The following is a 288,358-nucleotide window of genomic DNA, read 5'->3' on the forward strand; positions in this document are numbered from 1 at the left end:
TTAAGTAAAGGTTTTACTTCTTGAAAGAATCTCCAGTCTGGACTCATTAAAACCTCAGGAGAGGTCTTGCAAGAGAAGGGAGGGTCCAGTCAGGTAGGACATTGGCACAGATTACCTTCACTCCTCAGAAGCTTGCCAGGGAAAGGCAACCCCCCTGTTCTGAGGCTCTTCCTGGATTGAGGTCCATCAAAGGAAAGTCTGGAGGGCGCTACAGCGCTGGACTCTGTCCCCAGTGCTGACATAGCCTGACACTCATGCTGGGTAAAACATTCATACAGGCAGCTGGTCAGTCATCCCTTCTCTCTCTATGTTATTGATTGTAGTGTATGCATAATCCTGAAATGTCAAACTGCCCGTTAGGACTGCAATGAGTCAAGTTGGGGTTCCCCGATCCATTTTACAGACACGTGCGATGTCAGGGAATTAATGTTCCCTAACACTCCGGGGCCCTGACCTGGATGGCCCAGGCTAGCCTGAACTCGTCAGATCTCAGAAGCTAAGCAGGGTCAGCCCTGGTTAGTATTTGGACGGGCGACCACCAAGGAATACCAGGGTTGCTGTGCAGAGGAAGGCACTGGAAAACCACCTCTGTTAGTCTCTTGCCATGAAGACCCCAAAAGGGGTTGCCATAAGTTGGCTGCGACTTGATGGCACTTCACACACACACACACACAACACTCTGGGCCCTGGTATGGCCTGGCAGTGTCGCACAGCAGGAGGAGGAGCTTCAGCCCCCCCCCAACAGTGTTTTCCCAAGCCAAAATGGCCTAGGGGGGCCTATTTGCCCCGCTGTAGGAAATGCAGATAGAGCAGGACAAACAGGTGTGTGGGAGGCTAAAACTTCTCCTCCTCCTGTGACATACTCCCAAGCCCAATCAGGCCTTGGAGTGCTTGGGGATATTAGTTCCCAAACATCACATCTGTCTGTAAAACATGTCAGGAAATCCTGACCTAACTTGTGGAAGATGTAATGTCTAGTTTGACCCCTAATTCCCCTCTCCAGTCTACAACACTGACTGGAACACACGGAAAAAAGTTTGACTCTGGCCCAGAAGCAGCAGTATCTGTTGCTCTGTGTGCATGGGGAGGGAGGGGGAGAATAAATATAGCATTTCCTTCTTTCATCCACCCCTAGTCTGCACTACTATCCATATGCTAGGATGTACAAGCAAAACATTTGTTCCTCAGCCTAGCAGACATAGCACTAATGAACAGAATAACTTAGGTAATCAAGAGCCACTGCTTATATAGACTTACAACTGTCTCCAAGCCAATAAGTGCCTTGGATAAACTCTTCAGAAAAACAGATCTATCTGCACAGTCCGCTTATGGCAGCTTCTGTATGACTTTGCTGGTTGGTAATAATCCCTGTTAGCTATGTATTTGCTGAGTTGCTTTCTCTACCTCTGACTTTGCTGTGCTACAAACTTACAGCAAATCATTAGAATAATGAACTGATTCCAAGAGTTCCATGTATTACTGTTTGTTATTACTTTTGCAAGTTGAATTAGTTATGTAATAACAATATTAATGAATGTTTGGGTTCTGATTAAGTTAATACTCAAATGCATGACTCTACCATGTGACTGTCCACTGTTGGAAATGAAATGCTTGCCCAAATGGACTATTGATTTGATCCAGCTTGGTCTTTATAACCCACTCTGAAGGTCAGAGAGGCAAGATTAAAAAGGCAGGTGGATTGGCTGAGGCAGTATTCTCCCTCCACTCTCTACTATCACCTGATTTACCCAGGACGTGCTGGCACTTCATTTTTCTGTCTCTGACCATAGCCCTAAGACTTGATTTAAACACAATTCTGGCTGAATCTATCTGTGCAACTTTGCATTCACCCAACATCTTGTTAAAAAATTTCAGGGGTAGCAGCCCAATTTAAATGAGCTATTGTGTGAGTGCAAAGTTCGCAGGTGAATTATTTGCCTCAGTTACTGTCATATTGAAATCACACCTAATTATAATGGGCAAAAGATCGAGAAGAGCTCCATGGTCGCAGAAGGGGGGATAGCACTGCCCTAACTAAGCAGCTCTGTGGATGGAGTTTGAACATCCAGATATGGATGCCAGGGCTTTATTTCCTCTACTGTCCTGCTGAGCAGTGTACAAGTGCCAGTCCTAACATCTGTAAAAGTGTAAGTGATCCAGTCGAGGCTTGATTAATTGAGGCAGGGGGGAAATTGTAGGCAGTCTTAGCCTTCTGATAGCCTCAGAACAGTTTGAGTGAGTGTTCCAGCACTTTGATTGGCAAAATCATGTGGGAGTGGAAGAGTTAAATCTGCTCCCAATCACACGACCACAGCTTGAATTCGGATCCCCATGCAGCTGCTATCGCTGTTTAAAAAAACACTGGGAAAATCCGGTCACAGATCTCCAAGAGTGTCTCATCTTGTTAGATCCTTGGTAAATGTTATTGCTATTATTTCTCCATTGTATCTCTTTATTGTGCATTTAAAAGATAATTGCACAGTCCTTTAACTTATTTCTGACAGATTCCCCCCCCCCTTTTGGGGACTGCTCTCTCATGTTCTACTAATTTCCCCTTCTATGAGTAGGGATTAAAGGTTGGAAAATTTATACTGTTGCAAGAAGTTAAGTCTACTCTCAGGATTTCTTTTGGGTGATTCATTGGTTATACAGATGGAAGACTTTCTGGATCTAAATGAAAGGTATTTTGAAATGGGAACTGTAGCAGCCCTGCAGCATAAGAGGGCTAGGAAGTTTAATGTGTTCAAGATTGGCCTTTTAACACCGTACATTTGTCAAGCCACAGTCAGCTCATTTTTAAAGCTGTCACATCTTTGTTATTGAGGTTGGCTCAATTTACACTTCAGCTGAGTGGCCTTAGAGCGAAAAAGCTGTCTTCTTTACAGATTGGACAGTTGGTGACTTCCAGGTGGAGCCTGGAGTTCTGACTGATCTCCAGACCACAGAGATCAATTGCCCTGACAATGATCTCCAGACCACAGAGATCAATTGCCCTGGCAATGGCAGCTTCAGAGGCTGGACTCTATGGACTCACATCTCTGCTGAGCTCTCTCCCCTCCCCAAACTCCACCATCCTCGGGATCCACCCCCAAATCTCCAGGAATTTCCCCACCTGTAGTTGACATTGCAAACAGGTTGTCTAATAACAGCATGTATTGAGAGGTATGTATGGAAGCACAGAGCAGAAAATATCAGTTTCAAGTATAAAAGGAGGATCCGGGTAACTTGACTTCTATACCAGGAAAAGTGTTCGAACAAATCATCAGTCAGTCCTTGAGCATTTAGAAAGGATGGATCTGATCACTAAGAGCCAGCACGGGTTGCTCAAGAATAAGTCATGTCAGACTAATCTTATCTCCTTTTTTGAGAAAGTTACTACCTTGCTGGATCAGGGGAATGATGTAGACATAGTTTATCTAGATTTCAGTAAGGTTTTTGATAAGGTTCCACATAGTATTCTAGTTGACAAATTGGGAAAATGTGGGTTAGATCCTATTATTGTTAGGTGGATCTACAACTGGTTGACAGATCATACCCAAAGAGTGCTAGTTAATGGTTCCTCATCCACTTGGAGAGAAGTGACTAGTGGAGTTCCTCAGGGATCTGTACTGGGCCCTGTGTTGTTCAACATCTTTATAAATGATTTGGATGAAGGAATAGAGGGGATGCTTATTAAATTTGCAGATGATACTAAATTGGGAGGGGTAGCAAATACGGTAGAAGACAGAGCCAAGATGCAGGATGATCTTGACAGGCTGGAGAAGTGGGCTAGAACTAATAAAATGCACTTCAACAAAGACAAATGTAAAGTTCTGCATTTAGGTAGGAAAAATCAAATGCATAATTATAGGATGGGGGAGACTTGTCTGAGCAGTAGTGTGTGTGAAAAGGATCTTGGGGTCTTAGTAGACCAAACATGGAACATGAGTTAGCAGTGTGATGCTGTAACTAAAAAGGCAAATGTAGTCTTGGGCTGCATCAACAGAAGTATAGTGTCCAGATCCCGCGAAGTGATGGTATCACTTTACTCTGCTCTGGTTAGACCTCAACTAGAGTACTGTGTTCAGTTTTGGGCACCACAATTTAAGAAAGATGTAGACAAGCTGGAACGGGTCCAGAGAAGGGCAACAAAGATGGTGAGGGATCTGGAGGCCAAGTCCTATGAGGAAAGGTTGAAGGAGCTGGGTATGTTTAGCCTGAAGAGGAGAAGACTGAGAGGGGATATGATAACCATGTTCAAGTACTTGAAGGGCTGTCATATAGAGGAGGGTGCTGAGTTGTTTTCTATTGCTCAAGAAGGTTGGACCAGAACAAACTGGTTGAAATTAAATCAAAAGAATTTCCGTCTAGACATTAGGAAGAATTTTCTAACCATTAGAGTGGTTCCTCAGTGGAACAGGCTTCCTCGGGAGGTGGCAAGCTCTCCTTCCCTGGAGGTTTTTAAAAAGAGGTTAGATGGCCATCTGTCAGCAATGCTGATTCTGTAACCTTAGGCAGATGATGAGAGGAAGGGCATCTTGGCCATCTTCTGGTCACCAGGGGTGTGGAGGGGGGAGGTAGTTGTGAATTTCCTGCATTGTGCAGGGGGTTGGGCTTGATGGCCCTGGTGATCCCTTCAAACTCTATGATTCTATGATTCTATCCCCAATGGTGCAAAGGGTTATCCCCCCAGGGTTTAGATAATTGTGCAGTGGGGGGAATGCTTAAATCCTCTCTCCTTATGCACTAGGGTTCCAATCCGAATCAGCCCCCTTGCACCTGAGAACAGACACATCACTTTGGATATTCCAAGGCTTAAAAAAAAAAACTTTAAAGCAGCTGCTTGGAGACTTCAGTTTTGATTGAAGCAGTGGCAGAAGGGGAAGGAGAGTTAACCTTTTCACTGTGCTGTCACTGCCCCCAGATATTTTCCCTACAGGGGAATAAACAACACAGGGGTCCTGGTTCTAGACTGCACAGAAGGAACATATGCATTTATGGTCACACGTAGGCTCTGTGCACACAGTTCATCCACCTGTGGAGGTAGAGGGTTGGACCTGCCCATCATAATTCTTGATCTCTCTCCCATGTAGTGATTCTACCCACATTCAGAATATCTAAAAGGAGCTACAGACTACAGCACTGGTCAGAAGAGCTTTGTGCAGGGGGTTGGATTTGATGACCCTGGTGGTCCCTTCCAACTCTATGATTCTATATCTGCACAAGGATTAGGGTTGCCAACCTCCAGGTACTAACTGGAGATCTCCTGCTATTACAACTGATCTCCAGGCAATAGAGATCAGTTCACCTGGAGAAAATGGCTGCTTTGGCAACTGGACTCTATGGCATTGAAGTCCATCCCCTCCCCAAACCCCACCCTCCTCAGGCTCTGCCCCCCAAACCTCCCACTATTGGCGAAGAGGGACCTGGCAACACTAACAAGGATACATCAGCAGTACCTGGTGCTGTTTCGGCTTTTGACTCATACTGTGGTTCTGGTCCTACCTGGCAAATAGTTTTCAGAAGGTGGTGCTCGGGGACTGCTGCTCAGCCCCTTGGCCGTTGCTTTGAGCTATGGGGTCCTGCAAGGTTCCATCTTATCCCCCATGCTCTTTAACTTCTACATGAAACTGCTAGGTGAGATCATATGGAGACTTAGGCTGTCAATGATACTTAGGTTTGTCTTGCACTTCCAGCTGATCCAAGGTAGGCTGTACAAAACCTGAACTGATGTCTGGAGGCAGTTTTGGAGTGGATGCAGGATAATAAACTGAAGCTTAATCCTGACAAGATGGAAGTGCTACTGGTGGGCAGAAGGTCTGATGCGGGATTTAAGGTGTCACCTGTTCTGGATAGGGCTGCATGTCCCTTGAAGAAACAGGTCTGTAGTCTGGGGGTGCATTTGGACCCAGGTCTACTGTTGGATAAGTAGGTGGCAGCTGTGGCCAGGAGTGCTTTTTACCAGCTCTTATTGGTTAGCCAGCAGTGGCCTTTTCTGGTTAGAACAGATCTAGCCACTGTGGTGCATGTCCTGGTTACATCTGAATTAGATTCTTGCAATGTGCTTTATGCAGGGCTGCCCTTGAGAAGTGTTTGGAAACTTCAATTGGTACATAATGTTGCAGCCAGTATATTGCCTGGAGTGTGTTGTAGGGACCATAATCTTCCAGTCTTGGCCCATCTACACTGGCTCCTAATTGGTTTCTGGGCACAATTCAAGCTGCTGGTCTTGACCTGCAAAGCCCTATATGGTTTGGGACCAACATACCTGAAGGACTGCTTACTCGCTTATGAACCTGCCTGACCACTGCCTTGCTTTAGGTGTCCCTGCTTCCTGAGATTAGGTGAGTGGCAACCCAGGAGAGGGCCTTCTCAGTCATGGCACCAAATCTCTGGAACTCTCTCCCCAGGGATTTTGTTTGGCATTCCCTCAGTGATCCCTCCTCCCTAATGAATGTTTTATTGCTGTTTTTATGTCTTGTATTTTAACTATGTTTTAATTGTTTTATTGATGTTTGTTTGGGGGGTTGATTTTAATGGTTTTAAAATGTGATTTTATCATGTATATTTTAAATTGTTAGCCACCTTGGTGGGCCTTGTGAGGGCAGAAAGGCGGGATACAAATTTTGTAATAAAAAATAAAAATAAATTAACGCTTTCATAGAAGTTTGGCTAGTTGCTTCAACTTCCCTTCCTAACAGTACAGTATGGTACAATCAACTTTTCATGATGTGCATTCTCACACAGCACAACCGAGTTGTACTTTTTCTTCCCACCTTTGTGGTACCAGTGCTCCACTCAGCAGGGTCAGTAAAATCAGTCATAAATAAATTAAATAAAATGTTTAAAACGCCTACAGTTTTAGTTTTTGTCTTAGTAGTCCTTAGCAATGTTAACTGTTTAGGCAGCATTTTTGTGCAAGTACAGTTTTACAAAAACCCAATGTAAACCTGTTTAGTGGGTTTTGGTGCTGAACCAAACAGTCAGGGATTGACTCATATCTTATTAACACAGTTGAACATGGTAAGTTTGAGTGTCAAACATGTTCGCTGCAACATTTGCAGTGTTTCTACTCTTCAAGTTACTCCAAAACTCAGTGGTGGAATGCTCTGGCATGGCATTTTCATGTGACTAAATTTGGGTTTGGGAGATTTCTTGCCATTGGGTAATCTGAGTGTGTCTCAGTGGTACAGCACAGGCTTTGCATGTTCAGTTGCTGATATCACCAGTTAAAAGGTGTTGGAAAACATTATCCTTTGTATCTGACCCTGGAGAGCCACCACAAATCGGAGAAGGCGCAATGCAGAAGTAAATGGACCAATAGTCTGACTTGATACAAGGCAGCTTCATATATTAAAATGCAAGCTTAGATCATTTTGGGCTAGCATATTTCAGAGAGCTCACTTCCAATGAAAATATTACAGTTCACGTCGTAACTTCCCGAGGCAGCAGTTCACACTGTGCCGTCACTTTATCAGGAAATTTTCAGAAGGATGTGTGTTTTGCTTAAGAATTAGGAAACTGATATGTCTGGGGGAAAAAATAAGGCCTAATACTCATTATGCTGGCCCATTACAGGAAGGAAAGGGACACGTTAATTTTGGATTCCACATGTGACTTCTAAAACAGAAAGGAGGAATTTGGCATTGGCTTCCATTTGGACCTGAAAAAAAGATGTTTATAGCTGACTATTGAATTCATTCCTGTGAGGCACAGATTAAAAACGGAAGCTTTTTGCAGAGTCCCATGTGTGTTTTTACGAAATCTCAGATTACAAGAGAAATGGCTAAAAAGGCAGAGAAAAGGAACCGTCCCAACAACCCTGAAGTGAGATTAAGGAAGGGGAGAGATTTGTGAGTGTAATTAATCATTCTAGTTGACAGAATCTAAACATATCACTAAGATTAGACACAAATCTTCTATAGGGGCTGGCAGCTTGATAGGTTTAGTAATCACCCAAGTCTTGGCTTTTTACAAAATTACCAGAGACAAGATCATCCTACCAAGTACTGCCCCCAAGTCCCCAAGGCTGAGGAACTATACAAGCCAGAGGTCCCTGCAAAATGATGAAACAACCATGACCACTGGGACTTCTTTGCTGTTTATGTCCCAAAAAATCTCTCCTCAGAACTGATGTGAATAGCTAATTCCATATTGCCAAAACCAAGGGCAAGAGGTTGGTGAAAGTTTCCAAACAAAAGCATGGCTGCAACAGGTGTAGCCACCTTAAATATCTGCTCCCCAGGCCCTCACCCATTGGTGCGTGCATTACTAAATTGCCATGCTGTCCCCAACTTACCTCATCCTCCATTCCTTCCAATGGGAGGCATGCCTAAGCTTTCTCCCTCTCACATGCAGGGTGGGGAACAAAATTCTTAAAGAAACATTTTTTTGGGTGGCGGGGGGGGGGGAAGAATCACATTTTCCATTCAAACCTGCAGTCTTAGTATTGTCATCTTTCTTTTTCCTGGGAGGATGCCTGTGGTAAAATTTACTTGCTTTAGAAAATAGCTAGCAGATGACACCTTGCTTCCAGTTCCATGACAGCTGCTGCATATCTGTATGCCAGGAAGGAGCTCTGCTCTGCAGAAAATGAAGTTGGCAATCCTATTCACTTTGCGCATGAGGAATCCAGGGGTGCTTCTACACCCTGTTCAAAACTGCATTTGAGGCACAAATAACTGATTTTTTAATGTCATTCAGGGTTGGCTGTTAAAGAGGATTGCATTAAAATGCCAGGGTAATGACTCAAACTTTTTGGAAAAAAATTACCAGCTTTTTACCATTGTTCAAAAATTTTAGCATAGAAAAACGGACATGTCTAAAGAGCTGGATGTGGGTAGTTTTCAGAAATTCTAGGCAACTTGAGTTACCTGGGTTCATGAAAGCTTCCTCTCTTTATCACACCTTAAGTGTTCTGTGTTCAAGAGTCTGCCACAGAAACCCTGTTCCTACAGCCTCTATACAGATCTGACTAGTGTGTGTGTGTAAAGTGCCATCAAGTCACAGCCGACTTGTGGCGTCCTCAGCAAGGGGCTTTCAAGACAAGTGAGACTCAGAGGTGGTTTGCCATTGCCTTCCTCTGCAGAGTCTTCCTTTGAGGTCTCCCTTCCAAGTACCGACCCTGCTTAGCTTCCGAGATCTGATGAGATCAGTCTATGCCATGCTGCCTTACCTCGTGATCTAACTAGAATTATGTTAATAAACTTCTCTTCCAAAGAGCTGGCAATTGTTTAGTGTAGCAACTTTGATTTCATATGCAATTCATCCTTCTTTCCATTTCTCCTCTCTTCAGTTAACATCATGCTTTTAAATAAATAAATAAATATCCCTATCACATTATACAAGGGACAAAAATACACTACTTCACCAGACAAGAGGTTCCAAAAAAAATCATTTTATTGGACCGATGCTCCTGTAGCGTGTGGCACATACAAAGAAAATTAAGACACAAGGTTTGGTGAGGAGCTAAAACAGGATGGTCTTTCACTGAACAATAGTCCCCTGCAAAGATATATACATAGGTCTGGAAAGTGTAGATCAGCGAGTGTTGGTAATGAGTGACATTGAATTTAAGGTGTTTTTTTTTAATGGTTTGGCTCAGTTCCCAACTAACCTGGTTGAAAGGACATGTACAGTGGCAATGTGTGGATACTTCAGCCATTCCCATGTCACATTGTCTCAAAATCTTTTAAATAATACCGTAAAGAAACAATGAAATGCTTTTTGATTTTTTTAAAAAGTATGAGATGAAAAACATAAGAAATCCGATAGGCAAGAGGATCAGTAAGCATATTGGCTTATTATGGCCTATGGAAATCAGTGGCAATGTAACCATGATTGTAGTCTACAGAGACCCTCAACCTGACTGCACCTGGATTTTGGCTCCTACCCCTGAACAAGTGACTAGCAGTATCAGAGTTGATAGCACTGATAATCTATTTGCTAGTGCCCAGTAAGTACACCACTGGGTGAAAGATATTGCAGGCATGGATCACCTTTTGAGGATTATACTGATTGAAAACCAAAGGAAGCTAGACATTGGCACATCACTTAATTCCCTTTAAAATTAATCAGAAAGACAGCTTACCTGTACAGTTTAGTTCTACTGATTTCATGGAAGCCTTAGATGTGCCAAACTTTTAAAAGATTGTGTTCACTGGGTTTAAATTCAACATTAATCGCTGCGTAAAGAATAGAGATTTTTTTTTTTTGCTACAAAAAGTTAATGGAAAAGGTTTTTTAATTTGGATTGATTTGGATTAGTGTTACAATTTTTATATCTAGTTTTATTTTTGGTTCCATATATGGAGTAACAAGGCCAGAACTTCACGATTCTCTAGTTCTACCATTGTACACATTAGCAGTTTGTCATGGGTCAGTGCTACACCATGGGACATATATTACTTGGGGGCTTATGATGCTGGTGTGAATAGTAATTGCATCATAGACCCCACCCACATTGCCCAGAAGGGCATGGGGAAAGTTATGTCACAGCACTCTCACACCACTGAATGTAATATATGTGGCAGGCTTGACCTGAAGTAGCGTTTTCTAAGGTCTACAGCATGAGCTTATTGCAATCATGCTGTCTGGGTACTGTCAAACCATGCAGTTGCACCTGTCTCCTGAGCATTAAACAAAAAAAGTTTTAAAAGGGCAAGAGTCAGAGATATAAATCATATGCAATAAAAATCATAGAGACAATTATAGTTTCTTCCATACTACCCATCTGACCTGAAATTGCTATCATTCGTTCAGTCAGTTTTAATGGAATATCTAGTCAGAACTGTTGACAATCCATTGCATTTCAGTATTTCCCCACTGTTCTTAATTCAGATCTGATTTGGGTTTAATGGCTTTGCCGTATTAATAATAAATCTGAATCTGACCTGATTTGTGGTGATTAAAAAAACAAAACTTAAAACATCATTGCACCTCTAAGCTGTCCAATGTAGACAATCAAAGCACTACTGAAGATTCTTATGTCTACTATTCCTTTAAATTTTCCTCCTTTATTTGTCTGACTTTATTTCCTCTTCTCTTAGCTGACTTAGGATGTAAAGCATTCATAAATCAGTTATTAATTAATCTTTGTCTTGTTTTTGTAAAGAGAGGGTTAAGTATTGCTTTTTACTTTGTAGCCAAAGTAATACTCAATATTTTTTTATTTTACTATAGCAATATTACAAAAATTATGTTATTAGAAAAATAAGAGAGAAAAAATTCTGAGCAATAGATTTGACTGCAAGTTGAAGAGCAGTACTTAAGCCCTGTCTTTCCTCTGGGGAACAAGAGTGAATAATTAATCCATGAATCAGGTTATGGGAAGTAAAAAAAAAGGTTGGATCCAGCCAGCCTATCAACCAAAGAACAAAAGGAAAATTGCAGGGAGAAGGGAAGTTCCTGGATGGGATTTACTCTGGAGTAAACAGGATCCTGCTTATTGGGAGAGCCATTACAGGATTCTTAAGAGAAGACAGCACTTTGGGTTGGATCCAACCAGCTTTTTCTACTGGTAAAAAGGGAAAGAGGGTATACCCTTTGACCACCAAAAAGGATATGCAGGGACAAAACCATGTGTGACAAGGGCTATAGTAAAAAGAGGGATTAGGTGAGGTTGAGTGAAAAACCTTGCTGGATCCAGCCCTATATTAAGTGCAGCACGGAATCCCAGTTGCAATTCCACTTGCAGTTGATTGTGGGAAAGGAACAACTGAGCAGTGCAAAAGTGTCTTCATGTGAAAGCAGCCTATGTTACCTAACCTAAGGCATGTAGACAGTGCAGCATAAGGAAAGGAGAGTCGGATACAAGAGCAAGACAGGAGCAAACTGCCCAAGGCAAATACGCTGGAAGCTATGCAAGCCAAACGGCATCAAAATGAGTCAACCTGCATTGTAGACATGCCAGTATAATACCCTTCAGATCAGATCAATATTAATGCCATGTGACCACCTTGAGATTCCACAAATGCAATGTGAACCAACAGAAATTAAATCTTTTCTGAACATTTCCAGAAATTCTGTAGCACATTTTTTTCCAATAGGAGGATTTTTTCCCATTCCCCAAATGAAGGAGGAAAAAGTTATAAACAGGCACAACATTCTGGCTTTCACCTAACCATGGCAAGTGCTAATTTTTTTTCTTTGCCAAAAAGCCAGACTAAAACAAAAATGGTTTAGAAAATCAAGACAAAGCAGTTTAGGAGGTAACAACATCTTAATAAATACAGAATTTTTCACCACTCTCAAGAAGAAAAAATGGGTGGGAAATCACTCTGTTCGTATTTTAATTTTTAAAAAGACAATGATATTTTATCTGAAAGCTGTGACCAGCTTTAGAACTGCAGCAGGAGTGGGCAGGGCCTTAAGCAACCGAGCTCATGCAAAAGATTCTCTGGAGAACGTAAATACAGAAAATGGTTAATTATTTTTTTCCCTGAGGAATCAGCAACTCTTTAAAAGACAGCAAAGGGCAGGCTGGGATACACACTGCACAGACTCCATGAACAACACAGTATGAGTAAGAAACTCTGTAACGTGTCACTGATCACAATAACAAAAGGGTGTTCTTCACATGTCACAAGGAGTCTAATCAAGGCCAACTTGTTTTTAATTCTCATCTTTTCCATGTTTTGCTTCTTAAATCTGTGTGGTTAGGGGCAGAAGGTCAGGGCTTCCCTGCTACTTGTCCATACTTACGCAAATAGCTATTTTACATGTTATTTTACAGACCACAGTTCCAGCCTATGCCTCATTTGTCCTTCATTGGTCCAGGCAACCTTGTCCATAAAGTGAAAACCACAGAGAATATCACCTTGAGAGACATAAATAACAAAGATATATCGGACCACAAAACAGTTTTGCTGCCTTTGCCACTGCAGAAACAAGTCGTCTCAGTGTTGGCTGTCCAGTTCTGCGGTTATTCAGCAACAGGTTGCTTAGAATTCAGGTCACGTGCGAAAAAACCCAAAACAAAATGAAAGAACATGGTTGAGTCTAGATGGAGTCACCACTTGATGTATCACGGTGTTGAAGGGGGCTTGGGAGAGGGACAGGAGCCTTGGCTGTCAAAGCTGGCTGCTCGGCCATGCCACTGTGGAAAGAAAAAAAAAGATGAAATACAAAGATATAAACTGAGCAAAAAATTTAATTTGCACCTCTAATTCAGAGGTCTGTGTGAGCTTGGACATAGACTTCTACGCAAGTAGGTTGTCCCATTTATGTAAGTGGTGGAGGGGGGAAGAGCCCTATGACTGCATCTCGCTCCAGTGGTCATTTCTATTGATATGAAGATACAGCCTCCATGTGGATACACTCAAAAGTATCACTGGACTGGAGTGGCTGTGTTTTGAATACTTCTTGTGACATATGGCTGAAAATAAAAATGTCATCATTTAAAATTATTACTTTAGCTAATTGCTTCCATCTCTCCACATATGAAATCTAACAGACCATAAGATTCTCATAACAAGGTTTGTTCTTTCTTCCCTTTTCCCCTCCCAAAGAAAGGGAGACCTTTGACTGCCAGGACAAGAACATTTTCTATGGCCACCCCATTGTTATACCAGTTGAATTGAGAACTGTCTCTTCTCTCATCCAATACAGACTGTATTGTTTAGGCTGGCTTTTTCCTGGTTTGGTTTTAATGTTGTTTAATTGTGTTAATGTTTCAGTTTAACACTGTTACAGCCCATTCCTGAAAAATGAGCTGAAAGTCCATAGGAGGCGGCATGACCTCCCCACTTATGCTGGCGGCGAGGCCAGGCCTCCCAGCTGCAGAGCACCGCAGGACCACGCCTCCCCCCTCCACCGGTGTGGCCTCTCCAGGGCACCGGCAACGGAGTAGAGAGGCCGAGCCAGCGCAGGGGGCATTCTGGGGGCGGACTGGGGGAAGGAGCCGCAGGCTAGGCGGCTTCCTATCCTGGTTCAGCTGGATACGCCAGCGCCGGGAACAGCAGTGGTGTGCCTGCTTTTGAGCAGGCGCAGCCTCGCTGTTTTCAATGGGGCTTTTAGCCCCGATAAAACAAAAAAAAAGGTGCGAAACGGCTTTTTTTTTTTTTAATGGCGTGCAGAGTCGGCGGGGATCCGCACACCGTTGTTTCAGGAATGGGCTGTAAGTGTAGATAGCTATGAGCGACAAGGAAACATGATATAGAAGTATACATGGGAATCTCAGGATGGCTTTGGATGGTAAGAAGCAGTTGCCTTTTGAGCTGGCCAAGGCTTCTTGATTTTATCAAGTTAAATCTTCAGTGTGGTTTTGATTCAGAGCAATGCAATAATGCTTGACCAAATATTAATGCTTCCAGTGAAAGTGAACGCAGATCCCTTTATAAACATACTGCTTTTTCTACTTAATGCTGTAAGAATAAATCAATATCATTCCCATTTTACTGAATCTGTAAAAATAAAAAAAAACATTTAAAATTACAGATGAATGTTGGGGTAGATCAAGAAGCAGAATAGATACCAAACCCAACCCTGATGCTGTAGTTCAAAAGTGTAACTGAAGTCACATAGAAATGGCCACAAACAGCTCATACAATATCAAAAAATATATTCCACATACAGACGATATCTATGAACAATCCACTATTATCCTAAGTGTGCACAACTGCTAATCAGTTAGATTAGCAGTTGTGCACACTTAGGATAATAGTGGATTGTTCATAGATATCGTCTGTATGTGGAATATATTTTTGATATTGTATGAGCTGTTTGTGGCCATTTCTATGTGACTTCAGTTACACTGGTCTCATTGCGTAGTTTGGTGTCTAGTTTAGTTTTTGTGTAGTTCGATAGGTGCCCCTGGACTTCTTTGTGGATCAGTAGGCCAGTTATAGATTTTAGCAGCAAACTGCTTAGAACCATTGACACCACATTTGGAGTGTTGAAAAATTAAGAGTGATGATTATGATGAATTCATTTCCTCTAACATTTAGCACATACAATAGATATTAAAATCAAAACAATCCCTGTCTGCAGGCTCACGGTCTAATAAGGAGAATAAAGAAGGGAGAGAAGGAAGAAATAAAATGTATGGCATTGCTGGATGAACAAGAAAACTTCCTTTCAGGGCAGCTTGGGACCAAGAGAACAGTTGTAACAGAGCTCATTGCACATGTGTGTGCTTGTATAAGAGATGGTAAAAGAGAAGCAGCAGTAGAAAAGAAAGGGTGGGAAGAAACTAGGTCAATTGGGCAAGTGATAAGTGTAAGAGATGTAATGAGAGACCAGATGAGGTGGAGGAGGAAAGTTGGTAGGAGCAACAGTGGTAATTATACAGTTACATTCTGTAGTCCCCTCATCACCCGAATATTCAGCAAATGTATTACGAGAAAGAGATAAAAGAAGAGGAGGAGATGGAGAATAAGCAGAAGATGAATACATTAGATGAGCAAAATATGTTTACTTAGCAGAAAAATATGCTGACAACAAGATGAAAACAAGTTTATAGGGAGCAAAGTTGGAGCAAGAATACATTTTCTGTCAATGAGCTGTGCTTGCTTTCTTTCTGAACATTATTCAAAAAGGGTGTTGACAAGTTGGAAGCGTTTCAGAGAAGAATATCTGGTCAAGGGCAACGTTGAAACAGATTTTTAATAATTTCAAAATATATCAAATTTCAGATTTTGTCTCTGAACACTGACCTCAAAATTTCAATTGTGACAGAATTATTTCGCCTCAGTGAGCATTTTAGTGCTTTTGTCAGGTGTCAAATACTGCCAGAATTCCAATAAATGATTAATAATTCATAAGGGTAATGGTTCATCCAAGAGTTTTGGTCACTTATGAACATACTATACTGTCTGATAACAAATCAGGCCTTGGTCAATCTAGCTCACTACTGTCGACCTTGATCAGCAGCAGCTCTCCAGGGTCTTTGTCAAGATCTGCTACCCGAGGACTGAACCTAAGGCCTTCTGTATGTAAAGCAGGTGCTGTACTAATGAGCCACAAATACTGTTGACTGTGGCACGACAGCTAATAGAAAGCTAATACCCAATAGTTAAATCAGATATTGCTAGATGTAAGGTATTCAAAATGGAGGCCTAAGTTGGAGGTTTAAGTTCTAGTAAAAATCTGAACAAGAATCCTACAAGGATATAAGCATGCACAAAAAATAAAAAGGATGGAGGTGCTGTGACACCACCGATGATGATACTAATGATGACAACACCCTCCCTTAAAAATCCTGATTTTTTAAGGCACGTGTGGGGGAAAAATAAACTGACACAACTGTGAAAATGTAGAGAGAAGGCAGACGTGTGGTAGAATCATGCCCAAACAAATTCCAATGCTTGTGGATTGACTGCCAAGAAAATCAGGAATAAGTTGAGCATGGAGAGAAGCCCTTACTTTAAAAAAATAAAGCTGGGAACTAGAACATTGTTGCAATAGATTGTTACAATGCTATAAGTGATATATCTGCTACTAGGGTTGCCAGGTCCCTCTTCGCAACCGGCGGGAGGTTTTTGCGGAGGAGCCTAAGGAGGGCGGGGTTTGGTAAGGGGATGGACTTAAATGCCATAGTGTCCAATTGTCAAAGTGGCCATTTTCTTCAGGTGAACTTTTCTCCAGGTGAACTGATGTAATAGCAGGAGACCTCCAGCTAATACCTTGAGGTTGGCAACCCTATCTGCTACTATGATTTTTTTTAAAAGCAAGATGAAAGCCCTGTAATGGTGGTGGGTGTGTATGGGTGTGAAAGCTGGACAGTGAAGAAAGCTGATAGGAAGAAAATAGATTCCTTTGAAATGTGGTGTTGGAGAAGAGTGTTACGGATACCGTGGACTGCCCAAAAAAATAATAATCAGGGAGTTCTAGATCAAATCAAGCCTGAACTGACCCTAGAAGCTAAAATGACTAAACTGATGCTATCGTATTTTAGTCACATCATGAGAAGACAAGAGTCACTGGAAAAGAAAGTCATGCTAGGAAAAGTTGAGGGCAGCAGGAAAAGAGGAAGACCCAACAAGAGATGGACTGACTCAATAAAGGAAGCCACAGCCCTCAATTTGCAGATCTGAGCAAGGCTGTCAAAGATAGGACATTTTGGAGGACTTTCATTCATAGAGTTGCCATGAGTCGGAAGTGACTTGATGGCACTTAACACACACACACAATGGTGGTGGAGTATGGCAGACATAGAGCTAAGGCAAGGAAAGCGTAGGGAGAACTTCCACATGGATGTTCCATTGCCCCTGCAAATGTCTCTCCGTTTGTCACAGCAAAGAGAGCTATCAGAAAGATCCATGTGGAGGCAGCTGATATGATATGACCTTGAGAATATACTTAGCAATGGCAGTGCTTCCCATTTTAAAATGCATTTCTTTTTTAAAATACAGAACAATGTCAAAGTTAATTCAGTCATTCTCCTAAATAATAGACCATGCAGAACACTGCATGCTGCGTTAATGCTATGCTTTCTACAAGTTTATTATAATTTGCTTTTAAACACATACATGCACTCTCAGGTATTACAATTACAGAAAATTAAAAGTAACACACTTGGGTCTAACCATTAAAGGGAGCGCAGTTATTGTCTCTTTAATTAATTGGAATACTATAAAAAGAATGCATAGCAATGATAATGCTGCCTTTCCATACAAAGATGCTATCACTACAGGGACGCCCAGCTGCCTCTTTAATGTCAACCATTGCCAGTGTAATTTTTTCTTGTTTTGCAAACTAGCACCCAACTGTTGAGCCTGTGATCATTAGATATTTCAGGAAAAAAGAAATATAGCATTTAGGCCCAGCCAGGCCCTTATCTTATTCAGAAAAAAAGTTGCCCTTAATTTGGCCTCAGCAGTGCTTCTCATTTTAGCATGCAGCTCTTTTTTTTAAAAAAAAATACTGAACAACATCAAAGTTAATTCAATAATTCTACTAAAAATTAGCTAATGCGGTTCAGCAGGACCTACTTCCCCAAGGATGATGTAATTGTTCAAATTGAAAATCAGATCAAGCTGGAAGTAAATGGTATAGCATACAGGAGATACACATTTTTAGAGCCTCGAGAACATAAATCATGCGCAATCTGTCTTGAGGCCATGAGTATAATTTCAAGCAAATGTTACTGAAGTTTCTGAGTCTTTGCCCAAGGATTTAGTCACATATATGCAACTGACAAGCTCTGCCACCTACAAACGAGTCCACAGCTGGGTTTATTATGGGGCCTGTTCTGCTTTTGTCTGATGGGTACTTCAAAGATGTCCTCCACTTCTGTATGCTTTTCAAACAGTTGAATCTGAATGCTTGGTTATATTGGAATGTAAACTGCCCTGAGCCTGACCTTGGTCAGGGAAGGGCGGGATATAAATTTAATAATAATAATAAAAAAATTCTGCTGCACTTCAGGCAAATGAGAGAAAACCTACTCATTAATTTTCTATAGATATGGGGGAATCAACAAACAGAGCAGCTCCCAGCTTGGACTGCATTTTTGAAACACTGAGCAGTTGTAGTGGCTTATTCAGTGTGACAGATGGCTACTGGACCTGGCTATTGGCTCCTTTTGTTTACTTAACGTGCACTATTCTGTGATCAGGGTTCTGCCTTCCGAGGCATTCAGATCTTCATCATATCCTTCTCTCCCCCGCTCCCTGCCACAGCCTGATTTTAAGGTTGCCAGTGGGCAAAATGCCCTGACTGTTGAACAGAGGCTTAATGTGAGTGGTAAGCTGCAGTACTGCAGTCCAAGCTCTGCTTACGACCTGAGTTCGATCCCAATGGAAGTTGGTTTCAGGTAGCCGGCTCAAGGTTGACTCAGCCTTCCATCCTTCCGAGATCGGTAAAATGAGTCCCCAGCTTGCTGGGGGTAAAGAGAAGATGACTGGGGAAGGCACTGGCAAACCACCCCGCAAACAAAGTCTACCTAGTAAACGTCAGGATGTGAAGTCACCCCATGGGTCAGGAATGACCCGGTGCTTGCACAGGGGACCTTTACCTTATATAAGGTGTAATGGGCAGTTGGAGCTTTTCACAGCATGCTGGTAAATAACCTCACCTGGTAAATAATATCCCATTAAACACACAGGACATTTTTTTGTCTCCAGGCAGTTGGCGACTGTATCTGGTATTCTGAAAATCCTTTTCTGGATGACCTTACTGGGCACTAAAGCGTCTTGAGAAGGGAAGGCAAGTCGACTAAAGTGAAGGGGAATGGGGGACTGAGTGCTGGTGGAAAATGAAGAATGAAGATGATTACCATATCCAATAGCAGCCAAAGCAGGGTAAATGGCATAATCAGCATGAGTCCTATTGTTGGCTACTCTTCAGGTGCCAGGTTGTGGTGTTTGTACCATGCTAGCCCCAGCTCTTCCCTTCCTCTGCCACCTCCCAGTGGTACCTACCAATAAGAACACTGGCCTCTAATTCCACCCCACTCACAGTTTAGCAATGTCAAATGGCCCATTCCACTCCTCCGCACTAGTGTAATTGTGGTTCTCAAGGATTAATTCTGTTATCCTCTAGCATTGACAGACAATGGAGGAAAAGGAGATTGAATGCTGCATTAATTCAAATATATGGTTTTATTGTATGTAGGATACTGTTCTTAGTGTGCTGCACTCTATTTCTGTGATCCTGTTTATCGCATTGTTGATTGTATATACCTGAGTGGTTACCATCGTACTTTACATGATACTTATGTGTGTGCCTAAAAACATAGTGTGTGAAGTGATCATCAAGCAACTTCCACCACAGCCTTCTGTTTAAAAGGGATGCATCAGCAGAGATGTTCTTAACTCCTTTTGTATGACCATAAACTAACAGTAAAAAAAAGAAAAGAATGGTACACATGTGTAACTATAAAACATTGATGAAGTTCAATGGCACTAGAATTAACTGGCTATGTGTATGTAGGGTATGAAGAACTGGGAACTACTTCTTCCCTTTATTCAAAGATATAATCCAGCATTATTTTCCAGGGATTTTCCTATTTGCAGAGAGACAGAGACAGGAGCTGTTTGGCTTTGTATGCTTTCAAAGATAAATTATTATTTTACAAAATAGTAAAACTCCCTTCACCATTGACATTGCCTAACTGGGCAGTGTGCTTGAACAGACTACAAAATGAAACTGAATTTTGTAGGACATTTCCCTAGGAAAAAAGTTCACCTAACAGCACCAAGCACTTCAGGGGAGCAGACTTCTAAATATTAATATGGTATGTGAAACAGTTAGGGGTCCCTGAGCCAAAGTAATGAAAAATAGAAACTCAATTTTCACACAATCAGATTGTTCAAAACAGAAAAACAAGGCCAAGTTAGTTGCAAAAATACATAATCAGTCACTCTCTCCAGCCTATATTTGCATGGCTTATTCTGTTGTGGGGCAATTTTAAGCAGTAATTCACAATTTTGCCTGCTGTGGTTAAATTGAAGAAAATTCAGTTTCTTGATGATTTGCTATTAGAAAATGAATTTTTTAACACAGCCCAAAGTTGCAAATATGATTACTTGGGCGTTTGATACTCAAATATGATCATCTTAAAGAAACAATAAAATCCTTTAAAAACACCTGAGAACCAATTTTATCATTTTTGTTTCGCTTAGCCATAAACTGAGACACTAACAAAAGATTTGATTCTGATTGAGATGAACTTTCTCTAGAGATGTGTCATTGCTTTAAATACACAGATGGTAATGGTCTTGAAGAAGCCCTCTAGGATTCATAAGCGACAGATGTATTATTTTAAATAAATGTCAAGGGCCCAAATGACTGAAATTACCTTCTTAAATTTAAGACCTGTTTTCTAGTAACAAACTGATGACGATATGATTTTGTGATGCCAGATACTGCCAAGCACATCCTACAGAAAGCTCTGCTATACCCCTTTCCCTTTGGTGGTTGTAGAAAACAGACTATTGGGAAAAAAATAACGTTTTTGTAAATATGTCTCTTATGTGATTAATACCTTGGAATGTTTCGAATGAGACATCAGAGGAGAAAAGGAGTGGAATGACTCTGCTACTGGGATCACTGCCTTGGGGACACTCCCAACAGGTGCTGGATTTTGCTGTTGGCAAAAATAGATAAAGGGTCATTTGCATGCAGACATGGAATAAGGAGAACCTTACCACCCAACCTTCAGCTGGGTAGTAAAAGGACTACATTTATCTATTTATTTATTTCGATCAAAGGGGATCTGCAGCACCCTCTGGCCAAACCCCATTTCAAACCTAGATGCAGTGCAGGCCATTGGTGGGATGCAGGAGAGACAGGCCTCCTCTTGTTTGTGGCTTACTGGATTTATGGGTGAGGCCACCCTGGCTCTAAGCCTTGAGCCGTCACGTATGTGTGGTTCAGGCTCCTCCTTGCCAATCCTTCATGATGCTTGAGGGAGGTGAGCTACTTGCTGTTCCCCTAGCCACAGAATCTATGGCTCAAGGATAATCACACCCCTCAAGGGCTTCCAGCCCCAGGCCCATAAAAGCATTGAGGCCCCCGGCCTCATCTGAGGCCTTGGTGCCTTCATAACCCTTCTCCATAGGGTTGCCAGGTCCCTCTTCACCACTGGGAGGAGGTTTTTGGGGCAGAGCCTGAGGAGGGCAGGGTTTGGGGAGGGGAGGGACTTCAATGCCATAGAGGCCAATTGCCGAAGTGGCCATTTTCTCCAGGTGAACTGATCTCTATCAGCTGGAGATCAGTTGTAATAGCAGGAGATCTTCAGCTAGTACATAGAGGTTGGCAACCCTACTTCTCCATCCAAAGGGTCCCCCAGGGAGCTCACCTAAATTTACTATATACCTTTTAAGAAACTTGACCCACACTGCTACCACCATCATGGAGTATCATACACCTAGTCAGTACTAAAACCAGTGGATTTCCTGTAACCACTTTCAAAGTAGAGTATGCAAAAAACTCCACCCAGGCTACTGTCAGTTTGCCAAAGGGGAAAAAAATCCTACTTGGCCCCCAAATGGGTGACCAGTTTGCATTCACTCTGAAATAAAGGGAAGGAGGGATGGTGTCTCCCCCGTTGGTGGTCAAAAAGAGAAGGGGATAGGGCAGATGCCTACCCTTATATAGCCTTCATCCTCCCACCCCCAACTTCATCACAAAGAAGGCAGCGTCTTGCTATCCAGCTCTCCCCTCTGCCTGCTGAGGCAAATCACACCCCTATGCCAATGCTTCTTTGAGTCAAGGGTTCAGGAGCTGTCTTGCATACTGACATGGAATAAAGAGAGCAGCTGACACCTTCAGTTGGGCAATGAAAAGGGCCAAGTTTATTTCTTTCATGTATTTACATCGATCAAAGGGGATCTGCGGTGCCCACAGGCCAAACCCCATCCTAAACCTGGATGCAGTGCAGGCCATTGGTGGGATGCAGAAGAGTCAGGCCTCCTCTTGTTTGTGCATTCTAATGATTTGTACAGCATGTTGTGGTAAAGTATAGCCAGTAGAAAGCTATCACTTTAAAAGTGTCCCGGCATGATTCTAGTCTCTGCAGTCTTGCACTGGTCCCATTCTTGCCAGGTCTCATTATTAGCAGAGCACTTGTGAGACCAGCATGGCACTTGCAATGTATGGAACAGGTGACATGCAATGAACATGCACAAGTACTTACCACCATTGCATACTTCCCATACTGAACAGTTAATTCATAGACAGCAAAGAGGGCAGAACTACACGGAAATCCAAAACTGATTTTACTCCAAACAGTGCAGTCTAAAAATAACCTTGGAGGAAAGGATCACAGAACTATACGACTAAGAAGCTGCAGCTTGGGCATACCCTAAGAAACTACTTTCTGGCTCCTCTGACTTTGCTAGGGCTACCATGCATCAAGGCCAGAAGAAGCTTGTGAAAGACTCTAGTGCAGGGAAGAAGGAAAGACTGCCTCTCCTGGAAGACAAGCTGTCTGCTTCTTCTGCCAATCAAGTATTCTTCCCTCAATCTTACATGTATTGAAATGCACAGTTTTGACCTGCCTCTCAGCTAGTGAAGAAAACTGGGACTTTCATATAGCAATCCAGGGTTCTCTTCCTGTATAAGATACTGAAAATGATGATACATTTTAACAACAGCTGCCTTGCACATACCCATATCAATGGCCAGATGTTCACCTGTGTTGCATATCTGAGGATAATATAGAGTTATTTATTTTGGGCAAAACTGAAGATGTTTTCTGAACATAATGGCATTAATGGCATATACTAAACTCACGGGACTGTAGTACTTTGTTCATCTTGTCTGTTTTGTACAGATTTTTAATTGGCCCTCGTCAGTGTTATAGTTGAGCAACCACCGATAGTGCACTGGGGTACAATGTCTAACATCTGTAACATCTGGTTTAAATTCTTTTTCCTATCCTTGGAGGATCTGTAGGTTCTGCAGTGTTTGGTTTAGTGGTGTGGGATACTCATTCATTCATGGATTTATTTCCCACCCCTCCATGTTGCTAAGAGTTTGCCCAAAAAGCAGATCAAAGAAGTACATCATATTTGGAGATAAAAATGAAGGTTGGCGAACTGAATTAGCACCTGTAAATGATCACATTTAAATGAAGTTTAGTAATGCATTAATCTGTACCAGGCTATATGCTGGCTGTGCTACTCCTTCATGGATAGCCTTTCCATTTAGTGCAGCCTGTTGCATAGAGACCCTGTAATAAAATTGGGTTCTGGACCCCTCCCCATCCTTTTCAGTCTGTATACCTGCTTTTCATGTGCTCAGCCACCTATTCTCAATTTCTGAGCAAACATCTTGTAGATATGCAGGTCTCATATTCAGTCTCTTTTCAACCTTATCTTATAGGATGCTTATGAAAGCCAATGAGGTGGCAGTGAAGGCTGCTAAGAAACAGTACTATGCAACCTCCATTGCGTCCGCTTGCTCTAGCCTGGCACAACTGTTTAGGATAATTAGATCACTTACATCCCTCGAGGAGAGACAATCAAATTCTAAGTTGGCCATTAGCTGTGAGGTTTTTGCGAGCTATTCTGCGGATAAAGTCTTGTCACTCCGTCACGACCTCCCTGCCAATCTTGATACAGTTAATGAGCTGGAGGCCCCTTGCCCATCTTCTGGTCCAATATTGGACCACTTCAGCCAGCTCTCCCAGGCAGATGTTGACAGGATCTTGTGAGCTGTGAGGCCCACCACATGCCCCCAGGACCTGTGCCCATCCTGGCCGGTGAAGGCCAGTGGGGATGCGGTGCGGGCTCCCCTGATCTTTTCTCCTGCTCAATGCGGCCTGGTGTGTTAGAAATATGCAAATTTGTGAATTTTAGTGGGTTTTAAGCTGTTGTGTTTTATTGAATTTTTATGTATAATACTGACTTGCTTGGTGACTGTTAGCTGGTCTGAGCCCATTTACGACCAGGAAGAGAACGGGCTATAAATCCAATACATACATACATACATACATATATACATAGGAGCACTACTTACAGTACCATACTAAGAGAAGTTCTACCTTTTTAAGCCCATTGAAGTGAATGGGCTTAGAAGGGCATAACTCTGTTTAGGATTGCACTGCTAGGGAGTGCAGGAAGTGGTCAGCGGCCACCTACTTCATGTGATTACTAGGAGCTGAATAAGCATATGTAAAGTTTAACTGCCCTGTGATAAAAGTTTTACTTATTGATACAGTTTAAGGTGACTGCCCTGTGATAAAAGTTTTACTTATTGATACAGTTACAACAGATACTCTTAACATCATTGTAGATTTGACTTTAAGTTTCAGTGTGCTCATAGCCAGCCTTGTTCCCATGCCTTAAAATCTCTTAGCCATTACCTTTTTTATCCTGTACTTCTTTATATGAGCTCAGAGTGGCATACGTGACTGTTTCCTCCGCCATATTATCCTCACAGCAATCCTGTGATTAGGCTGATGTACAGTAATTGGCTCACGGTTACTCAGTGAGAATAATGGGCGCTCAAGAATTTAAACCCAGATCTCCTTAGTCCTGGTCAATCTCTCTAACCAATCTGCCTCTCCAAAATCCATGAAGCCTGCTGGGTGACTTTGGGCTAGTCACAGCTCTCTTAGAGCTCTCTGAGCCTCACCTACCTCATAGGGTGTCAGTTGTGTGGAGGGGAAGGGAAGGTGATTGTAAGCTGGTTTGATTCTTCCTTAAGTGGTAGAGAAAGTCGGCATATAAAAACAAACTCTTCTTCTTTTTCTAGGTAATCTTTTCCTCACCTAGAGTTTGGGCTGTGCCGATCCATTTGTCTTGTACGTTAGTCTCTTTATTGCACTGTGGCTGCCATAGCAGTAACAGGGGACTGCATGTGATTTGAAAATTTGTTCTATTTCTGTCCTGCCTTCCCACTGGTAGACTATATTGTGCTTAGTGTTGTACAGAGTAGGAGTGGCAGCTTTGAAAAATTTGCTTACAGCATATTTGGCAACTCCTTAAAAGAAACCCCCATGACATCTTAGATTTCCCCTTCCCAAAAGAAACAAACTTTTCTTCACTGGAGAGAATCTTTGGTTCCCTGGGCAATAAGGTAGCATGATGTTTGTGTATCTTGTTTATTGGGAGTTTTGGGATATTGCTCTAAATGAGTTTCTGCTTCAGTGAGCTTTCCCCCCCAGAAGACGTTTACATCAATTTCTTTTGCTATATTTGATCTTCTTCCGAATCCAAAGAACAAAACAACAAGGGACAAAAATTATGGCTGGATGCACACCGTATATGTACTCAAGAAGTTTGTTCTGGAATCACAGCAGCTTCTACTCCCTAATTGGCTTCTCTGGTAGAGGGAGGAAGATTCACCAGTTTTCTGCCAAACCTTTAAACAGATTAAGGTTCTACACTTGAACAAGTTAAACTGAACTAGCTGATTAACAGTGAATGGGGATGAGGGATGAATCCGGATGCCTTTTCTGTACTTAAGAGCCTAAGTAGGCATGATGAGGAGATCTTTTCATGTGTCTGCCTGTTCATGTGTATGTGGTATAGAAAATGGGGTGCATGGGTGAGCAGGGCTAAGCTGTGCCCTTATGCCCTGCTTGCCATGCTGTGTCCCAAAGTTTTATGTGTTTTTCTTTCAGCCCAGCTCACTTCAAGTATCAAAGCTGGGAGACAATTGCTTCCAGAGATGAAGTATAGTAAGCTAACATTGGGGAGGAGGTGGAGCTTAGCTCTTCTCATCCATTAGTTCTAAATTTGCCTGTAAAAAACACAATCCCTTTGGGCCTTAGAAATGATTCCTAGGCTGGTATAACAGATCCCTGCACCACGTATTAGAAAGTAAACCTGTCATTCCACCAAAGCCCTCTCAGTGGCAAACCTGGTTCCTCACTGCAATGCATATTCAGACTTCTTCATTTAAATATTTGTTCAAGAAAAGTTCCCAGTTCCATAGGTTTTTTCCCCAATAATTTGATACCCTAAGGTATGGGTTGTGCCCTTCTTCAGCTGTCTTTGTTAGATTTTTTTTGGTTCTGTGATCACATATTTTGTTTTGTCCATTTGATTATATGGGTTGGTGATTGTGGAACAGCAACCCTAGTAGCAGTAGTAAAAATTGATTGCAGTGTTTCGCCAATAGAAAGTTAAAACAAACGATACAAAGATATTTCAGAAAGTAACTTAAAAACTATGTAGGTTATATCATAGTAGTTTACTGCGCAAACCTTTGGAATGGTGTATTACTGGTGTACTGAAGCCTGTTATCTAATATTAACACATCACAATGTCATGGCTGGGAATTTGTTTTTGTGATTTGTTGCAGTGCTTCCAAGTGTGTTCTGCTGCTGTAGTTGTGTCATTTCAAAGTAGGGACTGTAATAATCACTTTGATGCATATGTTTCAGAAGCCCCTTCGTACAGAAGGAATGCTTCAGCTGCTACTTGTGAGGCACTTTGTAATATATCAAATCTTTATTTTGATCATAGCATTTTAACGTTCTTCCATGTTGGAGGATTCAGTGGTAATGGTGACCGCAAATGGGACTCACCTGGACAAGGAGAACAGGAGAGAGCCTGTTGTCAGAAGGAGATAGCCCCAGTAGGGAATGGCCACATGGACTGAGGCAGGCAAGAGGCAGACAAGCGACTGGATGGAAAGGTGGGAAACACTAGCTGCCCTGGAGGTGCTGTCCCCGAAGCAACAAGAGCCAGTGCCTGACTGATGGAAGCACAAGTTCACCTCTGTGTCCTGGCAATAGATGGGGCAAGAGAGATGCAGGCTGGCCCTATGCAACCCCAGCCAAGGCAGGGCATACAGGAGGAGGAAGCAAGGGAAGAGAAGTGGATGGAAAATGTGGAGGCAGAGCAGGAGTAAGAGGGTTGGTTCAGGAAGTGGAGGTGGGGCTAGGAGCATAAAAGTGGGAGGACCTTAGCACAAGAGATGGTGGATTTTTTTGAAGAGGCAGAAAGGAGGACTACAGACTAAGAGGGAAAGGAAAGTCACCTAGAGAATAAGGAGGAAGCTGAAGAAGACCAGTTGAGGCTTGCTCCCTGTCCCTTGCCTCATAGCAGGCAAGCCAGAAGGGTCAACCCACCTGCATAACAAGTAACAGGGCTCTGTTCCCTGAAGTTGACTGAAGTGACTGGGAGAATGAAGGGAACCATCCTGTCTTGATGCTTTTATATGTTCCAGCAGTATGCTCACACAAATTGGATTGCTTTGAGGCAATCCATGCCTATTTCCCCTAGCACTCGGTATAGATCTCCCTTTGCATATTGTAGTGCACAACATTGCAAAGGGACAGAGTTTTAGCAGTGGGTTTCATTTCTAATAATCTGCAAGAGGCAATTAGCAAATGAGACCTTGTCTGTTTGTTGTATCACACCCACATTTTTGATTGTTGTAAGCAGGTTAGACAAACTGAGACCGTTGTCTTGACAGTGTTTTAGGGGGTGGCAAACTGCTTCCCATCCCACCTATCACTTCTGCCTCTGTTACCACCACTACCTGGAAGTTGGAACAGCTAATCCTCCCTGGCTCTCTCTTCTCCAGCACTCTTTAAAAACAGTGCAGCAAACCACACATGCCTTATAAGAATTCTCAAACCATTGTGATTGGTGCGGTTGCCAGGGTGACATAAACTATGATTGAGCTCTCGCAAGAGGAAGAAAACTTACAAGAGTTCAGAATGTCCTATAGGACATCTGTCACTTGTGCTGTTTTCAAAGCATGTTGGGCCAGGAGGCAAGGGGGATTATTTGCTCTATTTTCCATATGGAGGAGGACTCAATATTAGGGTTGTGCATATCGATAAACCCGAACCGAAAATAAACCCAAAATTAGCCATTTCTGTAATTTTCGGGTTTACCAAACACCGAAACCTGGGGATCTCCCCAAAGCCAAATAGGCAATTCCCGGAAAAGTTGAATAATTATCCGGCTTTTTCGGGTTCAGCTATTCACCTTTGCTTAGAGGCATGGCTCTGTGCTTTCTCCCCCTTTTCTTGCTTTTTTTTTTGACTGGTTTTATTAGGGCCCCATAGTTGGGGACCTTTTGAGGTAGGGGTCATATAATCTGGCCAACATCCAACTACACAGCCAGCCATCCATCACCATGCAGTGGGTTAATTTGGATAAAGCATAAGGTTTTTTTTAAAAAATGGGGCTCACCCAGTCCCGTCTGGAGGGATATACCCTCCAATTAAAAAGTGCCAGCTTCGACTGCTGCTACCACCAGGCTTCCGAAGGAGACTTCTCAGCTGTGCAGATGAACACTCTCCTTCAGACAGCCCCCATGGTCAAGACTTTGGCTGGCTCCGATATCACCACCCGCCCCTGAAAACCTGCTCTGAAACTGAAGGTCATCCCAACTAGAGGCTTCGTTTCCCTGCACCGTGATCATCTCTTTAAATCAGATTTTTGATTACCATAATAAAGGAGTGTTCACAGGATGTCATTTGCCACCAAAAGAAATGTTTTCCATGCCTTATTTTTCTTGCATTTAAGCCATTTCCCTCAATTTGGAAGTTAATCTGCATGGACATTATTCTTTGCACCCTAGATACGAACTGAGCCCCCAGACTTTGAGGCATCAGCCTGTCTATTGGGTTTTTCTGCTGGTCCTTGGCAACGCAGAACTTCTGAACCTGAAAACCGATGGACAGCTCAGCTCACAAATGCCTGGAGGATAGGGGTGACCCCTTTACCAGCCCATAAAATTGGATCAAATGCTGGTGAATGTACAAGGCAAGTCCCTTGCAGCCATGCCCTCCAAAAATGCCCTCAGAGGAGCTTCAAAAAAATCCCCATCGACTAAAATGGGCCTGAATTTTTTGGTAAACCCAGAAATAAGCCAAATACTGAAATTTACAGGTTTGGATATTTGGCTTATTCCAGGTTTACTGAAAAAATTGGGCCCAATACACCTGAACCCAAAATTTACCAATTTTTTTTTGTTTTTTGCACAACCCTACTCAATATTGCATATGTAGAGGATACCCAAAGACTTGAGAAAAGGCAATACACAGCATGCATGATTGGTAGGCGTGGCCTTTTCTTTCTACCTCTGTTGACTTGCCATAAGTGGCCAACACTCCATAGATATCCTAGGGTTGTCAACCTCCAGGTAAGGCCTGGAGATTTCCCAGAATTTCAGCTGATCTCCAGACTACAGAGATTGGTTTAGAGATATGTTAAATAAACTAACAAGTCTCCTTCCATGTTATCCAGTTCTCAGCTAAGCTTCAAAGTCCATGAATGGGACATTTTTAGAGTGCTGTGTGTGGAGGCCATGGCCTATCCCATTCTTACCTCACATCTTATCTGCTGGATCTTTAAAAGAATTAAGGCTCTACACATGAGCTTCCCTATTTAAGCTACGCTGCTCTATTAACAGGGCTTTGCCCAGCTCCCCAGCTAGGACATACATTTTACAGACTACTGCAGGTTGCCTGAGTTAAATTGAGTGGGGAGAGATGAAGTCTGCGACTTGCTTGCACTTAAGGGGATAGCACACAGTTCATTCACTATGCAGGAATCCAGCCAGGGCCGTCTTAACAGCATTATGGGCCCCTGGGCAAACCAGTGTGCTGGGGCCCCTACGACAACCACTCACAGGAATAAAAAGTAAATGGTCGATAATATTAAACATATATTTATTTTATTGGCACTTCAACAAAACTGGTGTTAAAACATTAAAAACATGCTGTACAGCAGCAACTAATCAACATGATTAACAATAACATTGCAGCAAATATTATTTTATAGTTTAGTATAGTCTAGACTACTGTGTAGTAGTATTTATTTATGGCAAGTCACTTAACATACACAGATTAGCATAGGGCCCCTATGCTCGTGGGGCCCCCGGGCAAGTGCCCATAGGGCCCATGCGTTAAGATGGCCCTGAATCCAGCAATACTGCATTGGTAAAATATTTTTCATGATTTCAAAGTTGAGCTGCAATTCTTGTTTGGCTGGAGATAGGGTTGCCAGACCCCTATCAAGGGCAGGGGATGCCCTGCTTTGGGCCCCCTCCCCCTGGTACCATTCAGCTGGCAGCCAGGGGTCTTGCCAGGTGAAAATTGAGACCTCGACCTCGACACTGTCAGCACACTGATGTCCCTTCTGGTATTTGGGCAAAACTCTAAGGTAAAAACAGCTTCTACCATAGAGTTTTTGCCTAAATACCAGAGAGTCTCCCATGTCATCAGTGACATGATGACGTCACTTATGGACGTGACATCAAAGCACCAATGGCATCGAGGCCTAGTCCTCAATTTGAGCTTGGTAAGACACCCCGCACCGGTTGCCAGGGATACCTGGCAACCATGTCTGGAGATAAGCTTTCGTTACAATCTGCAAATAGAAGTTCTTCAGCCAACTGCACAATAATCTGAAGGAGATTTTATAAATTACTTTACCTACCTCCTTGAAGGACTTCTTCACTTCCACCAAAGGGTGCCAGTGTGCAATGGGTTTGCGTGGATAAGCCAGCATTTCATTCCAGTGGTCCCGGCCTAGGCCCTCAGCACTATTTGCCACACGACAAACCCCAATAATCTCATTATGGCCAACTCTGAAAGGCAACAACCACATACAACACATGTTTAAACTCTCTTTTTCTGTTGTTGTTGTCCCATGTATGCCTGGGCCCCCTACACCTTCTTATCCATGTTGCTGAAGCCTTTGCAACTTTGTTTTGAGCTGTTATCCTGTTACTTTCAGCTCTGCAACACTTTTTCTGCTTTCCCTATCCAAGCTCATGACATATCTCTAGTCCTCACATTTCTACAACAAAGTTCTCATACATACCCAGGGTTGCCACTATCTTTTCCTGACTGAGATTCTATGCTATTAACATCTGTATGATAGGCAGACATTCAGCCAGTGAAATGTCCCCTTCCATCCTTGGGAAAACTATGTGAGTATTGATGTTTTGTGTCTCCTCCTCACACCTTCCTGTTAACATTTAGTTTTTCAAGACACTTGGATGTGATGTCGTCACACTCACAGTTTCCTCATATCCCTGCAAGTGGGTGCCAGTGAAGGACAGTGAGAGCACAGACACTCTAAGCATGATGATGTGTAGTATTGCGGATCCAGCTAACTCTTCATGCTATAGCCCCCATTTCATATAGCTTTGTGTATGCCAGTCCCATGATCCCTAGCATAGTCTTTTTTGGAAGCCTTCCTGCTTTTTTCACCAGCAGGAAAGCCAGATAGATCCAACCCATTTTCTTTATCTGACATTGCTGAGAAGATCTGGGGAGAAGAGATGGATCAGTGGCAGCCATTTGTCACATCTAGCTTTGACTTGAGCTGTTATAACACAAGTGCCACTTCATAGTAGGACTTAAAAGAGTAGTTTGGAAATTGAGTGGACGTTTGAAAGTGATGCCCAGAAAGCGCAGAGTTTGGGGATGACGAGAGAGCTCAGCAGAGATGTGATGCCATAGAATCTATGTTCCAAGGCTGCCATTTTCTCTGGTGGAACTGGAGATCAGTTGTGATTCCAGGAGAACTCCAGACCCCACTGAGGTTGGTAATGCTGGTGTGGAGGCATTCAAGCTGGCCTGCAATGTGAATCTTTCAAGCACAATCTTTTGCTCCATTCATCAAAGGATTTCACGTCTTCAGAGGAAGACAACCATGCCCTTCTCAGAGACAATGGAAGCTCAGGATTATGCCCTACTCACACAAAGAGTACAGTTTAATTTGTTAATGTTTTAGCAGCATGGTTTATCACTAAATTAAAATGCATGGTACTTCACAATGTGGTATTGGACAAAATAGAGGGACGCCGTCTCAAGCACAAGACAGTGAGTCAAACCAAGCAATTGTGAGGGGTGGGGGAGAACATGATCTCCAGATGAATTAAAACATTGCAGGGACTCCCACCTACCGGTCATAATCCATAACAGAGATAAGCAGGCTGACTTGATCCATGCTCTCTGGAGGGATGTCAAAGATTATTGCCTCATTGTATGTAGGGTTAAGTGTGTTTCTCTTTATGGTGGTTTTCTTCTTCTTCAGTCTCCTCCCATCACAGAGCAAAGACACTTTGACATAAGGATCTGGAGAGCAGGCAAAAGGGGCGGGGAGAAGATTTGATAAAAGACCCTTTTCCAATATTTATACCAGGGGTCCCCAAGCATTTTGAGTCTGTGGGCACATTTGGAATTCTGACACGGCATGGTAGGCGCAGCAACAAAATGGCTGCTACAAAATGGCTGCCACAGGAGGCGGAGCCAGCCACAAAATGATTGCCACAGCTTAACTTCAGTAACACAGTGTGGATCCTGGTCCTGTGCTGGCAACTGCTGCCAAAGCAATGTCTAAAAAAATCTGCACAGCCAACCAAATCTCCAATAGCCAATCAGAGGCTTTGCTGGGCAAAAGCCCTACTTGGCCCAACAACAAAAGGAAGTGTTGGTGGGCACCATGATGTCCACTGGCACCACATTGAGGATCCCTGGTTTATACAGTTGTTAAACATGAAATGTACATTTGAGGGGGGAAAGGAAATGGGTCAGAATATAACATTTCCTCAAACATTCCATAATTCTAAACATATTGTTATCAAGCAGACACAACTGTTGTTCCCAGTATTTGGGGATAGCATTGTATGCTCCCCCAAAAAACTCTTCTCTTCTCGTTTTATTGCCAAACCTTTCCCTTTCCCCAATAAATTCAGTGGAACAAGTTCACTCCATTGTGAGCTCTGAATTAGTTTTCTGTGAGAAGCCGAATTTGCTGTCTGTCAGCCCAGGAACCATCTGTACATATGCTGATCATCTGTACTCTTTTCCTTTGGAGGCAGGGCTTTTAATCCTATGTATACATCCCAAGCAGATTGCTGTCTTTTAAAACAATGTATTCTGGACGTGTTTCCTGTGCCTGAAAAGACGTCTTTGTTGGCCCACGTGGTCCATTTCCTGTCCCTTAATATGATGCAGATGCCCTTCGTCTTCGAGCATCTCCCTAGCCCTCAGATTGTGTGTATAACTTTCAGTGGCAGTTTTGTTGTGTAAGCTAAACATATGTGAAGTATTTTTCAAGCAACCAAGTCATTTAAGAGGTTTTAAGAGCATGGGGTTGTTATTTTTTTTGTTAATGAAAAGAGAAGGGGGAAAAATAGAACAGCAGTATCTCACTAGCTGCCCCAGAGACTGACTTTGGCAAATTGCCTCTACGTTTCCAACATAGCATGAATATGCTCTGTAGGCTGCTGGAGAAAACCACTGAGTATTTTGAAGTTCCAGTAACTATATAGGACATCACTGCAGAACTGCTGAGCTGTTTTCCCTCTGAACCTTCAGTTCTCAATGATTCCAGCTGTATCAAATGCCAACTGAGTTGAAATACGTGTCTACCCGAACAGCCTACAGTTATCGCTCCTGTAGATTAAAATATTTGTCAGCAAAACACAGACACTGACATGTGGAAGTCTGTAGGCCATCAAAAAAATAGGTGTAATGACAAAGTATTTGCTGAATTATATATGCATACCGGTCACCTCTTGCTTTCCTAGCAAACCATGGGGCACATCTACAAGGAAATGAAGATACAATCAGTAAATCTAACTGACACACTCTCAGTTCCAGGTTTCTTGAATTTAACTTTGAACTGAGAACTCTTCAATCAGATTTACAAACTGCCTCTTTCTGCAAGGGAAAGGGTTGGTGGATAGATGGGCATAGGTGGCACAGTTTCTTCCAAATCTAATTCTCTGTGGGACTCTGGCTACTTCCACTAGGCAAGGGTTCTCCACATTGTTTTCCTTGCCACTGCAAATGCAGAGATGTGGATGTGTTGGCACTGGAGCATCCACATGCAGACCGCTGGAGCTTCCATGCACTTTCCTGTCTTTTTCTTAACCCTTTTCTTCCAAATGTGCTCCACAGCAACTTCATATTGGCTCTTGGAGTGTGCTAACCCATTGCTTCTGTGGCCACTTATTGTCCCCCTTCTTTTATTTATACTTGCAATATCGCATTCTAACAATTCCATTAAAATTTTAAATGGATAAGTAGCAATAGATTCTTACAGGCTACATTACTGTAGTGGTATAGAGCAATAGTGCTATAGCAATTATTGGTTTTTAAAAAACGCCCATAAAGTATTCTGGTGGTACAGTAAAAAAATGGTGGGAAATGGTTTTTTATTTACTGGGGCTGAACACTGGAAAATGGTGCCAACGTGAGTGGGATCTTTGAAGGGCAGGAAAATGTACAGTAGTCCTCTAGGAGAACTACCACAATGAGCTTGGACTGTGTTATTTCAAAACAATATTAGAGTAAAAAAAGATTCGTGAAAGAGATTACTGAAGACAAGAAAACATGGAAGCAGGACAATTACAGCACAGCATTGTGTAGAAGCCCCCCCCCCCAATTAAAAATCACTCCATTTTGGAAGCCAAGACAGAGAAAAACCTCTGTGTGGAAGAAGCCTATGAAAAATAAACTATAAAATCCTAGAACATCCAATCCAGCAAAAAATTGGCACATCTTACAGAAATCACAGATCAGTGTGATTTAATATATTCACTTAGGGCCACTGTTTTGTTTGGGAGTTGAAAAAATTAAGCTAATTTTTACTAATTAGATTAATTTTCACAGTGTAGCACCTAAAATGTGTTTGCCTTGATGGTGCAGTTTGGTCGAGTAGAATAAGCTACCAAAATGAAGCAGGAAATATCCAATAACCAATTTTTGGTCTTCTTCTGATATAATATTCTTCTCTAGAGGAACAATTTCCACAGAACAATGCATATGGAAATGTTACGTTAGAATTGAATCCCCACACACACACACACACCACCACCACCAAAATGGTCTGTATGCATGGATGGCAAGAGTTTGGTTTCCTATTCATGGTTTTTCCTTTTAAAAAATCCATGTTGTTTTTCAGTTTCTATACAGATGTTTTCCAAAAAGGAGGGGGGGACATTATTTTGTATCCAGGCTTACAGTGACCTCTGACGTAGCAGGAAGGCAAAGGCATAAAACAGAATCTTGGTAGTGGGAGGGATGGAAAGAATACATCTTGATGCCCATATGTAACTTCCAATAATATAACTCATTTTTTAAACATTAATCTACATCACTTAAAATAAAGTAGGTTCTTGGCTTATATCATAACTCTAATGGGCGTTTCAGATGACTATGCCAACAACACTTCACTTCTTCTGACCACAAACAAAAATGTATTAAGTGACTAGTTGGTTTACACATGACACTGTATTCTCTATGGGTGTGAGAGAAATATTTCAGCTATTCCGTTATAAAGACAGTTTTGCTCCTATGGCATCCACATACAGAAGAATGAGTAGGAAAGCTTCTCAACTGCTTATGAAGCAAGCAAGCCCAAAGAAATATAAATGCAACAGCCTTATTCTAAGATGGCCAAAACCTACCTGAGTAGCCAGTGATATCCATTGCTTTAAGATTCCTGCATTTAATGACTGTTAAAGTGAGACGACCTGCAGTTGGCAGATAACAAAGGGAAAACATGATCTCTCCCAGGTCCACACTTTCCTTTAATAAAAGAGAGAACATGGAGAATTAGAAACGGATAGCACAATGTCACCTCCCAACTCCTCTGCTTTGCATCAACTGTATCTTTTCTACCAGATTTCCTGCTTTACTGCCCATCTCCGCTCTCTGTACCAAGGCAGGACAAATTGCATATAATAGAAGACCACTCTGAAAGTGTTTCACAAATGGAGACAGTGGGTCTTCTCAGAGGTTTTCCTATAGTTTGTGTGCTGATATGCAGTGGTTTTTATTCTAGCTTCCTCATGTCCTCATTTTCCATTTGCTGTCCTTCCATGGTTTCTTGGTTGTTTCTTCATGTTTTCTCAAATCTGATCAAAGGTGGTTTGAGAAAGCCTGGAGAAATTGTGAGGAAAACATGGAAATGCAAAATGCCAAACAAGGATGTAAGGATGCTGGCCCCAGTCCTCCATCAGGTGAGGAGGTGGGACAGGGCCCCTTTCCAGGGCTCTTTTGGCAACTCAGTAGACTATGGGCTTTGTGGTTCAGGTAGACTATGGGCTAAAGACTGCATCCCCCAGGTATGAAGGCAAATGATGCAGCAACATTGATGAAAAGGTCTAATCCATGATGGAAGAAAAGCAGGATATCAGTGTACAGAAAAAAACCCCACTAAACAACCATACTAAATGCAGATGTGGACCAGCAAATCACAGCATCTTGCCAGTTGTTTGTGCTCCTTGTAGAAGGAGCACAATCTATTGTATAATTAAAAAGTGCAACACATGTATATTTTCCAGCCAGCAGGGCCCAATTCCAGTTCTAAAACAATCTCCTTTATCCTCAGTATGTTCACATATCTATTAACCTGTCAAACCTTTAGCAGGTAGGAATCCTCGCAACAATGTCTTTTGCAGGTGCTCTGCCCTCCTCAACTCTTTAATTTTACAAGTACATCATTGAACAATGGAATATTGGGAAATGCCTGGCCCATGTGAAATGTGACCTCAATTAACTGGGATGAACTAAATGTAGGTTCTTCATAATGGCAATATACACCAGTCTTGGATCAGGCCAGTACTCTGCCTTTTCTTTCTGCAGATTACTAACAAAAACAGAATTAATGAGCAGTGTAGCAACTCAGCTTCTCAGAAGTTAACAGGCAATGCATCCAAACTGGGCTTTGCAATGTTTTCCTACAAACTTTACTTTTCATGTTAAAGGGCTGTTTCCCTGCAAAATTGGACAATTATTTGAGGTGACTTCTTCACCACAAAGTTATTTCAAGAACAAGAGCAAGAACAGGTCATCCCTTTTGAATACTGAGAAAAATATCTGACCAAGGTTATTGACCAAGAGATCTAGTATGGTGTAGTGGTTAGAGTGTTGGACTAAGATCTGGGAGACACAGGTTAAAATCTGCACTCTGCCATGGAAGCTTGCTGGGTGACATTTGGCCTCTCACACACTCTCAGCCAAATCTACTCCTCAGGATTATTCGGAGGGTAAAATGGAAGAGAAGACACTGGTTCCCCACTGGGGAGAAAGACGAAGTAGTAAATAAATAATAAAATAAACATTTCTTCAACTCCTTTGTAAACCTAACAGGGTTTTTTTAAAAACAGCCACCATTTCGTTTTCATTACTTGCTGTGTAACAGGATGAACCATCAGTTGCCTCAAACCTTATACTCATCCTCAAAGCTTAAATTGTATCAAAATAACTAACTGGTGATTAATAATACTGTGATTATTGCAAAGAAACACTGAAATGAGATCTTCTACACACCTCTAGGTGGCACCATAACTTTGTCAGATATGCTGTACCTTTCCCACAAACTTGTTGAGTCAGTCCTGGGGGAAAGTGAAGACTGAAACTCCCTCGATTTACAACCTGGTGAGATGCTGAGGCAACAAGCAGATCACCTTTTCTGCTGCTGTTCCTTATGAATCCTTCACTGACTGGTTTGCTCAGAAACCTCAAACATCTGCTTCAGTTCTTTTTATTCTACCCTTCTAAACAGGCCTTGGAGATAGCTGAGCAAGATAACACAGCCGAGATTATGTGCATATTTTACTCCCCGTAACGGGTGGCGAGGAGCTGGATATTGATAGGAATATATACATTTGTGTGGCAGCTTTACTTTTAAACACTTCACCATAATTTAATTCAACTCACAACCATTTAAGTGGTAAGCATTATCAGTCTGAAGGTGCTTCACATTTGATACTTCTGATTTTAAAGGATCCACAGCAAAAATGTACAGCTTATATGCTTCATATTAACTACATTCACATTGTGCGCATAAGCTCAAAGGAGTATTTAAGCTTCATGCACAAGAACACCCTGAGAACTATTGACTTGACTGCAGTGCTGGTTTTCAAAAAGATGTGCTGGATCTCAAATTTGCCTGAACCTTCCTCTTCCGCCCTTGAAATCTCAACCCAAGTATACTGGGGATAGCTGTGAAAATTCATTCATGCTTTGCACATACACAGTAATCTTCAGTATTATTACTTCACAGTCTTCAAAGTGTTGAATCTTGGCACTGAAAACAGGCTCCTAGGCTTAACTTTGGTTGAAACAAAGCCTGCTTGACAAAGTTACTTGCTTGAGCTGAAAATATTTTACCTTAGTAGGTGTCCCAATGTCAGAGCTCAGTAACCATGAGCCCACATTAACTCTCAGTTCTAACAAGCTGGGCAGATAGGTAGATAAGAACATAAGAAAGGCCATGCTGGATCAGATCAAGGTCCATCAAGTCCAGCAGTAGGGCTGTCAAAAAAAAAAAAATTCGGTACAGTTCGGATTCGGCTGAATTTGGCCCTTGTGGGTTCGGTACGTGCTGAAGTCCGAACTCCCTCACTTCGGATCCGTTCAATTCGGTGGGAATTCAAAGTTCGGAAAAAAAATTCGGCCGAATAAAGCCATTAAAAACACAATCGCGCCTTTCCGCGGCTCTGGGGGGGGGGCATTTTTTGGCTTAGAGGTCCCAAACTTTCAGCAGAGCTTCAAAGGACGTATATTGAAAGACTCCCCAAGTTTTGTAAAGATTGGGTCAGGGGGGGCTGAGATATGGGCCCTGAAAGGGGTCCCCCCACCCTTAATGTGTATCTCTCAGCTGAGCTTGCCGCCCACGCACAAAGCTCCCAGCCCCGACAAACAGCTGATGAGAGCAAGGGCGGGGCAGGTGCTAAGAACTTTGCAAAGCAACACAACTGAAAAGCAACACCTTTGCAAACATGCAAAGGGCGGGGCAGGTGTGAAGAATTTTGCAAAACAATACAACTGCAAAGCAACACAAATACGCAATGCAACACCTTTGCAACAGTGCAAAGCAACACCTGACACCTGGGAGTTTGCATACCATGGAAAGGGACAGAGGCAGCTAGCTATGCATAATGAGCAGGAGGGGGTGGAATTTCTCCTTTTGCATTGGACTTGGGACCAGGCAGATGCATTCTTTAAGTCACCATTTGAAAACCAGTTTTGAGCAAGCATCAAAATAACCTAACTGATCTTATGAATGAGGAAAAACCTGAAGAATAAAAATGAAGCCCCCCCTCAAACCAGGGAGAGAGAGGAGGAAAAACCTGAAGAATAAAAATGAAGCCCCCCCTCAAACCAGGGAGAGAGAGACTGGAGGGGGAACACACACCCCAGGCAGAACCGGCAAAAGCCCCCTTTGGCTTCCCCCCCCCACCCACAGAAACTGCTCCCTCCCCACACACACACACAGACTCTGCTTTCCCCCCCACACACACACAGAAAAGAAAAATTATAGATTAAAGCCCCCAAAGGGGTCTTACTGTGGCTGTCTTCTGTTCCAGCAGGAGGGGCTGGGAGGCTGGGTAATCCAATATGATTCCATTTGTATCCAATATAAGATCCATATGTATGCATCTCTCGAGGGTGATCCATTCATCCCAATAGGGAAAAGGGGAAAGCCCATATCTCGGGGGGCCCTGACCCAATGTTTACAAAACTTGGGTGGTCTCTTAAAAAGCCTTGACTGAAGCTCCGCTCAAAGTTTGGGATCTGCACCCCCAAAAATGCGCCCCCTGCAGCCATGGAAAGAGAAAAGGGGGGAGGCGATATTTCTGCCCCCACTGAACCCATCTTTACAAAACTTGGGTAGTATCTTAAGAATAATTGTCAGAAGCTATGCTAAAAGTTTGGGGGCTATATCCCCAAAAAAGTGCCCCCTGCAGCCACATAAATGGAAAAAGGGGGGAGGGAAAAGGGGGAGAGCCCATATCTCGAGACCCCCTGACCCAATGTTTACAAAACTTGGGGGGTATCTTAAGAACACTGGTCTGAAACTCCGCTCAAAGTTTGGGGTCTGTACCCCCAAAAATGCACCCCCTGCAGCCATGAAAAGAAAAAGGGGGGAGCCCATATCTCGGGACCCCCTGACCCAATGTTTACAAAACTTGGAGGGTATCTTAAGAAGCTTCATCTGAAGCTCCAGTGAAAGTTTTGTGTCTGTACCCCAAAAAATATGCCCCCTGCAGCCACAGAAAGGAGCGAATGTGCACAAGCACCCCCACACACACACACACACGAGGATTTCCCTCTCTCTCTCTCTTTCCCCGGCCGGGCCGCACATCAGCTGATTCCTCCAGTACTCAATCCTGACTGATTGGCCAGAAGAAGACCCAGCTTGGCCACCGATTGGCCGGGGGAGGAGAATGCTGCTTACTGAAGGTTATGCTGCTTACTGACGCCCCGAATTGGCCGAATTTATTCGCCAACTCCCGAACTCGCTGAATTCGGCCCCCCCGGTTGCCCGCCAGTTTTGAGTTCGGTTCCTCCCGAACTAAAAACCGCCGAATCAAGGGAAATTCGGCTGATTTTCAGTTCGGGCCGAACCGAATTGACAGCCCTATCCAGCAGTCTGTTCTCACAGTGGCCAACCAGGTGCCTCTAGGAAGCCCACAAGCAAGAAAGTGAGGCAGCATTATCCTGCCTGTGTTCCAAAGCCCCTAATATAATAGGCATGCTCCTCTGATCCTGGAGATAATAGGTAAGCATCATCACTAATATCCATTTTTACTTCTAGCCATGAATACCCCTCTCCTCCATGAACACGTCCACTCCCCTCTTAAAGCCTCTTAAATCCACTCTTAGATATGCAGATTGACAGACACATTAATATTGATTTACATTGCAGTTGCATCCAAAGGAACAGAAGATGACCACGCTATGCAAATGAGGAAAGAGTCAAAGCCTTTCCAAACTCTAAGGTACCCATTAAAGGCATGTGGAATTGGGAGGGGGGAAACAGGGATGGAAACACTATGCTGCATATCAGTGGCAAAACAACCCACTGACATGAGCCCTTCCCTCCCAGTGTGCAATCCTGGATGTTATTCACTGCATCATAGACTCCCTAAATATTGCCAGATCTATTTGTCACTATCACTGCAACTGTGGAAGGCTACTAAACGCAACTGGGCATCAATTGCAATATAGGGATGGTTTGGGGGTTTGCTACACCTGGTGCAAAGGAAAGAGAGACTCCCAATGGAACAGTCCCAGTTGTTGGAAGCCTGGTTGCCCATACACAGAAGGGAGGGCAGAAGCAGAGGAAGCGGCCTGGCCCAGCTTCCCACACTCACTAGTTGGAGGCAAAGAGGCTTGTTGGTCTAATGTACAAGTGCTTGGGAGACCTGTGAATGACACTGCTTTTAGAGTATTAATCTGAGTTACAAATGCCTCTGAGTTACAAATCTTCTCCTCTGCCTTAACAATGCTCCAACGTTTATATAAAGCAGGAGAGAGGCTCCAAGCAGATTTAACGCTTGCATATGGGGAAAAAACTTCAGAAAATGCTGAGTTTTTGTTAGTTTTAAATGATTTTTATACTGGCTTATGCTTATATCCCGTTTTTCTTTGTAAACTGACTCAAATAGGTTCTCTGGAGAGGTGGTATAGAAATTTTGCAAATAAATAAACAAACATGCTACAGAGCAGCAAAAAAGTTCTCATTCTCCAAACCTGAGCGTTCTTTTCAGAAAGCTGGATTGCCCTGGTAATACTGTGTGTGTTACAGCATGCCTAGATAGCCCTAATTTAGGGGACCAGATGCTTTGAATCTGCTGCTGGGCAGAACCACCAACTACAGAGTTCTATCAAAACCTGATGAGAAATACTTGAGCTTAATTGGAAAGAGCATTCCTGCAATGCATTCCATAAGCCCAGTGGTGATAGCTGCCGGAGCAATTCGTTCTAATCAGCGCAGCAATCAGGCTGTGTTATTAATGCCTAGTCATTTCCAGATAACCCTTCAGAAGCTCTGCTAAAATGGCACAATCATAATTTGACCACAGTGTGCCCCTGCCTTCTGAATGGATGTTTTTCTTTTCCCAAACTAGGCCAGGAGAGACTTCACTCATTTACCGGTATCTGTACATTTAGGAAAACAGACACCCAAGAGGACTTACGATTAGAAGGCATTTCTAACCAAGAGCGACTCACGATGGAGAGTTTAGCTGTAGATGTGGTATCAATAGGGAAGATTAATTTTGACATAGGTACCTGCTCCCCCCTCCCAGGGTTGCCATCCTCCAGGTACTAGCTGGAGATCTCCCGCTATTACAACTCATCTCCAGAAATAGAAATCAGTTCACCTGGAGAAAATGGCTACTTGGGCAATTGGACTCTATGGCATTGAAGTCCCTCCCTTCCCCAAACCCTGCGCTCCTCAGACTCTGCCCAAAAACCTCCAAGTATTTCCCAACCCAGAGCTGGCAACCCTAACGCCCCCCCTGCCCCCAGGCTAATAGCAGCTTGGGCAGGAAGGGAGAGTTCTTCTATCAAGGGAATACTATATGTATGTGTGTGTACTGTAAGAGTTAACCCCTCCCAGTTAAGCCTCACCCATGGCTGTCTGTTAATGTTAAAGTATCAAGGGATCCAGTCTCCGTTTTCTCATGCAATGTGCAACTGGAGCCTGGTAACCTGTCGTAAAAGCCCCATTTGGCACCTTTCTGCTAGAGGCAGAAAAAAAACACTGCTACAGTTGCTGTGAAGAACAGTACCACAGCATGCTTGCACTAAGCCAGTCTTTGCTGCCATCATGCTTGCTTGCTCTGTTCAGGGTACCATAAGGATATAAACAGGTCCTGCTGGATCAGAACAGCAGTCCATCTAGTCCAGCATACTTTTTCACGCAGTGGCCAACCAGTTGCCCTGAGGGGACAAACAGACAGGGCATAGAGGCTGAGGCCTTCCCCTAAGGTTGCCTCCCAGCACTGGTGTTTCTGCTTCTGGATATGGAGGCTCCCTTCATTCGCCACAGCTAGTAGGGTTATTTGCCTTGCAATTCTGTAAAGCATCTGCTTTCTCCAGATATGCAGTTGTCCCCACTGCTCAAGTGGCAGAGCTTTGTGCTCAAGATTTTTGTGCTCAACCACTGCTTGTATGAATGCATAATGTAACTGCCCAAGACAACACAGGAGGTGAACTGTGGCAGAAACAGACATGATACAGCCAGAGACTTGGAAGTCCCGCTCAGAATTCTGACTGATTTCAAAAGGGAATTGTCTTCTAGGGCCGCTGCTGTGGAAATTCTCAACTGTGTATGTGTCTGCAGGGAAATATGTAATCAATTTGCACTTATATGTTGTCGGTTAAGGGGCAGATAGCACAGTAATTTAGATCAGGAAAAAATTATGGGGGGGGGAGATACCCCCTTTCCCAGCACTGTAGTTCCAATGTGACAGAAACTTCATTTAGTCCCCACCCCTGCTCCCTGCAGCTGCTTTTAATTAAAAAAGAATCCCTGGCAGATCCAATTATGGATCTCCTGCCATCTCACTTACTTTGGCCCTCAAGTTATGTCTTTGCTAGTTGAAGATACTCTTATGAGGTTGCGCCAGGCTGACACCTGCCTGTTAAAATAGAGGATCAATGTATTGATGCTCTTCTATAGAGACTTCAATAAAATATTTGATATAAACACATCAGTGTTCAGACAAAACAATTTTTTTTCTTTCAAATTTGGTCACACTGCTGTATCACACCAGCTAAAGCAGAAAGGTACTAGATATTCTGGAAGCAGGCTGAGCACACGCAAGAACTTCCTTGTTAGGCCTCCAAGAAAACTTCCCTGTGTTTAAAAAAAAAGGACCCATGTTCATAGGCAGTTAGCTGTAAACAGAACTGTTGCCAGACAATCAAGCCTATGTTATTTGCAGCTCCATCAAATAAATTTCTTTGCTTCCCCCCCCCCCCAGAATAAAAATTGAGCCAGAAGCCTAGGAAGAGGACTACTGTGAGTCATATTACTCTCTGCAGGCCACCTGGCTCCCTGGGATTTTGAAACTGGTATTAAGGAAGGGTTCTCTGTCTTGTCTTTTCTGCTGATGTGGCTGGAAGAATCTTAGAAGGGTAGCTACTGGGCAATAGCAGTATTGGAAGATGACACCAGCAGATAGGGTTGCCAGGTCCCTCTTTGCCACTGGCAGGAGGTTTTTGGGACGGAGCCTGAGGAGGGCAGGGTTTGGGGAGGGGAGGGACTTCAGTGCCATAGAGTCCAATTGCCAAAGTAGCGATTTTCTCCAGGTGAACCGATCTCTATCGGCTGGAGACCAGTTGTAATAGCAGGAGATCTCCTGCTAGTACCTGGAGGTTGGCAACCCTACCAGCAGAGGATCTTTCCTAGACAATGGCAGTGCCACTTCAGCTAACCCTGGTTAGTACTGCACAGAAGAAGGCAATGGCAAACTACTTCTGAAACAACTTCTGAAAACCCTATGATGAGACAGTCCAAAATGAAAAAGATATAGTGCTAGAAGATGGAACTCCCAGATTGGATGGCACTCAATCAGCTACTGGGGAAAAGCTGATGATGAGTGGTACTATTCTTAATAACACAACTGGATTAAAGCCAAAAGGATGTTCAGTTGTTGACAAGAATGGATGCAAAAGTCCAAAGCTGTTCACTATATATAATAGGAACATGGAACATGAGAAGTATGAATCAAAGTAAGCTGGAAATCATGAAATGAGAAATGGAACATTTAAACATTGCAATCCTGGCAGTGAATGAACTAAAGTGGACTGGATTAGGACAATTTCAATCAGAAATTTACGAAGTGTTTTACCTGGGGAATGACAAACACAGAAGAAACAGAGTTGTACTAATAATGAAGCAAGATGTAGCATAGGCAGTCAGGGACTATAATATAAAGTCTGACCGAATAATATCAATCAGACTTCATGGAAAGATCAGTATAAGCATCATTCAGGTTTATGCCCCAACTACAGATGCTGATGAGGAAGAAATTGAAAGCTTTTATGCAGTTGTCCAGGAAGAAATTGATCACATACCGAAACAAGATGTGCTGATAAGCATAGCTGACTGGAATGCAAAAGTAGGAAACAAAGCAGAATTAAATACTATTAGAAGATTTGGGCTAGGAGCACAAAATGAAACAGGAGAGTGACAAACAGAATTCTGTGAAGACAAGTTGCACTTCTACAATTTACCCATTGTGCAGCTTTAGATTAAGAACCATAATCAACTCCTCTCTATAAATCCCGAATAAAGGTGACCTACCTCACAAGACTGTTGTTGAGCCAAATACAATCACAATGGTAATACTGACAAATAAATCAAGAATAATTTAGCAGTAGGCGCTTACTCCAATGCAGCATGGGTCATCAACGCAAGTGATGCAGATGCACATCTGGATATAGATGCACATCTGCATAATAATGTTAATCCAGCCTCCATTTAGTTTGATACATAGTTTGACACAAATTTCAAGAGTCCCTACACAGATCCAGCATCCAATCTGCTCTGTGTTTTTAGGCACCCTTTTGTACTACAGTCATGATAGGTTGGTCATGACAACGCTTTTGAACACAAGTAGTTATAGTAGCTTCTTTCCTCAGCCACATCTTCATTGTTTCAACAGGAGCCATTTGTTGTGCTTAGGACTGTCAACTGATAGCAGATTTAAAAATATATATTAACTTTCTAGCTCTGAAGAGATCAATCAAGTAAATTGATATATTTTGCCAAACATCTGGGGGAAAGGAGCAATGAAGAGGGCAATGACCACCTTGAGTGATAATTTATAATTTAAACAGCAAAGGTTACTTACTATTCACTGTAAGAAGAAAAAAGTTTTTTTACCAGGATGCCTGAGCACCAAATTAGATGTAATGGTAGCTACAGGTTTGACCCGTGGCTGCCACTTCCATTTTAGGGAAGAATCTGGCCATTTAAAAAATGCCGTGAGGGGCCTGGTGTGGTGGGACCAGGCCATGTTGCCCCCCCTTTTAAGTGCTGAAACAGTTTTGGTACTTGAAAAGGTCCCGGGGCGGGGGATCTCCTGGTTCCCCTGTGCTGCAAGCCTGACCCTCACAGCATTTTTAAATGGTCAAATTCTTCTGTAAAATAGAGTCAGCAGCCATGGATCGAACCTGTGGTGGCCATGACATTTAATATGGCCCTGAGAAGCATGTAGAGAAGAAGGCCCTTAAGAGTCCTGAGATAAGCAATGGTTCCGGACTTACCGGAGCCAGATTTGGTGTCCTGTGTGGGAGGCAGGAGGCAGAAGGAGGGAAGTGAGGGACCGGCTGTCAGCAAGTCTGCCGGCCGATGCCCAAAAAGAATGGTGGCCTGATTAGGTCTGGGAGCAAGGGAGCTCCCGGCCAATCAGTTTGAAAGCTGAAGGCTCAAACGAGCCTATCAGTCTTGGGGGGCAGTTGCTGGCTGGGTGTGGCCGAAGCAGAGCAGGAGGGGAGTTTTCACTCTGGTCCTCCTGCTCTGCATATGAAGAGGGGCTGGGGCTGGTTCAGTCGGTCTCTGTTGGGTGACCCCCATAAGGGGTTTTGGGGGAGGCTGCGGGTTTCAAAACGCCTGACTTGGGGTCAGCGTGGTTGGCCTCTTCTGGAGTGGCGGGGGAACTACCAAGTGGCACATGCCCTGGTAAATTCCCGGCTCCTCCATACCTTGCTACTCCCAGCAGGCTGTAACATCAGTTCGCAAGCGGGCCGGCTGATGTTCCAATCTACCTCCTCATGCCACGCCAATGTGCTTCGGTTTCAACTGTTTGCCAGTAAAGAGTTGTGGCCTACCTTCTCCAATCCAAAAAATAAAATAAAACTCTGTTTAATGTTCATTGGTGTGCTTCACAGTTATTGTTAAAATAAAGTTGTAGTTCCCTGATGACGGAAGCCCTAATAGCCCTGGGACAGCAAAGACTCTTGGCTGATGGACAACCATATTGATATTATACATATTAATATTATAGACGGTGCTTAGCCTTGGCTGAGCTTTGGACCACTTCACCATCCTTGCAAAATTACTATAGCGTGCTGATGCCAGTGTGGTACAGTGGTTAGAATGTTGGACTTGGATCTTGGAGACCCAATTATGAATCCCTATTCTGGAATGGAAGTTTGCTAGGTAATCTTGGGCCAGTCATTTTCTCACAGCCTAATCTACCTCCCTGGGTTGTTGTGAGTATAAAATGGAGGAGGGGAGAAGTTGCAAACCACATTGGGTCCCCATTGGGGAGAAAAATTGGGTGTAAGCAAACAAACAATTACATGTCTCTTAATTGGGTAAACATCGGGCCAAACTAAACATCATACTCTGATGTCTGTATCAGTAGCCTGCGGCCCTTTATAAAGAGGAATAGTGTTGCCAACCTCCAGGTACTAGCTGGAGATCTCCTGCTATTACAACTGATCTCCAGCCGATAGAGTTCAGTTCACCTGGAGAAAATGACCGCTTTGGCTATTGGACTCTATGGCACTGAAGTCCCTCTCCTCCCCAAACCCTGCCCTCCTCAGGCTCTGCCCCAAAAACCTCCCACTGATGGTGCAGAGGGACCTGGCAATCCTAAAGAGGAAACAGATAAAAATACAAATTTAGAAACCTGCAGTTTATATATTATGTATGGGAGGGGCGATCCATATGGGATTTCTTGTTTTACATTTTATTTCCTTTGTTTAGATTGTTTACTGTATTTTGGTAAGCTGCTTAGGGTCCCCATTGGGACAAACAGAACAATCCTACACAGAGTTACACCCTTCTCTGCTTAGGACTGCCCTGATAAGCATTGGGGTCTGTGGTTGTTCCTATTGCAAATGATTGCCAGTTTATGTAGAATATATTCTGTCGCTTTTTATGCTACCTCACATGTTTCTTTTAAAAGTCTCTGCAGAGGCAGAAAGCTGAAGTTGGTTGCTCAGGTCTACAGAGTATCTACTTTTAATGATGTTTTCCACTTGAAAAGATTCAGGCTTCGTAAACATCTGCCTTTACACAGTGCTCAAATTGGTAATTGTAATTTGTACAGGAAATTGAGTCTTTACCCTATAGGCTAAAGAGATAGACTCCACAGCTGCAGTCTTTTGCCTGTCTTTTGTGAACTAGGTACACAACATGGGAAGCATATATGTACACAAGTCAATAGGTGCCAAAATATTCTATATACAGCCACCAGAGATTAAATCACTGCAGACTTCTTCATGTAAGCCCAAAGTTATCAAAAGCCTAGCAATTTCAGTTTGCAAACTATATTATTTCTCTGCTACATATTCATATTTATGATTCTTGAACTTTCATTAAGTGAGAAATCATGTGCTCACAATATTGATGGAAATGCTTTATGTAAAGTCAGATATTTTACATAGGAGAGGGAATACCATAAAACTGCACTGCCTCATGAAGTTAGTTTTTTAAAATCTAATTTGTAACTGAAGCTCTTATCAAAATGGGCGATGTCTGATCATCAAGCTATAACCAATAGTTTAACTGAAGAATCAGAAAGGCAGTCACAAATAGGAAGTGTAATTGGACATTAATTAATTCAAACCAAAGGGGAGAAGTGCCTTGGGTGAAGGGTAAGCTTTTACACACACCATCTTTACCCCAACTCTTGTTTTCTTTCTGTTTTCATCCCTGTTGATCAAATTCTTCCCCCCATAAGCTTCTGTTCTCACTCACAGCCCCTGAATTCATGCAACTATCTCCTTTCAGAGAATCAGCTGACCTCATTGTCCTGTTCTAGAAGAATGTGAAAAACACCTCTCTCACGATGTTTATAAATTTTATTCATACATGCAATATGTAATCTTTAGGCTTAGATTATTTGTAGTAGGAGTAGTAGCAGTTGTAGCTGCTGTTGTGGTTTTCTTATTATCTGGTGTGGATATTGTTGTTTTTTCTGCTGGTCAGTGACCATAGTAATAAACTAATTAACACCTCTTTCACTTCTTCCATTTCCTTCTTGGTGCTCTATTTAATGTCTTAGACTCTAAACTTATTGTCAGGTTAATTATTGTAAGTAATTCGAGGTCCTCTTTTGTTTTTACATTGTTGCGTTGTTTTGTTATAGACTGTGAGCCTGTGGGAAAGGCCCAGGGAATTTTATTCATAAACTATTTTAGATTCTTTTATAAACAATACATAAATTATGATGCTAGGAATGAAAGCCAAGGATAATCAGAAACAATGGGAATCTCTCAAAACACACAAGTCAGGAGTTTGTGCCTTGCTATCACAAGCTTTATAAAAACAAATTACAGCAAGGCAACTGAGGTAGAGAGCAATCCTAAACAGGTCTACTCAGAATCATGGTCAAGTCTATTCAATGGGGCTTACTCCCAGGGAAGTGTTCTTAAGATTGTACTGTTAGTCTATTGCAGCAAAAACAATAGAAGACTCCTGTGATACCTTAAAGACTAACAGATTTATTGTAGCCTAAACTTTAAAGAGCAGAACCATGAAGCTTGCATTGTTCAGCAATTGTATCAATTCCTTGGCAAATAGCCTTATTTACTTACCTTTGGCTGTCTTTGAGTAAATTAAAATAAACCTCCCATGAGCACACAATTTAAAAAGGAAATGAGGAAACTGATTGTGTAGATCGTAAGTGTGTGGGCAGGTTGTGTTTTTAAAAAAATATCGTACATTATTTAGCAGTTTTAGGCATTTATAAACAAATAATATGATCCTGATGATAATTTGAAAGTTAATTCTTAGTACTACATTTATTGTTCCTTTGCTCTGTCTTGTAGCTGTTCTCTACTTTGCCACCCTTTAAGCGCATTCCTGAAGGGCGGGGGCGAAGCTCCTAAGGAGCCAACGTGCTTGTGGGGCAAACCCGCCGGCATCCGAGAGCTGCCAGCCCCCCCCCCCGCCAGCACAGCCCATAAGGGAAAGCCCGCACTGGTGTGTGTGTGTGTGTGTGTGGCATTCCCAGGGTGTTGCTGGGGGAGGAGCTGCCATGAGGCACCCTCCTCAGCCCTTTTGCCCCAGGAATGCCCCCTTGCACTGCGGTGGTACTGCACTACCTTTTTGGATGGCGCAGCCCAGTTGTAGGCAATGGGGGATCCGTCTGTTTTTAGTTTTTTGATTTTTAAACTTCTCATTTTGCCTTTGGGGCGGCTGGGAACCCTCTGAAGAGGTGGCATGGTTGCGCTGTTCCTGGCCACCATGGATTTGCCCCCCCCTTCAGGACTGGGCTGTAAGTCTCAATAGGAGTATTGCATCAATGGGAGTATTGTGTCTAGATCAAGGGAAGTAATACTACCACTGTATTCTGCATTGGTCAGACCTCACATGGAATACTGTGTCTACTTTTGGGCTCCACAATTTAAGAAGGATGTTGGCAAGTTGGAGCGTGTCCAGAGTAGGGCGACCAGAATGGTCAAAGGTCTGGAATCCATGCCCTAGAGAGGAGAGACTTAGGGAGTTGGGTTTGTTTAGTTTGGAGAAGAGAAAGTTGAGGTAGCCATGTTTAAATATTTGAAGGGATGTCATGTTGATGAGGGAACTAGCTTGTTCTCTGTTGCTTCAGAGACTAGGATACGGAGTAATGGATTTAAACTAAGAGAAAAGCGATTCCACCTAAACATTAGGAAGAAGTTCCTGATGGAGAGGGCTGTTCGATGGTGGAATGCACTGCCTTGGAGGGTGGTGGAGTCCCCGTCTTTGGAGGTCATTAAGCAGAGGCTGGATGGCCATCTGTCGGGAGTGCTTTGATTGTGGGATCCTGCATGGTGGGGGGAGGGTTGGGGTCACTGGGGATGTGGGGGGGTTATTGCTAATTTCCTGCATTGGGCAGGGGGTTGGACTAAATGACCCTAGTGGTCCTTATATGATTCTATGTTTCTAACTACGTTCCATCTGCCTCGTGGTCACCACAGCCATACGATAGCTGTGGGATTCCCATGGGAACTCAGTTCAGAAGCATTGTAGGTACTGTAGACCCCTGTGGCCTTTCTGAATTGAGTTCCCATGGGGAGTTCACAGCTGGTGTCTTGCTGCAGGTCCCCAGGCTGTGGGGATTATGTGGTAGATGCAACATATACTTTGGTTCTCAGCTGATGTTCCACTCTTTGTCTTTCTGGCTTAGATTGATTGGGTTGGCAATGGGCTTGTGATGTTTGTATATTCTGGCTGTGAATCTTGTTTAATGATCTCACAAGTGGGGACCTGTGAAACACCTCAGAGGATATGAAACCCCTTTCTTTTTCTAGTTTGGAAGCACCCTCACCAAGTTTAGTACAAACGTTTTTCTAGAGCGGAGCTTTGGGGAAAAAGTGGTTCTGCTTGCCAGTGCCCATGAAATCAGTGTGGTGCCTTGTCCAGTTCCAGAGCATTTGTGCACTTGTCTTTAAAGTGTTTTATAAATATGGAAGGGTCACACTGACTTCAATGGCTTTAGAAGGGTATAACCCTGTTTAGGGCTGCATTGTTAATCCTTTGCATCTCCTGTATAAATATCTTGCATACAACTGATGAGAAAGATCGCAGCCTAAGACCTTGACTCTGATTCAGGCAGCGTCAAATGTTCATACCTTTCTTTAAAACATATAATTCTATCAATAAATAAAATTCATGTAGTATTTTAGAGAATTTTTAAGAGGCCAAGTGAGTAGTCTGGGGTCATTTATGCATGGTTGTTTTAACCTTCTTTACTCCCCGTTTCAGCCAGGATCAAAGTAACCTGGGTTGGGGAAAACTGTATGCATTGGCTGGAATGATCAGGGATGAAACTGTGTGCTAATGGAGGCATGAATACAGAAAAGCAGTCTCCCAAGTTCAAATCAAGTCCCACCCCTTTAAATGCTGCTCTATAATTGGCTGACTTCGCAGTACTCACCCTGAGAGAAGATTTCCTTCCCCCCAGACCCAACTGCCGCATAAAAAAGCATTTTAAGAACAAAAAAAAAACAAAAAACGGAGCAATCTGAAAGAAGGGGGGGGGAGAAATTCAAGCCTCGTTTACACACTGCCTCTTTACACACTGCTTCATGATTGGCTGTGAGAGAAGCCAATCTTCTGTGCTCCCCCTGTTTGGCTATCTGCTTGCTGCCTTGAAGAGGGGTTTGGAAAAAGGTGGGGCGAAGCTCAACCCAAGAACAGAGTATACATGCTCTGTGACTCCGGAATGAGCCAGGATGAATGATTTAATTCAGGCCAGAAGAGGAAGGGGAAAAGCTGCGTTTGTTTTGCATTGAAACAGTGTTGATCTTCCAAGGAATGAGGTAATGTGCATACTGAAAAATTTGATCCTGGCTGATACAGCGAATAAAGGAGGGTAAAGCGACCATGTGTAAATGACCTGGGAGTATCTGAGGCTTCAGCATTGCTTAAGCTAAGCAGATATTGACCTAATCAGTCTTTGGACATCATCAGGATATATGGAAATGTGCACAGGTGTTAAGAGAGGGAAAGAGAGAGAGAATGTTAACAGAGATGGGAGCCAGATCATTCACATTAACCACAACACTGCTCTTTTTGCTTAATTAGGAATGCTAAAAGTGATTTGCAGTTGAGACTGCCTTAATGCGGGAGCAAGTCGGGCATTTCAGCTTAAGATTTCACATTTGAGACATTTCATATCACTGAAGGAGAAAACATTGTTTGGGGAAGAAACTCTAAATGAGACAAACTGATGGTGCCAGGGAGAATTAGGTTGTGAAAGCATTAGCATGCCCTTTGTTCTCAAGTCCTGATTCCAGAATGCCGCTGTCAGTACTGGAAGGATTAGTTAGGTCTTCATAAGTTGCTCAGTAAGATCTGACACCCTTATAGGGTGTTTGGGAACAGTGATCATTGCTGGTATGGAATGATTTGCCTTATTCTCAGTATTCCTAAAGCATTAGAACATTTTTCACCTGGGCTGCAGGAAGCCTGATTTGTGCCCATTGCTTTTTTTACAGAAATTTATTACTTCATTTCTTTCTTCCCATAGGGAACCTAAAGCAGTTTGCAGCATTTGCCTCTCCTCCATTTTATCCTCACAACAACCCTGCCAGTTAGGTTAATCTGAGAGCACATGACAGGTCAAAGGTCAGTCTTGGGTACTGGCCCTTCCTTGCTATAATTCTCTGTTTAAATGTGTATATGAAAGATCCTTTGGCATAGTCTATAGCAGTCCTTTTAGTCAAACTAGAAATCAGAATGGGCAACCCATCTCCTTAAAATTAATTATAAGATGACTTTTGGGAATGGGAAGAAAGAAGTAGAGACAATCCTGTAATATTCACTGTGCTAGAAACCACAATTTCCTAGGTGTGCAATAGGTGGGATTGCCAGGTCCTTCCCTGCCATTGGTGGGACGTTTTTGGGGCAGAGCCTGAGGAGGGCGGGGTTTGGAGAGGGGAAGGACTTCAATGCCATAGAGGCCAATTGCCAAAGCGACCATTATCTCCAGGTGAACAGATCTGTATTGGCCGGAGATCAGTTGTAATAGCAGGACATCTCCAGCTATTACCTGTAGGTTGGCAACCCCAGCAATAGGAAGGTAAACATAAGTATTGAGCATACTCAAAAATGTTAGGCATAAAGCAACCCAGTACTGAGCTGATAATGTTAGGCATAAAGCAAACCAGTACTGATGTGGGTGTTTCAGAATGAGTAGCCATTACTGTGATTTATGAGAACTGTCATTACAGAATAGGAGGGCACAGCTCAAATCACTCTGAGGGCCACTTTACATTTCTATTCATTCAAGAGGGCTCCACAGCTGCATGAAAGCATGTTTGTCACATTTCAGCTCAGTGTTTTCTCTTCTTTAGCCCACTCTCTGTTCAGAGGCAGAGTACCACCGGTCGCTAGTGGGAGGCCGTTGCTTTCCTCTTATGTTTGTGCAGTTCATAAAAAACCCTATCTAGTTAGTCATTCTGAGAAACACGATACTGGACTACATGAACCTTTGCTATGGGGCTTTTACGTCTGTTAACTCCCCCTTTCTCTCTGGATCATAGCACATGAAAGGGCTGCCAACAACCTGGAGGGAAAAAAGTCCTCCCCTTTAACAGAGGCTTAATGTGTGGAAATGGGCAGCTGAAGCTTTCTGTGGCATAGATGTAAATAACATAACCTACTATATAACATTCCATCTATACTTCCACTTCTGTAAGTCCTCCTTGTTTTTCTCTTTCCACCCTATAGTGCTCTCACTTTCTGTTCCTCTTAGCAAATGTTCTGTTCTCTGCACTCTCTTGCTCCCTCTCTCTTTCTCTTGCTCCCTCTCTCTTGCTCCCTCTCTCTTTATACCCCATCACAATTACCATTTTTTTCATCCATGAAATATTGGAGGGTGTGTCAAATGGTTAGGAATTGACATATTTGACCCACAGGTCTTACACTGTGCAATTCCAGAGGGGTAGCCATGTCAGTTTATTGTAGCAAAATAAAACAGAAGTCCAGTGGTACTAGGCATATCAGGTTGCTTGCTATGTCAGACAACCTCCTACCATCTCTCCTCTTGCAGAAGAAGAAAATGGGGAGATGCTGTTGTGGGTACAGCAATATCACTTCCAGTAGCTTTATCCACACCACTCTAGGAATTTCCCCAGCCTCTAAGATCTTCACCATAGAGACTGGGGGAACTCCCAAGAGCATCACAAGATGAGGTGATGTCCCTTCCAAGTCATGTCATTGTGTCGCATGATGCTCCCCCTCTCCAAGCCCCCCCCCCAAAGTTCCCAAGATTGGCACAGGTCTGGCAACTCTAAATAGCAGTTTAAAGATTAACAATATTTATTCCAGCATGAACAAGCTTGTGTTGGCCTCTGCAGAGACCACTGCAGCAGCTTTACCACTTGCTTTAACAAGGCACTAAACCAAATAAATCGCCATGTTGTTCCCTTTAAGTAGGGTTGCTAGGCCCCTCTTTGCCACTGGCGGGAGGTTTTTGGGGCAGAGCCTGAGGAAGGCGGGGCTTGGGGAGGGGCTTCAATGCCATAGACTCCAATTGCCAAAGCGGCCATTTTCTCCAGGGGAACTGATCTCTGTCGGCTGGAGATCAGTTGTAATAGCAGGAGATCTCCTGCTAGTACTTGGAGGTTAAAATACAAAATAGGCACCTCCGTGTCAGTACCAATGGTTAGAAAATCTGCAACGGAGTCTTCAGTACAAAAGTAGCAAAAAATCTTATTGGTACTTACACATATGACATCAACAATACAAGAGTGAAAGATACATATAAGAACAGTCAAAGTTATATACAGTATGTACAATATAAATAGGATGCAGTCTCAGTGCACCAATTGCCATGTTCTTTCAGTAAATGTTGTATTTTCTTCAAAAAGTCCAATAGTAGGTACTATCCCAAAAGCACACTTTTTGGGATGGCCGTTTCAAATCTTTTCTTCAGCCCCAAACCTAAATTAAATAAAGCATACAGTGTTGCATCTAGTATACATCTCAAAAGTAAGCTGTTTATATATCAATACACTATGCAATACTTACAGTAAACTGTATATATCCAAATCGTACCCAATAGTCAAATCTTTCACTCTGTTCTCAGTTCCCCGAGGGATACTCTAAAGTGAAGCCAAGTACAAGGTTTTGCCACTAAGCATGCAATTTAAAACAGGCGAGCTGACTTTTCAACAGCACTGAGACTGCATCCTATATATATTGTACATACTGTATATAACTTTGACTGTTCTTATGTGTATCTTTCACTCTTGTATTGTTGATGTCATATGTGTAAGCACCAATAAGATTTTTTGCTACTTTTGTACTTAAGACTCCGTTGCAGATTTTCTAACCATTAGTATTTGGAGGTTGGAAACCCTACCTTTAAGACAGCCATCTTGGCATCTGCTAGAGCCAGTTCCTTTTCAATAGTAGCTCCACTTTGTGAAATGGGCTGCCTGAGGAGGCTGCCATATTTAGAAATTTTTAGGAGGCATTGTAAGGTTGCTTTATATGCGAGGGCTTTTAATTGTGTTTAAACTGTGGGCATTGGGGGGGGGGCGTTTGGATTTTGATTGATTTTGTATGGTTTTTAATCCTGGAATTGTAAGCCACCTTGAGCTACAATGGCAAGGCAGTCTATAATATTCTCATAATATTCATGGGATGTTGTCAAAGGGGGAAAGCCTTGCTGGCTTTTACCATTTTTGTTTAGTACAGTTACAGGAGGGCTTTAGTGCTTGTATTGTTAAGTGAAGAAATGAGCATTCACTGGTTAATTTAAAACAAAAGCCCAGAAGGACAAGAGAAGGACCACAGCACATGTATATGTGTGTAAAATTGTGTCCCTTATCAGTAACATTATAGGCGCTATCTCTTAGGTGCCTGTGACATGCAATCACTTTCCTCCAGACAATTGCATTTAAAATAATAATAAATAGCTGGCATTTTTAAAAGTCCTATTTTCCTCAACAATAATATGTTGCCCATTTAGAGCTGGGGAAAGGCAATATTCCAACAAAAGAAATGCTGCTTGGAGAGAAGATGTCTAGAGCCCCCACCAAACTGCATTTATGGAACAAAAAATAAAAAATGGCCATCTGTGTACATTCTGACAATGTGGTTCATTGTAGAAAATATACTACTGTGTAAGCAATTAATTTCAAAAAGATTTTTGTTTAAATTTCTAGTGTTATAGAGTGGATATTTGGATATTTGTTTGTGCTAAAACTGCCCATTATTCTTTTTTGCACATAAAAATATGAAGGAAAATAAGAACCATATGGTATAAATGGTATTCTTGAATGACCATTGTCCTTTCCTCTGTAACTCAATCTGTACATTACTAGGGCATCATGATTTCTACTTCACTGTGATTTAGGGTTGCCAGGTCCCTCTTTGCTACAAGCGGGAGATTTTTAGGGCAGAGCCTGGGGAGGGCGGAGTTTGGGGAGGGGAGGGACTTCAATGCCATAGAGTCCAATGGCCAAGGCAGCCATTTTCTCCAGGGGAACTGATCTCTATCAGCTGGAGATCAGTTGTAATAGCAGGAGATCTCCAGCTAATACCTGGAGGTTGGCAACCCTACTGTGATTGTGTTCCATTTTGCATCAGTAATTATTGGATGAGGGAATCATATGGGAAGTAACGCCTTTAGCAACCTTGCCTACAGGGCACACCTACATCATGTGATTCTGTCATCCTAATGTCATGTGATGACCACTCTATTCCTGTGATAATAGAATCAGCTCTTAGGGTCAGTTCACACAAAAAGCCCGAATCCTGGACAAGGGTAAAAATTTCCACCTGAGGTCTAAAGTATTCTGTGTCTTCAAGTGAATAAGCAACCTTTGCACAGCAGAACACTCAGATCTCACGGTTGGGTTCTTTTCTTCTAGCGCACTTGGGTTTTTTCCGGGCTGTTGCTTGCCCAGAAATGACACAGCATAAAATGCCAAATGAAAGCTATTAGAGAAATTATATGCAGCCCATCAATGCAGGGGCAGCTACTGTGTTTTCTTTACTAAGCACTTGTCATTTCCCCTTTAAGTCAAGAACAGATTTTGGGAGGGGAAGGAAGAGGCTCTGCTGTTCATCCTATGGACTACTTTTCCATACTCCATGGCCACTTCTGGGTAACTGACAGTTTGTTTAAACTTGTAACAATGAAAAGCAGACAAAACTGTGGGCTAGTGTAAGCTGTTAATTACTTCGTTAAACCAGTCACACCTTTGGAAGCTCCTATAACAATGTAAAGGAAAAAATAATATCTTCAGCAGGGATGCTTGATCACCTCTCTGTTCAGAGCATAATTTGCTTATGAAGTATGAGTAGCCCCCTTGAAAATAGGGGGGACGATGTTCACTTTCGATTATAAACAGTTTGTGCAGGCACATTTCCACACTGCTTTTCCCATCCTCCATTCTTCATCTGGCATCCTCGCTTCTCTTTCTACTCTAGCCTCACTCCTTTTGCTTGGTTGATTCAATATTCATTCATGGGAGCATTCAGTTCTGGACCACAAACACACTTTGGCTTTGTCACTGCTCTCCCCCTTCCCCTTCCTCATGCATCTGCCCAAGATACCCACAAGATAAAAATATTAACTTTAAACAAGGTACTTTCCTTGGTTGACTCAATCCTGTCATCCCAGCCTCGTCCATTCTGCAGGCTTGCCTGACTTGCAAAGATGAACATGGTTCGTTTGAATTAATTAGATCACAAATATTGTACATAATCTCACTATGCCACATGGGAACTGTATTTCAGCCCAGTAAATTCTGAGCATACGGTAGCATGATGAATGCCATGAACTGAGTGCCACTAAATTTACAAGTGTAAAAGCAGCACATTCAAAATGTAGCTGACTCAGAGAGCTAGTGTGGTGTAGTGGTTAAGACTAGGGCCTGGGAAACCCAGGTTCAAATCCCCTCTGGTGCCATGGGAGCTTGCTGGGCGAAGGGTGAACTTGGGCCAGTCACTCTCAGCCTTGACCCTGGCTAGTATTTGAATGGGAGACCTCCAAGGAATACCAGGGTTGTGATGCGGGGGCAGGCAATGGCAAACCACTTCCAAATGAGTCTTGCCTTGAAAACCGTACTGGGTTGCCATATGTCAGTTGTGACTTGACAGCAAAAAAGAAGAAGGAAAAAGCTGATTCTAACAGTGCAATCCAAAACAGGATTTAAGTCCACTTAACTAGACTTAAAAGGGAGCTTAGCACTGCACTGGAACTGTCGTACAGTTTGGCCATGGTGACCCTGGGACATATGAACATGTTCTAGAACCAGTTGCCCAATAAGCTACTGTGTTGAATGCTGGCACTGAGCTTGAAATGTTATTAATTTTGAAATGTGAGTAAATCATCGTTACAATTGTATAAGGTACTCATCTCAGCAGAAAATAATCACAGAGAAAAATACAGGCTTTGGATGCCTGTTTTGCAAACATTGAATCATCTCTGGTACTCAGGGGCAGGACTTAATTTGCATACTGTGCTTGTGCTCAGTGAAGAAATATGTAAAGTTACCAGCAAAGAAGAAAATCTTGTGAAGTGGACCACCCCTTGATATAGCTGCCAGATCCGGGCTGGGAAATACCTGGAGATTTTGGGGATTGAGCCTGAGGAGGGTGGGGTTTGGGTAGGGGAGGGATTTCAATGCCATAGAGTCCAATTGCCAAAGCAGCCATCTTCTCCAGGTGAACTGATCTCTATCGGCTGGAGATCAGTTGTAATAGCAGGAGATCTCCAGCTAGTACCTGGAGTTTGCCAACCCCTACCTTTCAACCATGAGCCACTGTGGTCTGTCCCTATATCTTTGGGATGAAGAAAGAGGGACTTCAGGGGGAAATGATAAGGCTCTAACAGCCCATTCCTGAAAATACGGCGTGCGGAGTCGGCGGGGAAGAGGCGCCGCCTAAGCCAAATTGTGCACGCCGTTAAACAAACAAACAAAAAAAGCCGTTTCATTGCTTTTTTTGTTTGTTTGTTTAACTGGTGCTTTTTGCCCCATTGAAAACAGCGAGGCTGTGCCTGCAAAATAGCAGGCGCAGCAACGCCATTCCGGCCGCCGGCGCAAGTGGCCGAAAGGGGGTAGGAAGCCGCCTAACCGGCAGCTCCCCGCCCCGCCCCAGGCCTGCCCCCCTGTGCCGGCGCGGCCTCTCTGTGCCGTTGCCGGCACCACAGAGAGGTCGCGCCAGTGGAGGGGAGGGGCATGGCTCCGCGGCGCTTGGGCACCTGTGGAGCCACCCTCCCTGCCGGCATAAATGAGTGTCATCTCGTGATTACACACACTTACGCCGGCGGCGGGGTCAGGCCGCCTCCTAAGAGGTTTCGCCCCCCCTCTCAGGAATGGACTGTAAGAGGACTAGATCCTTGGCTCCTCTTTTCAAAGTAATTAATGTTGTTTCCTTAATGCTAGGCATCAAAATAAGGAGGCAGCACAATTTCAAACAAGAGCACAGTTTAATAAGTCCAGTCCTTTCTCTGTCTGGAGCTGCAGTGAGAACAACTTCCTTTCTCCCTGTACCTGCTCATAACAAGTCGTGGAGTGGAGTGGGGCAGTCTAAAACACTCGCCCAGATTAATGGAATAGAGTTATCAAAACACCACAATCAACAGTGCAATCCAGAAACCACATCCTTGGGGATAAACCCCATTGAAGAGACCAGAGTAGAACTCTGAGTAGACCTGCGTAGGATTGCTCCCTCTTCAGAAAACTCTTTCAGATGCAAAAGTGTACAATAATAACAACAACAAATATCATAGTTCACAATGAATCATGCACATTTTTGAGTTGAGATTGTATGTACCAATTTTTTAAAAAAGAGGGGGAAGATATTGTTGGGAGACGGGATTAAGTTCTTGCAGACTTCTTTAGAGTTGTGCTATGTATTTTAAATTTCAGGTTATACAGAAGTATGCTGCCACAAAGAAACAACAGAGGAGCTCTCTTTGGAAATGTAAAAACTGGTGGTTAATCACATCTTGTCTGTACTACTGAACAGAACTTTCATGTTCCTTGTGAGAGGTAAAAGAAAGCCGAGGACTCCTAGCCAAAGTGGAGATTAATTTTAGAAAGAAATGGAAGAAAACCTCAATAATGCACCAATAATGAAAAATCATTTCTCATGACTGATGTTAAAATTCAGTCCCTTTCCCCCCAAACCCATGGTAACACATCATGTCTTGAATGAGAATTTTGTATCTTGGCTGCTTAGTTTGCGTTTGAACATAAAACCTTTGATTTCACACCTGGTGGGAATACAAATTTATTTCTTCCCATTCCAAGACTATAGGCACACCGGGGATATGAACTATTAGCATGCAGTCTAGCAGGCTCGCCTAAGGGCTTCCTGACCTCTTGGGCAACTATGACCTGCCACATTTTTAATCTAATTCAGCCACCTGCGTCCACCTGAACGTCCATCTTTGCTAAGGGCAAAAACTAGAGGGAAAATGTTGGTAAATATTTTAAATATCTGTACCATCTGAAAGAGAAAATCAAAATTCATAAGCTTCAGTGCAAAATGTAAATGTAACAAATCCACAGCAATGAATCAACTGTGAATGAATAAGTCATAAAGAAGCTTCAGTACACAGACGGTGACTTTTTTATTTTATTTGGAGGACTGAGCCTCACCTGGTCCCAGCTGGTGCTTTTCCTCTTTGTGCATTCTTAAAGCCAGACTGTAAACCTAGCCGACATGGCATGGCAGCAGGCAGCAACAGCCTTTGTATGCCGGCAACAGAAAGTCAATAGACAAAGCTCTTAATAGAAACGCAACTGCCTGTTTACCCAGGAATATTAAACAACCAGATTTCCCCTCTGGTTACAGCACAGAATTCAATCAACTTTTTAGATCTTAATGCAGTTCAACAAGGGAAAACAGGGAAGATGGGGATAAAAGAGCTCTTGTGGCAATCTTGTGCCTTATTATGTCTCTTCGGAATGGTTGTGAAACATGGATTGACATGAAAGCAAGCAAGCTCTGCCCTGCTGGGGGTTTGAAGGCCTGGGGTCTTGCTGCAGTCCAGGCTGCAAGAAGAGTTTAGGATGCCCGGAAGAAAGCTGCCAAAGAAAGAAGCTTAAGGGAATCTCCAAGTTAAGGAAGAGTGTGCCTGAAGGGTTCCTATGGAAGACAATAATGCAGCACTTTGTGTGTGTGTGTGTGTGTGTGTGTGTACATAAGAACATAAAAAAGCCATGCTGGATCAGACCAAGGCCCATCAAGTCCAGCAGTCTGTTCACACAGTGGCCAACCAGGGTTCTCTACAAAGCCCACAAACAACTGCAGCAGCATTATCCTGCCTGTGTTCCAAAGCATCTAATATAATAGGCATGTTCTTCTGATCCTGGACAGAATAGGTAAGCATCATGACTAGTATCCATTTTTACTAGTAGTACACACACAGTAAGGCTGTAAGAGATCATTAAACCCTGTAGACTGAGGAACTTTGGCCTGCTATAATTGCTTCCACAGTATTCCTTGTTATTGAATTTATTTATATACCACCTTACCATGAGGTTCTGAGATGGCTAAATAGATGAAAACATTCCAAAATAATAAAATGCAATAAAGTCTAATTGATAACATGGTACCATAAGAAGACAAAAAGCAGTGCAGTAAGAGCTGAAGAAAGCAGCGCCATAAAGAACAGTCCAAAAAACCCAGCACAGATAAATAAAATAATCCCCATCAATTAAAAGAAAAGCTGAGGGAAAAAGCTGAGCTTTAGCCTGATGCCAGAAAATCATTTGATTCAATATCAAATGGATGGTTATACTGAGGACTAACAGTTGAGTTGCTAACATGTTTTTTTCTAGCATCTTGAAAATTGTTGGCTACCATCTCACTTGCAGGTTTCCGAAGATTTGACTTTGGAGACCACCAGGTATTGACAGAAACCTTTTGATAAGGTTTTACATAATATTCTTGTTGACAAATTGGTTTAGATCCTATTACTGTTAGGTGGATCTGTAATGGTTCCTCATCCACTTGGAGAGAAGTGACTAGTGGAGTGCCTCAGGAATCTGTCCTGGGCCCTGTGCTGTTCAACATCTTTATAAATGATTTGGATGAAGGAATAGAGGGGATGCTTATTAAATTTGCAGATGATACTAAATTGGGAGGGATAGCAAATACGGTAGAAGACAGAGCCAGGATACAGGATGATCTTGATAGGCTGGAGAATTGGGCTAAAACTAATAAAATGCACTTCAACAAAGATAAATGTAAAGTTCTGCATTTAGGTAGGAAAAATCAAATGCATAGTTATAGGATGGGGGAGACTTGTCTTAGCAGTAGTGTGTGCGAAAAGGATCTTGGGGTTTTATTAGATCAAACACTGAACATGATTTGCTAAAAAGGCAAATGGGATCTTGGGCTGTATCAACAGAAGCAGAGTGCCCAGATCACATGAAGTGATCGTATCACTTTACTCTGCTCTGGTTAGACCTCACCTAGAGTATTGTGTTCAGTTTTGGGCACCATAATTTAAGAAGGATTTACCGGTAGCTGGAACGTGTCCATAGGAGGGCAACAAAGATGGTGAGGGGTCTGGAGACCAAGTCCTATGAGGAAAGCTTGAAGGAGCTGGGTATGTTTAGCCTGAAAAGGAGAAGACTGAGAGGGGATATGATAACCATCTTCAAGTACTTGAAGGGCTGTCATATAGAGGATGGTGCCTAGTTGTTTTCTGTTGCCCCAGAAGGTCGGACCAGAACCAACGGGTTGAAATTAAATCAAAAGAGTTTCTTTCTAGACATTAGGAAGAATTTTCTAACTGTTAGCATGGTTCCTCAGTGGAACAGGCTTCCCTCGGGAGGTGGTAAGCTCTCCTTCCCTGGAGGTTTTTAAGCAGAGGCTAGATGGCCATCTGTCAGCAATGCTGATTCTATGACCTTAGGCAGATGATGAGAGGGAGGGCATCTTGGCCATCTTCTAGGCATGGAGTGTGGGTCACTGGGTGTGCGTGGGGGAGGTAGTTTTGAATTTCCTGCATTGTGCAGGGGGTTGGACTAGATGACCCTGGTGGTCCCTTCCAACTCTATGATTCTATTATTTTCATGTCAAGCAGGGTCTCTCTGTTTTTGTCCTCTAATTCTCCCTCCAGCCAAAACAAAAGATCACTGAAGTGCCCGAGAGAGTGCTGTTTAATGGGACATGCAGCCCTCTTACAATGACCAACACTCTTAGGGTTGCCAGCCTCTAGTTGGTAGATGGAGATCATCTGGGATTGCAACTGATCTTCAGGCAACAGAGATCAGTTCACCTGGATAAAATAACTGCTTTGGAAGCTGTCATTGTACCCCATTGAAGTCCCCCCCCTCAAACCCTGCCCTCCTCAGGCTCCACTCCCAAAACCTCCAGGTATTTCCCAACCTGGAGCTGGCAACCCTAAATGCTCCCTTCAGCCATTATTATCTGATGAGACATGAAAGGCCCATCAGGCTGCTTTTTAAAACCACTAGTTTGTATTTGGAGGTGGAACCCATGTGCCACCTTATGTCAGCCAAGCCGTCTTTGTTAGTTATGCCTTCCCTTCCCCTGACAGATACGTACATCAGACGCAATGTTTTTTTCTTGGTGGCCACACTGTGGAATAGCTCCTTAGGAGACATATGGAAATCTTGTAAAGCCTGAAAAACTCTCCTGCTTCATAGGGCTTACCGAAAATGACTCTTTTGGCCTGATTTATCTGTGTCTCCTGAGAGCTGACAAACTGTGGACTGTTCTGCTGTATTTCATTGTATGTCATGGCTGAATTTTTATAGATTGGTCAAATTGTAAGCTGCCCTAAATATATAGAGGGTGATCTATACATTTTAAAATGAATAAATAAATGCACATCTACAAGTCAGAAAAGAGCTGAATAGTGATTTACTTTTTCTAAGTGGAAGGTATGTAGAAACAGAAACGAGGTATATAAGAAACATAGGAAGGAAGCATCGTAGAATTGGCTGGCAGTTTGGTTAATGCCTTTTTTTGTGTTTTGATTTGGGGAAACTGGGCTGGTGCTTCTATAAATCTGCCAGTTGAATTCTGTACCTGTAATACCTAGTTGACTTGTAAATATGTTGACAGAGGAGTCAAACTCCTCCGTATTTCCCCCCCTAATGATTATGTAGGGAGGTGGCACATAAACATCACCCACATATGCACTAAACAAATCTGTACACCATGGGGAGTGTTCAGAAGATGAAGTGAATTTAGAAATTTTAATCCATACTGTATGTTATTAATATATGGTGATTGAAAACTGAGGGCACAAAACCGGCAGCAGGAACTATTGTAGGGAATGGCCCACTACCTCTTGCTATCCTTTGGAATCAATCCTGCAAAGACATGTCCAAATAGGGAGTCTAGACAGCAAAATATGAGAACATAAGAAAGGCCATGCTGGATCAGACCAAGTTCCATCAAATCCAGCAGTCTGTTCACACAGTGGCCAACCAGGTGCCTCTAGGAAGCCCACAAACAAGGCTGCTGCAGCAGCATTATCCTGCCTGTGTATAATAGGCATGCTCCTCTGATCCTGGAGAGAATAGGTGTATCATGACTAGTATCCATTTTAACTAGTATCCATGAATACCCCTCTCCTCCATGAACATATCCACTCCCCTCTTAAAGCCTTCCAAGTTGGCAGCCATCACCACATCCTGGGGCAAGGAGTTCCACAGTTTAACTATGCGATGTGTGAAGAAATACTTCCTTTTATCTGTTTTGAATCTCTCAGCCTCCAGCTTCAGCAGATGACCCCGTGCTCTAGTATTATGGAAGAGGGAGAAAAGCTTCTCCCTGTCCACTCCATACCATGCATAATTTTATAGCCCTCTATCATGTCTCCCCTTAACCGCCTTCTTTCCAATCTAAACAGCCCTAAGTGTTTTAACCGCACCTCATAGGGTCGTTGTTCTAGTCCTCTGATAATTTTCTGTATTCCTTGTCTAATTATGCCCAGCATGGAATTCACCTTTTTCACAGCAGCCGCACACTGGGTTGACTTCTTCATTGAGCTATCCACTACCACCCCAAGATACCTTTCTTGGTCTGTCGCTGCCAGCACAGATCCCATAAGAGTATATGTGAAGTTGGGATTTTTTGCCCCAATATGCATCACTTTACACTTGCTCACATTGAATCTCATTTGCCATTTTAATGCCCATTCCTCCAGATTGAAGAGATCCTTTTGGAGCTCTTCACAGTCCGATTTTGTTTTAAACACCCGAAATAATTTGGTATCATCTGCAAACTTGGCCACCTTGCTGTTCACTCCCAGCTCCAGGTCACTGATGAACAGGTTGAAAAGCACCAGTCCCAACAAAGATCCCTGAAGGACCCCGCTGCTCACATCCCTCCATTGTGAGAACTGACCATTGATTCCTATGCTCTGCTTCCTATTTTTCAGCCAGCTCTCAATCCATAAGAGGACTTGTCCTCTTATCCCATGACTATGAAGTTTGCTTAGCAGTCTTTGGTGGGGGACTTTGTCCATAGCCTTTTGGAAATCTAAATACACAGTGTCCACAGGCTCATTCCTGTCTACATGTTTACTGACACTTCCAAAAAACTCTAATAGGTCAGTGAGACAGGACCTCCCTTTACAGAAGCCCTGTTGGGTTTTGTTCAGCTGGGCTTGCCCTTCTATATGCTTGACAATTCTATCTTTAATTATAAGCAAAGCAGTATAAATAGGACCACAACAAAATCTGAACGCCATATTTCTTGATGGGGCTTGAACTGGCAAAAGATAGCCAGGAAAAAGGCTATTCAAGTAATAGTGAAAGCTCACAGAAAACTTCTGCTATGGCAGGGTGGGGGGAAAGGGACATCAGGGTGAGGAAGGGGAATGATGCTTATAATGTTACTATAAGTCTTTAATGTACCCACTTTTAGAAGGCTGTTTGCTGTTCTGTACGTCAGTCATCAATACACTGCCAAAGCCAACCACAACCATAGGTTTCTTCTGAATTAGATGTGTGAATAGACAGATCTGCATTTTTTTCTGAAACGAAAAGCCTGCCTTGGAGCTCAGAGGAAACCAACTTTTTTTTTAATCATCTGAAAATATTCCCCAGTGCTATTCCACTCATATTGTTTTCCCCTTGTTAAAAATGAAATTGAGCAATTGCATTTCTCACAGCAGAAGTCAGAGAGGTACAGAGAGCAGCCACCCAGGTGATGGCTCCTTCTGTGCAGCAGCACTAATTATATCGCTCAGTAATAACAAATCTCCGTTCCACATGATAGTTCATAAGGGTGTGGAATGTTAGCCAGAAGCTACAAAATCCATGGGAAGGGAGATGCACAGGAGCCATGAATGGGAGCAATGCCTTCACTTCTGAAAGTGGGGTACCACATCAGAACAACAGGGCCAGCAGAGTAAGGCTGGAATCATGTAAAGTGCTTTAGCGATCTTTTAGATACTTTCTGCTGATTCAGTTCACATGCATGCTTTTCTGCTTTAAGTGTCACTGCATTCCCCTCCAGCTAGTGTCAGAGAAGATACTGCCCCCCCACTGCCTCCCCTTAACCTGGGTGCTGGCCCCTATTATCCTGCTAGATTATTGTTAAACTCACATTCTGTGATGTCTTCATGTTTGTTTAGTGACAACAGCAGGATTTTCAAACAGACATTCCATGGGAGTTTTGTGTCTCCTAGGCCATTTATGCAGGGTCAATTTTGATGCTCGCTCAAAGCTCTTTGTTTAAATGCAACCTTTAAAATGCCTATTCACGGTCCTTCATTCCTTCCATCAGCAACCACTGTTTGCATAGCTAACGGGCGGCTGTGATTTTGCATGCTTCCTTGAGGGGATTCTTCAAGGCAGGGAGGGAGCAAACACAAAAGGTCGTGGTAAAGGGGCTCTTAAGAAAGGCGAAGCAGGTATGAGCCGGCTTCGCAGTCACTTCCTGAATGACGGTTTAGCTGAAAAACTAAAAAAAAATATGCGGGGCACTTCAGCCTGGAACACGCTGCTAATTACCAAGCATAAATGGCCTTAGACTCATGTGTCCCTTTTCCCCCTCACAACCGAGCAGGAAAGGCAGAATCAGCTACAGCCTTTCCTTCTGTGCTGTTTTCTCCTCCTTAAAGCACCCCTGTGGAGCACCTGTTGGCTCCATTGGAAAACGTATGTGTAGCCCAGTAAGTAACATGATTTTGCAAAGGCAACCAATAGCTACTCCACTAGGCACTACCTGCCCATTGCCTTTCTCTCCCTATTGCCCTACTTTTGTATGGCACTGACATGTCTTATTAAGAAATGTCTTATTAGTTTATTTAAAAAGGAAAAGAAAACACAAAACACTCCTATGCGTGCTAGGCCTGGTGCACTATATTTTTTGTAGAAGTACAGGCCTCCCGAAAAACTCCCTCCTCTTTCCCTGGAGCAGTTGCCACAATGGTGGGTGGGACAAGGGAAGGCAGGGGCAGTCGTTCTCTGGTTTTGTCCCTTTCACTACACTGCAGAAGTAGGGTGTCAAAGGAAATATGTAGGAATGAAAGCAGTGAAAAGGCTCCTCCCCAGGTAGGGCTGCTAATCTCCAGGTAGTACTGGAGATCTCCCGCTATTACAACTGATCTCCAGCCGATAGAGATCAGTTCACCTGGAGAAAATGGCTGCTTTGGCAACTGGACTCTATGGCACTGAAGTCCCTCCTGTCCCCAAACCCCACCCTCCTAAGGCTCCGCCCCAAAAACCTCCCACCAGTGGCAAAGAGGGACCTGGCAACCCTATCCCTAGGGTTGCCAACCTCCAGGTACTAGCTGGAGCTCTCCTGCTATTTCAGCTGATCTCCAGCTGATAGAGATCAGTTCACCTGGAGAAAATGGCCATTTTGGCAATTGGACTCTGTTGCATTGAAATCCCTCCCCTCCCCAAACCCCGCCCTCCTCAGGCTCCACTCCAAAAATCTCCAGGTTATTTCCCCACCCAGAGCTGGCAACCCTACTCCTCCCTCCCTCCCATCCAGGGAAGAGTGATTAAATGGTACTCCAAGCCGTTCCCACACATGTACAGCTCTATGGGAAAATGGTGAGAGGAAAATTAAAACTATGGCCCAGATAAAGCAACTGTCCACAGGAGATACAGCAAACACACCCAGGATGACATGCAATTGTAAATCTGGCATCCTGCATGGACATGAGAATGATTTCACACAAACATATTTCAAGCTGCATTTATATCTCACGGTTTGCACCAGGAGAGAGACTCATGGGCCCTTTAAGGGGCATGTAAGAAACCCACCAAGTGCTCTCCCAGAGATATGCCATAGTGAAAGGATGCTGTATTTTTTTTTTCATCCTTTCATTCTTTCATGCTTCCCAAAGTGGACTCGATAGCAAACTTAGTGTCTCTGGTATTGTTTTAGATTAAAAGAACAGATGCACCACAAGTCATAAATATAAGACTTTATCCATTCCGCACTGGAGATGATGAAATTTTTTTAGTCATACTTCTCTCATTCTGTGCATTGTTATAACATCAGCACAGACTTATTGTCTTGTATCCTGCTGTGCCCTCAATTTTTCTTTTTGAATCAGGAGTTCATTGCATACACAATAGGATTATGTACCATTCTGGCATATGCAAAAACCGCAAGCAAAGGAACTTTCTTCCCCTCACTCCATCTCTCCGTAGCTTTATGTTATGAATTACGTATTCCCAGGGCCCCACCATTGAGCATATCAAAGATCTACTTAAGATTCAGGGTTGTTATTTTTTTCCCTTTTACAGCAAATGGAATAAAAATGTAGTGCAAGTCGTTAAGTACAGAAGCTGCCAAAGGCAGGAACACCATTTCACAGCGAAAAAGCAACAGGAGGTGAATGTATGTGAATCAGCAAATGAACACCAATGCCAAGGCCACTTGTTGTTATGGTTATAAGCTGTAACTGACATTTATTAAGATTCAGTGATGCATTTTGTACTGCATTAGATGCGGGAAATAAGATGGGGAATTGTGGCTAGAGGAGACTGCAACAGCAGTACATAACAGCAAACTCTGTTTCTTGATGGAATGCTTTCCCAAATGATATCTACAATGCTAAAAAGATAAATATGGAATCAAACTGTCTACACATATTTTATCTTGCCTTTGTTTTAAAGAACTCAGTGGTCCATTTTTCTACCATCTGCTACAACAATCCTGTGAAATAGGCTTGGCTGGCAGAGTGATTGGCCCAACATCATCCAGTGGACTTAATGCAGGAGTGTCAAATATAAGACCTGAGGGCTGGATCTGGACCCTTGAGAGCTCTTATCCAGCCCACAAACCAGCAGAGGCACCCCCAATCTCAATCTGGGCTGGCAAGGCATGACCAAGCAACATTTATGTCATATCCAGCCCTCGTCACAATTGAGTTCAACACCCATGACTTAATGGCTAAGTAGGGATTTGTCCCTGGATATTTTAAGTCCTTATCCAACACTTTAATCACTATCTGTGATTATAACTAGGGATTTTTTTCTGGGATTAGCATAAAGAACACCTCTTTGCCCCTTTTAAATGTAAATCAAAACACAAGGAACAGGGTATCAGCTGGCAAAACCAAGGGAAGGGGGTTGAATGATTAGATCCTCCTTTCCTTTCATTCATGCCCTGATCTGAATTGTGGCTGTGTGTGCATAATTTACTGATGGAGATCTATGATCCTTGTCACATCTGTTTGTGTCCCAGACAGTTTGAGCACTAAATGCAATGTGTCACTGCCTGCTATGTACTTTGCCTGCTTTGTGTGCCAGATTTCTCCCTCTCTATGATTCTACCTGAATTCTCGTAGTGTCAGATATTTGGTGCTACCCACACTACATGCAAGATTTTTAGTTGCCTATAAAACTTGGACCCTTTTGTCTAGCTATGTGAAATTTCATAAGGAGGACTCTTTCAGTACAGAATATAATGTTTCACAGTTTTACCTCAGCTGAATGGAAAACCAAAAAAGCATACAGCTAGAAATATATTTCCAGTGAAACTAATAGGAAATAAATACAAATAGTGCATGAATGCAATACCTAAATGGAAAGACAATGGAATGCACACATCCCTGTTGCAATCAAATTGCCTCTGGAGCTGCTTTCAGGAGAGACATTTGCCCCCTCCCTTAGGAGGCCAGCTGGACCACCTACCATTAGAGATAATAGGCAGACCCCCCCACTCACACCCACAACATTGTCCACAAATGGAATAATGTTTCTCCCAAAGGGATGTCTTAGTTTGTCATCACTGACATCGTCTGCTAGCCAAATCTGATTGGTTATATGGTGCTCAGACATCATTTGTTCGCTCTACGGTTTTTCTTTATTTGGGATCATGATATGCAAAAGAAAGAAGGCTTTATAATGTAGCCAAAGCAGCTGTGTGATGTGGGGGGTGGGGGAATGTGAAAAATCACAAAGTTCCACATCAAATTTCAAATCTCACAAAAATTCAGTGTAGCTTTAATATGAATCCAAAGAGCCCCCTCCCCCCCAACCTCTGGCCATTTATGCAGGGTTGATTTTGATGCTCGCTCAAAGCTGCTTTTTTAAATCCACCCTTTAATATGACTATTCAGGGTCCTGATGCAAGAGGAGAAATTCCACCCCCCCACCACTCACCTGCTCCTTCGTTCCTTCGTTTGCACAGCCATTAGCAATGGTCGTTTGCATAGCTAAGATGAGGCTGTGATTTTTCATGGTTCCTTCAGTAAATGCTTTGAGAGGGGACAGAGCAAATACAAAATGTCCCGTTAAAGGGGCTCTTAAGAAATGCGAAGCAGGTATGCGCTGGCTTCGCAGTGATGGCTGGAATGACGGTTCAGCGTGAAGAAATTTTAAAAAATATGTGGGGCACTTCAGGCTGGAACACGCTGCTAATTACCAAGCATGAACGGCCTCTGTGTCACACATGCCAAATAAAGCACTTTCAATTAGGGTTGCCAGGTCCCTCTTTGCTATTGGCGGGAGATTTTTGGGGCCGAGCCTGAGGAGGACAGGGTTTGGGGAGGAGAGGGACTTAAATGCCATAGAGTTCAATTGCCAAAGTGGCCATTTTCTCCAGGTGAACTGATCTCTATCGGCTGGAGATCAGTTGTAATAGCAGGAGATCTTCTGCTATTACCAGGAAGTTGGCAACCCTACTTTCAATCCGCTTTCAATTCACTCTAATGAACATGTGCAAATGGATTATGCTGATTCACACAATAAAATCTATCTGCAAAGTGCATTGGAAGTGGACTGAAAGTGCTTTATTTGGTATGTGTGAAATGTCCTTAGTTTCTCTCCCTGACAAGTACAAACAACCTCAACCAACTTTCTTTCTGTGGATCCAGGATATAATAGCTGAAAACCTTTGCCAATATTCAGCAGCAAGATAGGTAAAAACAGCAGCATGACTCATTTTTTTTAGCGCCCCATCCTTAGCACTTGCTGATGAGTCTCTTAGAAGAGGTAATGTTTTGCTTCAATGAATAACAATAAGAGTCCACTAAAGTATCCAAAAGACTCTGCCTATCATGCAGAGTCTTTGCAATCTCTGAGCCCTGAGTGAATTCAAACTAATCCTATTTGGCAAGATGAACCTGTAGGATAGCTTAGAAATAATAGTTGCTTTTTAGTCAGGCTGCTGGTTCCTGAGACAGAATTTGAATGGATGAGATTGCAGCATAAGCGCTCGGGTGCTCAAAGATGTGTCGATCATTCCTATTCCAGATATCCCGTGCAATGGCACCATCTGTATTCAGGCAGCTGAGCCAACATTGGGATTAAGCTCTCTTCTTTCCAACCTTCAGAGTTTCTACCATTGTAATGGCCTTGTACTGTGCCCTACTAGGTTGACTGATCTTTTGGGTTACAATTCTGCAGTAATCTGAAGAAGTGAGCTGTGGCTCACGAAAGCTCATACCCTACCAGAAAATATTTTTGTTAGTCTTTAAGGTGCTACTGGACTCTTGCCCTTTTTGAATTCTGCAGTAGTCACATTTTGAAGGAATTACTCATTACGCTGATCTCTTCTGATTCATGGGGATATAACAGTCTGATAATCTACGCTCAGAGATTTTCTTAGCTCCTTTTTCATTATTAACGAGCTACAGAACCTTCTGAATCAAATCAGAATATGGATGTTGGCTCCATTCAGGGGTGCGTCACTGTGGAATCATCAGTGCCTGAGAGCTCTGTGTGGTCTCTGCTCACCAGAAAGATAGGGGCAGATTCCATTCTACACTTATTCAAAAATAAATTACCTGAGGACAAGTGAAGCTCTGACTGGCTGAGGGAAAGATGTGCCAGCGGACATAGCCATAAGGATAGATGGCTTTAAAAGGGAGTTTGACAGATTAATGGAGGATATGAGAGACATGATTGATAAAGGAAATATCCATGTCCAGAGGCAGTGAACTTTTGGATACCAGTTTTAGGGGGCAACTTCAGGTGAAGGCCTTGGCCTCTATGCCCTGTTTGTTGACCCTTGAGAACAACTGGTTGACTACTGTATAAAAAGCAGGCTAGACTGGATAGCTTCATCTGATCCAGCAAGGCACTTCTTCTGTTCATGAGAGTACATGCAATGTTCACTGCCAGTCCACTCTTGGGCAGCCGTCTGTGGGTAAGCTTCCCTAAATTAGAGTTATGGGTGAATTAATTTGTCTAATGTTAGTGTTAGGAGAAATGAGTCAACAAAGCACATTCAGTGCAATCCTAAACAGAGTCACACAAGTTTAAGCCCAATGGGTTTAAACTGGTATAACTCTCTTTAGGATTGCACTGTTTGCACTTTAAATGTGTGTTTCACATTGTACATATAAAAGCTAGTTCCTGACTTATGCTCTAAGTGTCACAGTCTGTGGTGATCAAGATATGGAACACAGGGAAGACAGAATAGACAATCAACTTGTGATATCTTAAAGAGTAGCACATTTTTATTCCAGCATAAGCTTTTGTTGGCTAGAGCCCACTTCTTCATGCTGTGAGAAGACCCTCACTATGCAGACATTTTATGTAGGAGGCACCTATATAAAATGCCTGTATCATAAAGGTCCACTCATAGTATCGGTGGAACTGGACTCTACTCCAGAGAGCCAGCATGGTGTAGTGGTTAAGAGCGGTGGTTTGGAGTGGTGAACTTTAATCTGGAGAACCGGGTTTGATTCCCCACTCCTCCACATGAGCAGCAGACGCTAATCTGGTGAATCAGGTTGGTTTCCTCACTCCTCCACATGAAGCCAGCTGGGTGACCTTGGGCTAGTCACAGTTCTCTTAGAACTCTCTCACCTACCTCACAGGGTGTCTGTTGTGGGCAGGGGGAGGTGATTGTAAGCCAGTTTCATTCTCCCTTAAGTGGTAGAGAAAAATCGGCATATAAAAACCAACTCTTTTTCTTCTTCTTCCATGAGAGCTTTTGCTGGAATAAAATTGTGTTAGTCTAACATGCCACAAGACTCCTGTTTATTGTTACTGTCACTCACTAACCCCTCTGGAATTATTAACAAATAAGATAGGAATCAACTCTCTTTAGGTTCTTTGAGACAAAGTGAAGGGGCTTGATTCAGCTACACATGGGTGAAACCAGTCTATCACCTCAGCTGATTGAGTCCTCTCACCCAGTGCTTTTTTCCATATAAGCAAATGGCTATGAGTTATTCTTTTGGGGGAAAGTAAATTGCTGCACTCAGGGACAATGTTATAAGGAGGGGGGAAATCTTCCCCACTTGATCCTCAGTGACAAGGCTCCTGCAGGAGGATGCAACACATCTTTGAAGGCAGAATTTGGGGATTCACTGTGTCCCTTAATTGGTCCCTACAGCGCACACCCCTCCCTCCACCTACCCTCACTCATCCTGATAATTTTGCTTGTGATGCACAATAATAAGAATCCACAGAAAAGCAAATCTATGATATGTTTTAAAGCTCTGTGGAAAGAAGCTGCAATGACAGGATGATTTAAGGAAGATGGATACAGCATACAGTATCTTTGACTAATAATGCCGAACTTTCATTTCTGCTCCACTAGATCAAAATACGAGCGATTGTGCCAGCCTAGCACAGCTCGGCACTGCAAAAATCTTATTCCTCATTTCAGTTTAGTGTATATGGAAACAGCTGCTCCCTGGCAAAGAAGCCAAGGGGCCTAGATCATAATAAACACACTGCTGAACAACTGAAAGCAATACTACCTCGCAAGGAAACAGGCCATTAACACACTAACGATAAGTCGTAAACCTGTCAAAGGTGTCTGGAGTTTCCATTATTGCTAACAAGTTGAACTGAAGTGAGACACCTGGATCACAAGGACAGTTTTAATGCATCTTTGTTAATACTGGGCAATAGATGGGGTTGCCAACCTCAAGGTAGTACTGGAGATCTCCTGCTATTACAACTGATTTCCAGCCAATGGAGATCAGTTCACCTGGAGAAAATGGCCGCTTTGGCAATTGGACTCTATGGCATTGAAGTCCCTCCCCTCCCCAAACCCCGCCCTCATCAGGCTCTACCCCAAAAACCTCCCACCGGTGGCTAAGTGGGACCTGGCAATCCTAGCAATAGAATGGACAAGACCAGTATACTGGTGATAAATTGTGGGGATAAAGAGTTATCAGAATGCTCCTCTCAATATTCATTCCCACATCTTTGCACCACAGCATGACTCTTCCTTGTGTATACAGCCCACAAACTACACTTCTGTAAGTTTAACTAGGTTTGTGAAAAACCCACAGACAGAATTTTGTTTTCTCAGCCTTGAGCAGCAGATTTCTGTGGAACATCCATCTGCCTCTCTGAATCTCAGCCAGATCCATTTCTTCCATATTATCAATTGCTCATTTCAATTACAAAGCCCCAAATGTTTTTGCACATGCGTGATGTGCTTACGGTGGTGCTACAAAACAGCCTGTTGTTCTTCCATGGGGACATTTTACTTGTGAGAATGGAGATGATTTCCTTCTGAAAGGTTCAGCATGACAGTATAGAAAGTTTCATGCAACAAAGTTAAATTATGGCAAGAATGTAGGTATTATACAAATGAGCATCATGTAATCTCACAAGTGTGACTCATAAGTAGGTTTAGTGAAAGTATGGCAGGTTTTAGAATGTCTGCCAAACTCAGAAGCAACATATCCACAACACTCAAGCCAAATTTTATTTTCCCTGAGCTTGCATGGCAAATCAAAGCCTAGCCAGCCACTTCACTGCAACCGAAAACAAAATGGAGAGGGTCCATTGCCTCCTGCACCACGCTCGCCTGGTGGACAGTAGAAGCTGACAAAGGGCAACAGAGGTCAAGCTTCCAAATTCAAGAGAGTAAGAATTATAAGGCATCCCTATAAAATACAAGGCAGTCCGATTCATCATTTACATTAATAGTCTTAGGGCTATTTTAAAACGTTTTTTATGCTTTTATTGATTTAATAGGACTTTTATAATTTGTAAGCCACTGTGAGCCCAGTTTTGGCCAGGGGGAGGCAGGGCAATAAATGGAAATAATAAATAAATAAATAAAAATGACCAAGTAATGCAAACGTGCATGGTATGGTGGCAACTACCACGAAGGCCAACTGCCAAGTTGATCCTGCTTTTCTGAATATGTTGCTTAAGAATGGCAGGCAGCAGAACCTGGAGGGGCTAGCAGCAGCCTGTCTGAAATAATCTACAAGCCAATGGGCGAGACCATTCATGGGCAGCCACGCACTGAGACAAGTGATACAGCTCTGATGTGTCCACAAGAGATAAAGGCTGAGACCGAGTGATTATTATCTGACTGGTTATTATCTGGGATGGTGGTTGTAAATGGGAATGAAGTGGTATGGTGGACTCACCCCATTTCTGGTGCCAGACTGTGGCAAAGGGGACTGGAAGTGAGGATGGGGGGTTTACAGTGCTCCCATCAGCATGCCCCGTGGTAGAATATTGTATTCCTTTGTAACCCCTTGCAGTGAGATCAAAATCTTGTCTACAATCACATAAAACCAGGGACGCAAGCCAGGAATATCTAGGATGGGTAAAAAAGTAATAGCCACAGCAATATAATTCCTTCATTTAATTTATATCCTGCCTGTCTGCCATTATGGAACTCACAGCAACTTACACAAGCTTCCTATCAAGGCACTGAAGACAAGACCCATACCTGCTTAGTTTCAGCAAGGTTACCGGATTCTGTGCCCTCAAGCAAACCTTGTTAGCTGTTAGCTGGGAGGTCCACGGGCTTTTGGACTTTTGAGGTAGGAACATAAAGCAAAGCATGTGTGACTCACTTAAAGTGAGTGGAAAGCACCAAGACAGCTAAAAAGGCATAAATGCCAAAAGACAAAAGTCTCTCATTTTGTGAAATAGCAGAAATATTGGCTACCGCACTTGTATTCCCAGCGATGTATTAAGAGTTTGAAAATGTTATAAAAAATACTGTTCGCACTTTCTAGGTATTCCCAGGGATGTATTAAGAGTTTGAAAACATTATAAAAAATACTATTCGCACTTTGTTTGGCCCCTTTAGCTGTGAAGACATCTTCCAACCATTTATAAGCCGTGGTATCCAAAAACCCTTTTAAAGCGATGTTTTTTACAACATTTTTAAACTCTTAATACATCCCTGGGAATACAAAGTGTGGTGACTCATTGTCTTGTGCTGACATCTAGGGAGGAAGCTCTCCATCCTTGTGCGTGCTGAATAGGCAGTTTGTGTAATGTATTCTGGGCAGTTTCCCATGCTGTGGACAGAGAGGAGGCTAAGCTCTTCTGCAGCAATTTACTTCCTGTAGTAGTAATACTGCCATCAATTAATCCCCAGTTATCTGAGTGATTCACCATTGCACAGCCCAGCTGACAACGAAGAAACACAAAACAGAATCTGATTAAAACAGCCACCATGCCAGGCAGATTACAAGAAAGCTCCAGTTTGGCACAATCCATATGTGCTTATCATAGTAGGAACAAGGGTCACTGGTGAGTTTACCTCGAAGGAGCAAAGTCTAATTGCAGTGGCTGGTTATCCAACAGCAGCAATATGAAACTGTGATTGGGTAGGCTAACAGAGGATCAGCAATGCAATTTTTCTCCTTCTTGGGGGCTCTACATTAGAAACATGAGGTTCTTTCTGTCTTGTCCTGAAGGCTTAGTGCAGGAAGAAATAGTAAATTAACTTCCTGTTCATTGAATTCACAGCCATGAAAAACAGGAAAGGCAGAAAACTTTTGAAAATACTCAGACTTGCACACTGGATAATGTCAAGGGAACATTGATTGTTTTGCTTTGGAGCAGCCACTAAGAATATGCCCCTTTGTGATGCTCCTTTGGCATTATCTTCAATAACTATTGCCCCACACCCTAGAATTGGCAATGCATTGAAGATAATGGTGTCTGCAGCTGCATACGCATGTTTGAATTCAATATTAAAAAATCCCTGGCGAACCACATTACTATATAGTGGATTACAATATTAGTTTAGATCTTGATCTGCAAACGGCATGGGACTACAACGGCATAGGATCACATTGCTCTCAGGGGACTCTGTGCGTACTGTATACAATCAACACCCGTTTGTTATATAATATTTAAATTGTATGAGAAATAGCTCACTGTATTATTATTTTGTATGTTGGCATAATTGGTTTGTATAAATAAGAAAGTACCTCAAGAGTAGTAAATCAATTAGCAATTTAGTGGCTGTGTACTGATAATTTTTCCCTTAGGGATTTTCAGTACCTGGAGGTTGGCAACCCTACCTGTGAGGTAGGCCAGGCTGAGAGCTTGTGACAGGCCCAAGGTCACCCAGCAGGCTTCCATGGTAGAAGTGGGGATTCCAACCCAAGGCTCCCAGAGTCCTAGTGCATCGCTCTATCTACTACACCAACATGGACCAATGGTCTGACTCAATATTAGGCTGCTTTATATCCTCAGCTTCATATGCATCTTTACTGTAAAAGGTAAGGGTAGTCCCCTGTGCAAGCACAGGGTCATTCCTGACGCATGGGGTGACATCACATCCTGACGTTTACTAGGCAGACTTTGTTTACGGGGTGGTTTGCCAGTGCCTTCCCCAGTCATCTTCCCTTTACCCCCAAGCAAGCTGGGTACTCATTTTACCGACCTTGGAAGGATGGAAGGCTGAGTCAACCTTGAGCCGGCTACCTGAAACCGACTTCCATTGGGATCGAACTCAGGTCGTGAGCAGAGCTTGGACTGCAGCTTACCACTCTGTGCCACAGGGCTCTTTTCTGTATGTGCCCGTAATTCCTTGTGAAGCAAATAGCAGCTTGAGGAGTGGAGTGGTCCACATCAGGAAAAATGACAAGGGAGGGGGGGAGTTACAAACCCCTTTCCCAGAAATGCAGCTGCCCTGATCCAAACTAGAAGGACTGCAAAAAGAAAGAAAAAAACCACCCAAGCAAAGATATTATCACAGAACTCCCTGTATTTCAGGTCCTTACATACCGACATCAGGGGGGATCACTTTTTATTTTTAAATTAAAGATGGGTTTCAGAGTAGCAATGAAAAGTTAGGAAGATATTTCATATGTTCTTCAGCAAAAGCTCCCCGCCCCCAATTGTCATGCACTAGACTTATTGCACTGATTCTGTAGCAGAGCCAGCCTTGGTGAGTGAAGGAATAAGGATTTACTATGCCTGGATGGCCCAGGCTAGCCTGATCTCATCAGATCTCAGAAGCTAAGCAGGGTCAGCCCTGTTTAGTATTTGGATGGGAGACCACCAAGGAATACCAGGGTTGCTGTGCAGAGGAAGGCACAGGCAAACCACCTCTGTTAGTCTCTTGCCATGAAAACCTCAAAAAGGGGTCGTCGTAAGTCGGCTGCGACTTGATGGCACTTTACACACACACATGCCAAGTGTAGTGTGAATAGCTTGCAAATGAACGCTGAGCTCACTCACAGATGAGATTTGTTATCCTACCAAGTGGCCATCTCAGTCAATAATGAAAGGGGGGGGGGAAGGCTTGAGTCTGACAGAGCGGAGTATTTGTGCCTGCCTTTGCTCATCTGAACAGTACCCTGAGCCGGGATTTACACATTCCATGCATTATGCAGAGTGCAGTGGCCAGAGATCACTCTTACAAAAGACCTTGGACATAAATGACAGAAGGCATGCTCTTTCTCGAGAGGACACTTGCTGCTGCTTCATCTGTACTGCTGGGCACAGCATTTTGCAGTACCTGAAGCCTGAGTCATGGGCACAAGAAGGCTTATTATATGGTCAGTTGGATAAAACCTGTAGTCTTTCTAGGTCAGCATCCTTTTTCACACTGTTTCCTGCCTGCACACAGCACACAATTCGGACCTTTCAAATTCTGCTCCTAGGGTTTTACTCCATTTGGGGCTGTCATGGCTGATTGACAATTCATGAGAGAACAAATGTGACATTGGTGAGTAGATACCGGTAAGAGACTTGAAGTCATTCACATTTTCTCTCAAGGAAACAAAGCCCTTTCTTATATGCCTGACATGGATTTCTACCCTGTAATGATTTCTAAAACAATGGTTAAATTGGGAGTCCTAGGAAACCGCAGTGGAACTACATATTAGTAAATGCTATGGAATCTCTAAGCATTTAGCCATCCTGCTAAATAGGTCTATTTTTTTTTAAATCTACTTTTTAAACCTGTAGAAGATATATTTGTTTGTTTGTTATTTTTAGTTTCTTCTTCCACCAAAGAATTCAGGGCAGTATGCAGTGGTCCCCCCCCTTCTCCATTTTGCCCTCACAATATGAGGTAGCTTATGCTGAGACAGAATGACTGACCCAAGGTGGGACTGGAACCTGGATCTCCCAGGCCCTACTCCAACATTCCACCCATTTCACCATGCTGGCTCCTACTACAGGCATTATGTCAACTGTAACTCCCCCCCCCCCCCGTCATTTCCCCACTCTTGAAAGAGACTGAAAAATCTTCAGTGTTTTAAAATCCATCTCAGGCTCTTTCCTGGGCTTGGTCATTTCTATAGGTCTTTCCTTGAACAATGGGTTGGATCCAGACTAAATACCAATTTCCACTGATTCCCCCTTCCTGCTACATACCCCACCCCTCCAGTTGATCCTCAGGGTCCCTTCTTTCCCAGGAGCAGCATGTTTGGGAGATCAGTGAGCTTCAGTGGGAGAGGGAGGCAGGAAAGATCTGGCTCCAGCCCTATGAATTGTATCCTCAAAAAGTCTGTCGAGTGCTCATTTCAAGAAATAATCAATTTTAAAAGCCTACCTCTAAACCTGTTGATCAGTTAAAAGAGAACTAGTCATTGGAAAGAAGTTTCACTTTCCATGGTGTACATATATATTTAGTATCCCACTATCGCCTCAGAGGAAACAAGCTTTGTAGGGATTTGCAACAAAAATCTGCAGACCCTGTTAGTCAGAGGCCAAGGCAGAAGGAGGTACATGTCACAAAAATAAATCCATCTCGCTTTCAAACCACTTCCCTCTATATCCAGCCTTAGTCATTCTATATATATGATTATACCTTTTTCAAGATTCAGAGATAGCCAAATCAGATTTACCTCTTTTTTTGTGAGCACTCCATTCTAAGGAGAAGTGATTAAGAACTTCATTACAGGCAATCATTAGTATCCTTGGGCGAGGTCTGGCTAGAACTTAATGCATATTTATGATGCCGATTAGGAGGACCACTTCTTGAAACAAGCTGGGCTCGGTTAAATTAGCAGCATCTGCTAAGGATCTGACTGTTTCCTGGGCTGTTAGCAATCACTACAATAACGCAGAAGTGTTTGCAAACCTGTGAGACAGTTATGCTGTTAGAATGACAAATGTGGAGCCTTACATAGGAATAATGAGACTGTGCTCCCGAAGCATAGAAACGACACAGCCTGCTGCTGCCGGGGTAAGTATAGCTCTGAGAGTTTAAAGGGCAGGACTGTAAGAAAAGTCTTCAGGCAATGATCCTTTCGAGACTAATTACATGTTCAGCACCAGGCTATAATACCCCATCCCTCCATGATCATTTTCTTCCACCCAAAGTACTAACACTTATTTTTTCCCCAGGCTGCTGAATAAAACTCCTCACGTCATTTCCCAAGTTGGGCACCTTCAAGAGAAAAATCAATTTGGCAAATTCTGCAATTCCTCATTGAAAGCAATTTTTGCTCAAACTCTTGGTTAAAATAAAGATTTTGATAGGAAAGATCCATTTTAAAAAATCTATTGCATTCAGAAAATCAGTCTGCCCAGGATAAAAGAGGGTGAAAACAGGCAATGAAGAAAGCTAATCAACTCTTTTCTAGGACAGTGTGTAAAGATTAGATAGAGGAATCCAGGTGAGGCTGGAAGGAAATCAAACTGTCTTATTAAGGTAAGGAAAGAAATCTATTTCATGGTAATGGCTGGGGTTTAACCTCAGCAATGGGATTCCAAAACAGTGAATAATTCATCAGAGGTGGGAAATATGAGAGCAGCAGGAGAAATTGTTAACATCCCAAGATGAAGACTGGTGCTAAACTAGAAGGGCTGACGACGAACTGCAGGTAGTCTGAACCCAGTTCTGTTGAGTTCCAAGTACCCTCAACCTGTCATATAATAAGCCACTGAGGCTTTTTTAAGTAGGAGCCAGTTCTAAACAAGTTGCACTTTTAGAAACACACTTCTAAACTTCCTATAGTTTTCGGGATCCACTTGCAAAGGAATGCTATGCTACTTTCCTCCTTCCCAAAAGAAACTCGGGAATCTCACATCAGTTAAAACTGAGCAAGCCTATGATGAATTTTTCATGTTTTGTATTTAAAATACACATAGCATAGATCAGCCTGTATTTCATGGTCATTCCATGCATTACACAGAAGAAAACCAAATATTCCACTGAGATTCCCAAAGCCTCCTCTACCAGTTCCTTCTTTTCTCTCCTGGGCTTGTGACCCACCTGCAAGAGAATAAAGACCCACTGTTGGGTCACACAGTTTGAAAACCACTGGACGAAGCCCTTCAAGATGTTCAGTATGGGTAGAATGAATGTACATAAGTAGAGGAGCCGCTTGTGGCAGTAATCTCCTTCCCAACCTTATAAATTCCATATACCGTACATGTATGCACACAGGGCTGTCTCTGTACAATCAGAACCCTAAATAAAGCAAGGTTCTCAGATGGATGGAAAGATATATGCACGTAGGTGCCATATGTACCTTTCAATGTACATGCATTGGTCAGGGCAAAGCTTGTAACCATGATTCTGCTACTTCCCATGCCTCTTATTCTATTGGCAACAACCATCCGATCAGTCTACACTAGCCCCCATTTGTCTCTAAACCTGCCATCTCATGCCTGATCTTTTGCCACTGTTTCTATGTTTTCTCAGGGGAAATCCTAAATGATATGTATCATTTGCAATGTATGATGCAGGCAGAAGAGATGTGAGCATGCTTTCTGCCTAACCATGTGTACAATGTTTCTAATTTGTGCAAACTGACTCAAACAGAGCATTGCAGTGAAGGAGACAGACACAGAATTCTTTTTTAGAAAAATACAGCCCACTCGAAAATGAAAGAAGATGCAAAGAAATTAAAATACACTTCTGGGAAGTATACAGTACAACCCTACGTAGTGTTACTCCAATCTAACCCCATGGGACCACACTGTGTTAGTCATCCAAATTACACACCTCCCAAGAAAGTTCTTAATTATTTTCAGTTCCACAGTCCCTCTTGCACTTTGAGAGGTGATGAAATGAGCAGAATAATGACTGGCTCACACATCACAGATTTTGCAGGTCATGCAAGAATTACTCATACATCTGGATACTGGTAAAATATAAAATATGAAGTGGTATAAAACAGAATTTGCAATCAGGATAGCTGTATTTATATCCCACAGCAGTCTGCCCTAATCAGGTTTCCCAAACATAGGGTTTTAAAAAATACATGTGTATATGCTGTCCACATATCTTCAGGAGACTTGATGTAATTGTGTTTGCGGTATAATGTGTAGAGTCGTCCACAGATCCATCTACACCAGAATTCATTTTATTATATATGCTTAATCAAGAGCTGCACTCGCACAGCGATGGATATTGCACTCTCATTGTACTGTAGCAGCCATTCTCATTTTGATTGTCTTGTTCATACTGGAAATCCAGTTGTGAATGATTGCTATGGAAAAATGATTATCCCATGACGAGTGGATGCAGCTAAGACTGAAATTTATGTTAACCACTTTTCATTTTTGTGACACATCAGTCATTGTTGCATCTACCAATGACACAAAATAAATAACCTTTATTTTATTTTACAAATTTATATCCCAATTTCTTACAAATGTGATGGGACAAATACAGACATAAAACATGATGTATTGTGCATGATATGGAGAAAGTAAATAGAGAAAACTTTGTCTCCATTTCCCAAAACACTAGAATTTGAGGGCACCCAAGTATAGTAGATTTAGGATAGACAAAAGGAAGTACTTGTTCACAAAACTTCCGAAATTATGTCTATCAGTGGCTACTAGCCATGATGGCTAAACAGAATCTCTGTGTTCAGAATGATTACACCTCTGAATATTCGTTGCTTGGAGGACATTTTGGCATCTGTGCCCTTACTCTCAGAACTCCTGTGGCATCTGACTGGCTCCTGTTGCAAGCAAGATGTTGTTGTGATCCAGCCAGGCCCTTCTTACGCTTTTATCTAGATATTACATTTTTATTCCATCTTTCCTCCAAGGCACTCACAATGATGTACATGGTTCTTCCATTCCTCATTTTATCATCACAACAACACTGTGAGGAAGATTAAGCAAACTGAGAAAAGGACTGGCATGTAGGCTTGCAAAACTCCAGGTGGCACTGGGAGATCTCCCACTATTACAGTTCATCTCTAGATGATCTCGATCAGATCCCCTGGAGAAAATGGCTGCTTTGGCGGGTGGACTCTATGGTATTATACCCTGCTGAGGTCCCTCCCATCTCCAAATCCTGACCTACCCAACCTCCAACACCAAAATCTCCAGATATTTCCCAACCCATAGTTGGCAACCTACTGGCCTGGATCATCCAGTGAACTGACTGGGTATTTGAGCCATGCCGCCATATCCTAGTTTAACCACTATACCTAGGGTTGCCAGGTCCTACCTCTTCTCCGGAGGTAGACTTTTAAGGCACAGCTCAGGATGGCACAGCAACACATGGACCCGCCGACGCGCGTGCGCGCCACTTCCGGTTTACAACCGGAAGTCCCGCCTCTCGAGGGGCCTTATGCCACTCAAACTAAGAGTTTGATGGCATAAGGCCTCTCACGAGGCAAACCGGAAGTGACCAGCAGCGGCGTGTGCGCGCGTGCACGTTTGCCTGCCGACCTTCATCTGGTCAACGGGCAAAGGGGCAAATTGCCGGGGGTTTGCCCGCCAACACTGGGCACCTGGCAACCCTAACTATACCACATTGGTTTTCATCATCTAAAAGCCAACAGCCAGTGTGGTATAGTGTTAGGGTTGCCAGCTCTGGGTTGGGAAATACCTGGAGATTTTGGGGGTGGAACTTGAGGAGAGTGGGATTTGGGGAGGGGAGGGACTTCAACGGGGTATAATGCCACAGAGCCCACCTTCCAAAGCGGCCATTTTCTCCAGGTGAACTGATCTCTGTAACCTGGAGATCAGATGTAATAGCGGGAGACCTCCAGCCACAACCTGGAGGTTGGCAATCCTATATAGTGATTAGAATGTCAAGCAAGGTCCTGGGAGGTCCATGTTCAAATCCACATTCTGCCATGGCAACTTGCTGGGTGACCTTAGAACAGTCACACATTCTCAGCCTGACCTACCTCCATAGGGTTATTGTGAGGAGAAGAGAACAATGGAAATTACTCTGGATCCTCACTGAGGAGAGAGGTGGGGTATAAATGAAGTAAGTAAATAATTAAGTAAGTAATTAAGTAAAAAAACCTCAAAGCAATGAAGTACCCACAGCTAGCTGAATGTACACTAAGGGCTCAAACAGTCAAAATGAAAATCACATGCACTCTGTCTAGGAGGTGCAAATTCCAGGCTTCTGTGGCCTTGATTTGCATCAGGCCTATGCAGGAAAGGGAGAGCGGGTTTAAACCTTCAACCCCCCTTTTGGTTTTGGAATTAGAAACATACTCCCCTACTGTGCTATTAGCATTTTAATTGAAAACATGAACAGATTGGCTGAGAGAGAGCTTCATGGCTGTGATGATTTGAACCTGATTCTTCATAAATCCTAATCCAACACTACCATGACTTAACCACACTGGTTTTAAGAATGTTGTAACACTCATTTCAGGGGCATAAACTTAATGCAGAAAGGAATCTTTTATGTTTCTGAAGTTGAGATTCAGAATGAAGATATTGCCAACTGGCCAGAGTGCAAAAAGCCCTAAAGCAGCAGCACTCGGCCAGTTGTGTTTTGATCTCAGGTGGCCTGCCATTTTGTCCAAGACATAGATGAAGCAGAGAATGCTTAGTAAAGGGCATACTTCCCAATCTTCTCCAAGTCAACATAGAAGCGAATGGAGAACATTTCATGCAAACTGAGGGATGACTGCATTGAGCTCTTCTCCCTCTAGCAAAACAGTAAGGAATGAATAGCAACAGAAGGGACCAGAAAAACAGTCACCAAAAGTAAGGGAACAAAGCAGGATAGGGTCAGAGAGCAAAGGAAGGAAGAGGACTTTCTCAGGCTGTGGGTCAGACTCCCACACAAGTGAAACTAGAAACTAGCATTGAAAAGATCCATAGTTGAATGTCTACAGGTATTTTCATCCAGCTGTCAGGGCTTTTGTTTTAAACCTCCACACATGAACACATACAGCTGCCTTATACTGAATCAGACTCTTGGTCTATCAAGGTCAGTATTGTCTACCCAGACTGGTAGTGGCTCTCCAGGATCTCAGAAGACCTACTACCTGGTCCTTTCAAATGGAGATGCTGAGGATAGAACCTGGGACCTTCAGCATGCGAAGAAGATGCTCTAACACTGATCCACAGCCCCTCCAGCTTCATTAATTTTCCTTGCCTTTCCCACTGACTGGGCTGTCTACTGAATAATAAGGAAGAAGTCCATAATAAAGCAAAGATATGTCTTCCTTAGTTTGGGGAAAGTTTCCTCATACTTTTTTGTGAAAGAGAATACATTCACACAGATTTTGCTTCCTACCTTCTTTCCTCCCCAACTCTTCCTCTCTCCTGTTCCTTTCAGCTGACCAGCTGGGACAATACAAATCGGGTTACTGAAAGTTGAACAGCACAGATACGTCCTTGTTTTTCCTTGTGACTTTCAAAACTAATTCCTTCTTCTGCTCTCATGTCATATCTTTCTTTTTGATGCTGTAGGCACTTGCGTTGCACTGTTCTTATGGCCCAGAGTCACAAGAATGCCAATGCATTCCTGCTATTTCGCACAGGCAGACCAAAGGTGTATAGCCTATTACCTTGTCTCGTGCTATCAAGACCAATCTGCCATATCTAAATATCAGGCCCATCCAAGCCAAAACTAGGAAAGGACAATGTCTTAGCACTATCCTCAACTTGTCAGCAAGCTAGCTGTACCAAATATTTGTGTCTTTTTTTCTCTCCCCCTCTGCAAAAGGATAACCCTTCTCCTGTCATGATGAAGTGCTGAATGATCTACCTCAATAAGAGTGCAAGGTGACCTTAGATACTCAGAAGGAAAACTGCTTTCATCTTGAGAAACATCAGTGCTTGTCATTGATATGCAGACAAAGCCATCTGCCATGTTTTCCTCTTACCACTCTGGGGAGAATGAAATAGGAGTGGGCAGTTGTAGTGTTTGGCTTCCTCTCAACAACAAGCAGAACTACTTCTTGTCTGAGGTAGAGTTGAAGTGCTATTGATAACAAGGAGATGACAAGGAGATGTATTCCAGATGCTATCTGGCCTCGGTGCTGCTTGGAGCAAGATGTGGGCCCATCACAATAGTAGCATTTGTGTGAAGAAAGATTCTCAAGATGTGAGCCTTTGGGAAACAAAAAAGTTTGAAAAGCTGAATCAGCAAATCAAACTTCCAGCTTAAATCTCCTTAATAGTCCATTCTCTGTTAAGGTTGGTTTGCTTCAACTGCCCATTTGTTTACCATTAACAGGGAGCTTTGGGACTCTGTAATTTGGAGCTCAAAATTTGGCATCTAATAATGTAGAGCTTCAGCATTATTTTTTAAATAAAGTAAATGTCTAGTTTTCAGGGTTGCAATACTAAATGTGAGTCGACAGTTTTTCTTAATATGCAAGATAATGAAGGCCTGGGTTTAGACCCCTGCTGATGACTGTGTGCCCTTACGGTCTAATTGTGTTTCACCCCGACACTCCTGATGATGATCTACCACAACACTCAGTTTAATGTGCACCATGGCCTCTGGAGTCATGGCACTGCCACACAGCAAACTATTTACCGCTGTGCCCTGCTATTCCTTCTTCACAGCAACAGCAACAGCTGATACTCACAGTTGTGGCGTACTGAATATCTTTCCAGATGGAGGTCTCCCGAGAAAGATCCGAGGCCTCAAAGAGGTTCTCTAAGATCACCTCCCCAATCATGTCATGCCGGGAAAACCTGTCAAAGTCAAAGACACTAAGGTGGAGCTTCCTATTGGTTAACTCCTCGTAGGGGACAGGAAACTGAAAGTACTCATCAAACGTGGGATTGAGAGTTTTCCTATGTACACGCGTCTGGAATTTGCGCTTCCTGTCAGGCAGGAGGTAGATCTTGACATAAGGATCAGAGCTGCCGCAGAGGTCCTTGGCCGGCAAGTCAAAAGCTTTGAGGATCCGCACAATCAGTGTCTCATTCTCATAATCATATTTCAAAGCAAAATTTATTTTCCCACAGGTTTTTTCTTCCTCTTTCTTGGGGTCCTCAGAGTCTACAGATTTCTGCTTGTACAGTTCTGGCTTGATCCGACCAATGCAAGTTGGCTGCTCTGCCACTGGTGGTGGTTCTGTGCCGTAATCCACACTGGAGACATGCATTTGCCTGGGCAGGTGCCTCTTGAAAGAAATGTGCCTGCAAGATAAAAGAAGAAGATCATATGCTGTACTTGCTGGAGGTTGCCTTGCTGAGTGCCTGTCCAGTGAGAACTAGAGTGCCAAGTGGAAACAGATGAACAAGGGAACCTAATTCTTTGTATTTCTGTGTAACACCCTTTCTGTAACCCTTAATTTCTTTGTAACATCGCTCCCATCTTCTGACCTGGATTAAGGGCTGACGGAGCTTCATTCTCAGTTGTATCTGACAAAGTGAGCTTTGATTCAGGAAAGCTTATACCCTGAGGAATTTGGTTAATCTTTAAGGTGCTGCTTGACTTAAAATTCATTCTAATTCTCTCTGAGTGTATATTTGGTAGAGGGATTGATGCTGATTAAATCCACATCCTAAATCAAAGGAATATGGAAAGCCCAAGAACCCTCAAAGATGCCTCTCTCTCTCCTTAGTGAAGATATCAAAGATCATGATTTGATGACCTGACTGCCTTGTTTTTCTTCCATGGATCCAGACTATGCTATGTTAACACATAAAAATAATTTTTTTTCAAGCTATACCTTGAAATAGGAGTCAATTCAGGCCCTGTGTGGAGTAGTGGTTAGTGTGTCAAATTGGAGGAGAGCTGGGTTCAAATGCCCACTCACTTGTGAAATTCATTTGGTGGCATTGGGCTAGTCATCTCTCACTCTAATCTAGTTCACAGAAAGCTTCTTCTTCAGAAGGCTGACTGTGTAATGTGATATCAGCTCTGCCCAGCACCACCCAATCTATTCAAGACTGCCTGGTATTCAACATAGGAGGCATACATGTGACTATATGATCACGGCCTGGAATATCTCTCCCCTGCTTGATGAAGGATTGGTCTGCTTGAGGATTTGTCTGAAATTTATATGTTTGCTTGTAACATTTATGCCCCGGACTGCTTAACCAAGTTTGGTTCACAAGGTAGCTAAGATATTTGAAAATGAAGTTCTATTGAAACTGAATGGAATGCAACAGAAAAATAATCATGTGCATCCCATTCAGCTAGAGAGAGTCTCTCCATCTCTACAAATATTCTTGCTCTTAACAACAGATGGTGATTACTTTATTCTGGTTGGCATGGATTTACTTCCTATAGTAGGAAAGTGCTGCAGTGGAACATTCTTGTATTCAGCTACAGTATTTATGGTCCCTTCTTGCTCTAGGAATTAGAACCATGACAACAGAATACCAATGTCAGTGTTTACTGTTAGGAGCAAAGTATTTGTACAAAGTTCCATCTTGCAAAAATGTGCATTGTTGCATGAGCTCCAAGTCATAGCACAATACCCATGTACCATCACGATACCGTGAACAGTTTTATCCCCAATATTGACACAGTATATACCTATCTTAGTTAGGGCTGTCATCCTCCTAGTGGGGGAGGGGATCCCACCACCAATGGGTGGATCTTGCCACCATTCACATGGGGAACAGGGGGGAAATTATCCTTTATGCCAGTGGTTCCCAAACCTTTCAGACCACTGCCCCCTTGGTTCCACAAACTCAACCCCAGCTTATCCTTTCCTATAAAAAGCATTATTCAAAATAGGGGTTTGCATGACTCACTAAAGAAGATAATAAAAAATAAAATTTCAAAACAGTAACAATTAATTGCACTCTATTCAAAATCAAATTAAAACTTTTTAGTTGAAATTCATTCAACAAAACTGATGAAATTGATCCAGTTGTACCAGCTCTTCAAAGTCTGTAAAAAATTCTAATAGTTTCCACCAAATTTGCCAGCATGGTGCCATAGCTTGATCTGTTGTAAATTAGTGAACAACACAGTTGAAGGGGTCCACCTCTAGTGCCCCTCTGCTGCCCCCATGCCTCTAAGTGCCCCCCTAGGTAATCCCACCGCCTCCCAGAGGGTGGTACTGCCCACTTTGGGAACCACTGCTTTATGCAGACATCACTCCCCATGCACCTGAAAATGACAACAGCACATCATTGGGGATGGTCTAGCGTTTGGGCAAATCTCTATGTTAAACCATAGAGTTTTGTCCAAATCCTAGAGTGTCCCCAGCAACATGCTGACGTCACTTTCAGGCACATTGGGAGTGACATCAGCATGTTGGATCGCCCCTGATTTTCCCGCCCATTTCCTCCCAGCCAACCAGCTAAATGGTGACAGGAACTGCCCACTGGTGGTGGAGGGTGATTTCACTGCATTGCCAGCGACATCATTACATCTCTGATTAGGCCCTTCCCCAGTAAGTTCCCCAGGGGTTGCCAGGCTATGCCTGGCAATCTGTCTCTACTGTTTGATACCAAATTCCTTTCCTATATATTTGCTTGTTTGCAAGAGAGTACTACATACCTAAAAGAAATTAATCAAATTGAAATAGTCCCAGGGAACAAGACATGCATGTTGTATTTACTACTTTAACATGCTCTCTCCTTTTCCACACGACTGATTTTGATTTCAGAGTGGCATGCATTTCCCAGTACAGAAAAGTCTAGCATGCTTGACTTACTGCTGTATATTTACTTTGAAGTCTGAGAAAACACTGGGTTATGTTGTATTGCTTAGGGAGAAAGTGTCAGGGCAGAAGGAGAAGAACAAACCTAACCTCTGACTTTGAAATAGTTCATTGTGATGTGACATGGGAACCAGGGAGCCTGTTCAAGACTTGAGCTGTCTCCCCAAGGGCTTGGATTCAATATGCAAGCACTCACTCTGAGGACAATATGACAAACATACCCGAGATGCTGAACATGTCCTTAGCTTCCTGTTTCACTGCCATCCTTAACATGTGCCTGATGGAGGGAAAATGTATTACAAAAGCCCCTCTCCGCAGTCCTAATAACAGTAGGGCTTCTCTATAATTCATGGGAGAACTTTTTAAATTGTGTTTGACACCATTTTATGTCCCCCCCTCCCGTGACTTCAGTGAGTGAGCTTAATGGATGTGAATGACTAAGGAAAATGGGAATGGAGAAAGGCAGGTATACATCTGCCAGTGGAACTCTGTTGTTTTGGCGAATTTTATTATAAGACCCTTTAGAAGTGATTTGCAGCCTTAATGGCCAGTTGTAAGCAGAAACTGTGAATAGTGCTTTGATTGGTATCCCTAAAGAGCAGTCTGAGCTCAATGTCACATTATACGTCTATATAGTTCTCTTTGTCTGTGTGTGTGCAGCTCCCTCTAACAACTGGACTATATCAGGGCTGGGTATTATAGCCATCCTGCTTTCCACCACTTTGTATGTGGATTATATTTATCATCTCCCAGTGAGCTCTGAGCAGCAAATCAATGACAACTTCAGTGTTACTCCTCTGAAGATGCCTGCCACAGCTGCTGGCGAAACGTCAGGAAAGAAAATAATAAGACCACGGTCACACAGCCCAGATAACCTACAAGAACCAATGAACTCTGACCATGAAAGCCTTCGACAATATAATGACAACTTTGTTGATTCAGGATAGGGTATTCACTTGACTAAAGAAAATGCTAATTAGAGTTACACCCAAATCCATTCAGTGGTCTTAGAGGGTGTAACTGTTAGTGGGATTGCACTGTCAGTGAACATTTAAGCCTGTATTTCTCCATATCTAGGGTTGCCAAGTCCTAGGGTTGCTAGGTTTTTGGGGCAGAGCCTGAGGAGGGCGGGGTTTGGGGAGGGGAGGGACTTCAATGCCATAAAGTCCAATGGCCAAAGCGGCCATTTTCTCCAGGTGTACTGATCTCTATTGGCTGGAGATCAGTTGTAATAGCAGGAGTACCTGGAGGTTGGCAACCCTATCCATACCTAAAGCCTTAGGGCTCCCCAACCTTTCTCAGCCTGTGGGAACCTTTGGAATTTTGAGAGGGAGTGGTGAACACCAACCTCAAACTGCTGGCAAGGAGGAGGAGCTAAACTCAAAATGCCTGCTGAAGGAGGCAGAGCCTAACACAATACCCACCTTCTCACTTTGCAAAGAATCACAGAAGAGGAATTAAAAGATATGAATGAAAGCCCAGAGGGAGGGAGGGAGGGAGGAAGAGAAGAGGGAATAACAAGAAGGAAAGCCTGATGGGGGAATGGAACCAGGAGCTCTGGTGCTTATCTCCACTGCTGCAGCCATTGGAAACCCTTTCATTTGAGTGATGGCAGCCCCTAACAAACCCCACCTTACAATGGCTCTGCCCACTTTCTCAAAAACTTGGCAGGTACCAAGGGAAGTACTGTCAGGTGCCGAGGTGCCCATGGGCACCACACTGGAAAATGCTGCTCTAGCTAGTGTCAGACTTGTCCATGGGGGTTTCTTTCATTTTTGTTACTAATTCCCAAAAAGGCTGTTTCATTATTGGGTTGTTTCTTATGGCTTTGTTTTATTATTGTTTCTTTTATTGTTGTTTCATTTTCACAATTATATTTTGTTAATATTGTCCAGTGGTTTCAATGGAAGAACCCCCATGATTCATCCAAATCAGGGGAAAGAACCTCAGAGGGTATTGTAGTATTCCCAAAGGAGACCCCAAACTGCCAAATTACAGACAGACAGAATAAATGGGCCCTATTTTGAAGCAATGAAAGGCACCCATGTTTAACACTATAGTCTATTGGAGAATTGATAGGAAAGATTCCAAACAGTAACACATACGGTACTGCAGCCACGTAGCTTGAAGAAGAGTATCATGAGAAAGAGGCAGACTGATACAGCAAAAGCATTTGGTGGCACAAGGAGGGTATATGGTTGCCAGGTACTTCCTGGCAACCGGTGGGGGTGGGGGGAACTTACCAACAGTAAGCTTAGGCTGAGGCCTCTGGCGTCTGCAATGCATCGACTGCACTGGAAGTAATGTCAGTGCGTCACCAACGACCATGGGGATGATCTGGTATTTGGGCAAAACTTTATGGTAGAAGCCATTTTTACCATAGAGTTTAACCAAAATACCAGCGTGTCCCCGCAGTTGTTGGCGAAGCCGTGCTGCCACTTCTGGGGCACACCAGAAATGGTGTTGCCATGTTGTGGACACTAGAGGCTTTGGCATAAGTTTACTGCCGTTAAGTTCCTCTGCTGGCTGGCTGAATGGCTCCGGGAGGTGGGGCGGCAAACTGGGGGATCCCCCACTAGCTGTGGGAGCCTGGCAACCCTAGGAGGGTAAGGCATCTGCACAAGCAGGCAGCAGCAGGAGGACCTTGAGCTAGATTTGCTTGGATAGGGAAAAGATTTAGAGAGTAGCAGGCAAACAGGAGAGTGTAGAGTGCAAGAAAATTTGGCACAGCAGGGAAAACACTGGAAGGAGAGACGAAAGGAAAGCCCTACCCTGTATCCCTCAGGGTTGGAATATCTCACACATGTATATAATCCTAGTGGCTACAGTTTGCAGGCGATCATGAAAGCCCACAATCTTTTCTCCCCTCCGCCTAAGGAACACAGGGCTCTCTCTTTGCTGTCATTAGTACAATTCTGCCTGCCTTGTAAAAGTGAAATGAATAGAGGCATAGATTGCAATTACTAAAGACACCAGAAAAAAAGAGAAAAAATTCCCCTTATAGGCTATTTAGATGGGGAATTTGTTTCATTTTCCTATTAATTATGCTATTTAAAGTTCTAATTATCATATGCAAAAGAAACGCGCAAGTCTACCCAGTATACCACACTGCCTAGAGGGTTGAAGGACAGGCAGTACACTCAATTTATATTGTGCACTTGCCTTGTTCTGGATCACAGTTTGCTGTTTTGAAGCTATCTCAGGCCACTGGTTCAGATTCAGAGGGAAACACTCCTTTAAGTGTGGCATTAAAGCATAAAATTAGCACCAGTGCAAAAAGTTCTAGTTTTTAGAGTTCAAATTTATTCTCCTGAGGCTGCCTTGGAGAGACTGAGAGAAGCATGCAGATAACATCTTCAGTGTTCCTTTGGCAAGAGCTTTTTGGCTGTCACAGAAAATGAGTATTGGGGTCATTACACTGGGAAAATCTGAGGGACTATGTCAAGTAGACATGACAAAGAATGTTGAACTGACAGATTAACAAATCACTGGGATTGAATAGTGTTCACAGTTCTTAAAGAAGTCAAATGAGAAATTGCTGATCTTTGTAGTCCATGTCACCACTAAAAAAAAGATCCAGAAAATTATACCTTTTTCTGCCTTACCTCTATCTTGGGTAAAACTGGGGGCACCCAGTGTGGTACAGTGGTTGCAGTGTCAGACTAGGACTGGGGAGACTCAGGTTTGAACCTACTCTGCCACTGAAGCTCATTGGGTGACCTTGACCCAGTCACTCTCTCAGCTTAACCTGCCTCACAGAGTTGTTGTGAGGGTAAAATGGAGGGGATGAAAATGAGATCGATTGCCCTAAAGCTCCTTGGAGGAAAGGTGGGATAAAAATACAATAAATGAATTGACACTGTGATTTGGGATCACCCAGTGAAATTGATCAGCAGTTGATTCAGAGCAAACAAAAAGAAGCACTGTTGCACACAATGCATGAATAACTATGACATTCACTACTACAACATGTGGTGATGGTCACTATCTCAGATAGTTTTTTTTTTTAAGAGATACATTCATGGAGTAAAGTTTACCAATGGCCATTAGCTATGATGTCAAAAATGAAATCTTTTTTTGTGAAAAGGCAATATACCTTTGAATGCCTATTGTGAGTGACAAAAAACAAACAAACACAAGTGAGCGATATAGATCTCTTGCCTTCCTTATGGGCTACCTGGTTTGGAAACAAAACACTGGACTGGAGGAATTAGTGGTCCAATACAACTGGGCTCATCTTATCTTCCTCTTCCCGAAAGCAATAGAATAATAAAAAAAAGAGCAACGTTTGCCCTTAGCAGCCAACACACTGGTCTTCACTCTGCTCATCACAAAGTGACTGACATCTGGGCATATGTCACCACAGCACCCAGCTCCAGCAATGGATAAAGTCACTCCACAGCCACTGAAAGGATTCTCTGGGTTAGATATGAAACACCAGTGATTATGGGAAAGGATTTTTTAAATCCCATGCTTTCCTCTGTGTCCAGATCCTTGTAGCCCCCCTTTTCCATTGTAACAAACCCTCACACTTCATTTCTCCGTCTGAGGCTATAGTGACCCCCAAGGCACCGAGAACACCGAGATGCAGCTTCCTCTCAGCCAGTCCAGTGAGTGATACGTCAATTCCATTTATCTAATTATGCCTGCTTTGAGCCACATAAGCAAGAAAGAGAGCAAAAGGCTGTAATTCCATTTGACAGTACACAGTGTCACTGATATGTCTCCCTGCCTCCCTGAGTCCAAACAAAATTAAAGTGGCCACAAGCATATTGACAGCTTGACACAATGAGGTCAAATAACAGTAACAGGGGCTGAATCCTCTTTGGTTAAGATCAAGAACCCACAGGGAGACTGGTATGTGAAGCCTGCTGGTTCACCAACAAGCCAGCCTTTGGCAGGGACCAACATGTAGTCATGGGAGTGTCTTCCAGTGCCAGGAGATGTGGGTCAGCCAAAGATTTGGTGTAAAAGCCCTTCAGTACAGCTGCTTAATGGTTTACAAGTGCCATCATTTTTGGAAGAAAAAATTGACTCAGGCATCTATAGCAGAGGTGGCCCATTACATCAAACAATAACTTGAGCTTCTTATGCCACATACTCCCTATGTGAGTATGGTCAAAACCTTGAGGGCTTATTTTACTAAAAACATAATCAGAAATGGGTCCCCAGATGACAATAAATTGAATATACACTAGCTACAACATTAGTCTGATTGCTCCATTACACAGCTGCTGTAGAGTACATGGCTGAAAACTCAATAAATGTTAAACAGTAATATGACCAGCGCTTATACCACAATAAATTTATTAGTCTTCTACATGCCACAAGACTCTATGTTGTTTTTTCTATGGTCCCTATGGAGGTAATGATTGCATTCTTCAACACTCTTCTCATTACATGATGGAGCAATCAATTGATCATTTAACTGCATAGCAAACCACACTTAGCTCACCTCTTACAGAGGTCAAATTTCTGGTTATAGCCATCCATGACCCTGGACTTAAGTTTCTTATATGTGTAACACAGATCAATGTTCCATTTTTCTTATGAGAATGAATATTAGGGGTTATGTGATGTTCCCATGGGGTTGAATAAGTGCTATAGAAAGAGAGAGGTGTAGATACCTTTTCTTTATGCTGAAATATAAATGTAGCAATGAACAGAGATCACACATATTTGATGAGTGTCCCAGTGGAGATGCCAATTTTCCACAGCCTTAGACTTCCTTAGCAACTAGATTTCTTTGACAATCCTACAGATCTTCCAAATCAGGTTAACTTCATTTACATTTCAAAAAGTGATCTCTTTGGAGATCTCTTTTGTCTTCCATCCAGTACTTTGTACAACTGGAGAGAAGTAAGATCTGGGAGGAATATATCTAAGCTTAAGGGAAGCAGAGGTCCCTCAGAAAAAACTTTGTTTACTATTCTTTACAGCTCCTCTCTAGAACTTTTAGCCAGCTTTTCACTACTATTTTAGTTCCAAAGTGGTGTTTTTGTATCAAACACCTCCAAGAATGGCTTCATCAGGAATAGTGCTGTGGAAACATTGCAAATACAGATAAAAACTACCTTTGTTATGCAGAAGGCATTCTTTACTCCAGATTGTTGAATACTTACTATCACACCTGACCCTTGGGTTTTTCTACTGTTTATCAGTCTTGCGTTGGAATGACAGGAATGCCCATAAATTCAGGCTAAGGAACGATGGGAAAGTATGGTTCCTTGATCATCCAGGAACCCTAGCAGTAACTACAACTACTAATTCCATTTATGGTTTATTCCTTCCCCTTTGTCCTTTCCACCAGTGGGGGGAAATATTGCTTTATAACGGCCTGTATTTGGAAGGGCTCCATCTCAAGCTGAAGTATCAAGCTAAACTAGCAGTCATTTGAAAACTATTGCTTTGAGTGACATAACATTCAGATGAATCTGAATTTTACAAATGCTTCCACAATTATTTAAACAAATCTAAGCAAACTGATAACACCTCAATCAATGCATGGGGTGGCAAGATTGCCAGGGACAGGACAGAGTAACAGGGGGAAATCATAATTAAATAACAAAAATCTAAGTTTTTGTTTCAGCACTCACTAAGCCATGGGGATGTTCCAAATTTGGTTGTTGGGAAAATGCCTCTGTGCTTGGGCCTAAGGGACAGATTCTCACCAGTAAATGGCAGTACTGTAGAGCTGGCTAGGGCAAGAAGGTAGGCATTACTGATCTCTTGTCTCCAACCCTAAAGGCCTTCTCCATCTTCCGCATCACAGATAAAAATGCCTGAATTGTCTAATCCATTAGGCAGCAACCAAAGGATCACTCAGCACTCACCTGGTGGAAGATGCAGGTTCTGTTGTTTGCCTCTGCATCCGTGTGCGCCTCATGAGGTGGTCTTTCATGGACATCTGGACCTCTGCTGGAATATCTGGTGATGTGTGACTGATTTTCACAGCTGCCTCCAAGAAACCAAGGGTGCCTGTGTCCTTTAGCTTGTCAGCCATGATCTCTTTCTCGTGTTCTGCCGAAAACTGGGAGGTGGGGGTGTTAGTTGAAATAGCCTTATTCCTCCAGGGCACCCAACACAGCTTCCAAAAGAGAAAGAGAAAAACTGCCACCAGGGCCAGTCCACATACAATAACTATCACTGCAAGGAGGCTGATGGAGAGCTCTAGAGGGCAGGAGAAAGTGACAGTGGTGAACAAGATTGGGAAGAGTGGGGAGGAGATGTCAGAAACAGGTAGGAAAGCAGGAAAGGGAAGGAGAAAAGAAAAGAATGTCTGTGAGAAACCCAGAAGGACAAGAACAGAAGCCTTGCACAGATTACATGGAATCCCGGGGAAATCAATGTGCAGAGAAGAAAGCAGGATCATGCTAGCTGGACCTCTTTTTGAACCCCTCATGCTAACTAGGGCTTCTGAAGAAAATGTACATGTGGACAAGCTGAATATACATATGTTCTCTCCAGGTAATTTGTACTCTGATTGCCTAGTGGGAGCTGCATGCATACAACCAGCATTGCAACCAGCATTCCTGAAACCTAAATCAATACAGCCCTGTTCACAAGTTACCCACGGACAATCCATGTACTGTGAACACTTGGTTTTTCTTTATATGTGCATTCAGTTATTCTCATGTTACAGTGAATGCATGTACAGCTGAATGTGTGATTGAAACCACACATTTATTCAGGTATTGGTCCTTAGTTTCATTTGTAAAGTGAACACACGTTGGCTCTTTCTTACAAATGTACACACACACATACAGTGCATTCACTGTAGCACGTGAACAGGGCTCTGTGGAGGTTGGAATTTGGGAGTAAATCCAGAGGGCATAGTCCAGCTCCCCCATTCATGCATTGATTATCCCTGGATTTCATGTCTTTGGCACAGAGCTGTCCAAAATGGTGTCCATTCCCCTCAAATGTCCTATTCATGAAACTGTAAAAAGAGTAACTGATAATGATACATAGAAAATGTCAGGGATTTTTGAAGCCTAAAAATGTTCTGTCTCTGCTAAATCCTACATCTCTTTCCCTACAGATTTCGACATTTTTTTTCTTTGATTTAAGTATTTTGGGCCAACTGAAATTACCTTACATACATACACTAATTGATCATATCTGGCATTTTCCAAAATGCTGGAATATATGATGACCTCTTTATCCTAATATTTAAGTTTTCAAACTGTCAAGTACTCCCTTTGTGTCTGAAATAGTAAAGACATTAGCAAAGTAGACTACAGGGTAGCCCTTCATGAACAGAAACAAATGGCACATATATGGACAAGATGAAAATAGGTGTGTGCTCATGCATCAAAGAGATGCTAAGTTGGAGGGGCTGAAAAACAAGTTTTAAAGTGGGGCCCAAATTCAAACATATAATAAATGCTGGCCTAGTGAGATTACACCTTACACAATAGTGTCTTCTTGTTCCTACCATTATTCAATTAAAAAAAAACACCCAAACCAGTGACATTTCTATTCACACTGCAGATCACTTCCCAATCAGTCCTCTGCCCTAATGTTGTGGGAAAGAGCACAGAGGACCTGGAACAGGAAGTGCAGGACATGCTGTCTCTCGAGGCAATGGTCCCTTTCCAAAAGTGCATGAGATTATGCTGAAAGAGGACTGGGAGCTTCTTTGTTCCAAGCTGACGACACAGGAAACCTGCATCCAATTGTCTAACTCAGTCACAAACTCCTTCCACAAGAACAAAGCCTGGCCACTATGGAAAAAGAATGCCTGTCAAGAGTTTGGACTTTGTCTACACTATGCCCATACCTTTGGCGGAGCAAGTTCACCCTGTGCACTGATCACTCCCCACTCTGTTGGCTCACCAAGGCCAACAGAACTAACACCAAACTTCTGCTTTGGAGCTTAGCCCTGCAGGACTATGAATTTGAGATCAAACACATTAAAAGCAAGAACAATGTAACTGCTGGTGCGCTATCCAGGTCCTTCCTGAAGTGCCTCATCAGGCATCATCAGGTATAGACTATATATCAGGAATTATATATTCTGTTTATTGTTGTAATTTTGTTTTTCTTTGTTGAAATTTCTCTTGTTTAGTGTATAATAAGTTGTCTCCTTGCTTGTATCCATCACCCCTTGGTTGTATCCATCACTATCCAGTTCGGACCAGCAGTTCTGCAAAACAAGCCCACCCGAACTGAACCTCAAAGGGGGAGATGTGACAGAAATCCTAAAACTTGCTAAGGCTCAGGCAGGCCCCCTCGAGCATCTGGGACCAATACAGATATTCACATCCGTCCCACATTGGACCACCCTGGCAGACTTAATCCCTTTTGGACAATGGACGAGCTGGTTTAGACCAGAACCAGGTATTTGTCATGGAAGTTCAAAGCCATTACCTGGTGCTTGATGGAGGTGGGATATGGCTCTGATTGGTAAAAGTAGCCTCTGACATCAGAGATGGGGATTTGCATGGGATTGGAGAAATCCGCTTGTCAGTCTTAGAAAGGAGGCTGGCTTAAGTACAACTCCATTTAGCATAAATATCTGTACAACTGGGATTTTCCCTTGTCTTCATTTTTCAGTCTTCAGTGGAAACTGGGTCCACAGGAAGTTGGATAGGGGTTAAGGACTCCTTCAACTTTTTGTTACCACAAGGAACCCTGCACAGGCCCTGCGGAACCAGCTACAGCATAGGTAACATGTTTCGCTTAGTTAGTTCAACTGTATTGCTTTTTATTATTTATTTATTTTATTGTTTCCATTTGTATACCTCCCTCACTTCCCAGCCAAGAATGGGCTCAGGGCGGTTAACAACCCATTGCATAATAATACAATAAAATTACAATAGCATAAAATGGATTTCATTTGAATCTCTGTGTTGTTGTTGTTGTTGTTGTTGTTGCGGTGTGCTTTTCCCTGTAGTTTGTTTGCTTTCCCCCCATGCCCTTTTGAATCCAACCACCCTTTCCCTTTTTTTCTCTTTTTTTACAATAAACCTTTTTATCGAGACATTTTTTTGGCTTCACTTAGTACAATCTATTTCTCTGGGATATTTCCTTTAATCTCTTCACCATGTGCTAGACTGCATAGATGCTACCAGGTTGGTGATAAGTTATTTTGTTATTGTTCTAGTACTGAGCTGGAAAAGGGCCTTCCCAGTGGGTCAGTCTTTGGTAAATGTCCATTAATTGAAAGGATATGTGTTAGCAGGATGAAATTCCCTTGACTCTCATTCCCACTATATCCTGAAATGCTCCCCAGAAGGCTGTTCTTGAGGGGACCTTCAGGAACAGCATGAGGGGCAACTTGGGGATCTGCAATAGGAGAGGAAAACTGGCCTTCCATTACCACAGGGTCTGTGTCATTAACTCCATATATTAAATCAGCCTATTAATCTCACTCAAACTCTGAATAAACCAAGGTGATTAAATGATATCAAAGTCTTAAGTGAGTGCTTTGGTTTGGGAAATGAGGACAGGTAAGAGGGCATGCCCTCTCTTTTAATTCCGAAGATACCTTTCCTTTCCAGCAACTTTGCAATAAGATCACTTGATCCTCCCTCTTCTAAGGGCTCTCTGTGCCTCCCTCAGGAATGAACTGAAGGCCCAGATGGTCATGACAGAGATCATGGAACTACTATCCCTGTATAAAAGGCAAAATGTGCCCACGGTGTGAATTCGAATTTCAAAGGGCAGAAATGTCCTTTAAAAAGCCACCTCCCCTTAAAAACTAATAAATTTCACCAGACATTGCCCACGCATGATGAAGCAAACCTCAGCACTCATGAAACCTGCTTTCCAGAACTGAACACTGGGATTCTTAGGAAGCTGAGTTTGTGGCTTTTCTAATTTGCAGCGTACCCATGGCCATAGCTGATTTTTAAAAAGCATCCAATAACTTCTAACTCTAGAGAATTTGTCACTTTATGGAGCCTCTTAACAGACACATTACAGAACTTCCACATTTCTGTTTCATAGTTTCAACTCAGAAAAAAATCCATTTCAATTTTGTTCCTCTTTTGTACCAATCAAACCCATACATCTTTATTTTCAGGCTATCTTGTTTTTCCCCCCGTTGAATTTTTCCTCATAAAATGTTCATATTTTAAATTTGTTCCTGTGTTATTTGCAGAATAAATGGTGAATAATATATAAAAGGAGCGCCGTGGCACAGAGTGGTAAGCTGCAGTACTGCAGTCCAAGCTCTGCTCTGCTCACGACCTGAGTTCGATCCCGACGGAAGTCAGCTTCAGGTAGCCGGCTCAAGGTTGACTCAGCCTTCCATCCTTCCAAGGTCAGTAAAATGAGTACCCAGCTTGCTGGGGGTAAAGGGAAGATGACTGGGGAAGGCACTGGCAAACCACCCTGTAAACAAAAGTCTGCCTAGTAAAAACTGGGATGTGACGTCACCCCATGGGTCAGGAATGACCCAGTGCTTGCACAGGGGACCTTTACCTTTTACCTTAACATATAAATGGCATATAGCCGTGTTGGCAAACCTATGGCACGCCTGTCAACTCCGGCACGCGTAGCCCTCTCTGCCGGCACGCGTTGCTCAGCTGGGCGGGGAGGGGGGCTTTGAACCGCTCTGCGGCAGTGCGAAGCAGTTCAAAGCCCCCGCCCCCTTCCCTGCATTCTCCACCACCCAGCTGGGCGGCAGGGGCTTTGAACCGCTCCGAGCAGTTCAAAGCCCCCCCTTCCCTGGACTCCCCGCCGCCCAGCTGGGAGTCCAGCGAAGTTTTTTTTTCTAAACCAGGGGTGGGGAATCTCTAGGGGTGGGGAACCGTAAACGGCCCACAGGGTCATTTTATCTGGACCGCGGCCCGCCTGCCGAGGGCCCCTTTCCAGCCCTCCCCCCTGCTCAATCCCGCTGGCCACACCGCCGCAGGAGGGCCCCTTTCCAGCCCTCCCCCCTGCTCGATCCCCCGGCCTGCGCGATGGACACGCAGCGGCCAAACGCCACTGGGGCGCCCAAAACTTGTGCCACCATCTCCCCCCGCACCAGCGTGCACGTTGGCCGCACTGCCGGCTCCGTGGGTCGCACTTTCCAGCCCTCCCCCGCCTCGATTCCCCGGCCTGCATGCTGGACGCGCTGCCACCGGGGGGCCTGTTTCCAGCCCTCCTCCCTGCTTGATCCCTGGGCCTGCGCCCTGGACGTGCCGCGGAGTATCTGCTTGGCAGGGGCTATAGCTCAGAGGTAGAGAGTCTACTTGGCAGAGGCTGTGGCTGAGAGGTACAGCATCTGCTTGGCAGGGGCTGTAGCTCAGTGGCAGAGCATCGGCTTGGCATGCAGAAGGTCCCAGGTGCAGGATGGACTACCAAATGTGCAGCATCTCTGTGTGCCCCTCCCCAATCTAGTCCCTTGCAAATTTAATCCAGGGCATTGCTGGGTCAGGCAAGAAATGAACAGAGGTGGGTTGCCATTGCCTTTCTCTGAAGAATGACTGGCCAGCCCCTCCCTGCTGGATCTCCCGGCTGGCGCTCTTCAGTAGAGCGTCTTGGCAGGGGCTGTGGATCAGTGGTAGAGCATCTGCTTGGGAGGTGCTGTGGATCACGGGGAGAGCATCTCCTTGGCAGGGGCTGTGGATCAGGGGGAGAGCATCGCCTTGGCAGGGGCTGTGGATCAGGGGGCGAGCATCTCCTTGGCAGGGGCTGTGGATCAGAGGGAGAACATCTGCTTGGGAGGTGCTGTGGATCAGGGGGAGAGCATCTGCTTGGGAGGGGCTGTGGATCGGGGGAGAGCATCTGCTTGGGAGGGGCTGTGGAACAGAGTTAGAGCCTCTGCTTGGCAGGGGCTGTGGATCAGTGGTACAGCATCTCCTTGGCAGGGGCTGTGGATCAGGGGGAGAGCATCTCCTTGGGAAAGGCTGTGGATCAGGGGGAGAGCATCTGCTTGGGAGGGGCTGTGGATCTGGGGTAGAGCCTCCACTTGGCAGGGGTTGTGGATCAGGGGTAGAGCATCTGTTTGGCATGCAGAAGGTCCCAGGTGCAGGATGGGCTACCAAACGTGCAGCATCTCTCTGTGTGTACTCTGTGCCCCTCCCAAATCTGTACCCTTCTAAGCTCAATCCAATGCATTGCTGGCTCGGGCAAGAAATGAACAGAGGTGGGTTGCCATTGCCTTTCTCTGCATAACGACTCTGGTATTCCTTGGTGGTCTCATATCCAAGTACTAACCAGGGCCAACCTTGCTTAGCTTTTGAGATCTGATGAGATCAGGCTGGGCTGGGCCATCCAAGTCAAGATCCAGGCAGCATATAAAATTTCTCAATAAATAAAGTATACTTCATAGTTTCTCTGGGCCAAAATGGGTAGATACTAGACATCTGCAGGACAAACTTACTGACACTTTCCAATGAGTAAGCCCACTGACTGGACTTGAGTAGGATTTAGAGTAGACCTGCATAAGATGCACAAATATCTAATAATGATTTTATTTATTTATTTATTTATTTATTGTATGGCCCCCGAATGATGTTAAAGATATCCAAATGGCCCTTGGCAAAAAAAAAGGTTCCCCACCCCTGTTCTAAACCAAAACCTCAGTATTCAGGTTAAATTGCCGTGTTGGCACTTTGCAATAAATAAGTGGGCTTTGGGTTGCAGTTTGGGCACTCGGTCTCTAAAAGGTTCGCCATCACTGGCATATAGCATATAAAGAGCATGAAAGCAGTTAAAGAAACAAGTTAATCAAGAACACAAACAGTGAAAACAGGTGGAATGGAAGGGCTGATAAAGACAACAGATTTTAAAAAATGAAAAGGGGCATAATTGTACATTTCTACATTGAACTATGGAGTGGCATGTGTATTTGTGTGTATTATTACCTGACTAGAGTTTAGTGCCTTTCTTGTGCACCTTTAGTTGCTTGAATAACTTTAGAGTGCATTCCTGCGGTAGGGGGCCGAATCACCTGAGGAGATGATGTAACCGTAAAGCCAGCGTCCGTGCCACTTGCACCGTGCAAACTGGCATGGGTGCCGGTATAGTGCTACTTCCAATGGCCCTCCTGGACAGCCGTGGCAGCACGGCCCTCAGACGCTGGCTCGGCCTCCCACTGGCATCCTGCTGGTGCAAGTCCTCACACTGGCCTCCTTGGTGGCGTTCTTGGGGCATTCTGGGGGGCGGAGCTGCCAGTAGGCAACTTTCTAACCCCTTTCAGCCCAGGAACGCCCCCTTTTGCAACAGCAGTGATGTGCCAACTTACTGTTGGCACAGCATCACTGTTCTCTATGGGGCTTTTCTCCCCCTTTAAAAAAATTTTTGGGAAAAATGCCCTTCCCCCCCTTGCAGCGGTTGCGAAACCTCTGTGGCGGTGCAGGAGCAGCGCCACAGCCACGCCATCCCCAGTTGCTGCAGGTTTCAGGAATGGGCTGTTTGTCTAGTAGAAAGGGCAGGCTCAAAATTTAAATTATTCAGTTGTGAACTGGGAAACCATAAAAATCAACATGTCATGGAAACAAGATGCCTCCCTTTGAAAATGTCAAAATAAAAATTGCAACGTTGCCACTGAGAAATATGTGAAAGGAAGGCTGTCGGTACTTTGATGGCAAATTTTGTTTCCTGTTTTCTAAAAACGAAATACAACTAGTTCTAAAGCTGCCATCATATAAACAATAGAAAAAGCTCAAATGTGAAAACATTAACTTCTTAACTTCTCCACAGAAGAGAAAAAAAATCTTGTTGGAAGAGATTGATTATTGCCATACAATTTGAAGTTGCCCTGGTGTACAGAAACTCGGTTTGCCAATTGCCTGGTGGTGATGGGTAAACTACTGCCCATCCACCGGGCTGCCTGCCGGCCAGCTGAGGGCCAGCAGGCACTGCGGGCACACACGTGCAGATGCGGCACACGCCCAAGCAGACGCATCACATGCGTCACTTTTGGGTAAGCCCAAAAGTGACTCGGACGCTCTAGCACCCTCGGCTAAAATTCTATGGAAACTCTATGGAAACCATAGAGTTTTGGCCGGGATCGCTAGAGCTTCCACGTCACTTCCGGGTTAAACCAGAAGTGACGTAGGCTCGTCGCGCGCATTGTGCGCTAACGCCGCGGCCCCGCGAAGCTCCCGCCGTTGGAGCTGTGGGGCCTGGCAAGCCTAACAGCAACAGAAGGGCTGATGCTCAGTTAGGAAGATATAGCTATGTTGTCCTGACAGAAGCCATTTTGGGTATTGTTTGAGGTCAGTGTGAGGCAGTTGTTTCAGGAAGAAGGTGTGGGTCATCATTAAGAGGCAGCAAACTGTCAGTACTTTAATGTACTGTTGCACTTTAGTACCAGGGGGCATCATTTGTATTATCCCACTTCATGAGTTAAAGGGTCTACAGGCAAAACTAGGCATGGCATGAGTCACGTGTTCTCCCTGGAGACTGGCAGCCATACACCAGCTGCTGGTCTCATGGAGAACCCCCTCCAACAAGGCCATGGACCCTTAGTTCTAATCAAGACTGTGGTGTGAGGGAAGGAGGGGCAAGGAGGGGCACCTGTCTCCCACCCATTGGTGTGTGATTTGTTCCATCAGGTGGCTGTACATGCAAGCATCCTTCTGCTCTCTTTGCCTTCTGCTTCATGTATAGACCAGGCCTGAGTCTAGTACAGTGGTGAAAATGCTGGCTTTGGATAAGAAGATAAGAAGAATGGATTTTCATGGTCCCATCATAATATCTCATGGTTGGGTCATGCATTTTTTCACTTGATAACTATAACATTCAAGTGTGTTTGAATGGGTCATCACAGATATAAATACCCCAGAAAGAATGCTTATATCTCCCCATATCACCTCAGGCACAAATGCTTTTTGAGACAGTTCATACATTCATCAAGACTATAGTAATCAAACCTAGAGAACGCAAGTGAGGTACATGTATGTACCTAACTAGCCCTTAATTTTTTTTTCTCGCCTTCCAGGATTGTTCAGAGGAAATATGAATGTAGCGTGTGCTCTACTTATTTCCTTGGGATAGTGTGAAAGAGTCTAAATAAATTATAATACAAACTAGTTAATATCATGGGCTTTGTTACATATTTCGCATGACTACACATTGAAAAGGTAATGTATGGTACAACTCTCACAAAACCTGTACACTAAGGTTGACTTAAATTAAAAGAGAAGGTGAATTCTTCTGATGAATTTTGAACTGCCAGTTCATATATAGCCATATGGCAATAACAGTAAAGTAACAACTGTATGGTTGTAATGATCTGACATATGACAATGACTTTTTTCTTACAACTCAAACTACAAATATGGATAATCCTATCAGAATAGTTTGCACAGTTCATGGATTTAACTCATGACAACAGCTTTCTGCTTTCTTGAACATACGTGCGCGCGCGCGCGCACACACACACACACACACACAAATACTCTCTTCCCAGCAGCATTTTTTTAAAGGAACCACTCCAAATCTATCTTTATTAGGGAAGTGAGCTTGTCTCAGACTCTCTGGGCAGCTCGCATCTGTTCTTCATTAGAACTGCTATGAAAATAAACCTTCAAATATGTCTCACCTTTCAATGCAAGTCCTTTCTACCAAGACTATTCCATTTGATCACAGATTTCACTTTGGATCTAGAATGATTAAAACATTAACATTGAGGACTGAAGAACAGGACATAAAACATGTGAACTTAATTTTTCATCCTGACGAATGTAAAAACCCAAACTGCTGTATTTCTATAGCAAGTTGGCAAAGGGATTTCATAGAACTGCTTGGCTTTAGCCATTTGATCTCTCAAGGCTGGTTGACCTAACCCCTGCACCCTGCCCAGGCTCCAAACGCACTCAGGGTGTGACCCTGCCTTGGATGACATTTTTTGTCATTTGCAGAAAAGAGATAACAGTAATTTGTCCTTGTCAGATTAAGCTCTGTGCCAGGCTCTCAAAATCTTCAGATACATAACATGAATTCTAACTGCACAGTTAAACAGCCGGGGGGCCAAGCGTTTGTTAGCTGATTTGGTGACTAGCTAAGAATGAAAAGATAGACATTGATGGGTTCCTGCATGGCTGAAAACTTGCATCAGCTGTTCCCCTCTTCCACTAGTCCCATATCAAAAGCCAGCTTAAGAATCAAAACCTCTTCATATACACCACAGCCTGGGGCGTGTATATTGCAGCTCAATAAGAGAATGTGTTTTGTTGTCTTATTTAATAATGAATAAGACTGCACAAGATAAACAGGGGGAGGTCCCTGAGCGACCTGACTAATTGCATTCTCTGCATAGCAAAAATGCCACTTTGGTATATGGAGAGCTAAACCCTGGAAAGTTTCCCAGCATTCTCAGTATTAGAATACTGCCTCATAAGAACTTGGCTTACATGGAAAATCAGCCCTGTTCTTCCTCTAGCTTCCTTTACAAATGGTCTTTGGAATGCTAAAATGCTTTCCTCTGTCAAATGTGTATGGCTGTAATTTGTAATAGCAGGGGAAATATCTGTACATTAGTATTAGTGACACAAGGAATTCCTCTCTCCCCCCCCCTCCCGCCACTGAGTGTACCCTGGAAGCATAAATATCAATGTGAATAGTGACAAAAACTCAGCCATCTGAAGGAGTAGCCAGTGGACATTTGTAGACGGTGTGGACATCAGTAGCTGAAGCTCAGTGGCCAAATTAGTCTTGAAGGGAACAAAAGGGGGCAACCAGATTTGCCCAGGCTTATCTACACAGGTTGCATTAATTACATGATTGTTTAACCACTTCCATAAAAGTCAATGTAACACAAGCAGTTCTCAAAATACTTTATCGTCTCGATCAGTGAACTGAAAGCAAAAACATCCATCATGAGGTTTATGCAATACCAGCTTACTATCCAAGTCAGCACAAGTTAGAAGCATCTGGAATATCTCTCTCTTGGGGTCATTCTAATGTGCAATTTTCTCTCTGAATTGACAGCATATGAAAATCTGCTGTAATACAATGGAAATGTCTTCATGGGAGAACCTCCTACTATTAATACCGCACAGATGCTTCCTTAAAAGATGCAAAACTAAGTACAAGACATATGCAGCTGAGAAAGGCACTCTATAGCAAAGGTCCTACCACAGACTCTAGTCAGCAATGATTAACTGCTGGCTGTGTGCTGCACCTGGCCCTAAGCCAGGGTTGTAACTGGCCGGGGGGGGGCAAGGAGGGCAGCCGCCGTCCCTGTGGCATTCAGAGAGGGTGGTAGAACTGCCTCTCCTACCCAGCACAGAGGTGCCTACAGGAGAGGCAGTTAGGGTTGCCAACCTCCAGGTACTAACTGGAGATCTCCTGCTATTACAACTGATCTCCAGCCTATAGAGATCAGTTCCCTTGGAGAAAATGGCCGCTTTTGCAATTGGACTCTATGGCATTGAAGTCCCTCCCCTCCCCAAACCCTGCCCACCTCAGGCTTTGCCCAAAAAACCTCCTGCCGGTGGCAAAGAGGGACCTGGCAACCCTAAAGGCAGTTCTGCCGCCTTCTCTGCATGTCACAGGGGTGGCGGGTGCCCTCCTCCCCCCCCCCAGTTATGGCCCTGCCCTAAGCAACTTTGTTTAGACTTCAGTGGCTTTACTAAGGTTTAATCAAAGTGTCGTTTAAAAATATTTCTCATCATTTCACTTGAAAGGGGAAAAAGAGAAATGAGATGCCAAATATACTTCTAACAAGTATTGCATTGACATCTCATGGCCCACAGCCTATTTGGCATGTAAGAGGATCTGGCAGGAAGCACATTAATCCCCCAGCTCTCAGTGAAATTCATACCATCAGAGTATTCTTGCTTTAATATCTGTGAAACCTTATCAACAAGTTTATTATAGAATCTGACCATTTATAAAGAGATTGGATTGTTCCTCCTCCTGGGCCAAGTATGAGGGTAAAATCAGACACACTTACAAAGGCCCAGCTCTTGTGGGGGAACTGGGTTGTGCTGCAAGTGCATTAACATGATGTGGACTATTTATGTCACTTCAGCAGTTTCTTTCATGAAACTGTATTTGCTGTTGCTGGAAAGAGGGGGCTCCCTCAGTGGCTCCCCTCTATAAAGGGAGAGGGTAGCCAGGAGCAGCGTGCCCATGCTGGAGGTCCACATGGCCTTGTCCCTTCTGGTCAGCACCCTGGTGGGGCAGCCAAAAGACCTGCCCTTGAGCCAACGCTGCCGGCCACCACCAGCTGGAAGAGCTCTTTGCCATGCCCTTCTCCCACCCTGCACTGCAAACGTGGCTCCCAGGGGAATCAGGGTGGGGCTTCTGGTGGCCCCGGATTTTACTGGATCCAGAGAAATTGTGTCGGCACTCCTAGACTGAAGAACCAAATTGTGCTCTGAGATCCAAACTAGATGAAATACTGGCATCTGGATCTCTAAGGATGCCAGCCTCCAGGTGGGATCCAGGGATTCCCCGGAATTACAGCTCAACTCCAGACTACAGAGATCATTTTTTCTGGAGGAAATGGATGCTTTGGAGGGTGGACTCTATGGTCCCTGTCCTCCCCAGGCTCCATTTCCAAATCTCCAGGAGTTTCCCAAACTGGACCTGGCAGTCCTACCTTCCCCATTCCCTGCCTGTGTCCAGAGGGACCTGGCAACCCTACTGATCCCTCATCTATTTAACAGCAGCCATCGGGGGGTACAATTTGTTTCGGAAACATCATTCTGGGAAAAGATTGCCACTTCAATCTGGAGGCGAGGGATTATATTTTTCAAAATTCCTGACAATTGCCTGAAAATGCAAAAAGAGCACAGCAAGTGAAGGGTTAGGGAAGATCTTTTCTCCCAGAAGTGCTGTTATTTATTTGCAGAGAGCTTCAGGATGAGGGAGCTCAAAAAGACAACCCTCCACCATCAGTCTGAAGTGGTACAGTCCTCTCCACCACCTAGGGTTACCAGGTCCCTCTTCACCACCAGTGGGAGGTTTTGGGGGCAGAGCCTCAGGGGCGGGGTTTGGGAAGGGGAGGGACTTCAATGCCATAGAGTCCAATGGCCAAAGCGGCCGTTTTCTCCAGATGAATGGATCTCTATCGGCTGTAGATCATTTTAATAGCAGGAGATCTCCAGCTAGTACATGGAGGTTGGCAACCCTACCATCATCCCAGAATCCTACCACCTCATTCTGCTGCATATGCAAACCTGACCTCAGTTTGATCCTAAGAACAGACCTCCTCTAGAGGCTTCTTTGCCTTCTCCCGCAACATGAAGACCAGCCCACTTTCCTGAGTCACTTCAGCGAATCTTAGTAAACACATGTATGATCCCACAGGGATACTGAGGTTTACCCACCCTGTCCTCTCTCAGTGACACACTATAATTTTGGATGACTGCAGGCTGTAATTCTGTTAGTTTTAAATTTGTACATAATTGCACTTTATCACGTTCGTGCTTTATCTTTTCTACCACTCCCTTTCTTTTCCTTTGTTTAGCGTTTAGATCACATCGCATGTTCTCAGCAAGGCTCTTTTTATTTAATCTTGTAAAGTACCATGGACATTGATGGTACTATCTGAATAATTCATAATAACTTGATAGCACTAACAATTCAGCTCTAATTATGCTTGTATTTCATACCACTGCATTCTTAGGCGTGAATGTATACTACAGTGCCAAACAGTACCAGTTTAGTAAGGTGGTTACCAGGCTGGTTCTATGTATATTGTCACTCTAAGAAAGGTAGACTCAACAGCATAATTTTTTCCCCAAAAAGCAGCCACAAGGGGCCCCAGTTTGGATTAGTTCTGGGTTAGGGGTAACATGCTCCCTATGCCACCTCCTATTAGCTCTGGTAGAGAAAAAAAGACAGGCAACCTTTTAAAACTGCTTAGCTTAATCTGCCTTGACCTGAGAGGGAAACCCAAGAGTACCTATTCATGTCTAAAATGGCATCTGAGATCTCTTTTTAAACAAAAACGGAGTCCACAGCTGAGAGAAGCTAAATTCTGGCCCTTTCAATGCCTTATCTCTAGGGTTGCCAGCTCTGGGTTGGGAAATACCTGAGGATTTTGAGGGTGGAGCCTGAGAAGGGCGGGGTTTGGGGAGGGGAGGAACTTCAATGGGGTATGGCACCATAGAGTCCACCTTCCAAAGCAGCCATTTTCTCCACATGACCAGATCTCTGTTGCCTGGGGAGCAGATGTAATAGTGGGAGAAAGCCAGCTACAACCTGGAGGTTGGAAACCCTACTTATCTCACTATAGGGTGCTGTTTGAAGTCTGTTTCTTCTGACCTGGCACAAATACTAGAAATCAGCTGGGATGAGAGAAAAATACTGAGAGCACTGGAGCACAGCAAGATAAGACCCATGAGGGGCCAAGCTTTCACTCCCATTGCCGGCATTTTCCATCTGTATTGAAAAAACAGACCCCTCCCAAGGCCCTGCTATAAATCTGAACAGATGAATTTGTCTATAAACAACACAAGAATCCTGGAGGAACAACCCATTCGCCAGTGATGCAGAGCAGGGTGGAAAGTTGGGTGGGGCGAGCTGCATCTCACCATCCTCTGATCCCTGCAAGCATGGAACAGAAATGGCCCCATATTCCTGATAAATGTGATACCCAATGATGACATTTCTCATATTATTCATATATTATTTGTGCCCTATTTGCCATGCTCTCCTGAGCTGCCAATCACCTCCCCTGTGACTACTGCACAGGTAAGAACTTTAGTTGCGTTCACAAGTGTGGTGTAGCGGTTAGAGCAGGGGAGTCAAACTCAATTGATACGAGGGCCGGATATGACATGAATGTCAGGACTGGCGAAGGGGGTGGCTGCCTCAGCTGGCTTGCGGGCCAGATAAGAGCTCTCAAAGGGCTGGATCCGGCCCTTGGGCCTTATGTTTGACACCCCTGGGTTAGAGTGTCAGACTGGGATCTGGGAAACCCAGGTTCAAACCACCACTCTGCCATGGAAGCTTGCTGGGTGACCTTCATCAGTCACACACTCTCAGCCTAATCCCACCTGACAGGACTGTTGTGGGGATAAAATGAAGGAGAAGAGAATAGTGTAAGCCGCTTTGGGTCCCCATGGGGAAAAAGCTGAGGTATAAATTATATCAGGAAGTAAATTCACAGTGGGTAGCGGTGTTAGTCTGTCTGCAGTAGCAGAAAAGAGCAAGAGTCCAGTAGCACCTTAAAGACTAACAAAAATATTTTCTGGCAGGGCATAAGCTTTCGTGAGGCACAGCTCACTTCTTCAGATACCTGAAGAAGTGAGCTGTGGCTCATGAAAGCTCATACCCTGCCAGAAAATATTTTTGTTAGTCTTTAAGGTGCTACTGGACTTTTGCTCTTATCAGGAAGTAAGTAAGTAAAGACAGGGATGTGTTGTTCTAACTGAATTTGGCAAGGAGCATCACTTGGGCAAGGAGCACACTCCCTGGGAATTTCATCTCAATTGGAGGAGGAGGGGAAGCAGAAGAAACAGCAGAAGCAGAAGCAAAAGAAGAAGAATTGGTTTTTATATGCCGACTTTCTCTACCACTTAAGGAAGAATCAAACCGGCTTACAATCACCTTCCCTTCCCCTCCCCGCAACAGACACCCTGTGAGGTAGGTGGGGCTGAAAGAGCTCTAAGAGCTATGACTAGCCCAAGGTCACCCAGCTGACTTCATGTGTAAGAGTGGGGAAACAAATCCAGTTCACCAGATTAGCCTCCACCGCTCATGTGGAGGAGTGGGGAATCAAACCCAGCTCTCCAGATCAGAGTCCACTGCTCCAAACCACCGCTCTTAACCACTACACCACGCTGGCTCTCTAAGGAGAACAGTGCTTTTGAGTTGTCATAATTTTGCATACTGGGAAACTGCCAATCACACATATAGGGAGTGTGCATCACCAGTATCAACCCAATATTTGTTGTTGCCATGTTGTCTGGAAGGGGAAATGTGCAGACTTTGCGTGCTTCAACAGCCTTTGTATAACATGCTAGACAAACCTTGATTGTTCAGGGTTCTGATTCATGTGTACAGAATTTGTAAATCTTCGTGTTGCCATTTCAGACAATATGGCAACTGCATATACCAGGAGGATCTAGGTGTGCTTCCTGGCTTCCTGGTGCTTGGCCTGTAATGTCTGAAAAGGGCCACACTTACAGCCAGAAATGTGTTTCCCATTGGAACCAATGGAAACAGAAAGCAAACTGTGAATAACTAATAGCTTTAATAACAACAAAACCCTACAAGGTTTTTTTAAAAAGGAAAATTAGCCAGAAACAGAAACTGTGTACTCACCCCTACCAGTGAATAATATGACTAATCAAGCTGAGCATAGTGTGTCCTAATAAAGTCTTGGAAAAAAAGCAAAGCAATATGCTAGTAATGAATTTTAAACCTCTCATTCTGGTAAGGAAAATCCTTCCTTTTAAAAAACATACTTTGCTCTAGGAAAGAGCCAGTTTTACCTACAAAGTTTTGCCAGGGGTTTTGTCGTTCCCATGTTGTAACAAAATGAGTAATTTCCATGGAGGGTAGGGTTGCCAGCTCTGGGTTTGGGAAATACCTGGACATTTTGGGGCGGAGCCTGAGGAGGGCGGGGTTTGGGGAGGGGAAGGACTTCAATACCATAGAGTCCAATTGCCAAAGTGGCCATTTTCTCCAGGTGAACTGATCTCTTTCGTCTGGAGATCAGTTGTAATAGGAGGAGATCTCCAGCTACTACCTGGAGGTTGGCAACCCTAATGGACGGGGATTACAGGGTTGAGAAAAGTCTCTGTGCAAAAAGCTTTCATGGCATGTTTGCAGGATATCCTTGTTACTTTCATGATGAACTCTAATTAGTATAAACATCCACCAGTAGTTAAATATATAGTAAAGCATTCATACTGCAATCTTTTTGCTACATGGAGCCTGATGATCTGCTTTTGCATGGACCCAAGCCAGTTTGCTGGCATGAAAAGGAAAGTATCTAAAGCTCTCTGATCAGCTTGGTTTGTAAATGTGTAAAGTAGGCAGTCTGAATGAATGAAGAATCCATCACTGCAACAGAAGCTGCTGTGTTGCAGGAAGCATTTGTTAAGACTTTGAATTTATTCTACAGAATTCTGTAGCATGGCTGAAGGTGTGAACTACCACATCATATCTTTAATGAAAAACCTTCAGAATCGATAGATGCCCCAGTAAACTATGATGCCGGTGTGCAATGGCTCTCAGCAGATGCTGCCCATTGCTGAGCTGGCACCAACCAACAGCATTCTTGACAGGATTTAGGGACACTCTTATGCATGAACTCGTAATTCCCCATCTGGCAGTCCCCATAAAACATGAGAGCAAGGGAGCGGGAGTTAGCAGAAAAAGTGTTTGCCTAAGAAGAACACTCATTTATGATAAGATGATGCTGAATTATCTAGCACCTATCATGTCATATCAAATGTATAGCTGCTTTCAGATGTCCTCATAAAAACCAAGGCAACCTCAGCTAAAAGACCCAGATCCTTATCTTATGCTCAATGCACTGAGGAAAGCTGTCGATCTAGTCAGTTCTCCCCAAGTGGAAGCCCTTATCTGAAAATCCCAGAGCAAGCTAGACTTCATGTTTACCTGTGAAAGTGGAGATGTCATTATAATAAACAGATCATAAGTACCTAAGTACTAGTCCCTGTGTTAATTTGTAAAGTGAACGTGTATTAGCGCTCTGTCACAAACATGTGTACCCATGGACATGCAGGTTCATGTGTTCACTGTAACATGTGAATAGTTAGCGCTCTTGTTTCTAGGGATGAGGTGATTGGGCCTTAATTGTTTCTTTTTTATGCTGGATGCTGGCATGATTATTAGTTTTGGTTTACCACATTTCATTACTGAAATGGATGTTTCTTTGGCATTTTTGCTGCCACTCATGTGCCATTTGTATTCAATTTATACATGCCATTTCAGGACCATTGATATACAGTTACTATACGAATAACACTGGAAAGTGCATCAACATATAAAGTTGCCTTATAATGAGTCATTGGTCTATCAAGGCCAGTTTTGTCTACTCCGGCAACAGTCTCCAGGATTTCAGTTAGAAGTCTGTCCAATCACCTAGTGCTTGGTTCTTTGAACTGGAGATGCTTAGGACTGGACCTGGGGCCTTCTGCAGCAAAGCAGATGCTCTAGACCCTGCCACAGACCATGAGCCACCGACACAGGAGAGATTCAACATGAGGAAACAGAAAATGGCGTCTCAGGTTTGTTTCTCACAAGAGGAAAGTAAAATTGAACTTAACAGGCAAGCTTGTGAAATTTGGTCCAATACCCTACTTATTTTAAGATTGTGTGAGACAGCTATCCGGAACATGACTATGGTCACAGTGCCTGAAACCCCCTGCCACTACAGAACCACAGTTCATTGCAGTGAGGCCTGTGAATAGCTTCACAACCTCAGTGCTAGGTAGATGCCTGATCAGTTACATTACTCACTGGGAGGGATTGCTTCCAGAGTGACAGTTTTCAAATATCCACTAATGTGGTTCCAGTGACCTTTCTTGCACTATGGAATAATAAGCCTAAGGTTCACAGTCAAGGTGACAGTGGCACCCTGACTCATACAGTGCTGTCAGAACTGTGGATTGCAGAATAGGAAAGTTAGAAAATCTGTCACTAATGACACAGGACTCCTCCTGGCAGAAGAACATACGCTAATTACAGGAATCCAGAAATTGTTCAAGCAATGCAATTTGAATCCCTAAATCCTTGATGCACAGCAAGTATATTTCTTGCCTCCTAGATGTCATCATTTCCTATGGAGGAGAGGGGGGAGGTGTTGGGGTTTTTGTTTGCTATCTAAGGAGATTTCTACATGAAAAATCATAGCTTACTTCATATTTTTCCCTTTGCAATGATGATGAATTATTAATTAAAGGCAAGCATCTTATCTGCCTCATTGGCATTTTATAATCAAGGAAGCTGGAATTTGCAGACTCCAAGCTAGTCTCAGCCATTCATCATCAGCACCTTATCTCTGTTGGTTAGCATTATGTCATTTTTCAGACAGCAGGGGCAGGGGGAGAAGCCCCTCTCTGATTCATAAAATGAGAAATATATTTCACCAAGTCCTACTTGAAAAGGTAAACACAGAAAAAGTATACACAGTAGATGCAAATATAAATTATTATTTACTCAATTATTATTTCCAAACAGGAATTGCCGCTCAAGGATTTAGAGATTTAGAGATCTTCCAAAATTTCTTAAGCTGTGTCAAGTAAGGGCCAACTCTTGCGAAAAATGTGAGTCAGATGGAACCTACAGTCTTCCTGTATTTACATCAACTTTACCAACTATCACCAGCATTACTAATGTGGCGGGGCTGTGGCTCAGTGGAAGAACCTGTGCTTTGCATGCAGAAGGTCCCAGGTCGCCATCTCCAGTTAAAGATCAAGTTGTAGGTGATGTGAAAGACCTCTACTGGAGACGGAGGTCTTGCGGCTCAGCCGGGGTGACTTGGGGGTGGGGTGCCGACTCCCGGATTTTGATGGTGTGCAGTTGACACCTATGCGTGCTGTCAGGAAACTGGGTATGACCTTACATGCCTCCTTATTAATGGAGGCACAGGTCACAGCCATGGACTGGATGGCTTTTTACCACCTCTGCCGGGTCCGGCAGTTGGTGCCTTACCTCTCCCACCCTGACTTAGCCACGGTGATCCATGCGACAGTCAACGCCAGGCTAGACTACTGCAACTCACTCTACCTACCCTGTTTCCCCGAAAATAAGACATACCCATAAAATAAGCCATAGCAGGATTTCTAAGCATTTGTGCAATATAAGCCATACCCCGGAAATAAGACATGGTGATATGCAGCGTACCTGCGCGGAGCGGTAAGGCGCTGTTTGAGACGGGCGACGCTGCGCACTGCCGCCGTCGCCGCAGCCCCCAGGTTGAAATCCAACAGCTCGCGCTTTGGGGGGATGGGAACCTCGGGGTCTGTGGGCCGTGCCTTGCACTGACTCAGCCCCTTCACCGTTCAGGATCTTTGGCGGGGGTGGGGGTGGGGAGAGGTTTGATTCCCTGTGCACCCCCCAAACAAAAGAGGCTTTGGAAATCACCTCCGCTCTTGGCACATCTAGGTTGAATGACCGGCTGGACAGAGGCTCTGGAAGACCCCCCTTGCTCGCCCGCCCGCCCTCCGGGAGAGAATCGTATTGTCAGGGGAAGGTGGGGATTATGAGGAGGATCGGGGCATTCGCCAACGATGAAACAAAGCCAGATCTTGGCGGCGATCCTTAAATCAGTACAATGCAGGAATCAGGCAGCTTCCCTCTCCACCTTCCTGACCCAGTGGGGTTTGGGTGAGATCCAAAGGAAGAAGAGCGAGGACTGCCTCATCAGATAAAAACGGCTTCTTTTCTCCATCTGCAGATGCTTCCCTTCACCATCTGTTTAGAAGGGGGGGATTGTGTACGGGGTGGGGGGAGAACCGGGGGCATTTCTGTCTCTCAGTATTCAGTTTCAGGGGGGGGGACCAGATGCGTGCAGGTTCGGTTCTGTGTGACTGTAAAACGGGAGAGGGGGACCTGGGGAAACTCTCCAGGCTATCTGTGAGAAAGTAGCCTGCGATCCCGAAGCCGCTTACCCCAGAGTCGGGGCAGATTCGGCTTGGCGGAGTCAGCTCAGGTGTCTACTGCGGCGGGGTTCGTTTCCCATCGAGCAGGTTTAGTTAAGAAGATGACTTAACTATCTTTGAATAAATGTAGATTGTTGTACCATACTTAGTAAAAATAAGACATCCCCTGAAAATAAGCCATAGTGTGTCTTCTTGAGGAAAAATAAATATAAGACAGTGTCTTATTTTTGGGGAAACACGGTAGGGCTGCCCCTGAGATTGACTCAGAGACTCCAGCTGGTACAGAATGCCGCGGCGAGGTTGCTTACCGGTACCTTGCTGCGAGCACATATTATCCCAGTGCTCCGTCAACTGCACTGGCTCCAGCTGGAATATCGGGTCAGGTTCAAGGTGCTGGTTATGACCTTTAAAGCCTTACACAGTCTGGGACCTTCATATCTTTGGGACCGCCTCTCCTGGTATGTTTCCCAGAGAAACTTATGATTACAAAATAACTTACTGGTGGTCCCCCGCCCAAGGAGTGTCCAGCTGGCTTCAGTCAGGGCCAGGGCTTTCTCTGCTTTGGCCCCTGTCAGGTGGAATAGCCTCCCTAATGAGATCAGGGCCCTGTGGGATCTTCAAGAATTCTGCAGGGCCTGCAAGACGGAGCTATTCCGCCAGGCTTATGGTTGAGGCCAGCAAGGGTCCTCCCTATAAATACTGGCCTCCCTAATCTCTTCCCTTCCCCCGCTGCTGAGCCCCTTCCCCCATTCTGGCGGGCAGTTAGATTCATCTACCTGGCTGCAGACTGCTATTCTGTGATTTTAGCGCCATCGGGGGGGGGATTATTGCCTCTATATTTATTGAATTGATTTGAGTTATTTTAAAGTATATTTAAATTATGTTTTTAATGTTTTATTGATTTTTATTATATTCTGGATTATGTAAACTGCCCTGAGGCCGGCCTTTGGGCTGGGGAGGGCGGGGTAAAAACGCCATCAAACAAACAAATTAGGAGTAAACCGAGACAGCTCCATTCAGGTTGCCCTCCGCTGAGAGACAGTGTGTTAATCATAATCATAAATATTATGCCAATTTCAATGTACTGTTTATTTACAGAGAACCATTGCTTTAATCATTGGCTGTCAGATGCATCCCTGTGCTTTAGAGATGGATTTTTATACTGCAGCAGCTCATTTTGTTGCAATTAAGTATGTATTTTCCAAGTTTTAATTCTCTCTCATTTCTGCACCCAGGAAGGGGAAAAAAATTCTTCACTGGCAGGTAAAAAGGTAAAGGTCCCCTGTGCAAGCACCAGGTCATTCCTGACCCATGGGGTGACATCACATCCTGAAGTTTCCTAGGCAGACTTTGTTTGCAGGGTGGTTTGCCAGTGCCTTCCCCAGTCATCTTCCCTTTACCCCTAGCAAGCTGGGAACTCATTTTAACCGACCTCGGAAGGATGGAAGGCTGAGTCAACCTTGATCCAGCTACCTGAAACTGACTTCTGTTGGGATCAAACTCAGGTCGTGAGCAGAGCTTGGACTGCAGTACTGCAGCTCACCACTCTGCGCCACGGGGCTCCTTTACACTGGCAGACACAGGTAATATCCCAAGGCTTCTGCTAAGTGAATGTTTAGCACCATTGTGCAGCAGGAGTCGTAGTTAAATCATCACTGAAACAGAGTTAATTTTGTTTCTGAACTCAAAACACCTTTATGTTGACATAATAAATCACACGCTCCGAGGAGGAACCTTGGTAGCCGATCTTGCCACACTCCTTCAGACAGTCTGCTGGCTTCCTTTATTTTCTTGCAGATGTAATGGCCATTTTAGAATAGTACAAGAGGATGGCAGAGCCCAAAAGGGAATACTTGAATGGGTGATATGGCCGTTTAAGAGCAAGAGAGGCACTGCAGAGCTCTAATCTCTGGTTCTGAACTCTGCCATTCTACAGAACAAAGGACAAACAGTTCATAATTGCTGGGCTCAAATGCTTTGGAGCAGAAAGTTTTCAGAGCAAAGATGGATGTAACATTAAGAGTAGAGCGAAGGTTCTGAAAGCATCCTCACTATGGCCATTTTTGCATGGTAATTAGCAGCACATTCCAGGCTGAATTGCCCCACATATTTTTTTAAAATTTTGCACGCTGAACGTCGTTCCGGAAGTGACTGCGAAGCTGGCGCATTCCAGCTTCACTTTACAAAAGAGCCCATTTAAAGTGACCTTTGGGGTTTGCCCCGAAGAATCCCCCTCAAGGAACAATGCAAAACAACAGAGGCACGTTAGCTATGCATATGCTAATGGCTATGCAAACAGGAACAAAGGAGCAGGCGAGTGGGGGGAATGGAACTTCTCCTTTTGCATCAGGACCGAGAAAAGGCATTTTTAAAGTTGCATTTTAAAAAAGCTTTGAGCGAACATCAAAACTGACCATGCAAAAATGGCATATGTGTAATGTGAACAGGTTGAAGGCATGCTTTGACAAAGCAGTTCTACAAGTTTTCAGCGTGGTTCTGTTTGAATCAGGGAACGCCTGACTAAGCGCCAAGCTAACCTCCATGAACACCAACATGTACACCAATCACATGGAGACATGTGATGCTCCAGACCACTGGTTTATCAAGATTAGTACTGTCTACTCTGACTGGTAGCAGCTGGCCATAGTCTCAGGCAGAAGTTTGTCAACGTCATGAACGACCAGAGCCTTTTAACTGGAGATGCCAGGGACTGAACTTGGGACCTTCTGTATGAAAGACAGATGCTCTACCACTGAGCCATGACCCTTCCCCCAGATCAGTTCTGCAGTTATGTTTTAAGATGAGAAGCTGAAGAGAAGGACTCAACGCAACTTCTTCTTTTTCTGGTATTTGTACAACGAAGCTTTCTACTCTGTGTTTGAGATACTACTATTAAAAATGACTGTCACCATCACATAAATTGCATGCTAGAGCTCTACAGCTTGTAAGATGCTGAGAACTGTTGAAACAAGAGGAGGAGAAGGGACAGGAGAGAGTAGTCTGGAGGCATATTGCTCTAAAACAAGAAGCAGTTTGATACTGTGGCCAGGGAAAGGAGAAGCCTTTGTTCAGTCTGTCAAGATGTCCTGTCTTATTATGGTGTGCTCCAAAGCTTATGAGAGCAGCTCATTAATGAAAGTCTCCATTTTGTTTCATCTTGGGTAGAAATGCATGAGTAGGAGATGGTGTAATTAAAATTCAGTGTTTCCTTCCCTGGTGACTTGATGCAGCTACCCAGGTTTGAGTTACCAATAGAAATAATTAGCAGAATATAAACAGAGAATGAATTAATGCCACTGACAAAGCTTTATTTTATGCGCTATTTGCCAACAGACAATACTATGCTAATTATTTTAACATTTTTTTTTACTCAGTGGCCATGTTGAGAGTCATTAAGAAGATTCAAAGATAAATCCGACCCACTGTGGAGAGTTCAGCTTAATATATTAGCAGGTTCTTTCCTCTGGATAGCAAAAAGGGAAATAAATTTGGCAGCTCTCACAATATTGGAGAATCCTAGGGGTCATGCCACTCATGTGCTGAATTTAAACAAAGCCACAGAGAGCTCTACATAATGTTTTAAGGGAGCAAGAAAGCAAAATTCTTCACGCTGTCTTTCTAATTTCACTATGCAGAGAGAGAAATTATCTTTTAGGAAAAATCATTGCCTGCTTTACAAGTGGGCTAATGTAGGATTTTTAAAAATGATGTGCTTGGTAGCTTGATTTAAGATCCATATTCATGTGCAGAAATAGACCCAGACCACTGTAAGCTCTATGGAAAACCAATATATACTACAGCTTTTTTATTGTGAAGGAAGCTGAAAGATGAGAGGTTGATGCCTTCAAAAACCTACACCTCTATATGTGAAAGTTCAGCTGCAAATTATAAAACCTGTCAGTGGTTCTAGGATTTTAAAAAATTGGCTTAAGAAATTCACATGTTTCCAAAAGCTGTAAACTGCTTGAGGTATTTGGGAGTTCTTTCAGCCCCCAGCTGTGTCATTTAGTTGCAAAAGGCTGCTGTGACGGCACTGGGGAGGACCAAAGATGCCATGAGGAAGAAAGACTCGGGTTAACCATTGTAAAGGCCTTACCCTCAACATGACCCACATGAATATTTATGTTGAACTGTCTAAAAAGAATTCTACCACTAGAAATTCAGTAAATGAGAAATAATCCAGGTCTGCCTCTTCCAAAAAACTCAATTGAATAAGCGAAATATTTAAAAAATTATGCTAGGAAACAGAAATATCTCGGTAAATATAGGTACTAAAGGACTAGTTGCTAGTTAATGAAACCTGTAGAAATATACATATAAAAATATCATCCATGCTGTGGACCAAGCTTATAAGCACACCTTGACCTATACATCTTTAATACTAAACACTAGCAAAGATATAATCAAAAACTTACCAAAAAAGAAGAAGAAAATTTGGAGGAATGAAAGTCACACCACCCAACATCAATGTGTGGAAAAAAGTATTGGTTCATTCTCTAAAAGTGTGCGGTTGTCCTCAACAAGGGCCAGGGCTTTTTCGGCCCTGGCCCTAGCCTGGTGGAATGTTCTTCCAAGTAACATCAGGGCCCTATGGGGCCTTCAGAAGTTCTGCAGGGCCTGTAAAACAGAGCTTTTCCACCAGGCCTACAATGGAGGGCAACCACAGGTTGTCATCGTTAGTGGCCTCCCTCTCCTCTCCCTCGGGGCTTCTGATATGAGGATTTGGCTGCTTGGCCGGGCCTCCAATGCCCCTGTAATTATATGAGTACCATCTTGTTAACTGTATTGAATGGTTTTATGAATTTTATTGATTACTTATGAATTTTAGATATATATGATTTTATTATGATTGTTGTTACCTGCTGTCAGGTAAGAGAGAGGAAGGGGATCTTCAGTAGCTGACACCTCTCTGGTGTGAGCCTAGCTCAAGAAAGCCCAGAGCACCCTCCCTGCCCCTGGCTGCTTCTTCTCCCGACAGCGTATACTTTCTAGGTGACCAAATGAGGCATGAGGACCCAGGGCAGAGTAACCAAGAGTTTATTACAAAGGTCTAATAGGCTAGAGCCACAGAACTATTAAGCCGTGCACCAACGAAGGATTTGAGGATTCAGCTGCCAAAATGTAGGCTATGAATAGATTCTGGTGAGCTCAGTGAGCCCTTACAGCTGGGGGTTCGAGCACTGCAAGCCCCCAAGAAAATTTTGAAATTTGACCAATTACAGGGACATTTTGAGGCCATGTGAAATGGGTATGAGCATATTCTAAAGTCAATATTAAGTACTTCAACCCATTGGCTTATGATTCTATCACTAAAAAACTCCATCGATTTTGTAGAGAAATTCACTCATTAAAAAAAAGTTGCTCCGGGGGCCCTCCAGGATTGGGGGCCCTGAAGCTTAAGCTTCATTAGTTTCACAGTAGATCCGCCTCTGCTTGGAGCTAAGTGAATGTACCACCATGCTTAGGGAAGCAGGAAAAAATACTTCCCAATAGCATTGAGCCCAGGGCAAATAACCTGTGTGGAAATGGCCTTTCTGTTGTAACTTTTACATTCTAGAGGGACCAGATGTTACGCCAAATAGAGGGATCTCCTCTTATTGGGGAAAATTAGCTGGAGACTGGTACAGCTTTGCAAGAGGTTGGTGTGGGGATCTTTGAACCAAATTTTATGGGGATGAATGCAGCAGTGGAAAAGGTTCCCAATAAAAAAGCTTTTTATGAATTTTAAAGGTTTTATTAAAAAATAGTCAAATTCATTTACACATTCACAGAAAACACACAAAACTCGATACATACAGAGCTAAGAAAGCAAAGGTATGAGGGGGAGGACACAAAAATTAATGGTTCCCAGGGGAAAATATATTTACCGTTCCGGGGAGCGAATTCATCACATTATAGCAGGAAATGGAATATAGCAGGAAGAATTAATCAGAATATAGCAGGAAATGGTAGCAGGCATGTCTTATATACATATTAGGCATTTCTCTCATCTATTTTCTATATACAGGTGAAAGAGTTTTGGATAACAAGGTAATAAGGAGAAATTTGCCTATGACAATTATCTGCTTATGAGGTCCATCTTTGTTCAAAGATAGTGCCATGGATGGGCAGTCAGCTTGCACACCTGCCTTGTGGCTATTGGTGGACTGTTTTTAGTCATCTTTACTATTTAAAATCATCCTTTCCAGATTCTCAGTAAAGATGAATGAGCGCCTCCATGCTGAGGCCAAAACCACTTGCATTTTTCTGAACATCTTGTGAAACACTTGAAAAGATTCATTCACATGCAAAATGGACATGTGTGTACACACTGATGCTCTCTCTCTCTCTCCCCCTTTCAGTTCTTCCCCCCACCCAAGATATTTTATTAATTTTTTAACAAGAAAACAACAACAACAACAACAACACATACATACATTTACAATCACACAGATTCTATTCCTTCGGGAAATAAAATTTCTTCTTAACATCTAATTCCTCTTATAAGATTATTTCAGTGTAATACAATATACTTAATAAATCCTGTATCTATAAAATCTAAACATTATCTATTTTATCGCTATTTATGAAATTTTAATCTATTCTTTCAGTTCTTTTCTAAGCCACAAAATAGGGAAGTATGGGAGACAGCTATCTAAAAGAGGATATACCCCAGCTTTCCTGTGATCAACTCTCCCTAATCTTCCTTTTTGTGATTTCCTACCGGGAATGATGGGAAATGTAGGTTTCGTAGCTTTCCAAATTACTTTAGAAGGCTGAGAAAACTACAGTTCTTACCAACCTTAGCAATTCAGTAAATTCTAAGTGTGCATCAGCATCAGCTACTAGCTGACTGCCTATGTAATGACAAATGTAATGAATTGTGCAGTCACAAATACATCGAAAAGGCCATTCATTTTAAATTGCAAGCAAGTCATCAATATGAGCATATGGGTATTCAATTTGATAGAAGATGAAAAGTTCCATGTTCAAATATATCATTTGTGAGGATCACAGCATTGGTATTTTCCTGGAGTAAAATTAAAACTGCTGTCCTCCCTGAAGACACTCTCTGGTGATTGTGTGTGTGTGTGTAAAGTGCCGTCAAGTTGCAGCTGACTTACAGTAACCCCAGCAAGAGGCTTTCAAGTCAAGTGATTAAGCAGAGGTGGTTTGCCATTGCCTTCCTCTGCAGAGTCTTCCTTGGAGGTCTTCCTTCCAATTACTGACCCTGCATAGCTTCCGAGATCTGATGAGATCGGGCTATACCCTTCTGCCTTCTCTCCCCTGGGTGATTATATAGGATGGCATATTCATATTGCCTCCACCTCCAAGGCTCTCTGTTTGTTTAGAAATCTATCGTTGTGTTCATAGCTATCCATGTAAAGTTAGGAGTCAATACGTTTCTGCTCGTATTCAAGCCATTTGCAGTACTGCATGTTAGATTTTCCAGTTCATGTACGAAAATGTCCAATCCAAGTTCTGCTGAGAAATAAATCCCTTTTTTATTTGTTCTTTGGATTGCAGCCCAAGAGTGCAGTCCCAGGCAGAGTTACTCTAGTCCAGTGGTACTTGCTCTGTAGCTCATGGACAGCCATATTCACAATTTACCATAAACCAAAAAACCCACATTTACTTCCATCCTTGGCCTGAGGACTTCACCTCAGGGAGGCTTGCAGCTTACCTGTTGCTCTAGCAGTATGGTTGCCAGGTCCCTCTTTGTCACCGGCAGGAGGTTTTTGGGGTGGAGCCTGAGGAGGGCAGGGTTTGGGGGAGGGGAGGGACTTCAATGCCATAGAGTTAGGGTTGCCAACTGCCAGGTAGTAGCTGGAGATCTTCTGCTATTACAACTGATCTCCTGCCGATAGAGATCAGATCACCTGGAGAAAAATGGCCGCTTTGGCAATTGAACTCTATGACATTGAAGTCCCTCCCCTCCCCAAACCCCGCCCTCCTCAGGCTCCACCCCAAAAATCTCCTGCCGGTGGCGAAGAGGGACCTGGTAACCCTACATAGAGTCCAATTGCCAAAGCGGCCATTTTCTCCAGGTGAACTGATCTCTATCTGCTGGAGATCAGTTGTAATAGCAGGAGATTTTCTGCTAGTACCTGGAGGTTGGCAACCCTATCCAGTGGTGTCTGTTGCAAGGTGGAAATGTGGGTCCCCAGCCGTTGTACGAGTATCACTTCTGCAGTCTAAATAGGGCTGCCAACCTCCAGGTACTAGCTGGAGATCTTCTGCTATTACAACTGATCTCACCTGGAGAAAATGGCTGCTTTGGCAATTGGACTCTATGGCATTGAAGTCCCTCCCCTCCCCAAACCCCGTCCTCCTCAGGCTCCGCCCAAAAAACCTTTCACCAGTGGCGAAGAGGGACCTGGCAACCCTAAGTCTAAAACCCACTGAAACTAATGAGCAAACGCTGCATAGGATTGAACTGTAAGTGATATTCTGTGTGCTGGATTGGTGCTCATCTTTAAAAATTATCCACAGAAATGAAGACTCCATCCAGGTATACAGTATCCACTATATGCTACAAGAAGCTCTTCTCTATAAGGTTTTCTAGGAAAGTCAGCGTTGGCTATGTGAGTGCCTTTGATGTAGAGAGTTCATTCTACAAGTCAAACACAGGCAACGTGGTAGCCATGAACTTGCAAGGTTTGTGTCTTGGTGTAAAATATATGCCTGTCGAGTGAGATGCTGCTGCACAGCAGCCACAGAAAAATGAAACAACTATTATGTATGCCTCCAATACTGCACACAAAAATGAGATAATGTCCGATTGAGGAAGCTCCATCCCTTTCCTAATTACTTCCTGACCTGTTTTCCTTCAATATTGCCAGGAACTGAGCTTCTTTCCCCCTGTCTACAACCTCTGCCCCATCTTACCAGCTTCTTATTCTAATGGTGCAGACTGTGTTCTTTAACTAGACAGCTAACATCGGAGTCTGTTAGATCATGCAAAATGGCCACAGTGGAGCAACAGCCGGAAGTGACTTCCACATTCCAAGCATGTGTGGGACAAGCTGTCAAAACGTAAAGGTAAAGGTAGTCCCCTGTGCAAGCACCGAGTCATTATTAACCCATGGGATGATGTCACATCACGTTTACTAGCAGACTATTTTTTATGGGGTGGTTTGCCAGTGCCTTCCCCAGTCATCTACACTTTATCCCCAGCAAGCTGGGTACTCATTGTACCAACCTCAGAAGGATGGAAGGCTGAAGGTGCTTTCCCACATGCTGAATAATGCACTTTCAATCTACTTTCAATGCACTTTGCAGATGGATTTTACTGTGTGAAATGACAAAATCCACTTACAAATGACAATTAAAGTGCATTGATAGTGGATTGAAAGTGCATTATTCAGGATGGTCTAAAACGCACGGTCACTTACTCCGGTTTCTGCCCAGTTTCCTCCCCGTTCCAGCCAGGATTAAATGAACCCGGGCTGGGGGAGAATCTGTACACATTACCCTTGTTGATCCGTGGCGAAACTGTGTGCTGATCCATCCGTGAAAACAGAAAATGCAGGAGACACGTACTTCCTGGTTGTTCAGCAATGGCCCCTCCCCCTGGTGATTGGTCGATTCACACTGACCAATGACAGCCTTGCGAGGGGAGGGGTTTGGAGACGGGCGGGCAGTGAAGACTCGGCTCGTGTTTATCTGAGACAAGCCAGGGATAACGGTTTGGGTCCTCGATTGCAAAACCGGGTTCGTTTTGCGTTGACACATCACTCAGCCAGCAGCAAATTAGGTGCCGTTTGTTTGCGAGGATTTGATGCTGGGTGAAACAGGGAATAAACAGGGAGGAAACCTGGCAGAAACCGGAGTAAGTGACCGTGCGTTTTAGACCGATGTGTGAAAGTGAGTCAACCTTGAGGTGGCTACCTGAAACTGACTTCCGTTGGGATCGAACTCAGGTTGTGAGCAGAGCTTTTGACGGCAGCACTGCAGCTTACCACTCTGCGCTACAAGGCTCCTAAAACTTATAGCCACCAAAAGGAGAAGGAATGCTAATTAGAGTCAGAAGTATTACTGCATAGTAAGATATCATAGCTCTAGCACCAAGTAGGCACAGGCATCTACTGTCATCTATGGGAATACCAATAACTTGTAGCTGCATATATGCTATATACCTTCTGTGAATGAAACAAGCTTTCTCATTCATACTCCACTGCAATCAGAGAAACTGCCCTAAACTTCTGGCATGAAATATGAAAACTCCCCAGCAACACCAATTTAAGGAACAACCTACAGGAAGAGCAGGAGCAACACAAGGCAAAAGGCTTCATCAATAGTAGACAAGTTTCCATCCACCTAGTAAGTTTATCCTCTCCTTGCTTCTGTATCCTAGACAGAGTTCCCACCATCTTCACTACAGCAATATTTTCTTATTGGAGGATCTGCATAGGAAACCAATTGCTTTGTTCCAAGTGCTTCCCAAAGGAGGAAATAACCTCCCAGTGACACATTATTATTGCCATTCTTGAACATTCAAGCAACCCTCTCTGTGCTCCTGAGTCCCTTCAACCTGGGGGACTGGGATCGGCATTCACACCTGCAGGATCACAGACAATCAGCCCCTTTCCCTCCAGAAAATCCCTGCTCAAAATGTAATTTCTGTAGCTCTCAATCACGTAATTATGGCTTGGGACCAGCACACCTGAAGAACCACCCTTGTGGACCTACTTGACCACCGTAGTCATCTTAGGGTTGCCACGTCCCTCTTCGCCACCGGCAGGAGGTTTTTGGGGTGGAGCCTGAGGAGGGTGGGGTTTAGGGAGGGGAGGGACTACAATTCCATAGAGTCCAATTGCCAAAGCAGCCATTTTCTCCAGGTGAACTGATTCATGTGTACAGAATTTGTAAATCTTCGTGTTGCCATTTCAGACAATATGGCAACTGCATATACCAGGAGGTTGTAATAGCAGATCTCCAGCTAGTATCTGGAGGTTGGTAAGTCATCTTCTGAGGCCCCACTTCAGGTACTCCTGTCTTCTAAGATTAGGTGGGTGGCAAACTAGGAGAGGACCTTCTGAGTCAAGGCACCAAAACTCTGGAACTCTCTCTCCAGAAAACCTCACCTCTCCCTTTCTGTTGCCATCTTCTGCCAGCAGGTGAACACTTTTGATCTGTTTTGTCTGGCACCCCTCAGTGCTCCCTCCTTCCCACCCTATGTTTTAATTGTTGTTTTTAAGTTTTGTGTGTATTTTAGCTTGTTTTTAATAGTTTTATTGATATATTTTTGTTTGGTTTTAATGGTTTTTAAGACATGTTTTTAGTAGTATGTTTAAAAAAACATTTTATTGTTTTTGAAGCACAAATACAACAAAACACAAATACATCACACACACGACTTACAGTCCTCTTACAATACTTCTTGTTAGGAACAAGATCTCCTTCAAATGTCGAATATAGGCGGACCTGTTTCTTACTATATAGTCTAATATTACTCTTTTAATACTTTCTTTATAAATATTTCTTTGATTAATCACTAATTTAAGCCTATTTGTCTACAATTTTAGTAGTATGTTTTTAATCCATTAGCTGCTTTGGTGTCCCCAATGAGGGCAGAAAGGTTATAAATTTTGCAAATAACTAAAAATAAATTATTCTGCAGTTTCAAAAAAATTCACTTTCACATGGAAACAAGAACCACAAAGCATTTGGGTTTTCCTTCTAAACTAGTCAGAAGCATGGTCTGAATCCTATTTACCAAACCCCGGGTGATAAATAGCTAAGCAAAATGTGAAATCTATTTACACTGGATGCCAAATGCACTGCATTCCTGAACTCCTTCCAACAGAATGTTACCATCAGCTGTACAGTTATGAACCTGGCACTTGCCAAGGCCAATTAAAAAGTGATCTCTTAAAATTTTAATTTGCCCCTAAGGGGGCAGGGGACCCTTCAGTGATGGTGCTTCCTGGAATACATAGCTTCAACTTCAAAAGCAGGGATGAATCGGAGGATATTTTGAGAGTAATTATATAAGATTATGAAATCAAAATGTCTATTGCAGACTGATCAAGGAGACTGCCTGTATGTAATGGAACACTCCCAGGGAGCATAGGAGAGATACCCTCTCAGTAGAAATTTGCCCAACAGCCCATATAGGAAGCTGCAGGTCTCACCACCCTCTCATTACCTAAGTGGCATGCATGGTTCATGGAATCCACCTTGAAGTTCTGTCCATAGGATAATGGTAAAATCAAAGTGACTCTTGAATAACTTCATGCGACATTTCAGAATCCTTCCTCAGTATGTGGTATAAAAAGGGTTTTCATTTTACATTGCTCACCGCTACTGGCTGAATGTTAATTGATTCATTCTACTGGCTATTTGTCCAGGTGCATAATTTATTATTTACAATTATTCCACTTAATTAAGCCTATTCATCCAATCCACAGGCATATATCCGGCTATTCAATTGAAGTAGCACAACAGAAAGAGAAAGTGAGCAGTGTTAGTGAAATGCACTCATGTCAACCCTTCCATAATTAGACGTGTTATTTCCACCACAAAATATTGTCATCAATAGTAGGGGCAGCATCTTCACTTCACTCGATACATTAGGCAGGCTTCTTAGTTATCATCCGAATGGCCATTTAAGAGATGCATGCAGAGTTTAGGCCATCAAGTTCAAGTCTTTTTTTTTTTGTCATATAATAGCTTGGTGTACCATGAGGAAGATACTGAACCCACATAACATGATGATGTCATAACAGTCGCCCTAGTAACATCAGGGCCCTGCGGGACCATAATGAGTTCTGCAGGGCCCGCAAAATGGAACTGTTCTGCCAGGCCTATAACTGAGGACAGCCGCAAGTTTTTTACATCATTGCTGGCCTCCCTATCCTCCCCGCACTTTTGATCTTGTGGGGATTACGCAGCCTGACAGGGTCTTCAGTGGCTCCTATTTAGGGTTGCCAACCTCCAGGTAATAGCAAAAGATTTCCTGCTATTACAACTGATCTCCAGCCGTTAGAGATCAGCTCACCTGGAGAAAATGGCCGCTTTGGCAATTGAACTCTATGGCATTGAAGTCACTCCCCTCCCAAACCCCTGCCCTCCTCAGCCTCCGCCCCAAAAATCTTCTGCCAGTGGCAAAGAGGGACCTGGGAACCCTACTCCTATTCCCTATTAAAAGAATGCCATCTTGTTTTTACCTCTGTCATGTTAGGGTATTGTGGTTTTAGCTTATGTTTTATGGTTTTAAATGTTACCCACTCATTCCCTGGCTGGGAATGAGGGCGGGCTATAAATGTAATAAATAAATAAATAAATAAATAAATAAATAAATGTCCCCCTTGCAATGCAGGTTGCCGGGTGTCCACTGGTGATGTTTTTACTATCTTGAATTTTAAAGATTTTGTATGCTTTATCATTGTTGAATTATTGTTTATTGAACTGTTGTGAGCCGCCCCAAGCCTTGCGACCCAGAGGATGGGTGAGATATAAGTCTAAAGTAAAGTAAAGTAAAGTAAAGTAAAATGAATGATCTGGCCACTGTTGGCATGTGTGCCACAGGTTGCCTCCCTCTGTTTTAATTCAATTAGTGTAATAACCAACAAAGTATAGATTTCAGCCTATGTCTATTGTAACAGCGTATTAATAAGTAGTATCAGAAATGTACAAACTAAAGAACATTTTATGTTTAAGTTTAGAGATTTTCTCCTACTTATAACAAACACTTTCCTTAAATAAACAATACATTCCCTAAGTAAACCCTAACCCTTTAAGCACCTTGATATGCTCAGTGATAATTAACCCCCCCCCCCGGTTCACTTAAGTGTGGTAAAGGAGATGATGATCTTGAAAATCTATACTGAGGTATTAATGCAGAAGTAAAATAAGTCCTTCAATACTGCCATTGATATTTCCAGTTGATGCTGACTGTGAAAGAATCATAAGAAGGATAATTGACCTTATAACCTATGAGAACATGACTGATAATCAAGGAAAAATAAAAAAAAATGGCAAAAAATTAAAGAAGGAAAGAATATCCAATGGCTCTTGTATTGTCAAATGGTGACAAGATTAAAAGACCATATAGAGGGAGGACAACGGGCAGCCGATTCCTGAGCGGGGGGGGATAGATCCGTGGCAGCCAGGAGTGGCGCACCTACGGTGCCTCCTCAGGGAAAAAAAGCTTGTTAAAAAATAACAAAAAGAAAAAAAAGGAAAATGCCCCATTGAAAAAGAAAGGCTGTGCCACTGAAAAAGGTGGCACAGCCCCACTGCAGCTAAAGGGGGCGTTCCTGGGGCAAAAGGGGTTAGTAAGCTGATTAATGTCTGCTCCACCCCTTGGAATGCCCCGGGAATGCCCCCCCCCCAATGCCAGCACAGCCTGCTGCTTCCGGGATTTAGGTCCTGGTGTGGCAGCTGCGGTGGCGGAGGCTTGCCCAGGTGCCGGCAAGTGTGCCATCTGGGATGGCATAAGTGCCTGTTATCCCAGATTAAAAAGGCACTTATGCCGTCTTAGGGTCACACTGGCTCCTATCGAGCATCACCCCCCTCCCCTAGGAAGGGGGTGATGCGCTCCAAGAAAGAAAACAGATTTTGAACAATAGCCACAAACACAGGACATTTGTTAGGAAAATTTACAAAATGCTATTGCAATATGATACTGAAACAGAGCAGGTAAAAGATTGTATGATAAAATGGATGCAAAACTTTGGAGAGAAAAAAATATGAAGCAATGGGTAGATATATGGACTAAAGAAATCAAGTCTACAAAATGTCAAACACTAAGAGAGAATTGGTATAAAATGTCTTATAGATGACATATTTTGCCCAAAAATATAGCAAAAACCAATAACAAATACAGTGGGAATTGTTGGAAATGCCAAAATATGGATGCATCCTTCTATCATATGCAAGAAAGCAAGAAAATATTGGATAGAGATCCATGATGAAATACAAAAGATTTTAAAAGTTAAGTTTGGGATGGACCCTAAATTATGCTATTGACTCTCTAAAGGAAGCCACAGCCCTCAGTTTACAAGACCCAAGCAAGATTGTTAATGACAGGATGTTTTGGAGGTCATTAATTCATGCCATAAGTCAGAAGCGCCTTAACACACATACATTATCCTGTGAAATCAGACAATACTAACAGCCTGTTCTTCAATCTTCTGTGAACCTATGCCGTATCTGGTAGCGCCAGCCAGTTCTGGCCCTTAATATTAAATTAAGCAAAATATTGTTTCTTTCTTGACTTTACCATATGGTACTGGTCTCTGAGTATTTGCAAGCAGTAACACAATTAATTATTTCATTGTAAATGCAAGCCAGGAACCCAAACTGACACATTGTACAATTAAGGGTCTAAACACTGAGCCGACAAAGTCTGCAGCATGCTTACATTTAGCAACAGAGGGTGCTAAATCTTAGCTTTAAGATTACAGGCTGCTAAAACGGGACTGTCATAACCCCTTGGCTAAGGGCCTATCCATGGCCACATGAACACACATGAACATGCCCTAAAGTGAATCAGACTATTAAAGTCTCAGGTCAGTACTGTCTACTCAGAATGGCAAACTGACAGGGGTTTTCCAGGGTTCACAGCAGACATCTTTCATGTCACATACTGTCTGATTTTAACTGGGGATGCCAAAGGTTGAACCTGGGACCTTCTGCATGCCAAATTGATGCTCTGCCACTGAGCCACAGCCCTGTTAGGTCAGGGAGGAGGAGTAGAGAGTGAATGGCCTGGAAGCACCAATGCCATGCCCAATCAGCATGTGGATGGGAGACTAGTGGGAGTGCCATGCAAGACCCTCAATGGAAAACTGTATAGAAACACTCATAGCAATAATCCCATATAACCTTCCTGTTCCAATTTTAAAGAAAACAGCTGCACATAAAAGGCCACAATAGGAACCTGAAACATGCACTGCCTAGATTAGCTTTGGGAACATTTGCCTGCATCATATTTTAGACTCAAAATTAGACTCATATTTGTGTACTGCAAAACAATGCTGAGGTCCAGCCACCACAAATTTTCAGGCCAGCAGGGGCAACTTCAACAACAATTCAACTCTACACATGTTTAAAGCTTACACATCTGCAAAACAGATGTGCTGGATATGAAAGACCCCTGGATACCCCTAAAGAGAGATTCAAAACTGACTCTTTGCAAACATAACAGATAGCAAGGATACAATCAATACACTTCTGCCATATAAACATTTATTGTCTTATTCCAAGAATATGGAAAGCCTCCATCAGTAGAGAAACTCCAAATACAGGAGACATCCCCACTAACAGAAATACAGTGTATTGATTCTTGCCAATGTATTAGTGCTAAGGGATAGGTCTGAAAAACCTTCAAAATTGTCTCCCGTTGCCCAAAAGCCCCTTTATTGTGCTGTATTTTCTCCAAAGATGGCTGCCCTAGCAAAAGGTTAATGCAGCTCCTCTAACAGTGCTTCACTAATTGAGTACCTTAAAAGCAATAAACAGTAGTGTTCTTCAGAAAATCCTTGGTGCCTGGAGAAGTCCTTATGTACACACATATAATTGAGTTTCCATAGAAAGGAACTGCAGCAGTGTCACCTCTTTGAGATAAATTCATGGTGACCCAGACATTTACCATACCTTGAATAGTGATCAAGCATAAGGAAATTGTTCACGATTTTGCAGCTGTATAAAATGAAAGGAGGACAAAAGACCCAGTGCTAAAGGGGAGGGACTGGCAACAGCAAGGGGATCGAACAGGACTGGCCAGAAATGAGACAGGAGTTCCTTAGGGATGAAGACCAGTGCAAGGGATAGGTGGGTGAATGGAAAAAATGGTCAGGATACTGGGGTCTGGCTTTATTGGAAGAGGATTGAGAGAAACGGTGTGAGGAAGGGGGCAGGGTAGGGTTGCCAACCTCCAGGTAATAGCAGACGATCTCCTGCTATTACAACTGATCTCCAGCCGATAGAGATCAGCTCACCTGGAGAAAATGGCCACTTTGGCAATTGAACTCTATGCATTGAAGTCCCTCCCCTCCCCAAACCCTGCCCTCCTCAGGCTCTGCCCCCAAAATCTCCCGCCGGTGCCGAAGAGGGACCTGGCAACCCTAGGGCAGGGCAGTTTGGTGGCACAGTACAATCCTACAAGTTTCGCCCTTCTAAGAGCCTGTTCATATGTTACAAACGGCACAAGTGCACCACAGGGACTTGTACTATGGGTTGTATACTATAGCTGTTAGTTCTTGGTGGCAATTCATGAGTAATCATGCAGAGGGACTTGATTTGGTTTAAAACTGCTGCACTGGAGAAGTCCTGCTGTAAACACATGTACTCCAGTTCAGACATACACAGATTAGACACGATGTGCCAGGGTCTGAAAAACAGATTTTTTTGCAGACCCATAGCTTCAGCCTGAAGGTATCGCCTTTTTTCGTTAATGCCTGCAATACTGCCTTCTCCCCTGTGATATTTCTGGCAGCTGAAACAGCCCAGGGGCATTATTTTCTCTGTGAGGAACCATCACGTGCACGCATTCACTGCACATGGCTCCCAACAGAACAAATAACGCTCTGCTCCACAGTCCCCAGGGTATTTCACCCACCGAACACAGCACAGGAGAGAAGGCTGGAATTCCTCCCTCTCCCATGCAGTGGTCCTGATCCAGATTGGTCTCTGCTACTCATGAGATGCCACTGGGAACTAGCAGCTACAGTATAGCTGCAAATCTCTGTGATGACCATCTGCAGTTTGTAAGGTCTAGTTAGGCTCTCCATCTGTTAAAGTCAAGGGGTTGTTTGTACTGGCCATTATGGGAATGATGGGAGGGCCAGTTCAGCCAGTTCAGAGTGGGACAAGCTTCAGAGCCTTACTGGGTGCCAAGCTTGGGATTTAAATATGTCTCTGGGTCCAAAAGGCCTAAGGGCAGCTCTGTTTCAGAAGTCTGTCTTAAGGCTCAGTGCTGTTTCACACTGACTGACTTCTTATTGTTTGTCTGCAAGGATGGTACAAGGCATTGTTCACGTTGCAAACAAGACCATGGAGAGAAATACATAGGTGCTTGCTTGCTTGCTTTATTTATTTAAATTTATAACTCATCCTCCCACCACAAAGAGGGGCTCATGAGGCATTCTTACTCTCTTTTGGCCCATTCCTGTCCTATTTAGTCTATTTGAGGATTACTATTTGTTCATATTTTCAATCTAGTGCTGCTCCTAATCAAATTCTCTGACACTCAGATTTATGAGTCTGCCATTAAATGATAGAAGCAAAATACGTGAATATCTCAGATGTTATCCACACGGGGACAGGCATGTATAGTTTCCTGATTGCGGTGGCGGCTGCTAATACAGCGCAGCAGCAATGGGGCTTCCACACAGCAGGTTTGCCTGGTAGAAGCAAAGTAAGTCTCTAGCCCCTCTTCTTGCATGCTGTGTGGAAGCAGGGAGGGGGCTACATCCCAACAGCACTGGGGCAAATAACCCATGTCACAGCACACTCAGACACATTGTCAAAGAACTATTTGCAGTATTCAAGCTTCACAAGCCAACTTCTTTTGTGATAATCACAAATGCACGTGTTGTACATTCTCTTTCCCCACATTCCTCCTTTCACACATAGAACACAACGGGCTTCTTGGTTTGTTCAGCTTAGAACCAACTCTCCAGTTTGCCATGATGTGCAATGTCTAGGCAAATTAGACTTTGTTTCCTCTCTACAAATCTGGATTTTAAACCACAGTTTAATTCTGGTTTTGAATCCCAGTTTGTGAGGAAGAAGCAAACCCCAATTTGCACAGGCACATACACTAGGGAACCACAAGAAGGGATTCAGTATTTCTGAAACCAGGAAGCCTTCAATTACACTCTGTATGTGAAGGGACCCTGACCTGGATAGCCCAGGCTAGCCTCAACTCGTCAGATCTCAAAAGCTAAGCAGGCCCTGACAAGTATTTGGATCATGGGAGACCTCCAAGGAATATCAGAGTTGTGATGCAGAGGCAGGCAATGGCAACCCATCTCTGAATGTCTCTTGCCTTGAAAACCAGGGATCACCATAAGTCAGATGTAACTGTGAGGGGAGGGTGGGAGTGTGCAAGCATGGCAACAAGCTGAATTAATCCCTCTCGCAAACTTGTGTTTGTGATGCTCGAATGCAGCCATTGTTCTTGAATCAGCAGTTTTACCAGCCTATACTCACAAATGATTTTTAAAAATATAATAGGACCAATTGGAGACTAGTGGTCTCAAGGGATTGAAACATTATTCAAAGTAGAGAAGGTGAGTCACTGGATGATCCCTTTTGCTGAAATACAGTTCTGGCCAGTTCCATGGGCACAACTACCATTCCCTCTTGGGATTGTCAACTATGGGCAAGGTGTTCTCCTAAATTTGGCCCCGGGACCAACAATTATTCATATCCTATTTTTATGAAAGGGACAGAAAGATATTCTGTATTTGTATATGAAGTTACGTAGCATACCTGCAGGTACCAATTTGTAACTTTAGAGGTGAGCCCAAAGACTGTCGCTAAGTAATACCTATGACAACTGGAAATGGAACACATGGGTACTTAGCAGCTGGAGCAGGCAGAGTGAAACATCTGTCCTCTCTTCACTCAAGTAGCTCTTGGCAAGAGACAGCATTGTTTTAGAGCTGATCCCCAACAAGGGAAATTGGCAAACAGGTGGCATTTGGAGGACACTTCTAGCCTAGCATATGGAGACTATCACAGACAATTAGCAGCCTAGCCAATATCATCCATAGATCATCCGATATACAACAGACAGTTCCTGGCATATCCTAGTCAGACCCAGTGAATTTCAAAGAAGTAAACCCAGATAATGAATTTCTGCAACAGGCAGGGTCATGCCCTCATCTGCATTTCCCCATAAGAAAATGAAATAGGCATGGCAGTTGCTTTAAATTTTATGTACATTAGTAGGAAAAACCAGCAGTAATCAAAGACATAGCATTTTCAAATCGGTAGTACTTAAGCAAAAATGTTAATTCTACTAACCATGCTGTTCAGGCTACCAATGAGATGGATCCTAGCCCTGTCCTACCACTCCACTGAGCATAGTTTATTTATTTATTTTCTAAAATATTTCCACCATACCTTTCCTATTGGCTCAAATTAGAAGCCTTCCTCCAGTCTAAGGACCTTCATCCAAATTAAATGGCTCTTCGACTGCAGGAAGAGCCATTTAAGATGGAGGAAGGCTGGAGGAAGGCTACTTGGAGGGTTGAATTCACCTCAGAGTATAAGCGTTTCTTGCAACACCGTAATAACAACATCCTTATTATGCTATCACATTATATTATCTACAGTCAAAACACTAGTGAAAACTTTAAAATATTATGGAAGCCCAGAACAGGACTAATTCACAGGATTCACAAGATCAATTTTTCAGAGGAGCAACTTAGTGAACCCAGTGGTGACTGGTATTACGAAGCACCAATATATATTGAAACTGTGTTACTTGATGAAGGGAGGTGAAATTAGTCACATTAGATTGCAAATATTTTCAGCGGTGCTGAAAAGTATCTCCCCTTTTCTGAATTCTTTGCAAAAAAAAATTTCACTTCTTCATTTACAATGATACCACTTGCATTCACAATTGCTTTCACTTGTTCTCCATGACCTTATCTGAAAGATAAGATTTGATTGGCTGTTTACCACAGTCAAGTCATCCCATTCACTGTCTGATTTCTAATTATGTAGGATCACAACGTGTAATTCCAGAAAAAGGCGAGCCTTTCTCTTTCTCTCACGTGTAGAAGTGCATATTTTTTAAAAAGTGCTTTTCCACTCCCAGGAATCTTCTGCACACATGAACATAAAGGCCTTTCCGCATCTAATCCAATTGTCTTGATCCAGTCCTTAGTACTGTGAGGCAGAATTAGTGGAATGTAAATAACAGTATACAACAAACAAATAAATAGTGATAATCCAGCTCTCTCAGGTTTTGGAGTTTACATTACCTGCCCTAAGTTTGTGTCAGATGTTCTATATAGAAATTTCCTTGCAATGCAGGATTCGAGCCTCTGGTGCATATCCAATCATCGGTGGACTTTGTAGAGTCCTGCTGCAGCCCACTGAGCCCACCCCCCTCCTCAGTTTTGTTTCTAGGGTTCAGCAGACCTCCAGGAATAACACAGGGAGCAACATAGAGGTGGGAAAGGGGGATGAATAGAAATCACTGTCCGGTCATTCAAAAACTAAACACCCTTTCCATCAGAAAAAACTGAATGTCTTTCAAAAAAAAAAAAAATTCCAGTTTGATTCATTTCAGGGATGCACTGTGTAATTTCCCCCCCTGTGCATTTGGCAAAATTTACCCATATATGCATTAAAGGTACAGAGCAGAGTGTAATTTACCCATATATGCATTAAAGGTACAGAGCAGAGTGTAACAGTCTTGATAACACACCTATAATAGCATGCCTAGGGAAAGCAGACATTAAAATAAACAAGAAATGTGATTTTTTTTAAAAAAAATGTTTCTTAAAAGAAGGCAATTAATAAAGCTGTGTGACAAGGGGATAAGTGTATCCTCAGTGATAGTTCCTGTGCAAAATAATGCATAGGATTCACCCAAATTGATGTTTCATGCCTCATTATACACAGTTTTCCTTCAGCACTTCCCTGGCAGCTGAAGCTGCCGAATCCCTTTTACTCTCATTGACTTTGCCACAACAGACGGCTCTGGCTTGCCAAAAGCTAGGGTGTTTTTACACATTCTTTGCAATGTATAGTTACATATTAGCAGTTTAGCAATCCTCTATCAATTGCCAGAAATATAACTTCTGGGCAAACCATTTATATGCTTTATGTCCTGCATTCAGTCCATTTTAAACAACCTGAAAAAATTCAGGGTGGTGCTCTTTATCAATATGGGTCCATCAGATGTAATGCATACCTGTAGAAATGTTAAGTAGGTGGATGTTGCACTTTTCTGCAGCTGCACTGCAATCTGCATAGTGTTGCCACTCCTGCTTGACTATAATAGGTCTGTAACATGAATTTTCCTGGTTTGTATAGATTTATTTCAAGGTGAGTACTTTTGCTCTGAAAATATTACTCCCTTTGCAATTCAAGCTGATGCGCTTCTGCATACCCAGCACGCATCAGACTAGTAGCTGCTGTTGGCGCATGCCGAGAAATTCATTTCTTCAACTGTTACTTGGGCTCAATGAAACTGTCTTGATTGTTGGCATTTTACTCTAGGTTTTTTTGTGTAGGAGACACAACATGTTTTGTGTGTACATTGGATCAGATGCTGTGATAAACGTGATGTGCGCCACACGTAATTGATGAACACTGTAATCCGACCAGCCTATAGACTGGTGGTGGTGTTTCCCCCCCCCCTTGGATTCCTGGTATCTATTCCTTGATATTCCTTGGGGAGGGGCTGTGGCTCAGTGGTAGAGCATCTGCTCGGCATGCAGAAGGTCCCAGGTTGAATCCTGGCATCTCCAGTTAAAGGGACCAGGCAAGTAGGTGATGTGAAAGACCTCTACCTGAGACCTTGGAGAGCCGCTGCCGGTCTGAGTAGACAATACTGACTTTGATGGACCAAGGGTCTGATTCAGTAGAAGGCAGCTTCATGTGTTCATGTGTTCAACACCAAGCAGATATTCCAATTAAAGAATACAGTTTATGTGAGAGCATATAGAATACTAGGTTTTGGCAATGACACCAGCAGCCCAACTACCATCACCCTGAAGTGAGAAAAAGACACGACAAACTCACACACAAGAGCAGCCCACTATAAGCAGCATGGTTGGCTGAGTACATCAGCCTATAGCCTTCTGTTCAAAAGATGAAAGTTTCAAAACTTTTCATCAGCAGTTTTGTAAATCTCCTCCTCCTTCCTTTCTCCAAGCTTGTCCCCCTCCTAGCTGATAAGATTCTGCCTTTCTCCAAAGTTCTTTTCGATCTTAACTCACTATTATTATAACTGAGCAGCACAGGATTTTCAGCTCTAAGCCCACAACTCAAACCAGCCTGAGACCAGCTCACCTTTTCCCTCCATAACAGCACCCAATAGTTGCTTGTTCAGCCCCCTACTTCGAGTTATTAGCCAAAGCAATTGCTCGCTTTACTCCGTAAGCAGCCTGGCTTTGAGAACACAGGCATCCAGGAAAGCTTTTTAAGAACTTGGCCAATGTCCAAAGAGTTGTACAATTAGCTCAGTGCACCCATGGGGAAGTTAGAGGCTAATCTTTTAGTATAGAATAGCCCTTGCCACCTTCTGCTAAACGGGAAGTCACATTTTGATAATGGTGTAAGTGCATACTGCTGTTCAGAGTTGGACCTCTGGGTCCATACTCTGTGGATCATGGCCAACAGCTGTGTCTGAAATGCTGCTTTGTTCTCGGGGTTGCTGTTCTTATTACTTCCTTTTTCAGGTTTTAGGATTAATGTCTTTGGAAACTGTCATGCATCAAGCAAGCCTCCCTACATTTCTAAGACCATAGTGTGACCCCCCAGGTCAGAATCTATGTCTGGATGCATTTGTTCGGGAGACAGAAAAGACCTGAATAAGTCTCTATTGTGGGCAGGGAATTTTGAATTTAGCATGAGATGCCTTATACTAAAAAACAAAACAAAAAACGTGCATGACGTGCAAGACGTGCATGAGCCACTGAAAAAGCCAGCTCGGCATGAATACAATAGTCAGGACATCTTGCACATTTCACTTGTCTGAGCTTCTGCCTAGCAAGATCCAGTAAAATCCCCTAGAATACCAGACTACCAACACATTCTGAAGAAGTCCTCTGTGATGCATGAACCCTGCATATATTTTTAAAATGAGATGTATATGCAGTTTAAAATAGTCCTTAGTAATCCACTTTTGAAATACGCACTTTTGTTAGCGTCCACACTAGTTATTACTACTGTTGTCGTGTCTGTAACTCAGAGCTATACAAAAATTCTGTTAAAAGACAAGCCCTGTCCACACGAATTAAACCTAATTATGATAGACAAATAAGGAAGGGAAAGAAAATGGGAAAGGAAGATGGCTGGAGGAGAGACTGGTTAAGATGGAAAGGCCTAAGGAAATGGAGACATTTCCAGCACTTTAAAATACAGGAAACAATGAGGATGCAAAAAGGGGGAGAACTTCGAAGAAGAGGAAAGTGAGAAATAAATGAAGAAATCTTAGGTTTGTGAAGTAACAATGAAGATCCAGAACAAAGCAGATGCTGCAGCTGTGAACAAAAAAAGAAATAAAAGATAAAGTGGAGCAGCTGAATGGAAATATGTGTAAACCCCGATACCCAAAGGAGCTTGCAATGAACACACTTAGGGGGAAAAATATAAAGGAAGAGGATCAAGAAACCGAACACACTAGCCAAGCAGTTCAGTCAAGGATAGAAAATAGTGTCCGCCAAATGCTAATTCCGCCTTCTTGTTTTTGTTTTGTTTATTGGTTTTTGTGTTAAATTGATCACCTGTGTTAAATATTGACCTCCTTTGTTAAAACTTGATTGGGGCTTTCATACAAGATCAAGCAAGGCATGCATCTTACCCTTACGTAGGATGCTTTGGCAACCCCTATTGTATTCAGGAAAGAATAAATGAGGGAGCTGTGGACGCCAACACTGGCTAGGTAGCAGCAAGGCATGATCTCTGTTCTCCAAATGGTGCTCTTTTCTGGTTCTTGTATATTGAGTCACGGTGACAAGGAGAAGCTCCTTAGTCTGATTCTCACCCCAAGTGAATCTAACAAGGTGCTTCTCCAAACTTTGGTTTAAGACACCATCCATTTCATCACAAGCTTGTTGGAATAGCATGGCAGTACACAGCTTCCAAATAAGATGCATTTTAAAAACTAAAATGGATCAAAACAATATAGGCTATGTGGCATATGTATGTGCCATTTATCAGTATCATGCCACACAACATGGGCTCATGATCTTTCCATATCCATTTCCACAAAGCAATCTCAGTAAATCAGAATAAGCTATCATATGAAAACCAAATGTGAGTACTGAACTAGGGCCTGGGAGACCCAGGCTCAAATCCCCACTCTGCCATTACACTTAGTGGATTACCTCTCTCTCAACCTAATCTGCCTCACAGGATAGTTGTGACAATAATATGGTTGAGAAGAAATTTTGTACATATCCTGAGCTTCTTGAAGAAAGGGTATTTCTTCACAAAACGCATTGTTAAATTGTGGAACTCCCTGTCCCAGGATGTGGTGATGGCTGCGAAGGCTTTAAGAGGGGAGTGGACATGTTCATGGAGGAGAGGGCTATTCATGGCTACTAGTTAAAATGGATACTAGTCATGATGCAGGATCAGAGGAGCATGCCTATTGTTTTGGGTGCGGTGGAACACAGGCAGGATGGTGCTGCTGCAGTCGTCTTGTTTGGGGACTTCCTAGAGGCACCTGGTTGGCCACTGTGTAAACAGACTGTTGGACTTGATGGACCTTGGTCTGATCCAGCATGGCCTTTCTTAAGTTCTTATGATACAAATTTACTAAATAAAAATAAATATTTTTCCCAGTAACAAAATGCTGTGATTTTAGTGGCTGGTTTGAGATTAACTTTCATGGTTGAAAGACTTACAGTAATAGGGAGCTGAGTTGCCAAAAAGTTCCAAGCTCAAATATTGATGATGTCTCTAAGACATACTCAAGTAATCCATACCCTCTGCATATTATTTACCAAGTCTGCAAGGTCATCTGGCTGTAATTAATGTGGTGATGACAGCATAACCCTTAGGCGTACAACAGATTTTGCTCATTTGGGCCATTTGTGAAACTCCCAAGAAAAAATCTCATACTTTCTTTCAAACCCTAGTTTATGGTGTGCTTGAAATGCTTTGGGGATTTAATTTTGAAGAGATGAAAAGTCTGCTGAAATTGAGAATTGGGGCCACAACCTTAGCAAGGAAGCAAAAATAGTTTAATTTGGTATTTCATCAGGACATCAGACCACTGGAGAAATTTGTCAAATCAGGGAATAAATCAGCCAAAAGGAGTTTTATTTTTTTCTCAGTCACACAATTGATTTATGAAACCAAGTATCACAGGACGTGATAATGGTAAATAGTAACTCTTTTAAAGTCCATGGAGGCTTGGGTCATCAGTGGCTTTTAGTGAAGCAAGCAGGTCAAGATGTATGCTCTCCTTCTGTTCACAGGGGTCTTAGAAAGTGTGGCATAGATTCTTTTGTGCTCTTACACATTTTCCCCTTGCCATGTAGCACTGTCTTTAGTCCCTGTTAGATGCATTTGTATGAAGGGTGCACCAGATGTGCTCTTAATCTAACCCACTACATTTTTGTTTACATATCATGTGGCTTATGCAGATATTCTGCAACATGTGTATGTGTCAGTGTGAGTTGTATGATGTGTATGTGTGAGTTAGAGTGATCATATGATTGTACCTCTGATTGTGTCTCTTGTTCAGAAGATGGGTAAGTGTTCCAGAAAGAATGGAATAAGATGTAGCAAACTCTCTAATATTCATCTAGTGAAACTGGTTTGAATGAAGCAAGTTATTTGCCCTACGAAATAAAAAGACAGCAGGCTCGGTGCACAGGGTGTGCCAACCACCATTAAATATGAAATGGGAAAAGGGGAATTACAGTCCGCATCAAGGCAATTTTAAAAGGGCAAAAAAGAGTATCCCTGCAGCAATTTCCAGTGTGTTCTAGCCTTTTGTATTTTCCTGTATAAACCTTCCTGGTCCGAATGATTCCCTCTAGTGCATGCATTATTCCATCTAAGGACCTGAACTGCAGCATCCCCAATGATCCTAGCACCAGGTCATTACTTCCTTGCTAAGCTCTTCCATCTCATTTCTGGCTGCCTCCAATGTGCCTGCTTGGTCACCTCCTCCCTCCTCCTGCCCCTCCCCAAGTCAAAGAAAGAAGGGGCTTCCCGTCTGCTGCATTCTGTTTGGGATGAATTTTATGCTATTGTCATAAGAAAAATAGAACAGTAAGCCATCTCAACTGTCTGACTGAGGCTATTGAGACACTGTAAGCACACCAGCACCCGAGGAGGCTCCTTGCCAGTCAGCTCTTTTGTATGGAAGCTTTTCAGAAAGAGCAAACAAAATATTTCCAAAAGCACAGTTCAGAAGGAAAGACCTCAAGCAGGCATAAAGGTGGTGTAGGAACAGTGGAAGACTAACTCATGATAATGAGGAATTAATAATTCAGTCAATGACACAGCAGGAGAGTCAGGTAGCAGCATCCTACTCTGGTTTCTGACCACTCCATGGAAGGATTTAATTGTTAGGCAGGCTTGCAAATTAGTATGAAACACTGTCCTGGCCTTATTAGACTCCATATGGGCACATTATAGCCTCAATGGCTAATGAGATCTAGAGAAGCAGCACCAGATCCGAGTTATCATTGTCTTGAGCAAAATGTATTAGTATAGGAATGTTCTGCATTTTAGTTCTATATTCCTGTTATTTCAAAAAGGAATTCCAGATCAGCAGCTGAGAAAATCTGCATTTGCATACTCCAGAAGTCCACCTGGCTATCTCATCAGCAGAGTACATTTCAACTCTCACCTTCCAATATAAATTAATATCTATTATATCTAATTCCCAATTGGGCCCCTTATCTGTGGATACTTGAATCCACAAATAGGGGGCACACTTACCCCAAACAGATGTTTCTTCAAACTTGGGGTACTCCCAAGGATTATGGACAAGAAGTGTTGTGCGATTTCAATAGTCAGTAGCTCCTAAGTTGGGCACCTGATGTGATGAATCATTGACCACACAGATGCAAATTAGGCATGTATGCTTGCAATGTATCTGTACTTTAATTATGAATAGAGTAAGAATTTCTTACTTGGCTTGCAATACAATTGGGTATTGTGAACCTAGAAAGATTCTAGAAACCTTGAAAGCCTACTATTTTTATTAACTTTGGTGATTAAAAAAAATATTTTTCTTTTTTTTTCTTTCCTTCAAAAAAACAACAGAAAAAAACAAAAGAAAAAAATATTAAGAAGAATATACATAAAGCAAAGACAAAAATACAATAATGGCATGGGGGACCAAGACATAAGTTTCTATAAATGGTTTGCAAATATCTAAAAATATGTACATGCGCAATTGCCCTCTATATGACATGTGTTCAAATATTGATAGAGTTCTATGGGCCTCAGTCCATTGATTTATCAGAGGTGGGCTTTTATCTTTCCAGTCTTGTAATATAAGTCTTTTAGCTGTAGTAAGGGCATGGAGGGTCCATTTTGAACTTTGGTGATATGTCTAGTTTACACATTTTGTCCTGGAATGGGAAGCAAGCTAATCCTTAATAAGTGCCTCCTGAGCTTCTTGGGAGCCATTCTCCACAGGTGGGAGGTGCCATTGATTATCTTCTATCCTCCCAATGATGTGCAATATACATAATTACCTGCCTTCATGACTCTCAGGAGGAGATGACTCTTACTGGCTATGACTAACTCTATAATTGGACTCCTGAGTCTGTAAGAATACTGCTAGGTTAGTTTTATGATACCTATGGTGACGGCAGGCTATATACCACCTCACAGTTTATGAGAGTTTCTCTTTTAAAATCGGGGAGTTTTTCTTTTAAAACACACGCACCTTTCTCTTGGTTTGGGGATCAACTTTAACTTTTGAACATGTTTAGTCTATGGGTGTGTGGCACAAAGGAACATGGCTCCTCCTTTTCATTCCTTAGCTCTGTCCCAGGCCCTCCTGCTCTCTGCTTCCATCAGCTACTAACCTTCCCCCACTGTACAGGGTCTCAGTTCAGGGTGCGAGTCAGCCAAGGGCAAAGGGAAAATATCAACTACAATACTCTTTTCCCTAAGAATAATCTCGGGTAGCGGCTACTATCAGAGGTTGGGGGGGAGGGATCCTCAGGATCTCCTGCTTATTCTGATCTGTCCCCCTTTCTCCCTTATTGCCACCTCTGAACTGCCAAGGGTGTGTGTGTCCCTGTGTAGGAGCAAAAAGGATGTTAGTTTTCCCCTCTCCATGTCTGTTGGAACTGTCCTTTCAGCACCAACTTTCTTTCTTTCTCTCTAGCACAGCCGTTCCCAACAACTTCATTATGGTGGCCCATGTCCAAATTTACTTGGTATGGGAAAAATGTTTTGAGAGATAGGCTGTTAAGAATATGGTATCAGTGCAGAAGTAAACTAAGCCCACCAACTATATCCATCGACAATGGAGGTCCTGTGGCTGAGTCAGAGCGGCTTAGAGAACATGCTCCATCTCCTGGCTCTTGACAGTGTGCAATCAACACCTGCTCTCACTGTAAAGAGTCTGGGTGTTATCCTTGATGCCTCCTTATCCATGGAGGCTCAGCTCACAGCTGCACCGCAGTCTGATTCTTATCATCTCCGCCAGGTTAGGCAGCTGTGCCATACCGCTGCCACCCCAACTTAAGCACAGTGATCCATGTGACAGTCACCTCCAGGCAAGATTACAGTAGCTCACTCTTTGTAGGGCCACCCTCGAGACTGATGTGTAAGCTCTAGCTGGTTCAGAATGCAGTAGCGAGGGTCCTTATGGGGACCCCGCTGATTACTCACATCCAGCCAGTGCTCCGACAATTGCACTGTCTCCAGCTGGAATATTGGATCAGGTTCAAGGTGCTGGTTTTAACCTTTAAAGCCCTAAAAATTCTGGGACCCTCAAATCTGTGGCACTCCCCAGAGAGAAGAAGAAGAGTTGGTTTTTATATGCCGACTTTCTCTACCACTTAAGGGAGACTCAATCCAGCTTACAATCACCTTCCCTTCCCCTCCCAACAAAAGACACCCTGTGAGGTAGGTGGGGGCTGAGAGAGCTCTAACAGAGCTGTAACTTGCCCAAGGTCACCCAGATGGCTTCGTAGGTAGGAGTGGGGAAGCAAATCCAGTTCACCAGATTCGCCTCTGCTGCTCATGGGGAGAAGTGGGGAGTTGAACCCGGTTCTCCAGAGTCCACCACTCCAGACCACAGCTCTTAACCACTACAGCATGCTGGCTCTCATTATGCTCGACAGAAACCAATCTACTAGTTTTCTCTAGCCCGAAGAGTGTCCAGCTGTCCTCAGACAGGGACAGGGCTTTCTCGGCCCTGGCCCCAGCCTGGTGGAACTCCCTCTCTGAGGAGACCAGGGCCCTGTGGGACCTAATACAGTTCTGCAGGGCCTGTAAGACCAAGATGTTCCGCCAGGCTATTTAATTTTGGATTGTTGATTTTAATTAAGTTGTACATATCGGTGTTTTATTATGTTTGTGATATATTGTGTTGTTACCCTGAGCCTGACCGTGGCCAGGATAGAGGGCAGGATACAAATCTTAACAACAACAACAACAACATAACAACTTTGCTACTGACATCTCCAGTTGAAAGAAGCACAAGAAGCTTCTTTATTATAAATGAAGCATAAGAAGAATAACTGACCTCATAACTTGCGAGAATATAATAATCAAGGGAAAATAAAAACTTGGCAAAAAAAATCAAAGAAGAAGGAAAGAATATTCAATGGATCTTTTACCATCAAATGGTGACAAGATTAAAGGAACTGTTAGCTGCAGGGGGAAGCCAACTAAGAAGGAAGACAGTTTTTGAACAATTAATAGTCACAAATACAGGTTATTTATTAGGCAAAATTTATAAAATCTTTGGTTCTTGTAGGTTATCCGGGCTGTGTAACCGTGGTCTTGGAATTTTCTTTCCTGACGTTTCGCCAGCAACTGTGGCAGGCATCTTCAGAGTAGTAACACTGAAGGACACTGTCCTTCAGTGTTACTCCTCTGAAGATGCCTGCCACAGTTGCTGGCGAAACGTCAGGAAAGAAAATTCCAAGACCACGGTTACACAGCCCGGATAACCGTGTTGGCGAACCTATGGCACGGGTGCCACTTCCGGCACTCGTAGCCCTCTCTGCCGGCACGCGCGGTTCCTCCAAGCCGCTGGCCTTTCCGGCTCTGCCCTGCCCCGGATGGGGGAGGCTGTAGCCCAGGGGTGGGGAACCTCCGACATCATTGGCGGTGGCCCCCGGACTCTCCCACAGAAGCTGCCGCCATTGCTGCCACTGGAGCGTGCGTGGCCGGCCAGGTGGGTGGGAGAGGGGGAACAGAAGCCGAGCGCCCACACTCGGCATGGCCGGCGGCTTCTCTGGCGCCCTCTGTGCGGGTGGAGGGGCGTGGCTGGCCGGTGGGTGCGAAGGAGGCGTCCTCTGCCCTACCCTGCTCGCCTCTCACAAGCCTGCCGCCGCTGCCACGCCCCACTGAGTGGCAAATCCAAGGCAAAACCTCCCATGCATAAATGGCCTCTTTCTTTTTGTCTCCCTCTGTCCTTTTCTTTCCCTACTTTTCTTTCTCTCCCTTGCTCCATTTCCTTCTCCCTTTCTCTCTCTTTTTCTTTCTTTCTCTCCCTCCCTTCCTTCCCTTTCCTTCTCCCTTCCCTTCTTTCCTTCCTTCCTTCTTTCCCTCCAGCGGCTTCTCCAGCGCCCTCTGGGTCTGTGCGGGCGGAGGGGTGTGCAGTCCTATTCCACCTTTGAAGTGCCCACAAGCCATCCTTCAAACACCTTTCCATTTGTCTTGATATGTAGAGAGAAAACACTAAGGAACTGGTTGCCAATCTCCAGGTACTAGCTGGAGATCTCCTGCTATTACAAGTGATCTCCAACCAATAGAGATCAGTTCCCCTGGAAAAAATTGCCACTTTGGCAATTGGACTCTATGGCACTGAAGTCCTTCCCCAAACCCCGCCCTCCTCAGGCGCCACCCCAAAAACCTCCCACTCATGGCGAAGAGGAACTTGGCAACCCTAGCCTCTCCCTCTGGGCCCCCTCTGGGGGTGGTATTCAGGTTAAATTGCCACATTGGCACTCGGCGATAAATAAGTGGGTTTTTGGTTGCAGTTTGGGCACTCGGTCTCTAAAAGGTTCGCCATCACTGACCTACAAGAACCAATGAACTCTGACCGTGAAAGCCTTCGACAATATTATAAAATCTTGTTGCAATATGATTTCCTTTGAAATGTGGTGTTGGAGGAGAGTGTTACGGATACCATGGCCTGCCAAAAAAACCCAAATCAGTGGGTTATAGATCAAATCAAGCCTGAACTGCCCCTAGAAGCTAAAATGACTAAACTGAGGCTATAGTACTTTGGTCAAATTATGAGAAGACAAGAGTCACTGGAAAAGACAATCATGCTAGGAAAAGTTGAGGGCAGCAGGAAAAGAGGAAGACCCGACATGAGATGGATTGACTCTATAAAGCAAGCCACAGCCCTCAATTTGCAAGACTTGAGCAAGGCTGTTAAGGATAGGACACTTTGGAGGACATTGATTCATAGGGTCGCCATGAGTCAGAAGGGACTTGACGGCACTTAACACACATATAGCAATATGATACTGAAACAGAGCAGGTGAAAGATTGTATGATAAAATGGATGCAAAATTTTGGGGGAAACATATATATGAAGCAATGAGAGGATCTATGGACTAAAGAAATCAAGTTTACAGAATGTCAAATGCTAAGAGAGACTTGGTATAACATGTTTTATAGATGGTATATTTCACCCAAAGATATAGTGAAAACTAATAGCAGTTATAGTGAGAACTGTTGGAAATGTCAAAGCATGGACACATCCTTCTGTCATGTAGTGGTCACGCAAGAAAGCAAGAAAATATTGGATAGAGATCCATGAGGATATGGAAAAGATTTTAAAAAATCAAGGCTGCAATCCTGGGTGGGTGGGGGACTCAATAGGAGCCGTCGTGACCCTGTGGTGGCATAAGTGCCCATTTAACCCATGGTAAGGGGCACATACGCCATCATGGGTGGCATCTATGCTGGTGCTGGGGAAGCCAAAGAGCTGTGTGGGGCTCTGCCACCGGTGCTACCGCACCAGCAGCAAAATCCCAGAAGTGGAGGCCCATGCTGGCATGGGGGCTGGGGGCTTCCATGGGCAGAGCTGGCATTAGTCAGCTTAGAATCATGGAATCATAGAGTTGGAAGGGACCACCAGGGTCATCTAGTCCAACTCCCTGAACAATGCAAGAAATTCACAACTACCTTCCCCCCACCCCCTGCCCAGTGACCCCTACTCCATCCCCAGAAGCTTCCTAACCTGTTTCACCCTTGGAACACCCCTTCTCACAGTGGCGTTGTTATGTGACTTTTTTTGGTGGCGTGACCCTGTTAATGGGGGATTTTTAGTCTTTTCCTATTTCCCCCTTTTTAAAGTTTTCTTTTGCGGCCAGGAAGCCTCTGTGGCAGCGGGCATGGCTGCGCTGCTCCTGGCTGCCGTCTATCTACCCACCCTGTGATGAACAAAGAGTTAATCTTTGAGAGAAGCTATCACGTTCCCTCTTGGGTACACTGAGGGAGAGAAAGATCTTTGCTTGTTTGCCAAAATGTTTTATTTGGGGTTTTTAATTTTGATCCTTCTTAGTCCCTTTACTTAGTTTACCTCAGAAGAAATGAGACACCAGAGGTTTTTTCAAGTTAGCAAACAAGTCACAGAGATTTATTAAACACTGTACAAGGGATAGAAGCTGAGAAAAAACACTGGCAGGGAGTGGTTGGAGGTAAGGAGCTCACTCTCTCTTTTCTGGGAAAAAAGGGGGGGGAGTCTGTTTTTGGTAACCTGCGAGTTCAGTAGCTGTTTTCGACTCTGGGAACCTGAGGGTTCAGATTTGCCTAAGCGGTTGTGAAACAACTCCTGTGGAGTGACAGGCAGAGATTGGGAAGAAAGGGACCCTTTCTCAGGTCACTGAAAGGGAATAGGCTCTGGGTTTTGTTAAGGAGTACCTCCACAAAAGTGGGGTAGATCTATAGAGAGAACTGGTGTTTCTATTTCTGCCGCTCACATCTGAAGGTTGCTTTTACCTTTTCTGATTGTGGCTAGTCCACATGATGAAGAAGAAGAGTTGGGGAGGGGGTTTATACCAAGATTTTCTCTTCCTTTAAGGAATCTCAAACCAGCTTACAATTACCTGCCCTTCCTCTCCCCACAACAGACACCTTGTGAGGTAGGTGGGGCTGAGAGCGTTTGGAGAAAACTGTTACTAGCCCTAGGTCACCCAGCAGGCGTCATGAGTAGGAGTGGGGAAACCAACTCCGTTCTCTAGATTAGAGTCCACTGCTCCCAACCACTGGCTCAACCTATGTTGAATTTCTCCCTGACATAGAAAGTTGAAATCACACTCATTTTTATCAGGAAAGGATTTGATTCAAGTGTATTTGGATTCCAGCAGTCCCACTTCCAAGAATCAACTGGTATTCTGATGCAGAAGATTATTGCAAGGCAGGATTGTACTTTTGTGCCTTTACTGTAGCTAACCAAACAATGACTGAGAGGTCGGACGGTCTTAATGTGTTTCTATAAACTCAGCATCAGATCACAGCTCAGAAGGAAAGAATAAGAAAAAAAGAAAGCACTCTAAGATTTGCTAGAGAAAGAAGCTTCAGGCTAAAAACCAGCAAAGAAGCAAAGTTCAGCACAGTTGGCAAGATAAAATAAATCATTTATTAGCTTGGCAGCAGAGACTATTGAAAAGAAATAGTCAAGATTCATCAGTCTATGATTGTCCTTTGCATCCAATTAAATCTTAATGAGATCTAAGTTCCCTTCGGAACCAGGTAGCTCAATAGTAGTAGTTCCTGGTTCTTCCTTTCACTACAGATTTCCATTAAGATAGACTATTAGTCACTGCAAGTTATAGGCATAATACATCCATTGCTTCTGCAATGACTGGGGAACAATTACTCACCATGCATAGTTGTGGACACTGCCTGAAAAAATTTAGATTTAAGCAAGTTACCACCCACAATATAACCCAGTGGGCACTTGATGCAGCAGCATAGATGAAACTAAGTGAGTGAAGAGTTGCTTACTCCCTGGATGAGAGCACCAATTCAGTGCTCGGAAGAACAGAGCATGAGTATGCTTCTGACTATTGATGTATTGATCTATTAAAGCCAGGTGCCAATCTTCCAGCCCACTCATCCAACACTCCATCACACTTCAGAAGCATCCAAGAACAGAACCCTGGATAGGACTATGCAGAGAAAAGCAAATCAGACTTTTAATAGTTGAGGTCATCAGGGCAGAGAACAGGTTTGGCCCTCCAGCTGAATGGTGCTATAAGTGCACCTTTTTATCCTATTCCACATGTGAATGTTTTTCATTCTTTCCTCTGAGAAAAGTAAAGCACTGCAGTAACCTCCACCCCAAACCTTCTCTCTACCCTTGACAGCGGATGGCCTGTCCCTCACTGACACAGATCTCATAGAGTGGGACAATGTGTCACATACACATATGCACATAAAGCTCACTGTCAGGCATCTAAATCTTTCACATCACCTACAACCAGATCCTCATACCCTACCAGAAAATATTTTTGTTAGTCTTTAAGGTGCTACTGGACTCTTGCCCTTTTCTACTACTGCAGACAGACTAACATGGCTACCCACTGTGAATCAGATCCTTTTAATTAGAGATTCCAGGAACTGAACCTGGGGCCTTCTTCATGCAAAGTGGATTCTTTACCTCTGAGCCACCTGCGTCTCAGAGCCCAACTGGGTGAGATGCTGGAAAATTCATCTTTGCAGCATTTTTTCTTTGTAAATGACAGTTACGGTATGCAGGTCCCTGATTCACCTCAGGGCTGTAAAACAGACAAGTTTTACCCTCTGTTTCTCATGCTGTCAGGTCAGGAAAATGGTGCAAAGGGAAATTGTTCACCCACTCTCCTCCCTGAGCTGCAATCTTTAGCCAAACTGGGGCTACACATGGCTGCTATTTAGTGGGGGAGAGGGGGAAGCTCAGGAACTCCGACCTCAGAACAGCAAGCATCACATCTAGTGAAGTCCTGTCTACATACTACATCCCTCCTGGGGTCTTTGTATTGCACCACGTTCTCTCCCCATGTGCACTCCACCCATCATAATGGTGGGTATCTTGCTCATAAGGCAGAGAGCCAATTTTCTCTTTCTTTTTGTATAAAGTTCTGATGCATGCCTTTGCCCACTGGGCAGTGATGTCTTTTTGTGAGTGTTTTATCTGCTGAGGGCCCTTTTCGGAGGTCTTTTTAACAGGGGCTGTCTCACAAACAGGCCAATCAATGGGACCAGTGGGGAATGAACTTAGATTAAGGACATATGCTTACAAAACCTGTGATGGGCTTCTGCCTTTTCCTCCAAGTGCCCATGTGCAAGGAAAGAACTAGTTCTCTAGAGAAGACAGAAATCTGTTTCCCATGAGAACAGAAATTTCCCTTAGTAATAATCAGGATGCTTTGTGCTTTAATCAGCAGCTCTCTTGGGGCATCATGAACGTGGCAGTAACAGTTGTCGATGCTTTGCGCTTAACAGATGACAATCTAATAAGCTATTATAAGCCATGCTGTGTATAATTATAGTGTGTGGCTGTGTGCTAACCTCTTGACATTTCACCATAATGCATTATAGCAACATCTGTAAATGACTCAATAATGCTGACTACACATGGCTCAGTCCCTATACTGGAGTGAAACAGCTGCTCCTGAATTGCCCAGCAGTATGGCCAGTGTGGCAAACTTCTAGCAAGCTGTCCATCTCTGAATACAGATGCATAACAATGGTCCTGCTGCCATATTTATGCTAAACAGATCCATATACCGCTGAGTCCCCTGGGACCAGTTTTTCATTGAAAAGAAAGCTCCTTGGACTGATTCAAGCAGGCAGGCACAAGGGAATTTTCCTTCAATCCTCTAGTGTTTATCTATGGGCAGAACAGACATGAGGCCCAGAGATCTATGAAGGAACATTTCCAGCATTGGGGGGAAAGGTAATCACAGCTGAACACTGCTCTTGATTAGGATTGGGACCAGGCGTGGGATTTAACTATTCTGTATCCACATGATTTCACCATAGCTCCATGTGCCGTGATTAGCCCTGGAAGTGGGGGGAAAGACAAAGAGAGGGTTCTTGTCTTTTTTTTCTTTCAAGAACTAACAGAAAGGGTAGTCAGGTTCAATCAATGAAACCAGAGTGGGAGGAACAAGGGTCAGATCCTCTCCCCCCACACACCATGACTTTGCCTTTTAAAAATCACTGGGAAATGCCATTTATGGATCTCTCAGGATCACATCTGTGTTGCCCCTAAAGTTTTGTTTCAGGTAAGGGTGGCACTCTTTTCAAAATATTTGCATGCAGTTCTATTTCTCGGCCTTCGGCTCCTCATAGAAATCTGGAAAACTGCTACAGATGAGAAGCCCTTGGTCCAAATGGCCTCACCATTCAGCAAGCCATTATTTTCACAGCCACGGCCAATCAGTAACTTGGGGATAATAGTGGTGTACCTGGCAGGACTGTTGGCAGGGCCATTGAGCTAATGCATGTGAAGTGCTTTGAACACTCAGGAAGAATACCAAAATGTACTACAAGCTGGGGAGAAGGAAAGGTTATGAGGAAGGCTAGCGAAGGTAAAAACTGAGCCGTGTGGAAAGGCCAGATTCACAGCAAGCTGAGCACGGCTAAAAAACAGCATGCCACATATTTGATTGTTTGTTTACCCACCTTTCTCCTGGGCATCCCAGAACCCAATGTGGGTCCAGCTGTGCAGTACAGTGGGAGAAAGGATTTTTTTTTTTACTGCCCTCCTTGTTTACCAGCCAGAGTTCCTTTCTTTCTCTTTTGTTGAAGGAGCTACTTTCCTTCTCCTCTTGCATTTGCCACTGACACAGCTTTACACGGCTTCTGACTAGGGATGTGAAAGGATTTTGTATTTCACTGGTTATATTCAAACTTTGATGATCTAAGGGGATTGTTTGGACCTGAGGGGCGGAATCACAGCTGCAAAACATGTTTGACCTACAGATGAACCTGGGCAGAAAAAATACATGTCAATAATGATGCCTGTTTGGGGATCAACTGTATATCTTTTTTTCTAATCTGCTGTTCTGCCAGCTCATTATGCTTTTGTTAAATTGATGGCTCTGAATGATTGGATAATATCTCCTCGGAGGTGGTAAATTTGAAAATTAATGTTCGCGGCTACAGGAAGGGAAAGGATTCAACGTTTGGAAACGTTGGTTTTAAAGGGAAGCATTTTGTAGTTAACTAAATTATTATTTGCTGTCTTGCTCTCACACCCAACTCCTGTTCATTTAGGAAAAGATCAGCTGTCACTGATTCCAGTATAAATACTTATGACATCCCCTACTGATTTCCCTCCAGTGTGAACGCTACCCATTTATTCTATCTTCTTGAGTTTTAAGTTTTGAGTTTCACTCTGCTTATTCTCTTATCCTACAATTACAACATTTTCTTTCTTTTTTTTCTTTCTTTCTTCTTCCCCCTTGTTAAGGGTAATTTTGACCTCACTATCAATTTAGAATTCTTTGAACCATCAAAAAGCAAGAATATAGTGATGCGTGTTCAGGTGTCTTTTTTCCTAATCTGCAGATGCTGGCTGAAAATCCTTTGTTATTCCTGCTGATGTTAATGATTAAAATTAGGTAGAGACAATCCCCTGCAGTAATAAATGCACCTTTCTGAATGTAGAGGGCATTGCGATAATTAACTCATTTTGATCAATTGCAAAGTGCTAACCACTAACAATGACAGGTTTGAAATTGGTGTAAAATATTTGACTGCTGACTTAGATGGCTCAGGCTAGCCTGATCTCACCAGATCCTGGCTGCTAAGCAGGGTCAGCCCTGGTTAGTACTTGAATGGGAGACCAACAGGGAAGTCCAAGACGCTACGCAGAGGCAGACAACGGCAAATCACCTCTGTTCATCTCTTGCCTTGGAAACTCTACTAAGTCTACTGCAACTTGATACCACTTTTCACCACCACAATTCAGCAGAATAACAAATGCAGATTCTAAAAAATCCAGGAAGGAAGAATTTGGACTCCTTAAATGTAAGTACTCCAACCACGCACGCCAGAGGGGGGGGATCTCATTAGGAGCCAGTGTGACCCTGTGGCGGTGTAAGTGCCCAGTTATCCCATTATAACGGGCACTTAGACCATCATGGAGGGCATATACAATAGTGCTTGGGCGCCACAGGGCTGCACCAGCCTCCCCCGCCAGCGCAGTCATTCCAGGAACTAAATCCTGGTAGAGAACGCCTGCACTGGCACAGGTGAGGCATTCCTGGGGCATTCCCGGGGCAGCGCTGATGCTAGTCAGCTTCCTAACCCCTTTCACCCCAGGAACACCCCCTCGCACAGTGACGTAGCTATGACACCTTTTTTGGTGTCATAGCCTCGCTGTTCTCAAGGGGACATCTTTTCCTTTTTTCTATTTTTTTTAAAATTTTTAAATGCCTTTTTAACCTCCCCATCATCTGGGAAGCCTCTGAGGAGGAGGTGTGGGTGAGCTGCTCCGGCCACTGTGGAAATACCCCCCCAGGAATGTTCAGGTTTGAGGACCCCCCTCCCCCATGCACTCAATCCCTTCCTATTGGAAGGCTTTGTGCATTTTCAGCTGTAGTCAAGAGGATTTGTGCATTTTCAGCTGTAGTCAAGAGGATCTCCTTTAAAAAAAAAAAACTTTTCCCGCATACCCCAATTATTCCCCCAATTATGCAGAAACCTCTCCCATGTCTTAGGGGAACCTGTTTCATTGCCCTGCTGTTCAGCATAGGGTCACCAAGTTTACTGTTCAATACTGTACAGATTATTATGCACTCCTTTGTACCTTAAGAACACATTGTAGGTTACACAGAACAATTTATCTCAGCTTTTCTACTGCTTTACCTCAGTACAAGATCTGACTGAAGTTAACTGCCAGTCTTTCTCCCTTTAATTCTCAGTATCACTCATGGGAATCTAACAGCGCATTCCTGACTTCTGAGGACAAAAGTCCTCAGGAGGCCAAGAAGGGGCTGCGCTGGCATTGGACCCCCTGTGCCGGTGTTCGGGCTACTTATGCTGTCGTAAGTGGCCCCCACACTGGTGGGGAGGCCCGGACACCGGTCTCCTGGCACTGCCATGGCAGCGCCACCCTGGGATGCCAACGGGGCCTTCCGCCGGCATCCCACCGGTGTAAAGTCCCGCGCCAGCGTTCCGGGGGGTGTTCCAGCATCCTGGGGCATTCCAGGGGGCGGGGCTGCCTGTAGGCAGCCTCCTGTCCCCTTTCGCCCCAGGTACGCTGGAAGGGTGAAGAACGAGGCTGCACCTGCTTTTTAGCAGGCGCAGCCTCGCTATTCTCAATGGGGTAAAAAAACCCATTTTAAAAGAAAAAAGCCTTTAAAAGTCTTTTTTCGAGCTTTCAGCAGCCATGGAATGGCTTAGGAGGCGCCGCAGCAGCGCCCCCTCCCTGCCATCCCCAGATGCCAAAAGCTCAGGAATGGGCGTTAATTCTGATCCTACACCATATGAAAATGGAGAGTACTTCATTGAATATCCCCACAAAGATTGCCACATTTTCCCTCTTGGCATGTCTTTAATAGCTATATGGCCAGAAGAAAGACCACAGTAAAAGTAAAACTTTTCTTGACATGGAGATGCGCAAGACACTGAAGTCTGGCCAGGAAAAGGAAAATCTAGTGTCTAATTTCTTTATAAATCTGATTAACTGGTGCACCCACTTAAGTGAGTGATTAAAATGATTAATTTAATACGCTTTGCCTTCCTAGTGTGAACATGGAACAGACAGGCCAGGCATCAGAGGAAGATGACCCACAGGAATAGAAATGACTCTTGGGTAGACATAAGGGGGGGGGGGAGAACCAGTCTGGCTCCGCTATTAGTTCATGAAGAATCCTGAACAAGGGTGGGGAAGGCCTAGAAGCAGTTTCTGGTGATTCAGAGCAGTTTGAGGAAAGAATTTAACCAACATATACCCTTCTTTTTCTCCAGGTCATGTTGACAGACCAAACACCACCACCCCTCTCTCAATTCCCCTAGTTCTTAGTGCCAGCGATCTAGGCTATTGATGTAACTGCCTCCTGAATATGCCTTCTCCTGGAAGCACAAATCATGGTTACACCCCAGTGTCAAGTAAGAGAGAAATTAAAGAATCGGTGGCCCAAATCAGGCACTACTGGGATAACAGGATCATCCATTCAATTGCCTGGAGCTACCATGTAACTGTTGGGTTTATGTATCCTTTCCCAAAATAAATTACACACTAACGTAAAATACACATTAAAAGAAGATTTGAACTGAATGTTAACGCAATAGAACTTGGATGGTATTGTATGAACAACATGTTTGTTTCCAAGAATAAGGCATCCAGGGGATGCCTTGGGATTGAACTGACCTCTTGCCTACTCTATCAAATGCTGGAATCACCAAGGTCCTAAGCAGCATTAAGCAAATATGGGGCCATCAGAGTGCCAGTGGACAAAGAAAGACAGGACTTCTGTGCCTGAATTGTACAGAAGTACACATTTCATTTGCTGCAGCACTGTTCATCTTTGAATGGCAGACGGGATCTGCCAAAATCCCACCTTCAATCCACACAACTATTCAAGGTACAGCAGGAGCTTTGCTCTCCACAGGGTCTGCCCAGTCTAGAGATCAGTTCTGGAATTATTTAAACGTAGCTTTTTGCAGTCCCTTGAAAAAAGAGAGCTTTCCCCTCTGCCCTTCAGGCTTCTGCATGGGCAGTGCTTTTCTTAATGCCTTGTAGTACCTCACCCCCTTGCATGAAGTCCCAGTGTGGTGTGTTCTGGCAACACGCTTTGGGCAAAAACGCATGGGAGGTTTTGCCTTGGATTTGCCACTCTGTAGATGCACATTTTCCCCATCTGAATTCTCAAAACTCTGCATAGGGGCTTATTTTTGAGTTCTGAGAATTTGGCTGGGGAAAATGGGCATTTAGAGAGTGGCAACTCCAAGGCAAAACCTGCCATGCGTTTTTGCCCTTTGTCTGCAAAGTGAAGCTAGAGCTGATACTTATGCTCAGCTAGATGAGCGAGGAGCCTCTGCTCCTGTGTTGTTAGATTACTGCTGTTGTCTCCATTAGCTTGTAAGAAAAGAAGAAGAAGAAGAAGAGGTCTCACCCTTCAAATGTAATGCACAGCAACCATTCTCACAGGGAAGCATGAGTCTCTGATCCTAGAGATTTCACAGGCAAGTGGCAAGCCTCTTCCTCCCACCCCTGGTGACCCAAGTCAAGCAATACCATGCACCATAAAATGCCATTAAAGCAAACAGCCATAGCGATCAGGTTCAGCGCTTAGGTCGGGCAATCCGGGGTCATGCATTTGACAGAAGAGCCGCACCACTCAGTGGGGGATGATGGCGGGTGGGGAGAGGAGTCAATTTAAGAAAGCCTTTGATGGACTGGCCTATTGATTTGGCTTAAATAGCAGACTGGCTTCTTCTTCCAAGTTTGCGAAGAATGGGGGTGAGCATGATTTTACATGGTTGGGTTCTGAAGCACTTAGGACTTTAGTGGGTTTTTTGCACTTCACCCAGAGGAACAAACACCCTGGATTCCGTCCAAAGCATCTTTCTGGAGACCAGTTCTACTAAGAGCTGTGCTCCTGGCGCTCAGCCTGCAGTGCAAGCTGCTCAGTTTTCTGCGATGTTGTCAAACACTAACACGCTGTAGCATAACAAATGGAACTCAATTTCAAGGTAGCACCAATTAGCATCCCCAGTTTCGATGTGCTTAGTGCTCCCAGGAGAGTTCTGTTCAGCCCGTGTGAAATCTTTTCACAATAGCTCCAAACCACCCCCCTCAAACACACACACACACACACACCATTCTCACTCCCAACAGGATCCTATTTTGCGGTATTTAAGTATAATTAAACAGTCAGGCACGACACAGAGAACAGCCCTACCTTTCCGCAACCCTGATGATTGTTATGATTGTTCGTGATTATATCCCTGAGTTCAACAAAACAAAATGATTAGATCTTTCTATACAGGCAAGCGGAGGGCTTCCACGGTTCCTAAATAGAAATGACACCGATCTCAGTGTCTTACATGGATTCGCAGGGAAAATATCAGCCCAGGCAATCAAAGCAGCCTGCTCTTAAAGAGAAGGCAAACGGAGAACTATGGAATTACACACGGAAATGTAAGCAGTGAGAAAATGAGAAAATGATTAAAGGGAATCTGGACTAAGACAGAAAGTTAAATGAGGAATAGTATCGAAAAATGAGATTAACAGGCTCACATGTGCACATGAATGTATCTACAGCAAGGATTGCACAGGCTGCTCTGGCAGGAGTTTAGCAAAACAAAAAATGCTAAGAACAAACATCTGCAAAAAGATGTAACATCTGCAAGAGGAAGAGAAAAAAGCAGCTTGCCAGTTGTATTCTGCAAAACAAAGGAGAAAGCCTTTTCTCTTGTTCAAAGTAGCTCCGAGCACATGCTGACTCTCCCAGCACCAAATATCTCCAAGCAAAATCCACATCTCTGTCCCAAAACCGCATAAACCTGAATCACAGTCGGCAAAGCGAAGGAGAAAATTCTTATCACTATTCAAGGGAAACAGAAATGAAGAAAGCAACTTTGTGAGCATTTGCTTACCAGGCAGGCTTCTGTTCCTGAGCCCAGCTGCCCTGCACGTTCCTCAGTCCGCTCCACACATACAATTAGCAGCAGAGATGGGGGCTGCGTGTTTCTATGGAGTTTGGCGATTCTCTTGCTTGACTATGCATGAGGTGACTGCAGCTACACTGGAATCGCCTCGGAGGTCCACATGCACAAAAAGTCTACAAATCTGCTCAGCCTCTGTATACTGCTTAGAGAGTGATGCAGCCAGCCAGCTAGCTAGCCAGCCAGCCAGCCAGCCAGCCAGTCTTCAGCCTACATCTGGGCATAGAGTATTCATGTACATGCACACACAAACACATACACATGTACTGTTGTGTGCAAATGATTTGCACTAGCCTTTCACCTGTTTTCAGCTAGAGGTTTCTGTTTTCTTCTGATATCCATACAGACATTCAGGCAAGTGAGAGACAATAACTGCTGCAGCCAAAGATGGGATGCGGGGTTAGGCGAAACCTCTTTAACATTCCTTTGAGAGACTTGGTAGATAGCTTTTCTACATTGTACACAGTTCAGTCCTAAGCAGAGTTACACCCTGCTAAGCCCATTTGACTTCAGTTTGTTCAGAAGGGAGTAACTCTGCTTAGGACTGCCCTGTGAAAGCACCTTTAGCAGCCATGTAGTGAACACATTAAAAGCCATGTTATTTGTTATGCATAGTGTTTAACATTGCACAAACACAAAAGTGCCTGCTGGTAACATGCCACTTTTTTTCTTCTACTTCTAAAATTTAATACCCTGCCACTAACCCCATGAGCTCTCATAGTGGCTTTGTTCGATTGTTCTACTCCTTTTATGAAAAAGTTTGTTTAAATGACATAATCTGCAAAGGGCCACTCTCCATCCAAAACTTTCCAGAAGAACAGATTTCAGAGTAGCAACATGAAATCAATAAATATGAGCTAAAGCATTTGGCTCAACCCAGGTGAGATAGCTTCACAAACTGGTGGGAACGGTAAATAAACTATTTTATTTACATAGGTGTAGATTAAAAGTTCAGCAAACACATAGGTGTAGATTAAAACACATATGTGTAGATTAAAAGTTCAGCAAACTCTTAAGAATTAAGTAGAGAAGTTATCCAAGTGTAAAGGTGAGAAACAGTCCCAACCTAAGCACTAAGTCAATTGAAGTCAGAGGGCTTAGAAGGGGCAACTCTGCTTAGGATAGTACTGAAAGATACCTTCCCAGTCTGCCTTTAGAAAATCTTGTAAGGCTGCCTAAAGAGGATTCTCTACACCCATTCTGAATATGGTAGATAGAGAGTCTCTGACTCTTAGTGTTTGGATTTGAATGCTTTTACTTATATAATTTTAATGCTTTTATATACCTTATGAAGAGTTGGAGCCATACTAAATAATTTTTATTTTCCAATGGAAGAATAGTACTTTCCTTCCACCCCCTCCCATTGCACTCCACGGATCTTGACATAAGGGGGGGGGGCTCTGTAGCAGGAAAGGGGGAATCGGTGGAAATTGCCAATTTAGTCTAGATCCAGTGTGATATGTTTGTGTCATGAGCCACATTAGCACCCTTTCAGGGGAGAGGGGAAAGGTGGAGGAAGGGTGTCTCTTTAAATTCCTCTGCCTGGAATAAAACACAAAGTAGAGCCCTAATCAGGATTACAATGTAAAACACATTTCCAGCATCTATCCAAGGAGGATTATGACAACACCAGTAAAAACAAATAGTATAAAGCTACCAATTGCCATTGCATAAATTACACAGAAATTATCACTGCAACTGCCACCATCAGCAATTAGAAAAAGCCCTTAGAAATAAATCAGTTTAACAGGCCCTTCTGAGTGCCATGAATGGTGGGACTGAGCCTCTCCAAGTCCAGGGAAAAGGCAGCAATGGGCGGGGGGGGGGGGGGAGAATGTAATTTTACATAGATGCCTAGTGAGTCAACAGGAAACAGACAGAGAAGAAGTCTTTCTGAAATTGTCTCAACTGGCACATGGGTTCATACCAGGGGAAGCAGACCTTCAGTTAGGTGGGCCCCAGGACAAGAAGGGCTTTAAAGGTTACAGTCATTATCTTGAATGGAACCTGAGAACGAAATGGCATCCAGTGCAGCTGTTTCAGCACTGGAGAATTGCGCTTATACTCCTTGGTAACTGTCATTAGGAGCCCCGTGGCGCAGAGTGGTAAGCTGCAGTACTGCAGTCAAAAGCTCTACTCACGACCTGAGTTCAATCCCGATGGAAGTCGGTTTCAGGTAGCCAGCTCAAGGTTGACTCAGCCTTCCATCCTTCCGAGGTCAGTAAAATGAGTACCCAGCTTGCTGGGGGTAAAGTGTAGATGACTGGGGGAGGCAATGGCAAACCACCCCATAAACATAGGCTGCCTAGTAAACTTTGGGATGTGACGCCACCCCATGAGTCAGGAATGACCCGGTGCTTGCACAGGGGTCTACCTTTACCTAACTGTCATTACGCGATCTGCCACATTTTGCACTTGGAGTCGAAGAAGCATCTAAGGTCTCCAAGGGTATATAGCATTTGTTAGTAGTCTAACTGAGAGGTTACAGTGTCATGGGTTAGTATGGCCAGCTGAGTTTAGAAGGGAGAACAGCTTTCACATAAGATGTAACTGACAGAAGGCATTCCTTGCTATTACCCCATATGGTTTCTCAAAAAGCAGAGCACAAAGCCAGAAGCATCTCAAAATAAAAAGTGTTAAGTCCATCAGAGAAAGGCAATTCAATCCCCTCAAGAGCATTAGCTTTACCAACCAGCATCATGTATCCAAGCGCTGGTTTAAGACTGAAAAAGCATCCTTGAAGCACTTAGCTACAGCGCAATGACTTCAGTGGACTTAGACGGGTGCACCTCTGCTTAGGGTGGCACTGTTAATGAAATACGGCAGCCAGTGTGTGCTGTAAAATGAGATTCACTAAGTTTATTTAGGACCTTTTCTCCTTCGTGGTTCCTTCCCATTGCCTCTTATATGGTAAGATACTATCATTACGGCGCAATGGGCAGCCAGCAGTGCCAGGTGTTGAAGGCACGAGTCCCAGCAGAGTGGAACACAGAGGCAACTGCAGCGCTTGAATTTGCAAGAGGCTGGCCAGATACGATGGGAAGGGCAGACAGAAAGACCAGACTGACTCAGCAATTACTAGGAATGCTGAGAAGTGCCAGTACTCAGAAGGCACCTTGCTACCCAAAGGCAGAATTTGGCCATTGCCTTGGCAAAGACCCAGGCCAGACCTAGAAACATTGGCAGCCAGGCCAGAGCATCAGTAGACTCCTTTGTTGGGTACAGCTGTGATGGAACATGGGGTTCGCACAGCCAGATCAGGTGAAACTAGTTTCAGCCTTTTCTTTGCAGCCCCAAGGGGCTTGCACGAGGGTCAGCCGGACACAGGCCAAGAGATTCCACATTCTTCTAGTCTTAACTGACACATACATGGCTAGAGAGGGCAAAAGAATGGCACAGCCTCTTGAACAGGTCAGATGGCCTAATTGCGGCATTTGGTTGAGTTACTGGGGGTGCTCAGTCAGCCTGTCACAGGTGCGCATGATAGAGCCAGTTCTTCTAGAAAGAAGAAATGGTGAAGGGCTTACTACACTAATTGGGTTTTCTCACATGACATTACACACCATCACTGTGCCTCTTGTGCACTATTTATGCCATCTGTGGATATCGTTGTTGTCAAATAGCAAGTGGAAGAGAGCCATTTACAAATCAAATTTATTGCATTCAAGCCAATGTAGGTTTTATAGTCACACTAATGAAGGCCTGTCATTGTGATGAGGATGGACAGCATTGTGTGTCTTTGTGGGACTGTATCAGTGGAGGATTGACCACACAGAAGTAGGGGGCAGGTTTAATCCACATTGCTAAGCAGCCCTCGAGTGCAACATTTTAATGTTAAGACTTGGATACCAGCCATTTGGATACCAGCCAACAAGAAAAAACTAGTGTATTTAGGGCCTATTCAAGCCAGAAGCAAACTGGCTTGTTGAGAATATTGGTCAAGTGCATAATAATTCAGTGCATGGTAAAGGAATCAATGTGCTCTTAATTCACAACACAACCCACATTAAATACACCATCCCAACTCTGTGCATGACCACTTAGGATATAGTCAATTTCCAAAGCAGAGTTTCTCATATTACCAGCTTGCCTCAAGTTTACCCATTGCTCCCTGATGTGCTATATAATTGCCTTAAATAAATATTCAGTTCAGTATAACGTTCAGATGTGCCAGAATACCCACAAATCCCTGGAAAATGCATGCAGAAAATTGAATTCATTTGTACTCACTGAGGACCTAGGAAGACAGAGGCTTTGCAACCCATAACATTTCATGCCATGGCAGAATTGCCCGTGCATTGAGTAATCTGGTAGACCCTTACTTGTCTGATTCGTTGCCGCTCACAGCGACTCCAGCTTCTTATGAGGCATCCCAGTCGCAAAAGGAGATGCAACAATAAAATGTGAAATCAATAGACAATTATTGTCAGTACAGAAGCTGCCTATCAATCCACAGTATCACCACTTTGGCCAATGAGCATAGCAGTAGAAGTACAAAGGAACCTGAATGACCACAGAACAATCTAACAGCTCCATTCTGGGCTACTTGACAGCATGACCATGTCTGCATATACCAAGCCCCCCAGGGAGTCGTTCATTATCTGTAATGGCAGCAGGGACCTCATCAGAATGTAAACGCTGGTATTCAAATCCATCAACATTCCCCACCACTGGCAATGCAACATTTCTGGGCCTCACACATTGCTGCAGCTGCACACCAAACCCTGCCTGTGGGACAGAGGACAGAAAAAACAAGCTTTTTCCCACCCCACCCCACCCCACCTGCAGAACAGGCAGTGGGCAGCCATTGTATGGGGCTGGTGAGGGGGAACTGGACGACCAAGATGCTTCTGGAAGTTTCTCAGTTGCCACAAGGTAACTGGCACAGGGGGTGCTATTTAAGCCTGCCTTTATGCAGACTTTGCAAGACACCCACCCACCTGATTGTGGTTTTTTTCAGGGTGGAGCAGGATTTTTTTTCTGCTTTTATCCTAAAACTCTTTTGGTATACAGTTTATTCCCCTTATTTGTTCCATTCTGACAGGATATAGGAATCCCCATAGGACTGTACACCAAGTTACTTTTTATTCATAATTATAGAATTCAACTGAATGTGGCATGCTTCAGAAGAGTCTCCCAGGACTTCATGGCCAAGAGATCTGGGACACAGTCCAGCTTGGAGCAGGTCTGCCTCACTTTAGCAAAGCTTTGTAGCTCAGAGTTGGCTATTTGGACAGGCTTTCCTTAAGAGCCAATGTGGTGAGGTGGTTAGGATGCTGGACTAGGACCTGGAAGTCCATATTTGAATCCTCAGATTACCATGGAGGCTTGCTGGGTGATCTTGGGCCAGTCACTCTCTCGGGCTCCACCTTCCTCATAGCGTTGTTGTGGAGATTAAATGAAGGAGGGGAGAACAATGTTGTAAGGTGCTTTGGTTCCCCGTTGGGGAGAAAAGTGAGGCATTAATATCCAAACAAATAAAAGACATCACTTGTGGAAGCAATTATAGAGGTTAGGTGAGTATAGGAAAGTGACCTAGTCTCTGAGTGGAAGTCCCCCAAAGTATGAAAAGGAAAGCAGTCTCATCTTTGCTACATTAGCAAAAGTATCCACCCCAAAGGGGTGGAGTTGAGAACAATTGCTTAATGCTTCATCTGTTGCGCATCTAATTAAGTGCATAAACCTGCAGTACTTTACCCAATTCTGCTTGCCTACGCAGCTGAAGCCACTAGAAGGAGGCTGCACTCTGGAAACCACTTCCTACTCCCCCAGGCCCCTGACCAGTGCTGCAGGCTTTGTGGGCTGGAGAAGGAGGCATTCCCACTGGCCTTGGGTTTCATCTCCACCATATCAAGGTGCCATTGGAAGTGGTGGTGGCAAAGAGCCAGATGCAGGGTGCTCACTTGGGGGGGCTGGTTCTCCCCCCCCCAAGCCTCCCATGGAAATGGGCCCATCCTGGTGTCATGAGTCTACCCACCAATACCTCCTTGGATGAGGCAGAAGAAGCCAGCCCCAGCCCTTGGATGCTGTAGGAAGACCAACCAGACAAGGTAGAGACTCTGTCTGATGCAGAAGGGGAACCTCAGGTGGAAGTCAGTGTGCCACGCCTTCAGTCTCTGAGACTGAAACAGAAGCAATGCAACCACCAGCCTCGCTCCCATGGTCACCAGAGCCCTTGGAACACTGGAGAAGGTGGGTTTGGAGAGAGGCCCAGAAGTGGTGCCATAGTGCACAGTTGGCAGCCAGCATCGGTCTACCTCTCCCTGTGAGTTTGAGTTACCACAGGATCAGCCATAGCAGCAGCTCAGCCAGTGATGTGGCACCTGTCCATGGATGACTCAGTAGGTTGAGGAGTTGCACCTGCTCCTGATCAGGGTTTCCCATATAAAAGCAACCAGAGAAGGGTGAACCAGCGTGGAAGCAATCTGTCCATAACCTTGTGTATGTGCTGGGCAGCTGCACCATAGGTTGCTTTGTGTTTGACCTTGGACTGGATTTGGACTTTGTTTCTTGGATTTACCCCTGACCTGGGACTGTGACCTGGATTGTGCTTTCTGGATTTGCCCATCTGTTTTAGTGCTTAGACTTATAACTACTTGTCTTTTGACCCTAGACTGTGCCTTGGACCATGCTTGCTGCCTGTTGCCTTAGATGCCTGCCCAAACCCAGACACTTGCTCCCCAAAGGAGGGTGGAAAGGAAGAAAAGCAGGCTTGCCTTCATAGCAGCTGCTCTCCCACTTGGTTCATGTGCCAGTGCTGTGGCTGCTGGCCCAACTGGCCAACTCTTTCCACCACCATGGCAATGGCTGCTGGCCCTGCCAGGCATCTCGCTTCACTGACAACTGCAGAGGCAGCTGCTGATCCAGCCAGATGGCTTCCTCACCCCCCACTGCCTCAGCAGCGGCTGGCCTGGGTGGCTGGCTCACTCTACAGCTGCCTGGGTAAAGATTAAGAGTAGTAAGAGTGGCTGGGGCAGCTGACTGCGGGGGAGGGGGGGCAGCACAGGCCCCTGAATGTCTCTTCTTTGTTTCTGCATTGTGAATACTGTGAACCTCATGGTGGAAAAGTTCAATAAGCAAATATATCATGTTCAACAGCACAATCATTCATGAGCTGAGCCTCAGCTCTGTTCACCTTGTCAGTAGTGTTTCCATTTCATATCTTTCTGCCTAGCAAATTACTTTAACTTCTGTGTAGTAGGCTAAGTCTATGCCCCCCCCCCCCAGTATCATAGATGGTTGGGTCAGGTCATTAAATGACTACAACCCCTATAATTAAATAGATGGTTGGGTCAGGTCATTAAATGACTACAACCCCTGTTTGAAAAGAACACGCATGCTCCAAATAATCTTGACATTAATACAGACTTAAATGAACATCAAATGATAAGACTGATTTTAAAATATTTATATTGATTGGCTTATTTATATTGATTGGCTGACCAATTAATTTTCTTACTGTTTATATTTCTGTGGAGGAGAAGGAAAACCGGGACTCCCATTGGGCTGCATTACAACAGACATGTGTGAAATGCTGCTTCCTGAATTGTACTGTACTGTTTTCATAAGCAAACGTAACCCGATAAACCATGCTCCACCCCCAAATCTCTAGGAATTACCCAATCCAGTGTTGGCAACCTACCACAAACAGAACTGGACTGCTTTCTCAGTTAAACATGCAAAATGGGGAATTTAGAGGTATAGAATAAAATAGCCTTGGAGAGGGGTAAGAAACAAAAGAGTAGCACAATAACATGGCATTTTGTAGATTAGAAACAGTTTAACCCATATCAATGAATATTTGTGTTGAGGCCCAGGTGCAGTAGCATCTGAGAATGGCAAGAGCTTCACAGGAATGAAGACACAGTTCAAAGATGGGGCATATTGGTTAAGGGTCAACAGATATTCATATGTATGAGAAACTTGTAATCATTATTTTAAAAAGTAGCAAGAATGAACTTTTTTATTTTTTATTTATTTAAAATGTTTCTTATCCACCTTTCCATCACTGAACATGAGTCAGCAGTGTGATGCAGTAAAAGGCAAACTTGATCTTGGGCTGTATCAACAGAAGTATAGTGTTCAGATCATGCAAAGTGATGGTATCATTTTACTCTTCTCTGATTAGACCTCACTTGGAGTATTGTGTTCAGTTTTGGGCACCACAATTTAAGAAGGATGTAGACAAGCTGGAACATGTTCAGAAGAGGGCAATGAAGATGGGGAGGGATCTGGAGACCAAGTCCTATGAGGAAAGGTTGAAGGAGCTTTGTATGTTTAACCTGGAGAGACGATGACTGAGAGGTGATATGATAACCAGGTATTTCAAGGGCTGTCATATACAGGATGGTGCTGAGTTGTTTTCTGTTGCCCTAGAATGTTGGACCAGAACCAACGGGTTGAAATCAAATCAAAAGAGTTTCTGGCTAAACATCAGGAACAACTTTCTAACAGTTAGAGCAGTTCCTCAGTGGAACATGCTTCCTCAGGAGGTGGTGGGATCTCCTTCCCTGGAGGTTTTTAAGCAGAGACTAGATGGCCATCTGTCAGCAATGCTGATTCTATGGCCTTAGGCAGATAATGAGAGGAAGGGCAGAAAAGTTTACATCAGTGTTTGGCTCTCATGGCCCTTTCTTGCATGCCCAGGGTAGTGCCGATCTCTGCTTTGGGGTCAGGAAGCAATTTTCTTCCAGGCCAGATTGACCAGGGATCATGGAGGCTTTTTTGCCATCTTCTGGGCATGGAGTAGGGGTCACTGGGGGCGTGAGGGGGGGAGGTATTTGTGAATTTCCTCCATTGTGTAGGGGGTTGGACTAGATGACCCTGGTGGTCCTTTACAACTCTATTATTCTATGATTCTAAGAAGGATTACAATATAAATAAAATAAAATAGTAAAACCCAGAATTTAAAGCCACAATTTAGGACTGCCACCAAATAATCAAATGCAGGTATAAATAAAACTATCTTCAACTGCCTCCTAAAGTTCAAAAGTAAGGTGGCCAGACACATCTCCATGAAGAGGTTGTTACAGAATTGTGGGGCTAGCAGCAAAAGGGTCCCACCAAATTAGCTTCTTTGGTTGACAGAACAATCAGGAGGGCCTCTCCCTGTGATCTTAAATCCTGGGCAGGAATATATGGGAGAAGATGGTCCTTCAGATATCCTGGTCTCAAGAACTAACATTTTTCATATATTTTAAGAAGCTATTCAGGCATAGTGTCTGAAGTTAGCCAAGAATGTGTGCCCTTATCAAGTGGGACAGCTAGATATTGTTACAAGATGATTTTAAAAACATGGGAAAGTGAATTAATTAGGAGCTTCTTAGAGGGGTCTCCTTGCTTATCTTTGGGGTAAGATACTTTTATGGACTCATGTAATTTCTCTTCTTTAATTACCTGTGCAATAGCAATGGATGGTATAATTTTCATTTGAGTTAGTCAATGTCAAAGATGCATTAAGTTATGTTGTAATAAAGGATAAAATGGAAGCAAAGATTCTCTCATAGCATTACTTGTATGTTAGACCCATAACAAACCAAAAACATTGTTGAGGTATACCTCTTGCCAAGAATTAAATGATATGATATAGGAAAGCTAACTAGGGCTTCTTAAGTGCACACCAATATCTGAATCATGCCTGAATCAGGTCATCCAGAAAACTATGCCTCAAAATATTTACTTATTTAGAAACCTGTTATGCTGTCTCTCCAGGAGAACCTGCTCAAGGCGGCTTAAGAAATAAAACATAATAAAAATATAAAACATTAAACTTTGCTAATTAAAACCCAGGATTAAAACCCAGGAAGCATAAAACATAAATAATTAAACAGCTTAAAACAAATAACAGCTGACAGGGTAAAAGCACACAAGAAAAATGTTGTTAAGTCTGACATAGAAAAGGCCTTGTTGAATTCTGCTACACCACACACCAACACATGCTTACTATTATTTTCTCTGCTGTGGATGCTCCCGATATTACTTTTTAAAACACTTACATTATTACTCCTGTCTCTTAAGATGCATGTAAACCTCACTCAACAAGTTACATGCATGTTTGTTTCATTGCAAAGATATGCATTTGGAAAACACCGAAAGCTGATCACACAACTGTCACTGTGATGCACACTGTGGATTTATTCTTTGCTTTCTTCACAGCCATCTTAAAACAGGCACAACTTGGGACTCACCAAGCCAAAGACGGCAACATGTTGGCACTACAGATGTCTGGCAATCTTAAACCAGAAGCAAACACATCTTTATTCAGCCTTTATAAAGACCTCAGGCCTTGTCACACCTTGTTTATGACCCCAGTGTCACAGAGAAATCTGAGGAAATTCAAGTAGACCAAATGCGTCATTCAGCGCTCCCGATTTAACAGCAGCAAAGCTGAGCTGCAGGCATAGACCTGGAGAACCAAAGTAAAGAGTTAGCTCTCTTCCCTGTGTAAAATGGGGCTATCACGGAGAGCTATTTCATTCAGGCTACTGGGGTTCCCCCCTCCAGGGCAGCTGCTTGCATGCCATTGGCTATTTACATATATTGCATCACTAAATGGATGGCTGATATTTTTCCCTTCTGAAATGTTAGAGGAATCATCCATGTGATGGGCAGCTGTGTGCTAACGAACTTCCCATGTGGAGGCAGCCACCATGAGGAGCCATTTAAAGTGACCGCCATGTGGTGGCTGCATCACGTGCCCCGCAAGAGTTCTTTCAGGGCTCAGAGCGGCTTTTTGGCCTTCATTCTGCTCTGCAGATCAGCAGTCATTTTACATCAAACACCCTCCTTTTTTTGTTATAATTTCAGCCTTGGGGGTCACCCACACAGCACCAGAGAAGAGTCGCCACAGCAGTGGGAGAAAGTCGAAGCCACATGGGCAGAGCCAACTGGGTCCTTCCCACCCAAATACTGACTTCCCTAACAACTGGAAGAGTGATTAGCTGCACAGGATCCACACAGCTCTGGGCTTATAGACATTACTGTAACATCCTCTATTGTGCTCAACACCTGAAGATTTACAGGGTGTGTTGAGATCTGGCTGTTCATAAGGCTATAACAGAAGAGAGAAAGCGGAAAATGGAAGCTCCATCACAAGTAGTGATTGTTGCCAGGCATGTTATCACATATTCATTTTGGAAGGTTTCCATACATATTCCCCATTAACTAGAAGTTATAGACAACTTCATTGCCATGGGCAATCTGCAGTCTAGACCTGGGAACAGCATCTCACTTGACCTCCATTGGTCATGCACATGCATTGGCTTTCAGATGCTATTTCACTTGATCACCTGGGCTTTTCAGAATAGAAATACAATCTAACCTTGTTTGTTTTTTGTTTTTTTAAAGAGCCTTACCCTTTGAAGACAAAATAAAGAACAGGAAAGGCTGTACAAAAGTGAAATTAATTTCTGCCTCTAGCGTAAATTACACTGTCTAGACATTAAGAAGAGCCTATCTGAAATATCCTTCGGCATTATCTCTTTAGGTCCGGTAGACATGAATCAACCAGACAGATCACTAGGCTGCTGGTATCCAAGGTTCATGCAAGTTCAGACGAGGTACAACTAGGAAACATACTATTTTAACTCGGAAACTATATGTATTCAAGATGGGAGATAACAGCTATTGCAGTGTTTTGTCAGTACAGCTCTGCTGATACAAGAGGGAGGAGAAGACAGTTTTGCCCCCTCACTTTCTCCTCAGTGAAATTTCCCAGGGATGGAAAGGACAGCTGGGGAAGGGGATGTAGAAGAGATCCCCAATTCTTCCAACCACAGGTCACTGGATCCAACCTGTGTGGAGATACAGTATTATGCAACAGAAGTTCAAATTTAAACAATTCTATGAGAAAAAGGGCCACATCTACACTGCATATTTATGTCAGTTTTTAAGCTGGGTTAGCTGTCAGAGTCGCATCCAAACAACCATGGTAATTGTTGTTTTCTGAAGGTACTATCATTTTTTTAAAAAAGTCACACCAATTTCCTTTGTATACAGATATTTTCCAGGGAATCCAAATTAGGGCTGTTGATTCGGTTTGGCCCGAACTGAAAAACAGCCGAATTTACCACAATTTACCACGCTTCAAACAGATCTGCGCCTCCCAGCTGGGAGGCACAGATCTGTTTAAAGGGCCCCCGCGCACCTTCAGGGAATCCCCCTGGAGGCCGAATTTTCCCCCAAACTCCGGATCCCCCCGAATTTCCAGGGATCCGAAGCGGGGGAGTTCGGACTTCGGCACAGCCCGAATAAAAACGGGCCAAATTTTGCCGAAGCCGAACTATACCGAATTTTTTTTTCAACAGCCCTAATCCAAATAGTTCAGCTGATTTGAAACTGGGATAGATTTTGAGGAAAGACATTGCCATGGACTTGAAGAGATATCCATTTCAGGACATCTGCTCCTAGACCAAAGAAAAACAAAATGAACTGCAAAAATGGAGCCTGGCAATAGAACCACCTTGGAAATTTTTGGGTTCTGTCTATGATGGCCAAGAAAATATGTGTATAAGAACACAAGTAGACATGATGAAGATCACAGGTCTCTGACTACATTGTGCTCATGCACTGCCCAAATTCAGATCAGGGCCATGTGGGGAAATTCCCATTCAGTTCTGCTGTTCTAAACCAGGCATGGCACACTGGTAATGATATCAGCATTTTAAAGGGGAAACCTAGGGTTGCCAACCACCAGGTACTAGCTGGAGATCTCCTGCTATTATAACTGATCTCCAGCTGATAGAGATCAGTTCACCTGGAGAAAATGGCCACTTTGGCAATTAGACTCAATGGCATTGAAGCCCCTTCCCAAACCCCGCCCTCCTCAGGCTCTGCTCCAAAAACCTCCCTCCGGTTGTGAAGAGGGACCTGGCAAACCTAGGGAAACCGTAGATCCTTAACCCCCCCCCCTTAAAATGCTAATACAAGATGAAAAACTTGGTTTCATTTAACAAAACCTTGTTTTCCCCTCCTTGCATGGCCTTGATCCAAATTGGGGCTCTGTGCATGTGCAAATTGCCTGTTACAGATGAATGGAGTTATATGATCTTCATCCCCTCTGTTTGTGCCCTAAAACTTTCTAACAATTTTCATATGATACTGAAGAGACATGCTATCCCTTAACATTGATCCACTAAATTGTGTATGATCACACTCTACAAAGAATGATTTAATCATTTCTGCAATTTAACTAGGAAGAAGAAACCTACTAGCTAGCTGCCAGCTAGTAAGCTGGGACCACATTGCATTAAGTAACTTGTGGAATACATTTCAGCATCAGTCAAGGAGTTAATCCCCCTTGACTGCATACTTACCGAGATGTTTATATCAACAAGATTCTCCCATTAAGTGCCTTATTTTGTTAATTGACTTAATTATCTATTTAGAAGAAAGTAGCAACAGCTTGGTGCATACCTAATGTAAACATTGCTGCAGTAGAATCCACTCAAAAATGCTGCAGCAAACATAAGGTAAAACAGGCAAACAAGACAGGATCTGCAGTGTCACTTTTTTATATGCTCAGGAAATTCATGATGAAGCCTGACTTTTAATAGCAAAAGAGTAGGGATCTGGTACTTGCCCCACTACCATAGAAAATAGGTATTCACAGTATATATGCATTCCATAAATTACTTCTTTTAGGGATGTGCATTTGGATATTTGCAGTCTGAAAAATACCATATCATTATTTTTCTGATATATCCAGGTATCCAGAGCAGTATTTGGGATTCTTGGGAATACCAGTATCCGGGTCCTGAATATTTCTGGTATATTCAGAAATATCTGGTGCCAGCATTTGAAGGAACCTGGGCCTGTTTCCCCCCATTTCACAGGTTTCCTAGGCAATAGGAGGGATGGAAGAAGGGAGGTAGCTCTCCCAAGCAAATGGGATCATAGGGTTGCCAGGTCCCTCTTTGCCACCAGCAGGAGGTTTTTGGAGGTTGGCAACCCTATGGCGGGGGAGTACTAGAACAGCCTGGCTTGTGCTGTTTAGTCAGGTTCTCTTCTCTTGGCTTGTTTTAGAATTCTTTTACTGCTTTGCATTTTAATTTTAAAAGATTTGGGCTTTGGGGGGCATTTTAATTTCTATTTTTAAATGTTATCTTTTTGCATATCTTCTGGTTCTGGTATTACAGTTGTTTTTTGCGGGAGTGGTTTCATGGAATTCTGGTGTGTTTTTGAAATTTTTTATTGTTTTGAAAGAAATTCCTGGTTAGTTTTCAATAACAGTTAACTGCAGGGGAAAGTTTAGCTATTTTAAAACACCTGCAAGAAGGCATCAAGGCATCCTGAGAGTGGCAAATCCAAGGCAAAACTCCCTCTTGTCACCCTTCTGAGGAGGAGCGGCCAGTCTGCTCTGGGTCTCCCTCCTCTCCCCTCCCCCCCATGCATCCTGTGCATCCCCAACCTGGTAAAAGAACAGAACAAAGTAACTATGGAAATCTTGGGAAAGTATGCGGATCGGCATGCTGCAAAGGGAAGGGAAGGGAGAGTGTGCATCCAGAGAGCATCCAGAGAGCGGCAAATCCAAGGAAAAACTCCCCATACAATCGGTTGCATGAAAGTGGAGTCGAGCGGTTTGGTCTCCTGAGCGCTTGCCACCAAGGCTCGCCCCCAAGGCTGCCAGCCCTCTTGGATGGAAATTCCTGGCACTGGATGGCCGGAGCTCTACTGGGGAGGGGGGCACAACAATGACCATCTGTCAAAGTCTGGGAAAGGGGGGGGAATGTCACCAAGTATGGGAGTGGGGGGAAACGGGGAGCATGGTAAATAGAAAAATTAAGGAAACCAGAGGGACTGGTGCTTGTTTTTCTGTGCTGGGGCCGTGTCCACAGAGGTGAACCGCACAAGGTAATCTGCTGGGTGGAGTTGGGAGCGGGCATAATCAATGAGCTTATCAGAAGGGGAGGGCTCCAGCAAAGGGGCAGACCAAACCGTTGTAGAATACTGCCTGCTTTGTTCCCATGAAAAACCAAAACTACTTTGGGATTGACGGGGATAATCCGCGGCCATGAAAAAAAAATTAAATCGTGTTGTTGTTGTTTTGTGTTTTTTTGCTCCACGGCACGAGAGCAGCAAAATCATCCATGAAAAGTTGGCCAATGAGTATAATAAATGCAACAATGTGTTACATAACATTCAGATGTAATCCCAAAGTCAGAGAAGAAGAGGAAGATACCATCTTGGAACCTTTGCAAGTTTTACTGTATCCAGCTGGGAACCTTTGCAAGGTGTCCTAAAAAGGCTTTAGAATTTACAATAAGAGATACAGAATGGATATGAAGAGGGACTGAAAATGGCCGCCCGTCTTCCTCTTCTTCCCTGACTTTGGGACCACATCTGAATATATCTAATTGAAAGGTCTCTGATCTTCACCTGTAAAAACAAGAATATTCAAGAGAGAGTGTCAGACATGGGACTTTCATAATTATTGTGTCTCATCTTTTATATATAGTTGGCAATATTTTTGCCCTTTGTTAAGTAATACATTGTTGCATTTTCTTATACTCATTGTGTATATTGGTCTCTGTGTATGACTTTGCACTACATATTGATACACACAGAAGTGTCACTTTGGATAGTACCTGGAGGTTGGCAACACTAACCTCTTCCCTTCTGGGCAGGGGCCCTTGTGACCACTCCTGAGAAGTCTATGGTGATGTGTTGAGCTTTGAGAATATAGGCTGTCAAGTGGAACAACGCAACTATTTCCATGTTGGGAGGAATGTATGTAGCTAGTTTGTTCACTGTAACCTTGGTAGGTTACAGAGCCCGAGGCCTGGTCGTTTTTAAACTGAAAGAAGAAGCCTATTACAAGCTCTTGTTTGGATATTGGCTTCTTTGCCCTGGAGAAAGCATGGGTTTTCCCCATAGGAAACAATGCAGACAAATAAGATAAGCTAGGGACACCCTGTTCAGGGCCCTTGATCCAATTTTGTTGATTCTGGGGGAGGGGGTTAGTGAACAGACATGACTAGGTTCTCCACAGTTTTGGTGTAATTTGGTTGAAAAACAGCCACTCCAGTCCCTTGGAAAGAGTCCTGCTATCGGTAATAATAAACCAGAAAAATTTCACAATTCAAAACAACAACAACACCAAAATCAGAATTCCAAAATGATGTGCGGAGACCCAAATACTCCAGAACACTGATTTGGAACCTGTTCCTGAAATCTGAATTCAAATAATACCAGTTTTTCTTTTAAGTGCACATCCATAGCCTCTTTGTACATTATGGAGTACACAAATTAGGTCCAGGGTTACATCCTGTGCAACAGATGTAAGTTGTGGTTCTCACCTTCCCTACTCAGATTGTGTCTGTGGTGTACACGGAGAAAGGACTTCACTCCCCCATACCATTTTTGTGACATAAAATGTTCTGGGGGCACTATTTGGCCCACAAATGTATACATGGGGTTTTACAATGGGCCAAACAGTTTCCCCTGGAGCCATTTCAAGAGCGGGTGGGGGAAGCTGAAGTCCCTTCTCCATGCACACCACAGTCACAGTCTCAATTGGGCACCACAAATGAGGCAACTTTTACAATAACCAAGTAATTCCTTTAGAACTGGAATAACAACTATCTAGGTTTGCCATTTTCCCATTGCTGGGGGTGGTGGTGAGGGAGCAAAATTATAATCGTGTGATGCCACAACATCACTTCCAGTAATGTAGCTAGAAGTGACATCACTGTGTTATGGGATGCTCTAGGATTTACCCCAAACTCTACAATTTGTTTTTGGGTAATACAATACAGTGATCCCATTTCCAGAAGTGACATTGTGGAAGTGATGTTCCAGCCTCAGAAGTTTGCCATTAAAGTAAGCCTCACCCCTGCCAGTCTTCCACTGTGTTGGAACACACCAGTCCCAAAGTACAGCACACTACTTCCAAGTCACCTTGAATTTGGTACATTGCACTCAGTTCGCTCATTTGCAAAGTGCCAATTCAGCACTTAAAATTGCAGTGATGCGTCTGATGAGGCTTGTAAACTGCTAAAACAGATAGATCAATACATTCAGAAACTGAAAACACTTTTTGATTTATTCTTTTCTTAATAGATTTGCTCCACATATATCAAACTGCAGGAGATAAATGGCTCAATACCCATTGTTATTAGAGAGACAGTCAATCTTATCTCCACAACAACAGGTAGCCCATTAGACACAGACCTGCCAGCTGCTGCTGCTCCATTACAGCACCAACCATTTTTTTAATTACAGGCTGGAGTTTATCATCTTTGCTGTATGTTTTACAGCAGCAAAGCCCAATTCACTTTACACACCAAGTTGCTTCTCTCTGGCCATTTATGCATGGCTGTTTCCTCGCTAGGGTTGCCAACCTCCAGGTACTTTGTGCGAAGGAATAGTGACAAGCTCTTGCAATGTATGCAAAATAGTGATGTTATTCAAAAAGTGCAAAAACATGCAAAGTTACAATGATATGCCGAACTCACACTTATATACGTAAGTCTTCCAAAAGGAAGTCAATCTTGATAGGCACAAGCTTTACAAGGTAAGTACAAAAACGTATTTCTCTTAACATTTGTTCTTTTTTGCAGGTAGAAATGTTGAAGTGCTGTGGAGGCTGAAACGGATCGGGAGTGTCCTTCCGGATGAAATCAACGCTTTCGCTGTTGCACGACAGCTTCTTCAGCCAAGAGCCTCACTCATACACTTGTCTTCATCCAGCAGTAATTTTTCACAGCTTATTCAGTCTCAGGCAGTAATATTTCACAGCTTATCCAGTCTCATTCTCCTCTGCGCCCAGTAGGCTGCTTGAGAACTGTTGCCTGCTATTACAACTGATCTCCAGCCAATAGAGATCAGTTCATCTGGAGAAAATAACTGCTTTGGCAACTGGACTCTATGGCATTGAAGTCCCTCCCCAAACCCCACCCTCCTCACCCTCTCCAAGCATTTCCCAACCCAGAGCTGGCAACCCTATTCCTCGCGATCACCCCATCGACTACTTCGGGGCTTTGCTTTGATTACACTTGCATTTTCTGACTGTCAGAGGTCGCCTCACTCTCCCCACATTTTGCCCACGTTTTCTGGATTTGTGTTTAGCCAGCATCCAGAAAATGCCAGGAAAGCATGCAGAAACATGCGGGGAGAGTGAGGTGACCCCTGATGGTCAGAAAATGCATGCATAATCAAAGCAAAGCCCCAAAGTAGTCAGTGGGGTGACCGCAAGGAAACAGACATGCATAAATGGCCTCTCAGTTTCCCAGTCCTGAGCGGCAATGACAAATGGCTACATGCACAGTTAAACGAGCAGAACACCATGCTACTTCCATGGCAAACACCAACGGGAAGCTGTAAAAACATGCAAGTATGAACTGCTGCAGAACGCTTCAAGTAGGAGAGAATGAGAGTCCTGCAAAGTTTGTCTGAAATACTGAACACTCTCAGATATCCACAGAACCAAAGACAAAACCTCATAGCCTCATAAAGACAAAGGCTTGGGTGGGAGGACAGAGGCGCAAGCACTTCCTTGGGTTCTCAGTAGTTTGGATCTGAACATCTGAAGGGCTGCCTTCACCCCTAAAGGCCTATCTGGACACTAGGGTTGCCAACCTCCACCAGCAGGAGAATTTGGGGGCGGAGCCTGAGGAGGGTGAGGTTTGGGGAGGGACTTCAATGCCATAGAGTCCAATTGCCAAAGCAGTCATTTTCTCCAGGGGAACTGATCTCTATCGGCTGGAGATCAGTTGTAATAACAGGAGATCTCCAGCTATTCTCCCTAATGGAGAAAATGGCTACTTTGGCAATTTGACTCTCTTGCATTGAAGTCCCTCCCTTCCCCAAACCTTGCCCTCCTCAGGCTCCTCCCCAAAAACCTCCTGGTGGTAGTGAAGAGGGACCTGGCAACCCTATCCAGGAGACAGAGATTAGTTTACCTGGAGAAAATGGCCACTTTGGAAGGTGGACTCTATGGCATTCCACCCCATTGAAGTCCCTCCCCAAACCCCACAATCCTCAGGCTCTGTCACCCAAATCTCCAGGTATTTCCCAAACCAGAGCTGGCAACCCTACTGGACACTGAGACCATCTGTGGAGGTCCTTCTCTTTGTGCTTCAACCTTCAGAACTACAGTGGATAGACAATACAAGGGGCATCTTCAACAGAAGTGCTATGAACCTGGAATACCCAGCTGAAGAAGGTTCTTCTTGCCTATCCTTGCTGTGGTTTTACAAACTGGTGAACCCTTCCCTCATTCTGTCAAGCTTCTGGAGTTTTAACATTTGGCTACTCACTATTATTACTGACTGAATGATTGATTTATAATGCTGCCAGGTTTGGGTTTAAAAAAATCAATATTGCCGCTTTAATCTGCTGATTTTCTTCAATCTTTTTATTCATTGTTCTTGCATTATATTGATTTAATCTCTATTGTGAGGCATCCTGTACAGCATTGAAGAGTGGGCTAAACATTGTTAATGAATACATCACTGAATTCAATGACTGTGTGTTCGGGCAACTTTTGCTTTAGTTCCCCCATCTGTAAAACTGGAGGAAGGAATAGTAACCTATGTTACATGGGGGATGAAGAAGGAATTACAGAATTATGAAGCATTGTCACAATCAAACACATTTTTAAGGCAATATTAATTAATGTGTTTTTAATGCTACGTTAAGGTATTTCTTTTCTCCAGACTTTTAAAAATGTTGCTGGTTTGGGTATTTCGCTGTGCTTATCTGGTTCTGCACATGCGCATACTCTTTCTTTAGATTGTGTTACATTATTTTACTTGTTGTGTACCAGCCTTGGCAGTTAATATACCACAATAAACAAATATATGGTTTTTATTATTATTCACTATAAGCTTAAGAAAAATTTACTCTCTTCTCAGCCAGTGCTTGCCATGCCTCCTGAAAAGCAAAGGCTGCCCATTTTTTAAAAAATCATATCATATATTATATGATAGCATATTTGGGGGTGGGGATCTAGGTTGAAATCTTCACTGATGCATAAGCCATGTTTTCTTCCCCTGCATACACAAGAAGGCATCTGTCAGCCCAGCCCAATCATTCACTGATGTGCACATCCAATTGCATCATTGATCACATACATCTGATAACAGACCACTGGAACACAGCTCTCATTTGTCTTTTTGGCAGACTGTTATCAGAGGCATCTTGCAGTTGCTGCAGAACAGCAACAGCTTGGGTGTGGCAAGTCCACATTAAAAATCCCACCCCAAATTCTTGGGCTCCCTTATAAGCTGCCAGTGTGTGAGTGTGCTGCATTTTGCTCAGAACTACTTAGCTCACCATTGCTTTGAGTGTTTTTTGCTTTTATATTTTGACAAATGGCACACTGAGCTCTCATTTTTTGTCTGCATTGCACCAGACCTTCCCCTCTTTCATCTCTGCCCCCCATTAAACTGCCCAGACTGTCAGAAATCCCTCAAGCCCACACTCCTTTACAAATCATTGGTGCCCTTAAGAAATTTTAGACTGTAACCTTAATATTGTCGAAGGCTTTCACGGTCAGAGTTCATTGGTTCTTGTAGGTTATCCAGGCTGTGTAACCATGGTCTTGGTATTTTCTTTCCTGACGTTTCGCCAGCAGCTGTGGCAGGCATTTTCAGAGGAGTAACACTGAAGGACAGTGTCTCTCAGTGTCAAGTGTATAAGAGTAATATATAGTCAGAAGGGGGTTGGGCTTGAGCTGAATCATTGTCCTGCAAAGTATTAAAGGTAATGTGCAAATCATTGTCCTGTAAGAATAAAGATAATGTGCTAATGAGGGTGTGGTATGTAAATGTGGAACCATTGTATCCTGAAGTGATCTGTTAACATGTGGAATCCAAGGCTAATCCGCATGGCTATTGTGGACTGTAGTCTTTGTTAGTCTGGAAGTTTTCAGGACAGGAAGCCAAGCCTTATTCAGTCTTAAACTCTCTTCTTTTCTGTTAAAGTTGCGCTGATGTTTATGAATTTCAATGGCTTCTCTGTGCAATCTGACAAAATAGTTGGTAGAATTGTTCAGTATTTCAGTTTCTTGGAATAAGACCCTGTGTCCTGTTTGGGTCAGTCCATGTTCAGCCACTGCTGATTTCTCAGGTTGGCCAAGTCTGCAGTATCTTTCATGTTCTTTTATCCTTGTTTGTATGCTGTGTTGTGTGGTCCCGATGTAAACTTAATGCTAACATGACCTGGATAGCCCAGGATAGCCCGTTCTAGTCATGTCTCATAAGCTTACCAGGATCAGCCCTGGCTAGTATTTGGATAGGAAAGCTATGGTTGTTACCAGAGGTAGGCAACAGCAAACTACCTCTGAATGTCTCTTGCCTTGAAAACCCTATGGGGTTGCCATACGTCAGCTCTAACTTGATGGCAAATTAACAAATGTTGATGCTCTTACCCCCCCCCCCAAGCTAATTCATATTTCAAAGATTAAGTGACAGGCTGCTCTTGGGGTAGGGTTGCCAACCTCCAGGTACTAGCTAGAGATCTCCCACTATTACAAGTCCAGCCAATAGAGATCAGTTCACCTGGAGAAAATGGCCGCTTTGGCAATTGGACTCTATGGCATTGAAGTCCCTCTCCAAACCCTGCCCTCCCCAGGCTCTGCCCCCAAAACCTCCCACTGGTGGTGAAGAGGGACTTGGCAACCCTATCCTGGGGCCCTCCCGCTGAGCTTGTGAACCGGGGCCCCAAAGACCAGCCCCAAGGGCACCACTGCTTGGGATGCATGATCACCTGACATCACTTTGAGTTTCCCCACTCTCATTTAATTTCACCCCCTCCCAGATGCCCCAGTGGAAGGAAACAGGAAAGGGCTGCTAAACTGGTGACACAGCTTACACTTGGAAGCACAGATGGGAATTGTGTGTCTTCCTTTCTGTACCCCTGAACTGGCATGTTTTGTTTCTTTGCCTTGCCCTGGCCTTTCAGTTTGCTTCTTTCCCAAGCCTGCTGTTTCCTTGTCTGCCATTCACTAACTTCTGCTTGTTTCCTGCCTCTCTGCACTGAGTTTTCTTGTTCATGATCCTTCTCATATTTTTCTCCATTCTCCTGATCCAGTGTGGTATAGAGCAGCAATTCTTAATGGAGGCATTCTACAAATCTGGGAAATGATTCAGAACTCCAGGGGTCACTGGGAATTTTAGGCAGCCCCTTCTCCCCCATTTGTCAGTGGGGGATAGTTGGTTTATTCTGCTCACCACATTCAGAGGATAAAATTCCAGATTTTTCCCCCTGGTCCTGCTGTGACCAGTTTGTTCAACATAGAGGATAAAATATCTCGTGTCCGTACCAATATGGAGTCACTCACTGTGATAGGATCTAGAATTGACATATGCCCTCCAAACACCTGGTGGGGCTTCCTGTCTTCCAGTGGTGTTCAGTGGAGCAGTGGAAGGAAATGGGGGGAGGGGAAAATAGCATTGTGCAATGCTGCAACATCACTCTGACTAGGAACCTGGAATCAACATCACACAACATTTCTGGGTTTCTAGCCAGAACGTGAGTTCCTAGCCAGAAGTGACATAGCAGTACTGCGCTACACTGTTTAGCCCATCACCATCCCCCAAATTTTTCTGCCACTTTTGGAGCCAGGGCAACCACCCTAATAGGATCAGATGGTGTCAGGTCACTGGTTTGTACTGGTATTGGATACTTTTTCCTTTATTCAGTCTGAAGATGTGGACAGGATTCTTGGAAGTCTACCTACCAAGGTCCTTTTATGAACCTTGGCCATCCTGGTTGCTTAAATCTGCCAGAGGGATGGCTAGCTGACTGGGCCCAGGAGACAGTAAATGCCTCCCTTGAATCAGGCAGTGCTGTTGGAAAAAAAGCTACTCTGGACCCAGGGGATTTGAGCCAAGTGATTGAATGAGTGGTGGATAGGCAACTCCCAAGAATTCCTGGACAAAGCAGATTGTTTGAATCCTTTCCAGTTGGGTTCAAGGCCTGGGTATGAGAATGAAATAATCTTGGTCACCCTGGTGGATGATCTATGCATGGAAATGGATGGAGTGTGACCCTGTTGATTCTCTTGGACCTCTCAGTTTCTTTTGATCCCATTGATCATGGTTTCCTTCTAGACCTACCTGGTCTAAAGCTTCTAAACCTACCTGGAAGGTGGGTTTCCAAAGATGGTGCTGGGGAACTGCTGCTCAGCCCCTTGGACTCTGTCCTATGGGGCCCTGCAGGGGGCCATCTTGTCACCCATACCTTTTAACATTTACATGAGGTTGCTTGGAGATGTCATCTGGAGATTTTAGCTGTCACCAATATGAGGTTGAGCTCCATCTCACACTTCTAACAGATCTCAAGGATGCTATGGAAACTGTGAACCAGTTCCTGGAGGCAGTCTTTGGATGGATGAGGCTAATAAACTGAATTTTTCCCCAACAAAATGGAGGTACTACTGATGGAGGAAGGACTGACCCTGGAACTGAAGTATCTTCTATTCTGGATGGGACTGCACTCTCTCTAAAAGAGCAGGTTTGTAACTTGGAAGCGGGGGCGATGCTGGACCCAGGCTTCCTCTTAAATAAGAAGGTGGTGGCAGTGGCTATGAGTGCTTTGGCTGGTAAGCCAACTGCAGCCTTTCCCAGGCGAAAAGAAAAATTCCTGCCACTTTGATGCATGCCTGGTAACATCTAGATCAGACTACTGCAATGTGCTATATGATAGGCTGCCTTTGAAGGGTGTCCAAGTGGATTGTATGGACCACATCACTCCAGGCTTGTTCCACCTACACTGGCTCCTAATTAGCTTTCAGGTCCAATTCTAGGTGACCTTTATAGCCCTATACAGCTTGGGGCCAGCATATTCCCTACCTGGTGGTTGTGGTCATCTTCAGAGGCCCCTCTTTCAGACCCCTTGCCATCCCAACTGCCCAGTGATGGTGGGCAATTGCCCACTAACTCACTGGACTGCCCACTGCTCCTCAGCTGGCCGGCAGGTGGAAGTAGACCAGCTGAGGGGTGGTGGTGATTCACTTTCAGGGCATGATTCTGTCACTTCCGGGGTAAACCCAGAAGTGCCAGTGATGCTCTAGCCATCCCCCCAAAAATTATATAGTTTTCATAGAGTTTTTGAAGGGAATCACTAGAGTATCCCGCCAGTGCCAGCACTTCTGGGGTAAAACAAACACATCCTCAGCTGTTCCTGATCCAACAGGCTGCCTAATGCAGGCCCATGATGAGAGCCACAGGCTAGCAGCCAAGAACCCTTTGGCTCTTGCCCATGCCCAGGCGAAGTACCTGCAAGCAGAGGAGAAATATTATCAGCCCTGATATTTATCAGTTGCTGCTAGCAAGCTTGCAGGATTTCCCCCTTTCCCCCCCCCCTTGCCAGAGGGAAGACTTACCTGTTATTTGCTTGGTTAGCAATAAAAAAAGGCAGCGCTGGACTAAATCTATACAATAGCTATGGAAATATGGGATGAATATTGTTTGGAACCTTATAGATTGTTATTATATATCAACCCTATGCATTTCTGTGTATTGATTATTTCAGTAATGTCTGTGTTTCTTTTAAATATTTGAATTTTGTTTCATCATGATATTTGTGTTTTTATCATATACTGTGTAACATTGTTTTATTTGATGGTCCATGACTGTAATAAATTTGATTTGACTTACCTGTTATCTGCAGGTTGTTGTTTGTTAGCAACCTTGAGCCACCAGTCAGTGGGGAAAGGCAGCATAAAACTATTTTAATAAATTAATTGATGATTCAATGATAAGGTAATGCACTTCTGGTGTTGGTAGTGGATTAAAGGTTAGAGTGTTGTACTGGGACCAGGGAGACCCATGTTCAAATTCCTCTTCAACCATGATGTTCAAGTGGTGACCCTGCGCCAGTCATTCTCTCTCAGCTGACCTACCTCACAAGGTAGACAGAGTGGGGGAGAAGAAACCCATGTATGCTGCCTGAACTCTTCAGTGGAGGAACAGGATACAATGGTTAGACACATAGATGTCACTCATGCCCTGGCTTTCTCCCTGATGCTGGCATTCTCGAAGTTGTCTGCAGTGCACACAAATTAAAAACAAGTCCTCCAGAGGACACAACACTAGGTTATCCCATGCCAAATAATAAATGTAAGTCAATGGGGTTTCTACCCCTTTTATTTCCTAGATTTTTTTCTTCCTCTCACCAAGATGTATATATAGCTGTTAATATGTAGATATCCATCACTGACAAATAATAAAAGCAAACCATCTAGAAAATAGACACGGTTGGATATGCAATTAACATTTTTGCAAGGAAAATCAACAAAAGGCAGAAGGTAAGGGAAGCAACCACAATGGCAGAGTGTGGATTTCATTTTTGTATTTTACACATCTTTATAGCTTGTTTAGTGCTCTACTAAAGTTTTTGTGAAGTTTTATTTTTTATATATATAACAATAATCCTTTTTGTGAAGAGGCCAAATTTTCCAGTGACTGGCTACTGCTATCTTTTGAAAACTGAATTTCATTTTGACACGGCTACACTTGATTTTTTCCTGACTTGGATGTCCCAGGTTAGCCCAATCTCATCAGATCTTGGAAGTTAAGCAGGGTCAGCCCTGGTTAGTACTTGCATGGGAGACCATCAAGGAAGTCCAGGGTTGCTACAGAGAGACAGGCAATGGCAAACCACCTCCATTGGTGTCTTGCCTTGAAAACCTTGTGGGGTTACCATAAGTCAGCTGTGATTTGATGGCACTTTCCATCACCACTTTTTATTTTATTTTTATTTTTTGCATTACAATTCCTATAAAGCAAATAGTTTCCATGGCTGAGTAACAAATTCCATACGTAATATTAAACGATACTATGCAGTAACGTTTTCACACGCAGTGAAAGAGTCACATTAGCCATGTGAACAAGTGAAAAAGAATCACATGCAGTGAAAAAGAATCACATGAGCCAAGATTCCAATAGTGCAGTCCTAAGCAGAATTACACCCTTCTACGTGCAAGGACTTCAAAGGATATATCTCTGTTTAGGATTACATCACAAATCAGGGAACATCCAAACTCCATGTGATTACACAATCAGACCCTTGTCATGTGATTTTGCCACCACTCGTCATATTCACCAACTTCATACAAATGCAGATTAAAATTTGAGGGCTGCCCCCCCCCACCTCGCCCAAGCTATAAATTGGTAGGGTTGCCAGATACCAGGTAATGGAGGGCAATTGCTTGCCGATTAAGGGGGCTGCCCACCACCCCTCAGCTGGTCAACAGGCAGAAGCAGGGGTGATTAACGTCACTTCCGAGTTTACTCTCAACCTTGCAACCTGCTTTCCTTTGTCTTTTTCTGCCCACTGGGGCAGCCTCATATTCTCCCCATTGGCAAAACAACAACACCACCACCAACATGAAAACAGGTGAGTTTTTGTGCTCACCCTCGTCATGTTAGATTTAGCAGGAATGTTTGCCCCTTTTCAAAAAGGTATGGCTTGTCCCTGATAGTAGTTTGCAGACCTTCAGTATAAATGTTTCAGGCCTTCAGTATAAATGTTTCAGGCCAGTACTGGGTGGCCAACCTCAACTTGGCAATCACCTGAGCATCATTCTTTGCGATTCCGGAACAGCTCTGTGCGTCGAAACTTGCCTCACTCCAATTCACTTCACTTTCTGTCTCATCTTATGCAGACAGTGTGATTGGCACAGGGTGTGAAGTCATCACGGATCCCATGCAGGTTCTTCTGTGTGGCATGTCAACAAAAGCAAATATGCTGCATGCAGGTTGAGATAACACAGGGGTGCACCAGGGCATGGTGGAACGAAGTCTCTTATCCTAATACAAAACTGCCAGGCAACTTTTGGTTGGATGCATTCCACTTGTTATGTAAATACTCTCTTTCTGCCCTGCTGGCCCATTCATGTAGCCAGGCATCCTGATGTCACCAATACTGGCCTATGCAAATCTTTCCTTTGTGCTTTGTTTTAGGGCAGATTATCAAGGACCACACAGGAGTAACATCTCACAGAGATCTCCAACTTTATAGTACACTAGTGCGTGTTTCCTCTGAAAACTTTTTGGAAACAAATTGGTCCAAAGTACAATGGCCAGGCTATTGATTGAGGCTGGGTACAGGGATTTTGTCCAGAAAGACCCATCTGCTGAAAGATCTGTACTGGCTACTTGCCTGTTTCTGAAAACATTCTAAATTGCTGGCCTTTATCTTTAAGGTCATAAGTGGTTTGGGCCAGAGTACTTGAAGGTCGGCCTCCTCCTATACTGTCAAGCTCGCCAGTTAAGGTCCACCTCCCAAGCCCTGCTCTCTGTCCCCCAGCCTGCATAAGTAAGGTGGGCAGCAGCTATAGACAGGGTTTTTGCAATGGTGGCGCCTTGCCTTTGAAATGCCCTTGCAGCTCACCTGGTGCCTGTCTTACTGTCTTTTAAGTGCCAGGCTGAAACATTTCTTGTTATTCAGGCTTTTAACTTGGGGATTTTCTTTTTTTAGCTGTTTTATACTCAGCTTCAAGTCCGGGGACTGTTTTATAGATTTTTTGTTAGGTCTGCTTAATGGTTGTTCTGTGCCATTTTTATGCCCCAAGCTTCCCCCCTCACACACACACACACACACACACACACAATACTGACAATTTGTGCTGTTGTTTTTATGATTTTATGGTATTGTTTTTGTGAACTGCCTCAAGCAGGTCTCTGAAGAGGCGGCATATGAGGCTGTGAATAAATACATATTGGCCTTCTGTACAAAAGGCAGAAAGGCTTCATTGCTCTATAAATTATGCACCAACACTTTAGATGTGATGAACCGTAAGATGCAGATGAAATGTTTTCAAAAAGGGTAGTTGATTTCTCTCCCTCCCAACGACATAAGCACCAGACTTTATATACAATATACGGACATTAAAACTATTATGGTCAAGACAGAGCGCAAACTTGATTTTTCATGCCATCACTAACCATCGTGTTATGAGTTGATTGGTGGCATAATAAATGGTTTTTTTGCTCATGCAGAACAACCCAGATGGCCCACCTCTATGTGCACTTGGCAGTCTTCATGGGGTAGTGACTGTCCACAACTATTCACAAGCTGCAAGTGCTCCCCTAAGCAACTTCACACTGGTGGAAACACCTCTTCAATTCATTCTCAGCCACAAGGGAGAAAGAGATTCCAGATCTCTAAGGAACATGCCATATGATCTTTACCCTGGGAAGGGATAGACAGCTCCTACATGCAAGAATGTCTGAGAGAGACGTTTCAGGTGGGTAGCCATGCTGGTCTCCAGTAGAAGAGCAAGATTCAAGTCCAGTAGGGAGAGAAGACATGCTCAGTGGAGAAGATCTTATTCCTTGGGAATGCATAGAACCTTGGTTCTGTAGCATATAATCCATATTCTTCATAAAAATGCCAAACTTCTGGCAATCAAGTAGTTCCATAGTATAACCACAGTCCAACCAGTTCATACCAATCCATACTCCAGCTGCACACCTCTCATGTGGCTGTGGGAAATGCTTAAGTTGTACAAGGCAACAAGCCCTGGACAACTCTTCATTGCACCTGTTCTCTGCAAATTCCCCTTTCCCTATTTACGCTACCTGTAACTCTTTTCACTGCAGACCTGGCACTTGTCCAGCATAATCAGGCTCCATCTGTGCTCTGCTGTCTACCAGGTTCTGGATCATTCCAGCTCCTTCAGAGGCACTTGCAACACCTTGGAGTCATGCAAGGCTTGAGAGGTTGGCCCAACTCTAACAAGCAGCAAATACCACATGGAGCTTGTAGGCAGCTACTTGTCTAAATCAGGGCATTGTTTGTAGTATGCTGGGAACAGCAGGTCATTTAACTGCTCTAAAGCAAGAGAAGAGCTACCTCAGGCATAACCCTCAGCAATCAAGATACCCCTGCTGAAATCACAGCATCTGTCCCAACTGCCAGCAGTTCACAGAGATACAGAGCAATCAATGAGAAGATGGGTTCCAGTAAGCCATCTGAAGTGTAAAGTTGGTGAATGTCCCACTTCTTGCCCAGGAAGCTGTATTCTTTCAGATATTTCCCTTGCTATGTACCACAACACATCCAGGTGTTTCATAAACTGGACTTAGCCCTGCAACCTGTTTCTGAATGCAAAGTTCATGCCTGTTATGATTTTATGCGCACCTAAGAACCAAAGCCAGTGAACGTCTGCAAAGTACAGAGCCCTCACCAATGGAGGACACTTGGTATCTGGTACCTGGGGTCTCAAGTTGCAACTGGATGGCCATCCGGGCTATGACACACATACTCTCTCACTCTTTCAAAATTCATCTGTAATCATAAAATTACAGGTAGTCGGCTACTATTCAAACCTGAAGTGATTTGTTGACACACAAGGAAAGTCACCATAAGCCAGAAAGTAACACAAACAGTTCCTGTCCACGAAGACATATCTATTGCTTTTGCAGGGAATGCCTGTTCAAGGATTGTTGATTGTTAAGTAAACCTTTAAACAACCAAGAAAACTCAGATTCAGCAGCTATGAATTAGATGTAGTTTTCACTGCAATAGGTAGGAATTCTCTGTATAGAAATTCTCCCTTGTCCTGCTGAGTGCATGGCTACTTGCAAAACAGTAAAGAAAACATCCCATTAAGAATGTAATGACAAACCTAGAGGAACCAACAGCATTCTTTTTCAAATAGTGGCCAGCCAATATTTTTGCACAGCTTACAAGAAGGGCATGAAGAAAACAACCCTCCTTAGTTTGTTCCCTGAGGAATAAAGCCCAGATACAGGGGGGTTCCATAGCCAATATCTCAATACCTCCGTATCTTCCAATGTAAGTACATTCATTAAAAAGGGTTCTGCACTTGGGGAAAGGGAACAATGCCCCCACCCCCCATATATTAGAGCAGTCTAGTTTTGTGTTAAAAGGAGACATGCTGCTTTTAAGGCTGGGGTAGTCAAGCCCAACCCCAATCTCAGAGCTATAAAACTCTGAAAATAACCATCTGGAAGCTACAGCACTGCACCTCATTCACTTCTTCTAGAGAAACTAAGCTCAGTGAATGAGAGAAATACACCTTTTCTTGCTTGCACCGAGCACAAACCACTGAAAATTTATCTTTAAGGTTTGTAAAATAGATCTTGATTTTGCTACATGCATTTCTAAATACCTTCATTACAATTCCCTTCCTATATTTAGGGAGAATGTGCTTCTACTCCCCATGCCCCCCCAGTTCCTTGGATTACTATTTCGTTTAGAGCAGGCAACTTGCCACTTGCCATTTCAGTGCCAGGAAGCACCTTTTCCTCTTCCTGAACTCAGCATCACACTATAGTCTCCTTTTCCAGATCTAGTCTTGTAGCTTTCCCTGCAGAACTTGCTGTTTTCAACAGGTTTCTTGTGAGTCAGGACTCTCTGACAGCACAAGTCTGCAAGAGACCAAATGAGATGGGGAGAGATGCCTGGCACAAGGTGGCAAGTGGGGCATTTGTGCGAGCCCCTTCCCCTTGGGCACCATGTGAACAGGAATAGTAGGAAAGCCCATCCCTGCAGAACAGGGGGCACTGTACCTGGCTCAGGGACACTGAGGTCTGGAGAGAAGAGGAGAAACTCCTTGCAGGTGTCTAAGTCCAATTTGGGCAGGCTCTTCTTGCGGCACAGGTCGGTGACAATCCGAGCTGCTGTCTGACACTGGCTGTCCGCTTTAGCAGCACTCATTTCCCAAAGTTCATCTCCCTTTGCCGCCTACCTGGGCTGACTAGGAAAGACCAAACAGGGGAGGACAGGATCACAGCAACAGTGTCACACACCCCAGGACTCCACTAGTGCATTCATGCCATCTTGCTGCCTCTCTGCCCAAGAGGCACCCCAGGGATGGAGGCTGTTGTCAGGGTTCGGGGCTTGACAACCTCTGGTCACTTTCCCCAAACCACAGCTTGCTGCAAACCGGCCAGTGCCTTCTGATTGTCTTGTTGCATCCGATTATCAAGAGAGCTGTTATTTACTGCCAAGGCGTGCTCTGCACAAGGATCCTCCTCCCCAATTCATTTTCATGCTCTCCTTTCATAGTTGCAGAGCCTCATTTCAGAGAATTTCTTAACCCCGTTATTGCTCTACCTTCTTTTCCAGGTGGCAGAAGAGGCATTTCCAGTGAAGTGTACGAAGGACTGGAGCCCAGTAGCCAGTGCACACGGCTAAAAAGAGCATTACAGTCTTCCTTACTGTGCGAAACAGCTTGTCACAACACAGAGCTGAAGCTGAGCAACACGATTGGCTCCTGCGCACGCTGCTTCCAGCACAAGGGAGGGAACAGGTTTTATTTATTGGCTCTTCCCAGCCCGAACATGCTAAACTGCAGATTGCTAATAGGGTGCCAGACCCGTTTTGTGTTCGGTAATTAGATCATTGTTTTAATTTACTGTACCACGTCAGGGTTCCCACAGTCAGTTCAGGCAACCAATCCACACACAGACATTGCGCCAATTCTCAGGCATGAGTAATGATCACATAATGGGCAATTAAAAGGATACTCTGTGGAAAGAAACTCTGGTGTGGAAGAGTAGAGAGAAGCAAAGCTAAGAGAAGGGGACGGATAGCCAGCAACAGAGGGTCAGCAAAGTAGTTTGTAGCAGCCCTGCTCTTGTGGGTCCTAGGAACATGTGCCCCTGGAGATATTCTGCTACATTTATGGTATCAGAGGAATACCGGCTCATACAGCTCTACAGAGCTGAAGTACAATACAAAACTCTGCCCATGATCCAGCATAATGTCCTGCAATATTTTTCTCAAATTCCAGATGGAAGGAAATGGTACCCCCTTTTTGCCTAATCAGAGCCATAGACTGATGAAGCAAGTTTGGTCACACTCTCTCACTTTTCATTTAGTTTCATTTTATTATCTCTTGATCTCTCCCTGTTTTTATTTATTTACGAGCCCTTTTCTACTCCCAATGACACTGCATAATACTGTGTCCATTGTGATATCACATCATGTAATTATTTAGTATGTTTTAATCCAGCCCTCCCTTCAAGGAGCTTGAGGCAGCATACATTGTGCCTTCCATCCTCCATTTTATCCTCACAACAACCCTGCAAGGTAAATGAGGCTGAGAGACAATGAGTGGCCCAAGGTCATGGCAGAATGGGGGTTTGAACCTAGATCTCCTAGATCCTAGTCAAGCACTCTTACCACTACACCACACTGGCTACCTTTATTTCTGTAGAATTCCTTTGGGATTTCACTTCTCCATATACGCTTGGTAATTAGCAGTGCGTTCCAGGCTGAAGTGCCCCGCATATTTTTTTGAGTTTTTCATGCTGAACTGTCATTCAGGAAGTGACTGCAAAGCCAGCCCATACCTGCTTTGCATTTCTTAAGAGCCCCTTTAACGCGACCTTTTGTGTTTGCTCCACCCCCGCCTCGAAGAATCCCCTGAAGGAAGCATGCAAAATCACAGCTGCGCGTTAGCTATGCAAATGGCAGTTGCTAATGGAAAGAACAAAGGAGCAGGCGAGTGGGGGGTGGAATTTCTCCTTTTGTGTTAGGACCCTGAATAGGCATTTTAAAGGTCGCATTTAAAAAAAGAGCTTTGAGCCAGCATCAAAATTCACCCTGCATAAATGACCATAGGTTTGCCTTCACCCAGCCTCCCCAGTTTGTGCTAAGAACTCCACAATAAGAAAAATATAATGAGTGGTTTCACTTGACTCACTTAACCTTTCTTAGGAGCATGGAATACACCAGCGTTTCTGGAGTTGCTAGGTTAATGCACACATAGATTTAGAGGCATTCCCATCTTCCTCAGTTGCTGAAGGGGACAGTACTGAGCCTGAAGGCTTATTCTTCACTTCACTTCCAAGTGGTTTGGATAGGAAACACAAGCCCCCAGGTCAAGCGTGCAGGGAGAAGCAGCACAGCTCTTCATCTTAAAGCAAAACAAACAAACAAACAGAAAAGTAAAGCCATGCCCATGAAGAACTCCTGGTCCTTTGAGTTAGCACCAGGGATCAGAAGGAGGAGAGGTTCTTATAAGTCCATAAAAATCCCATAAGTGTGCATCTTCCAATGTAAAATGACAAAAAACATATGCTATTCTTTTACTCTAGTGGGTCATTTTACATTTTAGTCTCAGGTAGACGAGTGGCAGTAAAGAAAAGCTCACAGTAGCAGAAAACAAAGATGGAATCTAGGGAAAGTTATACTCATAGGCATGCATGCACACATGTACCCCACACTAAACAATCCCAGTGCCAAGAAATTCAAAAGGTATTCCTTTTTTTTCTTTTGCTCCAATTAATGTTTGCATCTCTACATGTGTGTCAGCTGATTCTGAACATAAGTGCAACTGCTGCAGAATTTGACAGTGAAGGTAGCGATGGATTTTTCAAATGCCTTTCCATTGGGTATCCTGAACATGTGGTTGTGAATGGCTGTATAGTATAGGGTCAGGAGCTCCCAATGCGAGTAGATGTAAGGTGAAGAAAGATTGTTTGGGAACAGAATGCCAAACAGACTTTAAAACAGTGGTCTTTAATCCATGGGTCAGGAGCTTCTGGTGAGTGATGAGTCCCCCTTTTTTTCCTGCCTTTCAGAAGCACCTGCTGCCATTGCACATGTTTAAGGACCAAGAGGACCATGCCTCCTGCCTCTCTTTGTATGCATACTGAGAGGAGCAGCAGTATGACAAGGTGAAGTCGCCCAGTGGTGGATTCTTCTGTGGCTCTGGCCCTTGGCTTGATGTTCAGTATACTTCATCTCCTGGTACTCTGCTTACACATCCCATTCCTGGCTCTCTTGGTCTGCTGCCCACAATCCCAGCCGTGACACAGGCAAAGTCATAACTCAGGCTCTCCCTATTCCTGGAGTGTGACTTTGATGTCACAATGACTCTTTATTGCTTTTTGGAGTTCAGTGGGCCCCAGATCTAGTTTTGACACTGACAGGGATGCTTTCAAATCAGCAGAGCTACCCACCCACAGATCTTGCCACTGAAGAGGATTGCCCTGATAAGTCGGTTTTTCCAAAGCATTGTTTATCCCAATCACATTGCTTGCTTGCTTGCTTTGGGGAGGGATTTTCTTCTATATAAGCAGTGGTTCCTATTTACTTACCACTCTCATCTAGGGGTGTGCATTCAGATATGCCAACCCGAAAAAATGCATTTTGACTGAAGCCGAAAAAGCTGAAAATGTTTGACTTTTTCGGCTGCTGTCAAAGGGCTCCTTAAATCTCTTTAAATTTTAAAGAGCTGCCGAACATGCCGCCACTGGGTTCGGCTGCACTTTAAAATTTAAAGAGCGTGTCTCCATTAAACCCTATGGAGAATCTGGGGGGAAATGGGGGCCAATAAAATTGGACCCCCTGACCCGATCTGTACCAAACCCAGGGGTTCATGTAAGGAGAGACTCCAGCAGCTATGCTGCAGATTTGGTGCCTCTACCTTAAAAAACAGCCCCCCAGAGCCCTGCAAGAATTCCCAATAGAGTATAATGGAGCTGAAAATTTTCCCCACCCCCTCTGCCTATGGTGGGAAATCGTTTCTTGATGAAATTCTCCAATCTGACATAGGTTCGTTGAAGCCTATGGGGAATCTTTGCAGGGCTCTGGGGCTCTCATCTCTCTGGTGCTGCACCTGCTAGTCACAAGGACAAAGGTTTTGCTTACAAAGCCTGGCATACAGGCAAGCACAACTGCGGAGCAGGTCAGTACAGGCAGGCAAATGATCAACTTGCCCCCTGGTGCTAGGCAGTGCTATCATTGAGGTGGACTAACAGGCAAACATTTGGTTGCACATGCTAGCATGCAAGCAGTGGGTGGCAAATGCTACACTGGCATCTCTGGGTGTCAGGCAGCATCTGCTATGTCATTTTCTGACCTTTGTGTATGTGCACTGCAATCAGTGACTGCAACATTGAGGGAGGGGGGAGAGAGAGATTTTGGGTCAGAGAGGCTGATGATTAGTTGGGGTTACGATGTCTCTGGTTTTCCTTTGGACCAACACTGAAGAAGAAGAGTTGGTTTTTATATGCCAACTTTCTCCAGCACTTAAGGAAGAATCAAACAGGCTTACAATCACCTTCCCTTCCCCTCCCCACAACAGACACCCTGTGAGGTAGGAGGGGCTGAGAGAGTTCAAAGAGAACTGTGACTAGCCCAAGGTAATCCAACTGGCTTCATGTGTAGGAGTGGGGAAACCAACCCGGTTCATCAGATTAGCATCCTCCGCTTATGTGGAGGAGTGGGGAATCAAACGCAGTTCTCCAGATTAGAGTCCACTGCTCTTAACCACTACACCATGCTGGGTGGAGATCAGCAGAAGCCCTTTCCCAGTAGGGGGAAAAGAGCAAGCAACCTTTTAGTTAGTTACTACAATGTATAAATATGCCCTTTTGGTTTCTGTACGTTATCATGACAAGGCTTTTCAGTCTCACTTTTGTTTCTCATGTTCCCAATTCATTTGGTTATTTGATGCCATTTTTATACACCAGTTATACATTATACTCTATTTATACATGAATGATGCACAAATAACATTAAAGATGGTCTTCTTTTACTAGTAGAAAAGAGCAAGAGTCCAGTAGCACCTTAAAGTCTAGCAAAATTTTTGGCAAGGTATGAGCTTTTGTGAGCCATAGCTCACTTCTTCAGATACTGCTAGAATGTGATTCCAGAGATTTTGTTAGTCTTTAAGGTGCTACTGGACTCTTGCTCTTTTCGACTGCTAGTGACAGATTAACATGGCTACCCATCGTGATCTACTATTTCCAGGAAAGAGTCCTTGTGTGGAAAATGGAAATGGAAAATGGTGCAGTCAGAAAGACTCATGGGTGCCATTGGAACAGGGGAGAAGCAAAATTGAAATAAGGATGATTTCAGTTGAACCAGTAAGAATGAGAAATTTGATGGCATCTCTAGATAATTAAATCAAGATAACAAGAGGGGGATTCTTGTATATTTATATGAGTCCACTTTTTCACACATAAAGAAAGTGGGACATTGGGAGTCTATTTTTTATATAAAGGAGCTCGTAGATAAGGGCTAGGGTTATGATTAACCCTGTCCCCTCCCATGTCTTTCTTTGCAATGCTCTAATGCTTTCAACGTTTCCTCCTAGCACAGCTCACTTCATCTATCGAAGGTAGCCTGGGAGAAAAAGCTGAAAGCAATGGAGCACACTGAGGAAAGGGCAGACTAAGGCTGTATCTAGGATCCTGTGGCCACTGAGAGTGAAGCAACTCATTAAACCAAGAAAGATAATGAGACAGTTGCTGCCGTAGATCATTTCCTTCCATGTAAGTGTATAGTAGGGTCTTGCCTGTGGGAGCAGGCACTGCTGAGTTTTTGCAGGAAATATGTGAAGTGCAGTGAGGAGCCACTATCATCTGTCAGGTGAGGAGCTCTAATTAGGACTTCATGAATAACTTACTTTGCTTTGAGGGCTTGTGTGACATAGTGGTTAGAGAGTGTCAGGCTAGGACAGGAGTTGACTGTGTTCGAAGCTCTGCTCTGCTCTGGAAACCCACCTGTTGAACTTGGCCCCGTCACAATCTCCCAGCCTAACCTACCCTTTTGGTTGTTGTTATGAGGATCAAGTGGAGGAAAGAGGAATGATGGAAAAGCCACTTTGGGTCCCTGATCAGGGAGAAAAGAGAAATATAAATTAAAAAAATTAAAATAACACTTTGCAGCCCAGGTTAGTTAGTTAGATAGAGATAAGAGTCAGAATATTTATTTACATCTTTTCTCCCCAAAGAGACCCAAAGCAGTTGACACCAATATTGTCCCAAGTACAATACAGAAACCATCAGAATAACCACCTGTATTTTGTGGTGGTCCAAAACATAGTAGGACATCTTGTCCAAGGTCACAGGGCACAAGCCACAGCCCAAGGATGGAGTTCATATCCTTTTTGGCAGGGTTTGGATGTTGAGTGTAACTATGAGACACCTTCAAAACTTATTAACTAGAAAGGCTTGAAATAAATATTTCAAGCAAATAAATATTGATTATTTTGACTTAGTAAGGATATTAAAAAATACATCAGCGTAGGTACGAAAGATAATCTTTCAATAACAATCCTCTTCCCGCCCCATTAAAAAGCTTACTTCCCTATTTCCAAGAACTATAAATACCATTTACATGTGTCTAGCTGTATATGCAGAAGTCATTTGTCTTTAGCTATCACAACAACTGCAGAGCTAGGAACACGATGCACAATTTAGGGGAAAGGTGGAAATACATACAGGCATAAAGGCATGCAAAAGGGACAATTTCACCAGAAAGACAAGAGGCTCAAGAGCTGGGCAAACACCTTTATATTCTGTTCACGTGAACTGGGAGCCTGCCAACCATGCATAACAGGGGTGTGACTGACTGGTTATCTACAAAGTCAGCATCTCATGAGAATTGGGCAATATGTATTTTCCATGCATGTACAGCTTCCATTCATGTGAACTAGAACCTTGATTTTTCCAGGGTTCTGGTTAGCATGAATGTAATTGTAAGATGGAAAATCCACATGTCCTAGTCATACAAGATGATGAGCATGCAGATAAGGTTCAGGTGTAGTGCCTGATATGCACAGCTGGCAGACTTCTGGTTCCCATAAACAGGAAGGCATGTGTGTAGAGGGCTTCAGATTCCAATGGCGGAATAGGAATAGTCAAAGCTTTCTGGGAATGAGTTTTAGATTTTCCCTCCAAAGGTTTGTAAAATGTTATTTCTTTTGTAAACAACCCACTCCTTAGATGCCAAATGGACCATTGCTGCCATCCACAGGGCGCTAGGCTTTCCAGGGTAGTAGTACACACCTAAGTATACATTAAAAGTATGGGACAGAATTAACAGTGGCACATAGCACCAACAGAGCCCTCAAACGTGGGAAGATAGACGGGGGTAGATCTCAATATTTTTATTTTCATAACTGCTTGAGGCCCCCACTTACCCCATTATTACACACTACTGAAGACCTACTGTGTGCTGCAATAGTTTACCTGAAATAGCCTGTCCTGAATTAGAAGCCAGTACAGCCTTAGTTCTTTAGCTTTAAGATACAATAGAAAAAACGGAATTGTCAACATATGTTGTCATCATGCCAGCAACTGCAGTGTGTGAAATCTGAATAGTGCCTTAGTGTTCATGTACTGACATGCATGTACAATAGAGACAAGATGCATCCAGCCAGACATTAAAATCTGGAAGATCCTGGGAGGGAGCTGAACCATGAAGAAGACAATTCTAGCAACTCACACTAACATTTGAATAAGCTATTCCCAAAAGGGAAAGATAGGGACAGTGATTTACCAATTTATGGTGACCCTGTGAATTAATGACCTCCTATCATTAACATTCTTGCTCAGGTGTTGCAAACAGCCTTGCTCAGGTGTTGCAAACTTCCTCTTTTTAGTGCCTTCAACTTTCCCTAGCATTATTGTCTTTTCCAGCGAGCCTCGTCTTCTCATGATGTGACCAAAGTACGATAGCCTCAGTTTGGTCATTTTAGCTTCTAGGAAGAAGTCAGGGTTAATTTGATCCAGGACTCACTTATTAGTCTTTTTGGTGGTCCATGGTACCCATAAAACTCTCCTCCAACACCACATTTCAAATTAATCAATTTTCTTCCTGTCAGCTTTCTTCACTGTCCAACTTTCACATCCATACATAGTAATGGGGAATACTATAGTATGACATCTTGATCTTGGTCTACAAAGACACTTCTAGTTCCTTCATGGCTACGCTTCCAAGTCTCAATCTCCTTCTAATTTTTGGGTTGCAGTCTCTTTTGGTTGATGATTGATCCAAGGAACAGACAATCTTCAACAATTTTAGTTTCTTCATTGTCATCCTTAAAGTTGTGTAATTCTTCAGGAATCATTACTTTTGACTTCTTGATGTTCAGCTGTAATCCTGGTTTGGCGCTTTCTCTTTAACCTTCATCAGTAGTCGTTTCAAGTCTTTCCTATTTTCTGCCAGTAATATGGTGTCATTTGCACTTCTCAAATTGTTAATGTTCCTCCCACCAATTTTCATTCCACTTTCATCTAAATCTAATCCAACTTTCTTTATGATATGTTCTGCATATCAATTGTACCAATAGGGAGGTCATATACATCCTTGTCTGACCAACAGGAGTTGTCCCTGTTTATCACGGTATGGAGGATATGCTATCACTCTGCCACTGCCCTATCCCTATGTTCCCTTTCTGGTGGTTTAACATTTAAGGGGTGTGGGATGCACATTTCCCCACATCCTCTACTTGCTAGGGAGCTACAGAGCAATTTTTGCAGTATGAAGCAAATGCCTTGCTAAGCATTTCTCTTTCTAAAATTTCAGTTGCCATGACAATGTGATTGAATCCCCTTATTAAGAAGGCAATGCCCTGTGATTAGACTTAAAACAACTCAACTTTTTAATTAGCTTTAGACTGTACTGGCCATGCAATATAAGCTACAGTGGCAACCGCTTACGGGTAAGTGTGGAATCAGAGCTGGAATAGTTCACCAGGCACTAAAGGGATATTATCAGCTTTGACAGTCTGCTAGTGTGCAGCTCAGCAGGCTTTGCAAATAGAGAAAAGTGAAAGTCCAATCTTAAGAAGTCACAGTGATTTACTAGGATCCCATGCATTGCTAAATAATATTAGTGCATTGCTTCATATAATAGCATTTGCCGTCTCCGACACAGATCCCCCAAATTCACCACAGCACGACGTCAACAGCCCGCTTGCACCTCATATGCCTTGTATGTGTGTAGCATTCTTACTCAAAGAATCAGCAAACAACCACAAGGTTTCTTGAATTTGCATTAAAACCAATATGATAGATTCAGTACATTTGACAATTAACATTACAGACATGACTGAGCGGAAACATGCAAGGGTGCAAACACTCTTAGATTTTTCCTCTTACCACGAGTTCTGGTGTTTGGGGGAAATTATCAGTAACTCTTTGTTTAATGGAGACTGCCTGTCTGCTTTTCCATTTTAGGGCTAATTGCAGCATATTTCAATTAGCAAAAATGTACGTGGCAAAAGGAGAAACCCATTGTTCCCTTCCTATGTGGCCAGAATGATGTAACAATTACAGTGTTGCAGCAGAATCTGGGAGACCCAGGTTCAAATCTTCACTCTGTCATGCAAGCTCACTAGGTGACCATTGAATCAGTCACACTCTGTCTCTGTTTAACTTATCTCACAGATTTGTTGTTGTGAGGATGAAAGAGGGGAGAATGATGTTAGCAGCTTTGAATCCCCATTGGGGAGAAAAGTGGGGTATAATTATCTCAATAATTATTATAATGCCTTGATTGTATTGTGCTACCATACGGCTGTAATTGGCCCTTTTTTTTACAGTATAGGTGAGGTTCTAATCACAAATCTCCCAGCACCTCATCTGTTTTTGAGCCTGGAGATGTTTTGAAAACAGGAGAGGAGAGACTGAAGCTTTAATTTTTTACTTAACCGACAATGCTCAGCCACTGAGGCTGTGGCTTCTTATTTCGCCATGCAATTGATGTCTCTCTAACAGTAGGTGGTTTCCTATTTCTTCCAATACACCAACATGCAGAACATGTGGCTGTTTTCAAGTGTTTTATTTGCAAGTGTTTTATTAAACAAATTTGCAAGTGTTTTATTAAATAGCTCCTAATAGTTACACTATGCAGGATAATAAATGCATAGCATCCAAAGGGACTTTCCAATGACAGCAAGTTAGCCCAAGTAAGCTCAGGCTCCTCAGACACATTGGCCATTTCTATATGGAAGAACTGCCCTGAGTTCACTGCAGGTTTTGTTTCTGCTTCGCCATAGCATTATGGTACATTTGTCCACCTACTGAAGCTTCACCATCTTTTCATTGATCTTTCTCAAACTTGCATTGCTGGGAAGTTTTGGAAGAAATAGCAGGAAAGCCTGCACATGGAAGGGAAAGTGCAGATTTTCCTGCTCACATGGCAGCCATTTTCCCCTGACACTGTCACCATGGCAGCCATTTCCTCCCCCTGCCAGCGAGGGAGCCTTCCTCCCATTTAAATTGGCAATTCAATATTGGTATGTCGCTATAATGTTATTAAAATATGTGCATGAGGTTCTCTAAATTCCCAGTTTTCATTTTTTTTAAGTATGTCTCTAGAACCTTCCACTGCAGAGATATAAGAAGAAAGGTATACCTCCTCAGCGAAAGAGGCTAGAAACCTACTGTTTTAAAAAAGTGAAAGCTAGGCATTAGGAGAACCTGTTATACAGATTGTTGTAATTGTTGTGTAGGTATAACAAATTCCCAGCTTTCATTTTTTTAAAGTAAGTCTCTAGCCCCTTCCACTGTAGAAATATAAGCAGAAAGGTATACCTCCTCAGTGAAAGAGGCTAGAAACCTACTGGTTTTTTAAAAAGTGAAAGCTAGGCATTCAGAGAATCTGTTATACAGATTGTTATAACATTATAATGCTGTATTAATATAACAAAATTCAATTGCTGGTTTTTAAAGAAAAATTGAAAAAGCACCAGTAGCCTAGGACAGGGGTCTCAAAACTGCGGCTCCAGAGCCACATGCAGCTCTTTGGCCCGTTGAGTGCGGCTCTCCGAACTTGGTACGGAGACCCTGCTCTTGCGCCCGCTCGCGCCGGCAGCCGGGCTGCGGAGCCGGCGCGCCTGAGAGAGAGAGAGAGTGGGCGCTCTGTCTTCCCCCCCCCCCACCATGGAGAATGGCCGGGTCCCCCTTTTCCTTGCCCTCAATGGTTGGGAGGCTAAAGCCTCCCCTCCCCTCTAGCCGTGCGATTGCTGGGCGGGCAGCTCGGCGGTTCCTGGCCCCCCCGCCTATCAGCTGTTGGGCGGGGTGGGCTTCCTTTGGTAGACCTGGCTTCCGGCTGAGTCCCATTGGGAGGCCATGTCTACCCACTGGCTTTCTTGGCAGTAGACCTGGACTCCGAGGAGGGGAAAAAGTCCCCCTTCAGAGGCCAGGTCTACCAATTGGCTTCTATAGGCCTCCGGAGGCCAGGTCTACTGCCAAGAAAGAGGGGAAAAAGTCCCCCTTCAGAGGCCAGGTCTACCAATTGGCTTCTATAGGCCTCCGGAGGCCAGGTCTACTGCCAAGAAAGCCAATAGGTAGACCTGGCCTCCCAATGGGACTCAGCCGGAGGCCAGGTCTACCAATAGGCTTTTATGGCGGTAGGCCAGGCCTCCAGACGAGGACTCCAGACGGGGAGGGGGAAATGGCAGGGACTTACAATTTATTTTTTATCAATAAATAAGATCACTATTAAGTATGATATCAAGTTTTATTCAGTGTACCTATAGTTTAATTAAGACTTAAAACTTTAATTAAAGTTTATTAAGTTAATAAACAGTGTACCTACCTATATAGTTTAAGTTTAAGAAATTTGGCTCTCAAAAGAAATCTCAAGCGTTGCACTGTTGATATTTGGCTCTTTTGACTAATGAGTTTGCCGACCCCTGGCCTAGGAGAGCAGAGATGGCCACTGCTACAGTATGGGGCATAGGAACTGCAGAGAAACCTGCCATGTGGAAGCTCTGTGGCTGCTGTGCTGTGTGATGGACATTTGCATAATGATGAGTTGTCCTGGTCATGGAAGCTTGAGTGACAGGAGGTTTGAAAAGAAAAAAAACTGAGGATTCTACAGTTGGCAGTTGAGAGAGACAGTTGGAAACGGACTGTTGAAGCAGACAGTTGAGGCTGGCAGCCAGAGTGTGAGGAACACAGTTGTGTAGGATCAAGAAGAATCCTGTGTGTGAGGGAAGTGTCCTTCCCTATGGGAAATAGCTCCTAAGTAAAAGGGGTGATCCCTAACCCATTTTAAGGAAGAAAACTGGTAAACTGCGTCATGTTCCTGACTCCACTAACATTTGAAATATTGTTTCAAGAAGCTTAAGTGTATTTGACTAAGCAGTGACTGCCAAGGGTTCTCTATATCAGTCTATATCAAACGTATCAACACCTATGAAATATATCAGATATTTCCTGGTTACAAAATAACTATTGTTTACAAATATCCTAAGTTTCCTCATCCCTGTTGTTTTGTTACCTGCCAAGTTTATTTCCTGAAACCTCCCTGCAAACCTGATTTTACCTTTTCCCCAAAAAGAGACAAATAAAACAGCTTTGAGTTTTTATTTTATTAAGCCTCTCTTATGCCATATTCTAACTTATATATAAAAAAGAGTTTTTGGTGGATCCCTCATCAATCAAAGGTGTGGGACAGGAAAACAACAAAAGACAATTCCTAAGTCTCTGGAAAGATAATAATGTTTGGTGAGGAAAAATAAAAAATAAATAAAACAAAAGGAGATCCATCATATGCTGTATTAGAGTTGCCAGCTCTAAGTTGGGAAATACCTGGAAATTTTTGGGGTGGAGCCTGGGGCAGGTGGGGTTTATGGAGAGGAGGGACCTCAGCAGAATATAATGCCATAGAATCCATCCTCCAAAGCAGCCATTTTCTCCAGGAAACTGTTCTTGGTTGTCTGAAGGTCAATTGTAATAGCAGGAGATCGCCAGGTGCCACCTGGAGGTTGGCAACCCTATGATGTACTGGCATCAGCCCCAGCAACAGGAGAACCACACTAGCCTGCCCCTGTGTGGAAACCCCCTTTGATGCTCTAATCCAAATTTGTCACATACAGAAGCTCCTAAGAACTATAAGGATGGCTTTCAATCATCCTGAGCAGCCAGTTTGCAAAAATGGGAAGCAACATTCTTCACAAATGTTCCAAAGCTGTGGAGCTTTCATCTCTTAGATGTTCATCAAAGTTTTTGGAAAGCTCAGAAATATTTTTTGCTTGGGTTAGCTTTTAACAGCCAGCCTTGTGCATCTGCGGAGTCATTTTAATAAGTTTTTTTTTATGGGAAATAATATCTTTTAAGTTTTTAGATAGCTTTACTGTCCTTACCTTTATTTGTTTATTACTGAAATTTCTATTACAAACGTTTGCTCTCCACTTCTTTCTTCTCTTAATACGACAAAATCTGACCAAGCCATCACAATACCAAAGAAAAAAAGATAAAGTACAAAGGGGGACAGGGACTAAATAAAAAAAAAGATATATAAGGAAATTGGGACTGCTGGGGTCAGGGCCAGGAGTAAGCTATTATATGAATGTTTTTTTTTAAGTTATCTGTTAGAATCTAACATCTGCTATCTATTACACTGCCTTCTGAAGTAAGGCAGGTGGTGACTCTCCCCTTGACTTTCAGAGTCAGTACAGACAGTGAACTATTTATTTGTTTAGTACATTTTAGTCCAAATGTATTTAGTGCAATTTTAGTACCCTTCCCCCAGGACACTCAGGGCAGCTTACATCAGGCTTCCTTCCTCCATTTCACCCTCACAACAACCCTGTTAATTTAGGATGGCCCAAGGTATATTCATGGCAAAGCGGGGATCTGGGTAGTCAGGGGCCTACTGTGTTCTGGCGAACAGGAGGAGGTGGACTGCTCTGCATCGCATTATAAAACAATGTAATAAATGGGTATCACTGCTATGCCTCAACTACAAAGCAAGGTCCACACAGCTTCTTGCAACAGCTGCTGGAACATTGGGTTGTATAGCAGCTATAGCTAAATGCTCCTTCTTATCCACTTGTTACTTAATGTCTTATGCTTTCTGTCTTATTCTTGAACACTACAGAGTCCAGGGAAATCTATAAAGCCATCTAAGATACAGACAGTGTGCAAGAAGGAACATATCAATCAAGCATTGTTGTTTCAACATCCATCATGACAGGTTTACACATCAGTAAAGATGAACCATCTCAATCCCAAGGTTAATGTAAACAAAAGCAATTTGTGTCTCATGTATGAAGCTGTTGGAATTGCAAGCTTACAACAAAATGCTCCTGCGTGCCCCAAAGGTATCTCATGAAAATGTAACAAGCATTATAGCTACAAAAACTGCTGAATGCCATTTTATACACGAGTGAGGGCCATAGCTCAGTGGTCGAACACATGCTTTGCATGCATAAGGTCCTAGGTTAAATCCGTGACATTTCTAGTTATAAAATGATGGATTTCAGCTCACAAGACTGGGAGAGATTTGAGCCTGGCGAGATGCCACTGATAGAGAGTGGAGTGTAAGAGACTAGGTCTGTCACTATATAAGGCAGCTTCCTAAATTTATGTATGCACAGTGATTTTATGCTGATTAAGTTGCTTGTAAAAGACAATGAAATCCTGTATTTGCCAAGCTGAAGAATTGAGAAATATGAATTCAACTTTGCCTGTTTCAGAGAACAATTTCAGCTTTTCAATAAGACATCTCTATTAAGTTTCCTATTGTGTTCCTTTTGCTCAGAATTTGCTATGCCATGAGAACATAAATTGAAATCATTTGGAAAGTTAGTTCTTCAAGACCTCTTGGAGGATGGGAAATGTGCCACAAGAGTGGAGGAGGGTGAATGTTATCCCAATTTTCCAAAAAGGGAGGAAGGATCACCTAGAAAACTACAGGCCAGTCAGTCTGACCTCTGTCTCAGGGAAGATACTGGAGCAGATTTTAAAGGGGTCAGTCTGCAAGCATCTGAAGGACAACTTGGTGATCCTGGGAAGTCAGCATGGATTTGTCCCCAACCTCGTTTCCTTCTTTGATTAAGTGACGAGCTTACTGGATCGTGACAATGCCATCAATGTTGTTTACCTGGATTTCAGTAAAGCTTTTGACAGGGTTCCCCAAGATGCTTTGATGAGTAAACTAGAGGAATTTGGACAAGACTCTAGGATAGTTAGGTGGATAGAGAACTGGTTGGAGAACTGCACTCAGAGTAGCTTGTCAATGGCATTTCATCTGATTGGACGGAGATGTCCATTGGGGTGCCACAGGGCTCGGTTCTGGGCCCGGTGCTTTTCTTTTTTATATATACCGGTAAATGATTTGAATAAGGAGGTGGAGGGACTACTCATTAAATTTGCAGATGATACCAAATTGGGAAGAGTAGTGAACACCCCAGAAGATATAGAATTCGATGAGATATGGAAAAGTGGGTGGATGCGAACAAGCTGCAGTTCAACAAAGATAAGTGCTGAGTTCTACATGCTGGATGGGGGATACACTTCTGGGTAGCTAATGCAGTTTACAGTGGGACTATGACATCTTGCAATTTGCATGTTATTCTTCTGGCGCTATATCCCAGTGAGGTTCCTGTCCTCCCCAAGCTCTACTTCCAAATCTCCAGGGGTTTCCCAAACTGGAGATGGCCACCCTACTGGGAGAAATTACTTCAAGTTCTGCAGTGCAGCCAGTAAGATGTGAGAGAGGGCATGTTTAATTCCTCTTGCCTGTATGCTCAATTTTTGTATTAAAATATTTCCCCACTTTAAATGTGAATAGGTGGATGTGAGGTTCCTCCTATTGTGTAATATTTTTATACTCGCCTGCTTTCTGGGGTTGCCAAATGCCTACTAATTCTACAAGGAGGTATTTTAATTGCCTGAATAACAATGTCTTTCTCATATCAGCCTGAAATTTTGCAGGGAGGATCTGTTTAATGGGGAATACAATCATTCAGAATCTTATCCCTAAAGAATGAGAATGTGGGCAAAATATGGGGAAACGCAGGGGGAGAGCAAGGTGACCTCTGACAGTCAGAAATTGCATGCATAATCAAAACACAGTAATCAGAGGGGTGACTGCAAGAGAAACAGCCATGTATAAAAGGCCATAGAAAGTCTAAATGAGAGCTTATAAGAGCCGACTGATCAATATCCAAGTTTATTCTTTTGGAAATTTGAGACGCTAATTTGATTTCATCAAGTGTGATATCAAGAATTTATAAAGTCACCTTGGGTTAATTACTCCTCTTCATTTCCATATGACAGACACTGCAAAGCTTTTCAAGTTCCTAGGTGCAAGGATTTATTTCCTTGGTTAAAGAGAGAGTGAGAAAGAGAAAAATTTGTTCTCTTCTTGACCTTTTCCGCATGCATCGCTTACCCCGGATTTTCCACATGGACAATATGCAATGCTTGGAATTGCATTCCAAGATTTCTGTCTGCATGCCTTCTTTTGCAACATTGTTTTCTGTTTTCCTGTTCACTCCTAAATCACTGGTTTTCCCAAAAGGTGATGTTTTTTGGTGGGGGTGTCACATGATTTGTGACATCATGGACGATCATGTTGGATTCTCCCCCCACTTCCTCCTAACTTTTTGTGTGTTTTTGCACATGCGCTCTAGCATGATGCACACTAACATTAGACGAGAAAACACACACGTCTCATTCACCATTGTATCAATTTGGGAAAGTTTGCACTCAAAATGGATGCCCCAAACCTAAGCACAATCCACCTGGTACATCTGTATACACCCCCAAAAAAACTAGCAACCCAGTCCAGTGTGTTTGTCCACTTTGCTTTGTAATCAAGCACCATCGAACTATCACACACTTAACAACGTAGTTCAATTCATTAATTTACTGTTTCACTTGAAGAGTTTTAGACACACACGAAGCTGCCTCATACTGAATCAGACCCTTGGTCCATCAAAGTCAGTATTGTCTACTCAGACCGGCAGTGGCTCTCCAGGGTCTCAGGCTGAGGTCTTTCACATCACCTACTCACCTAGTCCCTTTAACTGGAGATGCCAGGGATTGAACCTGGGACCTTCTGCAGGCCAAGCAGATGCTATACCACTGAGCCACGGCCCCTCCCCTTGTGTAGATCCTTGTGCTGTGGTGGCAGCTGCTGCCCAAGCAACATTTAAAAGAAAAATATATGCACAGCCAGTCAGATCTCCAATTGAATGAGCCAGTTTAAGATGGTTTTGGCTGTAACAGAATGTACCAAGCTAATTTCTGAACTTTCTGGCTTCCCCAGTGTGTAATGAGAAGCTAAGTGTAGCAGATCTGTAATAGCCCAGGGGGGTGCAGAAACGTGGTAGGGGAGGTTATTCTTGTTTCATACATCCATTCGATCCAGTGTTAGATAGCTAATCTTCTCATCAAATTTTTTAAAAAAATTAGGGATGGAAATGGGTGGAGGGAGGAGAAGGGAGAGGAGATGAACAAAAGTGTGGGAATGAACAAGGGAAGTGTGTTTGGTGGGATGGATAAATAAAGACAATTTCAAGAAGTTTGCATGCTCAAGGCAAGCTGGCTCACAAATGAAGGGGGGAAATCGTGGTAAAAGTACCTGGGAAAACAACAGAGAATAAACAACAGGAAAACTTTTCCAACACCAAACAGAGGAAAAAACATGCAGAAATGAAAAAATAAAATGTAGCTTTTGATGGCATGAAACATTGTGAACCATCCGTGCGGAAAAGGTCCTTGTCTTGATGTCTCTGTTATTGAGGTTATTGGTAAAAGAATTTAAACACAGATCTATCATGCGCTGCCCTCTCTCTGCCTTTTTCACTTATGTATTCAGACACAGAATGCACCTCCTGTGGGACTGGGTGAAAGGCTGACTGTGCTCATCTAGCACACTTGATCTTGTTACCCAGGGGTTACACACAAGTCCTAAAGCAGCTAATACACAATCTGCATGCACTCCCTGCCTGTACAAGCAGTAGACATAGAAAAACATGGACCATGCAGAGGTGATGCAGCACAGGCAGGCTTATTGCATGTTGACCTAGTAATTCCAACTGGTAATTCTTGCATTTTGCACTAGAGTGTCCTATGTGGATATTCTCACTTATTGATTCTGAAAATACAGAGCCAATAAAATCCTCAAGATCTCCAAAGCTAACTATGCCAAACAAGAATTGACAAATCTGCATATGTGAGCAATGACTGGAGAAACTAAATTATTATTTGTGCATACATATCAGTCATCACAGATCAAACATCAGAGACAGTTTATTTATTAATTTAAGCTCTTTCAATCATACCCTTCACCTCCCAAACATCCTACGCCACCTTAAAATTAAAAATTTTCCGTGGTGGCAGTCCACATAGGCAGCTGAAAGTTATCAAGTAACTTAACTGCATATATAAAGTAGCCTTAAATAATTCCTGCATCATTAGTAGGGATGTGCTATCAGAATCTGACTTACTGCAATCCAACCTGAACAATGCCCCATTTGGAAATATTGTAAATATTTCACATCTGAACAGAATTGTTTTTGACATTTGGGAGAGCAGAAGCTTTCCAGTTTGACAATCATTCTGGCATCTCACTAACTGGCTTTGATTTACTGAGCAGTGGGAGACAGGAGGGACTGGAGCAATGAGGGAAGTAGTGACTCAGCATCAACATCAGCAGATATGTCCACGACAGGGACATCATCCCACCAGAATACTCTTTACCAAATAGAAATTTTTGTGCTCAGTTTCCATTTCCTATCAATCTAATCAAAGCCATATCACTGACTTTGAAATGACTGTCTGATTTATAGAAGCATGTGTTTTTGCTGCCTATTATCTGAGGTTGTATGCATGCTAGGCAAAGCGGAGGAAAGGCTTTGCTTGAGTCTACTGGCAGACAGACAGGGCAGATGGGTGGACAGTGGCACAAAAGCTACAATTTACTTCCCCCACAAACACATGATAGGCAGGCAGCACTACACAGCCCATCAGCCATGCATGGGACAGAAGTAAATTTTTTGTTTGCATCAACTGGCAGACAGATAGGTGAGTAGACAGACTGCAGATAGACTGGCAGGGAGGAGAAATAAAAGATAGAGGCTACATCTTCACTGTCCCCAAAGTAAATACACTGTGACAAAGAGGCAGACTCTGGGTGCACAGATTGCTTATATCACCAGATTCCTACACTTTCAGGGGGATCATCCCTCCTGTACCCAACCAAAGGCCTAAAACCTGTAAAAAAAAAAAAAGGCAACAAGAGATGCCAGCAACTCAGTCATTTCAACTGGGGATTGAGGATACCTAAGACCTATCTCTGTCAAAGGAGCCTGTTCAGTAACGTTATAAAGTTAACCAGTTAACCAGAACATTATGCAAGTATGCAGAAAGTGGAAGCACATTTTTAAGGACCTATTTATAATAAAAAAACAAATTAAGTATTTGCATGACATTTTTTAAAAGGCAGAAAGCAGGAACATTATAAAAATGGCGAGGATAAAAATAGAATATAAACTTTTTACACTTCCTGGTACCAGATGTTTGACCAGTCAGGATTCAAAGGAAACAAATGCTTGCCAATTCACACCTGGCTGTGCCCACCTGGCAAATGAAAATTTTAGTTGCTTATGGGGACACTTTCTCATACATACATAAGTGCCGTCAAGTTGCAACTGACTTATAGGGGCATTTTTCACGGAGCTTTGCTGCAGTTTAAAATCTGATTTGCATCGGTGCAAATTTTGGATTATTCACGGCAGCTCCGAATTTTTCCAGATTGAGCAATAAAAGCTTCGTTATAACTGCGGCAAATCAAACCATTTTTGAGCCGTTCTTTCCTGTTGGTGCGCGTTTTGAGGCTCAGAGGCCCATGAAGAATTGTTTGCTTCAGTTCTGCTGCCCCTGCCCGTGACGTCTACTTTCTCCTCCCCTAAGAATGGCGATTGGCTGGGGGAGTTTCGTGCTTTGTTGAGGACACCGCCCCTTTTGAGGCGATTTTTGTGGCGGCCAACAGGTGGCGCTTCCTTACTCAGTCTTCTGACTGCGTTCCACTGCATCGGGCTTGGTCAGCGTTGGGCGATTATCATCATTTCTTTCCTTTGTTTCAAAAGACCTGCTTGATTGCTGGGGAAGTCTAGCCAATAGCATCAAGCAATCAGGTCACATGACCGCCTTCCCCCTTCCTCCCTGCCCTCTTCCCTCCTTCCCTCCTCCTTCCTTCCCGGTCCGGCAGCATGGAGAAGCACCAAGAGAGCCATAATGGCTTCTTGGAGCCGGGCAGCGTGGCAGAGCTGGAGGTGTGTGTAAAAGTGTGGAGGGGGGCGGGCTCTCTAGTGGATTCTCCATGCATGCATGGCCAGCCAAGTTGCCAGCCGTTGATGTATAGGACGTTTATGCATAGGACGTTTTGCTTTGGATTTGCTGCTCAATAGATGCACATTTCCCCCATCCGAATTCTCCAAACTGCATGGGGGCTTCTTTTTGTGTTTTGATAGTTCAGATGGGGAAAATGTGCATCTATTGTGCAGCAAACCCAAGGCAGAACCTCTCGTGCACAAACGGGCACAGGCAAGCGCCGGGCTGATTGGGGTGAAGCCTTTCTGGCATCCCCACACACATGCACCCGGCCACACACACCTGCTTGTAATAGCAGGAGATCTCCAGCTAGTGCCTGGAGATTGGCAACTCTATTTGTGGGTCGTGTTGCCTGTGCCAGGTTGGGAAATGCCTGGAGATTTTTGTAGGGGGAAACCTTAGGAGGGCAGGATTTGGGTGGAGATCAGTTGTAGTAGCAGGAGAACTCCTGCTAGTACATGGAGGTTGGCGGCCCTGGCCTCTTCAGGTTCCACCCCCCAAATTACCCGGGTTTTCCCTACCCAGAGCTGGCAACCAGGCCTCTGAGAAGCCACAAGGCTCCAGCCTGCAGAGACACACCAACTTCATTTCCTCTGCATAACCTCTCCTAGGGGTTGCTACCCTCAAGGTGGAGTGGTTGCCACCCTCCAGGTCACTGGTTCCCAACCAGGGGTCCGTGGACCCCCAGGGGTCCACGAGAACTAAATTAAGGTCCGCGAAAGAAAGTTATAAACCCATAATAAATTAATATTTTCAATTAAAAGTTCTCTATTATAAAAATATATATATTCAAATATTATTCTAAGTTTAATGTTTAACTAACAGTTATGATTAAAGTTTATTTTAAAATTCTCTGAATTTTTATTTTGAACCTTGGGGTCCCTGCACCGAACTAAAAAGTCCTAGTGGTCCCTGGTCAAAAAAAGGTTGGGAACCACTGCTCCAGGTGGTTAGAAAAAACTGCAATGGAGTCTCCAAATACAAAAGTAGCAAAAAAAATTTATTGGTGCTTACACAAAATTGACAATAACAGAACAGAGTGACAAATATACATAAGGACTATTGAAGATGTACGCAGTATGTTTTATACTGTATATATCTTCAATAGTCCTTATGTATATTATGTCCTTATGTACTATTGTTTGGTGGGGCCCAGATATACCTTCTAGTGGTGCTGGGTAATGAACTACCTGGGGAGGTTCCCATTGTAAAACATAAAGGTGACAAGTGATTAATGACCGGCTGCCGGGACGGGAAGGTTGGGCAATTTGGCAATCTATTCTAATTCCAATGCTTCGTGCAATACTGGGAGGGGTCGCTCTTGTTCGAAGCTCGGATTACTTAGCCAAGACAAAAGGGGACTGTAACTGTTGTGAATGTCAATGGACACTGAGGTGTTGGTATGGCGATGGGGGGGCGAGTACAGGTAAAACACCTCTCGTAAATGCAGCTCAACTGAAGTGATGGAATGTAATTGTCAACCTGTGTTGTCCTGTTTGATGTGGAGACAGAGGAATGTAAGATGGGATGTTAATTTTGTTACATAGATTTTAAGAACAGAAATTCCAAGTAGGTGTTCAACATGTACTGTCCAAAAGCAATACTGTCGAAGCCCTTACCATATGTTAATGGCAAACCATGTACACAGAAAGGGGGGAATAGTAAAGTTTTCTAAATCTCAAAATTTTGTTGAAGTGATCAGTTCCATTGAATGGGTCAATCTACTAGGTTAAAGGCACACAGGAATGAATCACCAAAATATGTCAATGCAAAATGCATTACTGATCTGTGATTCTGCAGTCAAATAATCATCTGTACATATATTAAAAGGTTAAGCAAGATATGTATCTACAAAAGCATGTTTATCCACACACATCTAAGAATGTATTTAGATATAGATATGCATACATTTAGACAGATAAATACATACACAGTAATGTACAAGTACAACAAGCACAGCCATATCCACAGCTGTCTTATCCCAAAAGCCCTGATCATATCAAACTAGTCAATTCCGGGGGGTGGGGATTGAGACAATTTCCAATGCAATGCAATGCCTTAAGCTTTGGGGGTAGAGCGGGCTTTAAGGAGAGGACGGGACTGACCTGTGTTTTCATAGGCAAAACATTATTGAGTTTAGCTGCATTGAATGGGTCAACACATCATGTGCAATCCCCCAATACATGCATTATTGGAAAATCTGAGTTTGTAAATGCGGAGTTCATCAATCATAAACCAAACAGCATCCATATGAAAGTCTGTAGAAATAAGTGAATATGTGAATGTATGTATACACCCATGCACACACCTGTATAAGAATGTATATGGGTATGTGAAAATATGAACATATATGCACAAACACATGTATGTGTAAAGTAACATTCTAATTTAAACAGAAACATTTATGTGTATATCTTAGTACAGTAACGTGTAAGTTAAACACAGGGTACAGTGAAAATCCTTTGGAAGTGAGTGGCAGATGTTAAAAAAAAAGTTTGCACCTTTTAAACAGTCATAGCAAGAAAGGAAAAAGTGATAGAGACCGCTGCTTGGCATGTCTAGATCGCTGGTTTGCATGAAGTTTTTTGAACATTTTAAAAGAAAAAAAACCCATAATGTCAGGGTGAAGGCAAATATAGAAACGACTTGTGGATTTAAAAGAAAATGTCACTTCCTCAAGAGATCAACAGCAAAGGCGATGAAGGGTTAATCAAAGTTTCCCTGACTCTCCTGCTGGGTATCTTGCTGTGCTCTTCTGCTCTTCGTGCCTTTTCGGTTGCACTAATTGTCCCCCCTGCTCCCATCGGGTTCCAGGCAAGGGAGGGCAAGGCCGGGTAGGCGTGGTGCGTTTTGCATAACAACTGCAAAGCATGGTGGTCCACCGGTGCAACAGGAAAGCGACGGGACAAAACCCATTCAACATCTGCATGGCCACACATCATTTGCGGTTTGCTGTGCTACGCACACAGGGAGCATTTCCTTTTTCTGTGTAATGCCCACTTCATTCACAAACCTGTGTCTCGGAAAGGGTCGCCTGCCTTACTCCCCAACGAAGCCATCAAGCTTTTTTTTAAACTGCTGTGGCGCAGTAAATTGTTGCAGTAGTTGAGGGGTTCAATCTGAGTGCACCGGCGCCCGCAAACGGGAGCCTTTTCCAGCGGGATGTGATGCCAAAACCAGGGAGTTGGAGGAATGGAGCTGGGCTTTAATTCATTAAGAAAATCTTGCAGCCGCAGGATTTAATCCTGGTTCACTTAAGGGAGTGCTGGGGAAGGGAAGAACTTCTTCGCGCAAGCTGGTTGGATGAACGTGTCCAGAACTTGACGTGGTAACTGTCGGAATCACAGATCAGTCTATGCACTACAAATCCATCACTGGTGTTGAAGCCCTGATCAAGGAAGTGGGAAGCTCTGGTCTAAAGTACCGACTGCTATACTAACGGAATTGGGGGGGGGGATGCGACAATTACGAGTCAGTGCCCGTGCATGTCCGGGAGAGTGTTGTCACATCACCAGCGAGAGAGCGACATCTAGATGCCAGATGGAGCAAAGCAGCATAATGGGCAAAGTGGCGGGATTGGGCGGGGGGGCGGTGAGTCATGAGCGGAATGAAAGGGGAAGGACAAGGGGACAGAGATAAGCGGTGCAGAATACTGTGCAGTTTTCCCCGTGAAAAAACAAAACCACTTAAGAATTGGGGGGGAAGGTCCGCTGCCATGAAAGAATAATTTAAATTGGGGGGTGTTTTTGCTCCACGGCAAAAGAGAAGCAAAATCTACCGTGAAAAATGCCCCATAGTGATTCCAGCAAGGAGGCAGAGGTGATTTGCTATCGCCTTCTTCTTCTGCAGAGTTCTTCTTTGTGGTTTCCCAAGCAAGTACCGACCCTGGTTAGCCTCTGAGATCTGATGAGATCAGGCTGTACCATGCCTTCCCTCCCGCATTTTCTCCTATCTGTCCTAAATTAAGGAGAGAGACTTCCTTGTGTAAGATCTACAATCCCTGAGATTGGTTTCTTAACCTTACTTTTGATATTCAAGAGTACAACTCGTGTTTTTAAAACGATATACAATAGCACTCTGAATGCAACTCTTTTTACTGCATGCCCCTAATAAGTAGCTATGTTCCCTGTGACATCTCGCACAAGAAAAATGTCTTTGCTTCTTGGTCCCCTCTTTCCTGTCACCTGTTGTGTCTGGAATATTAACAGAGGAGAATTTTAGCCAGTATGTTTTTGGCAGATGTCACTCTTGGTTGGCAGATAGAAACTTGTTGTTTATCCAGAACCCTGCATGATGCATCGTTATCTAACCCTGAAGGCTTGTGCCCTTCAGTTTTCCTTGACAGCCACTGTCCTATTCTGTTATATTTTGAATTAACCTTTGCTGGGAGAAATTTAAAGTGCAGATCAAAAGACCATGTCGTGAGATCACAGGGAGGTAATCAGTGACTAAGAAAATGCCAGTTGTCTAAAAATTACTTCAGGTTGGGGCGTGGTTCTTTTTTCTAAAGTTGGGACATGGCTGTCAGATCCCAGCTACTAAGCTAAAAACTGAAGAAGATTACAACTTTCATTCTAATCCAACCATCACACTGGCTAGGACATACACACACTTACAAGGTTGGACCCTACCATTTAGTTCCATTGGTGACCTCAGGCGGCTCCAGCACAAGGTGCTTTCTACAGCTGCAAGTCACTTTGCACTGAAGGAGCATGTGGGCACCAATGAAATAAAATGTTTATATATGTGTTTCTTTTGCTGCATTTGTAGTCTACCTTTCTCAAGAAGGCAGATCAAGCCCACAAAAAAAGAAATGGCATGGTTCAAGCAAAAGCAAGAATGTTGTAATTTGGCAGGTCAGCTTAAATCAAATGATTTCCAGATACAAGAGATCTAAGACATCTGGGAATTTCTAGATACAACATATAATCACATCCCATTTGGTCAGCTGTGAGTGTTCTCTTACAACACCGTCCATATAACAAATTGGCCATGAAAATGGGGAAATATTAGTAGCAAGGAAGCAAGAACCCAAAATAGCATAACAGGAGTTGAGACAAAATGGGCCAGCCCATAAGTTTCTGGTTTGCCAATAACCATGGGTGACAGGTGACAAAGAAGAGGTAGTCTGAAGGGAAGCATTCCCATGTCATGTGTGACTCCAGAGAAGCTCTGTATCCAGGAGTTTATGCAGCAGAAGACTTGAGAGTTGCATTTTCAGCCTATTTCAAAGGGTGTGGCCATTACCGGAAAAATATGGGGAAGTGCACTTAAAAAAAGAGAGAATATTTTTTAGATTTATATTCTGGGTATTCAGGGGTATTTATGACATCCAATACCCATTCGAATCCACAGAGTTTTTTGGGCGGGAGGGGGGATTTCAGAATTATTTGGGTTCCATTACTCTGTATGGAGCACTGGCTATTTTTTAACCAAATGACACCAAACTTGCAGGTGATCTTATGCTGCCCCCAGGTTTCAGGCAAATTGGACCAAGGGGCCCAATTCTATGTGACCCTGAACAAGTCCCCATCCTGCTTGTCACTATTGTTTCCTGTGAGGATTCACAGAGCCCAACAGCTGAGCACACAAGAGCAAAGACTGGCCCAAAGCCTCCAAATGCAAACAGAGCATTTAGTCCAACAAAACTAATGTCAAGCCAGAGAATCTCAGCAGAACCACAGGCCAACATGGCAAGTCCAACAGAACCAATGTCAAACCAGAGAATCCACACCAAACAAATCTTTTTTTAAAAAAATCCTAAACCCTCACCTACAGTTACCTGATATTAAAACCTAACCAGAAATTTTCTTCAGAACCTCCTGCAACAATTACATTTAACAACAACAACAGGAACACCTCAAAACTCCACAAACCACTCCTCCAAAAAGACAACACAGAAAGACATTTAAAACATCTATAGAACAACAACTGTAAAACTAGAACTGGAAGAATGCAAAAAGACAAACTTTTTAAAAACAGTAACAACTTGGAAAATCCCCCCTTCCCAAAAGCACAAACCTTTCAAAAATACAAATCTTTAAGAAACAGAGAAAACGCAAATTAATTCTAAAACAAGACAAGAGAACAGCACAAATACAGCCCAAAAATAAAACCATGGAAAACTGTTTAAAAGAACCAGAATGGAGTAAAGGCTCCCTCACCCCCCTTACAACTACAACCTCCCTAGGAAAGCAAAAACACTGGATGGGGGATTTTAACAGGGTAATAGAACCCAAGATAGACAGGTCTGCAAAGAAAAAAAAAGGGGGAAATGTGAGGGTAAGTTACCGGGTATTTTTAACGCCCTTACAGATCAATGGGATATGTTTGATGTTTGGAGATTGGCCTATGGCAACAAAAAGGGATATACATTTTTTTCATCTAGACATCTTACACATTCTAGAATAGATATATTATGGTTATCCAAAGGGTTGATAAATGTTTCAGAGAATCCAGAAATTTTACCCAGGGTATTGTCAGATGATAATGCTGTTTCAATAAGAGTTAAAATAGGAGATAGAAGAAACAAGCCTTGGGTATTAAATGAATTTTTATTAAAAAATAAAAAGATTGTGGATACATTAAAGGTAGATATACAAAATTATTTTGTTGAAAACACAGATAAGGGCACTCGGGAAGATATAGTATGGGATGCTGGTAAAGCAGTAATTAGAGGATTGCTAATACAACAAAATACAAGATGGTTTAAAGAGAGAGATGCACAGAAGAAAATATTTTAGAGGAATTTAGACAAGGAGAGAGACAACTCAGAAAATCACAAGATAAATCATTGAAACAGGAACAGCTTAATAATTTGAAGAAATGGCAACATCAGTATGAATTTTTAATATCTGATGAAACTGAAAAGAAAATTATTTTTAATAGACAAAGATTTTTTGAACACGCCCTCAAACCGGGTAAAATGTTAGCATGGCAGCTTAAACATAAAGAGAAAAAATTACCAATACTAAAAATTAAAAGGAAGGGTAAGATAACAAATGATAAACAAAAAATTATGGAAACATTTGTAGAATATTATACAAATTTATACAGAAAGACTTTAGTATCAGAGAAGGAAATGGATGTATATCTCAGTCAATTTGACTGGGGAAAATTATCACAAGAAAATAGGGAATCATTGGATTTTCTAATAACTAGGGAAGAACTTAAAGAGGCAATAGGGGAAAGTAAATTAAACAAATCACCTAGAGTGGATGGGTTTACAGCATTTTATTATAAAACATTTCAAGAACAATTAGCCCCTTATCTATTAGATGTGATGAATTCCTGTTTGCAAAATGGATTTATCCCTCAAACTTGGAAACAAGCGAATATAGTATTAATACCAAAAACGAACTCGGATTTATTGGGAGTAAAAAACTACAGACCTATTTCATTATTGAATAATGATTATAAATTATTTGTGGCGATTTTAGCAACTAGATTAAAAAGGGTATTAAATCAAACTATACATGAAGATCAAGCAGGGTTTTTAACAGGAAGATTAATTAGCCAAAATGTAAGAGTGGTAATAGATCTTTTAGAATATGCTGAACAGACTACAACTCCAGTAGCCATGATATTTTTAGATGCTGAAAAAGCGTTTGACAATGTGAATTGGAAGTTTATGAAAAAAATATTAGATTGTATGGGTTTTGGAGTAAATTTTACGACAGCTATAGAAAAAGTATATACTCATCAGACGGCTAGTTTGTGGAATATTATCATCACAATTTGAAATTCAAAAGGGAACAAGACAAGGTTGTCCTCTTTCTCCTTTGTTATTTATTTTAGTATTAGAAGTCCTACTAAAAAAGATTAGACAATCTACTGAATTAAATAGATTTCGAATTGGGAGAAATCATTATAAAATTAAAGCATATGCAGATGACCTTGTATGTTTTTTGATGGATCCTATTGAGCAAATTGATAATTGGAATAGAATTTTGGAGGTTTATGGAAAGCTTGCAGGTTTTAAAATAAATAAAAATAAAACTAAGCTATTAGTCAAAAATATGAATTTCACAACAACAAGTATTAACCAAAAAGACAGGGTTTAATATTGAACACAAAATAAAATATTTGGGCATATGGTTATCACCGAATAATCTTAATTTATTTCAGAATAATTATATTAAACAATAGCAACAGATAGTAATAGACCTCAAAAACTGGGGAAAAATACCATTATCATTATGGGGTAGAATTTCAGTTATTAAAATGATGGTATTGCCTAAAATGTTTTTTCTATTTCAAAACCTACCAGTTTTGAAAGGAACACAGATATTTAAAATTTGGAAGAAAGATATTTTAATTTTTTTATGGGGTAAGGAAAGACATAGGATAGCATAAATTAACCTAGTCGACTTAAAAGAAACAGGAGGCTTGGGATTACCAGATTTGAGAATGTACTATCAAGCAGCTTGCTTTACCAGGTTAAAAAACTGGATTCTATTAGAGAATCCTAAAATATTAGAACTAGAGGGGTTTAATTTACGTTTTGGGTGGCACTTTTATGGTATGAAAAGGAGAAGGTAAATAAGGAATTTAATTCCCATATTATTAGAGTTGGTCTACTGCAAATTTGGAAGAAATATAAAGGTTTTTTGGAATGTAAAACCCCTGGTTGGATTAACCCTGTAGAAGCTTTTATGAAAAGAGGTACACAACTAAATTTGGATATTGATATTTATAGAGAAATTACGGAATGTTAAGAAGGGGTTTGGCTGTTGAAGAGTAGAGAAGAACTGAAAATTAAAGACTTTAGTAAAGGTTATGAATGAAATATACAAGAACGACAAAGTCCCTGATACTTGGAAAGAAGCATATATAACGCTTATTCCAAAGGAAGGAACGGACCCAATGTTACCTGCTTCATATAGGCCAATATCCCTTCTTAATACAGACTATAAAATATTCACAACAATCATCGCACAGAGACTGCTAGTTAATATAGACACCCTGATTAATCCAGACCAGACAGGATTCATTCCTAAAAGATATATGGCAGATAATATTAGATTTCTGATCAATGCGAGAGAACTGGTAAAATGTAGAAAAGAAAAATTAGCATTTATATTCCTAGATGCGGAAAAAGCCTTTGATAATGTCTCATGGCAATCTATAAGACATGTAATTTATAGTATAAGTAATGAAGGCAATCTCTTTCATTGGATCTCCAGCATATATACAGATCAACGGGCTAAGCTGATAATAAATGGAATGCTAACAAAAGACATAACAATAGAGAAAGGAACCAGACAAGGGTGTCCTTTGTCACCATTGCTATTTAATCTAACACTGGAAATTCTAGCAAATAAAATCAGAACAAATCAGAATATAGTTGGTTTACAAACACAAGGAGAGGAATTCAAAATAAGGGCCTACGCAGACGACGTACTATTCACAATCGCACAACCAGAATCAGGTATTAAAGAACTTATGAAAGACATTCAAAAATATGGAGAGTTGACAGGTTACAAACTTAATAAAGTTAAAACAAAAATCTTTCTTGAGCACACAACCAAAGAAGAAGAATCAAATATAATTGCTCTCTCAGGATGTACAATATCTACTAAACCAATAAAGTATCTTGGCATAACCTTTCCAAAAGAAAATCAAGACTTATTTATGCATAACTACCAAATAGTATGGAATAAGATTGAAAGTGACCTTCAAACTTGGGCTAAATTAAAAGTGTCCTGGCTAGGTAGAATAGCCATAGTCAAAATGAACATTCTCCCAAGATTAAACTTCCTATTTCAAACGATCCCTATTAAAATCTCGGATAAGATATTTTCATCATGGCAACGAAAAGTTAACAGATTTGTTTGGGACAAAAAACGCCCCCGAATAAAATTTAAAATCATAACGGATGAAAAGAAAAGAGGAGGCATGTCGCTGCCAAATCTAAAAATATATCACCAGGCGGCAACTTTGGTATGGATTAAAGATTGGATAATGCAGACTAATGAAAGAAATACTAAATTGGAATTGGCAGGTTTACAATGTGGAGTGCACCATTTATTATGGGGGGAAACTGGAAGAAAAATCTAGAAGAAATCGGGGACCATGTAACTGTAGATAACATGGTGGCTATATGGCAGAAACTTAAACCAAGATTAAGCCCTAATGGATCACTACTGACAGCGCCCTTTAATGCCTTCAGTACTGTAATGGATAGGAAAAAATATGGGACAATACAATATCAGAACCTGGTGAAAACAGATGGCACACTTAAGACACTATCGGAGGTGCAAGATAATCATCAACAGATGCCATGGCTAACCTATTACCAGCTAATCTCAAGATTTAAGGAAGACTGCCAAGTCCGGGGAGTAATGAAGGTAAAAACAGAATTTGAACAAATGATAAGCAAACCATTTCAACATCTACTAGGTAAAATCTATAAGCTTTTGGTGACTTATGATACAGAAGAAGAAGAAGTGAAATCATGCCAAGTCAAATGGCTGGAAAATCTAAACGAGATCGTAACAATTGATGAGTGGGAACAGCTATTTCGTAGAAATCTTAAATTCACTTTATGCCAAGGAATACATGAAAATTGGTTGAAAATGCTACATAGGTGGTACCTTACGCCCAGCGATATTCAAAATATGAATAGCTCGACATCTGGTTTATGTTGGAAATGTGGCAAAGCCCGAGGCCCATTTTATCATTGCTTGTGGACATGTAAATCCGTCCAGAAATTTTGGAAGAAATTACACAAGAACATAGAAGGCATTATCGGTCAAAATATAACATATGACCCTAAACTATTCCTACTGAGTAAAACTCCAGATACCATTGACAAGGACCAACAGGATATATTAAAGTATTTAACTACAGCTGCAAGAGTAGTATTAGCATCTCTATGGAAAACAAACAGAATACCAAACATTTCTACCTGGATTGATAAAGCTTACGAATACATAACAATGGCACAACTAACTGAAATGTTACAAAAGGATACTCAAGAACAAAATAGAGACAAATGGAAATCCTTCTATGAATATATTAAAACCAAAAACAACAAATAAACCCCATGAGATACAGCAGACTTAAATAGGAGATCAAATCAATTCTGTTAGCATGCTAATACAATACGATACTTCATAAGGGGGCAGTAATAATTATGTAATTTTTTTTTCTTTTCCTCTTTTATCCCTTTCCCTTTTTTCCTTCTGTACCCCTACTTATTATCGAAAACCAATAAAAAAATATTTATATTAAAAAATTAAAGACTGGTTTATGTATTATAAATTAAAGGATATATTTAATAAAGATAATTTGAGGGGATTTAATCAAAATAAATCTAAACTAGAAATTATATTAACTAAGGGAAATAAAGGATTGATAGGAAGAATTTATAAGTTATTAATCGAAGTGAATTTAGAACAAGAAAGGATTAAACCAGTGATGGTGAAATGGATGAGGGAGTTAGGTTATAATATTGATTTGGAAATATGGGAAAATTTGTGGAAAAGGGAATATAAATTTACAATTACTCATGAAATAAGAGAAAACCTATATAAAATGTTTTATAGATGGTATATAACCCCGGCACTGTTAAGTAAAATGAAAAAAGGTGATATGGGATTATGTTGGAAATGTGGAACTGAAAGAGGTACGTTTATGCATGTATGGTGGTTTTGTAAAAAAATTAAGGGATTTTGGAGATTAATAGTAAAGGAAACTAATAATTTGATTAATATAAAAGTAAAAAAAGATCCTGCTTTTTGTTTATTGGGAATCCCTAAAGACAATACGGCTAGATCTGATAGAGTTATATGTCAATGTAGTTTTGCGGCAACAATAATTATAATAGCAAAAAACTGGAAGCAAGTAAATAAACCTTCAATTAAGGACTGGAGAGAGAAATTGTGGATGTACATGCAGATGGCCAAAATTACAGATTCTTTACATGGTAAAGATATGGAAGAGTTTAAAAAAACATGGTTAAAGGCCGTCGCATATTGGGATAAACTGGCGAAAATGAATTTTACAAGCATAGTTAATGAATTATAGATAAAAAGGTAATGTTTTTATTATAATAATAGCATAATTATTTTAAATACTGTCAAAACACTTCGGAAGTCTACTAGTGATGGGACACATTGTTAAGGTGGGTGGTGGGTATTAGAGCACCATGTATTTTACATTTTATATTATTTGATGTAATGCTTGTTGTTTAATGTGCTCTTTTGGTACTTTTTGTATTTTTTATGTTAAGTTTTGTATTTCTTTTTTTTCTTTTGTTTGTCTTATTATAAAAATAATAAAATTTTATATATATATAAAAAAAGGAAAGCAAAAACACATAAACATTTGAAATAACGTTTTAAAGCAAACAAATTAGAAAACCGTCCTGAAGCTATCAAGCAGGCAGGCACAAAACACAAAGATCTTCCCAGGCAGGCAGCACTCCAAAGCAGAGACCAGAGCAGCAGAAGCAAAATGTGGAAGCGGTACTCCCAAACAGTCCAGCTTGTGCCTTTTATCCTCTTTGCGTATGCTCAGAAAGCCATGCAGAGATGACAGAAGCATCACGATTGGCCAGACAGTTTGTGCTCCATCTAAGTTCTGATCCCATAGGCCTGGGAAAGCTGCCTTCTTCCCCCTCCTTCCTGTTGCCCAGGAGTCCTGTAAACATGAAGAAAAACATAAGAAAAAAACAGTCCTGTGTGCCTTAAACTGGCAGCCCTGAATATTCTGTGAAATACTGAAATATTTTCAATTCATCAGTATCCCAAAAAAATTCAAATCCTGCCCAGATACTAGAATATACCTGGAAAATACCAGAAAGGTGTTTTTCAGATATATATACTCAGACCTAATATATCTCAGAGCACATCCCTGGAAAAATCACATTTGTTTACTTAAAATTAATTTTCTTAGGGATTTTTAAGATTACATAGCCTTGATTAGAAGAGCCCAGAAACCATAGCCTCTCTAGCAACCTACCTTACAATCAGATGAAATTCCATTGCAAGACCTAAATTGCTTCAAGTAGCTTACTAGGTTATAGACCACTGGTTCCCAACCAGGGGTCCGTGGACCCCCAGGGGTCCGCGAGAACTAAATTAAGGTCTGCGAAACAAAGTTATAAACCCATAATAAATTAATATTTTCAATTAAAAGTTCTCTATTATAAAAATATATATTCAAATATTATTCTAAGTTTAATGTTTAACTAACAGTTATGATTAAAGTTTATTTTCAAATTCTCAGAATTTTTATTTTGAACCTTGGGGTCCCTGCACCGAACAAAAAAGTCCTAGTGGTCCCTGGTCAAAAAAAGGTTGGGAACCACTGTTATAGACAAATATCTATACAGGGAAGTGAGGGAGGGAGAGAGAGAATAAATCTTTAGAGAAGAGCAGCCTCTTCTGGGACAAGATGAGGCCTATTAATAAGCGAGACCAGAGAGGTAGCTCCAGTCCCAAACGTGATATCTCACATCCTTTGCTGTGGAAGACATGAAACTGCAGTCAGTTAATTCTTCCCTCAGTGAAACCATATGAGTTAGCATGGATTCATCCGTGAGCTTCTAACTCAAACATGATGCCTGTCATCTAACTTTGCTGAAAAAAATATAGATCTGATTGTTTGAAGTGCTTTAGCATCCCTTCTGCTACATTGCCAAGCCCTAGGAAAACTTCATATGAAATGTGTATAAGCCATTCTATTCAAATCATAGCATACCATTAGAAAATAAAACAACCAACACTATAATCACAATAACAACATAACTGCTAAAAAAAATAAGCACTGCTGCATATCCCCAAGAACTGACCTTCTAACCAGTTCATCCTAACTAGGTGTACTCAGAATCCAGGTCTATTCAATGGGGGTGTCCAGATGCAAGCCTGCACCTGGATTCACCTCCCCCCAGAGCCAGGATACTTACCCAGTCTGTGGCCATTGGAGGGAAGTAAGGGTGCCAGGGAACAGGCTGTTTGCCTAAGGCAGATGAGAAAAGCTACAGGAGCCAGCCAGCAGAGGGTTGAAGAGGGACACCTGGACCACTTAAACAGGCAAGGCCGGGCCAGGTATAGGGGCTATTGGGTGAATGGAGAGGGGCTAGGGTTGCCAGCTCCAGGTTGGGAAATACCTGTGGATTTTGGGGGTGGAGCCTGAGGACAGTGGAGTTTGGAGGGGGGGGACTTCAATGCCACAGAGTCCAATTGCCAAAGCAGCCATTTTCTCCAGGGGAACTGATCTCTATCGGCTGGAGATCAGTTGCAATCACGAGAGATGTCCAGCCACCACCTGGAGGTTGGCAACCCTAGGAGGGGTGGCTGATTGGCTCCTCAAGGACAGAGGAGGGTCATTTATGCATGGTCGCTTTAACCTCCTTTATTCACCGTTTCAGCCAGGATCAAAGTAACCCGGGTTGGGGGAAACTGTATGCATTGGCTGGAATGATCAGGGACGAAACTGTGTGCTAATGGAGGCATGAATACAGAAAAGCAGTCTCCTAAGGTCAAATCAAGTCCCACCCCTTTAAATGCTGCTCTGTAATTGGCTTACCTTGCGAGAGAAGATTTCTTTCCCCCCAAACCCAACTGCCGCATAAAAAAGCATTTTAAGAACAAAAAACAAAAAATGGAGCAATCTGAAAGAAGGGGGGGGGAGAAATCCAAGTCTCATTTTTAAAAAGCCTTTCTTTGGCTCAGAAAGACCTCCGAGGTAGCAGGAAGCACTTGAATCCCTGCCTCTTTACACACTGCTTCGTGATTGGCTGTGAGAGAAGCCAATCTTCTGTGCTTCTCCTGTTTGGCTATCTGTATGCTGCCTTGAGGAGGGGTTTGGAAAAGAGTGGGGCCAAGCTCAACCCCAGAAAGCTGTACCCTCACTCATTGATTCCAGAATGAGCCAGGAGGAATGGTTTAATTTGGGCCAGAAGAGGAATGAGAAAAGCTGGGTTCATTTTGCGTTGAAACAGGGTTGAGCCGACAAGGCATGAGCTAACGTGCATACAGGGGGGAAAAAAAGATCCTGGCTGAAACAGGGAATAAAGGAGGTTAAAGCGACCATGCATAAATGACCGAGGAGGGAGTAAAACCGGAGAGGGGAATACAAGGCAGGCTTCATAGACAGGCCTGGGAGGAAGGAAGCAGCACAATGTTGGAGAGGGAGGCAGAGTGCTGTTTCTGGGGAGGAAAAGAGGAACCTGGGGGGCTCAGTTAGCATCCTACCTTCCCCAATTCTGAGGCCCCAGGAGATCCATTGTGGGAGGCAAGATGACAGAAAGAGTGGGAGGCGCCCTTGCAACAGGGGGTGCTCACTTGGGCTTTTACTCCCCGGAAAGTGTTACTAGAATTGCACTGTTTTGAACTGAAGAGAAGAAGCCTATTGGACTTCACTGAAGGAAGGAAGTGCTTAAGGTGGACTCCACCAAAGAGGAGTTCATTAAAATACATAGATTATATTCTACCCCAAGACAAATTCTTTATATATCTTGAGGTTTAAAAAATATCCCACGAAAATGTTTTTGTGGTGACAAAAATTATTGTGCTTCACAGTACCCAAACACCTGAAGCCTGACAACATACTTTCACAGGGCAGAATGTTTCTTTTGGGCAGATTCTGCAAACTGAACAACTTATACCAGTGCTGTTGATTTATAAAGTCTTTTTAAAAAGAAAATGTGGGCAACTATGTCTTGAACCAATGATGTGTGAAAGCTAACATAAACTTTCATACATTTTAAAGCAAATATCCAAAAATCAATAATTTCTAACATTCTAACAATAATTTCTTGGTGTATTTTATGTCCATAGCACATACCTCTCTGTGTTGAGGACAGCAACAGTTTATATGACTAACATCGTATGCCAGCCTGTATTGTGGGACATCCTTCTGTTGTTTGCCACATGGTCCCTCCACCTATCAGCCCTCCCAGTTATCACCTGGGCTGCCACTGGCTGTTGTACCCCCTGGTTTTTCTGTAGAGTCATTACTGATTTTAATCCGGGATGCTGATTTTAATGTGCCATCTTTTTACGGGTCAGATGTAAGATACTAAATTTATCTATTGTGGTTTTAATAGTTTTCATTATTGTTTTCATTATATATTTTGTTGTGAGCTGCTCTGAGCCCTGCTAGATGGGGGGGGGGAGCATATAAATTTAAATGATAAATACATACATACATACATAAATGTATAAATGTTCTCTAAATTATCAGGAGAGTCATCAGGTTGTCAGGAGGGGCTCTATTTCTCCAGAGCATTTTAAATACGTCCCTGGACCAGTGTTTCCTGTTTAAAAAAAACTCATGGGGTAAGAAAAGCACCCCAAAAGTAAAGCAGTAAGTGATGGTGCTTTGGTAATGTAGTTTATGAATGTGCAGGTTTCAATGCCCTAAGAGGGGGAAAATGTAGAGCCACTTGTGCCAAAAATGAAACAGGGGTAGGAAATTCTCTCTGAGGTTGTCTTTAGAGAATGCAGTTGTAGATTTTCTTCATTATTCTGTGCAGAGAAATTAAAAACAACATACATTTAAGCAATATCTGATGTTGTGCAGCACATTTCCATTTGCCACCAAGTTGCTTTTGCATATACTGTAGTTCACGTGGACCCATATATTATCATTCACAGATCTTAGCCTTTTAAGCAGCACTTTCTGCTTTAAATGGTTCTGGAGGTGGTTTTCTTTGAAGCTCAGCCTTTAATGTCTGAAAAGGCAGGACTTGTTTATGCCTATACTAACAAGTACTATCATTTGGTTTATCCTTGCAATTAATATGGTAATTGGAAATGGCTCAAATAATTCCTAGCCTTTTATGAAGGAAAAACCATTATGATCTGGGGTTTTTTTGCAACATCAATGTTCCAGCTGTTTATCTATTTAATAAGAAATGTTATGTACCTACTGAAATCTGCTTTTGATGTGCAGATTTCCATTGATAGACACTGACCATTCATGAAGAAAAGGCAGAATAATTTCAATTCCTAGGATTTTTCGATTTCAACAGTTCCTAGGTTTGCTTGTTTATACCACTGATACCCCACCAGTCTTCTATCATGGAAATTTATCTAATTGATAAAGGTCCCAGGAAGTCCCCTATTCAAGCAACAAACAGACTCATCCCTGCCTACCTTCAGCAGGATTGTACAGTCAATCAGTACATGATTTACCCATAGCATAGTGATTGTTCCTAGGGCCCTCGTGCCTCTCTTAATATTTAAAGGTAGAGTTGTATGTACATTTATATTTTATTAGGGTTGCGTCAAATATTTTCCCTTTTGTGTTTTTAGAAAGAAAGTAATGATAAGGTATAAACATTTTCCCCTTTGATTTGCTAATATGGAATGATGTTATGATGTATCACAGCTGACAAGTAATCATTACCTTGCGGGGGGGGGGGAAGGAACACTAAGAAAATTAATTCAGATGTTAGCTAATTCAGCTAAAAAGCAATATTCGTTAATGTTTTAGGATAATGAAAAGGACTTTAAATTGATATTTGTTAATATTCTGGATGTCTTTGTTATTTGGGTCATCTGGCTTAGAGTCCGCTAAGACCAGTGCAAAGGAGAGAGAGAAGAAGAAGAAGAAGAGTTTTTTATATGCCAACTTTCTCTGCCACTTAAGGAAGAATCAAACTGGCTTACAATCATCTTCCCTTCCCCTCCCCACAACAAACACCCTGTGAGGTGGGTGAGGCTGAGAGTATGTGACTAGCCCATGGTCGTTCAGCTGGCTTCAAGTGTAGGAGTGGGGAAACAAATCCAGTTCACCAGATTAGGGTCTGCCGCTCATGTGGAGGACTGGGGAACCAAACCCGGTTCTCCAGATCAGAATCCACCACTCCAAACTACCACTCTTAACTAGTACACTATGCTGGCTCTCAAGATAATGTAGCTAGCATGGAGGCTTCCTCTTCTTCCCCAATATTCTGTCTGCTGAGTCTGGGATCTGTTGCCACTGCTGCCACCCACCTACCCTCTTGCTGAGGATACTTTTCCTAGCATCATGTCAGACACCCTGAGCAAACCATTCTCCTGGGCACTTTGAGCACATCAAAAAGAGCACTGGAGGTGCTGTGAGAGATGGAGTAGAAGAGTCTATGTCTGCCAGCTTGCATCAGGCCCTTAGCTGTGGCACCAGCTGTGGCTCTCTGACTCTAACCTCAGGGAAGGAAGGAAGGAGAATGTAATTAATTAATTAATCAAATCATTTGAACATTAACATTTTATACTGCATTTAGTTTAAGGTGAAATAAGTGAGCAACGCTGGATTGTATCCAATGACATCGTTCCAGGCCAAAGGGCTTTGCACTGGTAGAACAGGCTTCTTATAGTAATGGAAAGCTCCTTGTGCTGGGTGAAAAGCCCCTTAACAGCAATGAAAAGTACCACCATCAATGGAATTGTTGGATACAACCACTTTTGTTTTGTAGTCATTCTTCTCATCTGCCTGTTTGATCCTTACCACTACTGCATTTCTTTAATCCATTTGAGGATTTACTAAGGGGACTGGGTTTATTCACAGGTCAAATGAACAGCATGGTTGCCATCAAGGTCCTAAACAGTATGGGAGCAAAACATCATTGGAAGCTATTTGTGTGAAATACCTTCAGTAGTGCTACTAGTAGAATTGTGTTGTGGAATCCTGGGATGGTAGGGTGGGCAGTACCACTACAAACTTTAAGTGAACATCATTTCAGAATGTTGCCCCAAGTATGTTTAAAAAACCGAACATAGCAGGAAGAAAAGGTCCTTTTAATTGTTTTGGACCTCTTGGCTTCTTTCTACCTTGGCATCCTTCTTGATGGACGGAGATGGGGATCAGAGACATGGTATTCTGGTAGTCCCATTCCTATCCTGGTGGGCAGTTGTAGGAGGAGTTCCTAGCATTTGATACTCAAAGGTTTTTGGTACCTCTTTCACATTACATGTTGTGGAGTCCTTCCATCCTTCAGACCTAGGCTGAGAGAAGGGTGGAAGAATACCTATGGTCATCCATTTTTGTTTCCGCCAGACAGCCAGCAGCATCCAAGCCCACCACTGCTCCATAGGCCTTTCAGAATCTGTTTTTTTTTCCCTTCTACTTTATGGCTTTCCTTAGAGCCCTCCCTATGACCTATGTCTACCTCTGCACTGCATCAGCACCTTCACTCAGACTAAGAATGACATTGACAGTGAAGGGAGAATGTTTGGCTTATTCCTGACAGCTTATCCCTGAAGCTACAGCATTTGGAGTGTGTTGGAAACAAACAGTTGGATGCTATGTTTATAGATAAACATCTCATTCATCTCCTTAGCACAGCAGGTCACAACCTTGCTGCAGCCGTAAAAGCTGGAGCAGTGATAACAGATTTCTTACAGCAGAGATTTACATTTAATATCAGACGAAAATTATTGCTGCTGCTTTCATTTAAGAACCATGGAGAGAATTTGGGGAGTGATAAAAGTCAAAAACTCAGTACTTTGTTCAAAGGGTTAGAATTTAACCTCAACACCTATTTTCAGTGCCATTGCTGTAATCAGCCCCAACAGATCTGGGGCCAGAGCTTCCAGCTCTTTCATTTTGCAAAAGCCCTTTCATTTCTCCAAAGAAGGAAAACAATCTTCTTGATAGCATCAGTGGGCACCTGCCCTTGTTTTGCATAAAACCCTATTTCCATATTCCAATATAGAATAATGTAGATATTTCTCTCGGTCATGGTACTGGTGAACTCATCCCTGGCTACCTCCTTGACATTCTGCCCACCCACCCCTCTCCTAACTGAGGGCTCCACAAAGGCAGGCAACCCTCCTCACTTGTTCCTCATCACGCCCTCCTTCCCCCTATGCCCATCATTGTGGCACAGCACCATCAAACTCTGCAGAGGTACTTGGCATTTCAGCATGACCTGCAGTCACTCAAATCCTGGCCCACCAGTGGAGAAGAAAGAGAGAGAGAAATCACAATGTTATCTCTTTTGCACCTGACCCAGATGATGCTTGGCTCTTGGCCTCATGGTGAGCAGCTTTTTCCCTTTCAAAAAAAGGGAGAGACAGAGACAGAGACAGAGACAGAGGCGGCTCCAACACAGGGAGGTGTGAGTGTATGTGCATACGCATGCAAATGCTCCTCTGTTTTGGATGATTTCATCACCATCCCTCTATTTTCCCACAGGTTTGATTTTTTTTCCTGAAAACCTGGGGGCTCCCCCAAATCTGTAGGAAAATGCCTGTAGTCTGTACATGGCCCCAGCCCACAGATTTAAGTATCTGCAGATTTGGCCATGTTGAAAATTAGATATATTGATGTGATATTTTGCAGGAGGGATGCAATTTCAGGTGAAGATGAGGGCACTGCACAGGTTTGGTTTCCTGCTTCTCTGTACCTAAGAACATGCTTGTATGAGTGCAATTTGATACAATCTTCATTTGGAGCCAAAGAACCCATTACTGTCAAGGCCACTTAGACATGACCTAAGAAATCCACGGCCATGATCTATCAGCATGATGCTCGTAAGAAATGAACATGGCGATGGTGATTATGGCAACCATCAGTATACTGCCCTTCATAACACAGTACTTATCAAGAGCTTCTATTTCTCAGCAAGGTCTTTAACATTAAAGAATGTGGTTCTTACATCTTCTAAGAGCCCACCATAATGTCCTGCGTCTCTGTCTTCAAGCAGTTCTGTACTATCTGTGCTGCTTTGCCTTCCCCTCATCTACAGATGCAGGTGACTTTTTAAAAAATGGTGTTCCTCATCATTTGCCCCCCACTTCAGGGACACTAGTCTAGACAATCTAGACTAAAAGCTTTCAGAATGGCATCCCTCCATCACCCATGTGCCTGCATTTCACTTACTTGTCAGTAAGGGGAAAACTGGATACAATAAAAATGGGAGATGGTGAGGCAAGAGATTTGCTGGCTGCCTGCCTTGAACGTACTGAGAAAACGTTGCATCTTATTTCAGGAAGCTGTGAGAGTTTCATTCTCTCTGTCACACACATACACAGACCATCTGCCCCCCCCCCTTTCCAGGAACTGTTCAGTGGCTTTCTGCAGCTCCCAGACTCCTTTGAAGGGACCATAAACAACAGCCTCCTACATTCAAAATTCTTACTGGGTGAGGTGACCCTTTCTCTGGAAAATGCACACTGGTGAGGCACTTTGCTATAGGAGCGTCTACCAAATCCCACCAACCTAGCCAAGGTTTGTTTGGGCATTTTTCTTTTTTTGTCAAGCATCCCATAGATTGCTCCTGTGGATCACACCTGCTGCTAGGTCTGCCACCACAGCAGTTAGATTAAAAACATTCATAATGAAGACACATCTTAAAAACCACTAACACCAAACAAAAGCAAGTCATTAAAATGCTAGGTTCTGTGCCTAGGAATGAAGCAGGTTTTGTCTGACACAGATTTGTGGCTTTTGAGGCCAAATCTGCATACTATGAGCTTACTCTCTTTTTGTAAACTGAGGAGGATTTTTTCCTCCTAAAATGTTTTTATTAGGAATTTTCAAGACAAGACATAAACATACAAAAAATGAATAATTAATTGAGATTTTCTCACAAAGAAAGGCGAATAAACCAATCTAGAAAGTACTGAAGTATTGCTAAGGAAATCTTGCAAACTACCACACTAAGCTAAATTTAAAAGAACAAAAGTTAAAACCTGATATTGTCAATTAACTAGCAACAGTATCTGCACAAAACACATAAAGCTGCCTTATACTGAGTCAGTATATGGTTTAGCAAGGGCAGTGGTGTGTCTACTCTGACTGGCAGTGGCTCTCTGGTAAAGGCATTTCCCATCACCTACTACCTGCAGTTTTGAACTAGAGATGGCAAGGATTGAACCTGGGACCTTCTGCATGCAAAGCACTCAGCCACACCCCCTCCCTTAAAAGAATTCACCTTTGAAGATGGGACACATGAGTAACTGGCGGACTGCATTTAGCATGCTAAGTCAGGAACTGTGAAGGCTTCACCTTCTGATCCATCTTTGTTCTGTCTTTGCATCAATTGAGATATAGCAGTTGAAGCTTACAAGTCCATGTATTATAGTAATGGAAAATGTACATAGAAACTGGCTTTTCGGGGAACAAACCTTTAAGAAAGATTCTAACATTCCATCAGGCCCTGCAAAAGAAAAAAAAAGACAGCTGATTAGATGAGTTCAGTGAATAGGAAGAACTGCAAGAACTTTAAACTATATCTCATTCAACATGTTCCCCACCACCACCACATCATTTATCCTTGTGAAAATCATATTGAAATTGCTGTTAGCTGAGAGCTATTTATTCTGCTGAACTGAATTAATGAAATTAATTGCTGTCATTCCTTCCTTGTCAAGAGCATGCTTTTTATGACCAAAAAAAGGAGGCTCAAAATGTGGCTGCGATTTGGTTTTCGGTGGTTGGTTAGCTTGAGCAAAGTTCAGCATCAATAATAAAGCAAAATGTAAATGGTTTTCTTCCTCCAAAAACATATTGCTAAACAACTTTATGTGCTCATTCCAATCCTCCATCTTGCGCACACCAGACAATGTCCTAGCATTATAGCATCGTTTGTTTTAACAAGGTAGCGTTTTTGCAAAAGCTGAAAAATGCTGGTGTCAGAACAATGAAAAATGGATTGTGGGTTTTATTACTAGGCGCAAATTTGAAACATTTACAGGCAAAGGCTGCTTTTTGCCTCAGTTGGTATTGCCCAGCAAAAAGAGAGCATATATTCACACAGAAATGCGGAGATCTTTAACTTTGTTTCAAATACCCCGCAAAGGCTTTTTATCCATCCCTTACTCTGAGGAGCTTAGGGTGGCATATGTGGTCTTCATTTTATGCTTACAACAACCCTGCGGAGTAGATCAGACTGAGAGAGAGTGACTGGCCCTGGGTCATCCAATGCACTCCCATGACAAAGTATGGATTTGCACTCCAGTCTCACAACTCCTAGACCAATAACATATTTTATTTTATTTTATTTACAAGATTTATACCCCACTTCTCTGCCCTGATCAGGGCCACCAAGCTGCCACCAAGGCAGCTTGATTAAAAACATACATAATAAAAACAATTAAAACTAAAAAGAGCAAGTCATTAAAATGCTTAAAAACAAGATAAAAGTTGGTCAGGATAGGGCGGGATAGAAATGCAAAAATAAATAAAAATTAAATTAAAATGATAAAATTTAAAAACAGCAAGGAAGGAAGGAGGGATCACTGCGGGGATGCCAAATGAAATTTTTTAAAAGTCTTCACCTGCTGGTGGAATATGACAACAGAAGGGGACAGATGAGTTTCCCTGGAGAGAAAGTTCCAGTGTTTTGGAGCCACAACTGAGAAGGCCCTCTCCTGTGTTGCCACCTGCCTAATTTCAGAAGGTGCACCTGAAGCAGGGCTTTGGAAGGTGATTGTCTAGTCGTTGGGTAGGTTTGTAAGGGAGTAGGTATTTCTTCAGTTATGCTGGTCCCATGCCATGTAGGACTTTAAATGTCAACAGCAGCACCTTTCATTGTTCCCAGAAATCGATCAGAAGCCAGTGTAGATGGGTCAAGACTAGAGTATTATGGTCCCTACAAACTATTACAGTCAACATCCTGGTTACAGCATTATGCACCAAATGAATAAGATAAAACAAGAACAACAGTTTGATCATACAACATAGGTAATTACATCCCGCCCATTTTTTTCACTCAATGTTGCCCAGTTCCCCTCCCACAAGTCTTTTATGCATGCAGTCCCCATGGTCCCCAGCATAGCCTTTTTGGTGATCAACGGGAACCCCCCTTCTTCATCAGCCTAACACTTGGTTGAATACAACCCAAGGTCACAATTAATGGTCCATCTAGCTCAGGGGGCCCTCCTCAAAGGCATCCAGGGAAATGTACCAAGGTGTAGTGCAGACTGCTTTTTACCATTCACCACCATCTTCTGGCAGGTGAAGGAGCCTCCCCTTCCTCAGATGAATAGTTTGCCACTGCTTCCTATTCCTTGTGCCATGTGTGCTATCCATGGTGCTGAATCCTTTTTTAGGAACGCTTAGTACTAACTGAGACTTTTCACGCCAGAAACCTGGCTACTTTTAAAGACACCAGATGTCTCCTTGTACATGGGGCAGCCAGGCAAAGCTTCTCCATCTGTGCATGGCTCATTTTATACATCCTTACAGGAAACAGCACCAGGCAGAAAAGGTTGGAAGATGAAGATGCGACATCCGTGTGGGATTAGTTTGGACTTCAAACTATAATCCTTTTCCGTCAGACAGAAAGCACAAATGGAACGTGTTTAATCAGACTCCTCAGCAAGGTGCAAGTAGATGGGGACAGATGTTATTTTCTTCTTCTGTGTTTTATTAATAAAATCTTTGCATCATTTGATTTTTACTAACTGCTGGAAAGGCTGATAAATGCTGAGTGGATAAAGATAAGTGTTGTGATTACAAAGAAGTTAAAGTAGTATTCACAGCTGCTAAAGACTTAGGCCTCTGAGGAGGAGATAGGGATAAGCTATCAAAATGGAGCATGTATTTACCACTCATCTGGCTATTCAGTGTAATCTTATCTATAGAGATACTTTCCATGAGCTGAAGTGATACTTGTAATAATGTGATTAGTCATAAACGCTTTCGTACGTCCTTCCTAAGGACATAGCATCAAAGAGAGCTAATTCCAGATGACAGATACTCTTGTAGTTGTCTGTTGTTCTTTAGGATAGTTGTTGGCATAAGGATAGGAAGATGACCTCTCATCACAATCTGTGCATTCTCACTGGCAAGATGACATCTGATGTTCTTGCTGTGCAATCCTATGTATAGTCACTCTAGTCTAATCCCACTGAAATCAATGTGATTAGGCAAACACCAGCACAGTAAGGGAAATACATACCTCTCTCCTTATAGGTTGGTGTCTCTGAAGATGCTTGGGAAACTTCTTTCTTTTTCTTCTTTTTTTTTAAAGAATTTTACAAATGGAGTTCTAGTTTTATGTAAACCAAATATAAATATCGTAATTTTAATTGTAAGAATCCAAGACACATTGGAGTCATATTCCATTGATAACAAAGTCACTTCAGTAAATTTAGGATTATTTAAAATCTACAATGACTTTTAGTTTGAAGCATTAATTAATGACAGTATTTATATGCCATCTTTCCACCCATCATAGCAGTTCAAGATGGCTTACAAAAAAACCCTAATCTACAGGCAACAAACAATAGAGAGCCAGCGTGGTGTAGTGTTTAAGAACTCTTATAAGCTTCCTCATATGTGTCTGCTGATGCAGAAATCTCTGTTCCACAAAAGCTTAGGCCATGGTTAGTCTTCAAGGTGCCAAGGGAGCCAGCATGGTGCAGTGGTTAAGAGCAGTGGTTTGGAGCGGTGGACTCTGATCTGGAGAACCGGGATTGATTAGCGGATGGTAATCTGGTGAACTGGATTTGTTTCCCCACTCCTACACACAAAGCCAGCTGGGTGATCTTGGGCAAGTCACTCTCTCTCAGGCCCTTCTACCTCATGGGGTCTCTGTTGTGGGGAAGGCAATTGTAAGCCGGTTTGAAACTCCCTTAAGTGGCAGAGAAAGTAGGCATATAAAAAACCAACTCTTCTTCTTCTTCTTCTAAAAGCCAGCTTGGTGTAGTGGTTAAGAGCGGTGGTTTGGAGAGGTGGACTCTGATCTGGAGAACCGGGTTTGATTCCCCACTCTTCCACATGAGCGGCAGAGGCTAATCTGGTGAACTGGATTCGTTTCCCCACTCCTACACACGAAGCCAGCTGGGTGACCTTGGGCAAGTCACACTTTCTCAGCCTTACCTGCCCCACAGAGTGTCTGTTGTGAGGAGGGGAAGGGAAGGTGATTGTAAGCCAGTTTGAGTCTCCCTTAAGTGGTAGAGAAAGTCGGCATATAAAAACCAACTCTTCTTCTAAAAAAAAAAAAAAACCACACACATACAATTACAAAGCTACACAACTTGCCCTCAAAATAATATCCTCCTTATAGATTAGCTGCCAAATACTCATCTGAAAAGAATGGTTTTGCATTTCTTATGGAAAACAGTGTGTGGGAGGGATTTCCACATGTTCTTGAGGAGGGTATTCCAAAATGCCAGAGCCACCCCCCAAAAAATTTAACCTACACTGTGACTGATATGACATCTTGAAGGGAGGGCTCAACTAGAAGGCACCCTGCAAGGATCTGAGTTGACCAATAGGATCACAATAGGAGTCGTTACCTGACAAGTAAGCTGAACTCAGATTGCATGGGGGCTTCAAAATCAAAATCAGCAACTTAAATAGGATCTGGACATATATTGTAGCTGTTCCAAGAGGAGAATAATATGTTCCCATCTTCATTCTCTACTTTCCATTAACCGTAGCTTCAAGATGCTCTTCACGGACAGCCCCACATTTAAAGCTTCATATATACATACATATGCACACATGTACGCGGAGGAGGAAAGAATGTGTTTTGAAACAAACAAGCATACTGAAGTTAGAAATCACTCCCCGAAAGTGCATGAATTAACCCAAAACTAAGAATACACAAGTGTTATCAGCTAAGAGAGATCTTCAAGCCTCATCTAGAGGCTGGCAGCCCTAAGGCAACAGCTGCTGGGGGTTAGGGTTGCCAGGTCCCCCTGGCAACCGGAGGGATATGGGATGGGTGGGGAAACTTACCGGCAGCAAACTTAAACCTACTTCTCTGTAGTCAGCAATGCAGCAACGTCACTTCTGGCTATGTCCCTTCTATGGAGTGGGAGATGACAGCGCCTGGCTCCACTGTGCTGAGACAATGTGGGAGCTCGAGTTGTGCCTATTGATAAACCTGAATCAAAATAAACCCATAATTAGCTGTTTCAGTAATTTTCAGGATTCAGGTTTACCGACCGCAAAAGCCTGGGGATAAAGCTGAAGCTGAATAGGCGATTCCCAAAAAAGCCAAATAGGTATTTGGCTTTTCGGGTTCGCCTATTCGCCTTTGCTCAGAAACACTGCTTTGTGCTTTCTCCCCTTTTTCTTTCTTCTTCTTCTTCTTTTTTTTTTTTTGACTGGTTTTGTTAGGGCTCCATAGTTGGGGCACTTTTGAGATAGGGGGTCGTGTAATCGGAGCCAACTTGGTCTGACCAACTGACAGCAGTGAGCTGACCTGATCTGTGCTTTAAAAGACGGGGCTCACCCAGTCCAGAGAACGTTAGTTTCTGTCAGCTGCTCATGGCCCTTCTGAAGAAGACTCCCTCTCCCATGTGGATGAGCAAGCTCCTTAACATGAGCTGCCTTGGTCATAACTTTGGCAGGCTCTGATATCATTTCCCTGCCTGGTGACCATCTCTTGGAAACTGATTTTTCATGAGCACAATAAAGGACTGCTCACAGGATGCCATTTGCCACAAAAAAGAATGTTTTCCATGCCTTATTTCTCTTGCATTTAAGCCCTTTTCCTCTATTTGGAAGCTTATTTGCATGGACATCATGCAAAGTGACCCAGAAACGAAGACAGACCCCAAACTTTGAGGCACCAGCCTGGAATCGCCTCTTTCTGCCAGTCCTCAGCAATGCTGAACTGTTGAACTTGGTGGACAGCTTGGATCTCAAATGCCTGCAAGATGGGGGCGACCCCTTTGCAGGCCCATAAAATTGGACCCCCTGTCCCAAAGTTCACCAAACTTTGGACCATCGAAGGAGAGTCCCTTGCAACCACACTGCAAATTTGGGGACTCCACCTCCAAAAATGACCCCCAGGAGCTTTAAAAAAAATCCCCATTGACTATAATGGGCCCAATTTTTTTGGGAAACCCAAAAATAAGTCAAATACCCATATTTACCAGTATGGGTATTCGGCTTATTTCAGGTTTCCTGAAAAAAATTGGGCTGAAGAAACCCAAACCCGAAATTTGCCTTTTTTTGAACAACTTTTTTTTTTTTTTTTTGCACAACTCTAGTGGGAGCCTTTTTTAGGACTGATTTGACATTTCTGGTTGGGGTTTTGTTACTGATTAATTGTTTCATTGTTATTAGCAAGGCTTGGTGTTTTTTTTTATTGCATTTTATTGCTGGGTGTTTGGAGTTGTGAGGGTTAAATTGAGGTTCTATATTTAGTGTTTTATTTTCCTGATTAGTGTCTGTTTTTGTTTTCTTGTGAGGGGTTGAATTTACCTGACTTTTTCATGTTTTTCCCTGTTTAGCTGTACTGAGGTTTTTTTGCTGTCTGCTTTGAGTTTTGGTTTGGATTATATGCAAATGTTAGGTGTTTTGGGGATTTAGTCTTTTCTGTGGGAAGTGATCTTTGTTTCGAGGGGAGGAGTTTTTTGTTCTTTGTGCTGTTTTGTTGTTTGCTGGTGGCATTTTGGGGTGCTTTTGTGGGAGGTTGCTTTGACAGCAACTGGAGGTCACTTTGATAGAAGTTTTTAAGCATAGCAGGTAAGTTCTGTGGAGGAAGATAATGGCAAACCACCTCTGCTTCTCACTTGCCTTGAAAGCCCCTCATTTGGTCACCCTAAGTCAGCTGCAACTTGACAGCATATTTTTACATCATGCTGAAAAATTATACCATTTCATTTTTCATTCCTAAAATGCACAGAACAACCCCAAAAAGGCAGTTTTCAAGCATATTTTAGGCTTGGGAATTTTGGTATGCACATCCCTAGTAGGCCACTGACCAGTTTCTGTCACCTACGTCTTTGTACATGGGCCCATTACAGATCTTGGGTGAACAAATCAAAGTATTATTCCATTCAACCTGATGAGATTCGTGCTTATAGATCTGTGTGGCATTTGAAAGGGGCAGTCTTGGTTCAGGGCAGTACAGGGCTGGGGAAATCAAAGGGACGTGGTTCTGTAAGTATCTTTAAATTTAATTTTGATGCCTAGGAAGCAGATATAAAATTTTACATCCCTGCCAATCTATTATGTTTTTCAATGAACTTATGAAATAGGATGTTCCCGTAAAAAGAATCCAGGGAGTTGTCAGGAAAGAAATCCTTCATGAAAGCGCTCACTGAAAGCTCTTAATAGTCCTTTGGGGCTTTTGTCTAAGAACTGACAGTGGCATAGCTGCTGAGATGTGAGTAATATTGCACTAACTCTGTTCTGATAGGGGATGCTGGGCCGTTTTAATAATCACACTGTGAAGGTGGAATAAATGTTAGAAATTCCTTCTGTTAGAAATTTCTTTTAATAGAAAGCATTTGTCTTTTTGCAGCCTGTCATGAATTGAATGGAATTTTGCTTCTGTTAGTCACAATCACAGAATGTGAGGAGACTGATGACCACATGCAGACAGGAATTAAGTCTTTAGTTCTGGGGGTTGGCTGCTACCCTAGCTGAATCCCAGCTACATACTCTGTCTGAGCAGAGGCCTGGACAAGATTGCTCATTCTGATTAGAAAAATCTGTTCCTCACATTTTTTAACTTGAGCATGTCCAACTTTTGTCTTGCTGTTCCTTAATTATTATATTTCTAGGAATGCACAATAATCTGAGATGTTTTATTTCTGAATTCTCATTTTATTGGCATGAACTATTATGCTGGAACTTCCTTATGCTCCATCAGGAACCAAACTAGCAGAAGCCAGTGGTGCAAATTCTTATGCAAACTAAGTGGAAGAGGAAAACCACTGAGTGTGGAAGCTGTGGCTTAGGGTCTTGCTACCAAGTTACTTGGGTGTCTTTAAGAATCATCGTGGAATGCACATATGGAGGCACATCCAAATGTACCTTCCATTCAAAGCAATGCAATCACTAGACAACATCCACATGTAGATGCACATTCTGATGTGCATTCCAATGCACATCAAATTAATACCCACGTCTCCCAAATGCAAGGAAAATCCAAAATTTTCCAGGGATATCTGAAATTATAGGGTTTCCGAGGAAAATGTTTGATTCCACACATCATTTTTTTAGCTCCTGGAAGCAGGTTAGGCATTAAAGAACTGAAAGTAAACCAACTTCAGAATAATTCCAGGGCAGAATGTTCATGCTTTAAAAAAAGGGATTTGTTTATTGCAAGAAGAACGGCATAAAGGTTTGGGAAATAATTTGCTAAAAAAAAAACTAAAACGTTAGCTGATTATCATTCTAAGAGGCCTTCTCTACTGTGATGTCTTGGAACACCTTCCCTGTGGAGGCCCACTGAACTTTCAGAAAACATGTAAAGACATCCTTATTTCTAATTATTTTAGTTCACTGAGGTTAATAATAAGCATGGTTTTATCATAATACTTGATTTGTTTGGTTTGCCAATTTTAGGAATGACTATTTCAACCTGTGTTATTTGTTTTCATCCTAGAGTTGTTTACAGGATGTAAGTTTCTGCAAGAGCCCAAGGGGGTAACTATATTAGTTTTAAAAATTCAAAATAAAATAAGTAAACTCTTGTTTGGCTTCCTTTGGGAACACCACTGATTTATGGTTAGTGCAAAGCAGCCAGTTACAGTTGATCTAGCAGTTACAAGATGTGCACATCACTGCATTTTCACCTATTTGGGACTGTTTCGGTCCTCTCTTTTCTGAACAAGAAAACTTCTCCCGCTGCTACATGAGTGTTCAAAAGACAGGCCCTAAAAATAACTGTAGTTTCATCTTCCTGCCCTGCTCCATTTGATTAAGATGAAGTCCCCATAGCTTTCTCTTTATGAGCAAGGCAGGAATCTACGTGCCCAGAAAACCTTTCCCTGGTGGCTCATGTTCTCCCTGGTCTCTGCTTCAGAGCCATATTGGAACAGCTTAATTAAGTGTACATTCTATCAGTCACCTGTATGTGTCCCACTCTTAGAGAAAATTTAGACTTTAAGTGGCTATCATGGAGAGAGGACCAGAAACACAGAAGTCAGCTGAAGAAGACCAAGGATGAGTATCCCACCCCAACATTTCTACAGGTAGTTTAAAGCCTGGGCATGGCCACAAGTGTTAGCCTTTGATGCAAGCCAAAAGGCAAGATCCAAAAAGCTCTTGGACCTTGGCTCTTAGCCCATGACCCCCCAGTTATGGTCTTTTGTGTGACATGGTGGTAGAATCAGCACCAGCCCTGGATGACCTTGTGGCTTATCATCTGCTTTAAAGTTGTATTGGGAGTCTACTGGGTTGTATGGCTTATTTAAAATATAATTTGTTTTGTGCACTTCTTATTTTAAACTGTTTTGAATCCCAGAGTGGGACAAAAGTGGGGTGAAAATATTTAAATATACAAATATCAACAATCATACAGTGAGTCCCCACAGACCATTGCTTCTTGGCTTGGCAAGCATTTGGGAATAGTAACAAGAAGTAGCCATAACCAGTGGTTTATGATAACTTAGCATGATGGCAACTGATGTTGAGTGACTACTGCCATGTAATTAGGTAGCAAAAGAGAAGTCTACAAGCAGGACACAAAATCAGATACCCTCCTTCACTGTTTCCCCTTCAACTGAATATGGATATTCCAGCTAGCTATCCTGGTTAATAATCACTGAAAGACTGACAGGAATTAGCCTAAGCCCCCTTTTCAAGCCATACTAATCTTCAGGACTTGCATGCAAAAAACATTAAGCTGGGCATGTCAACCAAAGCTCCAGATGGAAATCCTGTCAGCTTGTACACTAATTATATTTGGATCTTGGCCCTTTAGGGTTATAACACTGGCTGGACTCCCCTTTCCTGACTTCAAATTCTGGTTTCCATAGAAATGAACATGGCATAGGATTGATTACAGCTTGAAAGGGTGCCTGTTCGACATTTTCTTTTACCTGATAGACCATCACTGTGGCGACTGGCAGCCAGCCAGCTGAAATGCTTGCTGCTAAATTTTAACAGCAAGCTCAGCTGTGTAGGGTCTGATGCCTGGAATGCAGTCTATAGCACTGAGAGGCTCTGTACAATGAGGAATTAATTTAATCAGACCTGGGCAATTGATATGTTTGTTTTCTCAGGGTTTTTAGTGACCTGGCTGCAGTTGAACAGGTTGCGGGGGGGTCTGCCCCTCTGCTCATCCCATGGCGTCACAAACCTTGCAGTAGTTTTGAATAGAACTTTTGGGTTTTCTAAACAGTGGGGATTGTAAAGATAAAATACAGTACAAAAATACAAAATACAAAAAAAACAAAAAAACAAATTGAGTTTAAAGTCCCTGCTCTGCAATAAAATTGTGGAGCCTCTTTCTGTGTATATGAAGCCATACATTGTGGAACGTTCATTTTTGCAACATTCCTAACTTGACTTGTTTTCTGTGCTGAAAAGGAGGTGGTGGTGTAGCTCAGTTCTTATGCGGTAGCACAAAACACAGTTTATCAAGGGAAAATATACTGCCTAGAGATTGAGTTCTTTTTTTCAGGTCAGCAGAACAGGTGCAGCATGAATAAGGAAACAGGACTTTGGCCTCTGCACCAAAAATGAGATTTTGGCTGCCTCAGATCATAAAACAGGGAGAATAATTCCTATAATATGTCTTAGCAAGAAATGTGACACCTACCTCACAAGGTACTTGTTGGGGTGGGAGGGGGAGGGAAGGTGCTTATAGAGAATAGTGGGGTATAAAAACCAACACTTTCCCCTTGGATAGCAGCTGCTACAAGCCAAAGAAAAGACCATTCTGGTCTATTTGGACCAATGGTCTCACAAAGCTGCAGCAATGTGAGATCTGATTTTCTGTGATGCTCTCCATACAACTATGTGTATGATGGTTCCATACGAATACACTCAGTTGTGATCTTTGCCATTTTTCAGTTGCATATATTATCATGTTATTCACAAATAACCCATGATGTTCATGTAACTGGGAAACACCAGCACTCATATGTATGAAGTATATATATGGTTGTCAGGCCCACCTTGCCACTGGCAGGAGCTTCAGTGGGGAGCAAACATGTCCTTTCCAGGTTTACCCTGGAAATGACAGGGACGCTCAAGCACATCCCTCCAAAAACTCTATGGAAACCATAGAGTTTTTGGAGGGATGTGCTAGAGTGTCCCCATCACTCCTGGTTTACCCTGTAAGTGATGGGGATGCTCTAGCACATTCCTCCAAAAACTCTATGGTTTCTATAGAGGTTTTTTTTAGGTACGTGCTAGAGCATCCCTGTCACTTCCAGGGTAAACCTGGAAGGGACATTATTTCACCACATACTGTCTTGTGCGCAGGCAGATTGCCCCCCCCCCTTCAGCTTGCCTGCTTCCTCCACTGGCCAGTTAAGGGGCGGTGGGCAGGCCTGGTAAGTGGTGGGCAATTGCCTGCCATTAACAGTGACCTGGCAACCTTAAGCATATATGTTTATATATGAAGGACACATCAGTGACAATGCTTTAGAAAGAGTAATTCTGAGTTGCATTCCACTGTTTTAATGTTTGTTTTATTATGCTGGTTTTAATTGTTTTCCAGATTTGTTGTGGTGTTTTAAAATGCTATTTTTACTCCATCTGGTTTTATAGCTTGTTACCATTTGATTGTTACGTTATGATTTTATCCTGTTTTCCATTGTTTCTATTACTTACTAGAAACCATCTGAGACGCCCCTTTAGTCTAAATAATTCAAAGCTCCAGAGTGTGAAAAGAAGCTCAAGTGAGACAGAAAATCTGCCTATAACTCATTAGAGTCTGCATTACATTTTAGAAAGATTTTTTTTTTAATTAGGTCCCAAACTGCAGCTAGCTCCAACTTTACCTTCTGATTAGCAGTGACTTTGTGGTACTGGCTACTGTGGAATTGAGTTATCAAATATAGACTTCGGTTTTTCTCCCTGCTGATGCCATGACACGTTCACAGCACTGCTTGAACCTGAAAGGATGCCAACTCAGTGGATATCCAGAGGAGAATTAGATTGATTATAATTGGGCAGGAGATTAAGCTGATTTGACAGGAACATGATCAGGAGGCAGCATGAAGAAGATAGTCTGATTTGATGCAGAAAAGGGGTGGCAGGAGATCCTGGGGCCGAATAGAAAAGTCTCTCTGAGGTGAAAGACACCAAGCATAAGAATTTTTTTTCCAGGTGATAGTCCTCTAATGCCCATCCTGAGATATATTCCTGGCTTATAATTACTAAGCTTCTTTCCAAACTGTTGTTCTTCTAAATAACAATTATATCTGTAACTCTTTTTGAGCATTCAACCTACTCTACACAATTGATTTCAATAATTCTTGCAATAACCCTGAAAGGTAAAGATCATAATCAAGGTAAAATCTGAACATGGCATTTCCTTCCTTACATACATTCTTAACCAATATGTTACACAAATTGACCACACATCATTGGATTAAGGGAGCAATCCTAAAGTCAGCCTACAAATTTCTTAGGATAGCAACTAAGATCCATGCTGGAATAAACTGGAAATATACCAACATGCCATGCTGAAGCTAGCCTAGCACAGCTGCGCTGGTGAAAGAGTTAGAAATGGACTGCATACCAAGGGAGGAATGTGACTTGGTTGGTCTCCTAAAGCCCCTCAGTCTATGCCCTGCCCTTAATGCTGGCATAATGTTACACCAGCAAAAATGCTGGCATAAGTATAAACAATCTCTTTGAACAATCCCTGGAGAGCCACTGTAGTGTAGTGGTTAAGAGCGGTAGTTTGGAGCAGTGGTCTCTAATCTGGAGAGCCGGGTTTGATTCCCCACTCCTCCACATGAGCGGTTCACTCTAATGTGGTGAACCAGGTTGGTTTCCCCACTCCTACATATGAAGCCAGCTGGGAGACCTTGGGCTAGTCACAGCTCTCTTAGAGCTCTCTCAGCCCCACCTACCTCACAGGGTGTCTGGTGGGGAGAGGAAGGGAAAGTGATTGTAAGCCGGTTTGATTCTTCCTTAAGTGGTAGAGAAAGTCGGCATATAAAAACCAAATCTTCTTCTTCTAATTGGAATGAAAAAAATCTCCTTGCCTGCCTTCCACTATACTTACAAAACAAAGGATTGTCTGCAGCACATCACAATTCCCAAAATCACTAAACAAACCATAATAAATGTATGCAGAGAAGAGAGGGCACGTGATTACTTCACTCTGGTCACATGTCCTCCACATTGAGAAAATAGAAAACATTGCTGGCAGAATATCACTGCAAGGTCCTGCTGGTGTAACCCAATGTGCAAGTGGGGGACATGGGGAGCACAACCATATTTGTGATTGATTACCAGCCATTCTGACTACTACTGCTAGCCAAATACTCATGGCCCTTTTTTAACTGCAGGATCAGAGCCCCATGGAGCTACTAAAATTTAAACTACAGACAGTTCCAATGCAATTCCCTACAAGGGATGGGCAAATATTGGCACAAGAAGTGAATCCCACCATGTGGGAACCCCCAAGGGGGAAGAGAGGGTAATATAGGAGAGGGTCAACATAGTGCCCCCATCTCAAATCTGTAACTCACATAATGTGCAGATGCAGAATGCCTGAGATCACTTTCTATGTGTTACTATTTCTGAAGTATTACTCATTCTGTCCTTGTGTCTTTTTGGCTCGTTCCAGAGAAATATCACTCCAGAACATTATAAATGTGGATTGTTTCTGCATACAGGGATTATCACATAATATGTCCTTCCTGGACTTGGATGTAGTAGGTTAATTTTATGCCAATATGCCCAATTTTTATAGAACCACTCCAATAAAGATGGTGCAATGGATTTCTTCCAGTAATGAGCTATAGTAATCATTGCAGCAGTTTATGTTGGCTACGGTTTCTAAATCATTGTTTTCGATAAACTGATATAAATAATTTAACAGTACATGTAAATGATCTGCTAACATGTTATAACAAGTAATTTATTTTGCATATAGTAGTAGTCCAAAATCTTTCAATGGTACCATATTAGACTTCAAAAAAAAAAAAAAAAGACAGGAAATCGACATGAGATTCCCAATATCAGTAGCAGAGATCACTAACTGAATTAGAGGGATTGCAATTAAAAGGGTCTAAGACCCTTTTGGTAATCATTTTAAAAGAAAATTTCCCTTAATTTTGGTCAGTTTCTTAGGCATATTGTTCCGTATGCTGTGCTATATATCTGGCAGAAACATGACTCCCAGGGCCCTTTCCCATTTCATCTAAGAAGGCTTTAAAAATGGATTAGGCAGATTTATGGAGGATAGGTCCATCAGTGGATGCGAACCATGATGACTAAAGAAAACCTCCTCATCCAGGGGATGTTAACCTCTGAAATACCAGCGCTAGGAGACAACATTGGAGAAGGCCTTGGCCTCTACACCCTGTTTATTGACTCTCCAGAGCAACCGTTTGGCCACAGTATGATACAGGATGCTAGGCTAGATGGACCACTGGTCTGATGCAGCAGGATTTTTTTAATGTCAGAAGAAATTCATCTATCATTTCCACAATTTAACATCAAATAGATACAGTTTATGAATCCTCTGCTCTTCTTATGACATTGGATCTCAAATATGGGACCATACTTTCTGATTAGGGTAAGGTTGCAGTGTTTGATTTGAAAATAATAATAGTTAAATGGCACATGTGAGCTCATTTTAGCATGGCACCCCATTGTTTTCCACATGGTCCTTCAATATTATCAGTCCTTTTTCTTCCCATTTGTTACAAAGAATCTCCCTCTTTGTCAATTATAGCAGCAAAATGTGAATGGAGACAGTCCTGGACTTAATTTAGATTTACATTTCTGCCAGTTCACCAGGATAATTTGCATACAAGGATTATCACTCATTTACTCACTGGAATTCACTGCCAGAGGATGTAGTGATGGCCACAGGCAGACAGCTTTGAAAGGAGGTTTGATAGTTTCATGGAGGATAAGTCTATCAGTAGTTACTAGCCATGGTGACTAACTGGAACCTCCATGTTTGGAGGCAGCCGGCCTCTGAACCCTAGTGCCAGGAGGCAACATCAGGGAAAGGCCTCAACCTTTATGCCCTGTTATATCAGTGAGCCCGGCAATACTTAACCATTCAGATGTCTGGTTAGAGTTTAATTAATTAATTGGGTCTAGCCTATCCTACTTAACATTTTAAGGGACATGTGTGTCCCCCCCTATCACTCTACCTACACTGTGACATTATAAAAGAAATAAATTGTCTTTTCTTTTTAAATCAAAATGTGTCCTTGTGGAGACATTCAGAATGGAAAATATTTTATAAAGTCCCTACATCTTTCTCCCTCCAGTAACTGTGTTTTTTTTTTCACAACTCTGTGTGTGACAGCTCTGCATTAGTCACCTCCATCCTCAAGTTGCTTTTCCAAGATCCACAGGAAATATGGGTGTCGGGGCAATGTTAGAAACCAAAAGGCTCCCGACGCCCAGGTTCATCATCCTCACTTATTGCCTTTCTGCACAGTCCAGCCTGCGGCTCTCCTTTCAGATCCGGCTCAAAAGAGCTTTTCGCTGCCTATTGAGGCTTCGCACCATTTCCCTGACAAAAAGGTAAGTGGCTCAAGTGCCAGCATTAATTACAATGGCAAAACTGGGAAGGCCCCATCTGGGCACTGAAGTCTTAATTGCCGATTTCAGTGGAGTTGCAAACACTTGAAGGCAAAGCAGCTGCCCGGCACAGCAGGAAAGATGTCCCTTGAATGTATCAAGCTGCCTCCAGCAGCATGTGTCAGAGTGATAGAATACCACCCATTGCAACAGCTCATAAGGCAGACTAGGAGGGGGGGAGGGAACCACTGGAAGTGTGAAGTTCAGGGCAATATCTCAGCACATATACAAGGGCAAGGTGAGCGAGTGGAGCATGGTGGCTAATGAGGAGCTGTGATGTGGGAGGTTTCCAGTACAACCAACAGTATCCCAGCCATAAACTTACCATCTCCTCCTAGATGACCCCATGTGCCAACTACAGTCCTCAGGCTGCCACCCACTGGCTGTTACTCCAACAAAGGTACCCCTCCTAACATCAACCAGAGCCCTCACCTTTTCTGTTGTAGCTCCCACTTTCTGGAATGGGATTCCGGGGGAGGGGGGAGGGGAGTCCAGTCTGAAGAATTTTATAGGAGCCACTGTGAAGCGGGTCATGCTGTTGAAGTGACTAGGCTCTTAGAAGGGACCACTTCCTGAGAAGTGATATGTTATCTTATTCAGCCAGTCACCAAAGCAGGACTCAAGGACTTTACTTACTTTTAAAAAGCAAGTCTTTTTATTGATATACTTCTAGTAAAAAATGTGTAAATGCAAGTTACAAAGTCTTCACACTCTGTTACAATGTATGCAGTAAAAGCAAGCAAGTCTTACATACTATTCAGTTTTAAAATCCAACGTTTCAAATATAATAGTCAAATAAATCTGATTTAGTTCAAAGTATCTAATTCACAATATCTAGAATAATATTTAAAGCCATACAAACCAGTAGCCTTTCTTCTGAGACACTCTGATTGAGGGCTTCATAATCACTCCACATACTCAATTTTAACATCATTCTCATCTCCAGCACATGATGTATTCATTATTGTCATTTGTGTATCAATAGTATAATGTCTACACAGTTAAATCATAAAACACAATTTATAGCTTACATTGCATTAGCTAGCATTGAATAACCTTATATGGGAAAACATTTCCATAAATTACAGTTTAGAGCTGATAACATACGAAGAGGAGCTTTTCTGCACTAAAAAGGTGAAAAAGCTTTTCTTCTGTACTAAAAGGGCTGAAAAACATTTATCCTGTACCAAGAAGGTAGAAAAGCTTTTCTCCTGTCATCTGTTACAGTATTTCAGAAACATAAGCTTAATGAAACCAGAGGTTTTAGTTTCTTCTTTTTAACAGTAACTAAATCTTTAGTTATATAATAATTCAATCGTTATGTATGTGTAGCTTTAGTTATGTAGAGAAGAATTCTGCACATGTACAACAAACCATCATAGTTTATGACAGAGACTGCAACAACTGCAAGACCATTTTATTTGCCGGGGTGTTATAGACTGCGGGCATTTGGAGAGGGAGTGTTATACGGGTGTTTTATTTTGTAAGTTTTAAATCAGGGTGTTTTTAATCATGATTTGTAAGCTGCCTTGAGCCACGAGAAAAGGTGGGATATAAACCTTTAAGATAAATAAATACTAAACTTACAAAGGGGCCTAAGGAACTCTATTCTCTCTCAGCCTCAGTCCATCATCTGCAAAATGGGGTCAATATGGCCGTATCTTATGGGGATATTGTAAACGTTACTGTGATGATGTATGTGTATCAAATACTGAAAGTACCACTTAAATGCTAAGTATTATTAATGTCCATAAATATAGCACTATAATTTGGCAAACATAGATTCTAACATATTCTGCAAGAGCCACAGAAAACCTTGCGGTACAGAAGCATGGACATATTACAGCCTCAAAGTTTTTATGATTTTATATTGTATTTATTTGTCAGCCACCTCAAGAAGGTCTCTGGAGAGGCAGCATATAAATTCCCTCAATAAATAAATATGAAACTGCCTCATAGTGAGTCAGACCGTTGGTAGATCTAGTTCAGCACTGACTAGCAGCTAGTCCCTTAGTATTCAAACTCACTTTGATTGTGATCATTCCAAAAAGATCATATCAAACCAAGTTTGGGGAAGATTGGAGCAAAGCAGGGGGGAAACCTGAAAGCAGACAAGTAGGGGATGACTCTCATATGTGTGTGTGTGTGTGTTAAGTGCCGTCAAGTTGCTTTTGACTCATGGCGACCCTATAAATCAATTTCCTCCAAAATGTCCTATCTTTGACAGCCTTGCTCAGAACTTGCAAATTGAGTGCTGTGGTTTCCTTTATTGAGTCAATCCATCTCTTGTTGGGTCTTCCTCTTTTCCTGCTGCCTCAACTAGCATGATTGTCTTCTCCAGTGACTCTTGTCTTCTCATAATGTGACCAAAATACGATAGTTTAGTTATTTTAGCTTCTAGGGTCAGTTCAGGCTTGATTTAATCTATAACCCATTGATTTGGTTTTTTGGCCGTCCACGGTATCCTTAACACTTTCCTCCAACACCACATTTCAAAAGAACCTACTTTCTTCCTATCCGCTTTCTTCAATGTCCAGCTTTCACACCCATACATAATAGTAGGGAATACTTTGCAGTACCTTACACCAATGCCTGTGTCTTACCATATGCACCCATATTCCCTATGTATAATGTAGCTTCATTCAAAATCCATGGGATATCCCATTGTATTGGAAACTATAATGAAAAACATGCATGTTTAATTAAAAGCCTTACCTTCTATACAAACATGGCAGCAAAGTAGATCTCAAAATCAAGTCCATCATGTTCTAGGAAGGAGTGATTTTATCAAGGTGCATGGCACTAAGGAACTGAATCTTATTTAGGATTCAATTTCCTGCCCTTCCCACTCTCACTGAAGGCAAGAAACAGGGAAAATCACATGAGAAATCATGAAATTGGATGGGAGCAATTCTGTCCTCAAGCGGGAGGGAAGAATTTGAGATAGTTATATGATGTTAAGGAAACTTTATAGTTGCTAACCACAATTTTCCCGAATGTGTCACTTTACCTTAATTTCCCAATTAAATAGTTCCAGTAAGGGACCCAAAGCTGAACCATTTGATTTAAGAGGCTGACCAATAAAACTGTCCAGATAGGCATATACATTTTACGCTGTCACATAAAAATGATACATAATTATGCCAAAGGATAAGAGGAAATAGCAAATGAAAATTGAAGTCAGCCATCAATTACTGAGGTGTTTGATATATGCGGTATTATAGCATGCTGGAATAGTTCGAGTCAAGAGCAAAGGTTGACATGTGAGAAATCTATCCAAAATAAAGAACTAGGACTTTTAGAGGATATGGAAGTGTTAAAGAAAAACTGGCAGAGAGAAGAAGAAAAGGAACAAGAGTACAAAACTAGTGATAGCTTCCCAGACAGAACTTCACAAAGTTGGCTTTGGTCATCAAGATCCATCTTCTCTTAAGCTTTTTTTATGTGAGATATTTCAGAAACCAAGCACAAAGTTATAGGAGAAGTGGGAAGGAGGAGATTTTCAAAAGCAGAAATAGCAGGAGGAAGGCATCTTACAGCGCATTCCTAAGGAGAGTTACTCCAGTCTAAGTTAATTGAAATGAATGGGCTTAGACTGGAGTAACTCTCCTTAGGAATGCACTGTTAGGCTGGAAGAAGGCTTCAGACTTGCTTAGTGGAGTGGTAGAGTATAGACAACCCGGTCGATTATTTAGCCTTCTTAACAAACCAGATTAATTTGTTTCTATCTGAAGTCTACAAAACCACAGTTTCTGTCTTCTAACCAAAATGTTAGCACAATTCTGAATGTTGTTGCTTCCTGGAGCATCTTGCAAATAGTATCCTTGCCTCCTGAGGCCCTGCCTCTAAAGCCCTGGGCTAACATAATACGCACACTTCAGTGCAATAGATACACAATTACGTCTTTCATTCTCAAATCACAACCTATCTTTGCAGATTAATTCTTGGGGTCAAACACTGGAAATAAGCAATGTTCTAAGTAAGTTGTACGAGTACTAATTACCGTATTTTTCGCTCCATAGGACGCACCTTTCCATAAGACACACCTATTTTTTAGAGGAGGAAAACAAGAAAAAATCTTGTTTTCCTCTTCTAAAAACTTGTCTTATGGAGCTAATGCCGGCTGGGCGCGTGCTCGTCGGGACGGCGCAAGCCGGCGTTCCCCGCCCCGACGGCCAGCTGGGAGGCTGGCGGGGCAGTCAGAGCCGGCGGGGCACGTGCACGTTGGGACGGCGCGAGACGGCGTTCCCCTCCCTGACAGCCAGCTGGGAGGCGGGCGGGGCAGCACAGAGCCGGCTGGGCACGCACCCAGCCGGCATTCGCTCCATAAGACGCACAGACATTTCCCCTCACTTTTGAGGAGGAAAAAGGTGCGTCTTATGGAGCAAAAAATACAGTAATTACATAACAGTGTGGCCCTAGTAAGAAACATCACAAAATCATTTAATTCAGCTCCCACCCACCACCACCCTGCACAGAGGTTTGGGGATTTTTTGGGTATGTCAGTAGCCTAAGTGAAGGCTCAGTAGATAATTTTTAGAGACATTTAAAAACCAACAAGGACAATAAGACACAAAATATCTCCCCAGAGTCTTTTAACCCGTGTCTCTACAAGCCATATTCCTATGATCCCAAAACTACAAACTATCTTGTTTTCCTTTTACTCCTAATAGTGAAATCAGATCTGGGCAAGTTTTGGGTTCTTGGACAGGAGTTCCAGATTTCTTCATTTGCATGGTGATTTAGAAAAATCATTGGAGGTGTTTTATGGGTGCTCTTCTTAATGTCAGACTTGTCACAAAAGCATCTTTTCACTTTTTGTCCTCTCTAGTTTTCCAAAAATGAGCCCAATGGCATCTTAAAGACTAATACTTCGATTCCAAGGATTGTCTCTGTTGATGGAAGCTCCTGTCTTCAGCAGAACAGATTTTCCTTGTCTTTTCCATTCTGCTGCAGCCCAAAATACTCCATGGAACTAGTGGACAGTGGGCACATTCATATCCTGGAACAGCATGAAGAGAATTTGGAGGTCTGCTGTGGGAGAAGGAAATCTATGGAAACTAATCACCTTCCCCATTCCATCCCAAGAATTAATCTGTGGGATCCAGCCCTAATATAATTATTGTGGCATAAACTCTTATATGCTTCCTCATATATGTCTGCTGATGCAGAAATCTCTGTTCCACAAAAGCTTAGGCCATGGTAAGTCTTCAAGGTGCCAAGGGAGCCAGCATGGTGTAGTGGTTAAGAGCAGTGGTTTGGAGCGGTGGACTCTGATCTGGAGAACCAGGATTGATTCCCCACTCCTCCACATGAGTAGACTGGAGAGCTGGGCCATAAGCAATAAAATGGATTTCAATAGGGAGAAGTGTAAAGTATTTCACCTAGGCAGAACAACATAAGGCACAGGTACAGGATGGGAGATGGTTGGCTTGACAACAGTACATGTGAAAGAGATCTGGGAGTCTTAGTGGACCACAAACTGAACATGAGTCAACAGTGTGATATGGCGGCTAAGAAGGCCAATGCAATTCTGGGCTGCATCAATAGGAGTATTGTGTCTAGATCAAGGGAAGTAATACTACCACTGTATTCTGCATTGGTCAGACCTCACTTGGAATACTGTGTCTAGTTTTGGGCTCCACAATTTAAGAAGGATGTTGACAAGTTGGAGTGTGTCCAGAGGAGGGCAACCAGAATGGTCAAAGGTCTGGAATCCATGCCCTATGAAGAGAGACTTAGGCAGTTAGGTTTGTTTAGTTTGAAGAAGAGAAGGTTGAGGGGAGACATTATAGCCATGTTTAAATATTTGAAGGGATGTCATGTTGATGAGGGAACTAGCTTGTTCTCTGTTGCTCCAGAGACTAGGACACGGAGTAATGGATTTAAACTAATAGAAAAGCAATTCCACCTAAACATTAGGAAGAACTTTCTGATGGTGAGGGCTGTTCGACAATGGAATGTGCTGCCTCGGAGGATGGAGGAGTCCCCGTCTTTGGGGGTCTTTAAGCAGAGGCTAGATGGCCATCTGTCAGGAGTGCTTTGATTGTGGGATCCTGCATGGCGGGGGGAGGTTTGGGGTCACCGAGGATGTTGGGGGAGGTAGTTGTTAATTTCCTGCATTGTGCCGGGGGTTGGACTAGATGACCCTGGTGGTCCCTTCCAACTCTATGATTCTATCCTTCAGACGGCAAGATAACTTGTTTTATTTTTCCATGCATTTAACAGATGGATTCTTGCTGCTCTCTTATTGCTGCTTCTCTTTTAATCTGGATTTTATAGTTTGATTCTTGACATTCTTGATTCTTGGAGTTTTTAAGGGGCTCTTTGACATTTCCTGTCATCCAAGCTATAGACTAAGTGGAAAAGTGGAATATAAGTGTTTTAAATAAATTAATGAATGTTCTAGAGCACCTGCTGAGTATACCCTGGCCTACTGTTAACTACAAGTGTGTCCTGGAATATATCCAATTCTCCCCCAGGGCTGTACATTGAAGATCTGTAGGATTGTTCAGACTGACTTTTAGCTTATGTTGTCACTGAGGAATCCCTGATAAGATTTCAGAACTTTGTTTGAAAAGTGCATATATATTTGCCATGAGCTGATATGCATGCATATTACTCCGATTTTGCAGACATTCCATTGGCTGCCCATTTGTTACTGGACTCAATTTAAGGTGTTGGCTATCCCATACAAAGCCCTTCATGGCATACATCCCCATTATCTGCAGGACCACCTCTCCCTCTATGCTCCACCACAACGGCTTCATTCATCTTACCAGGGCCTTCTGCTAGTGCCAACCTGCAAATGTGCAAAATCAACAACTGCCCATACATGCGCCTTCTCCATTGTGGCTCCCACCTTATGGAACAGTCTGCCCGAGGAGGTCAGGAAGGCTCCCACTCTCCGGGCTTTCCCCCAAACTACACAAAACTGAATTATTCAAGAAAGCTTTTCTGCACAGGTAATAGGGTTGCTGAGGGAAAAGTGTAGACGACTGGGGAAGGCGATGGCAAACCACCCCGTAAACAAAGTCTGCCTAGTAAACGTCGGGGTGTGGCATCACCCCATGGGTCAGTAATGACCCGGTGTTTGCACAGGGAACTACCTTTACCTTTAATAGAGTTGCACTGTACAAAATGGTTTACAAACTTACTTGGAAAAAGGGACTGTGGTCTATACTCCTGCATACACCTTACTGTAAGTAGGATTCTATTATGTAATTTTTGCACCACTTAATATGTAATGTTAATACTTGTACTATGCTTCAGTTCTAACTTTTAGATTTCTGGTTGGTCCCAGATGTCTACAATCTTAGTGCATTGGTTATTGAATGTCCCATTTTATTAATTGTACTGACTCACTATGGGTAATCTGCCTTGACTCCCTGTGAGAAAGGCAGACTATAAATAACAAATAAATAAATGCATTAATCTTTGTCATTAGGCAGAATTTGATAGCTGAAATGTAGTGGTACTTTATAGTATTTGATAGATAGCATACAGTATATTTAGCATTATGTATGTGCCATTAAGTCGCAACCAACTTATGACAACCCCAGAAAGGGCTTTCAAGGCAAGTGAGAAGCAGAGGTGGTTTACCATTGCCTTCACCTGCAGTCTTCCTTGGTGATCCCCTGACCAAGTACAAACCCTGCTTAGCTTCTGAGAACTAATTAAATTGGGATATACCAAACCATTCGACATCCTGTATTTAGCATTAGACAGCATTTAACAGATGAAGCAATCCTGAACAGATCTACACAGGACTAAATCCCATTTTATTCAGTGGGTCTTGCTCTCAGGAAAGTGTTATTAGGATTGCAAATAATATACAGTGGTAATTGGCTGACCACTGACAGTTCATGAGATTTTGTATTTGAAGCCAGCTCAGACCAAAATAGTCATGAGTTGTCAACAAGACGTATCCATTTGAATTTTGAGTTTGCAATTTTGAGTAGCCTATTCAAAATATAAATTCAGATTCTGCTTTGAATTTTTTTTTCTGTCAAAACTTTGAATGATAAAATTGGAAAATCCGCTGAATTTCAAATATTTGCTTCAGTTTTAACACTCCCATTTTCTAACTGCACAGGCGTGACATGCAAGGGGCTCATCATGATCCTTTCTTCCAACCATAATCCTACATCGGGTTGCCAGTTTGCAACCAGGAGACCTATGCTAGATCTACAGTTTCCACTGAGAGATGAGGCAGCCTAGAAACTGTCCACTTCTTTCTTCTGCCTGCTCTGTTGAGCAGGGCTCCAGATAGGCTGCACAGCAAAAAGGGGAAGGGTAGGCAAATGATTGAGGGGTGAATAGGCAGGAGAAGTGAAAATTGCCTCATCTTTTACTTCATCGGGAAATTTAAAGGTACAGGGCAAGTCTCTGGGTTCCAGCCTGGCAACCATAATCCCATAGCAACAGACAGCAACAGCAGAAACTCCCTTTCTTGAGGTAGATCAGGCTTAGTCACCCGTTACTTTTAATAAACACTTTGAAGAAAACGATCTAGCCATTTCTTTTTCCCACTCAGAGTATCTGTGAGTCAGGACATACTTTAAATGACATTTAAATAATGAACAGCCTTCAAGCGAAGATACTTGAGTTGTACACTATGAATAAATAACTTTAACAGAAATTCAGCCCGCATTTCATATGAGCAACTATTCAGGTCCTGGAACAGCAGAAATGTAAACTACTATTGCTTGAAACAAGACCTTGTCAACTGTTGCAGGAGAGAAAGAGAAGACTTTTTATTGCTGCACAAGCTGAGATGCAAAATGTTTCATGAGCTGCAGTGCAGTAATAGTCTTAAAAACAATATTCCAAAGTGCCTGAATGTTTTTTTACTGGAAGCCAAAGTGTTGTCTTATAACTGTTCTCCACAGGCTGTGCCTCCATAATTTGTGATAAACAAAGATCTCAACAGTGTAAGCCCTTTGAACCATAGTATCCATGCTGCAGTAAAGACCAAGTACAGAAATAAAGCAGTCAATGTATGCCATGATAAATATAGACTATCAATATATAGTTCTCGCAGTGTTCAGAGCAATTCACACATACATTACCTTGTAATCCCTGGGCAATATTATCCCTCTGTCCAGGGCGGGGTGGGGGTGAGGAAGAATGTCTTGTTTAAGGCCTTCTAGTTATGTTTCTAGTTAAGGCCTTCTAGTTATGTTTCAAGTGAATGTAAACCTGAAGAACTATGGGTAGAAACTAGAGATATTATCAAGGAAGAATGTGCAAAAACTATTCCTGTAGCCAAAAGAAAAGAAAAACCTCGATGGATGTCTGAGGAAACTCTTAAAATTGCCAAAGATAGACGAGAAGCAAAAGTAGAAGGTGACAGAAATAGAATCAAAAGTCTAAGTGCAACGTTCCAGCGACTAGCACGTAGAGACAAAGAGACCTATTATAATAACCAGTGTAAAGAAATAGAAGAGAACAACAAAAAAGGAAGAACAAGAAATCTGTTCCACAAGATCCAAGAAATCAAAGGGAAATTTAAACACGGCTAGGCATGCTGAAAGATCAGCATGGAAATACATTAACTGAACAGGACAAAATAAAGAAAAGGTGGGAACAATACACTGAAGAACTATACAGAAGAGATGAAAGGATAAAAGATTCTTTCCAAGAAGAATCTTTTGAAGAAGAACCTACAGTTTTAGAAAGTGAAGTGAAAGCTGCATTGAGAGCAATTGGGAGAAACAAATCACCAGGAGCAGATGGGATATCAATAGAGCTATTTCAAGCCACAGAAACGTAGTCCATCAAAATCTTGACAAGAATATGCCAACAGATATGGAAAACAAAACAATGGCCCACAGACTGGAAACGATCCATTTACATTCCAATTCCCAAGAAAGGAGACATCAAAGATTGCAACAACTATCGGACCATTGCATTAATTTCTCACGCAAGTAAAGTGATGCTCAAAATCTTACAGCAAAGACTGTTACCATATATGGAACGAGAAATGCCTGATGTTCAAGCTGGTTTCAGAAAAGGAAGAGGCACTAGAGATCATATTGCAAATATACGCTGGTTACTGGAGCATACGAGAGAATTTCAGAAGAAAATCAGCTTGTGTTTCATAGATTACAGCAAAGCTTTTGACTGTGTGGATCATGAAACTATGGCTGGTTTTAAAGGAAATGGGTGTGCCACTACATCTGATTGTTTTGATGCGCAACCTGTACTCTGGACAAGAGGCCACAGTTAGAACAGAATATGGAGAAACGGAATGGTTTCCAATTGGCAAAGGTGTCAGACAAGGATGTATTTTATCTCCCTATCTCTTCAATCTATATGCAGAACATACAATTAGGAAAGCAGGATTAGATTTAGATGAAGGTGGAGTGAAAATTGGAGGGAGGAACATTAATAATTTGAGATATGCTGATGACACTACATTATTGGCAGAAAATAGTGAAGATTTGAAACAACTACTGCTGAACGTTAAAAGAGAAAGTGCCAAAGCAGGACTGCAGCTGAACATCAAGAAAACAAAAGTAATGACTACAGGAGAATTACACAACTTTAAGGTTGACAATGAGGAAATTGAAATTGTTCAAGACTTTCTATTCCTTGGCTCCACCATCAACCAAAAGGGAGACTGCAGCCAAGAAATTAGAAGGAGATTGAGACTGGGAAGGGCAGCCATGAAGGAGCTAGAAAAGATTTTGAAGTGTAAGGATGTGACTCTGGCCACCAAGACTAGATTAATTCATGCCATCATATTCCCTATTACTTTGTATGGGTGTGAAAGCTGGACAATGAAGAAAGCTGATAGGAAGAAAATAGATTCCTTTGAAATGTGGTGTTGGAGGAGAGTGTTGCGGATTCCGTGGACTGCCAAAAAAACAAATCAGTGGGTTATAGATCAAATCAAGCCTGAACTGACCCTAGAAGCTAAAATGACTAAACTGAGGCTGTCGTATTTTGGTCACGTCATGAGACGACAAGAGTCACTGGAAAAGACTGTCATGATAGGAAAAGTTGAGGGCAGCAGGAAAAGAGGAAGACCCAACAAGAGATGGATTGACTCAATAAAGGAAGCCACAGCCTTCAATTTGCAAGATCTGAGCAAGGCTGTCAAAGATAGGACATTTTGGAGGACTTTCATTCATAGGGTCGCCATGAGTCGGAAGCGACTTGACGGCACTTAACACACACACACACAGTTATGTTTGAGCCCTGGCCTGGATGGCCAATGCTAGACTGATCTTGTCAAAAGTCAGAAGCTAAGCAGGGTCAACCCTGGTGAGTACTTGAATGGGAGACCACCAAGGAAGTCGAGGGTTCCCATACACAGGCAGGCAATGGCAACCCACTTCTGATCGCCCTCTTGCCTTGAAAACCCTACAGGGTCACCACAAGATATCTGTGACTTGACGGCACTTTCCACCATAAGTTGGGATTATGGCCGAGACAAGATTTGAACAAAGGAGTGAGAAGTGGCACCCCCAAACACATGTGCACTGAGCCCAATCTGTGCCTCAAGGCACAGGTAGACAAGTAATAGGCAGAGCTCAAGTAAAAGGGCAGAGCTTGAGTGGTGACAAGTACCCCATATAGCAGGAAGGAGGGGGAGCAAGTAGGGCAAATCCTCTCACATGCACACATGTCCCTTTGCCATCCTCGGCAGACCCAAATTTACTCAAAGTTTTGCAAGCTTCTCTGTTGGACATTCAAAAATGTTTGATAGGCGTTTATTTTCAAGGAACACTTAAAATGCATGAATGTGCACAGAGATGTTTGTGACCATCTCCCTCCCTGGCAGTTTCCCACCTCTCCAAGTCATGAAACTTACCTTTCCAAGGAGGAAGGAAGTCACCTGTCCTGGGGGATGGCTTTTTTCATTCAGGATAAGCTCTGAGCAAGAATTACCATTCAATTTCCCCCAGAATGCCTTCCCAATAGGGTGAATAGAATTATAGCGGTCATAGCTTCCTGAATTGAGTCAGAAGGAAAAGAAAATTACAATTCCCATCCATCTAAAGTAATCCAGTAGTTCTAAATTTGAGCCAACTGCTAAGTTTGGGCCTCCTGCTGCAGGTCTGATGTTTATGTGATGATGAATACCATCAACTGTACAGAAATACACTTTAAATATTAGTTTTTAATTTGAAACAAATCATCAATCAAAGTATATGGACCTCTTAATGAAGGGGGGGAAGGCATCACCAGTAGGGTAAGTTCAATTTTGCAAACACATTGTTTGCAATGATTGCAGCATCACTATTCTTGAAGTTTCATGTTGGATAGCCTTTTGCTTTACTTCTGTCTCCTTCTACTTAGCTGCTGTGGGTGCCAGAAATCGAATGGCATTTAATGAAAAACCAGATGCTACTGAGAATAAATCACCTGAGCATCACAGGTTTATGCAGTCTGCTTCCTTTAAGCATCAAGGACTCTGCTGTTCAGCCAATGGGATTATCTGGAGGGGTTTCTCATGAATTATAGATGCCCGCCCTTTCTGAGTTCAATTAGTGTTCCGGAGCTCACCAGGTCTTTAGGAGGGGGTAGCTTGGAACCTTGTGGTTCCACTTTCATCAGACATACATGGATTTCTCTTTGGGCATGGATCAGGAAGAGAGGCAGCCTTTCTAGGCAAGCTGGCCTGACAACCCAGTTGTGACAAACCAGGATCTGGAAATTAATACTTGGCTCCCCAAGACGTTTGACCTTCCAGCAAAGGCACCCACCTGGTCCCTAATCCTGCTGAATCCTCGACAAGCAAACAGCATATTTTATTTACCATAGGAACCACATACAAATAGGTCCCACAGCTGAAATATTATCAGAGCCAACCAACCTGCTGAGACAAACTATAAGTAGTATATGCTAGTAAAACTAATGGAGACATTTGCTGGGAGGAATTAGCAGGTGCAGGGGGGACAATAATTTCCTTGTCCACATATTGTCCCTTGAAAATACTATGTTGGTCATTTGTACATTTTTTCTTCTTCAGGGGACTTCCCAAACCAAAAGTAAGTCCAGCTGGAAGAAAATGGCAGTGGGAAGAGAATTTGCAGCAGATCATCACCTGGCATGGAAAGGGTTAAGTATCTTTCTCCTACTCGTCGGTCTTCCTTACATCCAATACTCATTGTGCATTCTTCCTTGATAATATCCCTTATTTCAACCCATAGTTCTTCCGATTCCAATTCACTTGAACTTAGTAATGCAAATCTGTTTTTTACATGGTCTTTAAACTCTTCATGAATGTTGTTTAGATTGCACTTTGACACCATGAATGTTTTGGTGTTTTTCTTCAACTTTATTCTAATTTTCAATATTAACAGATTGTGGTCTGTACCACAATCAGCTCCTGGTCTTGTTTTGGCAGAGAGAATAGAGCTTCTCCATTTTCAGCTCCCAATTATGTAACCTATTTGATTTCTGTATTAGCCATCCAGTCATGTCCACATGTACAGTTGTCTGTTTGGTTACTTGAAACACGTGTTCACAAAAAACAACTTGTCCTCGCAGATTTCTGAGTCGCTGTCCTGCTTGGTTTCATACTCCTAGCCTAATTTTTCTGACAATATTTGTTTCCACTTTGTTTCCCACTTTCCATTCCAGTCACCTATGATTATCAGTACATCTTGTTTAGGTGTGTGATCAATTTCTTCCTGGACACTTGCATAAAAGCTTTCAGTTTCTTCCTCTTCAACAGAAGCACAGCCCGGCACAAATAAAGGAGATTTTTATATCCAACTAGAATAGGACTGTAGCTATTACGCTGATGGATTTTCAGACAATTGAGTTCAAATATCTGCCTTTATTTCTACTGCATTTTTTCCTGTGCATCTCTACATCCAATGCCATCTGTAATTGGGAATATTCAGCAAAGTTCACATTTGAAGATTATAAATTTGAAAACATATCAGAACATTTTAAGCTAGGAAAATTTATTTAATTTCAGCTCTATAGATCACCTGCTCATTGCTTTTCTCTCTCTTCATCCCCCCACCCCTTTCAAACAAACAAAATGGAGATGTATGTTCCAGCACTGGGAAGAGAGAGCACACACATAGAGGGGGGAAAAAACAGGAATTAAAAGGTTAACAAAATGACATTGCTACAGGGGCCAATGTAACTGTGCTGGTTCACCACTTTTTTTTCTGAAGGGTTATATGAGTGTTCCCACACTTGAGATGTACAGCAGGGCAGCTGGTCAGCCTTGAAAGAAATAACAACAAAAAAGACATACAAGTTTTGAAAAGGTCGTAAAATAGTACAAGCATGGAAAGGTAGGGGAAAAACACAGAAATTTACCTCCAAATGACGTCATTAAAACTATCATTCTAGCCAACTTTGACTCAAACAAAAGCCAATCAGTTAGTAAAAGACCTTCTGATGTAGTCCAATTTTGCAAGGTTTTTTTTTGTAAGTTAAGATGGTGGCTGTCTGGCATATAGTCTTAGGAAGGCTATACCAAAGAAGGAGGCAACCACAGCAGAAGTCTGATTTCTAGTCAAAGCCAGACAGACTGTCCATGATGGTGGGATGACAGTCAGAAGGGACAGCCGGGCTGACCGCCATGTATAGGGTTGCCAGGTCCCTCTTCACCACCAATGAGAGGAGTTGGGGGCAGAGCCTGAGGAGGGCGGGGTTTGTAGAGGGGGGGGACTCCATAGAGTCCAATTGCCAAAGCAGCCATTTTCTCCAGGGGAACTGATCTCTATCAGCTGGAGATCAGTTGTAATAGCGGGAGATCTCCTGCCACCACCTGGAGGTTGGCAACCCTATCCATGTATGCACACGTCCATATCTGTTGGAATGAACAGACTGTGCAATGTTGCTTAATGCTAGCACTTTGGAGTCTCAGGAGAGGGCAGTAGAAAGTTAGTATGGGGTAGATAAGATGCTTTATGACCTTTCCTATGTCCACTCCTGCTGCTGTCCCTTTGGCCATTTATGCCTGGTTGTTTGCTTGCGGTCACCTTGCCAACTACTTTGGGGCTTTGCTTTGATTATACTTGCATTTTTCAACCATCAGAGGTCACCTCACTCTCCCTGCGCATTTCCCGCATGTTTTGCTCATATTTTCTGGATTCTGGTATCTCAAAAAGGACACTGCAGAGCTGGAAAAAGTACAAAAGAGGGCACAAAGATTATTAGTGGGTTGGAGCAACTTTCCTATGAGGGAAGGCTGGAGAGACTGGGACTTTTCAGTCTAGAAAAAAAAACAGCTAAGGGGAGACATGATGGAGGTTTATAATATTATACATGGGGTGGAGAAAGTAGATACAGGGAGCTTTTACTCCCACTTCCATAATACTAGAACTCAAGGGCACTCAGTGAAAGTGTTGGGAAATAGGTCTGGGATGGACAAAAGGAAATACTTCTCAACTAGTAACTACACTGCTGAACTGTCATGACCCTCTCAGACCAGCTCAGCAACTCAGAGTCCTCAGGGGAAGGGCCTAAGGAGCCAAGGCCACCAGCTCAGGAGGACGAGTGGGATGGGGGAGAGCCAAACATGGTGGGGGGTCCAGCTTTGAGCTCGCTCAGTCCTTTGAGCTCGCTCAGTCCCTGCTGGCCCCCACCGAACTGAGCACGACGCCATTTCCTGCGATCATGGGGGCGCTGGAGAACCATTTCAACCCCCAGCCAACTTGGGCCACCCGCCGCTTGGCATTTCATCTGCGGGACCAGGAACCCGGGGAGTCCACCGCTGGATATATCGCCGCGCTCTGAACTGCCGCCCGTTCCTGCGAGGTCCCGGACCTCAACGACCGGCTGTGCGACCGCTTCGTGTTTGGCCTACGGAGCGAGAAGTTGCACCGCCGGCTCGTGGCCAAGAAGGACCTTACTCTGACCGTGGCCATCGAAGAAGCCACGGCGGCTGAGTCCTCTTCACGGCCCGGTCGTTTGGGTGACTGGGCTGCACCGCCTCCCCGTGCACCGGCTTCCGTCCACCACAAGAGTGCCAGCGACGTGAACTCCAGTGACGAGGACGAGGCCCACCAGCTGAGCGACCAGGGGGCCAAGGAGAAGGGGGGGCAGCCAGATGGAAAACAGTAATTGTCCTCTACCATATGCCTGGTGGAACAGTTCAGTTTTACAGGCCCTGAAGAATTGCTTTAAATCCTAAAAGGCCCGAATCTCACTGGGCATAGGTTCCACTGGCCTGGGTTGGAGCCGAAAAGGCCCTGGCCCTGGTCGAGGACAGTCGGGTGCTCTATGGGCCAGGGATAACCAGTAGATTTTCTACAGCTGCACAAAGCGCTCTTTGGGGGGTGTATTTGGGGCAGTTTCTCTTGCATTCAGAACTCCAAGAATATCCCACATGCCTGGATACAGCAAACTCTGAAGTTTCTAGGCCTGAGAGTGCTTCTGATGGTGTCAAAAGAAAGCCTTTCAGACCTTTCCAACTCCAATTTGGAATCTGCTTCCTTCTCTTGAACACTGAAAGGAGGCCAAGAAAGACCAGATACAGAGAGAGATGCTCAAATCCAGTGAGCAGATATTACCTAGAAAATGGAACAGGTCTCAAAAACTGGTCTCCTCTACAAAAGCAAGTGCATGGCTTGGTGTCCTCTTATATTTGCCTATGTAGTATATAGTCCCTAAATGATACTTATCCAGGCTCTGCCTCATAGTAGTAGTCTTAGTAATCCCTGAGCCGTGTCTAGGGTTGCCAACCTCCAGGTACTAGCTGGAGATCTCTTGCTATTACAACTGATCTCCAGCAGATAGAAATCAATTCACCCAGAGAAAATGGCTGCTTTGGCAATTGGACTCTATGGCAAAAGTCTCTCCCCTCCCCAAACCTTGCCCTACTCAGGCACACACACACACCCCAAAAAAATCTCCTCCTGATTGTCAAGAAGGACCTGACAACCCTAACCATGTCATAAAATAGACCCACTATAGTACTGGTGTAGAACACTGGCTGTTAATTAATGAGCTGTGAGTTCCAATCTTACCTCTGCCATGAACTTGCTAGGTGGCTTTAGACATGCCACTGTCTCTCACCCTCCCATTTGCAACGTGGAAATAATATGGTCAAACTCCCAGGGCTGCCACAAGAACTGCAATAAGATAATGTGCCTGTGGAGAATTTTAAATGTTGGAAGTGCTATATAAATGCTTGGTCGATGTTAAAATAACTGTGAGGCCCCAAACCAAAGGAAGGTCTTAGATACATGGGACCAGGTGGCAGTTTCTTTTGCATTCAGAACTCCGAGCATATCCCATATGTATGGAGTTTAGGCTGTTCAGCAAAGATACCAGAAAATTGCTTTCCATTAATCAAAGTTCCAGCAGCTCAAAGGGCTCAATTTTCAGGAGCTACTACGTTGGCTGTTCAAACAAAGCAGAAGAGATTAGGGAAAACAATTCTCGCTCACGGCCACTGTTTCATATTTTAACAGAATATATTTCACCACATTATCCAAGCAGCCTTTAAATACACCTCTCAAAGACTAATGGTTGTGGGCTCCTTGCAGAACTGGGATTGTATTTGATTTAAGCCAGGCAGTAAAAAGAAGGAAAGAAAGAAACCACATATCTTGTCAAGACTGAATTTTACCCCCAAGAGGTTAACAAAAGCACTCGAGTGCTTCCAGAAGTCCAGGGACTAGTAAGAAAGAAAAATGGTTTGGAAGAGGGACTTAGAATGAAATCAAACATGCTTTGTAAAGCAGAGAAAGTCTGAAATGTGACTGTAAGTCAACCTTCGTGGAGAACGTAGATACAGAAACCTAATACAATCATGTTTAAAATAGCCTTTCTTGTCTTTCACCCATCCAAAATTTGATAGATGTCCATTTAAAAATTGCCTTTCCATTTTTCACACATGGGCATCAACAGTGGGAGAATGGCTGTAAAGTGTTTATTTAGCCTCCTATCCCCCAAATTCTTGAAAAGAAAAAAAGCCATTTATAGAATTTATATTAAGAAACCCATAGATATCTGAGACTAGTTAGGTTCTGCCTCTCCCTAAGAGTGGCCAAAGGGAGCTTATGGAACTTTGATGAGGGAGACAATTGAAATGAGTGGTGAGTTCAACGGGGAGTGAGGCTGTCTAAGTGAAGCTGTGGAAAAGAGCAGCTTAAAGCTGTCTGAAAAGGGTTGATTTGTAAGGAAGGATCCCAAATGCTGGGAAAGGGGAACAGTTCAAAAGAAACCTTGTTAACCTCTACCTGATCTACTCCAATGTGATGCTCAAACAAGAAATAAAAGTTAATTCCTTGTTGTATAACCTTGTGGGCTGGTTGTCTCAGGGAAAGAAGCACGCGCACACACAAGCTAAGATCTCTGCCTACATATATTTTAGGATATGAATAAATGGGGGCAGCACATGAATGAAGCAATATTTAAGTCCCCAACCCCAACAGCTCTGTGCAGTGTCTGAGTGAGCAGCAATTACGAAAGGGGGCTGGGCTACCCTGTCTTATGATGTCTCTATGAATGAGAGAGAGGACCTGAGATATAAAATAAGAAATAAGATATAAGAAAGGTAGCGACTTTGACTGCCTCACCTAGCTGTAACCATGAGGTTGTGGGACTGTGGGACTGAGGTTGTGGAGGGTGGTAGGTACTCTGTGTGAGTGAAAAAGGTCATCACAGTATCCTTTAAAACAGCATTTTCAAAATGTTTTGCTCCGGGGGGGGGGGGGAGCAGTGGTTACCTTTCAGACAAGGACTGGGGACACCTGAACTCAAATTTCCACTCAGCTGTACAGTTCACCGTGTGACTTTGGGTCAATAGTTTTCTCACTCAGCCCCACAGTACAAGATTTATTGATTTAGAAAAAATTGTATGCCGCTTCTCTAGACCTGCTCAAGGTGCTTCACAACAATAAACCAAAACCAAACATACAATATAAACAAATAATAACAATAAAAATATAATAAAGCAATTTCAGTCACTACTTTGAAAACTTACCTATAAAATTCACCACTGAAAGTAAGCCATGGGGTGTAAGAGCACATAAACCAGAGCAGTCTAAACTGACAGTCCTCAGGCTAGAAACATACCATAAAACTGCTAGGAAAGATGGAACCCCTTAGTTAAAAAGCTGGGTAAAGAGAAATGTTTTGGTCTGGCACCTAAAGGAAAGTGTCAGGCAAGCCTCAAGGGGAAGGGCATTCCAAAGATGAGGTGCTTCTGGGCTGTTTCAATGGCTCAATCTGCTCCTGGTCGGACCTGGATAGTATCACTAAAGATCCAGGTGACAAGCAACAACAAGATAAGAATAGGGCCAACAGAACATCCAACAGTCTTTGCATCTGCACATTAGAGAGGAAAGTTGGTAGTGGTATGCAAGCTATCTTGCAAGGAAGCTGATTGACCATTACTGATCTTTTAATACTGAGGAATCCAAGTAACGGTAGGCTTCCCTTGAACATAATTTGAAAATTGTGCATTGCTGTAGATTAATTGCTCAAACTACAGGGCTCTTCCCTTATTTTGATTCCCAATTTGCAACGGAGGGAAGATTCCTGGAACTGGAGCAGTCAATGATCATTCAGGCTGTTCAAGAGTCATTAAATGGCACTTGTGACATACTAGAAAGCAAATTTTCCCTTACCACACCCAGACACATGCAGTTGATATTTTACAGGTATTATCTAACTGTAAAGGTATAAAGGTTACACATTCCTCCATTGTACCATTTCTGTTTAACTTTTTCAAGAAATCACTGAACACCTTTAAGTCTATTCCTGTAAGTAATGTGAGTTTATTTGAAGCTATGCATTCTGCTCTGTGATGTCTCTCCTTTAAATGCATGGCTACCCGATTTCCTTTTACCCTACCCCAATCTTTTTATCTTTCAGAAAGGTCGGAAAATAAGTAGCTATAATATTAGAACAGAACCATAGGTTCTCAAAATAAAAGTAGTATACACACCCTGTGGTCCAATACCTCACCCATCACTACCAGATCCCCATTGTTACGAAGTTCTGGTATGGTCTCTCTGCCCTGTTCACACACCTGCATTGTCTACTGATTATTCATGATAGGCACTGACTCTCCTTGCATCTGAGACATAGTCTCCTCTATTGGAGCACTCTTCCCTCTCATTGACCCATGAAGAAGAAGAAGAGTTGGTTTTTATACCCTGATTTTCTCTACCTTTACGGAGTATCAAACCGGCTTACAATCTCCTTCCCTTCCCCTCCCCACAACAGATACCTTGTGAGTTAGGTGGGGCTGAGAGAGTTCGGAGAGAACTGTGACTTGCCCAAGGTCACCCAGCAGGCTTCATGTGTAGGAGTGGGGAATCAAGCCCAGTTCTCCAAATTAGAGTCCACCGCTCTTAATCACTACACCACACTGGCTCACCACGCTTCATATGGCAATATATAGTTCACAAGAAGGTAGAATCTGACCCCACAAAAACATCTTTATTAAACCCATAACTAAGAGAAACACACAGTAAAATAAGAAACACACTGTGACTTCTACACTGTTGAAGTTTAACACTGCATCAAAATAATAAATAGTACATATTTAGACGGCAAATAATAAGAGGCAATTGCAGGCAATAAATCATAAGCATTCCTATCTCAACAGGAAGTATAGGAGATTCAGATGATATGGACTAGAAATTAAAGCTTTAAAATTCATAGTACCATTTTGTACTGTTTCCTTGTCCGGGTCAACTCAAAACAAAGGTGGACCTGGATTTGGCCATCTTGAAGCTTACCATATGTCTACACAACTTCACTAATTCTAAAAAAAGGGGCAGAATACACAATTTCATCAATGAACTTACCAAATTCCAGCTAAGCAGGGTCAGAGATGACCAAGGAATACCAGGGTTGCTATGTATGCTGGTCGATGGCTGTAAATAAAGGCATCTATCTATCAGGGTTTCTATGCAGAGGAAGACACTGGGAAACCACCTCTGTTAGGCTCTTGCCTTGAAAACCCCATAATGGATCGCCCTAAGTTGGCTGTGACTTGATGGCACTTTACACACACAAACACAATTACATGACTGGTGAAATGTTTTTCATGAAACATTGATCTTATTGACTACTCAAAAGTGAACAGGAAATGGGAGAGAGAGGAAGAGACAAAAAACATAGGAATTCTCTTATTTAGTATATATAATTCCTTAGAAGCAATTCATATTTTGCAGACTTTGGGAAAGCAATTTTCTGTCTCAATAGTGCCTATACATTATCCAAGAATATTTAATCCACCCACAATTCAGTCTAAAAACATATCTGTGTATGTATGTGTATAGTGCCCTTGAGGAAGAGAGAAATAAAAGACAACTGGGACAGAAAGGGAACAGTAGGTGAGCTAGTAGGGGCTTTGGAGGGATGGAAAAAGAATGGAGCTGTATTTGAAAAGGAAGCTAAGCTGAATGAGAGAAGAGGGGAAAGGGTATGTGTGTGCGTGTGTGTGCACACACACATACCAATTTCAGCTGTAAGGCAATAACTAATGAAGTGAAATTTGAAATGGAAATTCAAGAGTGAGATTGAATCTCCTGGAGTGAGGGTTCTGGGACATGCTTACCCTATACAAAAGCCATGGGCTCCACTTGAACTGAAATGGAACCAGACTATTAACTATCTCAAAAAAAGATTGCAGAGCAGCTCTTTAACTCCTGGAAGAAATCAGCACAAGCTGGAGAGTATGGGGTTCATGTGACTCACCTCTAAGGGATGATGGGTTACCTGGTTTGGGTAACCTAGAAGGGCACATGCTAGAACTTGACAGTCAGTGAAAGGGTGCCAGGAATGACAGCCATTTGTGTGCCTTAGAGGCACGTGTGCATGCTGAGGGCACTTGGTTTCATTGCATACCTTTGCACATATTGAAAGCCAGTGTGCAGTGGTTAGATAGCCAGACTAGGATCTGAGAGATCCAGGTCCCCACTTTACTATGGAAGTTTGCTGGGTGACCTTGGGCCAATCACACACAGTTAGTCCAGCCTATCTCACAAGGTTGTTGTGAGGATAAAACAGAGGAGAGGTGAACAGTGCAAGCTGCTTCGGGTCCCCTCGGGCAAGAAAGGCAGAGTATAACTGACTCATATAATAAATAAATTGTACATCTTCACACAATGCATAGTTAAATTGTGGAACTCCCCAGGATGTGGTGATGGCTGACAACTTGGAAGGCTTTAAGAGGGGAGTGGACATGTTCGTGGAGAAGAGGGCTATTCATGGCTACTAGTAAAAATGGATACTAGTCATGAAGCCTACCTATTATCTCCATTATCAGAGGAGCATGCCGAATATAATAGGTGCTGTGGAACACAGGCAGGATGGTGCTGCTGCAGTTGTCCTGTTTGTGGGCTTCCTAAAGGCACCTGGTTGGCCACTGTGTGAACAGACTGCTGGACTTGATGGCCCTTGATCTGATCCAGCATGGCCTTTCTTATGTTCTTATATATCTTAGCAGCCTTCATGATAAACATCAAGTCAGATTTTTAAAAAATCAATAGAATCACCAGCCACAAATGCAATTGCTTGCATTGCCATTGATCACTTTTTAAAAAGCAGAGAGGAAGAGGATATAAAACTAGCAGGGGCTCTCTTGGCCTTTAGTTTTCTGCTGGTTGTTCAAGAATGCCTTGTCAGGAAAAACTACACCTACTGAATTTCTGCCTTTCAGGCCTCTGTTCTAGGCTTTTGTCAAGAAAGCTGACCCTCCTAGCAGCAAACCTCTCATCCAAATGTGGACACATCCATTGTCCCTCCAAAAGCAAGTAAAACTCATACTTATGCATATGATCATAGTCTTCTATTTTAAGACATTCATTTACTGAAAAGTGGCCAAAATGGGAGGGGCAGAAGAGGGGCTGACCAGCCGTTGGCTATTAGGTTAGAACAGGGTACCAAACTGGTGCAGGGTTGCAGCAGGAACAACTTGTTCTGCTGCTGGACTCCAGCTGGAGTTTGTTATGAGCAAATCTGCAAACAGCCAATTTAACAAATGATCAAATACTTTTGTAAAATATTCATTTCCAAAGAAGTAAGGGGAAAGCAATATGCAAGTAAATGCCAAGCATCTGCTAATGTGCTCGCGATGGGCAAGCATACACATCATCCCAATCCATTATTCATGCCATATCCTTGATCCAGAATTTCAAGAGCACCCTTTGCAGGAGAAGCGCTTTTTCTGCTGCAGAGTCCGCGAGGGGAGCAAATGGGTAAAGCAATTTCACAGCTAGCCAGATGTTCTCAATCACTCATTATGGCTATGATGAGGATATTAAGGTTCAACGGGGAACAGCCATGGACAAGGTAGAGGACAGGCTGAATAAAATATTGTTGGCTCAGGGAATCTTGTTGCCATCATCCAAGGATTAGAACTTGAACTGGAGGAGTAAGGTGCTTTGGGATATTGACTTCCTCCAGCAATCCAATGCTTTCTCTGGTGCTTTTGCGGGTGACTGACATGTTAACCTGCCAGATACCAGCAAGCCGGATTTCAACTGTACTTTTTTTTTTTAACTAGATAAATAAAATATATACTCTTCAATAATGCTCAGCAACTGTTCTAATCACATGCTTATTACTGCTCGTCCAAATGAACTAGACATGATTAGCACAGAGGAACAGAAGGAGGAGGGATATAGCAACATAAAACCAACAACAGTGGCTGTGAAAAAGAGGTACATTTTCTATTAAATATTTTGCTGCTATTGTCACACAGGGTTTTTTTCTCTGCCTTAGCTTTCAAACTGGAGTGCTTGTGGCTTGGGGGGAAGGGTCCATACAACTCTGCACTGTAATTGTCCTGATTCCAGGTTTTCCCCACCCTCATTAGTAAATCTTCTTTACTCTGATCTTTTTGAAAAGAACGTTATCCAAGTGCATTACCATGCCTCCTGGAAAGAATGGTGCACATTTTCTTGCCTAGCAAAGGTTCTGTCAACATCTGTGGCATTTTCCTGTCATCAGACCCTTGTGGGCAACATTTCCCCATGCATTTTTCTGCCATGCAACCATAGGGTCTTTTGGGGGCTTCTTTAAAAATAATCTGTAATTCCTACAGAGCTAAGACAATTTATTGCTGCATTGCTTTCCATTTCAATTTTTAATAGAGCTGTTATAGGGCAATAGCACATACATGAAGAAAAAAAAGGGCAGAAAGTTACCACTAGGGATGTGCAGCTTTGGAAAAAAACGTTTTCCCCCCAGTTTCAGATACTGGGCTGCCAAAAACTATTGGTATTCTATCAAGGAGGGCTGAAGGGGCTGCTTTTTAAGTAAAGGCACCAACATTGCTCCACAGCTGCTGGTGCCTGATCCCAGAAGGACCCCCAAGTTTGCAGTAGATTGGGCCAAGGGATCCAATTCTGTGGGCCCCAAAACAAGCTGCCCCCAACCATCCTCCATTATTTCCAATGGGGGGATTTTATGCTTTCTCCAGGACAAAAAGGCAACAGCCAGACATACTTAAGCATGCAACCACTCCTATGCCACCCATGCAAACATAAACAACAACAAGCCCAACACAACAAATGCAGAAACAGGGAATCCCAGCAGAATCACAAGCCAAGCCTAATAGAACCAATGTCAAACAAGGGAATTACAAGCAAACCAAACTTAAGCAATTTGGGGGGGGGTCTTCTGAATGCCCAAAAGAACCAATAACAAACCACAAAAGCCCAACAGAACCACAAGTCAAGGTGGCAGTGCAAGCACCATGGAACCAATGTCAAACCAGAGAATCCCAGTGGAACAAACTGGAAGAATGGACATTAAAATGGCAAATGAGTTTCAATGTGAGCAAGTGTAAAGTGATGCATATTGGGGCAAAAAATCCCAACTTCACATATGCACTGATGGGATCTGTGCTGGCAGTGACAGACCTAGAAAGGGATGGTAGTGGATCGCTCGAGGAAGATGTTGACCCAGAGTACAGCTGCTGTAAAAAAGGCTGGACAAAATTAGATGAGGAACACAGAATAAAACTGCTGCTATCACACTGCCCTTGTACAAATCTATGGTGAGACCACACTTGGAATACTGTGTATAGTTCTGGTCACCACACCTAAAAAAGGATATTGAAGAGCTTGAGAAGGTGCAGAAAAGAGGAACCAAAATGATCAGCGGACTAGAGCAACTGCCCTATGAGGAACGGTTAAAACGCTTAGAGCTATTTAGCTTGGAAATAAGATGGTTAAGGGGAGACATGATAGAGGTCTATAAAATTATGCAGCCAGAGGTCGGGGTGGTGGAAGGCGGATGTGGAGGGCAGGCCTCCACACAGGTGGGGGAATCCATAGCCCTCCCCTCCGCCCCCTAGTCTCCTTAGCCTTGCCCCTGGGGCCCCACTGCACTCCCTTCCTGCCACTCATTCTGCTCCTGGGCCAAACTCTGCCTAACTACTTCAGCAAAGTTAGGTAGCTGCACTACAACCTACCAGACTCTCAGACCTTTCTATTTTCTAAAACCGGCTACCTTCAGTTGTTTTGAAGCCCAGAGCAGACACTAATAATTTTTTACCCTTAATCTATGCTACAATTATTGTTTGACAAACAACCTGGGCTCTTCTTAATTGCCTAGCACTAGACTAATTAGGGAGGAACTAGCACTATGCTGAGATTTATTTTGTGCTTTTTAACAATTCCTAACACATGTTCTTAAAAGTCACCTCTTATTAAAACATGACATGAAATTATTTTACAACAATTAAATTGCTCGAACCAACAGGAACACAACAAAAACTCCACTATCCAGTGTGTGTCACCCAAGAAACACTGTAAATAAACCAGTGTTCAATAAGAAAGGATAAACTTCTTAAAGGAAAAGAACACCCCCCAACTAGCCCTCTAAAAATTCAAGTGCAAAAAAAGGGCAATGAAAAGGACCGACCCAAAGTCCCCATCCCAACACTAAAGCAACAGAACACAGAGCAAGCCTTTCAATATATAAAACAGCAGAAAATAAAGGTAAATATAAACAATGTGCAAAAGAACCAGGAAGTAAACCAGGAAAATAAAGCCCCTTGACCAAGCAAAGAGAAGAAAACCTGCCCAAGATTGGAATGCTAAGGAAAAAATAAACTAAAGATAACTAGCTTTTAAAAGAAAAAAGCAAAGCCCCCCCACACACACACACACGTGCGCGCACAAACACACACAGGCCCCCAAAAGTTGAAAAACAGAAACACAACACAGCAGAAATGCAACACAAACGCAAAAGCCAACAGCAAAGGAATGACAGGAAACCAAAGACCTTCCCCACCACCACCAACCCACCACCAGGCCCAAAACACAACAAAGAAAAGTTGAAATATGTTTGCAAACCAGGTGACAGTCTTCTCCAGGCAGGCAGAGAAGTCTCCTTGTGGTTCTGGAATCCTCTGGCGGCAGCAGAAGCACACACTCCAGAGGTCTCTCACTGTAATGGAGTCTAGTTGCAGTAAGGGGCTGCTTTTATGCTCTTTGCCATGGTCAGAAGAATTTGAAACAAAACTATCCAGTTGCTGTGATTGGGCAAAAAGTACACTATAGAGTCCAATTGCCAAAGTGGCCATTTCGTAGCCAGTCTGTTCCGTCATCCCAGTGTCATTTGGGAATAAGGGGGGTTCATAATGCTGCTGCTTTGTTCTCATGTTTCCCTTTAGGACAGAATCAGGGAGATTCTGTTCTATTTATCTTCTAAAGCCATTGTTAGGATTAGTCCCCCCCCCCCCGTCCTTAACTCCATGCACACAAATGTGCCTGCAAAGACAGCAGGAAGATGTTATATGTGCTAGATTGGGAACAACAGGGGGCAACAGTTCCACATGTTTGAGAAACACCATCCCACATGCATGGAGAAATTAAAAAATCCCTCGTGTGTGCATTTGTTTTTTGTTAGATTTGTATCCCACCTTCACAGTAGCATATGCCAGGAAGCTAACAAACATAGCAGCTACTTCCACACACAGATGTGGAAAGTGCGCCACTGTGAAAGCAGAAGGAAGCAGAGTGGGAGTGGGTCATGTGGCATCCACACACCCCATCCCTGCCCCACTCATTACTGACACCACCACCCTTCCCCCTTTCCCTTTGACATATTGGCACAGAAGCACCAGCAAGAACAATCTCCCACTAGACCAGGGGTGGGGAACCTTTTTTCCGCCAAGGGCCGTTTGGATATTTATAACATCATTCGCGGGCCATACAAAATTATCAACTTAAAAATTAGCCAACCAAGCCCCAAGCAGGCAGCTGCTCTAGATGACCCCCCCCCCACGTGGGCAAGCATCCAACTGGTGGCACAGGATGGTCTGTTGCACCAGCAGGGCGTAGCTGTCCAGCCACACGCTGGAGTTGCTCCTGCTCTGCCTGGTTGGGGCCGGATTCTACAGCCGGCTCCTGCTACCTCTGCCTGCAGGGATGAAATGAGGACACACTGGCTAAGAACTCCCCCCCTCCCGCGCATTCTTGCCCTGCCCCCTTTAACCCCTCCATTGTCGCCACTTCCGCCCCCAGCCCTCTTGTAGTACAGAGGGAATATGTTTCTCCACAGTCTGGGTGGGAAAGGGTTAACACAGTTTCTTGGGCGGTCCTAGCAGCTCCATAGCTCTTCTCTTCTGCATAGCTCGACTCTTCTGCAAGGGGGAGAAAATGTTCCATTTCTTGGCAAAACAACCTCACATCTGCCTTGAATAGAGGCAATTCCTGTCTGCGGGAGGGGACAGATCACCAGACTTATATCCTTCTGAGCTAGAGATGTGCCAGGTCCCACGAAGGGCCAGCTCAAATGATTTCGCGGGCCTTATACGGCCCCCAGGACTGACGTTCCCTACCCCTGCACTAGACCACTGCTAGGGTTGGCAGGTCCCTCTTCGCCACCGGCAGGAGGTTTTTGGGGTGGAGCCTGAGGAAGGCAGGGTTTGGGGAGGGACTTCAATGCCATAGAGTCCAATTGCCAAAGCGGCCATTTTCTCCAGGTGAACTGATCTCTATCGGCTGGAGATCAGTTGTAATAGTGGGAGATCTCCAGCTAGTACCTGGAGGCTGGCAACCCTAGCCACCACACAGCATGGCAAACCCCCCCCTTTCCCCCTCCACAGCTGAACCTTTCCTTCACAGTTCAAAGCACCATGGGCTTAGCTGGGGGGGGGGGATTAAAGGCTGAAGGGAGAGCTTAGCTCTATCCCCCTCTCCAGATTGGCCATGGATACAGCTTCCCAGACGGTCTGCCCACAGCCACCCTCATTTCCCTGTTTGAATCAGGAAAGCCTCAGTCATGCTCAGAAAGAGTACAGTGTCTTGTGGAAGCTCCCAGAAAATATGGGGGCATGCGCTTCTCGATGAGGGGAAAAATGTGGAAGCAGCTATAAAACCATTAAAATCCAGAACAAAATCATAGTAAATCCAAAGTTCATCCAATAGATTGAAGCTTGTAGAGGTGATTTTGGCCACTCCCTAAGCTAATTGTCAATTGAAGTACTTTTAGTGTTTTTACCTTTCCCTCTGCTGCTGACAGTTGGTGGTCTTCTGTAGCAGAAGACTTTGGCTAGAGTCTTGTGGCTAAAGCTTTTGTCCAAGTTTAGGAATTACAACAATATCATCTTGCGACACTTGATATGTGTGGTTGTTTGGTGTTTTTTGTTTTGTTTTGGCCATCAAGTCGCATGTGGCTTACGGTGACCTCTGGTGGGGTTTTCAAGGCAAGAGATGTTCACAGGTGGTTTGCTATTGCTTGCTTCCAAGCCACAACCCTGGTATGTTTTGGAGGTCTGCTTAGCTTCTGAGCTCTGATGAGATCAGGCTAGCCTGGGCTATCCAGGTCAGACTTAAAGTCTGGAATTTTGTAACTTCTTTGACTCCATGTACTTTTACTCATAAAATTGTCAGCCATGAAATCTAGACCTGTTATTTGATGCTGATTCCACCCCCACCCCCTTGTGGTTCTAGAAACTTTGGTCTTTCTAAACACTTGGAACTGTGCTCCTGAACTGCACCATAACACATTGGTTTAGTGGCCGAGCATATGCTTTGAAACCAGAAGGTCCCAGGTTCAATCCTCTAGCTAAAAGAATCTGGTAATATGTGACCTCTGCCTGAAGAGCCACTGCCTGTCAGGGCATATAATACTAGCTTGGATAGACTAATTGTCTGACTCGGTATAAGGTAGCTTCACATCCTGATATGTTTTTGGAAAGTATGTGCCAATCAGAGGCTGTGCTAAGAAACCATATACGTAGTGTGACAAGTAAGTTTTGTAGGCAGTAGCAGAGGTTTATCCTTTTCATCAAGCAACAGTAAAAGGAAGTGAAACAAAGCAGAGAACTCACAAATTTCATGCGGTCCAAGACCCAGCGGATAAAAAAAACCCAGCCTAATGCAGACTGAAAATTCCAGTAATTGTTGTCACATTAAAAATACATGTGTACACAAGTAATAAATACAAGTAAATAGTGCCATCTGGTGTGTACCATCAGCAGTACAGACTGCATTATATTCAGTAGGGCAGATGTCTACATGAGAGTGAACTTGATATGTATAAGCTCTCAAATTTGAAAGATCTACAAAATCAAAAGCATGGCTCAAGATCATTTTTAAAAAGGAGCACAAGCTGCCTGAACCATTCAACTTTTCATGAGGATGTATACTGAAGTGGGTATTTTCAGGGTTTCGTCTGCAGTGGTTTCATAGCATATATGCATTACAAAATTGTATAACAGTCGTTGCCTCTAGCCGGAGTATTTTAGAGCTGTATTTTTGTAAGGACAGCTAAGGAAATCCAAGAGATGGAGAGGAAACAGCTATTAAACCTCCTAAAATATGAGACATTTGCCATAAACAGGATAATATGGGTGAGAGACAGAAAAGGAACTAAGTCATCAGCAGCAGGTGATCTTATCCTTTTGTGGTAAATTTCTCACAGTGAAATCCATTCCATTTATTTACTAGCTCCTTTGACCAAAGGTCTTGAGCTTAACCATAACAATAATACATAATACAACACATAATCAATTTACAACACCCAACGTATACTTAAGGTTAAAACACAGTAGAAACAATTACTAAACATAGCATCACTAATACCATAACAATATATTCCCCCTGAACCAGTCTCATTGAAATCACAAAATCTGTTTCAACATTCAACTCGTAGTTTACGTGCTTGTTTTGTTTTGACGTTTGAGCGACATCACCTCCGCCAAAAATCTTGCAACAGAACTAGTGATATCAGGATGAATATCTCCCATTATGTGGGCTATCACCCAGGACTCCAAGGGAAGTTTGTATTTAGACAATATTGGGGTGATCCAACGCAACCGAGGAGCTGACCAGTGCTGACAAAACAATAAGAGATGGTGTAAAGTCCCAATATCTCCAGATTTACATTCACAAACTCGATCTGAGTATGGAGTTTTCGCAAAACGACCTGACATCTCTGCAGTTGGGTAAGCATTTAATCTGGCAAGCATAAAGGCACGTCTATGGCTTGGGATTGTCAGCAAGCTCACATAAGAGGGCACAAACTCAGGAGGGGGAATCCCCAGTGCAAGGGTAGAACATACGCGCCTAGCGCGGAATGTAGTGCTAACACACTCAAGATTTCTCACCCTTGACCTCAGCAGTTTATACCCTTTAAGTCCATTGAAATCAGGACCGCACTACAAGCCTTTCTCCACTGCTCCATATCTTTTTTGGAAAAAGAGATCCCCTCACACATATATATTTTGATCCCAACATAGTCTCCTTAATTAAATGAATACCCAACAATTGAATTGCATTGGGAAGGAACGCTAAATATACTTGCCTAAACTGGCTACACTGAGACAAGGGGCTTACTTCCAGGTAATTATGCACTGATCATGGTGCATTGAAATTGACCTAACCTTTACCTACTTGATTGTAAGAGATGGATGTCTTAGGACACAGGTTTCATACATTAATGTCTCTCTCCACTTAAAGGAGCTGGCAGAAACAGGAGCAAACCAAGAGCTGAAATTCCTCTCTTTTAAATAAAGCCAGCAGAAGACCTCTTAATCAGACCATTTGTCAGGAATGAGAGAAACACCATCCAGCCAGAGTTTCAGCAAGCGCTCTTCTGCCTAGAAGGTGGCAGGTTTCAAATTATTATCTGTGATACTCGTGTGACATCCTAAAGCCACAAACTCTCCTGGAGTCAATTGCTTCACACGCACAGATACTGTTAAGGAAAAAAGAGTTGCAACGCCATCCATCAAGCAGTGACGGGCAGAGAGAAAATAATATCAGACCATGGTGATTCAGTCTCATCCATCACTAACCTACATCAGGAGCAGAAATTTATCTGAGGACATCACTCACTGTGTAGTAGCATCCATTTGCCACAAGTTGCAAGTGCTTTCTGAACAAGGGGGCAGGAGCAAGTTATCTCTGTGTCTAGAACTGTACGATATTGGTTTGGCTCCGACAAACTATGAGATCAAGGAGTTAATAAGACTGGAATTCTCCCACTTTCTGCTCTGTGAAACCCTTAAAATGCATTGATAGGGGTCTCCGGTGAACAAAAAGCTGCCAGCTATAGGTAGAGGGTTGCAGTGACCAGGTGACTCAGGCAAAATTCCAGTCCTCCCACTTCTTCCAGTAAGGCTTCCTTTGGGGGTAATTTTACCCAGTTTCCTCTCCTAACTGCACTGGTCATAGAAGATGAGGCTGAAGGTTCCCAGTTCCTTATTCGCATTTCCTACTTCCTTATTTGTGAATCCAGCCACAAGTATTGAGGGCAATTTAAAATCACTGCACAAGTATGCACAAAAGTTGTGATCCCAGCATAATAATTTTTTTAGAAAAGGATGTAGAATCATAACTACTTTGAAAATTCAATTGTTACAGAATGCTACAGCCAGGTTGCTAAATGGAGTGGGTAGTAGGGACCATAACACTTCACTCCTGGCCCATCTATGGTGGCTCCCAGTTTGCTCTGGGGCCCATCTACTCCCATATGAACTTACGCTACCATGAAGGTCATCCTTGAAGGCCCTGCTTCAGGTGCCCTGCCTTCTGCATTTAGGTACTTGGCAAAGTGAGACAGGCCTATCTTGGCCATGGCAGCAAAATCCATGAAACTCTTTCCCATGGGGTATTCTTCTGTCAGCTTCCATCAGTGTCTTCTGCCATTGGGTGAAGACTTTTTTGTTATGCCCGGTGTTCCATCAATGATCACTCCTTCCTGCCCTATGTTGTAATTAATGTTTTATGTGATTTTAATATGTACCTTTGGGCTTAAGTGTTTTTATGAATTGATTTCATTGTATGTTTTATATTGTTTAGTTTAAACTGGTAGCCACATATGTGGCCCTTACTGGGTAGAAAGGTGGCATACAAACTTACAGCTAGCATAGCGTTTTGTGTTGAGGAATAAGTAACATTAATATTTTTATGATTAGAATTCAGATACCTAGGGATACCAAAGGAGGCCCTGACTCCAGCTGGAGTATCGGATCAGGTTCAAGGTGCTGGTTTTGACCTTTAAAGCCTTACACCGTCTAGGGACCGCCTCTTCTGGTACTCCCCCCAAAGAATATTACATTCATCTGATGATAATTTACTCATGGTCCCTGGCCCTAAGAGTGTGCTGCTGTCCTCAACAAGAGCCAAGGCCTTTTTTTGGTGCCGTCTGTTGTTTAAATGTTCTATAGTTTTTAAATGTCTATTGAAGACTTTTAATGTTATTGGAACTTTTTAAAATGCATATTGTTGTAGGCTGATTTTACTGTTGTTACCCTCCCTGAGACTGGCTTCAGCTGGGAAGGGTGGGATATAAATTGAATATAATTATGATGATGATGGTGAAGAATCTGGATGAACATAAGAACATAAGAAAGTCCCTACTGGATCAGACCAAGGCCCATCAAGTCCAGCAGTCTGTTCACACAGTGGCCAACCAGGTGCCTCTAGGAAGCCACAAACAAGATGACTGCAGCAGCACCATCCAGGTTCTAATAGGAGCTTTTGGTACCAGAAGCAGCTTTTGGACCAGGCATCAGTGCACGTCTCCTTCTGGAGGAGAGTCCCCAAATTGTGGGGCTGTATGCTTTGCTGTGGTCCAAAGATTGTTTTGGGGTGCAGCTCCCTCCCCCGTTTCTCTTTGCGTATTTGTCTTGGGGGCATGCCACTTTGGAGGAGTTAGCACCAGAGCTGGGCTTTGGACAAGGAAACAGCACAGGTCCACTTGGAGAGCAGAGTCTCCTGAATGTGGGGGTATAAAATACGTGGCAGTCCAAAGCTTATTTTGGTGTGCCAGAACTTGTGCAGAACTTTGAAATCGCTATCAATATTTGTGGTTGGTTTCACAAATAAGGAAGTAGAAAATGTGAATGAGGAACTGGGAACCAACTTCAGCCTCCTAGCCATAGAAAGCTGCTGTGGGGAAAAGGAGGCAGGGAAGATCTGCTTCTTGCACTTTCAATTTGGATCAGAGGTCTGCAGTAAAAAAGCTAGGTTTGAGTCCAGTAGCATCTTAGAGGCCAAGAAGATTTTCAGAGTATAAGCTTTTGAAAGTCAAAGTTCCCTTCATCTGAAAAAGGGAGCTTTTGACTCTCAAAAGCTCATACTGCCAAAATTTCACTTTGTAGGATCCAAGCTATTGCCATTAGCCATTTCAGGAAGTTCTATTGGGCTGATATTATGGAAACAGAAGGATCTCTGCCCCTGCCAGGCATCATGGCATACTAGACCATCTCTGTCATCCTGCTAAATGGCAAGAAGATTTCTCCCCTTCACATTTTAGATATATGGCAGAACATGAGGTAAATATTTAGTTGTGTATGCCCAGACAGACAATTTACCAAGTAAATAGACACATTCTGTCATGCCCAGTACTTAATCAGATTTCATGAAAGGGCTTGTTGACTTAGTTTCGCCTCTGGGTTAGCAACACTAGCTGTAAATTGGGGTTGAAAAGAAAAAGGCCACAAATCCCAGTCCAATCCAAGGCTTTTGACCTGCTATTCTTTCATCTGATGTTCATAGATAACAATAATGTATCAGAAAGTGGTTGGTGCTCAAACAACCTGGACTTTCTTGTTCATGTTATCAGAAGCCATTATAGGAAGCCTGGAATATGTATAATTTGCTAGCTAGCTGCTGAATTCCATGAGAACTGAGTTCCTTTCTCCTCTGTTTACAGGTATTTAGCCTGGACATGGCTAGAGGCATGAACCAAAGGGCAAAAGCCACAGAGGTCTTGGCCCTTGCTCAAAATATGCAGATTTGTTTTGTTTATTCAAGCAGTGTTGTAGAAATTAGAGGCTGTATTTTTGAGAATGTTCTGTAAGTTACTTTGGGTCCCTTTGCAGAGAATAGCAGCACAGAAATGTCCTAAATAAATATATTATGACAAAATTCTCCTTAAAGTAGCTCTGTTATTTGTATAAGCTTCTCTGCATTTATGATCAGGTGCAAAAGTAAGAGGGGGGATTCTTCTCACCATTTGGAAGGACACTGCAGGTGACAGGCATATCAAGCAAGTTTTATTTGGCAATATGAATCAGGGCTCCAGTGCTAAGAAGGGAGCAATTGTAAGTCATGCAATGGTAAGCCCCCATCAAAAATCCTATCCCATATTGCTGTAAAGCTCCTCGGGAGGCGGGTAGGGTTGCCAACCTCCAGGTACTATTGCAAACAGGAGTTAGCCTGCTATACGATAATTGCAAACCAAAGCCAACAGTCAAATAGCCAGAATTACATTCTTGTGGTGACTATCCTCAAAGAATATGACAAATTATAATGTCTTTAAATTAAGTATTCATAGTAAGTTACTTCAAGTATCCATTGTAAATACAAACAAGATTACAAAATAACGAATACAGTAGACCATTAACCTTCACGGTAACTACTCACTTGAGGGCAGTCCTTAATTACGTGTTGAAGTTCCGCGTACCAGAACGTGGGACTTTTTTTTAATAATTTTTTTATTATTTTTCCAAAATTATTAATCACATAGTTTAACAATAACATAAACAGTAAAAAGTAAAAACAAATAGGTAACATTGTTTAAAAAATATATATATAATCAAGAATTGTTGACTTCCCCTACACCTCCCTTCATCTTGTGATAAATTAGTAATCTTTTGCACAAAATTCTAATCCTGATACTATTGTTAATATTTATTGATCTCTTTGACATTTATATTTTTCAAAGAAAAAAAAGATTAATAGTAGTAATATCATATAAAGGAAAGAAAAAAGGAAAGAAGAATAAAAGGAAAAAGAAGAGAAATAGTAAATCTCACTAACAATAAATGGATTAGTATAATAAAAAGCATTTGATTATTTCCATTAAAAATTAATTATTTTGTAAGTCCTCCATTTCTCCCTAACTCTCATTTAATACATATTGTTTTTCTAATAAATTGATATCATATATAGTTCTATTTCCATTATAACCAATCCTTTTAACCAGTTCCTTTTCGATCTTATCCAGAAGAGACACTAGACTCTTTTAAATTAGTCCTTTTGTCCGGAATTTCCAGCATTTCTTTCTTTTCCACATTAGCAGTAATCGTCGAAGAGCATCCTCGGAGATTATTGGTAAAGTCTCTTGTGCAGATAGATAATTTCAATAGTAAATCCATGTTGCAATATCTTCCATCCCAAATTCAAAGAAAAAGATCCTGACAGCCCCAGTTTTCCTACTCATTAAATCCTCCAAGCAGGTGTTGAAAAGTTCATCAAGCAGATTAAGGAGACAGAAGTCAAAATCACTCACATTCAAATCCATTGTTGTCAGATGGGCTATTGCAGATTGTTTATTGTAATTCCTCGTTTCCTTTACAGGGTTCTTCTGTTCTTCATCTCTCTTGTCAACTAGAGGGCCCTCTAGTATCTCCTCTGATCTCATTGTGATAATTTGGGTTTTTATGTCTTTAAGATCGTCTGAGATGATGTCCAGTTTTTGATTAATAAATTGAAATGAAATGTTCATCAAAGCAGAGAGTTGTTCCATCTGTGTAATCAGATATTCCATGGTTGCTACTTCTGAAAATTCCTGTTGAAACTCAGTTAATAAGATCCAGGCAAATTCCAGTGTAGTAAATAACAAGGAGGTGCTGCAGGAATCAGGGTCATAGACCTTCCATCTTCTTTGTGGTCAGGAACTTGGGAAATATTTGCCAGTTACACACTAATACCACACTTCCGATTCCAAGTTCTCTGGCTCTCTCGCGATGATAGATTGTTTCCCGGAAGGACATGGCAGGACGGCTTTGTTTAGTTAGAAAGACTACTCCTCGGGGTGGGGGAGGTTTCCACTCCTCCCTCCCCTTTATACGTAGTAGTTCCTGATTGGCAACTGAAGCGTCTTACAAAAATCTTAGTTGTTATGTCTTCCCATTGATCAAATTGATAAGATCCCTGCCGGGTTATGAGATCTTTTCTTGTTTTTAAAGAGTCATTTAAACAATGAGTGGGGAGATACGGATTCGACTGATGTATTTAGCAGTCTCCTGGGACTTCCAAATCCAGGTAAAACAAAGGAGTTCTTTTAAACTTACTCAGATTTTAGGAGAGTAGGTATTCTTGCTTCTGTATAGTTGCCAGATGGTAATAGATAGGGGAGAGCGAAGCCTAAATCCAAAGAGATGTCTGCGGCAATTTATTACCTCTCAAGCTGACGGGACTACTACTGAACCTCCGAAGTCGTAAAACTCAGAGTTCAGGAGTCAAACAGCTCTTCATTGGCTGCAAGAGATTTCCTGATACCCGTTCCACTATTTAGGAATCGGGAGGGGTGCATTGACACCCCTATTTAAGACGTTTCTTGGTTCCCCCTCCCAGAGCCCCCGGGGAGACGGGTGCTTCGCTCAGCTGCCCTCAGTGGGACTTCAACGCGTAATTAAGGACTGCCCTCAAGCGAGTAGTTACCGTGAATGTTAACAGTCTACTGTATTCGTTATTTTGTAATCTTGTTTGTATTTACAATGGATACTTGAAGTAACTTACTATGAATACATAATTTAAAGACATTATAATTTGTCATATTCTTTGAGGATAGTCACCACAAGAATGTAATTCTGGCTATTTGACTGCTGGCTTTGGTTTGCAACCTCCATGTACTAGCTGGAGATCTCCTGCTCTTACAACTGATCTCCAGCCGATAGAGATCAGTTCCCCTGGAGAAAATGGCTGCTTCGGCAATTGGACTCTATGGCATTGAAGTCCCTCCCCTCCCCAAACCCCGCCCTCCTCAGGCTCCGCCCCAAAAACCTCCTGTCAGTGGCGAAGAGGGACCTGGCAACCCGGTGGGGGGGAGAGACAGGCATAATATGGGCACCTGGTAGGACTGCCAACCTCTAGATTGGGGTTGGAGTTCTCCTGGCATTGCAATTGAACTCCAGACTACAGAAATCAGCATCCCTGAAAAAAATGGCAGCTTCGAGGGACATCCCTTCCCCAAATGCCACCCTCCCCAATAGGGTTGTCAGGTCCCTCTTTGCCACCGGCGGGATATTTTTGGGGCGGAGCCTGAGGAGGGTGGGGTTTGGGGAGGGGAGGGACTTCAATGCCATAGAGTTCAATTGCCAAAGCGGCCATTTTTCTCCAGGTGATCTGATCTCTATCGGCTGGAAATCAGTTGAATTAGCAGGAGATCTCCTGCTACTACCTGGCAGTTGGCAACCCTACTCCCCAGGCACCACCACCAATCTCCAGGAATTTCCAGAGTTAGCAGTCCTGGTATCTGTCTTTCCCCTCTAATGGGCTTATAGTAACTTGTGGGGGGCATTTTTAATTAGGGAAATGGCACCAGCGGTAAGAGTTACCACATACAAGCACAAACACCTTCCCCAAATAAATAATACATCTGGAGTTCCAGTTTTCAAGTTCTCAGAATTCCAGAGACACAGATATTTCAAGCCTAGCTACCACTTGTGAGTTTTCTGCACCAGGTTTTTGTTGCAGTTTGGATTATTAAACACAGCATTTTCCCCCTCCCTCACACACAGTACTGTCTGCTGGTAATTGTTCAGATTTTTTTTCTTCATTTTTCCAGAGGTTTTTTTTCCACTTTGGGTGGTCTGAAAAGAAACACCAGAAAAACTTTTAAAAAGAAAAAACCAGGAAAGCAACAACTGGCAAATTGTACTGTGTGTAAGAAAGAGGGAAATCTGCAGGTAAAAATCCATTGGGGGGGGGGTGAGCTCTAGTCCCATAATAAACCTATAAACAGACATCCACAGACAAGCAGTCCAAAGAGAGTTGATTTATTGGGAAATCCACAGGTTAACAGAAGCTGAGAATCAAATGGACACTAATGAAAACTACAAGCACAGTACAGGGCATATATGGAAGAGCATAGGGCAAATGGGGTAGATCTGGATGCCATGGGAACCCC

General features: G+C 43.0%; 1 protein-coding gene across 5 annotated transcripts; it reads right to left on the reverse strand.

The window, feature by feature from the left end:
• Positions 1–12,530: 12,530 nt before the first annotated feature.
• Positions 12,531–192,551, reverse strand: SYT6 (synaptotagmin 6). Of its 5 annotated transcripts, none has more exons than XM_056844229.1 (8): positions 192,404–192,551; positions 97,809–98,145; positions 87,931–88,489; positions 35,767–35,887; positions 32,254–32,425; positions 30,777–30,927; positions 20,906–21,007; positions 12,531–13,075 (listed from the first exon to the last, which is right to left on the reverse strand). In XM_056844229.1, exons 1-8 carry the CDS (start codon positions 192,549–192,551, stop codon positions 13,004–13,006), a joined length of 1,662 nt encoding a protein of 553 aa, XP_056700207.1. In that variant the 3' UTR covers positions 12,531–13,003. The 5 variants fall into 5 exon arrangements, with proteins under 5 accessions (XP_056700207.1, XP_056700210.1, XP_056700209.1 ...); XM_056844232.1 differs by lacking the exon at positions 192,404–192,551 and adding an exon at positions 161,850–162,057 and having other exon boundaries at positions 97,809–98,005; XM_056844231.1 differs by lacking the exon at positions 192,404–192,551 and adding an exon at positions 161,850–162,057 and having other exon boundaries at positions 97,809–98,062.
• Between the last annotated feature and the right edge of the window lie 95,807 nt (positions 192,552–288,358).

This window comes from Euleptes europaea, chromosome 2 (assembly GCF_029931775.1).
Source record: "Euleptes europaea isolate rEulEur1 chromosome 2, rEulEur1.hap1, whole genome shotgun sequence".
In the NCBI taxonomy this organism is placed as follows: Eukaryota; Metazoa; Chordata; class Lepidosauria; order Squamata; family Sphaerodactylidae; genus Euleptes; species Euleptes europaea.

Bases quoted from the DNA above. Each gene is read 5' to 3' on its own strand.
- SYT6 (XM_056844229.1), bottom strand. From the start codon at position 192,551: ATGAGTGCTGCTAAAGCGGACAGCCAGTGTCAGACAGCAGCTCGGATT. The intron at 88,490-97,808 runs GTGAGTGCTGAG...TTTATCTTGCAG, and splicing joins GAACCTGCATCTTCCACCAG to GCACATTTCTTTCAAGAGGC. The intron at 30,928-32,253 runs GTAGGTGGGAGT...GTTGCCTTTCAG, and splicing joins TCTGTTATGGATTATGACCG to AGTTGGCCATAATGAGATTA.